Genomic DNA, 255,321 nt, shown 5'->3' with positions numbered 1-255,321 from the left:
AGTTGTTCTGAGTCACTGGGCAGGTGGAGAGAGGGAGGGACAGGCTTTTTCCCCTCTGCCTTGTTTGCTCAGACAGCTCTGGGGAGAATGCCAAGTGCTGCTGGTGCTCAGATCAGTTCAGCACCGTTGCTTTTCTGGTACTTTCAGAGCATGGATGGGACCTTGCCCTGTAGCTGCTAATTCAGACAATGGTAATGGATACATTTCAGTAGCCCTGAAAAACAGCCTTGCTTGCTTGGTAATGGTTTATGTTCACCAGTAAATGATACCCAGGCAGGGCACCTAGAAAAGTGCAATATTTTTTTACCTAAATAGATTTTAAAGTACTTGTCCAGGAGAAAGAGATTGCCTTGCAGTACTGGAGACCAGAGTACATGCTAAAAGGGCGAGCTTCCCCTCAGGGTGGATATGAGACAAGACACATCCTGCTGTGTGCGGGCCAAGCTCTGGAAGGACTTCATCAGACCATGGAGTCTTAAGCTGCCAGATTCAGGGGCTCCCTGGCTGCCAGCTGCAAAGCACTTCATGGCAACTGCAGGGAAGGGTGGGAGGAAGAGGGACCACTTTGTCAATGTGGCAGCTGAACTCCTGCAGTGCTGCTGCCTGCAAATCCTAATGAAGCTAAATGTATCTTCTTGCTGTTACTTTTCTAGGTAGGGTTATTTTTTTTTTTCAATCAAAAGAATGTTATGTAATAAGTAAAAAAAAAATCCCTTCATTTCAAATATTTACATTGAAGGAGAGAACATGGGACCTCTTGGCCTGTTAGGTAATTGGCCTCTGTTGCCAGTACTAACAAGTGCGTTCTGAAATGTAGGTGTTCCCTGTTACGCACCCCTTCAGACCAACTGCCAGCCACAGCTACCGCTGAGCTCAGCAAATAGCTCCGTAACACACTTCCAGTCCTTTGAATCGCCTAGACCTTGCCTTGACAAAGCCCTTGAGCCCCAAGCATTACTTTTCTTTAAAAAAACCAAACCAAACTAAAAAAAAGGTAGGTGAAGGCCTGAAGTCTGCCTGTGAGCTTTCCCTGCAGGAGCTGTGTGGACAAAATCTCGCTTGTGAAACCTTGTCTGCACAGGAGCTGTTTTTTTCTCATTATGGGCATCAGCTGGAGATGTTCGTCTTTTCCAACAGCAGGAAAGAATTTTTCATTTCCTTGAGGCTGTCATGTGAATTGAATGTACAGAGGATTCAGGGTACGGCAGTGTTAATTACGCCCAATTATAACCTGACTGCCCTTCCTTGACATTAAATAACCCAGCCAAACGGGCTCTATCTGGCAGCTTGGCAATTCTTCCCCTCCCCGTGCGCATGTGACGCTCTAGCTTTGCTTTGACGTAATAGCCAAATGGCTGGGAATGCAGGAGCAGATACCATGACAGAATTCCTCTGCCTGCATGTGTACCAGGGCGACACCATAATTAAAGGAGCATGGTCAAGGCACAGGTATTTTAAAGAGTTCTAATGTGTGACACCCTCTTAGTAACACATTATTAAAACAGTAATAGAATTTTAGAAATGTAATTGCCTCTTTTTTTTTGCTTAATGATGCTAAAAATAGCTCAGTCATTTTGATTTCCTGGTCTCTGGCTGACAGCATGATTTTGTTTTCAGCAAAGCAAAGGAATAATAGAAAAAAAAAATGTGTTCTTTTGTAACTAAGTTCCTTCTAAAGCAAGAGTGATGAAAAATAAGACTGTTCATAATAGCTCTCATAAATCTTCCCCTTCTCTTCTCCCTTCCCCTGCAGAAAAAAACAAAACAAAACCAAACCACGTAGAAGTTGTTGGTTTTTTTCCTTTAATGAGTGGGAAAATGAGCAAAGCTGACTGCTGTAATGCTGTAGCTGGGAAGGAGCTTCAACAGATTTCTTAATGCATGGCATTGGCTGGCCTCAAAAGAAGTACTCTTCTGTGGCAAAGGTAAAGGGTTCCTGAGTGAATGAGGACAAACCAAACCCAGAAGGATGCTGAGGCCCATTGTGGAAAGGGGACAAGAGAAATACTTTGCATTTTTGCACTTGGGAGATGGTTGCCAGGCCAGCAACCCCTGTTGCAACAGGGACCATAGTAATGCTTGGGTCACCAAGACCGGTTCTCCCTCCCTCTCTGCTTGTGTCAGCACTGAGGAAGATGCCGGACACATGGCTGGGAGAGCTTGGAAACGCTGTTCTTGGTGTCCCTTCCACTAGTTTGGAGTTTTACTCTGACCAAATGCTGCCTTGCGTGTGGACAGCCAGAGCCCTTTTCAAGTGGTGTGCGTGCAAGGTGGTATGACCTTGGACTGTAAAATACACGTTCTAGGGGTGCCCTTAGGCATTTTCTTCATTTTCCTGGAACTAGTAATGGGTCTGGTTTAAAATACAGCGTACGGAGCTGTGTGTGGGAGCGAGTGCCTTCAGCCTGCCAGCGGGCGGATGCAGCTCAGCCTCTGGGGGTGCAGGTGCCCACCATTGGCCCCTGGCCCCAGGGCTGTCCGTCGCCACGGCCGTTCTCCCCTAGGGCACCACGTAACCCTGAGCCTGAGAACGCCCCGCAGTGCGGGACGGAGACAGCCGGCACAGCACAGGCCGCGGCCGCCCCGGCCACTACATCTCCCGGCGGCCCCCGCGCCGCGCCGGCACCGCCTCCCGCGCACACCCCCCAGGCTCACTGGCTGAGGCAGCGCTCCAATCCGGAGGCGCCGCCGGGCCCAGCCAGCCAATGGGGAGGCTGTTGCTAACACGCCGCAGTTATTTTTAGCACGACCGGCGCTCGCGCATCTTGCGGGTCTCCCGTCTCCGCCGCGGCCGGGCCGGTCCTCCTCCGCTGGGGGCGGAGGCACACGGGCGTGCGGCGACAAAGTAGTCCGTGTGCCGGGGGGCGGGGAGCGCCGGGCCGGGGGGCGGGGCCAGGGAGGTGGCCGTGCTGCCCCTGCCCTTCCCGGGGTAACACCACCGGCGCGCCGGGCTTGGCCTTGTCCCGTTGTCCCCGGCGGAGATGGGCCCGCAGCCCCCCGGGCTCCCCGTCGGTGTCGGGGTCCGGGGGTCCCGAGGGATTTGCAGCGACGGAGAGAGCTGAGGTTGCCCGTGGGCACCTCTTCCCGAGCTCTCCCGCTATAGCGGGGCTGGGGCTCCGCCACGGGGGGTTTTGCACTTAGGGCTGGGGGTTGTGCTGGGAATTGTCCCCGCGCAGGGAATTGTCCCCTGGGGAGCCCCGGGGCCGGCCCTGCTACTGAGCCGGGGCCTGACAGCGCCCGTAGTGCACGGAGGCGGAGAAGACGCCGGACGGTCCCGTCCCTCCCCGCTCCGTTCGATGGCCCAGCCGACCCCCCCCCCCCCCCCCTCCGCCTCGGGCTAAGCCGCTTGGGGAAATCCTCAGGTCAATCCCCGCTAAGCTGCCTTCCGCCCTCTCCCTTCCTTCTCCCGCGCTCGGAGCCGGGACACCCCCGGTGCCAGGGGCAGCACAGGCGAGCCCGGCGCCCCCGCCCGTCCTGGGACGCTGCGGGAGGCGGCGGGAGGGGGAAGTAGTCCCGGCCCGCCCCCCGCGGCCGCATCACACGGGGCGGGAGCGGATCCGTGCGCCGAGGGGTTGCTAAGGGTGAAAGTTTGCCGTGAGTTGGCTCACTCGGGGCCAGGGCGCGGGCGGCGGCGGGGACAGCGCACCGCCAGCACTACCGCAGCACCGGGCCCGCCCCGCGCCGCCGGGGACAAGGCAGGGAGGGGACGGACGGGACGGGGCAGAGCAGAGACCCGACGGCAGCGCCCACAGCCCCCGCGACAGCCGCCAGCAGTCGCCGGCCCTGGAGCCGAGGACGAAGTAAGTGGGGCCAGGGGTGCGTCCCTCTCCCACACCCCTTCTCGGACCGGGGCTCCCAGCGTCCCCTCTGAGGGCTCGGCCTGAGGGGGCTCATCGCCCCCTCTCCCCGCCCGGGGCAGGCGATTTGCCCGTCCATGGAGTCACCGCTGCGGCCCCCGGGGGTATTAATGGGGCTTCAAGGGAGGGGGGTGAGGATGAAAGTCATTGGGTAGGGGACGCTTGGAAGTGCCCCAGTTGACCATTTTGTTCCCTTCACCCCAGTTTGAGGTGGGGGGGATGCGGCTCAGCCCCAGTGGCCCCGAAAAGAGCAGGCTGGGCCCGGGGCAGCGGCAGCACCCTGGGCTGCCGGGGGATGTCGCCGGGGTGTCCTCCTTCCCGCACGGCGGATGCAGCTCCCGCGAGCTCCGGAGGAAAGAAGCCCGGAGACAACAAAGACGCTGCCGGGGCTGGGCTGGGCCGCCCCCCCCCCACATCCCCATCCCCCTGGACACCCCGATCCACGGTGCCCCGCCGGGTGTGCGCGGCCAGGAGCTTGCCCTTGGGGACATGTCCCCTTCCATCCGAACGCTCTGTTGGGGACCGTGTTTGCGACCCCGCGTGCCCCACCGGGGGGACGGGGACAGGCAGCGGGGAGGGGAGAGGGAGGGGAACGAAGGACATGGGGCTTGTGGCCTCCCAGGCTCCGTTCCACAGCCGTGAAGGGGGGTCGCAGCTGCGGGGTGGGGACGCGCCCGCCCGTCCCTGCCGAGAGGGAGGGAGGGGAAGGGAAGGGGAGAAGGGGGCGGTTGCCCGGCGGTCCCGGGCCGCGGGGCGTGTTCCCGGCCGTGGGCAGCGCCGGGAAGGGCGGGCGGGACCCAGTGCGCATGTGCCCTGGAAAATTTTGTGCCCTGCCCCGCCGAGGGACGCGCCGGGCCGGGCGCGGGGCGCGCCGGGAGCCGCAGTCCGGGAGAAGTAGGTCGCGGGGCGGGGAGGGGCGGCGAGGAACTACAGCTCCCGGCGAGCCGGGGCCGGCCGGGGCACCGGGGATGGCCGCGATACCGGGGACGGAGGGGGCGGCCGGGCTGGTCCCCGCGGCGCGACTCATCTGGCGGGGTGGGGGGGGGCGTGCTCGGAAGGGGGCCCTCATTCCAGACGGGCGTGTCCGGCCGTGGGGCCGCAGGGCCCCCGGGGCAGTCTGCTCAAGTCCTGAGGTGGCGGCCAGCCCGTTCCCGGGACCGGAGCTCCCTCGGGAGCTCGGAGGGATACCCGCAAGGTCACCCGCCGTGCTGGCATAGCCACAAGGAGAGGGCGTCGTTCCCATGCTCGCTCTCCCCTGATGCAAGTGGTGGTTTGGCTGCTCTCCTTCAGCACACAGATAAACCGAGGGGTCTGAAGGGGGTCCTGCGTTCCCTCCGCAGAGCAGAGGAGCAGCTCTTTGTTCCCTGCCGGCACCTCGATGTTCTACCCGTGTACAGTGAGCCTTTAGTTTGGAAATGCTGGCCTTTATGGAAGACTGCTCAGAATACCTCTGACAGTTGTTTAGTAGCTTTTTATCTCTGAGCCATGCTGCTTCAGCTGGTTTTTGTTGTTGTTGTTTTAATTTTATTTTATTATTATTTTATCACAGTAGAAAGAGATTGAGGGAATCCTGCTGGAGCACATCTTACCCTGTCAACAACCTGAAGAGCCACTGACTTTTTGTGCCTTCAGCAGGTATCAGTCGTATGCCACTACCTTGGCAGCTTTTGGTGTTATTAGGCTAATTAAGTTATTCTTTTCATAATAATCAAGGTACAGAGTATTCCCCTTTTAAGAAGGGGGAGTACTTCATAAAGAAAAGGAAAAAGGAGGTAACGATTTATAATTGTACCTCCTCGCTGCTTTCTGCAGAAACTTGATGAAGATCTGGGCTCACCAGTGTATATTGAAACATTTGTGTTGCAAATAGGGTGGTAACAAATTTTGGCTATTGCTGCTTTCCTAATCTGTAATTTCTGATTTCTTAGTAGATCTTGGATCTGGATTAGAATTTATCATGAGATTAAAAGATTTACAAACTGGCTGTTCTCTCCCTGCTTAATTTTCTGCGATCTCAAGCTGTACTTTCTTTTGAATGTCTCAAAGCTAAAGACGTGAGAGGGCTCCATGTAATTCCCCCTTGAGATAGTATGGGCTGCATAAGCTCTCGTTAGGGTTTAGGTGTGCTCTTTCAGAGGGTTGCTTTACTGTTTTTTGTAGAAAAGGCTCCACCTCTGTGCTGAGGCTCTTGCCTTCTGAAAATGGCTTCTGCTCGCTGTTTTCCAAAAAACTCTGTTTGCTTGTTTCTTTGGTGTTCATCTCTTTTTACTCAATCAGGTCTTAGTGACCTACCACAATTTGTTACATTACAGTAATTCCTTAAAGCAGGTTTTAAAGGTGAGACTTGTTTCCCACTCCCTCATTTGTGTTTTTTCTTGTTGCTGAGTCAAACCCAGAGGGGATTCCTTCCAGAACTGTTCTTCTTATTGGTGGACTTGAAGTGTGGGATCTGTTTCTGGTTACCATCATCCTAAAGCCGAGCCTCTGTGAACTCAGACAGTAAAGTATAGAATTCACACCCTTTGTTTTGCAATAAAGCCTCAAAATACTTGAGGGTTTCTTTAAAATTTATTTAACCCTTCTGTCTGCTAAACTAGACAAGCAAACAAGTCTGGTCAGGCTTTTTTTTCCTTTCTTCTGACCTAGGCCAGGGTGGATACCTGGCCGTGCTGCTGTGATTCCCAGTTTTTCAGGGGAATGCTGACAACGTAAGTTTGTACTCCATCCCCACCCCCAAATAATTAGCACACGTTGTAAACATTGGCTTTAGTGCTGCATGAGAGCATCCCTGAAGCCCATTTTAGGAAGACAGTTGAACACAGTGCGTCTGTTTGAGCAAGGTGAGGGTAGCTGAAGACAGAGTGGCCTCTGACTAAGCTGCCAATTAAAAACTGGATATTCTTCCCTCTAGAGAGGTGTGGAGGCTACTGGAAGTGTGCTTCCTCTTAAAATATCTGTGGGATTCATCTTCTTTGGATGAGTGACAGAGCGTAATGCTGACCTACCTTGTTGGTTTTTTTTATACTCAGACGAACATTGTTTGCAAATCTGTGTATAGTGGGAGAGTTGAGTGTTGTGGTTTTGCGTTGTGCTCTTCTGGGTTCTCTCCTTTTCAGAGACTTCCTCACGAGGGAGGGAGAGAGGGAGGATTACTTCAATCTTTGGCAAGCAATTTCAGTTTTTATTAAGTAGGTACCTGATCCTGGCAGAGCTGCTCATCTTCCCGCTGTGCAGGGATAAGCGATGTGAACTGTATTAGACAGGCTGTTGGCACGTGTGTATTTTGTGACCCCACGCACATTCCCCGTCCCGCTCTCCCCCCCAGCTGAATTAAACTGAGATTTTAGGTTTGTAGCTAGGCAGAGTCTTATCTGGGTACACTTTATAAGATACCTGCCTGCTGGTCAAAGAGATAGTAAACACAGGCCGGCAGCTGGTGCCTCAGCACCCTCCCTCGCTCCTTCTCGTCCCTTCTGTGCTTGTGCCAGCAGGACGTGGCACCTGGCACAACCACCCGGCCTCCCGGAGGAGAGACTGGCCCTGCTGTCCTGAGCACAAGCAAGTCTCTGCACAGGCTGCTGAGTGAGTCACGAGGCTGTTCAGGTGCTGTGCTTGTGTTCTGGAGAGGCTGGTGCAGGTGAGCCGTGCTGGAAGCAGCTGAGTGCCAGGGCACAGAGAGGTGCATTAGATGTGCTGAAATAGCTCTGCCAGAGCAGACAGTTGCCTGCTGGGTTTCAGCAGCAGTGCTTGGCAGTGAGATGAGTGCAATGTACGTACCTGTGTGCGTGTAGTAGCTATGCCCTTATTTCTTCTGAAAGAGGAGCAGGGAGACTCCTCCCTACAAGCATCCCTCTGTTTTGAGGACCAGCAGATTTGTGGTGACTCTCCTAGAGAGCTTTACTTCATATTAGTATTTGTGCAAAGTGCTCATTCTGCTTTTGTTTATGGAAAAGGTTCACAGTTTGTTCACAGTTGTTTATCTCAACAGGTGGAGAGCTGTTGTGTTCTCTAGTCTTCATCCAGTCTTTTCTCTCTTTCCTTAGGTCTATTTGGAGCCAAATCTTGTCTATGTTCCTGTCACTTTGTCACTTTTAATACACTGCCCTGACTTGCTTGCTGCGAAGAGAGTATGCATCTAGAGATCAAAGTTGCTCTTAACTTCATCATCTCATACCTGTACAACAAGCTTCCTCGGAGGCGGGCAGACCTGTTTGGTGAGGAGCTAGAACGCCTGCTGAAGAAGAAATATGAGGGCCACTGGTACCCAGAGAAGCCTCTGAAGGGATCTGGCTATCGCTGTGTTCATATAGGGGAGACGGTGGATCCGGTGGTGGAGCTGGCGGCCAAGCGGAGCGGGCTGGCTGTGGAGGATGTGCGTGCCAACGTGCCAGAAGAGCTGAGTGTCTGGATTGATCCTTTTGAGGTTTCCTACCAGATTGGCGAGAAGGGCACTGTTAAGGTCCTCTACCTGGATGACAGTGAGGGCTGCAGTACCGCAGAGCTGGACAAAGAAATCAAGAGCAGCTTCAACCCCGATGCCCAGGTATTTGTTCCCATCGGCAGCCAGGACAACTCGCTGTCAAACTCTCCATCCCCCTCCTTCGGCCAGTCACCCAGCCCTACCTTTATCCCTCGCTCTGCACAGCCCATCACTTTCACCACTGCCACCTTTGCTGCCACCAAGTTTGGCTCTACCAAGATGAAGAAAGGTGGAGGAGCCGGAGGAGGGGGCGGCGGAGCAGGGGCTGTGCAGCAGCCAAGAATGGTCAGGTCTCCCACCACCAACCTGCTGAAGCACAAGGGCCTCTCCCTGTCTATGCACTCTCTGAACTTCATCGGGAGCGCTGGGAGCCAAGCCTCGCAGTCACAGCTTTCCCCCAATGCCAAGGAGTTCGTTTACAGCGGCGGGTCACCGGGAGCCAGCAGCCTCTTCTTCGATGGTGTTGCCAGTGAGAGCCAGGCCAGCAGCATCCCGCCAGCATCGCAGTTCAACACCAGCACAGGTGGTACCTTTGATATGGCTCAGGTCTTCGGTGGCAGCACCAATAGCCTCTTTTTGGAGAAGTCTCCCTTTGTGGAAGGACTCAGCTACAACCTGAATGCCATGCAGTATCCCAGCCAGTCGTTCCAGCCTGTCGTCCTGGCCAACTGAACACAAAGGAAGGAGAGTATTTTGGGGCAGGGAGGGAGGGGGGAAACAAGAACAAAGCAAACAAAAAAGAGGGAGAGAAAAGAAAAATAGAAATATACAGAAAATATTAAAATCTTATAAATATAGGTTCTTGGGAAAAGAGAGAGCTCAGTGTTGTTGCGCTGTGCTGGCAACGCTCCTGAAGCACTGAATTGTTTTTTAACTCAGTCCCTGTGCTTTTTTCCTACTCACTTTTTTACTCCTTAAAATGAGTCTTGGGATTTTTTTGGTTTGTGTTCCCCCTTCCCCTACCCCAGCCCAGGATCTGGTGCAACTGTAGGCCACAGTGCTTCTGATTCCCTGCACCACCCCCTGCCCCGCGCTGGACACAGGGTCCTTCCACCTGGGTGTGGGGATGTCATCTTCATACCATGGTGCTGGAAGGAGGGACGGGGAGAGGATGAGTCAGTGTTGGTGGAGATGCGCACTCTTGTTGCGTGCCAGCCAGAATGGGTGGGTGAGCTTGCTTCTTCTGTTACGGCTCTGCATGTAGACGGAGAGCATCTACTCGCTGTGCCCACGGGCGCAGACCGTTGTGCTGTTGTGGCTCCAGCCCGAGCTGGCATCAGCTGTTCTGTCTGTGTGCTGAAAAGCACTAACTCTTCTCCTTGACCGTCTCCCAGCACATCGCAGGCAGAGCAGAATATTACTGTGAAATGGCTTCTCCCTGCTCCCTTCGTCATCTGCGCTTCCAGCTGCAGCTACAAGGGTACAGTGCTTTGAGCTGAGTGGCTCTGCTTATTGTCCCCTTCTGCACCCTGAGCAAGGGGGCTTTTCTGTGCTCTCTCAGGGCTGCCTGGTCAGTCTGGGTGACAACCCTGTGGTGTGGAAACACCACCCACCTGTCCCTGTGGCTTGGGGGAGGTGGCACTGAACCAGCTAGATCCCACTTGGATCCTGCCCCCACTTCCCAGATATTCTCCCCAGCAACAGGGGCCAGCATCCACCTGGAGTGGCCTCTGAGGTCAGAGTTCTCATTCTCTGCTGTGAATTCATCTTCTTGGCTCTGAGAGGGAATTCCTTCGTTTTTGGTTAGTGAGGCAGCACAACTTCTGAGGAAGAGAAAGGGTGATGTTGTTGAAGCTGCTGTCTTGAGTGGTAGCATAAAGGGTTTGTACTTTCAGCCAGACAGGCACCAGACTAAATCCCTTCACCTGCCCTTCTAGAGGAGCATGAGGAGTTGGCTGATCTGGTGAGAAAAGGAAGCACTTAGCATTAATTTCTCATTCCAGCTAGATCACATAGCATGGACAGCCACAGGCTTAGAGCAGAGCTGGGACAGGCGCTCCGAAGAGCAGCCATCCCAGCATGTGAATGTACGGTGCCTCCTCACAGCAGGGCTGGGATCTGGGAATGCCCCTGCAGCTTTCCCCAGGATGATGTGCTGCAGTCAGGCAGTAGTGGCTTTTCAGATTGGTCGCTTCTGTGTCAAGGACTCCAAAAGCCACCTTCACAGGAAGCCAAAGGAGGGCTGCTTCATGCCCAGGAAGGGTAGAGGCTCTAGATGGGAAGGGAGGTCTCCTTGGAGCCTGTTGTGTGAGCGTGGAAGTGTGCAGAGGAGAGAGATGGAGATGATGAAACTCCAGTCTTTGAAGTTCTCAGTTTAAAAGAAAAATAAGCTTTTTGCTGCCTCCCAGACTTGGGGTTTGGTTTTCTTTTAATGAAGTTTTGGAGCACATTCTGAAACCCACTCCTCTTGCACTTGTGGAACCAATGTGCTCTTTCATGAAATCCCTGTTTCAGGTGGGATGAGCTTGACCTCATGCTTTTCCTGCTCCCTTCCCTTGAGCTGAGATGGAGGCACTCCAGCCTTTTTGTAGTTGTGTTGACAATGAGCCTTTGCAGAATGTAACGGGCTGTCCCAGGGAGGCTGCCACTGCCCGGAGCTCTTCAAGGAGAGTTTCCAGCACACCCTTCCCTTCAATGGGTGATGGGGCGCACCGTCCTGACCTTGTGCCCAGCATGGATTCCCAAACAAGCTGCTTGCCATTGAGCTGTGGCCAACACAGCAGGTGGGCAAGGAGAGCGAAGACCAACCAGCTTCCCCAGAGCCAGTGCCCGCAGCCTCAACCCTGCAGGTTTCCAGACTAGGACAAGTTGCTGAGGAATGGCCCAGCTGTTGGGTTTCCTTTTTCTTTTTTGAACCCTTCACTTACAGATGTTACCACTGCCACCCAGTCCTTCTCCCTGGCACGGTACTGCTGGGTGCACCCCGCTCGCTGCACTGGACTCTGAGGGGTGCTCAGCCCCTGATGGCAGGACCTGGTCCAGTTGCCCCCCACTGTCCCCACATCTGGCAAAGCCTCCTGGGAACCACTGCCGTGGGACAGCGTGCTGTCCTCCAGCACAAGGAGGGAGAAGAGAGGTGGGGACCCCCCCGGCCACCTGCTTATGTGTGTGAAGCTTTGATGCCGCTTTGCCCTGCCACACGTATAATACCTGCTTTAAAAATAGTGGTGTGAGTGGAAGGAGGAAAAGAGGAGGGACCAACCTCTTTGTATCTTAAAAGGAAAAAAGCGTGCTTCAGAAATGTTCCTCCAGCGTCAGGCAGCAATGGAAACTAACGGCCTTTTCAGGTCTTTTCTAGTCTTGGATGTAGGCGTTAAGCTTCAATTTTATTTTTTAAAAACCTGCACTAATTTACCTGGTTTCTTAGGGAGAGAAGAGAGAAGATTTTTTTTTTTTAACTTTTATTTTTTATGGGTTTGTGTTCTTTTTGTTGATGTCCGTTTGTATTGAATAATTTGCTACATTTGTAAAATGTAAGAGGTATATATAATATATGTATATTTCTAACGTAAAAAAACTGTAATTTTTTTCTTTTCAAGATTTTTTCTTAAAAAGAGGAGAGAAAAAAATATTTTTTCAGGAAAAAAACTTTAAAAAAAAAAAGAAGTGGTGAAGAGTCCTTTCTCCCCACTCAGCTTCCCTCCTTTTCCTCCCACCCCTCTCCAAGGAGTGAATTGTCAGTTGCCTTGTGGGAGAGGAGTGAAAGAGGACAGAAGTCTGTATGTCTCCAAGTGGAGGGTTTCTGTGTGTGCTCTGCTTGGGTTTCTTTTGGAGAAGGGGGCTACTGAGAGGGGGAGCCAGGGGGTTGCTGTCTTTCTTCTTTTTTCTTCTTTTTTTTTTTTTTTCTTTAGCGAAGGAGGAATACAATCAGAGTTTTGTATTCAGAATGTTGTGCAATATTTTGGAACGGGACATTGGTGTGTCTAGAGATTTAGTTAAAAACAAACAAAAAAAAACCCACAAAAAGGTTGATCAAATCTGTACAGTTTCTATTGTTCCAGATTTTTTTAAGTTTGTATTAAAAGCATGATATAATAACTGGTTGTTGTGTGGTGTGTGCTCAGGGGGAAGAGAACACCTGTGCTGTGTCTGGTTTTGGATGAGGAGGGATGCGGCAGTCTTTGGATGAACTGGTGCTCGGTGTTGGCCTGTGCAGGCAAGGTCGCTGGTTTGGGGTGTGCTCAGCAGAGGTTTTGTAGCATTAGGAACAGCTCAGTGATGCCCAGGCTTGAGCAACATGGCCAGGGCAGCTGTCTCAGTGACCTCTCCCACAGCCAAGAATAGCAGCATATAGGAAAAAGTGGTGATGTGCCTGGCCATCCCTGGTCCTGCCATGATTCAGCTCCCTGGGGCGGGGCGGGGGGAGCTGGCTCTTCTCCCGGGGGAGTAGAGGAGGGAGTGGGATGCATTTGGTGCATGGTGCTTCAGAGGCTTTCAGTCAATCAGCAGAGTTCCTAAAATACCCTGATTCTGTGGCATCTCACCAGGGCCATCACCTGTGGCGTCAGGCTGGGAGCCCTCTGGAGTCACTGCACAGGGTAGATGAAGCTCCCCTAGGCACTGCTTCCTGCAGAGAGGGGTGCTGGTTTTGATTCTTTTCCCCTCTGTGCAAACCAATTCGAGTTTACTCTGGGACATCTGGGGTACTTGCTAAGCTAAGTAAACATCAAGGTGCACGTTCAGGCTCTGTCCTCCCTGCTGTGGATGTTCATCCAAGGTGACTTCCCATAGCGGGGGGGGCTTAAGGCTGGATATGAGAACATGCAGCAATGATGAAGATCTGATTTTCTCTTTCTAACCTCTCACTGCTCAGCTTTAATAAGAATTTATATTGGAGGGAGCAGCTCCTTTTTAGCAAAAGATGAGATGGCCCCTCTGCTGAGGAAGGTGCTGAAATACCTGTCATGCCCCTTGTATGCCAATGGCTGTGTGACCCAGCTTCCCCAGCTCCACCACACTCCTGCTGCCTCATGCTTGAGGGGTGGCTTGCAGTTCCTCACACTGCCTCCTTAAAAAGCTGTTGAAAGGAGCTGCTCTGAATGTCCTTGAGAAAATCAAACATGGAGCTAGAGCTGACTCCCACTAGCGTCCTTACCCATTCCCCCTCAGCCCTTCTAGCCTAAATTTCTTCCTGGAAGAGCTCACTGTGCCCTTGGCTTTGTGAGCCCCGGGAGCTGGGCTGCTGCTTGTGCCTGCTGTGCACCATGTGACTGTCACACTCCACTAAGCAACAAAACTATTTTTTCCCCTTTGTGTCTCAAACCCCTTGTAATCATTTATCTAAAGCACACACGAATGCTTACCCTTAGACATGTTTTTGGAAATGGAAAATTGAGGGCGACTATGTGCCTTCCTGATCCTTGCCCTGCATTTGCTTGGCTGTGACGCAGGGAGGCATGGAGCCTTTCCCTTTTTGGGCACAGGTAGGGCCTGGAGTTAGTTTACAGCTGATAGCTGCACAGCCTAGGCAGGGATTAGGGAAGAGGTTTAGTATAGCCTTGTTCCTCCCGAGGTATTTGCCACTGTGCTGTGTTGGGGAGCCTGAAGGGCGGGGGGAGCTGAAACCCCTGCCTGGAAGCCGTGTGCAGGGACAGGCTCTGCCTTCCATCAGCCTTCAGAGAGGAGAAAGAGGTGCTGAAGCTCCACATTGGGCCAGTGCAGGGTAGTGCCTGGGTGTGGGAGTGTTTGCCAGGTGTTTGGACAGTGAATGAGTCGATCCTCCAGTAGCGTGCTCCTGGGGCATGGCAGCAAGATGGGACTTGTCTCCCGAAACCTCCAAAGCGAGGGGCGTGGGGGTGTTGTTTAGACACTCGTCACAGGGGACTCCGTTATTAAGAGGGAAACTTGCAACTTGAGTCATCGAGCAGGCGGGCTCCTACCTGAAAGGAGGAGACAGCTTGGGTAGAAAATGCCATGCTTGAGCCTTGGGCTTCTCAGTCTGTGACAGCAGTAGTTTCTGACTTGAATCAGGCTGTTCAAGGAGACGGAAGGGGCTTGGTCGCAGAGGAAAGCCTTATGCAAGCATGAAAGGCCATTCCCTGGACTGTATTTAAATTACAGGCCTAGCAAAACAGCTCAAGTTTGGCTCAACAGGAGAGCATCTCCCGCTACCCCAGAGCCTCCTGGAGACTTGGGATTATTGGGATTGAATAACACGTGGCACAGGCACCGCCAACAGCAGGTGCCTCCCTGTGTCCCAGCACTTGCTGACATGCCAGGATCAAGAGGTGGAAAAATACCACTGGTGGGGGGGGCCAGGACCTGCTGAGTCTTTGGCATCCCTGAGGAGTTTTCCTGCCAATGCCACCTGCTCCCTGCTCACATGGCTGCGGCCCCGGCACTGCCCATGGCCCCAGCAGGTGTGAGGGGCAAGGCTGACACCATGGTCACAGAGGGACAGATAGGTCTTTCCACCCCACATGTTCCTCTGCCAGAGCACAAGGCACCAGCCCAGCAGCAGGCTGTCGCCAAGGTTAGCCGCCTCCAAAATCTTACGCTTTTTCCTTTGGTTTCTGTGGAGAGGCTCCAATTCAAACACAGCCGGGAACATGTTCACCCCAGCCCTTGCAGAGCTGTTCTTCTGCTGTCCCCCCACTGCTGCCTGCGTCGTCACCTCCAGAAACCTGATCTTTTTAGAAAGCTGCTGAAGAATGAAGCTTTCACCCAGCCCCAAGACATGCCAGTGAAAGATAAGCCCCAGCCGGCACATGGTGCTTTTGAGTTGTACCGGTCAGTGAAGGGCACATTTTGTGTGTGGCCATCGCCAGTGTCAAAAGTGACTCCAGTGTGGTACATGCGTGTGCTGGGAAGGAATGTGATCTTTTTTTCCCCAAGAAGCACTCAGAGGCACAGGAGTGAAGTAGGAAAAGAGGATCTCTGCAAAGAAGATTCAGGGTTAAATTTTGCCTCTTTGCCTTGAGGAGTGGCAAGGAATGGTGCAGGTGGAGGAGTGGGGGGAACATGCTCCCTCTGCACTGAATGCTGAGGAAGACAAGTGTGGTCCCCATGTTATTCTGCAGTTGCTGAGACCTAGCGGAGGGGAGGGTTGTGCTTATTTTTTTTGGCCTTGCACTGCCAGCACAGCTAGATTGCTGAAGGAAGCAGATCCTCAGGAGGGAGTGTGTCCCTCCCACTTGTCAGGGTGTTTCCACCAAGGACAAAGTTTTCCTTCGAGTGAATGAGCCAGAAACTGCTTGCAGAAGGTGCAGCTGGGGCTTTCATCAGAAAAAAATAAACCCGAAATGACCCACAAAGGTGATGCATAGGGAGGGCAATGGGCAATGTTGCTGCAGCAGGAAATGCTTCTTTCACGGGCCTCGGTTGCACAGCTCAGCGAATTTGTGCAAAGGCCAAGTCCAGCTTCCCTCAACAACAGGCATTCTTGCATTTCCTGATCTTCCTGTGGTCGGGTTCAGTGTCAACACGTGCTGCTGCAGGCTCCCACAGAGGCATGAGCGACGTCACAGCAGGCCTCGGGCGCCTTTCCAAAACCTACCGAGGTCATCCTCTGTCTCTGTCTGTGTGATGCCCAGCTGCAGCCAGGAGGACACACTGGACGTCATGCAAAGTGGCAGCACTCACACAATCCACTGGGCCTGTGAGGGGCACACAGAAAAAACAGGGAGAACTGAAGAGACGTCATCTGCCCGGGGAGCACTGGGGTTTGCATCCTTGAAGGGAACGGACAGGCAGAGCAGTAGAGAACACGGGGGAAAAGACCAGTTAAGGTGTCTGGAAGACCATAAACATGAGCCAAGGAAGGACTGAGGAGCAGAGAGAAGGAGGACAGCATTCTAGGGACATCAGAGGTGTTTACACACAGGTGCGAATGTCATGAGGAGGCGAGGCTGGAACTCCCTTCTTCCTATCCCCACCTGATGAAATGGTGCATGTTCCTAGTGACCCAACATGGGCAGCAGCTGTGTAGGCCTCCTTCCCAGCCAGCACAGCCCAGCCGAGCCTGCCTGTCCCCACCTGGCTCCCTGCTTGCCACACTCTCATGCACAAGCCTTCTCCAATTCTCCCTCTGGGCTGGTCCTGACATGGTGGTTCCCTTCTGGGGACATGGCCAGATCTCAGAGGGGGCCCAAGAGTCACAGTGCTGTCATTGCCTCCAGCACATGGAGACACCGAGGCCTGGGGAGGCCATGGCTTCACCGCACTCATGGTGCGTGAGCACCAGGGCCGGCACCCATCGGTCACTTCTGCTGCCTCACGCTGATCCTGCCACCACTGGGAGCTGCTCTGAATGGGAAAGGAGATGATGCAAAGGGATGGGATGGAGACATGCTGGGGAAGGACAGCTTATCCCTCTCAGCCACACCATTGCCAGCCGTCCACTGAGGAAGGGCAAGGGCTTGACAAACCCAGACAAAACAAGCCCAGGAAGAGCACATGGGCTGTGATGCTCCGAGGCAGAGCCGAAGGTGCCCAGCATTGCTGAGGAGAGCAGTGTAAGCTGTCAGTGTTGAACAAGGCCTTGAATGCCGTAACCTACAGCCTAAGTGCTAACACATCAGCATGGGGAACCACAAATTGCTGATTTTTATAAACATAAACAAAGAAACTTTCTTATGTTCCAGATTATAAGTCACAGCACAGATCAAGTGTATAAAATTGTGCAAGAGAGACCTCACTTGGTTATTCAAATGAGAAGTTTGGCCATTGAGACTGCCCAATCGATACAAAGCCAGATAAGAAAGATTATTTTATTCTGATAAAACTTAATTTTTAATCTTGGAGTTATTGTCTTCTCCAAAGGCACAGTGCTCTTTGAAAACTATTATTTTCCTTCATAGAGATACTTGTTATGGGAATATTTTGACCAGTCACTAAACATAAGTTGAAACCTTTCCAAAGTCAATGGTTACAGAGGTGAGAGTGGGGACTACAACAGCTCCATAGCAAGCAGAGAATAATACAGCATCTAACCAGCAGGCACTCCATCAGTCATATTGCACCAGTATGTATTGCAGGAGAAAGCCACTGACCACATCTCTTTGTGAACACACAGACAACATCACTGCTGAGAAGATTTTTCTGCTTTATATTTTTAAGAAAAAAACTCCAGGTTTCCCACCACCTTAAAATGGTATGAAAGGACCCAAATCCATCCAAACTTGGCCCCAGTGTTTTATATCATGAGATACCTGAGGCTGCTGAATCCTTAACTCCTCTGAGTGCATGGAGTAACTGCTAAGAGCTGCTCTGGGGACCTGTGGGTCTTCCAGCAACACCTGGATTGATCTCTATGTGTGATGGAGCTTTCCTGGAAGGTGGGATGAACTGGTTGAATGAGGTTGTCTGAGGACCACAACATTAATCTGTAAAGCATCACTACACTAGGAAGTGGAGGTCTGTGTTAGTAATTGTGTGCTGACCCTTTCCTGGCCTGCCCAGTAGAGCTTCATAGTCCAGAACTGGTTGGAGCTGGACATCTTCCTTTAACATACCTGGAGTGTGCTGCAAAGTTGCACAAGTGTCTTCTCCAAAGCTGCTCTGCCCTCATAGGGTTGCGAGAGCTGGTAGGAGGGGCCCATTACCATGAGGAAGCCACAAAAGCCAGACCACTGGAGAAGGCCAGTGTCACCTCAGTGGTGTGGCAAAGCTTCCCACAAATGGCTGGAGGTGCCTTTTGGCTTCCACAGCCCAGGAGGTAAAAGGGTGGGGGGAAGGGGTGTCACTGTGTTTGCCTGGTTGACAAAAACCCACTGATTTTATCTAGTGAGTCTTGCTGACCTTGACAGAATTTGGGTGAGGTTGTGAACAAAAAAAATCCCGAACCCTTCCCAAGTGTTTTTCTGTGATACAACTCTGTTGAGGAAGGTACAATTAGCAAGAGGACCTCCATTTATTTTACTGTCTTTAATGTTGTCCCCTCTCCCTGCAAGGTCTGCATACAGAAAAGGGTGTCCACCGCAAGCTTTGGATCCTGTGCCTGTTTCCTCTGCTCTTGTGCCTGGTGAGGCAGTTGGCCACCCTCTTCACCTGGAGATACTAGTGGAGGAAGTGGTAATTGCTGCTCCTGGGGCGAGCCACATTTCCTCCTTGAGGTAATTGTCACTTGGCAGGATCTTACTCATCTTTGTGGTGGCAAGGGCTGGCTTTCCAGGCTCTTCCACCAGCAAAGCAGGCTGCACTGCTGTGGCTCTCCACCTTGCAGACACTTAAAAGCCTCTTACCCAGGGGCACAGCTGTCTTCACTCCTGCCTGGAGCCTGCCCTGACAAAGCCATCGCTCCTGCTGGGTGAATGCTGGCCTCTTCAAGGCCAAGCAAAGCAGGTTTGACCTTGGGGAGTTAAACACTCAAAGTGGCCCACAAATGAGTTTGTCTACTCTGCCTTGTGGATGCTGTTCACCAAGCAGACTAGAAAGGAAGGTGAACAGATGCACCTGCACCTCTGTAATGTTTGACGTTACGTGCATCTGCTGCCAGAGGCTATAAGAAGACCCCAAGAGTATGGAAGGGTTTCCCAGATATCTGGTTATGATACCAGCTAATGCCACCATTGGAACTGCATTCCCCACGATGAGAGCTCAACCACCTGGGGAATTTGGGAAGCATCCTTCTCCAGGGACCCATCCTTCTTCTCTCCCTCATCTCTCTATCTTCCTTGCTCCAGTGGATTATTTTCCCTAATGCTGTGGCCTAATCCTGGGAGCAAACAGCAGCCAGCAGTAGGGTGCAAGGGAGAGTTCTTCCACCAGTGAGCAGTGATATCTCTCCCTGTAGTACCTTTGCCTCGTGCTGGACCCATTCATCCCTGTGCCATTCATCTGTGATCATCTGATTCCCTTTTTTCCTCCTCCACAGCTCTGCCTGGTCTTCTCCACTTCCCACACATGCCTTGCCTGGCTGGCAGTGACTGCCCTCCATGCAGTGAAACAGCACTTACAAAAATGTCGGCATGGGCACGTGGCTGCGGGAGCTCGTCACTGCACGGTAGCGTGGGGGGCTTCAAGCTCAGTGGGAGCGCTGGCTGCACACTGCTGGGCCCATCTTGGAGCAGTTGGCTTGGCTGGCAGAGGTGTCCCTGCTCTATTAGTGCTGCTGCAATAGCCCAATTAGTAGCTCAGGTGTTGCCACAGTCTTTGGCTCCAGCCCAGGAGCTAATGACAGAGCAGGTGGCAGATGCGAGGATGGCAGAAGCATGGCTCGAGATGAGGGGAGTGTGTTCAGAACAGCTTGTTGAGACCAGTCTTTGCAGACCAGCTGGGGTGATGGGTATTGCAAGGTGTGTTCTTAATTTGCAAAAGACTCAAAAACCCCCTTCAACCTTTGAAGGATGCTGCAGCTGCATTTGGCTCTGCCACCCCTCCCAGGATGTCCAAAATTATCTTGGGATTACAGCAGTGACCACAGCCAGTGACCTCCTCACAGGAGGAAAACTCATTAAACCCCAGAGGCATTTAATCAGAAGCAATGTGGCAATGGGGCACTGACATGCCATGAATGTTGATGCAATATGATGATGGGGGAATAAATGTCATTGCCTGATGAAAGTAGCTCTGTCTTACCAAATTCCTGCACTGTGTGTCTACCATAAATAGCCTGAGGCACTTGGGAACTACTGATCCCAAAGCAAAGCTATGGAGGGAATATAGGAGGGAAGAGAAGAGAGGCTGAAGAGTGGTGGTGGGAACTCTCTAGAAGTGTACAGGCAGTGCAGCGAAGAACGTGCAACTTGACACACAGCAAGAGCTTGAGGAGCCTTCTCCAAGCAGGTTGAAGAACTGGTTAAAAGAGGCTTAGAGCTATGACCAAAGAAGCTGTTGATGCAGTTTGACTCCTGCTGTGCTTACAGAAGCAGGAGTTTGTACTTTCTTTGTAGGCAAACAGGATTATGTCAAACTACCTAATGCCATCATTCAGTTAGCTTACTAATGGAAACGCTGAGTACAGGCTAATTGCTGGAGCCAAAAAGGGAGGCAGGTTTTTTTGATCACCATTCTGTGTTATCTACAAGTACAAACTGCTCCTGCGGTGCTCTGTATAAAGCAGGAGTATAGGTGCAGCTCTGCTTGCTTACACTCATGGAGGAGTCAGCGTGCATGGGCCCTCTGAATCTTTTCCATCCCAAGCTCCCGTCCTTGCCATCCCAGGGCCTGTTTCTGCTTCTGCTGCACTCAGTATCAGAGTTGACTTCCATGGGAGCTTACAGCCCTTGGGTGTCAGTCCCTCAGTGGACTGCAAAGAAAAGGAGTCAGGAGGTCTGCCCTTGGTTTTGTATCCGTTATATTGATGCTTTTCCCCTCCAATGGCTCCAAAAGCACCTTCAAGACCACCCATTGCTGCTGAAATACAGCCCCATCTTCAAAAGAGCTGTGTGACAGTGGGTGTCAGGGCAGCCATTTTGTACTAATAACAGTAATTTTGTACTATTACCATGTTGTGGTAGGGAAGACAGAAATGACTAATTAAAATGTTGTGGAGATAGTCAAGTCATGAGAGCATTACTCAAGTGCAATTTAGCTGGGAAGCTGCAATTCACAGCTCTGCTATTACAAAAATACCACAGGACCTAATTCAGCAGACATTGTCACCAAGGGTATCAGGTTAGCATCCCACCTGAAAGCAGCTCCAGGCTACCCACCATCCAGAACTATCCACTGCTGGCTCCCAAGTGGTTCGTGCCAGTTCCAGCAACCATATTTTTTTTCTGGCCTAATATCAGGCCGGCCCAAGGTGTTTCAGCTTGCAAACAGGCTCATAGCTCCGTGTGGCCTTGCTCCAGATCAGGGTAGCACTATCATCAGTGGGAAGCAGAATCCCAAAGCCCTACTGTTCCTCATGTAGATACTTCTTCACGCCTTACATAATTTTGCAACTGTTTCTCTCTCTGCTGAGCCATCTCCACATTCTCTAAGGAAGAAAATGATGAAGAAACTACTTCATAGTGAAGGGAAAGACCTGAGAGAACAACTTGGTTCTTGTTAGCTGGGGGTCAAAGCAGACTTTACATAGCCCCTAAGTGTGCCCCATCACTGCAGTGAAGGCCCCAAGACGTGCAGGGGCCTGTGGCATTTGGACTTCAGGCGCAGAGGGAAGACAGGCAATTAAACATCAGCCTCTACAGCCTGATGTAGACTGGCGAGAGAGCTGGTGCCTGAAGCACGTGTTGTAGCAGCCACAATCCCTCCCCTGCTGTGTCAGTCCTTGCTTTTACAGCTGTAGCAACAAGTAGTGGAGGTCTAGTGTAGTGGAGCTGCGTGGGAGGAGGGTTCAGCTGAGAGGTGTAAGCTGCAGATGGGCTTGGAGCCCACGGTCTGGGGTAGAAATGGAGTTTGGGGCTGTACTACAGCTTGTAGGAGTTGGAGGGCTCTTTTATTGACAGCTCCAGCACCACTTTGGCTAATGGAAACCAGTGACTAGTAAATGAAGGGGGAGAGAAATGAGGCCGTGAGGAGAGAAGGAAAACAACAAGAAAGAGGACAAAGAAAAAGAAATCCGAAGATGAAAGTCTAGCCAAGCAAAGGAGATGGAGGGAGGGGAAATCAAGGAGTAACACCAAGGGAGAGATGGAAGAGAGACAGTAATCTCCCAATAGGCCAGGAAAGGGAGACAGGAAGGAGCTGGGCGTGGAGAGGACAATGGGTCCCATACACGGCACAAATCTCTCCTGCTGTTGCTGTCTTGGGAAAGATGAGCCTGTCTTTTTCTGGAAATGCTTAGTGGCCTATTAGCACAAATACCTTCTCTGATACATTCTGTGACACTGTGAAGCTAAATGATGTATTTTACGGGAGAGAAAAAGTGATCTTCTGGGCTCAAGGGGGCATCTCACCCCTGTGAAAAGACCCTCCCTGAGAAGTTAATGTGGGGCCAGGCATGTGCAAGAGGCAGCAAAAGTAGCCAGGCTCTAGGGAAGGGCTGTTTTGGTTCTGAGTGGGCTGGTCTAAAGGAAGAGAAAATTGTGGACGTATTCTGGCAGCTGAGTCCCCTGCAACCCATGAAAGCAGCTCTGTGCTTTTGCTGCCTGACTGGGAGATTGCAAGCACTGCCTCTGCTCTGGGCCAGAAAAAATTACTTTTGCAAGGAAACACAGACGAGATCTTCCATCTAGCTGGCCTGCATGTGGTCCCATGCAAAACTGTGCTCTGCTCTCTCACCTCCTCATGCTGACTGCCAGTGCAGACGTCATGCTCACCAGTGAGATCTCCTTTTCCATACACTAGAAATGCCCCGTCTTGCCTCAACTTGGCCAGCGGCAGCTTTTCAAACCTCTTGCCAAGGTTGGCTGTTGTTACCACCTCTCCTCAGTGGGACAGGATGGCGAGGCTCAGCCTAAGCACATAGTGTGCCCAAGACCTCAGTTGGTGCCAGCAGGAGGCAGGGGGAGAACAAGCTTCCCCAAGCCTGGACTCATTCATAGGCCAGCAGCTTTGCAGCGGGTCTGGCTGAATGATGCGGAACCAGGAAGGACATACACTGGGACTTACTCATTGCTCTGGGATGTCAGTCCTAATGGAAAACAGCAGGGAGTAGTTAGAATATGCCAGAAATATTTACTAGCTAAGGCATCCATTTTGCCAACAGTTGTTAGAAGTCCATAGCTGCCTAAAATTTCAGGATTGGACTCTGGCTCCTGCTCCAGCACCAGGAGAACCCAAGCACAATCCCAGCACCATCCTGGTGGCTCCAGGTCATGCCTCCTGTAAAGTGGGTGACTGCATGGCTGCCAAACCAGCCCCAGGCCTGCCCAGCCCCCGGGCAACAACAGTCACGTCCTCTGAAGCACTTTTGGTTTGTGGACATGGAAATAGCCTGTTGTGGTTTGGGACTGGGATGAGCTGCATTGTTCTCCCCACTGACAGGGGGCTGCCGTGAAATGCCAAGCTTTCCCTTTGCTCTGGGAGAAGCTAACTGGGTCTCAGCCTTTCTTTCGGCAGCTGGCCCTCCTGGTGTTAATTCTGGGGTCCGGCTGCGTGTTCCCTCTCAGCCCGCGCAGCGCAGGCACGTGGCTGGCGCTTAGGAGACACACTTTAAATAACCGCACCACAGTGACTCATGCCTTACCCAAGGCAGTCTGGCTGCTGGCATATAAAGCATGAAAGCCGGTGATCCTTGGAAGAAGAGAGGATCCTACAGTGAACAGACATATGGTTCAGTTCCTGGCCAGAAGGTGGGAGGGGTGGAAGTGTTCCTAGATGAGATAGGCTGGGAGGCTGAGGCTCACAGGTGCAGAGCAGTGACCTCCCCACCACTGTCCAACTCTGTCCTCCTGACCTGCTGCCACATGCACAGCTCCTGTCTCTGGAATTTCCCTGAGTTAGCAGTTTTCAGAGCTGAGGAGGCTGAGGGAGGTAGGGAAAAAGCATGTGGGAGCAGTGCCTGAGCCCAGCGTGGCTGACATGAGGGGACGTGGAGTGCTCTTTTGCCCTTTGCAATGTTTGTCCTGTAGCACTGAGGTGGCAGAAAAGGGCAGGCAGTTCTGGTGGTTACAGTGGACCTTCACCTTTTCCTCCAGCACTTGAACCATCCTCCATTTCTCCAGCCACCACCAGTCCCAAGCACTGCTCTTCTCACCCTGTTTCCCTCTCAAAACTCTCCCCATCCACTCGGTCTCCTCCTCACACCACTTCCTCTCAGCACTGTCCTTCCTGCATTGCCTGTCCCTCTCCTCCTCCCCAGACCTGTCCTCCCACACCTCCTGCTCTCCCCTTCCCAGCTCCCCTCCCTGGGGAGCTGCTCTGCAATCCGTGTTTTTTGCTTCCCTGTGCCATCTCTGCACTGCTCCCTCCTCCTTCACTGCTGCTGGCCACATCTTCCCCTCTGGCAAACAGTCACCCCTTGGGACCTACTATGGTATTTCCCACAACCTTCCCCACAGCCCCCAACCCCTTCCCACAGCCATTTGCCCCAGAAGCACCACAGCGGCCCAGAAGCCCGGGCCAGCTTTCTGCCATAGTGAGGCCAGCCTTCACCTTTGGGTTGCATCCCGCTCTCCCTCACCTCCTTCCCAGCCCATGGCTGTGGCTGGGTTGCCCTTGACAGCCACACGAGCTGCCTTCCTCAACCCACAGGTTTTTTTCAGGACCTGGACACCCTGGAGCTGCTCATCGGCTTTGACAGGGTAGCGTAAATGTCATGTCCCTGCCTGTTCCCAGCCTGATGCCTGTTCCCGGCCTGGAGCGATGCCCGCGTGTCTCCCATTATGTAAGGAGTAATGTGTATGGGAGCTGGGAGGCCTTGGGCTTGCTTAAGCACCATGAATGACAGCTGCAAAAATGAGAAGGGGACTATTTTTAAATCTTCCCCCTCCCTCCTTCTCCAGCTCTTCCCCACAGCCCCAGCCAGGCTGCGCAGATGTCCAGCCCATGGGGGTAACTGTTACTGCTGGGCTTGGCTAAACCAGTCCGGAGCAATGCTTTGTATTGCCACAGAGGGACACGCAGCACCTCGGCACAGGGCTGGTGGTACCTGGAGGACATGTTCTCTTCCAGATCTCCTTGCCCATCAACAGTCCCCTGACATCCTCTCCTTCACCTCTCACAGCCCTGTGTGCCGGCAGGACCCGCAGTGACCCTTTCTTTTCCCAGGCCTCACTGTAACTTTAGAAAGGTCATTCCCTCTTCCTTGAACCACAGGGTTATCACAATTCCTTGGAGCAGAGCAGAAGGGATCTTGAGAGGGGAAAAAAACTACCTTCTCCTGAAGAAACATGATACTCCAGCACCACCCTATCCCTCAGAGCGAGGGCAAGAGACAGGTGGTCCAGAGCAGGGGACCACACAACGTCCCATCTCCCACTGAATGCTGCTGGCACAAGGACTGGCAGGGAAGAGGCAAGGTGTGTAAGGAGCTGGCTAAGGAAGGGGCTCTGTCAGTCATGGGGAGAGTTGTCAAAACCAGCAGTGTTATGCCTCAGAATGCTGTAAAAAAGACATCCCTCAAGCTGAAGCATTGGAAGAAGTCAGGCAGTGGGTGGACACTGTCCATGTGCTGCCAGTTTGGCTCTGAATAAAGACTCTCAGTTCAAGGATATTTCCAACAAAGAATTGTCTGGAGGGACCAACAAGTACAAGGTACTGCTTCACCTGGCATTGCAGATGCTGCTCTAGACATCCCTCCTCTGGAAGGATGGAACTGACCTGTAGCAGGTACAGAGCAGGCTTGTGAGCAGCCATTCTGAGTGTGCAGCTTGTTTGATCTAAAACAGGAGAGTTTGAGGGTGAACAGGATCTATGCATCATAAATATATGCTAGGGCAAAAGTCGAATTTGTTCTCCTAGAATTTCATCTGGATCACAGATACATTTAGAAAAATTAGAAAGAAGTTCCTAGCCAGCCATGGTATAAACTTCTGCTACAGCCTGTCAGGCTGGAAGGTGGGCAGAAGAAGCCTAATTTGGTAAGAGACTCAACAAGCTGGTAGTCACTGCATGGCAGGAGATGAGGGAGCCTAGAGTGAGCCATACACACGTCTGAAATGAAGACTGAAATCCTGTCCTCAAGCTGGTCCCCAGAGGGATTGGTACAGAGCTGAAACCTCAGTGTCCTGCATCCTCCATAGGTTACATGTTATTAATGTCGTGCTTCAGGGTCCTCCCAGATCTTTGAAGAGGCAAGAAAGAGGTCACCTCTTTTCCTTCTGCGTTTTTAGAAATTAATTTGCTTCGTGTCTGTAACCTTTCCAGCCAAGGTTGGAGTGAGGCAGGGAAGGAGGAACAGGGCCACTCCTGCTGCTCTTAAGTCATGCTTTGGGTGTGCTGGTTTGCCTTGCTCACAGGCTCAGGACAACGCCAGCTCTAGGGCCAGGGAAGCTTTTCCCTCAGGCTTAGTGTGCTGGGGCAAGACCTGGGGAGCTTGAGCTGTTGTTCACTGTGGCAGCCAGTGCCCTTCTGGGACCTTGGTGATATTTTCCCTATTGCAGGAGCTCGGGGGACACTAGAGACACTTTTGCTCTCTCCCACTCACTCCTGCTACTGTTGGTATCATTAGGCTTCTGTGGACCTTCACCACAGGAAGCCAGAGGGTGCCTTTAGGCCGAGGCGGTCTGGACGTTCCCTGGATAGTCCCTAAATGTCCTGACGCGGGCAGATCAGAAGGACAGGAGTCAAAAATCTCTGTTTCAGCGTGGCACGGAGCCCGCATTGCCACGACGTGACCCTCAGCCTTGTGATCAGCTGTTCTTGCCTGCCCCTTGTCCCCCTCAGTGCTGGGTCAGCCGGGCACAGCCGTCCTGGCGCGGGATCCTCGGTGAGGGCTGCGGAGGCGGTCAGCTAGGGGGGTGCGGAGAGCTGTCAGAGCCCAGCAGGTGCCGCAGCAGGAGGCTGAGGCTGCTCCTTACCTGCTCGCCCCAACAGAGGGTGGCCGGGCCCGGCGGCCCCGGTCCCCCCACCGGCCCAGGACCCCCCCCCCCCCGGGCCCTGTGGCGGGCGCGGCCCGAGCGGGTCGGTGCGCGCGGCCGCAGCGCCATCTCGCGGCGCGCGCGGGGCGGCGCGGTCCGGCCGCCATTTGGGGCTGCGGGCCCGGGCGGGGCGGGGACGGGGGCGGCGGGCGGGCGGTGCTCCGTGCCTTGCCGAGGGCTGCCCGTCCCCCCGGACCGTGTCACACCACGAGATGCGTCCTGCGGTAGGGGCAGGACAGCTAGCCTTGCCTTCATGATAAAGGCTTGGAAACGACCCCTTTTTCTGGGCTGGAGCTGCGTGCCAAACAGGAGCAGGACACCGCAGCACCCATCGCTCGATGGATTGCGGCAATACGTGAATCTGGTAGAACGTGAGGAGGCTACTTCTCCTCAAATTATGTATTTTACATTTTACGCCATATAAAGCCCTAGGAGTAAATAAGCAGCCAGCAGGATGAAATGAATGCATTGGCTGACAACAAAGGCTGAGGCAGCTGCTCCGTGGGAGCCACCCGCACCCTTCCCAAGCACAAACAGGTCAAGCAGTGCTGGGGCACGGGGTGCACCCACAGCACGAAGCCTGGGGTGGAGCAGTGCAAGTGTGTGGCCCTGTTGCCGTCACACTGCCACCGCGGAACAGGCACAGGGATCTGGTTCAAAGCCTTGCCTGCTCCAGGGTTCGACCAGGGGTGGGGCGCTGAGCCTGCTCTTGCAAGCTGGAAGCATATTTCGGGAATAAAATGTTTCAAGAGCCACTTTTGATCATAAACCTGTGATCAAGCACAGAGGGATAAGGTACATGAACTCCGTTCTTACAACCTCTGGAATACTGCCAGCAACTTTCCACTCTACGCCCAGCTACCTCAGTACCTTGGTACCTAGCTACCTTTGCACCTATCTACCACGCCAGCCTCTTCTGACTCCTCTCCTTTCCTGAGGAGAGGAAGGCTGGTCCCATATTGCCCTTTTGCAATTATTTCCCAGGGACACCCCACCCACCCAACCAAAAGCCTATCATTCCTATACCATCAGCTTCTGGCTTTACTCCCTGTTAGTTTGCTCCCAACTTCCTCAGAAGCCTAAGACAGGTTTTCTCAACGGCCGTGTCCAGTCAACAACCACAACCAAAAGCAAGCAAAAATCCAGAAGAGTGTGGTGGATGCAGCTCTTGCACATTTCTCAACCAAGACATTCCAGTTGCTACTACAGAATGCTACAGACCCAAACAGAGACAGAACCTTTCCACACTCTTGTGGATCCGGTGTAGCCAGGAGGAGCAAAGTGAGTACATTTGAAGTCCTAAGATCAGCAGATCTCCCCCAGCACACAACAGGAAGAAGGCTGAATAAGAGGTTGCCATATTCCCCATTGCCATCTTTCAGATCACTAATAGCTGCAACATTTTCCAAAGGGAACTAGTAATATAATGTGCAGAGTTAGCACATTTATAAATTCGCTCCCCACCCACCCAAGAGAACGCTCAAGCTCCCTGAAAAGAAGGCACTGTACACCAAACATCGGTGCTGCTGCCAGCTGCCATCACAAGGAAAAGACACCAAATATCCTCCACTGTGGTAAGGCCATGTAACACTAGAAGGATACTTCCAACACAACCTTGTATCTACTCAGTTTCTCGTGCAATTCCTTGGTTTGGCCATGTCAAGTCCTTGGCCTTTGGTATGTGGTAGAGGTCAAGCACAACCCTCTAAAGAGGCTTTATGAAACTTATGAAAGTTTGCTTTCATAAACAAATTGCCTGGGTCACTAATCCCGCCATAGCTCTGGAAGACAGCCAGGGATAAACAACTCACTGACACTTCATTTCTTCCTTGCTAACACCCTCCATCAGTAATCATACAAGATACCTTTTACAAAAGCAAGGATCCAACGAAGGCTGCCTAAGTGCAGTTTCTAGAGATTAAACTGAAGCACCAGTGATCTTGTCTACCTTGAAAGTATGTGTCTCGGATAGAAATATCATGGACTGTAAGAAGCAAAAGAAAGTGAACACAGCCTTCTCTGGAAGCTCTCCTTTCCAATCAGATGCAGTGAATATATGGATTCCTTACCAAGTTGATCTTCAAGTACCAGCTTTTGAAAAAAAAACAAAACAAAACCCCACTGATGAAAAAACAACCAACCAACCAAAACCCTCAACAAAGCAACCAAAGTAACCAAGATTTAGGTAAAAAATGAAAAGGCATGGAGAAAGCTGTACTCATGGTCAAAACTTATTTATTCTGAACTTTACTTCCCATGAAAGAAAGTAAATTCTAAATATTTTGTCATGTGGATGTTGTCAGCTCCAACAGAACAGACAAAGTAAGGTCCAAGTGTCTGTGGCTGACTTTTGTCAGATTTCTCCTCCTACCTGAGAGAGTTCAACTGAGAGTTACTGCAGGACAAACGCAAAACCCTGCAAAGTTTTTGAAATCAATTAATCCAGAAAATAAAATCAAGGAATTGTATACCTCTTATCAGCACACTTAACACATGGGAAATGCACAGCAAGAACCTACTCCCAAAAGGTGATCAACTGCTTTAGTATCTACCAGCTTCAGTGCAAATTGCAGCTGTAGTGCTGGCAGCAGAGGTGTACAGCACACAATATGCTATCTAGAGAACAAAATTACTGGATCTCAGCATAGTGGAATATACATTTTATTTCTTAAAAAGGAAGGGTACTAACAGAATTTAATACAGTCAAAATTTTACATTTTAAACAAAAGCTTTTCTTTTTCTTAAAAACCAGTTACGAGCAGAGAGGTGAGAGGATTTAAACTACTCACAAAATCGAAGCTGAAGACTTTGAGAATTCAAATCTGTGGTTTATACATTTAAAAAAGTGTAATAAATGGAAATATAAAATAATACCAACTCTGTAATAGTGAAATGCCCTTTCCTCATTAGATTGCTGTTTAAGCACCTTTATTTTCACCCATCAGCTGCCAGGAGTGTTTAGGTTTATGTACAAAATAAGCAGTTTGGGACAGAAGATTCATATATAAATTAAAACCATTTATGGCAATACAGTTTTACCCAGCTGCTTTACAAGCTTTATTATCTCTTTCACTTCTATAGAATCTTTCAGTCATGATGATCTCAAATGCACTTGATGGACTGCTTCAAAAAGCAGCTACAAGAATTTTATAGACAACCTCAAGGAGTAGACATCCAAGAGATTAAACAACTTAACACACAGTAAAACTATGATCAGACTTATATCTCATATAAATACTGTGCAGATTTATCATCCATCCCACTGCATGAATGGGACAGATCAGTGTCACATCTGAAGACAAAAAAATACTTTTATCCAAGAGGCAACAGAATTTCAGGCCAAATATAGCAGATAGGAGTTCCCTCAAACTATTTAGTTAAAAAATGTATGTCTGAAAAAGCTTTACAGGAACAGAGTTTTCAGAATAACTTGCACATATGATTAGCTATTTCATAGCTATTTTACAGCCTAGAGACACTGAGAGGGGAGGGAAAAAAATAGAAGAAATTAAAAAGACCTACCATTGTCTCTGCCCACTACAAAAGATGTGGCTTTGTCTTTTATGGAACACTGCAGACACAGCTGTTACCAGAGAGGAGACTGCCCCAGTACAGCATTAAAGACCAAGAAGTTATATTATGACTGAAGAAAGTGTCATCACAGGCTATCTCTTTACATGAAGGCTGATGGATCAATCTCACCTACACCTCAAAACCCAAGTGTTCATATTTCCTAGCTGACTGCTCATGATTCTCACTCCACTGTTTTGGTTTTTTTTTCCTTTTAACACAAGATAGAAAAGGTCATGAAAGCTGATTAAAGTTCCAGCTGTGCAGCATCCAGTGAACATGTACTCAGCAAAACCACAAGTCATTAATCACCTTCTCTCTCTCTCTCCACACCACAGGAAACCTGTGTCATCTATGTACACAATGGAAGTAATAAAGATGTAGACTATCTAGGTCACAAATGAGCTTCAGTAACAGTCACTCACTGTTTCACTGCAACTTGCTGCAGTCTGGCTGAAGGGTGGAGACAGATCTCTTTGAGTCAAAACAGAGAATAGTTAAAAAAAACACACCCAACAAAAAACACCCAGCTTTAGTTTTCCTCAATCACTAAGCTTTACAAATAATTTAATATTGCCACTTTCCAAATGCTACTCACAAACAAATCAACTGTCCAGCTAACAGGATGGGAAGAGTACAATTATGAATGTAATCCGTGACTACTGTTAAAGAAAGACTGGAAGAGAATCAATTCCCTCAAAAATCTCAGTTTCTCTGCTTAAGTAGCTCATTGCTGTTATTATTATTAAAACATTTTTTTTTGCTGATAGAAAGCATCACAACTAGACTAGAATTCCACAACATCAATCTTTGTTTTGATTTCTGTAGTTCTCTAGGAAAAAAATAATCCCAAATCAAGCTACATAAAGCATTAACAATATTCAGATATTACAATGGAAGCACTTATTTATTACTTCAGAGAACAGATTAGTTTTAAAAGTGTATTTACATGTTCTAAGTTATACAAAATACAGTATTCCAATAATCATGTTAATCACCATATTTCAGACAACTTCACATAAAAGTGCGGAGGATGCATCCATCCATGATCCTGGCCAGTAGCAAGTGGTCACCCGCAGCATGACAGATGACACCTGCTATTGTGCCCCCTTGGGAAAACAAATCCCACCATGCCTTCTCACTGAGACATAGCTGCAGATCTAAGAAAACATTCAGGCAGGTACACGAGCAAAGTTTGTTGAGACCCACAGACCAAAATCACATGCCTTAATTTACTAGACGTATGTGAAGTACATTTTTAATTTTTTTACAGATGTTGTACAGCAAAGGGCTTCTGCTCATGCCTTAGTTAGGAAAATGAAGTAACAAGGGTTTTGGCTATGTAACAGGCACCCAAGTAACACTTAATATCAACAGCCCTATAACTACAACTGACAGTGTGTTAAGGACACAATTCTGCAGCTGACTGCCTGGGCAGAGCTTCACATTCAAGAACAGATCCTGTGAAGTCCACATGGTTCTCTACAGATACAGGGCTCATCCCGTGCAGAAATGATAGCAGAATTGAGGCCTTAAAAGATTGGGGCCTCAGTTAGTTATTTCCTCATGACACAGCACTACCAGTTTGCATTCGCAGGTCAAGCCCCAGTGCAACAGCGCACTTAGTTGAAGCAACAGCTATTTTTTCCATGCCTTTCTGCAGTAACTCTCCTCCCTATCTGTACATTCCCTTCACTTTCTTCTGGACTGTGGAAGTGAGACCAAGAAAAGGAGATTCCCAAGACCTAAACAAGTACTTATCTTCAGTATCATGCTAAACTGATGGGATCCAAATTGGCCTAAAATTGTAAAGAGCGAGGTGTCAGTTTTAGTAATCTCACACAGGTCAGACTCTTGCATTACTCTCCTCTTCCCTCCTTGCCAAATATCTATAACTCTCTCTACATGTATTTTCCTCAAAGTATTCCTTTTTCCCTGTAGCTGTCTGAACTTTAAGAAGTTTGCATTCCAAAAGTGACTCACTAGAGTGAGTCTGTCAAACTAACTGCAGACTATCAAACTAACAAATTACATCTGTATGACAAATCTGTATCATCATGAATTAAATAACTGTAATTTCTCAATTAGCATTATGTTAGCATCTCCACAGAAGTTTCGATAAGCCTATTCTTTCTACCTTTCTCCCAGTCTTTAACTGTGAGTTTACCTATCTTCACCATGCTACAGTGGCAGATAAAAAGATCAGAGTAATTATCAGAACATCTAGAAAGCCAGTCAAGAGTATTGTAGTGCTGCAAAGGCAAAACACTAGCGCTAATAAATGATTTTGCTCTTTATGGATTAGATGTATGTAGCCAAAAATATGAGATTTATGCACTAAGACAAATCTGCATTTCTCATCTTGTGCTTAGCAGCTAAAACTATACAGGAGAACAAAAGCCTGTCTGGATTTTACAAAGGTCCGAGATACCTCCTCTCTCACTAAAAATGAAAACTCCTGATCAAAAGGAACAGAGCCTTTTTATGCTCGGGGGCTTACAAGACTGAAGTAGCAATACTCTCTCCTGTGCAGGTCCATTATTTCAGCTATCTACAAAAAAATAGTTTTTTCCGCACAAGTGGTTTTATTACAATAATTGAAATTAATTTGGTACAATTTAGTAGCAGTCCTGCAAATAATGCTGAAAGTGATTTATACAGTTAGAACACCTTGGGCTTTCAAACAGCACAGCAAGGAAATGGAGAATTGCCAGAAAAGACATAAAATGTTACTAGAAGAACTGCAAAAAGCCTCTTAAAAAAAAAAACAAATCAAAAACACTTTTTCTCCCAACACAAGTTTATAGTACACTACCAAAACTATGACTAACTATGTAGATGAACAAGTGACAGGACCAGTTTACCAACATTACATCTGCAATCTGAGATACATCCACCTGATCCCAGCACAGAATGCTCCACAGTAAAGCAAAGACACTCATGACTCCAGCACTTGCTAAAACTTCACAATAACCACATGAGAGTAAAGACTTTTTCCTGTGGGAGTTAATGAGATCTTTGTTACCAGCTTCAGTGGGAGCAGATCTTGGCAACAGGTGAAAGATTAAGCTTCTAGGGAATTTTTAGATACAAAACCACATTATTATAAGGAGATATAACTATGTGGAGATTAGAAAATCATTTATGAAAGCAATACTGTATTAAATGTTGTGCATCATTTATTCATAGTCTGTTTCTTCTGTAGAGTAAGATAACACTCATTGTCGACTAATCTCATCACAGTTTATATATTTTCAAAGTTAGTACTGTGAAATGGCCATGTGGTGTCAATCCACATCCCAATGAAAGTCAAAAACTGCTCTTTCCTGGCAATCCCTGCAGTGATGCTGAAAGGTACACACTCCCTTTATTTTCTCCCCTTGGAGATGGTCCCTTTATGGCTGGAATAGGGTAGGCTGACATCAGGTACACTTATGGCCTCTACAGAGCATATTCCAAGGCTAGAGAACTTCAGACTCTAACAGTGTCAATTCAGCACTTTTTAATGTTCAAATTGAGCTAAAAGAGTATTGGTCTTCTTATGACCACTATGAAAACATACCCAAGTTATCACATACAGATAGGATTGTCATCAGAGTCAAAGAAACAAGATGATATAGGTAACTGTTCTGAGAGGAGCAGAGAGCTCTGAAGCAGTAAACTTCCTGAGACTGCAAAAACAGAGGAAGGAATTCAGCATTGCACAGTATCTTTTGTCTGGCAATATCTGCACTCCTTTAAATAGTTACTACCTTCTCATCTACCTTTAAAGATGCTGCTTCTCAACACAAAAATAAAATTTAAAAAAAAATAAATTCTCCAGCTACAGAAGTTGAGCCGCACTCACTCTAAAGTGCGATTTTCCAGTTTTGCAACCCATAGACACATGAATCACAGGTTGTGCAAATCTGCACTGTCCTACAGGGAAGCGCAAGAGTTTGCTAACAGTCTTCTCTGAGACAAAGATCTAATGAACATTCACTGTTGGTTTCCATTGTGTAAGCTTTTAATATAACAGAAATAAAACAACAGAATTGCACATACTAATCTCACTGACTGAATATTTTGCTGTTAAAATGCCATGACATACTGCAAAATCAGATCCCGTACACAATATGTAAGTATTTAAAAGATATTCCTAAGCACAGTAAGATCCAAATGAAGGACTAGCAACTCCTTGCCCAGTTACAATACCCTTTAGCTTTACAATTTAAACAGGAAGCATGACTTTCAAGAACAGCCAAAACTAACCAAAAATTTAGAAATTATGAATGCAAAAAGTTGCTACATTTACGTGCTGTCAGGGTTGTTTGTTTTGTTGCTGGTTTGTTTGTTTGTTTTTGATCCATGGTTTGGCCTTTATCACCAAAATAAAACAAAAACCAGTACATACCAAAAATATCAGTCCAAACCAGCAATACTTGATACAGGTAGAGATATGTGCTGACACTTCAGCAATATGGAACTAAGCTATTCATTTATTTCATAAGAATATCCCAAGGTTATCTCAGATCTTTAGAATCCAAAAATTATAATAAAATCACTTACTAAGTATACTTTGGTAAAAACACTTGCTTGATTTCAGAACATGGTCCATTAAAAATGATAGGTCAATAACTATATATGCTCTTTACAAAGGTTATGCTGTCAAAAACTGGTTATGAATCCTGGCTTTTGAAATTTTTATCTTTTTTTTTAAAATTAAGTTTACAACAGCTGCTTCTTCTCACATTTTTCTCTTTGCCTTTCTGCTCTGAAATTAGTGGTGGAATCTCTTAACATAAAGTCAAAATAATTGTTCAACATGATAGTGCTGAGCTATGCTGGTAACTAGTCATGCCTCATAATTTTGGCACTTGTGCTTCTGAAAGCTTTCAAAATTATTTTTCTTGAGGTGTGTGCTATTTATCAATCCCCAAGCATCAATACTCTCCTGTCTTACAAGCCTCATTTTGGCTAAAGCATGGTCCTGTACTTCTTTCCTAGAAATTAAGAACTCTTTTTCTTACCACACACTTTTCTTCCCACTTCTTTAGATTTTAAGTTTCCTCAATATAAGAGCAGATTCTTGTTATGCTGATGAAACTCTTACAACGGAACTTCCACCTACTTCCTCCATCTTCTACACACAATAAACATCCCCACAATCTGTCCAAGCTTTCATCTACCCTCCCACACCAGCACACGGGTTTTGATACTTAAGATGCCTGTTGTAACTCTGGGAGATCACTGGCTGTCTTACTTTTATAAAACAGATGAAGAAAGTACTCTTTCACCGCCGCAGTTCTCCTGCAGTCAAGAGACAGAAAACTGTAATTTGGCAGCTAACAGCCATTGTTTTGCTGGAGCTAATGCTCCTTTGGTAGTCTAAACTGCCAAAAGTCTTGGGGATGAGCAGCTCAGAATAGCACCTTTTCCATGATTGCTAAATCGTTAACAGAAGAATAGATCCTGTTTCAGCAAGATACCATAAAAGGAAGTGATCCTCATAAACGAAATAAAGGAAAAGGCAGGTTACAGCAGTGTAGCTGTGGAGCAGAAAAGCAACCACGTTTACTATTACATGGCCCATCTCAGTATGGCACACTGAGCCTTGTTTCAATACATCTGCTGTACTTTTCTGCACTGAAGTCTCACATCACAGGCTGCTGTTTTCCTGGTGTCTTCAGTTCTACACTCACAGTACTCCACAATATGCTACACTGTACCCACTGTACCAGAAGTGAGCTGCAGTATTAAATAAAATTCATTCTACTGCAGGGAAAAGAGTCTTAAAACATAGCAGTTCTTTATATATAACAGACATTTTCATTTAAAACTCCCTCTTTTCTTCCACTCGAGTGCTGAAGTGAAGAGTCACTATTCACACAGGCTGTCACGGACTTTGAGATGTGAACTTTGAGTGTCTTGACAAAACCCCAATAGGTAAGCTTATTGTAGTTCATAGTTACAGTGAGAAAGACAGATAAGAAAGTCATATACAGAATTAAGGAGACTTTGCACTTTTCATCATGCCCAGCCCTGGGTAGTCAGATGGGGTACTTGCAGGCAAGGAGGCAGGCAGGGTCATCGTCAGTTGTTTGTGTTGGGACACCTCATAGATTTCACTGCTCACTCTGAAGACTGGCGATTCATGTGTGCTTTTTAGTTTCTTTGTTTTTAAAAGTCTTTAAAGTTGCATCACTCGGAATCAGATAAGTCACTTTAAACAAAGCAAAGCATTAAGTGTGACAATTTATTTATAACATACTTCCCACCATCACCACCACAAACCACCCTGTGAAAGAAAAACCCCTGCTGAAAGGGTGACAGTTTTTAGTATGTTTGAAAGAAATTAGACCAACAAACACTGCATCGAGAGCCACTCTAGTCAAATTAAGAGCATAACAGGGGGAGATAGTTCAAAGCATACATTAAGTGTTCTCAATTAGCCTGCTTCTCCACTTCCTTAAGAAGTCAACACACAATTGGTCTAAACTCATACCAATTTCCACATGATGTTTAAAAGACAAGCTGGGCAAGAAGTCTTTAGTATAGAAAATAAACCCCAATGCTTTTTAAATATACTTTTCAGATTTCAATAGAGGAACTGCAAACTAGCCTCAACATCTTCTATCCCACATTTATTCCTTAATATAAATATCCCAGGAAGTATAGCCTAAGAGTTTTGACACAGCCACTATCTTAAGACAGCTTCTCTTGTTAAGAGGACTTCTAGACATATACTTCTGGTAAAGCTTCTGGTTCTTGCAGTTGTAGGTCATGTAGAAGGTCCCAACATCACACACAACATATTTTTTTTTTCTTCTAACACCACATACTGTTGAAGCAGTGCTTGGTGCTGAGAATGGATTACTTCCAAGAGGGCAAGCCTTGTGTGCTAATTTTCTATCAGGAAACATGCTGGAGAGAGAACCAGCAAGCATGGAAAGACCAGATATGCTGCTACACAGGAGAGATAGGGAGGCAAACTGTTCGTGTTTACAGTGGGTGTAGCTTATCCCATAGAGTGTTCAGGAGGCAAAGGACCAAAACTCTTTCTCAATCTCTTGCACAACAGGTAAGGTGCAGTAAAGTAACAGTGGCTTGTTTACTTCTTAAAAAAAGCCTCTTCTTCCAAAGCATAAGGTACTGGCCTTTTTTTAACAGATGGGACTCAAGGTTCAGCCTAATGAGCCAGACCTCTCTTTCTAAATCTCCCTTACTTCTCAGTTAAGTGCAACATGCTGTTTTATCAGCAATTCATGAGGGAAGTTCCTCTAAGGAAAAAAGGAGGAGTAGTGGTAGAAATACAGCCCAATACCCACAGCAAATTATTTTGTCCATATTTGTAAAGCAAGTGATTCACTACTGTTCTTTCTCCTTGGTTTCTGCAAGTTATCTAGGATTAGAACCTACCAAGACATTTGAACAGTATTTTAGTCAGAACTGCACTGACTCTGTTCTGCATAACACTTATGAATTAACCTTGCAATACTTCTGTTTTTACAAGAGATTGAATATTTTTCTGTCTCCCTGTCCTAAAGGTCCCCCTATTCCTCTTCAACAGGAACAGAGTTCTATACAACAGGTGCTTTCTAGTGCCTCTGAATGGGAGAGGAAACGATTTCATGATGCTGCCCTGCAACATCTACTTATACCCTAAAATTGTGTTTTACACTTTTGGGGGGGGGGGGTGGAATGGAGAAAAGAATAAGAGTTTGAAAATTTAAAAAAAAAACAAACAAACAAAAAGAAGTGAGAAGAGTCTCCCAAGCTCTTTCTCCACTTAAAATGAAGATTAGAACAGATAGCAAAAACCCTGTCCAGTCAGGAGGGATCCACATTTATTCCTCCAGACAGGTGAATCTGTTCTATTGTATGACATCAGAAAATGCTCTATTGTTGTTAAAAACAAAGCTGTAAATATGGACACACAGATTTTGGGCAACGCAATGATCAGGAAAGGGCCTGAACAAGTTGTGCCAACAGAAACAGGGTTTTTTTGTGTTTTGTTGGGTTTTTTTAATAGATGTAAAATGGCAAAGCCTCCATAAACTTTATTTCTGGGAGTCTCTACGGAAGGCAGAGAAGTTTAAGAGGCTAGAACAAGGAGCCCTAACAAGGAAAAGGGGTGTGCTTACAAGGGTCCGTATCTGGTCTCGTATTTAGAAACAATGTTCTTGCATCGTCCCACTTCCTTGCGCAGCTCTGCAACCTCCGTCCTCAGGGCTGTGTTTTCTTTCTCAAGAAAGGCTGCCCGAATTGTGATCTGATTCTCCTTTAATCGCCGAGCATCACGGGAGCGCTTGGCTGCCACATTGTTCTTCTTTCGTCTTGTCCAATATTTTTCATCCTGAAATTAAAAAAAAGATGCCAAACTGACAACTGTATCAGAGACACCTCTTTATTGTATAATGACAATCATACTGATTGCTATACTGAGGAATCTCCTTCATAGGTTTGCAGGACTCTGACATCAAAATGGAAGCAATGCAGTACTGTAAGATTTTATCCTTACACGAGTCTTGTTTTAGGATAAACCAAGTGCACTGCTAGAACTAAGGAGACTAGGAGACTTGGGTACTAAAAAGCTATCCAACTGAAATGCTCCCTTTACTTAGTTTCAATTCAGGAATGAACTTCCACAGAAAACAACCTGTTCTGTTGTCTAGGTTGCTTAAATCCTGATCAGACATAATGCCAGGCAAATACAGACAATGGCCTTCAAAACTGCAAGTGATGAGGATTTGACTTGATAGTTCTTCTAATTTCTGTTTATAGCATGATCAGTTGCTCCTGGCCAGTAATTATCTCATGATACCAAAACCTGCAAAACAGCAAGCACAGCAGTTGGCTTGCCAATTCTATTCTTGGCAGTGCTTCTGCCCAATCATATAGGTATACTGCATTAGCTGTGTACATCAAAGTGTTTGCACAGAAAGTTGGAAACTTTTATCAAGGCCTAGAGAAGTCTGCAGCAATAAATCTGTTACCTTTTGCTCATCTGGGACAAAAACTTTCTTGGCTTTTTTAATCATAGGTTGTGGTTTCAGGTCCTCTTCAGTAAACTTGTGTTTGCGAGGATTGAAGAGCTCACCACCAGGCACACTGGACAGCACTAAATCAGCAGGGTCGGGGTTAAAATTCACCTCAACTTCTACGCAGTCAGGATCGATGGGGCTGGGAGTATTTCTCTCATTTTGTGGTGGGGACTCTGGCAACAACAGGAGAAGTTACAATACATTCAGCAGGTTGAAAAGAATCAACTAAGAAGCCAACTTATGCGTCTGTTTATTGTCCTGTTGTGAGCAACTATAATTAATAGTATCATTTGGTACTTCCCTGAGGTGTGCTTGGTGCTGTCCTGCTGCTGGTACAGAGGAAGGGTTCACAGTCCAGTCTGTAACATAACTCTAGGAACATATGCCAGACTAACAGACATGAGTAGACAGATGCAGTACAGGAGTTAATACTTCCTTGGCAAAAATTACATGCTTTGCACAGTTAAGAAGCACCTCCAATGGCAGTAAGAAGGAAAAAACTTGTACCAGCCTGAATTTTGTACCACAGAAATCCCTACAGAAACAAGCCTGGTCAGAGACTCCAGTCCCTGGGACCTTGGAAGGTCAGACAACTATATTTCCAAAGAAATGACTAAATAAAGGAGGGTTTGCTACAAATGTAACAGTATTCTGCTTCTTTACCATATAGCTACAAATGTACCAATAGACTGTCTGACACTGATAATGTTTGTATGAACTTTACCATATTAATCTATTGTTTAGAAACTTCATATACATGAATTGTAAATGTCAGTGCAATTTGCAGTAGTGATCAATAAATAAGTTTTTTCATATACCACCTAGAAAAAAGCCACACTCTATGACTTATGGAAGGAGCTCCACATTGTATCTCTCACAGATTTACAGAAGAGGCCCAGAGCAAAATGCCTTCTGTAAAGCCTGCTCATAAAATAGTATCGTGAAAATTTAGAGGCTATCATGTTTAAACTCCAAATCTAGGGCAAACTGAGCTGCTGAATTCCTTAACAGACAAGATCTCCATATTACAAATGTAGAGTGAAAGTTTCCTAGTACCATTTAAGTACAGTTCTGTTTCTGTGTTCCCCCATTCCCACTTCAAAGCACCACAGAACATCAAATTGCATCATTAAAACATCTTTTCCAAGTTTCTGTTCTCACACTTCACAGGCTACCACAAAAAAATTGCTTCACTGTTTTTCTACTTAATATTGTTATTTGAGGTACATTAAGTTCGTGTAAGTTCACCCAAGCAGACCAAGGCAGCACACATGACTTGTGACAAGCTGTCAAATCTGTTGTAAAATAACCTGAGAAAATATTTTCTCAACATGTCCGGCTTCTCACTAGATTAGCAATACCAAGAAATCAAATACTTTATGTTGCTGTTTCAGCTCTTCTAATTTCAAAAGAGAAACAAAGTGCACACTGATAGACACTCATTTTTCACAGGAGCGGGAGAGAGGAAGAAGAGAAGAGGCAGCATCTTCATGAACTGACACAGGGACTAAGGCTCTACATTGAACATGTTTGTGCTACTTAACCTGCCCCACCTAACACTGACAGGCTGGCATGTCTCCTCTTGGATCTGAAGAGGCACCTTTTAGTATGAGAACAACAGAAGTCCCTCAGAGCCCCGTATTGTTCCATCTACCTGTGCTGGAGGCTGCTTCAGATTGCTGGTAAACTGCAGTGGAGGAGGATGATGCAGGAGAACCAGTGGAAGCACTGGCAGACTCCTTTCCTTCCAGCTCAGCCACAGGCAAGAGTGGATTCTGGTTCAAATCCAGGTGAGTAGGGCTGGAAGGAATTCCATTCTCCAGCAGGAACTCATCCAGATCCATGTACTCCAGGTGGAAAGACTCGCCATCGTAAGGAATAGTTTTGTCCCAAATAGGTGGCATAAGGGAAGCCGAGACTGCCATAGTGCTGGCAGCTGCTGCCTCATCTTCTTCAAGCTTTATTTTCTCCTTCTCTTTATCTGAAAGATACAAGTAGGTCACTGTACAAGCTGAAACACAGGAGAGACTCAAGGTTTAAGAGTCTAACAAAATCTACATGAAAGGAAATTCAGAAAGCTAATAGTTCCGGCTCATGACATTATCTGGAAAAATCAGCCGTTGAAAAGCAACACTGATGCATTCACATGTAACTCCGTATGGAACGCTCTAACCCCCCGTGATGGCTGGACCACAGACATTTGAGCAGCCTTGAAAACCAGCATCTTTGCTGTGATGTAGTACTGCATGGAGCTTATTAACCAGTCACTGCAAAATAGCCGGTTTTTCACATACCCATCTCAGAAGACAACAAAAAAGGATTTTATGGGAAGCCATTAAGAAAATTCCGAGGAAGCAGAGTAGCTTATTCTAGGCAAAAAGAAGGAAGGTACAGAACAATAATTTAAATACGAATATGAAAGGAATATGGGTTTTCAGATTACATTTTAAAATCAGTCAAAAGGTCCACAGGACACCAGAGACCTGGATGTCTATTGTTTAGCATTTTAGAAGCATTTCTCTCTGAAATGACTCAGCATGTCCACACAAAGCAATAGCTCCAAGTGCTGCTCACTATAGATAGCTCAGAGTACCTACATACAATTTTCACTCTTTGGGGAGCTGTCTAATAAGGAATACTCCCACATCCCACCCCCAAGTCACAAGAGACTGATGAATTTTTCTCCATTTACTCTGCAACAGTGCACATATTACAGAAAAAAGGCTGTTTCTATGTTCCCCATAGCTACTGAATCTTAACAATTGTCTGGGACAGAATCCAAGCAGAAAACTCAAGTTATGGAATAATTACATAATTTAAGAGATAAAAATAAGCTGGCAGAAAAAAAATAATTTAAAAATCCAAGTCATTTTCCTGATCCAGTTCCCCATGCAGCCATGCAGTTCTATCAGCACTGAAGAAGGCATTGCAGAAGCAGTGCTAGTGCTGCCAGCACTGAGCCAGCACTGCTGTCAAAAGGAACGGTCACCAGTCGTGCCCTAACCAACTGCAAACTGGGTATTACCATGGAAGCCGACAAATATTCAGTTCAATGAAACAGGGACTCCAAGGACTTGCCCTGGACTAATCTGGATCTCCAGCATTCACAGAGGTTATCCCAATAAAATGCACCAATTTTTGGCATTAGGGTTTTCTAGGCAACATGCTAAAGGAGTATTTTCCTGTATCGGGGGTGGAAGTGGGGGTGAAACTCTGCTATAAATCAGAAAAGCCTATTTATATAAAACCTATTCTGATAGAAGTGGCATTCCTTCCGCTGTTGCCTTAGCTGGTGTGGAACTGAGACTGAAAGAGCTTTTTATGGCTTAAAGAACAGCGCTGCCATACAAAGTAAATTATCCACCATATTCTGAATATTTTATACAAAAGAAGATACTGATTTTAAACTAAGCAGTTCAGAAAGTATTCAACAGCCACGGACTTGAGACTAAGAGCAAGTACTTAAAGGACATGTTAAATTCAGACCAGTGGCTCCTGGACCTAAGCTTTGTTAACATCACCTTGCACCTTTTGGCCTTCCCCTTGCTACTTCACACTGCTGCCTCTGAACTGCCATCTCTCAGCTCCTATTCCTGCTATAAAGTCTTTTTTTGCAGGGAGTTTTGCAACTTTCCTACCTTTTGCTTGGGCAAAGCAAACATGCAGGTTAACAGTCATAATGCAAATAACCATAATGTTTCTAAACAGCTCCTACTTGAAGCTAGCAAAGAAACAGCACCTAATCCACATATAAGGATGATTTCACTTACTAATGAAGCACACCCCACCAAATTGGAACCAACATTTTACCAGTGAATCAGAGGTTGTGTATTTCTCCAAGGTTTGCATAGTGCCCAGCACAACCAAACTCAGATTTACACTGGAGGTTGTGGATGATATCACAGTAAACATATCACCAAAACAAATGCAAGTGACAATAATTTATTCTTTGCAAGTAACTATTTTTTAATGAACATGATTAAAAACTTGCAAATGTCTGTCAAAATGTCAACCAAAAAAAAAAAATTCCTCACTCTTGAAAACAGTAGTATACCATTACAAGTTTTAACATAAGCCAGGAGTGCTTTTGTTTTGCAACATCTAATACAACACCTCCAGGCGAGGAGAAAAGAAACATTAAATGATTAGTAGAACAAATATAAGGCTAATTATTAATATTTTTCAGAAGGAAGATGCTAAAGGACTACACTAGTGAGATATGTGGCTCTTCTCAGATCTTTAAATGCCTTTTAGATGTGCACGATCATCCTGCTGTCCTTCAGTAACCTGGAAAAATTGTGGTTCCTCCAACTTCCTCTTGTGATTGTCTCTGGCTCCCACCAAATTAGAGTTTTCCTTCCCATGAGAAAATTTTGTGTCCTTTTGCTGAGTTGACAACCGGCAAATACTGGGTCCCCAGTGCTGTCTTTGTTTATCTGTGCTGTTTCTCTCTCTCTCCTCCCTCACTTCTAACAATATCGGAAACAAAATATCAGAAGGAAACACACATATTGGGTGCCCATCTATTTCAAACATTACACATCAAATGATAAAACCTTCATATGATCAGTTTTGCATTGGCGTTTTCCCACTGGCTTTCTTTCAATTAATTTAATTTTTATTTCTGCCGCACAACATCCTGTTTGGGTGCACAATACCTAATGAAACGCTAATTAACTTCTTGCATCTTGAGGGGGACATTTCTGCCTGCCTCAGCACAGGGGCCTGAAACATTAATTCTCTTAAGATATTTATAGTGTAAACAGGTATTACCTGACAGTAGAGCTGCAGTATCCTAAGAGGCTCCATTTGCAGCGATTCAAGGTCACCCTGATAAATCTGGACTGTACTTCTGCAGCCGATGGCTCATGTCTGATTTAGCCCCCTCATTCTGCTACTGTGACCTATTAACTGGGCTGTACATCTGCTGTTAATAGGGAGCACACCAGTTTATGCTCAGTAATTTAAGTAGACCATTCCAGTTACTGAACTGTTGGAAATACTGCTGTTTTAGCCAAAAGCAGCAGCCTGAAAAGAGCTTTATTCTGCATCCTAGTTTTTCCTCAAAAACAAAAAAACTAACCAAACCGAAAACCAACCAAAAGGTTTTGGCCACAGCTGTCAAGAGCTACAGCCACAAATAGAATAAACACTTATTTGATAAACTTCGCCTTGTTCATCAAAAAATACTGTCAAATTATACAGAAAACACTATACAGACTATGGCTGATTGCTCCATAAATCTTTAGTCTCACTTGTGAGGATGGAACAAGACAGGTTGTGGGGTTCCAAATCCCTGATGCCCATTACTGTGATGTTTGTTGAGGCATTACTCCTGCCACAGCAGTGCAACTGGTGATTAAGGCATCCTTTGGAGAGTATGCAGCAGCTCGTTATTAATATAAGAGACCTACGCTCCTGCTCCAGAATATTAATTCTCTTCCCTTAACCCACAGGACTTTTTTTTAAAATAAAAATATTATTTTTATTTAATTAATTCCTACAACATACATGACAACAGCCCCCAGCAAGGCTGGTCAGCTATACCCGGTATATGGCAGGGCATTCAAGGGGATGGCATTCTGCTAGAACTGGCTGACCTCCCTCCTCTGTTGCTCAGGATTAGAAAGCCTGCTTGCTTACTGGGTAGTCAAATTACCCACGGCAGTTGGAAAACCCACAGGTAGCTTGTGGAGACCATAAATGGACACCACAGCTAGTTGATACTATTTCTCACGGGGTAACACAGAAAACTGTATTTTTGTCAACAGGCATTCCAGACGAAAGGCACAAGGTCTTTTCTCAGAAAGCTTGCTGAAACTGCAACACTGGATTAAGTGAATTAAGTGAACATTTTGACTGTGTCTCTATACTGTTAATGGAACAGAAAATAAACAAGAATCCTCTGAAGTCAGTTGAATCACAAGTCTACTGACAAGCCTTTTGTAAAATTAGGAGTAACTACCTGCTGACAGCAAAGGTATTCTTTCTTTTGTCTTGCAAATACGCAAACAAGAAAAGCATCAGAGACAAAAATAAACAGAAAGCAACAAGTTCCAAAGTGTGAAGTGAAACAGAACAAGGTGAACTAAGGAAATCTGTGGAGAATTTAAAAGAATGAGAACCTGAACTTTATCACACCACGAGTGGAGAGGGGTAATCAAAATGCAATGGACTCTCTAGTAAGGTTTAGAGGCTCAAGCTGAACACCTTCCCGAGCTGGAATGGGGTCATCTAGTGAAAGTATCAAATGTTTCTAATTTTAGAAAAAGGCACTACCTCAAAATCATATTCATTTCAGAATTTCACATCTCCATAGGCTAGATCATGTGATTCTGGGCACAAAAAGCACTCCAAGACAAAGTCACCATATCCCTGTCAGCCACCATCACTGTTTCTATTTGTGAACTTAAATTGTTCCTGCTGGCACTATTGCCTTTAAAAAGGACTGGGTGCAGAAATATCCTAAGAAATCCTGTAATTTTGTAGATTCAAGATTCTGTGTACTGCAGCATCCTGCACCAAAGCACCATAACTAAAACCTTTACCACAAGTTGACCTTTTTTTAACAGAAAGAAGAAAAAAATACTCACCAGAATCACAACACGGATACATTTACAGGGTACCACGCAATAATAGATATATAACATAACTAGGATCCTCACTGGGAACAATCTTGCCAACCTACGCTGTGGTCTACCCTGGATATTCTCTGCAGTTCCAAAAAATGATTCTCAACATCAAAATTCTTAAGTGTAAGGACTTACTTTATTATACGCCAGTACAGTAGGCACTATAGCAGTGCAGATAATCCTGAGCCTTTCCTCGAAATGAAACTGATACTCAAAAAGGCAAAAATACTGTCGGGTGAAGAAAAAAATCCCGAAGTGTGCCATCAGCAGTGAAGACTACAAGCACCAGCCCTGCTATTTACACAGCTGCCGCCTGCACATCCAGTGGGAGAGCGGCAGCTCCAGCCCATGCAGGGCTGCATGTGAGGCAGCCAGTCATACCCTCCTGGATTATCACCCAACCTAATCTGAGGGGATCTGCTGTTTACGCGTCTCATCGGGCAACTTCTCAGCAATTAAGGTCAAGCAAGACTCGAAACCTTCCCACCGCTGCTCCCAACTGCGCGTCTACCGGCGAAGGAGGCTCCAGGCAGCCCAGAGACCAAGCCCAGCATGTCACGTCCCGGCCCCTGCCCACTCCCCCCTCCCGCAGCACCCGACTTTGCCCAGCGCAGACACCCACACGCTCCCGAGGGCCGCTGGCCCGGGAGGCGGGAGCGATCCCGTGCTGCCGGCACTTGGCACGGCCGCGCGGGGGGCGGGGGAGGGAGGGACGGGGCGGAGGGAAGGGGCCCGGCGTGCGGCCTCTCCCGCGGGTACTCCCCCCGCGGCCAGTCCCGCCGTGACCCGGCGGGTCCCGCCCTCCGAGCCGCGGGGCGGGAAGGTGGCGGTGGGGAAAGGGAATGGGGGGGGTGGGGGTTGGTGTACGATTGGGGGGCGCCGCGCGCCCCCGCGGCCCCCGCGCGCGGCCCCGTGCTCACCCAGGCGCGCCTCCCGCGGTGGGTTCTCCATCAGCTTCTTCAGCACCAGCGGGAACGCGCCCGCCAGGCCCCGCCGCTCCTGCTGCGCGGCGGCCCCCGCGCTCCCCCCGGCTGCAGTGGGCTCCGGTCCTCCCGCCGTCGCCGCCGCCTCCTGGTGCGCGGCGCGGCCGGGCATACTCCCCGCGGGCGAGCGGGCGGGCGGGCTGTCAGTGGTCACCGGCGGCGCGGAGCTGCGGCAGCGGCTCCCGGGACGCGGCGGCGGCGGCGGCGGCGGCGAGCGCGAACCAAACGACGCAGGCGCGGCCGACTGACGCCCGGCGCGTGCTTCAGTATTCATGAGCGCCGGAGCCCCGCCCCGCCCCGGCCCCTTCGCGCGCGCCGATTGGCCCGTGTATGCCGAAGGGGGCGGCCCCGCGCGCGCAGGCCCCGCCCACTCTGCTCCGCCTCCCCCGCAGCCGGCGCGGGCACGCGCCCCCCGCCCGCCGGGGCACGTGCAGGGGCGTGGCCTCCGGATGGCTCATTAGCATGCGGAGCCCCGCCCCCTTCACATCCTCCCGCGGGCGTTGCGTCACCGCCAGGAGGGCGGGAGGGGGAGGGAGCGCGCGTGTGGGCGGTAGAGGAGGAGTGGCGCCCTCCTGTAGCGGGGCGCGCGCCCGCGTGCCCCCCCCGCCCGTGCCCCGTGCCGGGCGGCAGCTGAGGGGGCCGTGACCGCGCGGGGGCCCGTGAGGGCGGCACCGGCTGCAGCACCCTTCCTCGTCCTGCCCCAGCCCCAGCGCTCCAGCCGGACCTTGAATATCCTCGTTTAGGATCCCGAGATCACCTTTCCCGCGTGCCCTGGATTTAATCTCCCTCCGTCCCACACGGTGCTCACAGCGGCGTGCCCTGTATAACATGGGCAGGGAGAAGGGCTTCGCTGCGGTGCTGTCACGGCCGGGCTTCTGGGGAAAGGGCCGTCCCTCCCAAGTTGTCATGATGGCAAGCAATCCTTGCTCCATCAGCACGGATGCCGTGCTGAGATTTAAGCCTCTGAGCACACAAAGGGAGCGAATGATGCCAAGTCCGTTCCCGAGAGCACAGGCGGACACCCAGGAACGTCTCCCACAGAATGAATTCGCTCGCAAAGTGGCAGATGCCTGAGCCTCCTGTCAGCAGGCGCTGCCTCTCGCCTAGGCAGGACGGGCCGCAGCGAACCCGCCGCCCGGCGCCGTGAGCCGGGAAAGGGGAGGGTGCCCTCCCCTGGGATCGGCCCCTCTGCACCCAACAGAGCCGAGGGAGCCAGAGCGGAGGTATCCGCACAAGTGCCAACAGAAAAGAGATCCCCTCCTGTCAGGTAGTCACTTGGACATCGGCTTGGCTCAGCTTCCCATTCACAAGCCTCCGACATTTCGTTTTGGTGGCAGGGCACGATTTGCCCTGACCCTCGCTAATAAACCCCGATGGTCTTTGTGACAAAGAAAAGAAAATCAGAAAATCAGGTCTGAACTCCTCCCCACACGCCCCAGGGAAAGGAATGGATCTGAAATCACATGGGCTACGTGTTTTCCTCCATTCTCTTCCTGTAATCACGACCAGGAGACATCTCCATCCAACCTGGGCAGACAGGGAGCTGCCCTGCCCTCCAGGTGCTTCTCTAGCTTAGAGTGGGAGGCTGAATCTGCTGCCTCCAACTCCCGACGCAACTCCTGCACACAGGCTGCCCGATGGTAAGCTTGGATAGGGCCACCTTGTTAATACAGGCTGGAACAGCACAGGTTAATGCATCGTTTATCAAGGCTGATAAATCCAGCTGCAAGAAGCAGGCAGAGCAGGTCATGCTCTGCTGCTCAGCATGCTCCAGGGCTGCTGCATGCCCTCCACGGACTCCCTCTGCCTTGCCAAGCTCAGCTGGCAGGAGAAAAAGGCACATGTGTGAAAGGGAGATACCACTTCACGCAGGGCAATGAGACACAGATGTTGGAAGACCACACACAGCAGAGGCAGCACACACAGCTCGGCAAGGGGCAGTGAGCTCACAAGCGATGCTTTTGCCTGGGAGACATCTACCGACAGGTGGTAGATAAAGAACACAGCATAGTGAGGCCAGGAAGGAGCAGCTTCTAGGAACAAGGCAAGGGGATACAGCCAAAGCAGGGCAGGCTGCAGGCTTCCCATTCAGTTATGGCTCTCGTGGTCACTTTGTTCCATTGTTGTCAACACTGGTGGCCCCCGGGGGTGATGCCTCGGTACTGTACAACACTCCTTCAAGGAACAGGGTCTGCACATCCCCCCTGCAGAGCTCAATGGAAACTGCTTTGCTGGGTAATGTCCGTAAGAATGGAGGTTATTAAAACCACTCAGCAGCTTTTACTCCAGGGCTTTTCTGTTTAGATCAACCATGTTCTTCTTCCAGCACATTTCCACCCGCACTCCGCTGTGCTAAGGTTTGCTCTGCACCACCGCTGAGCTGTGACTCTGCTTTGAGAGGGTTTAGCCTGTACAGTGTTAGCTGCTCGGGCTGAAGACAGGAGGGAGGGAGTATCTGGGGAACATTCCTGTGGGTTCCCTCTCACATCACTCTGCTCCAGCATTAGCTCTGCCCTGCCAGCTAGGAGAGAGACTGCCTTGAGAGCTTTTCCTTGCCTCTGGGGATTAGGGGCTCTAGCAATTGCCAGCAGAAAGTGGGCATTACACCATGAGCTGTACCTTCTGGGTTAAGGTGGGATCTGCCTGGGATTTTTACATTTGCTTTCACTCTGCGGCTGAGAAGGAAGAGAAGAGGACAATGAGGTGTGAGGAGAGGAATGCAGCAGCCTTGGCTGTTACTGCTGGGAGTCTTGTCAGGGCCAGATGATGCAGAACAGCCCAGTTCCAGTGCAGCAGGGAGGCAAGCAACAAGCAGCCCAGTGCTAGGCATAGGGTGGGGGGACCTGCCCCACTGGGAGGTTTGAATAGCAGAACACATTTCAGACAGAGGCCTGAGAGCCAGCAAATCCAGATGAGTGGTGTGTAAGTGTGGAGATACAGGAGAATCTGAACTGAGCTCTGTGGGAAGAGGGCCAGGATGGGAATGCTGGCCTGCAGAGGGAGGCAGCATAATAAGGACAATTCTGAGGATTACAGGAGGTGATGCTGAGAGGCAGGGTGGTCCCAGGGTGGAGGAAGAATGCTGCCACAAAACAGCATCCTCAGCTGCCAAATAAGTCACACTGATTTAAGACTAAATTATTCTCCCTGCAAATCATTGATCTCCCTTCTACTCCCTACTCCAAACAGATAGGTCTTGCCAGCGCTCCTCCCTTGGATTAATTCAATCCACTTGGCGGTGGAGAGCAGAGATCTCAAAAAAGCAGCCAAACTTAGCTTAGCCACAGCAAGGTTCAGCACCACGTGAGCCTCCCTTGGCCCTTCTGCCTCCTCCCAGCCAGGTTTGCTTTCTGCCTAATTATCAGTGAGCTTGGAAAAACATGCTCTGGTCCCCACAAACAGTGGGACTTCATACGGTGTGATATATAAATACACCTCTTATCAGGCAGTCTCAGCAAAGGAGAGAGACTGCTCACAGGTGACAGCAGCAGAGGAATGTGACAAAGTGAGCCCCTTAGGGGATATGGCAGCTCCCCTTGCCCTATTTCCTTTCCCACAGGGAGTTGTATGTGTGCCACAGAGATTGCTGTATTACCACAGGTGTAGGCAGCTGCTCTTCCTGCCGTGAACACTTTACTGTTGCAGCAGCTGCCTTTTCTCCCATTGACTCTGGAGCAAAAGCAGGGTCCCTCTCCACACTGTGTGTCTGACTTTTCTGCTCCTGGGTCATGCTGTGCTTCAAGACTGCAGAGCTACCTGTGTGTTCTGGTAGCAACTCCCTACAGAAGAGTGAGCTCTGTGCATGTTTGTTTCTGTGAGTTCAACTCACTCATGCCTAGACATAAGCTTGTTGAGCCGAGGTGTTCCCACACACCTCCCCAGCGCTCAGCAGTGAACATGAAAACACAACAACCAAAAAGCAGCTTGCCAAGGGCATGTGGCATCCTATCCCAAACCAGAGAGTACTCAAGTTGCGTGATGGGCTCTTGGAGCATGCCCAGCAATTGAGAAGTGGTCAGTCCAGCACAAGCAAAGTGTTCAGCACAGCAGAAGCCCAAACTAAATAATCTCCTGGGTCCTTTCCAGTTGTTTTCTGGGATGCTGCAGAGAGAGTGGGAAAGCCTAGGAGTACAGAAATGCTCTTGCAAAGAAAATGCAACATTTACCGTATTCCCTACCTCAGCTTTCCACTGATAAACAACGGCAGCATCAAAGTTTGCACAGAGTCAGCCTGCCCCACACAGCCTGGCTCTCTGGACAGTCTGCATCTGGGAAGAAGCAATGTCTGGAGGCTCAGTGGTTATTAACTACGGGACAACATGAATGGCAATTCTGCTATATGAGCATGAAGATTTGTGCCCAAGCCTTTTCTGTGCACAAATCTTTGAGGGTTTCCAAGAAATAGCTGAGCAGAGAGATTAAAAGGATCAGGAGCTCAGCACTCTTTACTGATTTTGTAATCAATCCCTTGCAACCGTTTTTTCCTCCTAGCTGCATAACATGCTCGGTGCCAGAACTCCCTGTCTGATTTGGACACTTTGGGAAACACACCCTTGAAGGGCTCGCAGCATACACGATCTTCTGCCCCCTTCTTGCCTTGCAACTCAAAATGGGGAAAGAGAAATCAAAACAGAAATCCCAGCATATATTTCCTTAATCCTACCTGTCATCTTGTTGGTCCAGGGTAAAGAATACTCCAGTAGGGACTTCAGGACTTCCGGAAAGTCCAGGGCAGTGGGGCCCCCAGGGTTGTTGCAGCTTGACATGTCCTGTCCTGAGGCTGTGCCAGCAGGGCTAAGGGAGGGCCAGGTGCCTGGACGCCAATGCTACACTCCACTTGCCTGGGTGTTGCAAGAAGGGCTCAGAGGCACCCAGAGCAGGTTTGCCAAACTACTCCGGCTGTGAAAAAACAAGGAGGAAGGGAAGCAGCCTGGTGGAGATGCAGTTTGCCCGGCTGTCTTCACCTCCCCCTCTCCCACTCTGAAGTGGCCAATTGTGGAAATAGCTTGCAGCCTTGCAGGGCTGGGCCGGGCGGCTGGCCAGCGTGGTTTTACAGGGCCTCTCCCAGCCAATCCGGCAGCAAAGAACTGGGCCAGTTATCTAACTTTGCAAAGGCAGCACCCTTTTCCTTCGCAAGGTGTTATAACAAATATACACGTTGGAGGCAGGGGGAAAAGCAAGTGCACTCTGTCGGGGGTACACACGTCGGCTGCAAGCGCAACAGCAAAGGGATCCTCTGACGGGCTCTCAGGAGGCACTGAGGAGCTCCAAGCTGCGCAGGCTGCCACGGGGAGATACACATGCTGTCTGCATCTGCATGCTAACTTTTTGGCTCTCTGAGATGCAAATAGTGACATTATTTTTATGTGATGCAACACTTAATGTGTGTCCCTCTTAAGTCAACATTTATAACAGCAAAAGACATCTTTTTTATTGTGTGCATCATCCCCAAAATGCAGGATTTTTCCTCTTAAGTGGCACAGAATTTTATCAAAAAGCCAACAGCCTCCTCTCAGAGCAGCGATGTAGAGCAAGAGAGTTCATGAACCATGCAAATACCCTGATAACAGCTGATTAAGTAAGATCTTGAGCACACAAAGCCCCTCCTCTCCTGTTAGGGAAGTTTTTAGCATGGAGGGAAGGACTGGAGACAGGAGGATAAAGGTCTGATCCTCTTTATCAGAATCTGGCCTGAGAAGTAGCATCTTAGACATGCTGTGGTCTCCTCTTTTGCTGGGTGTGATTTTACAACAGAAGTGCTTTTATTTCTCAGTTTGCTCCTGTCCATTTTGCCAGGCTCAGCCTTACAGCACCAGTGTGTGATAAACTGAGAAAATGATTCGAGCTAATTAAGAGAAAACAGTGTAAGGTCAATATGACCTGGAGAGAAAAGAAAAACAAGTCGTAAAACTTAATTGGGCCCCTATAAAGAGATAAAACAAGTTACCTCCCTTTTACCTTGTGTAGGATTTATAGTGAGAGAATTTTGTTTAGTTAGCTAGATAATAGCACCTTTCTTAAAATTTATAACTTTGTATAGATAACAAGCGAACATCTGCTGAAAGTCTGATTTAACAATATATTATGGATGCTTATAGATAACATTCTTGTTAAGAAATATCTGTGGAATGTCTGACCTAACAATGTGTAATGTTTATACTCATGTACCTAACAATGTGTAATGTTTATACTCAAGTACCTAACAATGTGTAATGTTTATACTCATGTATAATGAATATTCATGTAGTAGCTGGAAATAAATGTAGAACAACTGTCTTCTTTGGGTGTGACAGGCGTTGGGAGTTGTTGAACCCCTTCCCTGATCACCCAGCGCTGAATTTGCTTTTATCATATAAGAAAATTCTGATTGGAAATTGCCCAACTGGGTTTCTATTTCTCACAAGTGTGAATCAATAGGAACCAGGTATTCCTACACTGGTCTGTGAGCCCCAGCTATCAGTGACAGCCTAGCAAAACCATGCATGGCTGTCAGCATGGAAGTAGACTGAGTGAAGTCATTAGGACTTTCCTTGTGCCTAAAGTGAAGCACTTCACTGGCCCAGCATTTAGAGTGCTAAAAAGTGATGGGAAGGGATAGCATGGTGTTTGGTCCCATAAGGAAATGCATTTTATTTAATTTAATAGAAACCAAAAAGAAAGAATTACCTAACAAGGTTCGGTGGTTGAAAATGTCAGTGAAGCTGAAAGGGAAAGGAGAAGCCTTGTGATCTAGATCCCAATATAATCAGTCTCAGAAATCACACAATAGATGCTTTAGTAGACTTTGTAATTACGGAACTATCTCTTGTGATTTCCCTTGTGGTTTGCTCCCTCCATTTCCCAGAGAGAACGTAAGAAAGCAGCCAGTCATAACCATTGGTGGTGAAGCCATTCAGGGAAAACAGTCCCATACTAACCCTAGGCTGTTTGGTGTTCATTCAACCAAGCCAGCAGACAGACCCTGCAGATGGTCAGTGCATTCTGGCTTCTGTAAGCAAGCGAAATGCTTGCATCTCTCCTTCCTGGAGCACAGCCTGCCAGTCAGGAGGTCCATGTCCTTTCCTGCAAACTTCCAGTCCAAACTTGCTGGTCAAAGCAAGTCGAGTGCAGTCATTCAATCCTGCCAAGCATCACTAATGTTTGGGACAGCTACTAGTTGTGCTGCTCATCACAGGATGAGAAGGGAAAATGACTTAAGAACACAGTAGCTATCCAATGCCAGGTGCAGCTGGACCTTCTGGTTTTGTCCCAGGCTCAGACTTGTTCTGAAAGCTGAACAAACATCTGACCATGTGTCTGGAGGGACCAAAGGACTTCACAGCAGCTGCTGCAGCAATTGACTTGCATTTATGGCTTCAGAAAATGAAGAAGTTAATTCAGACAAAATTCATAGAATCATAGAATAGTTTGGGTTGGAATGGACCTTAAAAATCATCTAAACTGTCACTTAGCATTTTGAATTATTAGCCTGCAATGGACATCTCTAAGTTTTTGTCTGGAGATCTGAAACTGTATATTTCATCTCATGTTTGACATGTCCACAAAGTCTGCTACCAACACTGTATATCCTTCTTGATTCAGAATCCTTGAATGATGAGCTCCTGTCCACAAGAAGAGCTTGGGTAACATCATTAGCCAGACACATCAACACTACCCTGTCTTGAATCCCCAGGGATTCATAAACCATGTTATGGAGTAGAGCCATAGCAGTGGGGAATGTCTGTCTGCCTCTGTATCCCCACCACAGAGAGCAGAGCACTCGAGCTGCTTTAGCAAATAAAATTGAAATGTTGGCTCTGGAAAGCTGCAGGCATGGCCACAGATTGCATCTCTTGTGCTGGCTGCACTGTTATCAGATCATATGATTATTGTTATTGTGGTTTGATGTTAGTGGAGGTGTTGGCAGCTCTGCTCTGTCACTCAGAAGCCCAGTTGGCCCAAAACAGCACATTTCCCCACAGACTCAACCAGCCATAGTCAACTTATACTGGCCCTAAGTGGATAGCACGCAGGAGGGGACACCTAACAGGATGGAAAAGGCCAAGCGCCAGGAACACCAATTTAAATGGCAGAAGCCAATGTCCTCTTCTGCAGTGTCTTTTCTGCAGGTCTCCTGGTGCACTACCCACACCGTCCAGCAGTGTGAGCTGCTAGGCACGTTTTCCTGAGGAGTGTGTTCAGCAGTCCTGAGGGGAGGAGTGTGGGTCCTTCAACATTTGCCTTGGTCCATGCTCTCCTCCTTCTCACTCCAAAGAGTTATGCTTTTTTTAAGCAACAAATTGTGAGAAATAGAAACCCAGTCGGGCAATTTCCAATCAGAATTTTCTTATATGATAAAAGCAAATTCAGCGCTGGGTGATCAGGGAAGGGGTTCAACAACTCCCAACGCCTGTCACACCCAAAGAAGACAGTTGTTCTACATTTATTTCCAGCTACTACATGAATATTCATTATACATAAGTATAAACATTACATATTGTTAGGTACATGAGTATAAACATTACACATTGTTAGGTCAGACATTCCAGAGATATTTCTTAACAAGAATGTTATCTATAAGCATCCATAATATATTGTTAAATCAGACTTTCAGCAGATGTTCGCTTGTTATCTATACAAAGTTATAAATTTTAAGAAAGGTGCTATTATCTAGCTAACTAAACAAAATTCTCTCACTATAAATCCTACACAAGGTAAAAGGGAGGTAACTTGTTTTATCTCTTTATAGGGGCCCAATTAAGTTTTACGACTTGTTTTTCTTTTCTCTCCAGGTCATATTGACCTTATACTGTTTTCTCTTAATTAGCTCAAATCATTTTCTCAGTTTATCACAAATTCTTCTACCTTGCTTCCCCCGATCCCTTTGCCTTTCTGTAGTGCTCAGATACTTCTGTTGACACCAGAGTATGTAAACACCTCTCTTAAAACCTCTAGTTCTACTCCTGTCTCCAGTGGGGTCTCTCTACAGAGGCTTTCTATCAGGCCCAAAGAGCACAGGGAACCACAGAGCACCACTGCTTAGGTGTTATGAGTAGGTACAGCCTTCCTTGCAGTTTGAGACCCTGGAGAATTGTTTCAGACATTCAGACCTCTGATACAGCCCTGTTCATTACAAAGATCTGGCTGAGGGGGTTCTCTGTGCATCTCTCCAGGTTGCCATCTTTCCCTCAGCCCCAGGAGTACTCCCTCAACTCCTTCACCAGACCACTTCCACAGTGCTTCTGTAGCTGCCTTTCCACTGTTTCCCTTCCTGCCAGCAGCTTGCAGCCATCCTCAGAAGCAAAACAAGACCCGGTGGCACACCTGGGTGCCTCCTCAGTCAGAAACTCCAGCAGATTGATGCTGTGGGTCTTGGCCTTGTTGGTGGCACCTTACTGCACATCAACTTCTGAGGCCACCATTACCAAAGGGAACTTAGTTGTTTCTCATGCATATGTGAAAGCACAGATGGTGGGGAACCCACCAGCAGCAGTGACATTTGACCAAAGAAAGGCATTATTGGTCATTATTACTAATTGCTGTTATCTCAGCTTCCTCCATAAGGTGAAAGCTTGGCTAGATAATCTAGTGGAATGTGTACTCTTAGAAAATAAAAATAATTTCTGTCTGATTTTCTAAGGACACAAATCTTACACAACAGTATTATGTATCCATCCGTCTATCCATCCATCCATCCATCCATCTGTCCATCCATCCATCCATCCATCCACCCCTCCCTCCACAGAGCATTCTACCCACCTTGGCAAAGGGATTCTATTTGAAAAATAAGCCAGTTGAATTAATGCCTCCCCAGAGAGAAAACCTGCTGTTATGTGTTCTGTTTGATCTGGGGCACATACCTTGGCAGTGAAACCCCAAAGCACATGCTGCTCCTGGCAGGCAATAGTGAAGGGACAGGCAGAAGGTAGCAGTACTGGGGGGACTTTGTGGTGACAGACAAGGTGACAGACACTCCTTTCCAGTGAATCTGGAAATAAGGACAAAACCATGCAGAAATTTGTAGAAGCTTTGCAAATTCTTCTGTTCTTGAAGCAAGACTCTTTTCCTTTTTTTTTTTTCTTTTTCTTCAGTCACCCAAGACCACTCACCTTGGCAGCACAGCCACTATTTGGAAATTTCCATATCTCTTCACATGAGACATCTTCTGTTGCACATCCCACAATGTCTGTGTGGAGGCTCCAGGCCCACCCATGAGGTTTGATTCTTGCACCAAACTCAGCTTGGTAAGTGATTTCCTCCTTCTTCTTTTACCCAAGCAAACCCTTTGCCAGAGGTCAGTCACTGCCTCTTTACAGACATCCACACATTTTTTTTTTCTTGTACTAGTTCCTAGAACAATTGCAGACTCCACTGACAGCTTCCAGATTTAGCTATTTATTTGCATAGTGCATCGGCCTTGATAGGGAATTTTTCTCACTGTGGCAGGAGCCTACAGGCTGAGTTTCACCCTGGCCATTCTGAAGGGATGCTTGCACTGCATCCTAGAAACTTGTCTTCTTCGGGGTTGGGATACTGCTGCTAGTGCCAACAGATGTCTATGGAGATTCATGGATACCCAGAATGGCAGCATCAGGGAAGGCTGTGGCCAGACCACAGAGGTGTCTGCATCCACAGCAGATTACTTTGAGAGAAAAAGAGGTGAGAGAAGGAGTGATGAAGCCTGTGTGGGACGGCGGACAGCTGAGGGTGAGAAAAGTGGAACTGGGGCTCTGCACTGGCTAAAGACCCTGTCTGGTGCCTGCAACACAGGCATGCAACCCTTTGGGTGCTTTTGATGGTAGCAACGTGCAACACAGACACACAGGCTTGATGAGGCCTCGCTCATAGCCCCCTTCCTACCTCTGAAAGGGCTGCCCCTTCTCCTGAAGCGTACTACATGCACACATGTGCCTATGTATGTGCACATGTGTGCCTGTCTGTCTCCCTGTGTGGAGGAACAGTGTCAGGATCTCCCAAGCAAGCAGTGAACTTCAGTGGAAGGAACAGCCTCACTTCCTGCCCGAGGCGAAAGGATTTCTAAAATATAATTCCCCAAAACGTGTGCCAAAAAGTTAATGAGCTTTGCTTCCCCAACACCCCTGCCAAGACATCTCCACCTCCTTGGTGTGCTTACATGGCAGCTGGTCTCACCACATCTCTGCTTGTCTGCACGTGGCCTTCCCTTGTGAGGTGCCCTTTGCCAGAGAACTAGGTGCTAGGCAGAGAGAAAATGTGAGAAAGGGCCTTGGGTTCACCAGAAGTTGTGCTGCCCTGGGCAGGAAGGACACCTAGAGCTGCTTTTGCTGCATTTCCCTGGTCTGGAAACACTCTGGGAGCCTGGGCAGAGCCAGTTTTGTGAGCTCTCTGAACAAGCCTTGGCAGGAGGCAGAGCCCAGGAGGTGCCAAGAGCAGTAATAAACCAAGGGGTTTAAAGCAGCACGGGTAAATCCAAGGACAGTGATATTAGGCCTCTGCCAGGGTCCGTGGGAGACTGTTGGGTGGGACAGCAAGATACATACTCCTCTGTCTGCTTCCTTCTCAAAATGAAGAGCCTGGCTGTAAGGACCTGGACTGTCCCTCAGCCATCCCTTCCCCTCAGACCCCCTGGCAACAATGTGGTCCCCAGCAGGAGCAGGAAACCTGCAGTGTCATAGCCCAAGAGGTCAGAGCTTGATGGACAGATACAGGAGTCATCTGAGCCTGGGGAAGGCATGTGGACTCAAAGAAAACAACTAATCCTTCAAAAGGCTTGGGCAGTTTGGCTGCTGCTTATCCCCCAAAGGCAAGACATGAAAGGTCTCAAACAGGAGAAGATCCAAACTGCCTAGAGCTTCTTTTGAAAACACTGCTGCTGTATTGAATCCCCACCAGAGCTCCCAGGGGCAATGTCCAGCCATGTTGCAGTTATTCTCAACTCATTTGGCTGAGGAAAACTGAGGCCATCTTACTCCCATGGAAGCAGGACTTTCCCTCTCTGCCTCAGGGCTTTGCTGGGATACAGACAGGGGAGCAGTGCCTTGGTATTCAATTAGAGAAACTATGTAGCTCTTCCTCCATCTGACCATCTGCCTGGAGGGCCTCAGAACTATTGGAAGCCCACAGCTAAGGCAAACATAGGAAATCCACTGAGAACAAAAGAAATACACCAAAGAGCACCTCCAGAGCTGAGTGTTTTTCCAGTTCCAAGCAAGCCAAATCTATTCTGGCATCTGGGTTTAGAGTTTTCCATCCCAGCCCTGTTTAAATGTAATTTTTGGGAGAATTAATGTAGTTAGTTATGAATAATCCTATTTCCTGGTACTCTGCTATGTTTGTGCCTCCTGAGGCTCTCTGGAAAAAGTAGGAGTTTTCTGGGGCACTGTCATCTGTAAGATAAACTGCAGAGAGGAGCATCCCTGAAAGGAGTAATCTTGGGAGCTGCCAGAGACAGGACTGTTGTGGTGAGAAAGGAATCATCTGGAGCTGTCATTTGGTCTGATCCCTGCTCTTGTCCTTGCTGCACCTGGATCTAATGTTTTTAGAAAACATCACTCCTGTCCTGGGGCCACCAGGACTGCTGCTCCAGCCTGGAGGGGGAACTGCAGAAAAACAGGAGGTGACAATCCATCTGGGAAGGGAGAGAGGTTATTTGGAATGGATAAGCCCTGTCCTGTCTCCTTCCATCCTGGGGAGAAAGGGCAAGGCTGGATGAGACATGGCTCAGAGCTCCTGGCCAGAGCTCCTGGCCAGAGCTTTCTAGGAAGCCACAAGAGCTAAGTGTCCACAGGACCTCTGCCCAGAGCCACCAGCAGCACCCAACTAAATCTGTTCAGCACCTTCTGCCCCACACTGAATATCTGTGTGCTACAGCCAGGTGTGTCTGCAGCCTTTCCTCCTCCACTTCCTCCCATTGGTCACTTCTATCCAGCTGTCTTTTACTATTTAGCATGTTGTTTTCTGCCCCATGTTTTTCCCCCCAAGTGCCCTACATGGTCCTCCTCTGGGCCATCCACCCCAGCCAGTGACCAGCACACCTCCCCAGGTTACAGCTCCTGCATGACAGGAACTCTCTGCTACTCTCTGTGCACAGAACACAACACAACACTGTCCTGTTCTTGGTTGCAATGGCAGCAGCAAACACAAGGAAGAGGATGACAGCATTTGGATCACCTGCTGTCACTGCCTAGAAATGTTTCTCTATAGTGTGGGCAGGCAGACTCAGTCACAGGATTGCTTAGGAGTCTCATCTGCAGCAAACTCCCTCTGCCAAGCTGCTGTGTGATGGCATTAATGATCTTGAGCACAAAGACCTCCTCCCACCTCTCAGGGGTCTCTATCCCTGCTCCTCTCAATGTTCCATCAGACCTGGATCCTTCCTGGCTGACTTGTGTCTCCCCCCCTTGTCTTTTTAACTGCTGAAGTTCCTAGGAGGATCTGAATACTGAAATCACCACTCCTTTCCCTGCCTCTCCCAAATACAAGTTTATTTCAGTGAAGAAACACTGATTTACAGCTGAGGCTTAAACCTGCAAGGAAAACACTGTCTTTTTTTTCTTCTCATGCTTTGTCTGCCTTGCAATTTGACAATTTTGGTTTCCATGGTACTGGAAAGGCTACCCTCAACTCTTGCCAGCATGGCCTCAATAATCTCTGGAATGTAAAACTAATGTCTCTCATGTTGTACATAATCAATGCCCCTTGGAAGTCTACTGGTCTCCTCATTCCCCCTGCACTACAAGCTAGTGTTCAGGTGTCTCCTTTGACCAGAAGTCCCTATATTTGTATGGAGGCACATCAGGGAGATGTGTGACAAATCTCCTCTCCTCAGGCCTCACTGGATAAGGCCTTCTGGTTACTCTACCAGTTTATACAGCAGTAACAAGGCATATCCATGGGACTCCCCTGTCTTCACTGCATCTCCACTTCTGGCTTCATGAAGAATCCAGTTTTATTAATAAATGTTTTCACACTGACCTCTTCCCCCAGGTGCAGTGTTCCTCACACAGCATCCTCTCCAGGGGCAAAGTGCACAGATGCTTCCCATGGCCCAAGCTGTGTGCGACTTGGTGGGTAGGGCTCAGGGCATTTTCCCTGGCAGGGTGCACGCTGGCAGGCAAAAGAACTGTCTGACTCAGTTGAACAGAGTGGCCTACACAGCAAAACAGCCTCTAGATGAAGGTGGTTACAAGACCTGATTACTGGAGGTTTCAAAACACAGGTTACCCAAACACCTGAGACTATGTGTTAATGCAGAGCACAGATTCTTGGCACTGGGGGGAAAGAAAAAAACCTTAAATACACCTAAAGTTCACAAGAACTGTGTTCCTGATGAAGAACTCCATAATCTGTTAATACACACATAGGCAATTTTCCACTCAGCAAGACGAACAGATTATACCTAAAGATGGGAGAAAGCCAAAGCGATCGAATGTTTAATGTGCTCCCTTTGCTTCCCTCCTCACAGCAGGGAAACCCGAAACCAAGATAAAAACCCTTTGCAGGCTATTTGAAAAACACAAACACACACTGGATCAGGAGACGGTTTAAAGTGCACACTTTTATTTTCTATTACAAAGGCTATAAGAAGCAAGTTTGGTTTTTTTCTTTATTTAAGAACAAAAACGTTGTTAAAACATCTACATTATTATCCTGATACTAGACCTTATGAAAGATACTAAGTTCTTTTTTAATAGTAAAGCGTGGTATTCTTAAATTATATTAATACAAAGACATATTAAAGGACTCGAAATCATTACTACCCAGCTCAGAACTGCAGCATCCCCTTGCTATCTTTTCCTTTCGCTTGCTAAAATCCATCCATTTTTGACATACAGTTTCATACAAGCTAAGTAGGGTATTTTCTGTTGTTTGGTTGTTTGTTTTTTTTTATTTCCCCCTGTAAAGGCCAGGTTAACTCCAATGCCAGTGTCACTTAAATCCCTGCCCCTACCAAAGAATTTGGGAAAAGAGTTTCACTAAGTCCTTCAGCATTTAACAAGTTTCTGCTCTGTGTGAATGTCTGTGGTTATTTTACGGGATATGAAATTTTCTTCTAATGTTACAAAATTAGAACATCACTTCTTTTGTTAATAACCCTCAAATTTGGTTCTGTGCTGCAGAATTTTCTTCTCTCACATGAATGAAGAAGAGAGAGTTATCAGAGTCTTGTGAACACACCACTAACGCAGCCCTACCATTTGTGGTTTATCTGTTGTAGAGCTGCGAGCGCTGAGCAGTTTTGCTGAGAGCACATGTGTGCTGAAGAAAACCCTCTTGGCTTGATAAAGCGAGCCTAAGAAGTCAAGTGTGAACCTTCCTGTCTTTCACAATGTCCCTTTAAATAATATAAGCAAAGCCTTACCATTAAAACTTAACTCACTAGCTAGCAGTATAATACTCTCTCACTGAGATAGGACTGCAAGGACATCCTAAGGGGTTTCAAAAATGTGAACAGGGAAACCTGTCCCATCTCAAAATTTATACATATCTATATAAACCCCTCCCCTCTTTTGTTATTTTCCTTTTCCTATGCCAAATAAAAGTCTTCATATTTAAACTGGAGATGCTGCGTTTCCTGGCCCGAGTCCTATTCCTTTACCCTCATTTTAAAAGATTCCTTTGATACCACACACATATAATATTATATATAGAGATATATTTAATACCTGTGTATATATGCTTCATGGGAGGGGTCACATATATACACACTAAAACAAGTCTGGTGACAAAGTACTGCAACACCACAGACCAGGTTATCATATCAGGGAAAACAAAAAGAGACACTCAACACAACCCCTCACCTCACCTCACCTCACCTTACCTCACCTCACCTTACCTCACCTCACCTCACACATGCTCTCCCTCTCCCCAACTCGGCTCCAGCCCGAACCTCCAAAACCTTGCTGAGCAGCTTGTCTCTCGTTGCAGAGATGGGGAGAGGGGATAGTGACACACCCCATAACTTAAACAAGTCCTCATATGGAAATCACGGCTCAGCAAACATTAGAGTCACACTAGAGATGCAGGTTTGTTTTAAAAATAAAAAATACATTCCAATGTTCCCCAATCCAGATTTTCTTCCTTGGCATCTCTGCCCAAGAAGAGCAGAACAAGATAACCCAGGAGCTGATGCCTGCCTTCTCCTGTCTCTGTCTGTAAAGCTGACCACTTGAGCACAAGGATGACCGGGAGAAGGTACCACAAAGGACAGAGAAGAAAATATAGCACCTGACCACTCAAAAACTGCCGTCTGATATTGCTCATACCAAACCAATGACTACCATCCGCATTTTAAGGGAGAGGAAAATAGCTCTGTGGGGAAGTGGTTGAGTTGTCCCAGGAAGTGGCTGAGTCGCCATCCCTGGAGGTATTTGGAAAGACGTGTAGATGTGACAATTAGAGACGTGGTTTAGTCTAGGGACTCGGCAGTGCAGGGTTAATGACTGGACTTGATGATCTTTGAGTTCTTTTCCAGCCTCAGCAATTCAAAGTGCAGAGGCACATTCAGTTTCCTTAGAGCACATTATCTCTCTGGAAAGACTCCAGACTAGCATGCAGAGCACTCTGTTCCATAACTGGACAGTAACCACCCCAGTGGAGCCAAAGTACCTCCCTGAATGCTGGTTTAGAAAGGTGACAGCTGCCCCCACAGCATCTGCTGCATTTTCACATCTCCCAATTTCCACATCTCCTCTCTCCTGGAGCGGTGAACCCCAATGATATGGGAGCAGGGAGGAAAGAGGGAGACCCAGCAATGCCAAAGCACCAAGCAGTTCAGGGCCAGATTGTATTTACCATGGACACAGCACTGCCAGCCCCAAGGAGTCCAAGACTGCTGTCCAGGGAGACTCTGTATGAAAAAGACATCCCTGGTGCAGGCTAGGAGGGAGATGTGTTTGTGTTTGAGTGGATGGTGCCATCCCTGCATACAAAACTGCAAAGCACAGCTGGACTGCAGAAGAGAGGAGAGGGAAGCTCAGGACAGGACACATGTTTACTGCTTACAGGAAGAGACCACCAGAAAGGACAAGGCTGGCATTCAGAGCAGTACTGCCTCTTCCTGCTGCCACTATAAAAGCCAAAAATCCTGGCCCAGAGCTCACCATTACTGCTTCCCCCATCATGGCATACATCAGGCAGGGCAGGAGCAGGCGCATGGCTGGGTCCCACCGTGCCACTCACTCTCAAACACTGTCCGTGCCCTGGGTCACGTCCTGGCTGCACTGTGCATCTGCAAGCTCCCTGCCCTGGCTCTGAGGAGGAGAGAGCTGGACCTCTGGTGCTGGTAAGTTGTTCCAGTTGCATTATCATTGGCTAAATATCGCCCATGCTCCATCACTGCTCGATGGTGTCCTTTTAAATAGGTTCCCACCCAGGTCTTCTGGCAGTGCAGGGAAAAACACAGCTCTAAGTAACCAGAAGCACACATCATTTAAAGAGCAAAAAGGGAACACCATTACCTCCCTTCTTTCTCTTCAGGACACAAGGCAACACAGAAACACAGGCTCCTTTTGGTTACAGCCTTCCTCCTGACTGATACTGCTGCATGGACTACAGTGACATAGGGTGTGTCACAGACTCCACTACACCTTCTAGATGGGTCCAATCTTATTTGCAGTAGTCCCATCAGCCAAAAAACAAAACCAAAATTATTTACCCTGAATACTTGCCACACAGTGAGAAAGGCATCTAATGAAGAGTCACCAATTTCCTTTCTGGATACAGTCAGCTGGAACAGCCTGAAGTCACCTACAACACAGTTCCCACTGCTGCAAGCAGTTTCATTACTTTGCTGCTTTTACCGGCACTGCTACACCACAGGCTGTTATCTTCCTCAACACCAGTTTATGCCACAGGGCAATATAGACAGCAGGAGCTTAAGCCTAGATGTTTTAAAGCCAGATCTAGTGGTTTTCCTTCTTTGCACCTAAATTCATAATTCTTCTGGTACTGAACTCCCAGGAGAGCAGGAAGGCTGCAGCTCTTTTCACCAGATATCATAAAATCATAGAATCATAGAATGGCCTGGGTTGGAAGGGACCTTAAAGACCACTTAGTTCCAATCCCCCTGTCCAAGGACACCTTCCACTAGACCATGTTGCTCAGAGCTCTATCCAACCTCGCCTTGAACACTCTGGGGGATGGGGCATCCACAACTTCTCTGGCCCTTTCTCTCAGCTCTGTCCTCCAGACCTGCGCAGTTGTACTCTGAAGGACAGAGCAGTGACACAAGGAGAAATGCTCTGTTTTGCAGCCCAGTACAAACTGAATTAATTCCTTTGGACAGTGAAAACAAAAAGATGGAGTGGAGGGAGAATTTGGGGGAAAGAAAGGAGAAAAGATGGATCACAAACTCGGTAAGCATGGCGTTTGCTGGCCAAGGAGAATCAAATTCACAAATTCATTCATCACTAATAAATCATCGTCTCATAATCTTAAAACAAAAGAAAAGAAAAAGTTCTCTTTGTAAGACACTGATCTCGCTCTCCCTGCTACTGCCACTCGGAAAACCCACTCCGTATTTCTGCAGCTGACAGGCTCCCCCCTGTCCTTACTATACACCATCCCGCAATAGGAAGTTGTATTTCCCAAAGTCGTCATCCCTGGGGCAGAGCAGCATGTCCTTGCGGGCTTTGGCCAGTTTCTGTTTCAGCACTTCCCTCCGGTCCAGCCACTCCGTCAGTTCGTCCTGGCCATGGGCATAGCGACACTCCTCTCCCTCAGGACAGGCCTTGTTCTTCTGGAACCTGCCAGCACAAGAAGCACGGTGAAGAGGGCACCCCCAGGATGGGGTTATGAGCTCCCTGTCTGGGATACTCGATCAGGACCCACTGAAACATGCTGCGAATTCTCCTTTTTAAGGGCGAGACAATTCTTACAAACCCATACAGGTGGGAAAAGCAACGGAGACTGGCAACAGAAACAGAGCAATGAAAAGAGCAATGGCTATGAGGGGATTTAGTTAAGAGCACAAAACAATGTGAGCTGGACCTGGACCAGCAGGGATGAGGAGAAACCAGTGCACAAGAAAGGAAATGCCAGGTAACCACCACAAAAGACAGAGCTTTCTCTAACCAAAATGGCATCTAACCTTCTCAGGGCACCTCAAGGTGATGATTCAGAGGGTGTGAGCATTCAAACCATTTAATAAGGCACCTGGGATTCCCCCACGCGCTAGGCCAAATTGGACTGTTCAGCAGCCAGAGAGCTGAGAGCATCCTGGCTACGGAGGGCACAGGTGCAGACATGAAACTTGCTCTCCTTTTCTAAAGACACATGCTCAGGAGTGTATTTTTATCCCTCAGTATTGTGGCTGAGCACCTCTGGGATCCAAAAGCAGCCTCGCTGTAACCCAAATCCATCATCTCATCCCACTCCTCCTCTATGCAGAAGTCTCTGTGAGAGGATGAGGAGGGATGACAAAGGTGCTGGGCCTGTTACCCCATCCCTGCAGCAGCAGCACAGGAGGGAGATGAGACAGCGGTACCTTTCGCAGAGCCGGAATTCGCCCATGGGGAAGCGGTAGGTCCAGCAGCTGGAGTCACTGTCTGAGGTGAAGACCTTTTCCTTGTGCTTTTCCGACTGGATGTGCTGCTGCCATTGCTTCTTGCTGTTGCTGTTCTTCCCGCAGAGCCAGCAGTGGTAGCCCATCTAACCGGTGCAGACAGGGCAAAGGGCCAGTCAGTGTGTTGACATTCACATCTATCTGCCTTCCCTGTGCTGGCACTGCCTCTCCCCCCTCTCCTTCCAGAGCATCCTGGAAACTCCACTCAGTCTACGACTTCCCACACTTCTCTGCCATGTCATCTTCAGGGAACTGTGCTGTCACTAAAGGGAAACTAAGGAGATGCTCTGTTGGCATCTACCTATGGCCCAAACAGGCTCAGCAGACAGGGCAGCTCAGTTCACCGACATGGTCCCCCTGCCCCTGCTGATGGGCCCAGTGGGGTCTCACTGCAGGGTCCCCAGGTGCACAGGCAATGCAGGACTCTTCAGGAGCACAAAGCCTTACACCAGCAAGGAGTCTAAGGAGGCACATCTGCCTTTAGTTTTCCAAGGCTGCTGTGCTCCCGACCCAGCTCTTCTCCAAGCTTCTTCCTTTTCCAACAGGCCTGTAATGGTTTTGCCAGCTTGCCCAGGAGCAGGCAGGAAGCCTGGAGAGAGGCTGAGCCCACACAAAAGGGAACCTAAGGTAGACTCCTACTGACTTGAGGATTAACAGAAAAGCCATTGCAGAGCCTTGCTGACCCCAGGTCAATCTCTTCTTGCCTCAGCTGTGCTGCCCTTGTGCTGCTCCAAGCCATCCATTTAACCTACGTTAGAAGAGAAATGCAGCCCCCACTAGCTCACATCTGGAGCACAGGAGAGCGGCAGGCTGTCAGCACTGAGGAGGAAGAATACAGAACAAGAGATCAGCTGATTACCATGATGTCAGCATAGTCGGTGGGCATCTGGATCTGCTTCTCCCCTTCTCGCGAGGTGAGTGGTGTTCCCTCTCCAGGCTTCCCAGGATTGTGTTTCTTTAGCCACATGTCATAGGTCTGCTGCATATCTAGTACTGCACAAAGGCGACCCATGAAGTCACTCAGACAACCTCCCACACCGTGCACAAACTATGAGAAAAGGATGAACGCTGGGGCGGCCCTTCCCTCCCCTCGCCCGCGCAGCAGCAACAGACTGAAGGTCTGCGCTTGGGAGGCCCCATGTCACCTCCTCAGATGAGACCCCTGGGGAGAGGAACCAAATTCACATGACACCACCTGGTATGGGGGGTGTCTTCTATCAGTTGAAAGGGAACTGTGACAGCAGCTACACAAAATTGTCAGGAAGGTGGGAAAGTGCCCCAAGTTCTCCATAGAATTCACCCCACAAGACGATTCTCCATCAGGCCTGGTTCTGCTTGACATCAGAAGACATCTCACTCCAGCCAGGAAGCTAAGGCTGGGGCTGGTTTCAGATCCGTCCCTTTCCTCTAAGCCTAAGCTTCATCCTCAGCGCTAGAGAGGGAGGAGAGCCCTTAAGCAAGCTGGCCACAGGAAGCATTGAGGAGGGGAGAAAGACCTAATGATAGCTTGCTCCAAGTTCATAACCTGCCCAGAGGACTACAGTAATTGTCTCTTGTGGCTTTTGGTTTAAAACCCACTCAGCAAACTAGTGGGAAAGGAAATTTGAGGTGGAAGCTTTAACTACGCATCTGCCTTTCCAAGATCAGCTCCTGAGAGAGCCTATGGAAACAAATGTATGGAAACACAAATGTTTGCAGACACCAATATGATGCTCTAAGTGCAATGCATTAATTATTTACTCCTTGCTAAAGGGGTAATTGAGGAACTTGAGGCAATAGGAACTTAAGAATAATGAATGCAAATTCCCCCAAAGTGAAACAACACTGTCCTTAGAAGATTCACCTTTGTGCTTAAGCAAACATGCCCACCACACTGGTCTGATGTGCTTTAAAGGCCTCAGCAACAAAATGATTTGAACTGTAACAAGTAACAGTTTGGCCCAGCAGAGAGAAAGACCCTCCATAGAATCATAAAGACCAAACAAACTCAGGGCAGGGTTGAAATCCTTTAGGCTTTTCTGCATCTCCCACAGTGGCAGGTGAACACCTGGACAACTGGTCCTTTTTCCCCAGCTTGCTGTTAGTCTGAATAAACAATGATTGCTGCCATAGCTGGCCATCCAGGACACAGGCTATCCCCCAGACGGTAAGCTGGGAACCTGCATAATTAAATAGAGACAAATTCCTCCAAAAAAGTCACCACCCAACGATGTTCTCGTTCAGGATATCAGCTCCACCCCTTTGAGTACAATGCCATGAGTAGGGAGTGCCACAGCCCAGGAGCAAGGGATATGAAGAGAAAAAGGCAAGAAAGCCAAGGCAGACAGAAGACAGACAAGAGAGATACAGGAGCAGCTACAGGCCAGGACTGGTGCTTTGGCAGAGCTCCATACAGAGTCAGGCCTGGGACTTCACAGGCAACTGGAGGGACAGCACAGGGTGGATTCAAAAGTGCTGCAGAAAGAGAGGGCAGGAATGGAGCAAAGCAAGACATGGGACCAATGTGCACAAGTCTCAGGGCAAGGGACTCAAGATATACATGCACATTTACAAAAAGAGCAGCTCTAAATTACTGTAGACAAGACCTGTCCCTTAATCCCACCTAAGCTCATGGGAGCAGCCCTGTCCAGCTCCATCTCTGTTGTCAAGGGTATGTCTTAAAAAAACCTGCATCCACTCCCCAAATGCCCTCTTCCCTCTCCCTAGACTCTCTGGCCCACATTTCCCCACTCACTTTTATTTTCTTTCATGAAGGTCCACATGTCTCTCTCCTCAGGGCTGTGGGCAAAGGAGCAGTTGCCCACATACTGGCATTTCCTGCCATTCTGTGCATGGATACACAACTGTTAAAAAGACAGAGAGAAAAATTTAGCATCAGCACAAATACTCCTTGGTAGAGGGGAAAGTGGGTTCAATAATCAGCTGGGGCATTAAATTGCACACAGGAAAGGTTGCAAACACGACACTTCATACATCATTAACTCATGCTTCTTTTCCTCAATCTTCAGATGACATAAACATGCAGGCAGCTCAGTTCAGCACCTGTTCCATTTCCACAGGTGACCAGGTGCAGGTACAGGTCAAGAGAGCAGGGAGCAACCTGAGTTGACCCCATAGTGTCTCCTGCTGGTCAAGCTGCTGGTCCCCAAAGGTGACTCATTCTCCAACCATCTCCAAGTGGGTGAAGAGTGGCTTTACAGGTTGCTTAGACCACACTAGTGTGCACATAACTTTACCTCACAGCTACCAACAGCATCAGTGCTAGAGAAAAGGAGAAGTTTCCAAGCATCATATTGACTGATCATCCCTTCTCTGCCAGTCCTGGCACCACAGGGGGACAGAGGGTAGGGTACCCCTGTGACAGGGTAGGGTGAAGGAGCTTCTCCTTTCAGAAAAAATGAAAGAAGAGGAAGAGAGAAGCTATCTATCACCACATTTGGGGCTGGGGTTGGAGGTTGGATATCTGTAACTTTCCTCACAGCATGTGGCTTTTTTAGCTCTTCTTAGAGTTTTACTTTCAAAACCCATTGTGAGCAAGTTTCACAATCTACAGCAGCCCAGCCACAGCAAAGGCAGGGACTGGCTTCTCCTAAGTGCCTCTCCTCTCACCCATATTGAGAAACCCTGACCTAAGGGGACACTTAAATTTCATTCCCAAACCCTGTGCCAGCCAGAGATGCACTAACAGTTCTTGTTATGCATTAACAGCAACTTCAAAAACTCGCATATGTGCATGGAGTGGTTTAAATGGGTGTTGCTCCTTCTTCTGCTCCACCTTTTTGCTGGATGTGTTTTGTTGCCATCAGTCTGTCCTTACCTCCCATCTCAGCCATCACGTGCCTGCCTCCCTGCCAGGCCTGCAAGGGACCAGCCCTCAAAGCTGTACCATGGTGGAAGGGAAGGGGAAGGGGCATCTGGCATGGGGCTTACATCATATTGCTGTGGGAAGTTGCGGGTGGGAGGCAGTGGTCGCACTGACACCCACTTCTTCTTTGCTTTGGACATCACCAGCAGGACACGGCGTTCCTTTGTCCAGCTGAAGAAGAGAGAAAAAATCAAGAGAGGCATAAGGAAGAGCAGAACAAGGGTTCTTTACCTCAGAGACCCTTAAATATTGAGAGCTGACCAGATCCTGCTGTCCAGCTTGTGCCTGCACTATCTGGTTGCTTCTAGACATGCACATCTGTGATGGAGAAGCTACAAGAAGGGTGTTTAAGGAGGACTTCTCCCTGTACATATTACCTATTTCCTAGGGTATTTTTTCTCAAAAAGCCACAAAAATCTCCCCCAAATCTCACATGACATCACCACGGATTACTAACCCTTTGACACAGCCAATTCTTGTGCAATCAGTTTCATGAAAAACACTTGGGAATATTTTCTGCTTGAAAGGTGCAATAGAAATGCAAGTTGTTACAAGCACTGTCTTATGGACAGGTGCCAGGAAGTATTAATTCTCCTGCAGCTCCAGCAAGTGATTACCAGGAGATACCCTGGGCAAAAGCCCCAGCTCTATTCAGCAGCTGCACAAAGAGGTGTTATTTTTCCCATTCCAGGAAGCAATCCTCACCTCCTCATTTCCTCTAGAAACTGCTGCTTCTGTCTCTTCTTCAACAGAAGTCTTACATTTGCAATAGTATGCTGGACTGTGCCTCTGTGGCTTGTGTTATGGGAAGAGAAGTCCTATAAACCCTTCCATCCCAACCTGCCAGACTGCCTGGGTGAGACAGGCCACAGTTTTCATGACCCAACAGTTACTTCCCAGACAATATTCCTCTTGCAGAGGGCTTATAAGAAAGATGGGAATAAATTTTTTAGTAGGGCCTGTAGTTATAAGACAAGGGGTAATGGCTTGAAACTGAAAGATGGTAGATTCAGACAAGATATAAAGAAGGAACTTTTTATGATGAGGGTGTTGAAACACTGGCACAACCCAGAGATGTGGTGGATGCCCCATCCCTGTAAACTTTCAAGGTCAGGCTGGACAAGGCTCTGAGCAACCTGATCTAGTTGAAGATGCCCCTGTTCATTGCAAGAGGACTGGACTAGATGACCTTTAAAGGTTCCTCTCAATCTGAACTGTTCTGTGATTCAATAATTCTATCACACCAAACATTCTTATGGGCCCCAACGAGCTGAGAGGTGCAAATAGACATGACATGCATCACAGAAGAGCAATCAAAGCAATGAAAAAGCCAAGGAAACTAATTCAAAATCAAGCAGAATGCTTGAAGAGGGGTGAGGGAAAGAGAAAGTTGCATTGCTCACCAGTGGCGGGCTTTGGCACTACAGTACTTGAGGTCTTTATCTGGCTCCACCAGCTGCCCATTCCTCCAGCACTGGCCACACACAAATTTCATCTGGAGGTCAAAGGTGCTTGACGTGGGAGTCCGGGGAGAAGCCTGGGGAAAAGAACCACAGTCTCAGGCACACAGAGCCAAAATGCACTCCCCAAACCTGCCACAGTCATGCTGGCAGCTCCCCGCATGCCCATGTGCCAGCGACAGGCCAGATTAAATCAGAGACAGCCTAGCTCTTCTTTGCCAGTGTTAGCTGGTGGCCCATTGAGATTCCAGACAGGAGCAAAACCACTGCTTGCTTCAGCATGATTTCCTGGGCTTTGACATCTGGCTGAAAACACAGACAGTCTGACAGTTTCCAGCACTGACCAGGCCTGGCTGTGAAACCCCTGCAGCCTATCTCCGCGTACAGACAAGCTCTGTGAGACCTGCCCCAGCACTTATCCCCACTTCCCTGCAGGGAGGGCAATCCATGTCCTGCTCACTGCTTGTAGAGAGAGCTTGGTCACACAGCTGAGAGAGCCCCCTCAGGAGGAAGCCAGATCATGCCACAGTGCAGGATCCACCACTCCTGCTTTTGGACCAACAGGCTCATGCCATATCTACCATTTGACACCATGAACTCAGAGCTGGGTCCTCTTGTTGATATCCTTCCAAGCCATTTCTGGGCAGGTTTCCATCTCTCACAGTTTCTCTGCACTGGGTTTCACAAGCAGTTAATCACAGTCTCTGGACAGAGGTACAATGCATGTATTTCACACCTGCTCAGCCACTGCACTTATTTACCCCACCATGAGAAGGCTGGTTTGGGATTATGACTAACGGATTGTGGAGAAAAAAAAACAAACCAGGAGCCAGTCCCATATCGCTGCTGCCTCACGTTTTCTGAGCAAACCTCTGTAAAGCTGTTTGCATTCTGTATCACCCCTGGAAGACATGAGGCTGATGTCTCCCGTTCACTTCCAAACCAAAGAGCAAACCCGACTGCATGCCAGTGGCCCCGGGCCTGGGAGTATGTGAGAGTACAAAAGAACACCCTGGTCATCCAGCCAGCCATGAACAGTTCTCTGACTGCAAACTGCATCAGCAGCCCGTCCCACCTGCCATGCCTCGACTTCTAACCCTGAGCATCTCACAATGAGCAGACATGGCAAGTCATGTCCCTGAAGAGCAGGCTTCTGCAAGCAAATTATTAGCAATAGCATGGACCCTGTATACATCCTTTGACAAAGGGAAAACAGCAAGCACAGGCAACGCAAAATCAAAGCATCTCCGAGGAAACGCCACATCAGCTATTGACTACCACTCTGCATCCTCCAGACCTAGTCTTTTGCAGAAGCAGAGCTGACACATAAAAAGTCTTCTGTCACTGTGAAAAGCTGATCAGAGAGCTGACCTTTGTCTGTGCTGACTACAAGAGGCCATCAGTGCTCTGCTGTCCCACCAAAAGGACCCTACTAGGGAATCAGCATCTCTCTTGAAAAGCAGCAGTGATTCTCTGCTCCTCTGTAAGACAGCCTTTTTGGTGGCTCCCAGCACATGACTCATTCACCTATGCTGGTGATCTGTCAGCTTCCACTGTGCTGGTGACCACCAAGAACACATCAAAGTGGCTGGTTGTGGGATGAGTAGAGTTGAGACCTGGGCTATCATGGAAGGCAATAAGATGCCTCCTTCTGAGATGTACAGCCTTCAAACAGTAGTTTTAATCTCCTCTTGGTCTCCAAAGGAAATGACACTACAGCTCACTACTCACCCATCAAACCTACATGCCTAAGGTAACAAAATGGCACTGCTGGCATATTCCTTTTTATCAGTCCTGTGCTCTCCTCCTGGTGACAGATCTCTCAGCACAGTCAGAAAGCTTTGCTCAAACCTACTGACCCAGCAAAAATAAAAACTGAGTGGCTCCAGAAGGGAAAATAGATCAGAGATAAAAAGAATGTCTCTCAGGTAGTTCGGTAATCTGGGCTGCTTTTTCCACAAATTCTTAACCAAAAGAAGCCCCATGCATTTCTTCATCTGAGTCATGCAAACTGCTGATCAATCCAGTGGGCATGTATGCTCCCAGGATATTAGGAGCCAAGCAAAAAATCAAAGCTGCTGCTGTTAATTCTACATGACTGTATTTGTAAAGGCAAGACATACCTGGCAGGCTGCTGATAACCAACAGTGTGGAAATTGTATAACATGAGGCAAAAGTGCCATGGGCTATGGCACCACCCCTTGCTATGAAGCCAATATAGTGTTAGCTATACACCATGACAACCAAATAAATAAAAATCTTTGGCATGCTCTCCACTTCAGGCTCTGCAGAAAGCAACAGCCCCAACATGGCCACTCGTGTCTCCCAACTTCAGGAACCCGTCTCAGTCTGGAGGAGCCACATGCCTCAGGGGACTATATGAGGAGCCCATGTTACTCGGCCACACAACTGAGCGAGCTGTACTTGGGGGCACGTACCCCTTATTAGAGACTTTTCTTTCCTCTCCATGCTTAAATTAATAATACTGAGGTCAGCTTTCATGGGGTTCTGCAGCTGGCTAAGGGAGTAAAAACAAATTAGCCCTTGAAAACCAGAAAAAATCACAGCTACAGCCCCTCAATTCACAGGAATGCTATGGGAGACACCCAGCTACCTACAACAGTCCCTCCTGCTGGTTGCCTCTTCAATCTGCAGCCACTGGGTTACTCCTACAGCAGCTTCTATGGGACCAAATTTGTGGAGTCAGGTGCAAGATTCCTGGCAGGTGCTTAGCAAGCAGTGTATTTTCATCTTCCACTTCTTGCTAAGCCTCCTGACCTGCTCACAGCTACTGGGCTCCTGCCTGCTGCCTGCCTCTTTTCTCCACAACTGGACAGCCCCAGCTGCTAACTGAGTCCAACTGGCAGCCGTGACAAAACTGCAGCAAAATCCCCCAGAGCGACCTTGCTTCCGCTGACCAGAGGGCACCAGGGTGACAGTGGATCACACAGGATGGTGGGAAGGAGGAGTCTGTTTTTACAGCACTCCTGGGAAGTTGTCTTTGCCAGGCAGCCAACTTTGAAAGCTGGAAGGATGCTGAGAAAACTCTGAGTCACGTTAGCCTGCTTGGACAGGAGAAAACAATGACAAAAGTAAACATCTCTCAACAGATAGTTAGCCCTGCCCGCAGGGTCTTCGGCAGCAAGCCAGGGTCTCATCCCAAAGCACAGCTCTGTGGCTGAGGACGTGCTCATGCCAAAGCCATGGTTTGCTATTTGCAAACACATGCATCTGACCGACTTGACTCTGTCTCCCTGACCAGTGCCAGTGCCAGGCTGCCAATCCCCCCAGACAGCTGGTGCTGCCGCTGGTAGGCATTTTCTGACCATATCAACACGGCTGCTGTTCTGCCTCCACACCCTGGAAGGGTGGAGGGTGCAGGGTCCAGCTCTGTGACAGGCATTTGTGGGGTACAACCAGACTTTGCCACTGGCCATCAGCCCTAACACTGCTCACAGGGCCAAGAAAGTGTAGCTCTCTGCCTATCCCCTGATGCAGCAGGCTCTGGCATTTTGTTTCCTGATCCTCTGCCCTGTGCAAGCCCCAGCAGCCAGAAATGGAACCCTCACTCAGTATCCAGATCCCATGTGCTTCAGAGGACGTGCTCTGACCATGTCTGCTGTTCAGCTTGTTCTTCCAACAGCAGCACCTCCAGACAAAGGTGAATTTGAAGCTGCAAGGCTTACAGGAAAAAAAGCTGTCCATGTATTTTTTTTATCCCCTCATTATGCACAGAGAATGGCCAGAGAGAGCTTTCCGGAAAATGCAGGTAGATCCACAGCAGGCAGGAGAGAATCGGTCTCTAGACTGCGCTCTTGGGGCAGGCATTGCTGATACAAATCCAACTGCTGTCACAAACTGCTGCAAATTCACACTTAGTTTCCTTCCTTGTGGAGATGCAGGCCCCTCCCTCTGTCCCCACACCACACAGAAAGAAATCACAGCCAGCTCTGTCTGCAGGAACCATTCAGATCATCCGTTCTCACTTCTCATATAATATAGGATGTAGAAACTTGTCTTTCTCAGCTTCCTGAGAAGCTAGAACATATTTCTTAAGCAAGTCAGTTTTGGGAACTAGAGACCTTGGTTATTCTGAACTGCTGCTTTCCATTCCACTCCCCCACCATTTCAGACCACAACAGCTGCACAGGTTTGTTGCTGAGCATCCCCTCAAAGATGACTCCATCTCATGCAGCATAATCAGCACATATGTGGACACAGGGCCCACTGCAAGCATCAGTGCAGTCACCTGCATCTTTCCTGTTGGGCTAAGCCATGCCCATCAGACCTGCTTTTCCCCAGCATCAGTGCCCTATAGCCTTTAGAACACTTCTGTTGGCCCACAACCTAGACAAAAACCAGCTCCTACACACCACATGAGTGACTCAGATCCCTCTCCTATAAAACGCCTCTTCCTCAGGATGCTTACAGACTGCATTCAGTGCTGGTCTCTGCAGAGGGACTCCTGGGTGACAGGTTCCAGACGAAGGTGCAACACCCTTGTTTTGACAATAAGGCATAGACCAAGGGGTGGTGAGCTCAGGCCTTCACAAAAGGAAAGAAGGCAGTCAAATGGGAACAAAGAGGATTCACAGCACTTTCCCCGCTATTCTGCAGGGGAAAGAAGTGCTCCTATGCCTGAGTGCTTGCTAGGAGGCATGAAGTTTCTCATCTTGTCAGACATATTTTATGAAAGTAATTAAAGAATAAAAAACTCCTTGTTTTAATGGCAAAAACTGCTTTAGTTCAACCTCAGTGCTGGGAATTGTTCTCATTGGGTGGGCTCTGGTCCTACACTACAGAGCTCCCCTTTGGGGAAAAAAAAGGGTAAGGCAGCACTGCCCATAACCAACAAGTTGTAAGAAAGTAAACAAAAAAGTGCCCTTTGCTTATAACACACCTCTCCAGGGAAAGTTCTTGGCAGTGCTGGAGGATGCAGCCAGAGGCACCCTCTCCCACACTGAGAGACTGGTGGCACAAAGGCAAAGCTCACAGCCTCCTCCTGGTAAAGCACCATTAAGATCTCTGCCCAGCCTCAACAGCATCTCAACAGACTGGAAGTTCCACCTACTCCTGTATTTATATCAGTCCTGTGGGTCGAGTCATTTCTTAGAGTCCTTCAAACTGCTCTATCGTCCCTTGGCCACTAAAGGGCAGCAGGACACCTTTGGTCCCCACTCTGTGTGGCCACAGTCCTAAAATCTCCCAATTTCACTAGCAAGGTGCCACAGGAAACACCATTCTCTGTGTGTTGCCCTCCGTATCCTGGAGGATTCACCCCACCATGGAACAAAGCAGATAACAATGCTGCAAAACAAGGCACAAAGCTCAACACCAGCACAGCAACTGGGAAAGCTCTCAGCTGTCTTCCTCCTCAATGGCAAGCCTGGGACCTATCAGGCACAGTAGCGAGAGGGAAAGAGAGAAAGGGCTGGAACTGCTGGGAGCAAAACCAGGCTGCAAGCCCTAGATACACCTTACTTACCATGCTGTTGGCTGGTTTGCTGGCATGTGCCTCCATCTGCTGCCAGTACTTTTTAGATTCCTGCACGATATCTTCATGGGTCATTCCTGGGAACACAAAGGAGACAGAACTGAATTACCTTGCTTTGACCAACACAAGAGAGGGGTTGCAGGACTTCTTACATTTGGGCTTAGTAATCCCTGAGTGGCTGACAGCTTCTGACAGTCTCCCTGTAGTGTCAGGACATGAGTTGTGAGGGGATCCATCATGGAACATGTTTAATCCCAGGCTAAGGAAGATCCTCTCTCTACACAAGCCAAACAAAAGGAGAAGAGTTGGGTCTCTTGGGCTCGTTTCTGCTCAGGCTGTCTGCAAAGGACCCAGCTGCTGCCTCTGGGACAATAATTTTTCACTAGGGGTCAAGAGCTTGACAAAGGCAGTCCCTGAATGCCATATCAACAGATTCTACAGAGGCTCCTGAAGACAATGCTTTGTTACTGTTGATCTACTGTATAACGGAGTTTTTGCCACTAGGTTGGAAGATCACAGATATCCCAGTGAGGCATCTAGCACCTACAAGACCCCAGAAGTCTCACCCATTCCAGGCTGGGATTAATTAGCCTGTTACACCTTCAAGTTGATGGGGCTGCCCATCAATTAGTGGGCAAAGCAGAAAGTTGAAATTCAACATATACAAACATCAAGCACAACCAAGGCAGCAAGGAAAGACCAACAGTGCAAAACCAACCAAGGAACAGCTGCTAGTATGTAACCAGCAAGGAAAGAGCTGCAAGGTTTCAGGTATCAGAAATGCAACATCAGACAACAAAAAGGGTTAGTCAGACCTTATGTAAGGAATTAACTCCTGACCAGCTCAAGTGGTGAGGGAACAGCCTCTGTTAGCACCAACCAGCCAGATGGGCCCTATGACTCTCAGAGCACTAAACAGCAAGAAAAAACTGAAAAAACTGTGTAAGGGTAGGAACTGTTTGGTCAATGTGAAGACTGTGACAAAAAAGCCCATGTTATTTAAGTGCTATAAAGACCCAAGATAGCTGCCAAAACAAACTGAAGCAAATATCTTGCAACAGCCAGCTGAGTGCAACAAGCGGGGTGCTGAGGATGGCCTTGATGCAGCACCAGCAGGACACAGAGGTTGCAAAACTGATCACTTTGCTTATGCCTACAGCTTTTATTACTGAAGTGAGGTGTTCCCCAGGTGTGCTACATGGTCATGATCTTTGATCTGGGAGGCAGCATGTTCCAGAACTTAAGGGCCACCAAACGTAAGTTTTCATCTCAGCTTAGGCTGTATGTAACTTGGATAAGTTGCATCATTCCTGATCGCAGTTTCCTCATCTGTGATTCCGGCTGTTCAGGTCCCTGCCAGGCAACAATACTGCCATTTGCACAGGGCTTGACCAGGATGAAAAGCATTCAGGGAACTTTACTATTATTCAAGAACATTTGCTAATGCCTTTAAAATGGCAGCTGCTACACAGCTGGTACTGCTCACAGATCAGAGCTGTTTGTAAATTTTCTCCTTTTTAAACATTAATTCCAGTAGAAATAGGGTAGAGTTGGAAAAATTGCAACTTCTTCTTTCGTGTCCAAATATTCCAGGGTTGGACACGATGCTGATCTGCACTTTGGGAACAAAAACTATAAAACTGGGAAAACCACAGGAAAAAAGTTAACATGCTGCACTGGACTTGGCAGGGAAAGGGCCAAAGCACCTCCGATCTTCTCCATTCTGCACACCTGCACTGTGGTCCTTGGGGTGCAGAACCAATGGGAGAAGCATACACAGGTCTTGTCAGAAGACTGAATTTCAAATGAAATTCTTAGCAAGTGACTGCCTTCTTTCAGTCCCAGAAATGTGAACTAACTCAACAATACAGTCTAGAAATGTGGTGGCTGGGGAAAAAAAAAACTCCTCCCAAATGTGAAAGGCGTTTGCCAATCTACCAGCTCTCCAAAGCATGAACTGTCACAAAGAAATGATCTGGGAACCAAAAGGCCCATGTGTTGATTACTTAAAATATTTCAGTATCTTTTGCAACATCGTTAGTGAGGACAAAGACTGTGATTTCCACTGATGGAAGAAGATAGCAAGATATGTCTGTGAAAAGCCACAGTGAACAACAAAACAGTCCTGTCTATCCAATTTTCAGATCTCGGGAACCTTTACTCCACTAATATGATCCTTTATCCTCATGAACAAAGCCAAAAGCTCTGTAAAAGCTCAGATGGCTGTGGAATGTTTCAAATGCTAGCTGTTATGAATGATGCCCTCTTCCTATTCTTGCTAAGCAAACAGCCCTCAACTGAAACTCTCTGCTCCAAAGCTAAAGCATTCTCAGAGAATGGCAACAACTATCTTTCATCTCTGTTTCCATAATGAAGGCTACACTTAGGAGAGGTAATAAACTACCACTCCAGGAAAGCAAACTCACAAGGAGAGCAGGGTCATACATAGAGCCCTGCAGAAAAAACCCCACAAGATAATGGCTCTTGCATTGTTGGAAAAGACGGAAATAAGCATAGGGCTTACTGACCACCTCTGCAGCTCTTAACTCATGGCTTATTTCATCTCCTCAGCTCCCCTTTTGAAATCACTTCCTCAAGTAATGAAGGTAAGAAAAAAAATAATCAGTCTAACTATTTCTTCTACAGGCTGAAGAGGAAGGAAGATGGAGGGCAGAAGGGAGTAAAGAAATTTTTCTAAAAAAACCCCCAAACAAAATAACAAAAATGAACCAACCATGAGGTGGGGAAAAGAGCAAGGTGTTTGAATATTAGAATGCCCAGAGTACTACAAGCAGTATCATAAGCATATAGGGCAGCAGTGGTGGCCTACAGCACACAGGCAATGTGCTATCTTAGAAACGCCGGAGTTATAATTTTTTAATTTTTGAGGCCACAAGTAAATGAGGTCAAACGACAAGAATAAAAGATGGCATTTGGCATAGAGCCACACTTGTTCATCACTGTCGCTCATAAGCTGAAGCCAAGGCCAAGGACTGAACTGAACATTAGTTATGACATCAAAGAATGGTGAGAAACATCCATACTGTGCTTCCTTTCTGAAGTACTCCCAATTACCCGGCTGGGTGTTGCACTAAACAAGAGCCTCTGATGAAAAAAGATGTAGGTAGCACTGCGGGTGGACCAGTATGTACACAGTCAACAGGAGAGCAGCCAGAGAAACCCTCCAACATGTCAGTCAGAGACAAAGGACTGAAAGTGCCAGATGTGGCAGTGTCATTACATGAGTGCCCTGAATATAATGTTTGCAAAAGTCCCTTCAGAGGCATCTCATCAAAGGCTTTTTGGGAAACACCAAGTATCTTGTCATTTTCCACTGTTGATGAATTTGTTTTGAGAAACTGGAGATGCACAGCCTTCCTTTATATAACTAACTGCTTTGTCACCTGTGCATACTGCCATTCTCACTGCAGCAGATAGTCACTCAGGGGTCCAACTGCTATTTGCACAAGATTTAAGCACCAAAATACCTTTTAGGATTCAGTTCTACCTAATAATAATTTTAATTCATTCAGCTGGTCCCAAGGGATAGGTTTCCTGGTCTACAAATTATAATAGCACATGTAAAGGGACAAGGGCCAAACCACCTCATAGAACACCTTGGTCCTCTCTTCTGTGTCCCTGAGGAGGCAGAGTAAGTATATGCACAGGCAAATGACAACTTCTCAGTACTCCTAAATCACCCTCTTCCCCTCTCAACTGGTCCTGGGTACACACTGGAAGAAACTCAGGTATACACAACACTAGCCAAGTCACACTCACCTGAATATTGCTGCAGCAGCCAGACCTTGAGCTCAATGAAACTGTGAGCAAAGTGGCAGCTGTCCTCACGAAGGCAGCCATAACGCACCTCATGTCGGCACACGTCAAACTGGAAGTGCTCTTGGAACTGACGGATTTTGGAATATTTCAGGGAGGTGGAACGCACAATGTGGACCAGACACCTGCAGCCAGGCCAGAGAAACATGAAGCACCAGAAGATCAAACCCTCCCCACCTCCTCCTTTCATGTGACATCCAGACATTTGACTGGGCGGGCAGAAAATCAACTCCGGGAGAGACAAATTCCCTCTGGAAAAAGCAAGCCCCTGCCCTCCTACCCTATCAAGTCTGGGTAGGTACTTTCAATCTCCTCAGCACATGGGTGATGCTCTGCTTTAGTTCAGAGATCAGACACATTTCAAAATATGCAACAAAGATACCAACTCCTCAGGCTCAGCAAGTCCCGAAATCTCAGGATGCCAGGGACCAGAAGGAATTGTATAACTATGTACTTGACATGTTTGTTATACTTGTTTTCCTAAACATTCACTACCAGCCAGTCACAAGCAGGATCCTGAGCTACAGGATCTTTGTTTTGACCTTTATGTAAAGGCCAAACTGAAAGGCAAATTAAGTCAATGGAAAACTTAGTATACTGACACCAAAGGGCTTTGCTGATGCCTGAAATCCTTCAGCACCAGCAGCAAAAACACAGGGTGAAGCCCACAGTGCTATTTATCATGCTTTGAGCTGCCCTATGATTGGAACCCATGGGGAGAAAAGAAAGAAAGAGACCAGGGCCCTGGAGTTAAACTGGCTGGACTTGTGAGAAATTGTTCCCATCAGCACAAAAAACTGTTCACTCACTTGTTGTCATGGAAACTGTGCTTGGCAGAAAGGTTTGAGCAGACAGATGGTGTGTCCTTGGTCCCTTTGCTGATAATCCGGGGTTTGCTGTCAAAGCAAATCTGAGAAGAGAAGAATTAGCATGCTGGGAAAATCTTAGAGAGCAGTGAACCAGAGCCATTTCACTTGGAAGAGGAAGAAGAACCAGAGCCAGCCTATTCTAATGTTCGAAGTCAGAAAGAAGTCTGGTGAAAACTTTGTGGTAGGGCTTTAAAATAAAGCAAGTGAATTTCTGGAAAAGCTTCCGGACAACATATTTTGGCTTATTCTCAACAGTATTTTCCATTGTGGTTGGAAAACTTTTGGTCAGAGCCACATATTCTTTCCGTGTTAGCCAACAGAGCAAGAACAAGGGGGAAATGATGGGGAGAAATAAAAGAACAGACACTTCACAGCAAAGAACATGTCCCTTTACATCTACTGCCAGCGTAGGGAACTCTGTGCTGCAGAGCATCAAGATCATATGAGACAATCCTCAACTGACCAGTTCTGTGGCTCTGCACAGATGTCAAATGGGAATTTGTTGCATTATGGAGTTTTGATTTCTAAAGTAACTGCAGCTAAATTACAATTCAAAGCAACATCTCAAGACAGAGGAAGAGACGAGTGATCTTATGAGGCTGTGAACGCTTGGTTCAGCTGCAGGGCTAAGGAAGAAATCTACTTCTCCTATCTCCTACACAGTAATTGCCCTCCTGGGAGCAGGGCACTGGCTGGGACATAGAGAGTCATATATGGCCCGCTCCTGCACCTTTAAGATCTCCTTCTTGAAGAATGCCCAGCCCTCCTGGACTCCTCTGCCCTTCAGGATTGCCTGCCAAGGGACTCTGTCAATCAGAATCCTAAACAGGCCAAAGTCTGCCCTTGGGAAGTCCAAGGTAGCATTTCTGCTGACCCCCTTGTTTACTTCTTGAAGAACTGAAAACTATCATTTTGTGATTGCTGTGCCCAGGTTGGCCTCCAACCATCACATCACCCACCAGTGCTTCTCTGTTCACAGACAACAGGTCCAGAAGGTGCTTTCCCTAGTTGTCTCCCTCACCAGCTGTGTCAGGAAGTTATCTTCCTCACACTCTAGGAACCTCCTAGACTGTTTCCTCTCTGTTGTGTTGTATTTTCAGCTGAAGTCCCCCACAAGAACAAGGGCTAGAGATTGTGAGACTTCTCCCATCTGCTTATAGAATAATTTCTCTGCCTCTTCAGCCTGGATGGGTGGTCTGTAACAGAATCCCACCATGATATCAGCCTTGTTGGCCTTCCCCTGGATTCCTACCCATAAACACTCAACCTTATTGCTGCCATCATTAAGCTTTAGACAGTCAGAACACTCCCAAACATGCAGGGCAACCCCACTGCTTTTCCTGCCTTGCCCATCCCTCCTGAGGAGTTTATAGCCATCCATTGCAGCACTCCAGTTGTGCGAGTCATTCCACCATGTTTCCGTGGTGGCAACTATCAACATATCAATGAAGGATGCTTGCCCCCTCCCACCAGCTCTGTACCTCACAGAGGAAGGTGAAGATGCCCTGATGTTCCTTGAGGAGCTTGGCAATTGTGAGGCTGCTCTGCTTGATCCCACCTAGCGGGTCAAAGAGGAGGTCACGGTTGAGGGTCCCCTTCCTCTCCTCCGTCCACACGTCGATCTCTTCCTGGTGGTACGCGAAGGTGCAGTTATCCCCGTACTTACAGTCCTGCTTGTTAAGCATATCTACAAAGCAACAAACAGCACACACCACCACACAAGCAGGGCGGCCCAGTCAGAAACTAAACTCTCTCTCATCTCCTCCCGCTGCCCATGCCTCTCAAGGAACTGAAAGCAAGAAAACAGAGCTGAAGAAAAAAGAAAAGACATCTCCCCCCAAGCTTGTCTCTATCAAGACATTCAGGAAAGTTAATGCAAACTACTGAATGGTGACAATCTCAAGTAATGTTGCTGTTGGGGAAACCATCTCAAAACAGAGGCCAGCTTTAATTCAGTCCCTGGCAAGGGACGGATCATGATTTAAGTAACACTAATCCATATTAAGTTCTCCCATAGGCCCAGCACTAAGTGGCCCTGTTAGCTTGGCTCTTGCAGTCTCCCCACCTCATTCGGTAGTTTGTAATGGCACTGCCTCAGGGACCAGTCTGGTCACACTGCCTGCATGTACCGTGGGATGGCTGGAGCAAGGGAACAGGTAGAGAGTGCTTCTCCCTAGGCAGAACCACAGGCCTGCCCTGGGGCAGCTGAGTGGAGTGGGACTAATGTGAGCACTTGTACAGGAGGCAGGTTCACAGTAAAGCCCATGTCAACAGGGCAGCTCTGAGCACTTGGCTATGCATTGCACCTCACTGTGCCTTTGGAACTCTTCTGCTCCACCATTTTAGAAGCTGCCTGCTCTCCACAGCATGGCAGCTAATTGCCCTTCACTGTGCCTAGCCATCCAGTCCATAGGCTACTGATGGGACAGGAGACCCCAGAGCCAGAAGGCAACAGTTGTAGATATCAACTATAATTTCTCTCCCAGCCTCCCGCAGCACACAGTGAACAGCCCCTTCCTGGCCACCAACTGCCCCAGATCACCTTTGCACAGGTAATAGGATCCTACAAAGTTGGTTTTTGTTGGGCGAGGACGGATCCTCTTCCAGATCTTATCTTCCGAGTTCTTCAGCCTGCCCAGCAGGATGTCCCGCTTGCACTTGTGCTCCAAGCCTTCCCGATAGGTGTAATCACCAGCCTTGGGGCCTGCAGGAGAGAATAACCTCATCAGCCCAGGGAAAGCCAAATCCTAGCCTGGGCCAGCGCTCTGGTGGCAGAGCCAACGCATCACCTGTTTTGGGGTAGCAGATATGACAGGCTTGCTTGAAGACGTGAGTAGCTGCCAGTGGGTTCTTCACTAGCAGGGCTGTGTTGGGCATTACTGGTTCTGGCTGGGACAGCAGGTGCTCGGTGACCTTGGGCACAGCTGGATGACTCACTCCACCAAGGCTGACCTGAGAGAAAACACATGTACCTCTCTTTTCAGCTCTGCAACTACCTGGGCAAGAAACCTCTCTAACCCCCTGCCCCACTCCAGTCTCTCAAAAACCTTTCTCATTTCCTTTCTCATAAAAGTGCTCACATCTGAAATGACATTTCCAAAAGAGCTACATGCAACTTCTTCAAAGAGAACCAACACTGTGGTATGTTCACTTCAAAGACAGGCCTCTTTCTCTATTGGTAAGGGATCTCAGTTTTCTATCATGAGCCACAGAACAAAATGCCCTCCTTGCTCCTTCCCATTCCTTCCATCACAATAAGCTCTCCACTGAAAGGCTTTTAACCCTATCCCAACCTGAGAAAAAAACCCAAACCACATATCAGTAAATCTTCAGGGAGATTCACATTGATGTTAATAGGGCTAGCAGATGACCAGAAACTCAAGAATAATTCTTGCTCTAAGCTTGCTTAACCATCTCCTTTTTCTCCAAACTGGAGACATAGGACAGAGACAGAACAGTGTATCTGGAGAAGTCTCCTGACAGGGCCAGAGAGCAGCAAAGAGCCTCAGTAGCCTGAAGTCAAAGTTGGCTTACTCTGCCCCATCCTTGAGCATTATGTGGCTGCCAGACACAATGGGACACCAGCGTCCATGATCCCCTGTTGACCCTACAACCAAGGCCACACCATGTCCACCCCATCAATATGAAGTTACAGATAAAAACAAAGATGGAACAAAGGTCTTCCTACTGACTGGGGAAATCTTTACCTGCCTTGCCACGACATGGAAGGCAAAACTCACTGGGGCAGGTCAAGAAGAGAGGCCCAAATTACCTACATCACCCAAGTCACTACTACCTTGGCTCCAGAGCACCCTGGGACATCAGCAGGGAGGAGTAGCTCACTCACCACAGGGGATGGTTTTTGGCTGCCAGGTGGGTGTCGCAGTTCCTGAGAGCTAGTTTCTTCTGGGCAAAAGAAAGGGAAAAGAGCCCCACAAGACAAATACAATCATTTCACTTTCAGAGGCAATTCCGCTCACAAAAAGACAAACAAATGCTTATTAAATCAATTTGCTTTATTTATTTCATAATATTTTAATACTTTATCCCCAAAGCAGCTGTCTGGACTTGGAAAAACTCCAGGAAAGGCCTTCTTGTCCCACAAATCCTACTGAACCCAACTCTATGCTGCTGAGCACTGGCATTCCCAAGGTGGCAACTCAAAGGTAAGCCAATGCTGAGGTGAATGTGAGTGTTGAAGGCTGACTGGCCAGTCTCTGCTGTTCTCAAAATACTTTTGCTGCCAGCATACTGCAACACTGGGGACAAGTTAACCAAGAAGAAGCCTGCCTTTCCTCCTGGACAAGAAGGCACTTTTTGCCCACCATCCTCTCCAGCTTTTCTACTGGTGACATCAGAGTGCAGAGCCTCATTCAAGAGGACACTCACTGCCCTGAATCCAGAGGGAAAAACCCACCTCAGCCTCTACCATTCTGCCCAGCATAACAAGGTCCTGCATCATCTCAAACAGTCACCATGACTTTGCTCACTTTGTGCAAAATGAGGAGGGGGGAGGAAGCATGCTATAGTCCAGCAAATTGTGCCAAGGGAAGTGTCCTGGACACCGAGCCAGGTTTAAATCTCACCATTCATTATTATACACCTTTGTCTCCTCTTTAAACTTCACTCTGTGCACGTACTGGTTGTCTGGGATTACACACCCAACAGCCTTTCTCATTACTCCTGAGCTAAACATACTCAGTTGCTCTGTCCAAGACAACTCCCTGCTTTCCTCTACATTGATATTCCCATTCTGCCACACCAGCAGATAAAGCCACATGACGGATGTTCTCAGCACTGAAGGAAATAATTTTGGCGTGCATTCACAGCTAAGGCAGCACAAAACCCCGTCACTCTGCACCTACCAATGGCAAAGGAATCCAAGGCATCCAGAGACCCTCTGCTCGTCCCAAAGGAGTCCAGGGCATCGAGCCGTGTGTCTGTGTAGGGAAGCAGATCCAGGGAATCCAGCGAATCTAAAGTAGAGCCGCCACTTCCTCCTGGTGGGGCCTCGAAGGCATCCAGGACAGAGGAGGAGGAGAGCTGCTTGGTGGGATCCATCACCAGGCCAAAGGAGGCGGGTGGCAGAGGGGTGGAGACAGGGATGCTGGCTGTCACGACTGGAGGCAGCAGCGGAGTTCCCCCCGGAAACACAGGAATCAACTGGGGCATCTCGGTTGGCAGATTGGCAGGAATGGTGCCCTGGACCAGAGACTTCGGGGAATCAGGAAGGAGGAGGATAAACAGCACATTAGGAATGAGGAGTAGAGACTTAAATCCGATGTCCTAGTTTTGGCTGGTACAGAGTTAATTTTCTTCTTAGTAGTTGGTACAGTGCCGTGTTTTGGATTTAGCATGAGAATAATGCTGATAATACACTGGTATTTTGGTTGTTGCTAGGTCGTGCTTACTCTAAGTCAAGGACTTTTCAGTTTCTCATGCTCTGCCAGCAAGCAGATGCACAAGAAGCTGCGGGAGAGCATGGCCAAGACAGCTGATCTGAACAAGCCAAAGGGATATTTCATACCACAAAACATCATGCCCAGTATATAAATTAGGGAGACTAGATCAGAAGTCACCAGTTGCTACTCAGGGATGGGCTGAGCATTGGTCAGTGGGTGGGAAGCAACTGGATTATGCATCACTTCATTCTCTTGGGTTTTATTCCTCCCTCTCTCTCTCCTTTTCTATTATTATTATTATTGTTATTATTTTTATTATCATATTTTATTTTGTTTCAATTATTAAACTGTTCTTATCTTAAACTACAAGTTTGGATTTTTGAGTTTTTTTCATTATCCTCCCCACTGGGGAAGGGGCAGGGGGAAAGTGAGTGAGCAGCTGCATGGTACTTAGTTGCTGACTGGGGCTAAACCATGACAACAGAGAGCAACAGGCTCCCACTGAGGTGCGTGCTATACTATCTGAAGCAAAAGGATACCTGGCAGCTCAGTCCACCACAGACCTTCCAATCTATCTATACTGCAAACAGTCTGGACCAAGATCCCTGAGGAGGTGTTGGGCTACCTGAGCTCATCAGTCTGCAAGGCAGAGCCCTGTGCTGGGCACTTAAACCAGCTCAGGCTGAGAAACAGTGCAGCTGAGTACACACTGCACCAAGGTCAGGGTAAGGACCATGACTCGTGGCACCTCCCATCAGGGCTTTTTGGCTCAGAGGCATCCAACGTGAATGTGATTATATTGCCTCCAGACCTAAGTTGGCTCACATAACATCAGCAACACTGGCAAATAAAATCTAACATAAGTATGAATACAGACTGCGTCTGCAGCTTCCAGACCTGTTCAAAGAGCACAGGCTGAATGCAGTCTGCACAAAATACAAGAACCTTAGAGCATGGCCACTGTATAAAATACATCCATCATTCCTGCTTCACCCCACTCATTTCTACCCTCAGACCTGCTTCAACTCCTCGACATCAGAGGCCAGGTGGAAGGAAATGTCCGAGGAAGGCGACCTAGGGTACATTTTGAGAGGCAGCTCCATGAAGTTGTACACGGCAAAACAGGCTTGGAGGAGGGCTCTTTAGATACTCACAAGCCACTTGCAGAAATAAAGGAAGTAATGAATGGGTTTTGCCAGAGGAAGAGTTAGGAGAAAATAATTACAAACAGAGAGAGGCAGCATACATATCCTCATGCTCCAGGGACATATTTGGAACAAGAAGCAGGGGACCCATGCAGTGCTGACTCTTACTAGAGGGTATGGTGACCCTTCAGCAAGGGAGTCCAGGAGGGAGTCCAGTTCTTCCCCAATGATGTCTCCATCTGTGAAGTCCTCCACGCTCTCAGGCACTGGCAAAGGTACACAGTCTGGAGATGGGAGCAAGCTGGCAGCAGGGAGCGAGGTAGGCAAGCCCTTTGCATCTGCGTCAGAGGGCAAAGGGGCCAGCCCATCATTCACAGGGATGGAGGCGGCCACAGGAGCCGGGAGGCACTGCAGGTCCATAGCGCAGTCTGTGATGAGAGAGAAACAGAGCCAGTCACCAGGAGAGCCTCTTGCAGGAAGCAAGCAGAGCACAGCCTGGCAAAACCAATATTGTACAACTCCACAAATCACAAAAACGAAGTATGCCAATTTTGCGAGAGGAGAGGCTCTAGTCTGAAGAGTACTTGCCCTTTCATTTTTGTTCCCGCTCTCCAATGGCTCACCAATAGCTGAAATACATTCTAAGGGCCAGTGCCCAGTCTGACTGTCAGGATTTGGCAAGCAGTACAGTAACCAGGAACAACACAAAACCTGTGGCTGAGCAGTTACTGAGTTCACTACGGCCAGGACTAAAGGCCAGGGGCACATAATCCGATTTCTCTATAAGCCACCACCTGGTGTTTTCTTTAATGTTCCTCACTAAGGCATTTGGCAGAGATCACTGCCTTCTCTAGTCCTTGGAGCTTTGATATCCCAGCTGAAAGCTTGCTTACTTGCATACACCCTCTCTAAAAACCCAGGCCTCCTAAACAGCAGAAGATAAAAAACACAAGGCCCTGCTGAGAAGAGAGTCGGAGACTGAGTGCTCAGATCACGTTATGCTACCAACGTGTCCCCAGAAATCCCCATCAGACTCACTCGGCTGTCTTTACCCAGGTAAATTCCCTGCTCCTGAGTCCTTCCTGATGTCTGTAGCTGGGAGGTGGCTGCCCATACTCCCCTTCAACACGTGAGCAGCAAACATCCCCTTGGGAACTTGTGTGAGCCAGGAGAGAGGCAGTGATTTTCCCTAAGGCTTCTTTCCCTCTCCAGTACACTACTGAAATGGTAAGATGTTCCCATCATGCAATATAAACCTCTGTTAAATGAAGTTAAGTTACAAGCACATATTTTTCAAAGAAGAGCATTTTATTCTCAAAAAAATTAAAGGTTAAAAAAAAGAAGTTTGAATGTTAGAAATTTGGAAAATGCAGTATTACATTTGCAGTTCTCAAACCAAGCACCCAAACTACCTTAATTCTGCCCCTGTGTAGATGTCCTGGAATAAAAGAAAAGAAATAAGACAAAGATGCTACCTTCTCCACCCACATCCCAGAGGCTGCACTGTAGCTGCAATGGTCTAAGGCTATAAGCAAGGCAAAGTTTGGAAGGAGAGACAATAACTTTTATTAGAAAGACTGATAAGTTTGGGAAAGAAACTAGACAAGCTTTGGAGACACAAAACTTGATCCAGCAAGAAATGCCTCCTGTCTGCTCACTCAGTCCCCACAAGAACTCGGCCATCCCTTTGTAACTGGGACTGGGCGAGCGAGCCCTGTTACTGTATCTACAGCGCGTGTTCAGTGAGGAATGTGGTGGTGCCTTTCTTAGAGAGCTCAGCAAATAACCAATTGCAGCAAATCCCCAAGTCCTGAACAAAACAACAGCAGACAACACACACAGGCAGGCCCCCCTTATCTCTAGCCCCACCAGGAGCACAGCACCACCCACTGCAACCTTTCCTCCAGCATTTGTTGTGAGTGGTCCATGTGGATGGACCACAGCAAAGGTCACTGTACAAGGCACTGGAGGCCAAACTGTGATAAAAGGCAGGGAAAGCAGGGGGAAGTGGCAAGGAACAGACTCAGGCACCCTCTCCACATCCTCAAGCATGTCATTGAAAGAACACACATGTTGTACCTTATGGGATCCAACACAAGCTTTCAGTGCTGCAGCTGAATACATTTCCCACAGGCAGCAGCTCAAAGGCAGGCTGTATGTGTCCTTAGTTCTGCAACTGCCCCTCAGACCAGGCTCGGCTCCAAGCCCATGCCCCCTTTGTGATGACTTTTCTCGGCTCATGTCCCTTCGGTGCAGAACCCCCATCTGCACTCGGGAGCCAGCCATCCAGCTTCCCTCAGTGATGGCCTCATAGCTGGCAGCTCAGCCAGATTCCCTGCAGTACAAAGGGATGGCTTGTGCCTTCCCATTTTTCAGATGTTTAAATCTGGAGTACTGTCAAGATCCCTGCAGAGGCCAACAAGAAGTTCAGAACATGCTGGAAGGGATAGGGACACATTCAGCAGGGAGCAAAAGGGGTCATGATGACAGGGCCCCAAAGGATCCAGCAGTTCAGACCTTCTCTGAGGAATGAATGAGGCTCTCCAGTTTCCATTCAGACTGGGAAGCAGAGAAAAGAGGCCCTCACACATCCTAAGAGGCCCCAAATCCAGAAAAGCTGAATGCACAACCAAAAGGCAGAGAATAACATGGGACCCCCCACAGCACAGTGCATGTGAAGGGCAAGGAGAAGAGCAGGGACCAACAGGTTCCACTACTTGCAAGGAGCAAAGGGGAGATGTCTGCTCCCCTCTCTCTGACCACCCCTGTCATTCCTTCAGCCACTTCCTCCCACTCTCCTCTGTCCAATCTTTTTTCCCATCCCTCCTTTCCCATTCCTGCTTTCCTCAGGACACCCCACCTGCTGACCTTACCAGCCACGATACCCATATTTCATGTACTCTCCTTACAGAAAGCTCATGCACTTCCTGCATTCACCTAATGTTTGCTCCATCTTCAAAAAATAAAACAGCTTTCTTTGATGAGTAGATCACAGACACACACCCCCTTCCTGATTTCTGCCACTGCCATGACACTAAGCTCCAAGCCCTCCCATCTGGCAGCTTCTCTGGCCATACACCTGTCTGACCCAGAGGGGCAAGTACAGAGTTTTTAAAAGCCCAGTTTCTAGCTCCACTTCCCCAAACAGCAGTGGTTCCCTAGTGCATTAGCTAGCCAAAGGCCATACTGAGCCAGATCTGAGCCATGATCTCTGCAGAACAGGCTGAGTTAATCAGATCACTTCAAGCAAAACATGGAGGAAAGCGCTTGAAGAGTTTGGATCTCAAAACCAAACCAACAACAAAAAACCCCCTTGCTAAAAAAGCTTTGAATCTGAAACTCTCAAGGTTCCCAGCACCCACAGCCCTCCTGGTGGCACACCACTCTCAGGTCAGGGGGATAACACATAATTCCAGTGCTTTCGAAAAGGTTTCCTAGCAGTAAAGGCTTTGTCTGCCTGAACTGCAGCAAAGGTGGCTGCTGCTCTTACACAAATTGTAATTAGATATAGAGCTTACTGGACGCGGTCACTCTGTACTCTATAGTAGGAGTCCAATTCATTTCAGCACTGCAAGATAATGTGAAAAACTCTCCTTAATTCACAGAACTGGGTCTCATGATCACATGTAGCATTCAGCTGCTGAACTGGCATTCAACAGAAAACTAACATGTTTCCAAAAGCACCTTAACGATGAAATTAGTTTCTTTCTATAAAAAGAGCCATTGCAGTGGTAAGTCCTCACACTTACCCTCACACACAGGTAAGTGTGTTCCTTACCTTTTGAAGGAACAAAGAGGAATGTGCTCAGAGGCACAAGCTCAGTGCTCCAGCACACAACAAAGGGCAACACACTTAGCAAGCCTTTCTACAGGGGCAGAGTTAAGGTCACTTGTTTCACAGCATGAGAAAAGTAACCTTGTTAGCCCTCCTTCTGCTCCTCCTGGGTGCCTAACCCTGAACTCAGCTCTCCCTGGTCCCTCCCAACTCCTTTTGTTTTCAATTGCTCCACCTCAACATCTTGGAGTACAATACACACTCAAAGCACAAGCGGTGCCTATAACCTTAACTTCACTTTATCTGGGCTGTTTTGTTTGGGAGCAGAGCTTCAGAAGCTTTGCCAAGCTTCAAGAAAGCACAACTGGAGAAAGCTGTGTATCTCAGCAGACCCTTTTAATTTCCAGATATGTCTCTCACTGGGCCTGGCCTTTTCTGCAGAAAAAACATTCCTGCTTTCCACCACCTTTCCCTCTTCCTTGTTACCAAAGCCAGGAGTGTGCAGAAGAGATACAAATGCAGGGATGAACCTCTCAGGCCTGCCAGTCTAGTCACATACCTTTCTGAAGGCACAAAAATCTGAGAAGAGGGATATTTTTACCTGTTTCGATGTCATCTATCGAACCCAATCCATTGGAAGTAGTCTGCAAAGAGGATGTAGGAAAGGGGAGAGAAAAATATTGTGATAAATGAATCTTTTAACAGATATCCACACTTCACAGATGAGATTGTTTACTACTACTAAATGCATATGACCCCTTCTTTTCCTTTATGGCCTCTTTCCTTGCTAGAGCAGTAAAGGCAATGAACTTTAAGAGGCCATTAATCCAAGGAACCTATTCGTTTTTACCTTCATCCGTGTACAAACCATTTTGCTGCAAAGGAATACCATCCCTGCACAATATCCAACCATTTGAATAGATCCATACATAGAGTAGGGTTTCTCATGTGTGGGTGAGAATACTGTGTCCCAAGTCCCAGGATGCATCAGTCGGTCAGCCCACAGCATGGGAGAGCCGATTAGCCTGATCTTACGCAACGTTCCTTTTCTTAGTTCACATATTTTGTGATCTAAAACCCACAAACTTTTACAGCAAACTCAAAACAGGAAAATGTTTCCGCCAAGACAACTGCTGACTTGGAGCTCCAGGCAAGAAATAAATTGAGTCCGTATTTTACAGAAACATAAACAGAGGTGTGCCTTTAGCTTAAACTTAAAAAGGCACAAGTAAAGCATTTGTCTTGAGATATTGCATCTACTACAATAGTTTTTGCACTACTTTCAATTCTTGCAAAAGGAAAGATTTTCAAATTAAAAACTAGGCACAACCATTAAAGAAAGCTGATTGGCCTTCACAGAAAGATGTGAAGGCAAGGCACTGAAGCATGAGAGGTAAACTAATTCTTTAGTATCCCATCTTATTGTACAAAATTACAATGTTTACAGTTTTATTGTTTGTTTGCTTTAAGGAGCAGTGTGAGCTACCAAACAGCCTGTAAAAACAGCAAGTGTTTAGTTTGTTTTTTTTTTTACCCAGTGTCAGAACAACAAAATCCGCAATTTCTTATATTTTACCTTAGCATTTGTACAGTGCCCTGGTCACCTGGATGTCCCAGGACAGTACAAAGAGTACATAAGCTGTGTATGTACCTCTCTCAGTACATCACAGCATTTAATTTGTATGTTTCTTCAGCGGTTGCACTTTCTGACTTTTACTTAGCACTGCTGTTAACTACATAAAAACTTGAAAATGAAAATTCATTTAAAATGCAAGAGAAAGCAAACATTCACAATAACCAAGCAAAATGACCATTTTCAGTAATCTGATTACTGACAACAAAAATGCTGTCACTAGAAATATTTTCAAAGAAATTAATTTCCTTGAAAATATTCCTTAAAAGTGGAAAACTAATTAATACAGTTCAATCCTAAAAGATCAATATAAATTTGCATGTAAACAAAACTGCAAAGCATTCTAGTAACACAATCCATAAAGAGTAACAACCACAGGATGCAAACTCTACCTGGTTTGATAAATTGATTGATGTGCCATTACTGAGTAGTGAGAATGTTTCCAATTCCTGCTGCAAGGAAGAGAGAGGTTTCAGAGCAGAATTCAGCCCATGAATGCTCATAAACTAGGCAAAGCTGGGTTACAATAGAGTTTCCTTCCACGCATTGCCCCAAAATAAAAGCTACCCCAAAAGTCTGTGACCCAAGGGTACATGTTCCTTAACACTAAAAAGGGACATAAATTTGTTCTGTACACCTCAAAACATCCGACACAATCAGGAAGCAAAAGACTTCCCTGAGGAACAGAAGGTTGTTTCTTTTTATTAAGAAATTACTATTTTAGGAAGGCATTACAGTGTTGGAATGAAAGGTGGAAGTCAACAGAAGAGATTGCAAAGTTATCAAAATACCAATCACTAAATTTCAAATAATAAAAAGCATTTCAGAGTTTTTAATTTTTGTATTTCTCACATACAAGTGGTTTAAGCCCATCTCAACTGAGTAACATGACAACACCAAAAAAAGGCAGCAAGGCCAACGCAACGAACAGCTACAAAAAGTATTTCTGCAAAAAGCTTCCCTTTCTTTGAGACAGAATCATTTGGGAGTGTTGAGAGCTGCTACAACATCAAGGAGTTTTTTTCAGGGTAGGAAAATCACATGTGAAGTTTGTCAGGGAAAGGATTAAAACATTATAGTCAGATTTACCCAAAAGCTCTCTGCAAACTTAATGCCCACCAATCACTCCACTTCATATTACAAAGGTGCCCCTCTGGAGATGGAACACTCTGGTTGATTAAGACACCACCGCGCATGGGGCCGAGGATGCGAATGAAAACGTCAGCCTCCACTACCAGCTTATGTTCCCTACTTCTGACAACAAAATCCATGACCAAGGCAGCTTTATGGGAGAGCGCTAGCAGTGGCCTGACGCCCTCTAGCTCCATCGCAGGGTACACATTTAAACACCTACAGTACTCCAGTTACAGCAGCAGTTCCTTGCAGAGCCAAGTTACAGATCCAGCCAATGGTGTTAACTAGTGGACCCAGGACTCGCTTTTTGCCTCCTTTCCTGGGATCTGACTGGATGTGTACCTGCTGCTCTCCCAAAGTGCAGGCCTTTCCCCCACCACGAAGTGTACGCAGGCTAGCAGCCTGAAAGAAGGTTGGCAGGGTGGTGTACATGTGTCTGTAACTGCAGGGCAGCACCTCCCACTTCTGCAAAAGTAAATCTGCATGAGCCAAAGGATACCCTCTAACCAAAAGAAGTCATACCTGAGGTCTTTTGTATGCTTTTCGAACCCTCAGTCCCAGCTTCTGGGCAAGTTCCTGTCCCAGTTGTGTGACGCTTTCATCCTGGGGACAAAACCATTGACAGGACACTTTCAGTTTTGTGGCACATAGAATGAAATAAAGAGGAAAGCAGTTATGCACACTGGGCTGCACCAAGAGGCCTCAATTTTTTTAGACAGCAGCAGGTGGGCAATTCCCAGAGGAGCCCTAGGAGAGTCCAGGCAGACCTCAGCGTTCTTGTCATTGAGTCCTGCCAAGATGCTGCAGTTGCACCAAGAGCTCTGCCCTACACTCTGCAGAAGTCCAGAGTGAATATTCAATGCTGCAGAAGATCAGAATCAAATATCTGCTTCCAAAAAAGCACCCACTCTGCAAAAGCAGGGTTTATGAGTCCTGCTGGCAAGATGGCTGGAAGAGCTGCCAAGGCTGGCTGCTAGGGGCTGATACAGCTTCTTCAAGGTCTCCATGCCTGGGAAGGAGCCTGCATGTCTTCCCTCTCTGCTAGCTGCAGAGTTAATAATCAGTTTTGATATGTAGACTATATTCACTAGCCTGTTTTACTTGTTTGTTTGTTTCTTTGTTTTTAAAGCTGAAACCAAGTCTCAGTTTCCAACTTACTAGCTAGAAGGCATTTTCACTGTCTTCAGCTCCAGTGAAACTGCCTCAGCTTAGTCAAGCAGATCCTTTAGCTTTCCTCATTGTGTGCCATTTACCACCCTCCCTGCCCAGTGCCCATGCCCACTCACACACCACCATGGGCTTTCTGCCCACAACCTTCTTAACTTATACCAGCAACTGTTTCCTCCTGCTTTCCTCTCTCTCCCTGTTCGCAAAAATATCAGAGTACTTTAACAGTTTCTTCGAAGAAGAAAAAAGTATCTGCCCAACCTATTGTGATATCCCTCTATATTCCAACATTTCCTCCCTCGTCTCCAATCTTCTCTCTACTTGCCATGCTGGTCTTTCCAATCTCCTTCTCTGTGCAGGTTCAGTCCTTTCCCTTTCAACATATGACAAGCCTCTGGTTCTTCCAGCCCACACTATCACTAACTTTTCCCTTCAATTTGGAGTGCCATTTTTTGATTGTACGCACTCCCCCACACCCTCAACATGAGTTGTCACCGTCTTCAATGAACTCAGTGAAGACAAAATCTAACCCATCCATTTCCTCTTCTAAAACACCCCATACCATACAAAAAAAAGCATATCACAGAGGAGTATTAATTTCACCATGCTGAGAACTTCCGCAAACTAGCAGCATTGAGTATCTGCACCCAGAAATAAGTTAACTCTGCTAGACAGTGAGCCAACTGAGTGGCAGACCCTTCATCAGTGAAGTTTAAAGACAGGCTCTGTTTTGACAACAAAGTTCTCAGCAATGACAGCAATGCAAGATGGAAATATCCATGTGCTCCAGAGGGTAATGGAAACACGAGTGAGATGATGACTTGTCTTTGATGCAGAGAAAGTTTATGATTTCTGTTAATCAGGTAATAAGACAATGGGGTATGCTAATTTACAAGATTGAATTGTTTAGAATAGAGAATGCAGATCATTCAATATGGAGTTTATTAGGCTGAACTTTCCTGCCATAGAGAAGTTTGATAAACTGTCTGTAGACCACAATGATTGCAATGATAATAATGGGAGCTATGTAATCATAACAATATGGTTAAAAACTAAATTAAATTAAGTGGCTCAACTGCAATGTGAAATATAGGCAGACATGGCTTTATGTAAACACATACATTAGATGCTTTTGTTAATAAAAGGGCTTGTTTAAAAAACAGTTCTTCATCCCCAAACATGATACCTTCAATATGTTTTGGTCACCCTGTTCTGCCAAGTCAAAGAAACTAGAATTTACAAACTATACAAAAGGAATTACTACCTGCTAACAAGACTTTCAAAGACTGATTCTATAACACAGTAATAAATGAAAGTTAACTTCTTGTGTGGAGGTAGATGCATTTTTCTTATAATAGCATTACAGTGATGGATCAAAACCAAATTTAGCAAAGTTAACCAGTGCTTACTAGAACCTGTGTAATCAGTCTGGTTTCCTGTTCAATATTTGGCCTAAGACGATGCTCAACAAAAGCATTATCAGGAAAATATTTAGGTCCTAGTATATGCAGATTTACACATGCAAAAATTTACACACCTGTGAACATAAAAATAACTATGACATGTGATGTCAAGGACAGTTTTGCATGTTCCTCAAGAAATAAAAAGCTTTTTCAGCTTGCCTTAGCAATCAGTAAGTAAACCGTGAGACATTTTTATCCAAAACAGGAAAACTATATGTTTTCCTTCCAAAGCTCCAATTCCCATTTGTCCCATGCTCCTAGCCATTCCCATTAGAGATATAAAAGCAGCCAATTAAAACATTCTTATGGCCTCAGTTCACATTTTGTTAGGGTAGGGTTTTGCTCTTCACAAACAGGCCACTGAACCTGCTGTCACCAACTGGTGTCTCTGGCTGGCACTATCTTTAGAAGTGACTTGGACTGAAGAAACATGGGAGGACAAACATCTTTGAATCAGAGAGACAGAATTTCTGAGCATAAGCATGCTCTCAGGAACAGCCAAGCTTCTTCTTCCACCGTCCCCTGGCCTCACGCTAAGCATGTTGCAGAGAGGAAGGTTGTGAGCCACAATACTCAAGCTGAGTTGTATGTCAAAAACTTACATGTGGGAGGGACAGCAAGCATCGGCTATTGCACTCATATGCTTCTTTGTGTCTTCCAAGCTCATTTAAGGAGCGGGCTTTCCGGAATAGCGCTCGTATGTTCTCCTTGTCAAGACTTAAAGCCTTCTCGCTGTCTTCCAGTGCCTTCTCATACAATCCCTGCATGGAGGAGACCACCTGGAGTCAGATGTGGCACAGCAGACTAACTCCTCCTTGTGTGTGAATACAAACGTTCTATCTCTCAGCAGAAAACAGGAATATAAATGGCAGTTGGAAGTACATATTTATTACCTCGTGAACCGACCAGTGTACAAACACACCTACATCAACAGAACATTTTGTTAAATCCTGCAAACCTCAAAACACTTCAAAGTCAGTGAATGACAGAACTAAGGCTGCTTGAGCAACCTTGTCTTCTCTCCCCCTCTACCTTGGCCATGTTACACTTGGCAGTCTTTAATTATGTGACCACTTGCAAATTTTCAGGGGATAGCCTCATTATGAACAGGATGGACCTGCTCTGGAGTTGTGCCATAAAGGAAAGCTGTTATATGTCTTAGTAAAATGGAAGCCTTTTAGAGCCTGAGTATTTCAGAATCTTCTCCATGTGTGTGCTGAAATTTCTTTCAAGACCCAAAGCCTTCTTACTATCTTCCAGTGCCTACTTGAGGAGGCAGGAGCCTCCAGAGCAATACTCAAACAGTGTTCCAGAGAAATGCTTGCTCAGCACTGGAAGATACTGGATTGTACTAACTCCTCACCAGTGTGGACCAGAACTGCACTGTCAGTACCTTAGGCCTGACCCCATCTCCATCACATCCTTCCTCTGGTCTCGCAAGACACAGTGCAATAGTGGGGTGATATCAGCGTTTTCTGTGTGTCGTCATCTCCTCCAGTGTTCGACCAGGGAGTGGACAAAAACAACTGAAATCCCTCCTGACATCTTTTCCAACTGCACAGCACTGCAACTGTGATGTCCTCCCTGGCTCCTGAGGATTACTTGGGAAGGCACTCACCATGGCAAAGTAGCAGGCAGCTCGGTTGACATGTAGTTTGCAGAGAAGTTCCTTTGGGATGGTCACCTCGTCAGAGGCTGCATAATCTGCCACATTCAGCCCTTCTACATATTGTACCAGTGAAAGCTTGAAATCCTTCTCTCGAAACAAATCATTGCCCTCTGCAAACAAGTTTCTCACCAGCTTCTGCAAAAAGGCCTGGGCAGCAGGGAGAGAACAAGTAGACAAGTGGATATTCAGAGACAGGAGAGACTTCCCAATTTCCCGTTCCTTTCCATATGTTTTAGCAAACTTCTTGCCCACTAAGATGCTCTTGCCTTCCCACCCTCAAGTAAAACATCAATCTTTTTGGTAGAGCAGAATGATCCAGTCAAGTCCCCATTCTTCTTGAACACTCAAGTGTCTTCTCCTTTCCCTGAAAGTTGTCATTGTCAGAACCTTAAAACTTTAAGTCACAGACAAATTGTGACAGACCATCCCACGTTCCTCACTTTTGGTATGTAAACTAATGGCTGTGCAACAGAACAGATCTTGCTATCCAGAGGGCTCCCAACCTCAGTAAACAGATTCTCCATTACCTCATAATCTTCTTGACTTAGGGGTAATGTGGACCTGAAAAAAAAGAAGAGAAAATACTCATGAAACAGGCATTCATGCAAACAAGGGCTTTTGTCTCATGAAGGAATCATCTTTCTGGTCCTGTGTTGATGATCTCAGTTACTGAACATTTTATCACTGAAAAGGCAGCTGAGGCAAAGAGAACACAGTTGGGGAGCATTAGACCATTATGCTCAGTAACGGTCACAGTGGTGTCAAGTGTTGGTCAGGTCTCAAAGGGACTTGAAACTAGAGGAATCTTATTCTCAGCTATTTTCTGTGCAATGTGTCTGTAACGTGTCTTCAATCACCTAAGAAACCACATCTTTGACAAGTCATGTGAGAGATTGTCAAGAAGAATACAAGTGTATTTTATGTGCATCTGGCTGTAATGAGAGGAACCAGATTGGCACTCCAAGACCTCCTCAAATCCTTTGTGAAACCAGAGACATACAGTGATACATGCAATCATTTTCCTCTGCCTTAACTTAGCCACATGCCTTTGGGTCTACCCCACAAAAGGAAGGGAGAAAACAATGCAGGTTTAGGAGGCTATTTAACTCCAGCTCTGTTGGCCAGGGCTGTGCCACAAAACTGGCAGTGCTTGTGTGGGTAACACCTACCCCACAACAGCACTGAGACTTAGGAGAAAGGTTCTGTTCTTCAAATTGGACCATCCAAGTAATTCAGGCTTGGTCCCCATATATTTATTTTCCCTCTTCAAGGAGAAATCAATAGGCTCTAGAGGAATCCTTAGCACCTTTCATAGCCTTTCTCACCTGCAGTGCATACATGGTCTTACTGGTTACAGAATAAACTTTTTTTAGATTTTATCTGATCACCATCTACTCCTTAAAATTAAGTACAGGAAATGTCATGGCTTTGTAAGAAACATTCATGCTGCTTATAAACTTGGGCTATCTCTTTTGCACCAAAACAAACCAACAAACAGCACTGCCCCTGGTTCAGAGTTCAAGATACACCCCAGATGCATGAACAACACCTCAAATTTCTAAATTATTTTCTTCCTAAGAATCTTGTGCATTTTTGTAAATGCTACCAAAATAAACCTCACAATTGCCTCTCTGAAACTGAGTTATCAGCCCCATTTAGTCTCAGACTGGGGTGAAAATATCATGGCCACACCACAGGATATAAATATCTAACATGGAAGATGTGGGGGTTTTTCCTGCTGTAGAGGCACAGACTTCAGCCACACTAATTGCAGGATGCAAAGCAGTCTTAAGAAGAACCCAAATCAATCTCATTACTCACCATGGAACCTGGACCTGAGTTGGAGGCCCTTGCTAACTCAAACATTGGAGGGAAAAAATACTACTGTATTTTATAAGGAAGTACTTGGACTTTTAACTATTACATAAGCAACCATTTTAAGCTCTAGAAGGCCACATGATATTCATAGAAGAGCGACCTGAGGCATCTACCGGGCTGGCAACTGTAAAGGAGCCCAGGAAATCTGTTTCTCCCATAGGCACCGTATGGGGTACCTAACCCTTGCTTTCCCCACCTACAGAATTGAAACACTATCTCTCTTCCTAAGAAAGGTGGGATAACCTTGTTGAGAGAGCACTTGGAGATCTTCATGCTGAAGATGAAGTAGAAGGTCCAAGTACTATTAGCATTATGCTGACTATAAAAATCATCCTGGAAATGTAATGGAGGGTAAAACCCAAGGAAATTAAAATGACAGAATTTAAAGCTTAGGGAGCTGGCAGGACAAGAAGCACCCTGAAAAATCACAGCAAAAATCCTCAGGACAGTATCTCTTTCCCATGCAGAAACCCCAAAGCAGTGAATAGGAAGAACTCAGTTCCTGCAATCCTCAATAGAAAGACAACTGCCTCCAAATCCACAGGGAACATTGAGGTTGTCCACTTACTGAATGAACTGAAGTCCTTTCTCTATTTCTTGTTTTCTCTTCTGTCTCTCCATTATACTTGCTGTGGAGGAAGAAGAAAAAGAAACAACACAAAATGAGTCATTTTAGGTCTTGTTGGCAATTAAACAGCACAGTATTTTGTTTGTGCCTGAATTTACTACTAACAAAATGTTCCAGAGCAGATGCCCTGAACACCAAAGCCCGTGATTTATCCACACTACAGATACAGAACAGCAAGCAGCTCACTACCAAGTATCTGCTTTTTCTCACATGGCTCTGATAGGATACATGGGCAAAGAGGAATTACTTTAATTTGAGCTCTCTACTTAGGCTGCCAGTACATAAAGCAATGGGAACCAACTGTTATCATGATTGCCTTCTAGGAAAAAGAAAAAAACCCCAACAACATTTTCTCTGCAGTGGCAGTCATTCCAGGAATTTGTGCTGAGACCCTCCCATGTAAGCAACTCTGACCAGTATTTACCTGGAACAGATTTAAACTGGTTTTCTTCACAGCATACGAAATAAGTAATCTACATAAGGTGTATGGAGGAACATAACAAAGAGAGACAAAGGAAGAAGATGGAATTGCTTGCCATGGTCCACATAAAAGGGCAGCATTGAATCTATGCAATGAGGATTTCATGCTGAAAATCAGCAGGCTAGAGCAGTACAGACTAGGGAATACTCTTTTGGAGAGGGAAAGAGCCCCACCCTGCAGAGTTTTAAAGTTGGGGTGGGCAGTGCCTCAGGAAGGCTCAAGAGAGAGTTATCCACACTTAGAGACAACTATGGGCACAGTAACTTTTCTGGTTTTGACCAAATCCAGTCTGATCTCTGCAAGCACAGACGAATAAGTAGTATGATGGAGCCATTTTGGAGTTATGACCTTTTTCTCACCTAAACCAGGCTTGAATCACATCATTAGATACATGAGCTTCATCCCTTGCAGTTTGGAAGCAAATTTTGGAATGGCTCCTCCCTGGCCTTTCTCTAAGGTACACAGGTCTGTCACACAAGAAAAGAATAACAAAGGCAAGAAAAGATGGCACTTTGTGCCAAAATAGAGTTGCTAGTGACAGCAAATTTCACATCAACCAGCTGCGACCACAAATGCTCAGCATTTGAGGAACAGGAACTTGGGGACAAAAGCAGCAAGCACAGAAACACTGAGATAAGGTGCAGATGAAGACACTGTGCCTTCTCAGCATGGGATTGCCTCTGAAGAGATCATGGTAAAAACTAATTTCTCTAACTCTACACTACAACAACTTGGAGAACATTATCACCTAGTTCCCTTAATTCCCTTCACCCACCATCCCTATCATTCTAAGATATCCTGCGGTATCTATGGCACATTCAGTCTGGAATGGGGTGAAGAGGCCTTTAAGGTACATAAAAATCAATCCTGACAACTCAGCAAGCCCTTATTGATTGTTCTCTGTGCCACACAAAATGTAGAATTGATACCTGCCCTTTACGAAGAAGGAGAGTTGGGGGAAGGGGGAAAGGCAGGAGTGAAAGAAAGCCCAGAAAAAAGTGGCAGCAGAAGGAAGCAAGAGCTTGAAAGTGACACTGTGCAGTTTGTAAGTCATCAGACATTACATTTGGGAGCAATCTGGTTCGAGCAGCAGGTAGAAGATTTTAAGCAGCTGCATTTGGAACAGGATGGGCAGCACAGGAAGAAAAGGAAAGCCAACTGACAAGGTGAGTTATGATCAGCATCTCTACAAAGGCTTTCAACAGAAGTGATGGAGAAGAGCTGGTATACTTCAGTACAACACCAACAGAAGGCCTGGAATGATTTATAAATACCCTGGATCACGAGCAATCAGGAAGAAACAAGGAAATTTAACAAGGAGATTGTGGGGTTAATATGATCACTAATGCTACAGGCAGACAGGCTTGAGGGGTAGAAAAAAAGACAGAGGCAATTCATTTGATATTTCTCCTTCTATGAGATTCTGCAAAAACAGATAAAGTAAGAGAGAACAGACAAGAGGAAGAGCAGCAGTAGGAACCATTTCCACATAGACAGCAGTGAAATACACAGAAGAGGACAGAGCAAACCCAGAGCACTGTAGAAGAACCTCAAAGGCCATCAGAGACAAAAGCGGGTAAAGTCACCACGGGAAATGACAAGAGACAAACTGGAAGGGGGAGAAGATGAGGCAAAAGAGTCAAGTGGACCTTCACAAAGGCTCATGGGGAAAGCACGGGGAGGAAGGAGGGATTTCCAGCTGTCTGGTCCCTGAATAGGTCCCTGAAAGGCTTGAAGTGCTCCAAATAGCCCCACTTTAGACTCCCACCTATTGCATCCTCTGTTCGTGGTCTAGGAGCTCCATTTCATCTGAGGTCCACGTATACTGCCTTGTCTGAGCTATACTGTGGGTGAACCTCTCCTCAGTCCTACCTCTAGGACAAACCTATGACCTGCACCACAGACAGCTTGTCTATGGTCCTGTCTATGGTACATTTCATGAAGCATTGTGTCTAAGAGCCCTTTTTTTCCCGCCCACCAAATCTGTCTGTCCAGACTCAAATTGTCAGCAGAATTGAAATCCAAAGTATTTATATCCCCACTCCATCTCCTACTGCTGGACTCACTGTTGGACGCTGGACCCGATTCACAGTCTCATCTCCTTTGGGACTGTTGATGGACCATTGCTACCGGCATCTAGTTCTGACTGCACTGTTCAGATATGATGGGACTGTACCCTAGTGAGTGACAGCTTTGCTGGTGACTGTCATCACCTTTGGCTACTCACTTGTCCTTCCATGGAGGAGCAGCCCTGCTCTTGCTGCTCCCTGAGCCATGAGCCATGCTGGAGAGAACAAAAGTCAGAGAAGTGAAGCAGCAGCCCACAGATCTGATGAAAAGGGACATTATTGGTGACTGTGGGGAGAGCAGTTGAACACTGGCTGGTCATCACAAAGTCAACGGCTGCATTCCAAAATGCTGTGGCACACCTTTACAATTGTGTATATCCACAAAACAAATCGCCACCTGGATAAGCTTCTGATACTCACAGTCTACTTCTGTTCCCGAGCTCAGCTTTTAAAACACTCTACAAGAAGCGAAGAAGAGATCAGTACCTGTTCTCACGGCTACCCTGACCCCACTGCTAAAACATCCCACACAGCAGGATGTGGGCATGTGTTACAATGAGAACTGATTACTGTTGCTTGCCCACAGAGCAGGGCATTCAAACACTACTGACCCAAACCTGGAGTGCAGCCAAAGCACTACAGGGAATGGCTCCAGAACGTCTCCTTTCTAGAGTTACCCAACACTTCTTGCATCCCAGAGCTCTCCTTCTGTTTTTTCTCTCCTCACTACCACTGCCACTGCATCAAGCATGAACAACTCCATCCTTCCTTCCTGTGGATGGCTGACCAACCTATCGCATCTCTGTAAGTCCCGCAATACACGGCTACAGTTTGATCCTTGCTACAAAACTCTCATAAAAAACAACCCTCTGTGTTTACTGCATGCTGTTTACTCTCTGCAGTCCTACCCTCATCTTCAACAGTAAGTGTTCTTCAACCCAAAACCCTCCATTGCCTTCTTTAGACATAAACCACAGGCCTGATCTCCCCTCTAGACTGTTGCTCTCTGATACTGCCCCACATTCCTCTCTCCTTGCAAGTGGATGACCAGCTTCCTCTGCTGAAGTTCTGTCATACATTCAGGCTTATGCCATGACTTCTCACATAAGACTCATCTCCTCATGGCAACACCTCAAAATGCACACCACATGCTGCTGCCCCAACAACTTTTTGCACACCTCTCAGGAAAAACTACTTTTCCCTTTCAATGTGACTTCACACCAGCACCCTCCTTCATGCTTGGCAGACCCCTCCCCTGTCCTGCCTGCCCCAAATACTGCTGAAGGCTGCCATTCAGACTCCTTGTTTTGCTATTCACACTTCCTTCGCCACCACAGCAAACTCAGTCGCTTATGTCTCCCCTCATCATTCCAGCCTCTCTGCCTGCTTCATTCAACCCTCGGACCAAGCTGCACACTCGTTACACCGGCAAATCCAACATGCAGCAAGCCATCCATATGTGCAACACTTCAGTTCTGCTGCACACCATACCACAGCTACTGCCTAATTAATTTTAAGCACAGAGCCTGTTTAGCTTTTGTTTCCTCTCTCTTTTAAATATTTTTAGAAACACAGCAGAAAATATTTCATGAAGCATTGTGTCTAAGAGTCCTTTCCCCCCCCCAAATCTGTCTGTCCAGATTTGTCTACTCAAATCACCAGCAGAATTCAAATCCAGAGTATTTATATCCCCACTACAAAGCTCTTATCCTTTCAGTCTGGAGACATTTATCCTCTCTGGTCCAGCATCTAGAGAGAACTTTATTCACAGTTTGTCAATGAGTTACAAACTATTTGCCAGACAGAAATAAAATGCTGCAGACAGGCAAAATGGTTTTCTTGTCTTCAGAAGAAAGCATGAGCCAATAAACTGGGTGCCTGAATCACAAACTGGGTAGATATGCTCTAGATAGGCAGATCGGTAGGGACACTATGAGATGAACAGAAAGATTTGTATTTACCTTATCAAGGACACAGGTGTTCATAACCCTGCCAGAGCTGAATTTGGGCAAAGTTTTTCATACTATATTTATGGGATGACAATGAGTTCACACTTGCCTGACTTCCAGGCTTTGACTGTAACATATCAGCCAGAAATAAATACACTGAAATGTAAGCAGCAGGTTGTAGAACTGAGACTGGAGCTTCAAAGGAAAAAGGCTCCAGGATGCACTGGTCTGCAACATGGGAGTTTTTCACTGGCTGCAGTTTGGCCATCTCAGTGGTGCAGCAGAATAGGTACCTGGGCACATGTCAAGCAAAGGACAACCTGCAAAGCCCATTACAAAATTGGGCTCTTGCTCACTCCTGCATCTGCTTTCTACCATGCCCCACTCCCTGGGTTTGAGTGCTTCTCACAGCCAACAGCTCTTGGATTCCCCACCATCACATTGTGCCCACCAGGCCTTACACCAGCCATCCCAAGGTACTTCCATGGCTGCCGTCTCACATCCCAGCACCCCACTAGTGCCACTGCTGCTGTGCAACACCACTGGGGTCATCGGGGTGCCACCAGCTTCACCCAGCAATATTCACTGCACCCAGTGAATGCAGAGCAAGGTAGTGACAGCCCCCTCACTCGTCGCTGAAAATAAAAGCAGTGACCATAAGTTTCCCCAGGAGGGGGACGGCAGTGGCAGCTAAAGCCTCAAGAGACCACCCCAGCCACTGACACCCCCATTTTCTGTTCCCTTCAGCCTTGTGCTCCACAAATAACACCCGCATGCACCACAGGCCACCCTCCCTCCTGCCCCCACCGCAGCACAGCCAAGGAGCGAGGAGAGGGAGTTGGGGTGACACTGCCCGTCCCTCGGCCACTTGGTTTCGTGCCCACCTAGCTCGCCCTCCTCTGCCTCATTTGTAAAACTAAGTCCCGGGGCTGTTTCCCACACGCATGGCGCGCTCGCCTCCTCCCCCCACTGCCAGCACTAGGCCGCCGATCCCCGGCCTTGCGTAGAGGCCGCCACTGACAGAGGCGCCACCTCGGCCGGCCTGGGAGGAGAGGGGCCGGCGGCGCCTTCCGCGCCCCCGCGGCTCTGCCGGACGCCGGCACCCCAGCATCCCCACCAACCCGGCCCCGCTGGCAGGGGTCTCCCGCGGCAGGAGACCCCCAGGCTTCCCCGGGAAAAGGAAAACAAAACAAAACATACTCTTTCTCCTTCCCCACCCCCCCATCCGCTTAAATAAAAATCACACATCTCCAGAAGTCTGGGAGGCGGCTTTAAGAGAAAAAAAAAAAAAAAACCAACAAAAAAACCCCCAAAATACCCCCAAAAAACACAAACCGAACCCAAACCACATAACGTCCCCTGCCACCCGGAAACTGTCTGAAACATTAAAGAATTAAAAACAAACAAAAAACCCAAACAAAACCAAAACACAATCTTCTTATTTGATAAACTTTAGAAGCCCCTACGGAAGGTGATCTAAAAAGCAATTCCACAAGGGCTTCTCTGCGGTTTCATGGGGTTTGTACCAAACAAGAGGGGGAAACTGCAGCCTAAATACAGACCAGAACACAGATCTCGAACCTACAAACCCCAAACAGGCACAAACGCGATTAATACTAAGTTTTCCATATAAACCCAGGGGCTTTTCCCCTAGCTATCCAATTTTAGACTACTACCACATTTTTTTCCAGGGGGTGGGATTAGGATGTCTGACAATTTTTTTTTTTTTTGCAAACCCCATATTTTCGGCGGAAGAGGGGTTAGCTTCGAAATCTCACTCGTATTATTTCTCACTTTTTTTTTTAAATTTGCAATTACACAACGTTTCATCTATGCATTTACAGTCTGAAACCTTTACTTTCTAATGAAGCAACATCCAGATTTTCTTGTTTCTCAAGTACGCCGCTTTCTACATACACAAACACACACACATACAGAATTGGTTTAAGACAAAAATAATCCCCCCAAAATAAAAATAAAGGACTCACCTCTTCTCGGGTTTTCCCCCCCACACTATGTGTAAACTTTCCTTGATAAATGGTATTGTATTACTAGAGATATTATTAATGTATTATTACTAGAAGTAATAATAATAGTAAGTGCTATTTAATTACAGAAGGCAGCATTCTGCTTCTGGATCGGCTGCCCCTGCAGCTCCCTCCATGTGCCTCCTGATCTCTTTACTTTCATTTCCAGGTCTCGCTCTCGCTCGCTCGCTCGCTCTCAGCTGCACCAGCAAGAGAAAATGCCTCTCTGCATATCCTCTGGGCCCTAGAGGCTACCGCTTTCCATTACAAAAATTCACAGATCTTTCCCTTGTGGCTGGTTTTGAGATTCCTTAAGGTGAATTAGGCTTTAAAAACAACAACAACAACAACAAAAAAACCACGGGAAAAACTCCCCCGATTCAGCAGTCGACTCTCCATTCTAATTTTAATGCAACATTTTTTTTCTTCCTGGTTGTCTTTGCGGATATAAAAAATATACCCCAAAAGAAAGAAAAGCTGCGTCTGCAGAGGGATTGCATGCATACAAGTGCAGCAATGAACTGAATTATGAGACACCCCCCGGAATTATCACATATGTGAAGCAGTGACCCTTTTGCCCACCCATATATATATGTTTGCTGGACGGGGGCCAGAGCCATTGCTTATGGCAGAGCAATTATCTGCTCCAGACAGATCTTACTTACTCCACCCTGCACTGCTGAGGGGGTTCCCTGTAAATAACATCTTCTGAAAACATAAATCTTTGGGTGGAAAGGAATACCCACTGCATGTATATGTGTGTGTGTATCAATATTATATTTTATACCGTTGGTATTATACAATCTACAAATATCCATAATATACATACACACATATATTACATATGTGCATATGCACATATATTTTTTATATGTTATATTATATTTTAATTTTTATATGTTATATTATATTTTATATTATTTTTGTTATTTCATATTTTATATTTATGTATACACATGTGAGTTTAGGCACTTTTTTGGAACCAGATTTTTGCCTTATTTTCATCCCAAATCCCTCAATATTTCCAGAAAATGGAATCTCCACAGCTGTCCATGCCAGCAGAGCCCCAGAACAGAGCTGCTGGTGGGAAGCAAAAGAGGCCCAGTGGCCCATGTTGTTATATCATGGGAAATGGTTGTGAAGACACAGATACACAGACCACCTTGGATGGGGAGATTCACTCATCCCTGCTCAGCTCCTCTATCACTAACTTAAAATAACTTTCTGAAATGAGTTTTATGATCAGCTCCCAGTAGAGCCTCCCTGGTAGAACAGGTTTTCCTCCCCCTAAAGGATTCTACCATCAGGTTAATCATTTCTAGACTGACACTGGTTTAAATTACCAGCTTTTTTCCAATGTAATCAGTGACATGTTTGCTCCTGAGTGTCTCACTTCTCTATTCACAGTGACCCACAAGAGTGTCACTTTGTGCTTTGCAGCTAAGCAACTCCAACAAGATTCAAAGGCAGGTAGAAGGTAACATCTGAAGTGTACTAAACTTGTTTAATATTTAAAATATGTTGAGCAGAAAAGGAAAGACTTTATTATACTGAGTAGAATTGGCTTCTGGCAGCTCTGTCAACACAATAAACTGATAAATTTATGAAATATAGGCTGTGAATTGTATAATGTACCATACGACACTGGAGAACACTGTATAATGCTCTTCACAATATTTTATCACAATGCACTTTTTTAAGATATTGATTATGATTCAAAGATTGGATCCACGGATAAGACAATATTTATTTTTATTATCTCTTCAGGAGATTTGTTACCCCTTATTTTTAGACAGTGACAGTGTGACAATGAGTGAAGTCTAACCAAGCTGGGCCTCTGGTAGAAGCTGCTGGGCAAAATGTACATTAAATTACAAACCCTGTGGAGGGATAGTTTTGGGCAGAAGAAAGGTGGAGCAGGTCTGGTGAGAGAAAGTAAACACTGGGAGAGTTGATATATCAGATCACAGTGGCAGCATAACAGAGCCATCATCAAATGAGTTACAGAGCCCAGGATACCTCAAACCCTGCAGCACCTCTGAAAGAAAATGACATTACAGCTGGATGAGAAGAGGAAAGTTTAAGAGGAGCCAAGGAGAAAGAGGAACAAAACCAAAATGTACATACGATCGAGACTTATGCTGGAATAAGCACTAGTTTTTAATTCAAGAACATTCATTTTCAAGACTGCATTTTGAATTTAATGTCACGTTGTACTTCCTTCCAGCCCAATTTGCTTTGCCTGTAAGACTGATAGGTGTTCTGCAAGGTCATGATCCCGTATATACTGCTCCTCTCATGAAAAAACATCTTTCCTTAGTGGTTAATGAAGATTTTCGCAGTTTGCCAGCATCATTATCTAGGTCTCATGTGCAGGTAGTCAGCAAGAGTCGAAACACCACAAATTCCTGCTACAAACTAGATATAGTGTCATAGAAATTACTTTGATTGTAAAGCTATTCTTTTAGGGGGAATGTATAGAATGTATAGAATCTATGCTACAGTGGCACAGCACACCTACATTCCAACATAGATCCACCTACAGTCAACAACTTTATTCTTGCCCTTCTGGCACAGGTAATTACCCAATATTTGGGAGAATGACAGAGAAGGAAATCAGATGTATTTGATATGATCATGTTTATTGCTAAAAATCATGAGGAACTAATAACCAGTGCCAAATTTCTTGCTTATATTTTCTGGATTCAAGCTCTTTCTCAATATCACACTTATTTATTGCCTCATCACCTCTGCATATTCAGGCAGCTTTATGCTTCTCACATACAACCATAGTCTAGTCAATGCCTAAGTGCTTCTTAATTTTCTTCAGTTGCAAGAGAAACTATTATTTGTGAGGTAAATTTTGCTCTAGTTTTCTATCTGGTTGCTGTACCAGTTTATGGCTTTTATTCTTTAAGCTGCACAAAGAAACCTCACTGCTTTTTGTATTCCCCCAGAAGGAAAAAGGCCTACCATTGGTCTTCCACCTCAATGCAGTGTGCCAAGTCACCCAGGATCACCAACTACTGACATTCTTTTCTTGGGTCCATATAAGCATTTGCTGTTGCTTCTTAAAAGCATAGTTGGGAAATTTGTGAGAGGCTGGAAAATGCCTCTTACAGTGTTTTCGGATCAAATGGCAAAATAAATCCTGCTTGTTACCCACCCCAATAGTGATCTCACCAGGTATCTGCCACCTGAAATGGTACCTACATTAGTGCCTATAAGTTGCAGCTCAGAGAGAAGGGACTGAGGTGCTGTGCAAACCTACTGCAGTAGCAGGCGAGTTTATGCACAGCTCACCTCACCTCATTGGATGTACTTTTGTTCCTATACTCAGAAAGAAAATGTCAAGCACAATGTACACATGGAGCTGTCATGCAAACCAATGCTTTTTGCATCCTTAAGCAGGAATGACTGTGCACTCCTGGGTGAAAGTGACAGCGTGAGAGGACACAGACTTAAGCTGTGCCAGGGGAGGTTTATGTTGGACTGTAGGAGGAATTTCTCCACTGAAAGGGTGGTTAGACATTGGAATGGGCTGCCCAGAGAGATGGGGGAGTCACTGTCCCTGGAGGTGTTTAAGGAAAGACTGGATTTGGCAGTTAGTGCCGTGGTCTAGTTGACATGGTGTTCAGTCATAGGTTGGACTCGATGATCTCAGAGGTCTTTTCCAACCTAATTGATCCTGTGACTCTGTGAAGCACCTTCTTCAGCAGAAAGGTCTGAAAGTAACGCACAAGTACAAATTGATCTGCAGGGACCGGAAGGCACGCGTGTCCCTTCTGCGGGCATGCGGGAGCTCGCCGGGCGGCAGCTTCTCGGGACGTGGGCTGTGGAAGGGGCTCGGGCACAGACTCACGTAGCCCTTCCAGGCCGGCGTGGCGGCCGCCACATCGGGCGCCGAGGGCAGGACTACACCTCCCGGCGTGCCCCGCGGCCGCCGGCCCACGCAGCACCGCCCACGCGCCGCGCGGCGCGGCCGGGCTGCGGTGAGGCGGAGGGGCGCGCCCCGTGACGTCAGGGCGCAGCAGCCAATCTCGGCGCGGGGAGCAGAACTGCCGGCGTTCAAATCCTCCGCCTCCCCCGCCCGCCCCTCACCCAGAGGCCCCGGCGGCGGCGGCGCGAGGCTCCGGCGCGTCCCCGGCACCCGGCGGCGGGACCCGCGCGGCGCGGAGGGCAGGTGAGGGCAGGGCAGAGGACGGGCGGCGAGACAGCGGCCGCCGTTATCGGCCGGGAGAGGGGGCCGTGCGTGGGGGGCCGTGTGTGAGGCGAGGCGGTCCCATCCCGCGGGCTGACGCGCTCCCCGGCTCCGCCTGCGGGGGGCGCTCCCGGGCGCGCCCCGCCCACGCGCACGCGGGTTCCCCCCTCGTGGGGGTCACGCGCGCGGCCCGGGCCCCGTGGGGTGGGGCAGGGCGGTCACGGGCGGCGGGGCCGGAGCTCGGCTGCGCCTGCGGGGGAAGGAAGGAGCCCCCACCGCCCCCAGGGGCTGGCTGGGAGGAACCTCGGGCTGTCACCCCGCGCTGCCGGGCTCCCCGCTGTCGGGCGAGCAGAGCGGGCTCCTCCTCAGGACAGCACGGCAGGTGCCCAGCGTGTTGTCTGCTGGGGTGGACAAAGTGTTGCCACTACAGCATTCGTCTGAACTCACTTATTGACCATCGGGAAACATCCACCTTCTTCACACAGTCTTTAAATGTCTTCAGGCATTTCTAGGTCTTGGTTTAATTGCCAAACAGACTAACTCCTCAATCTTATTTTTTTTCAAAGCTTTCCCTGTAGAAGAAGTAGCAGAGAAGAGACCTCTGGTAGGTTGATGGTTGGATGTGGCTGATGTTTGCAATAAAATATGCTTCAGGATGTGATGCTGGATTTGTATGCTGAGATTAGGAAGTAGTCTGTGTGTATGGTGAAGAAAATAAAGGGAGACTTAAAGGAAGGAGAAGCCAAGGGGGTGAGTGCACCTGTAGAGAAGAACATCGTAGTAGAACAGAACTGATTTTTAAAGTCAAGTAAATAATTTAACTAGGAGAACAGACTGACTTCTTTAGATCCTAACTTCTGTTCCTGTCTGGGAAAACCTTCAAGGATTGGAGGATGTCCTGTTTTTCTTCTTTCTTAACTTTGGATTGGCAGAGGCTGGGAGGTGTCCACCAGTGTGGTATCCGTGTGGCCTGGTAGGAGTGGAGTAAGTTATGTGAGCATTCTTCTATCGGCAGCACCTACTTGAGAGGATAGTCATCAGAGAAAAGTCATGTTGATCAGCCTTGGAGATTTCCTCCACTGTCCCCATGTCCAAAAGCAATATTAAAATTAATCACCTCTGAAGAAAAGCCATACTCTGGGGAAGCTGGAGGCTTCACAGCTGGATATAGAGGAAAGTTTGTATATACAGCTTTTGTTTAGGGGTTTGTTTAAAGCCGATGCTGTTGAGCTCAAAGAGCTACAAGGGTGCAGGGTCACCTCTAAGTCAGACAGGAATGGAAGGGAACGATTTTCTGTTGTAGGAATGAAAGTTCATCCCTTCTCACATCTGAAGTTTGTTTAAGTATGTAGCTTCTAAGCATTAGCTGTGTGTAGTCTTTTATCCCAGCGGAGGAAACGTAGTCTGTTGATCCTGCTGAATGGATGGAGGCCAGTTCCTTCACACAGTGATTAATATTCATTAAATAATGCTATGCAGATGGTACTAGGCATGGCTAGCTTCAAACTTATACCTCAAGGCAAAATGTTAGCTAAGTTATTGTGAGCGTAAGATCATCCTGTTTAACGTGTGACGAAATTTGTGTGGGACATCTGAAAGGAAAGAGAACCCGGAAGCCTCAGATAGTTTTGTATGCAGCACACACAATGTTTTCAGCGACTCGGTGGTTCTGGAACTGTGCTGACAAGGCCACTACTGGGGATATCACTGAAAAAGAAGAACAGTTGTGTTCATTCTAGCTTGCTTTGGAGAGCAGGGGGCAGTGCAGCACATATTAAACATTGGGGTTTGAGGAGAGAGGAATATTACATTGTAATTTTTGGTGTTGCACAAAGAGTAATGTCTTAATGTGGCCTTAATCCATAGTTTTACATACTGTTTATTTTTGAAGTGTAACAACTCCATCAAAACCCAAGTCTCATCAGTACTGAAAGAATTGGCACCATCTGACTGGTTGGCTTTAGAATATTAATCTAGCTTAGCTATCCCAGGTGAGCTCTGGGGAGAGCACTAATGACACTAAAAACTCAGTTAGATAGCTCAGTAACAAAAAGCACATTAGTGTTCAAATAAATATGGTTAATCACACAGATTAGGTATTGTAGTTTGAGGGTTTTTTATGATAAATTCTTTTCATTGACAGCTCTTAACTTCAGGAAAAAGCAGGAAAATGGCATCAGAAGACATCACTAAGCTTGCGGAGTCACTTGCCAAAACCAAAGTGGGTGGTGGACAGTTGAGCTTCAAAGGCCAGAGCCTTAAACTGAACACAGCTGAAGATGGTAAGAGAAAATAATCTCGTGTTTGGGAAGTGTCTCCCTGAAGTTGTAAAATTTTGTGGTAAACCTCCCACTAATCCTGCATGGACAAGTTATAGATGCAAGGGTCGTGCAGCTGCTTCTGACAGAGACATTTCCTTCCCTTCTGGTATCCTGCTTTGACCTGGTACCCTGGCAGTGCTGCAGCTGCCGGGACTGGGGTTTGAATCCCTGGTTTGTAATTGTTGTATTCCTGGTGTTCTCCCTAAGTGCTTTTGACAGTTGCTGTGCTTTAGAAGTCAGCGTTCTTTTTAAAAACAGTTAAGCAAGTGGATCACAGATTTTGGAACAAGACCTGCACAGAAGAATGGGCTGATACATTAGTCTGCTGCAATAGTTAATTTTCTTTCCAAATTCTGACTTATTTGTTAGCCTCTTATCTTGTTGGGCTTTTTTCAGGAATCTCTCTCTTGTTGGTGTATGTGTATTTCATAGTAAGAGTCTTACAGTGGCTGCTAATGTAGTAGATATCTGGAGAAAATGTATATATTCTTAACATTTCTACCACTCCAAGAAAAACAGCATGCTTTTCAGAGATGTTATTTGCTGTAGTGCTTACTTTTTTTTTTTTAACTAATTCCAAAGGTGATGCTTTTTTTATAGGTCACTTTAGTAAAGCAAAGGCACTGGACTATGGGGAGACACTTTGGAGCTTGGGAATGATAACAAGTGCCCACTGACAGGGGAGACTCTGGAGCCTGCTCCTTTGCCTTGCATAGGATTACTCTAGAGTTAAGTCATTCCACCCTGACATGTTTGCTAAACAGACATCTGCTGAAGTTTTGCCAGTCACTGGGAACTTTTTCCTGATGAAGTGGCACTAATTCCTATCAGCTTTTAACTTAGTCCTTGCACCTTTGTAGACACATGCACTCTAGCTACTAAACCATGTGCTGAATGGCAGAGGAATTTTATTTAGGAGTAAGGATAGTTACTTTTGCAAATAGGAGGATGGCTATCAGAATAGAACTGGAAGCAAATTATGAGAAGGCAGGGTATGGCATAGAGGATGTTTTCTCTAGTGACCTGACATTTTAGCTCTGTTCCTATTGTTGTTTCAGGGTTCTTTCACATAGTGTTGTTCAGCTGTTTTTACTAAAGGTAGCGTTGAGCAAGTATTGCTGGATCAGACGGTTACTGTAGTACCCAAGATGATGGTTAAAAGACCAACTAGATTATTTGCTTTTGCAGCTGAAGAAGTGATCAAGCAAATTGTGGAATTTGATGGCCTGGAAGCCTTGCGCCTGGAAGGCAACACAGTGGGTGTGGAAGCAGCAAAGGTCATTGCCAAAGCCTTGGAGAAGAAATGCGAGCTCAAGGTGAGATCCTAAAGTCAGGAGTAGTCAAGGGAAACAAGTAATGCAGAAATACTGACAGCCTCTTTAGGCTGTTCCTGCAGAAACCTGCCTTGAGTTTGTCCTGAAGCTTGCATGGTGGCTCTTCCAGTAGGAAGAACAACCATATGAAAATACAGCATGACTTGGGGATAGTGGGAACACTTCCTGCATTCTTACCTTCCTGTTTAGGCGGCTTCCAGTATTAAGGCCAGGAAGCTGTGTGAGGAAGAGCCTCTCTGCGGAGGCAGCATCTGTAAACAAAGAGCCAAAACGTTAAGTTCTAATGGAAAAGCTGGGTCAGATCTTCTGGAGAATGAGTCTTCAGAGAATGACTAGGGAGGAAATAATGAGAGAAATGCAACAGGAGGTTTATTTGTGCCCAAGTTATGTTTCCCTACTGTTGCTCTAGCCTGATATTAAGGGGGTGCTGTGCTGCTAGAGACACTGTCCTTAGAAGGAGAGTGTTGTGAAATGTTGATACACATTAATCACCCAAGTGTGGCTTTTCAGGCAAGTTCAGATTGTTGAGCTCCATACCTCAGTAAAATCTGCATTCCTGATGTATCCTTCAGTTTCCTGTTGCTTTTTTCTGTGGTAATTTTCTCAGCAGAAAAGAATTCCAGGTTGAATATAAGCAAGAATTCTTGTATTGTGTTATTTGCAGTGTGCATTTCAGTGCCTTTATGTCCTTGCAAGTGAAGTGAATGTAACACTAGTTCTTGCAGCCCTTTAGTGGTCAAATGACAATCAACTCATAACCCCAGGGAAGGGAAACAGCATTAAGCTGTCCACAGTGATGTAATGCAGCTTGTACATGTAAATCTTTATTACAAGTGTGTTGACCTAGATATTTCAGTGGTTTCTATTTGTATATTTCTTATTTTAGAGGTGTCATTGGAGTGACATGTTTACAGGGAGGCTAAGGTCTGAGATCCCCCCTGCTTTGGTAAGTAAAAACTAGATCTGAGACCTCTGACTAATGCAACCTCTTTTCTCACCTGTCATGCTTTTTGTGGGAGTATGTTTTCTTTTGGTACAGAGCTGATCCTTCTCTGCACTGTTAACACTAAATATCTCAGAACAGGTGAGTGCATCTCTTTTGCTCCTCCTCTATGAGGTGGAGAAGAGTTGATTAAAGAATAAATGCAAATCCATGCTAGCAAAGGAGCTTGTCACTGGGGGAAACATCTTTGTGATCCAATAGATAGAATGAGAGCTAAGCTTTCTAAATAGATCTTATGACGATGTCTTCCAAGACCATTACAGAGCTCCCTGCCTCCTTGAGTCCCGTGAAGAAAAAATATGATAAACTCAACAGGATAAAACCAATATTTCTTTCAGCAGTGTAGAGGGAGAAACCCCCTTTAAAAAGTGTGTATTTGACCTAAAGAGATGGGATAATGTCTGGGTCACTACCTTATGATTATCTTTACCTTAATTTGCACAACTTCTCTGGATTTAGCTGTAAAGTTTTATTTCCCCGTGCAGCTTTGCAGAATGTCTTCAAAGTGGAAATTTTTTTGCAGCATCACTGTAATGCCTAGCCACTGCAGTGATGCTGTCACTAGAAGTTAATCCATTCTCTCCCACCCACTGCCATCTGTTTCCTTACAGATCTCTTTGGGGGATGCACTCATCACTGCTGGAGCCCAGCTGGTGGAGCTGGACCTGAGTGACAATGCCTTTGGGCCAGATGGTGTGCGTGGCTTTGAGGCTCTGCTGAAGAGCCCTGCATGCTACACTCTGCAGGAACTCAAGCTCAATAACTGTGGCATGGGCATTGGTGGTGGCAAGGTAAGGGTTGTCTCCTCTTTGGGAATGAGGTCAGAGCCAGGATTTGACTTCAGACTACCCTACACGGAATGGTTGAGGTTGGAAGCATCTTTGGTGATTGTCAACTCCCCTGCTCAAGGCAACTAGACCAGGTTCTTCAGGCTTGTGTCTAGTCAGGTTTTGAATACAGACTTCACAAGCTGTATGAATAGTCTATCCCAGTGTTTAATAATCTTCACAGTAAAAAAGGGAGTTTGTGTTTAAATGGTATTTTCTGTGCATTAGTTTGTGTGCCTTTGTGTCTGGCTGTGCCTTCTTTACACCACCACCTCCCCTCATCCTGTTGTTCTAGCTGTTTTTACACATGGATAGTATCTCCCCCCAGAACCTTCTCTTCTCCAGCCTTAATAATCCCAGCTGTCAGGTCTCTCCTAGTGAGTAAAATTCTCCAATTTTTTAATCAACCCTGGGACCCTTTGCTGGACTCACCTCACTATGTCCATGTAGGAGCCTGTAATTGGACTTGGTACTTGGATGCAGCTCATGGGGCTGAGTAGAGAAGGATCACTGACCTGGTGTCAGTGCTTTTCCCAAGGCAGCCCAGTAGACTTCCTTTGCTTCAAGTGCATATTACCTGCTCATAGTCAACTTCCTACCCAATAGGACCCCCAGATTCTTCTCTGCCAGGCTATCATTGCCCCTCTGACTCCCAGCTTATGAGGTCGACCCAGTACGTGAGGTTGTTTCTCTCCATGTGCAGGACTGCACATTTCCCTTTAAACTTAATGAGATTCCTGTTGGCCCATTTCTCCAGTCTCAAGATCCCACCCCCTTACATGTTTTCATGGATAAATTTCAGAATTAAGTATAGAAATCTTATCCATTTTTCCAAGATAGGAAAACAGTTCTATCCTAAACACTAGATTCCATGTCAAGAGAGCTAATAGCCTTGGATTTGAGTGAACAGTATTGTCAAGCCTAGTACTGAAGGGCTGCCTGTTGGATGAAACAGAAAACCAGGACTGTGATCACTAGGAGCCTATGTGTTTGCATGTTTAGGAACCAAATGTTGTTAATGACTTGGTGTTGCAAAATTATCGATTCTTGCCTAAGACAAGTGTACAAGTGTTGTAGGTGCAGACAGCTTTATTGTACACCCTGCTCTGGAAGCAGGTACATTTCAGCGATGACCAAAGTATTTCTTGAGGTGGATCTACAGAACACAGTTGGATTCCTTTAGAATGAGATGCTGAGGTAGTATTAACTGCTTGTTTTATCTTTAGATATTGGCAGCCGCTCTGAAGGAGTGTCACAGGAAATCAAGTGCTCAGGGCAAGCCTCTTGCTTTGAAAATATTTGTGGCTGGCAGAAATCGTCTGGAGAATGATGGTGCCACTGCCCTGGCTGAAGCGTTTGGGGTAAGTACCAAACCAGATCTTCTTGACAGCAAATTGGAGCAGGGTGTGATTCAGTGCTAGTGTTAAAGATAATGCACTCAGAGGTTGCCTCAGCTTGGAGGCAGGAGCTGGTGGTTGGTTCACTAAATTGCGATGTTGCTGCTGAAACTAGTGTCTTCAGTCGGTGGAATTAGAATTGATTGTGACCTGAATTTCAAAACACTAGTTATTACCTTTACACATAACTAGTGGCTGTGTAAAGTAGTTACTTGAGGAAGAAATAGTCATCTTCTGAGTAATTTAATAGTAGTCCTATGCCTTTTCCTCCTCCTGTGCTAATGGAGGTTATCTGGCACTGGGGTAGGTGTAGCAGCTGACCTCTTGTGTGCTACTTTGCCTAGTTGTTCAATCATCTGGTAAAAGCAATCCAGTGTTTTTGCTGGGATCATCTGGTCAGGACTCAAAGTACTGCCTAGCTTTCTCTAGCTGTCACTGTCCCACTTTCACTTTTATTGGAGGAAGAGAATTCACTGTGGTTGGGGCTACCTAATTCCGTTTTCTTCCCTCGATTGCTGCTAGAAGTGACTTCGGAATTACAATGCATATTGTCAGGTATATTAATAATGATACTGCAGGTTACAGGTTGACTTTTTTTTTTTCCTAAAGAACTGTCTGGATGTGATTTTTGACTAAGAAATAGGACCTCTTAAATACTTGAGAGGTACATAACAAAGTGATTAATGGAGAATTAAGACTAAATGGCACTACCAAAATGGGATCAATTGCCATGTTTTGTGACATGCTGTTTAGTCCATAAAAAATGTTCATACTGACTTTCTTACATGTTTGCTTCTGCAATCAGGGCAAAATGTAGATCTTAATTAGAAAAATACCATATCCAGTGATGGTGTCTGGTCTGCTTCAGTGCTGTTGAACTGCAGGTGAAGAACTCGTTTTCAGTTATCTAGAGTAGGCACAGTGGGAGGATGATACTTGTGGCTCTTTGAATCAGGGCTTTGTGTTAATCTGACTCTTACCATGAGCTGTTAATTTTACTTAGATTTGTGACATCATTGCTGGTAAATAATTCTCTGTGGAAGAACTGATGAAGTTTTGAAACTCAAGCAATTTTAAGCAAATCCTAAAGTAGAGCAGTATACTCTTGAGTCGAAATATGTTTTTTAACAGGTTTATCTGCATCCTTTCCCAGATCATTGGGACTCTAGAAGAGGTCCATATGCCTCAGAATGGAATTAACCATCCTGGCATAACAGCACTGGCACAGGCCTTTGCTATCAACCCGCTGCTTAAGGTTATAAACTTGAATGACAACACCTTCACAGAGAAAGGAGCTGTGGCCATGGCAGAGGTGAGTTGTTTTAAGTGGTTGCTTTGAGTAAGTCTAGTTAGCATTGGCACCTTTGGGTCAGTGGAACCACATGTCATGCTGTGATGGGAAAGATGACATTCTAGAAGTGGTAGGACATTCATTTACTTGCATGTGTATTTCAAATATGTGCTGTTCTGCTCTGCAGACTCTGAAGGTGCTTCGGCAGATTGAAGTGATCAACTTTGGAGACTGTCTGGTGCGTTCAAAGGGTGCTGTTGCTATTGCTGATGCTGTTAAAGAAGGGCTTCACAAATTAAAGGTATTGTGTTCTTGCTGTCCAGCTCTTTTTGAGAAATGGAAAATTCAGCATTTTACGTTTTGGGTTTTTTATTTTTTCCTGTCCATTCTCCTGCCACTACTGATTACTTTAAAGTGGGATTCACTTCAGTGCAGGCTCTGTGTTCACAACTGAAAAACAATAAGCTGTGTTGGAGATCAGTGGCATCACCACATTCAGCTAGGACTATTCTGCATGGAGATGTACCACTGATCTGTTTAGTCTCCACTTGATGTTTTTGAAGTATTGGTTCAATTCAGCAAGTGCTCTTCAAAAAATCTGATAATAGAAGTATCTGCTTTTAGAACTTCTCAGAACATCGTGAGTGGGGATTGACATGAACAGCTTCATGAACAGCTTGTAGTCTGCTCAGCACTTCATAGTTCATACAGCTAATGCTTTTTCTTTGTTAGGGTGTCTATCAAAGGTCCAAATATTTTTAGTTTTTCAGCAATACCACAGCCTCCTACATCAGTATTTGCACAGGACTTGAATCTGACAACATTCTAGACAGGCTGAAGTCAAGTCAATATAAGTAAACTAGGATCTCTAGAAACACCTGCCATGAGTTATAACTGCACTGAGATGGATGCTGAACACATAATTCCTAGCCTTGCAGTCAAAGACAAAAATTCATCTGAGTTCTAAAATCTATTTGTGTGTATGAACTGGTATAGAAAGAATAAGTGTTTTGTGGTATGAGATCCCTTGCCTGGACTTCTGCTTGTTCTACTGGAATTTGTATCTGAATCTCCCAGGAAAACTTAAGTAATGGAGATATTGAGATGAACAGCCAGAAGTTAAACCCTTTTTTCCAGAGCAGAAAGGGTTAAGGGAGGGTTGCATGAAGCAGTCGCAGCTGATTCATTCTGTTCAAGGACTGCTTCCCTTATGCTGTTATTATTAAATCCCTTCTTGAGTAAGGATTGAGCACAACGTGGAATGGTGGGGGATGGTGTCTAGCTGTTGAATAACTTTACTCTTACTAGTCTGTCCACATGGTTTCTCTGTTGGCTGTGTTTGTCAGAAGTAGTACCACTCATGGCTTGTCTTTGGAGGGCCTTAACTTGCAACCAAACTGTCAAAGCAAATGTACAGTCTATTTGGTACAGTAACTGTCTTTCTTCAGTTAGACTTACTGGAGAGTGAGTTCTGGAGTGCTCTTGTGACCCTTGATAAGTGAAGATCTCCAATCAGCTGATTGCTAAGGACTGAAATGTCTGCTACCTTTTAGGTGAACAGTGATCTCTAGGCATTTTAAAGTGGCTACCTTCAGTAGTCCTGCTCTTAACACCAGCATGTTTCAAAATTCTCCTTTCAGGTATGAGGTAGGAGTATCTGTCAGGTTTTATTTTCAATTTAAAACACATCTTTTCCTGAGAGCCTTTTCAAAGGAGTCTTTTCAGGACACTTGTGAGCACATGAGGTTTATGGGGATGATGGATGTTAATAGGAATTCTGCAAACATACATTATTCTGCTTCTTAGGAACTGAATTTGTCTTTCTGTGAAATCAAACGAGATGCTGCTCTGACTGTTGCTGAAGCTATTGAAGATAAGGCAGAGTTGGAGAAGTTGGATCTCAATGGTATGTAAGCTTGCTAGATCAAAATATCTCTCATTTGATTGCAATGAGAAACCACTAGGAAGAATGTTGACAGAATCACATATTGTAGTCTTGCAGTCAGCATTTAAAAAACAGTGCTCGAAGTAGCTGAACTTGCATGACCCTGGGACAGGAAACAGTTTGATCCTGAAAGTTTTCTTAAACCATGAACTCAGTTAATTGTTAGGCATTTTTGGTACACTTCATAAGGTGGAAAGTTTAAACTGATATCTATACCTGTTTTCAGTCAAATTCTTTAATTATTCAATGCTGTCTCAGATACTTCATACTTGCAAACAAAAACCTCTGTGAGAACTTTGACTACTGTTGACTTTTGCTGTTCATACCTTGGGTCACTGCACTTCACTGGTGCTGTGGTGTTTGTCCTTGTTTCAGAATTGCTGAGAACAAGAGCTGCTTGTAGAACTAACAGGAAGTCTCTTAAACACACTCTGAAAAATTAGAGGTTTTTGTCTCTAACCACTGTGTAATGCTGCTGAAATTTGTTTAACAGCTGTTTGATTCTGTCTGATAGCTGCAGTCTGTGTTGTCTCTAAGGTGGTGTGCAGAAATGGCCTAGAACTGTTTGATTTCAGACACAAGAGATACACAATATACGGCTAAATCCTATAGAACAAACCTGTGTGCATCTGTTAAGTTTACTCCCTTTCCTCTATCAATCTAGGTAACTGTCTGGGAGAAGAGGTATGTGAGCAACTCCATGAGATCCTTGAAGGCTTCAATATGGCAGCTGTGCTGGGATCTTTGAGGTATGCAGAGTACCAGAGTTTAAATCAGAAATCTTCTGACAATTTTCATCAACACTTCCATTCACCTATCTCATTTTAAAATACGAACTCTATCATTGCTGAGGGATGTTGGTCTGAGTCTGGAGCACAGCCAAGGGATTCTCTAAGCAGGATATGCCTTGTGTCTTGTTTTCATTCATGGACTTACCATAGTGTTAGCTGTTGATTGTGTTCCTCAGTCTTTTCTTGCTGTTGTCAACTGGGTGACTGAAGCCTTAGTGTCCTCTTGGTCTGTTTTAGGTGAGATATGCTTCTTGCAGTAAAGCTTGAGGAGAGGCTGCTCTTTTGTTCTTGAAAAAAATGTTATTAAGTGCCAGTATACAGGAACTGCAAGTGTTGTAATTAACGTGTAACACTCAAACCTTAGCGATGATGAAGGGGAAGAGGAGGAGGATGAAGAGGAGGAGGAGGAAGATGAAGAGGAGGAAGAGGAGGAGGAACAGCAACAGCTGAAGGAGAGAGGAGAGGAAGAACAGGAGTCACTGACACCTAAGAAGATAATTGATTCGCAGGTAAGCTTACTTCCAGATGGATTCCTGTTTCATCAGCTGGAAGAGAGTAAAGGAGGAAATGAGACCTGGGGTGAGTCTGAACTTGAAGTGCTGACAGGTATTCACATTCCTGCAGGGGCTGGTACTGTTGTAACAGGGAGAACATTCAGGAAATAAAGAAAATATATTACTTGAAAAATGTAAAAAAGTGTGAAAGTGTTGAAAGTATTGAAAAAGTGTGCATGTGTACACATGCGTGGAGGGAAAGGCTGAGTAGTGGTTGTAAAAACACACAGGTAGAAAGTCTTCCCATGTTCAGAAAGTGGTGGAAACCTCATACATGAAATACCATGCACTTGTGCCAGCATAATCTGGCTATTCCAACTCTGGGCTCACGTGAGCCTCAAACAATTTTCAAACAGAACAGATGTAGCTGTGCCCTGACTTGTCCCATGTGCTTTTGCTGAACCAATGTATTTACTTCAAGAATGAACTTGAGATGGATTCTGTCTGTTTCAGGCTTCAACTCCAGTGCCATCTCCTCCTGTGGATGTTGCCACGTTCCTTGCTTTCCCATCACCAGAGAAGCTGCTGCGACTAGGACCAAAGTGCTCTGTGCTGATAGCTCAGCAGGTAGGTCAGATGATCATCTGTGCTTGATTTTTCTCTCAGGATTATTTAATCCCCAGAGGTGATAACTTTCTTTTGAGACCTAGCTTTGCCTCTTCTCTCCAGTGATCCCCCCGTAACCTTATGGAAGCAGATGATGCAGTTAATGCTTATACTGGCATCAGAGCTTCTACATAGAGTAATCTTGTTTGTGTTGCTTTTGCTTGGTGTTATGGCCAAGGCAAAGCTGATGTCAGTCAGCTGAAGGCTGTAATTCTTGCCACAGCCCTAGCAGAGACCCATGTTCTGTAGCTGGTGACCAATGAACTGATTTCTTTATTTTTTTTTTCTCTTTCAGACAGATACATCTGATGTAGAGAAAGTAGTTGCAACTCTCCTAAGGATATCATCAGTCTTCAAAGATGAAGCCCCAGTAAAAACAGCAGTGCATGAAACAACAGGTGACTGTGCCTTTCCTCACTTTGTGGTGTGACCTGCTCCAGTGCCAAGGATACCACTGTCCTGTGGGCTGAGCCATTGGCCCTTTTTTTCCCTGGCAGATAACAAAGTACTGAGCTGTGCCACGCTGTTGTGTGGAGTGAAAGCAGAGATTGATCCTGAGCTTAATATATCCTGTGCTGCAAAAGCTTGGCAATGATTGTCTGTTGTAGCTGCAGTTGTAGTGGGCCTTTGCTGTCCATCTTGCATCTCCTTGATGCCAGGCTGTCAATAGCCAGTAGTTAGTTCTGTGTCCAAGGTCAGTTACTTTTTCAAGGCTCTTTATTTAAAAAACATTTTGCAGGAACGAGCCTTTCCAGTGTAGTATCACAAGAGAGTAAAGAGAGACCTCCTAGTTGATGTCTCTTTTTGTCAGTCAAACATCTTTAATTTCTTCAGGAAGCAGAGATTTCCACCATGGGCCAAGACACAGAAACTGATGTTCAGATGAGGGACTGTTCCTCACAGTATATTGTGGAGCTGTAATTTGGGTTAGGTTTGATTAGTGTGTGGACTAAATAGTTATCCCTTCGTGTTCTTGCTTGGAAACAGGAATTTCCAAATGATTCTAGGCATTTAGTTTGAGGTTTTTCTTGCTTTACTTAAGGACTGGGGTTTTTTTATCTGTCATTGTTTCAGAGATTATAACTAGTCCCTGCAGAGACAACTGAAATCTTAACAAGTGTTATGTCCCAAAATGCCTTTAACAGCTGACATTCCCTGAGTTTCTGTATGATCAATCTTTATATTAAGAAACACAGAAAAAGGACATTTATGGATTTTAAGATTAATGTGCTTATTTCTTTTTAGATGCCTTGATGAAAAAAGCCTTCGGTTCTGCCACATTTAATTCAGATGCATTCATCACAAACCTCTTAATCCACATGGGACTACTTAAGGTGAGGAAGCAGGAAAGAGTTAAGTTATGGTCTGTTTAGGCTGTTGAAGACCAGACCGACTGGGTTTTGGGTAATTATGTTGCCATGGAAGCAGCTGGGTGCCTGTGCATGCCTGATGCCCAGGGACAATGGAAGTCTGCAGGTCCAGCAGAAACTGCAAATTGCAAGGTTGCATTAGGATGAAGGACATGTCACCTCTCTGTACATCTTCTGCTTCCTGTGCTCTGCATTCTCAGTCATCCTCTAAAGGTGGGGGGGGTCAGGTAAGGCAACAGTGCTGCTGCTGGACTATGATCTCTGTAAAAAGCCATGTCCAGGAGTCTAATCTACAATATTATTAGTAAATCGACATTATTATTAGTCCTTTAGGGCACTTCTTGATAGCACAGCTCAAAAACGTTTATCCAACTATTTATGCCAGATCGGTAGTGTACAGCTTCATGCTTTGGAATCTCTTTGCCAGTGCTAATGTGAAATATGTAGTTACAGGGAATAAGCCTTAGCAAAAAAAGCTGCAGGGAATAAGCCTTAGCAAAAAAAGCTGGAAGATCAGAAGGAAACCTGCGAATTGCTTTAGAATACCTGTAGAGAGGTTCTGTCTGCAAACTTGGCTTTATCTTGTAAACAGTTGAGACCAGTTTTGGGAACACTGCATCAAGTTCTGGAGGAAACCTGTCAAAGAGCTGGAGATGGTATAAAAATGAGTAACAGAATAATACAAGAAAAAACTGTTAAGGCAACTGAATTCTTTATGGATTGAAATCTGGTGAAATTCCATAGGAGAACACTTTGACACAGGGCCTCTGAGAAGATTTGGCTGTTTCACATGCAAGTTCACCACTTCCCTTTGCCCATTACTACTGCTGTCAGTTGATAAGCACCAGAATATTCTTGATACTTTATTTCAAGTGCTGGGAGTCTATGGAATTGGCTACCTTTTGTGTTGTGGAACATTACACTTTATCTAGTGACCAGCTTTCTCTGCTACAGTGTATGGGAACACTTCTATTCAACAGAGAATGTCAGTGCCTCTGTGAATTACAGTGGTTTAGGTTAAATTGTGATTGTCTGATTTCTGACTTCATCTTCTTGTCCATTTCTCAGAGTGAAGAGAAAATCAAAGCTGTTCCAAGCCTCTATGGTATTCTTATGACCTTGAACCATATGGTCCAACAGGATTATTTCCCTAAATCTCTGGCCCCGGTTCTCTCTGCTTTTGTCACAAAGTGAGTATTGTACTTGCCATGCAGTTTTCTCCATGGGAGCTAGTGAAACTGTTTGAGTTAATAGCTTCATACAAGCTGTTCTGATAAAGTGCCCTAAATATCTGTTCTGAAATTGAGGATTGATAGTTTAATGGGCATCTCCTTTTTATCTTGTTTACTCCAGTATGTGAGGTTCAGAGTGAAAAAAAAATAAAAATAAAAAAAAATAAAAATCTGATCATAAAGAAGGAATAGCGGGAAGTTGGCTTTGCAACAAAGTGGCTCTGAAGCAGATACTGCTAGTCCCTGTCATAGAAGAGGTGTTTTGAGCTTAAGGAAACCTGCTGGGTTTCTGGCCAACTGCTTGGGTGAACTGTGAGTACACTGGGTCTAACTGTGCCTTCCAAATCATCTTTCTGAGTATGAGGGTCAGCAGAGCTCTACCAGAATTGTCATGCTGTGTGACACTGAACACCAGCAGATGAAAACACTACAAAACACAAAGACTGAATTTGTTTCTAGATGAAACTTCCTACTGTGACAGCAACAAAGTTAGTGATTTTTCTGGGAACTAAATTGGGAGCATAAGTATTGAAGAAGCTGCTTTCACTGCCTGCCTGTATTTAATGTTGTTATTTCCACTATAGGTATAGAATCAACCCCTGCCCCCACCAGCTTTAGCTTTAATGTATTAAATGGCTATGGAGGCCATATCTCTTCTGGATTAAATCAGTATGAATTTCAGCATTGATGAGACTTGAGGAAAAAAACCCCACCAAATAGACCTTTCCTCAGGAGAGGAAGGATTACATACTACTATTCAGCAGTCAAGAGGAGAAGCAGTCCAAAAATGCTACTTTAGGCAAAACCAGCAGAGGTCTGAAATCCCTTTGGAGCTTGGTGGCTGTTTGGCTCAGCACGGACTATGTGCCATGTAGGGTGACAGCAACTTTTTAACAGGTTCCAGAATGAGGCTTAAACTTGCCTGAATTTTGTGGTGTATGGGTTATAATGCAGATGCTTAGGATCTCTTGCTGATGAAAAGTGGAGGCATCAGATACTTGTGGTCAGTATGAAACATGGGCAGTAGGAATGCGGTAAAGTATTGTTAGTCTGTCTTGGTTCTATTGGACTTGGAAGCTGGCCATTTGTGATGGGGGGAAAAGAATTTTTCCAAGCACTGGTATGACTGAAGCTGTCAAAGCTGGTGTGTAGCAGTGGTTTGTGTCCATAACCACCAGCCATGCTAAGGTCAGTTAGAGGAAAATAAAATACCTTGTGTACACATGTGCAGATGCTAACCTGGAGGCCCTTCTTGTGGAACATTTCTCTTTGTCTTGATCAGGTTAAGAATTAGGCGGTTACAGGCCAATGACCATATGCTTTACCAACTGAACAAATATACTTCCAGCCCAATCATTATAGATTTAAGCAAGAAGTATCAGGACTTGCCCTGTGAAGTTTCCAGACAGATCACTGGATTTGTGCTGTTTCCTACATTGCTGCCTGTGCCTGTGATGTCGCTTGTTGATCAAGGCCCAGCCCTCAAAACAGAATTTAAATTGCTGGAAGCTGAGAATACAGAAAAAGGGACTTTGGTTCAGGGCATTTGACTGTTCTAATTGCTCATGTCAGGTACCAGTGCCTAGAGTAGCCTCTTAACTCAACTTGATGTGTCCTTCTAAACAAATTTTGCTCACAAAAGACACTTGTCACCCCTCTCCCAGTATGTGTGAATGTAGGCCTCTCCCAGTAAGTGTTTTTCAGCTGTAGATGATGCTGTATGTGACAAAATAAGAGTACAATTCTGGTCTTCATTCATTCATCAACAAAAATCCCATTGACTCCAGAGCCAGCATTTCACTGCAAGTACAAGAGAGGAGAGTCTCTTTCTGAAAGTGTGAGATTGCTCAAAGGTTCTGTAGAAGCTGAGTGAGAGCCAAGAGCCTCTCACAGTAGAAGGCAGATCTCTCTTCCTGTCTGTGGTGCTAATGCCAAGCCTGCAGTGTCCCTGGTGCTGTGAAATTCTTGGAGCTGAAGCTTTGGTTTGCAAACCCTTGTCTTTCAAGGTGTGTTATAGGGAAACTTATGTCCTGTGCAGCATAATGAAGTCCATACTATATACAAGCAATATACCTTTGTTTTATATAAATATATGCATTCCTTAAAATGCTTTCCCTAAGAGAACATGGAGAACAGCTCTTAAATCCTTAGAAAGGTAAATGTAAACAGTTCAAGAATCACACAGTCCAGTTAAAACAGCCTGTTGTGGTTTAACCCCAGCTGACAACTATGCCCTACACAGCCACTTTCTTCCCCCCAGTGAGATGGGGAAGAAAAGCAGAAGAGTAAAAGTGAGAAAACTAAGGCACTGACATAAAGACAGGTAAATAGGTAAAGCAAAAGCTGCACGTGTGAGCAAAGCAAAACAAGGAATTCATTCACCATCTGCTGTCTCCAGGAAAGCAGGACTCCACATGTATCTTCCTCCTTCAGCTTTGTGCTGAGGATGCTGCCATGTGCTATGGAATATCCCTTTGGACAGCTGGGTCAGCTGTCCCAGCTGTGTACCCTCCCAGCTTCTTGTGCACCCCTGGCCTACTCGTTGGGGGGGGTAATGTGAGAAACAGAAAAGGCCAACAGTGTGGGAGCACTGCTCAGCAGTAACTAAAACACCCCTGTGTTAGCAACACTGTTTCCAGCACAAATTCAAAACACAGCCCCATATCAGCTACTGTGAAGAAAATTAACTCCATCCCAGCCACAACCAACACACAGCTTCTCAATTAACCTCCACACCTGATCTCTTCTTGGAATTCAGTTAAAGTCATGTCCTATTCTTAAACCTCTAACTGGTTAAAACAGTAGTATTCAGAACTCATCTGGGCTCTGTTTCTGCAACAAATCTACTTCCACTCTGTCAAACCCATGATTCCTTCACTTGGAGAAAAAAGCATTTTTGTGCTGTTTTCTAGTTTTTCCCCTTTGGGGTTGCAGTTAGCTCTTTTGGGCCTCTAGAGCTGTAAAGTTCTTGTAGTTGCCTAGGCTAGAGCTCTGCTGCCTTTTGCTGCAAGGGGCTTTGGGAGTAGTCATTTGCCTCCTTTCTTTTGTGACAATTTGATGATGTAGGCAATGTTCTCTATTGAATAATTGTAAAATTATGGATACAGGCTGTAAGCAGCATCCATCTTACTCTACTGCTGTCAGGCCTCACTTTGGTTTTTTTGGACACAAGAGGGTGCTGTGAATCCACGTGTGCTTTTCCATAATTTTTTAGATGGAAACACTGAAGTATATAGATGTATGCCTGCCCAATTGTGACTTGCTGGAGGTGTTGGGGTTTTTGTTTGGTTGTTTTTTGTTTGTTTGTGTTTGTTTTTTTTTTTTTAATGCTGCTCTTTGAATTGTATCACATCAATGGCCTCTTTCAATAGTCTGTAGCACAGAGTGGCAGGCAGTTTAGCTCCACAGCAAATAAGGAGGCTTATAGTGCTAGAGGAGGCTTGATGTTAGGAGTGGAGGCTGGGGGAGCTTTGCTGTGATCAACATCAGCAGTTCAGGTTCTCTATTTTGAAAAGTGGGCATCTGCCTGGATGAAACCAGCCTGCTCATAGCAAACGGGGCTGGGTCTTCCAAAGCTGAGGGCTGAAATAGCTCACCCAGCCACTTTGAAGATAAATCTTAAGCTGTAATTCTGGGACTGTGTGTTCAGTGTGGGGCATCGATGGCTCTTGAGGGAATAAAAAGGGTTAAGTCTTCTCCAGGATGTGCTTCTGTTAAACTGCAGCAGACATGGAGTGCTGTACCAAACAACCTCTGCAGCTATTGTTCTTGTGCTGTAAACCCAGAGGTGAACTCCTTGCTCCTTCCTAGATATTTCATTCTTTATTTCAGCTCACCCTACTTTGCCAAATTGAGTAGGCTTCACTGCTATTCATTGTTAAAGGTTATTTTGCTGTGGTGGGGTGGGAGAGAGGTAAAATTAATGATTTCCCCTCTTAGAACAGTGGAAAACATTGGATTAACATTCTTTGGAGGAAGTTCCCTAATAGAGGGATAGAGACTGTTAAATGTTTCAGTGATGCTTAGCCAGCAATTAGCCTGTAGAAACAGAAATATATGTTACTGGGAGGCAATGGGAATGTTAGGGACATTTACCCCCATGTTAACCCTGCTGTGACTATTTCCATTGTTTCATTTCAAGGAGCAGATTATTCTGTGTGATTTAGACTTTGTTATTGCAGCCTCTGAGACAGGCCCTTTCAGGTGATGTTCTGCAGGTTCTGTGGGCTGCTTGTAAGGCACCCTGTAAGGTGGCTCAGCAAAGCCAGGCAGGTGTTACTTGACCTCAGGGGAGAGGGGACAGGAGGTTATGTTGCCTCTTTTAAAGACTCAAAAAGCCCTGAGACCAAAGTCACTGGCAGGTTATAGGTAGCAGATGACATGGAAAGGAAAGATTTGAGTGTGAGCAGGGTTTGACTGTGTTTTGGGGCCCTAAACAGTGAATCTTCATGGAAAATCCCATTGCCAAAAGAGAGGGAATGGGGTTTCCACCCCCACCCACTTCGTTCTACCCAAAATGAGACACTAGGCTGCAGAGATAAGTCATATATATAGGTTTATGCTTATGGAAATAAATGTTCCAATTCTTGCTATTGCCTTCCTGACTCGGATTCAGCAACAGGAGAGAGAGTTTTTTGCAACAAGCTCTGAATGGGAAGCAGTGATTTTGACAACAATGACAGAATGGTTTCAGAAGAGAAAAGTGAAGGCAAAATTGTAGGTTTTTGGGCATGCAAGCCCAGTGCGTTGGAAATAGTGTTTATTTGCTCATTCAGAGTCAGATACAAAGCAGTTCTTAAATTCAGTATTTGAAATATCTCTTTTCCTCTTTCCACAGACCAAACCGTGCTCTTGACTCCTGCTCATTTGCTCGCCACATGCTCTTACAAACCCTCCACCAGCTGTAGGAGACGAGACGTGCCCTGCTCTCCTCATAGGACTGTCATCAGCAGAGAACTCGGAGCCACGTGGTGGGAGAGGATCCCAGAGCCCATACAGACACGCTGTCCTTTTTTCTTCTTTCCCTGTAGGAAGTCTGTCCTTCCTCCTGCTTTCATAAACTTGGACAAATCCTGCTGAATTGTATTCCTACTCCTCTTGAAGTGACTCCCTGGTGCGTAGGGCAGGTGCTTCTGCTAAAATAAGTCCGTGCTACTGTGAGCTCAGCATGAATTGAAGAGTTCTCCATTTTGGTTGCATTGGCAAGGGTGTGCCAAGACTAACATGGGGCCTGGAAGTGCTCCCCTCCTGATCAACCCAGCTGTGCATTTTCTTTTATTTTGTTGGACTTTGACTCCTGCCTGATACCATTCAGCACTGTGCCAGAGGGAGGCTGTGCTGCTGCTGCCACTGCCCCTGCTTCCCCAGGCCTGGGGAGTGCTGCTCACAGGTCAGAGGGTGAGGTGTGTTCCCCTTCGGTTCTTCTTTCAAGTCCATTTGTCAAAGGCAGTGTGTGGTTGATTTGTATTTTAATATACCCTTCCCCTTTTGCGGTGGCTTGGAATATTTGTGTAGTGTGGCTGACCCTGGTGGCCATTGCTTAAGGGAGCAAGCATATTTTATTGTAAATTTTTTTGAAATTGCCTGTGTTGTTCCCTCTTCCTGCCCTTTCTCTTCTCTCCTTAATTAAAATAGGCTTGGTTTGGAAATTAATACAATCCATGAAATCCCTGTGGAATATGTGTTCCCTTTCTCCTCCCTTTGCAAAACACTGGGACCGTGCACTGTTCACAAGTTTGAAAGCTGAGGATGTGTGGAACATGGAGAGAAGAGCCTGTGCTGGTCATTCTTGGGCAGGGCTGTGCTTTCTTCTTGCACTGATCAAGTAGCAGCAGATGCCCCTAAATCTGTCTGGAGGATTGTCCATGTGCCCATACAGGTTTGTGGCATACTGCTCCTGAGCACACAAGCTCACAGTCTGGTCCTGCTCCCTCTTCTTTCAAGCCTGTGAGAATCAACATGTCTCTTAAAGTCTCTGGTTTTAGTTAGAGACTGTTCATCCTCCCTTACCATCAACATGCAGTATAAATAGTTCCAGGAAGAAGTCAAGGAAACTGAGTTAGCTGTTCCTTTGTTGTGAGATGCAACATGTACTGCAGCTGGCAGAGTGCACTCCACTGGTGAAACTGGGTGGCTGGGGGAGGTTTGGCAAGGCTGTGATCCAGCAGACTCAGGAAAGCAGTGTCTCTCATCGTTCTGGCTGGCAAAGTGCTGGCCTTTGGGTAAGAGCAGTGTCCCCTCATTAAAAAGAAGTTGCCCTAAGGCTAAGAGCAAAATACATTTTCTTCCACTTTCTTTGACTGAAGCTGGAACTCCTCTGTGTCCAAACTGGTAAAAATCAACTGAAGGTAAGGCATCTGCACCTACAGGAATTTCAATCACTGCAAGCTGAGCTCTGCCTCCTTCACCTCATCCCATCCTTGTTAAGTTTTGCTGTGAGCTCGAGGGCAAAACTGAGACATAAAAGAATCTGTAGTTTCTGTAAGTCTTGAACCATTGTAGCTACTTTTGAAGCTCCCTGGCGTATTGCTGCTCCTTTTGTTCCTCTGCTGTGGAGGAGGGTCATGGAGAAGAGGAAGGTGATGCAGAGACCAAACCAAGGGGTCACCTTCTACATGAGGCCACCTGCAGTAGGTCCCATGGAGCATGTTTTGTGAGCAAGGAGCCTGGAAAGGCTGCTTGCACAAGGACCTGTGGGCCAGGTCGTGGGGAGAACCTGTGCGACCAGCTTTGAGTAGCCAAGCCATAGCAGCAGGACAAGTGTGGGAGGTTGATTAATTACAGGTGGGTTTTTTTCATAAACAAACAATATTTAGAAACAGGATTTTCTTGAGCCTGGTATTTAGTGTCAAGATCAGATGTCTGTAGGAAAAAGAGGTGTGCAAGGGTAGAATTGATAGTCTCTGCAGAAGACAGATTCACTCCTAGGTAGGACATGGACTCAAAAGTCCTTTATGCCTCTGGATTAAGGGGTGGGGGGGGAAAAAGAAGCTGGGAATTGCTGACTCTGGTTTCTATTAGAAGTTGCTCTGATAGGATGACTGTGGTCAGAGGATCCCAGTGGTGCTCTGGAGGAATTTGAGGTTATTTCAGTGCTGCTTTGGCCTGTCTTGTGCAACCATTTCCCCCCAAACACACTGATGTTGTCAGATATATTTTTAGTTTGAACCTTTTCAGCCCAGCAAGACAGCAATGGTTGGTGCAGAGCTCTCTTTGCATGGAACAGTTCTGGCTGCATCCAAGAACAGTGAAACCCTGTAGTGGTAGCAGTGGAATCTGGCTCCTTGCAGGCAGAGGTGAAACATGTAACATGAAATAAAAGTATCTGGCCTAGCAGAGGTGAGTTGGACCCCAACAAGTGGAAGTTCAGGTGTGCTGCCTTCATGTCCTGTGCCCCACCAGGGAGAACAAAGACTGGCTGCCTCTCTGCAGCCTTGTAGCTGCTAAAGTGGGCAAGATATTTGCTGGGTAAATGAACAAAATAAAAGCCTGGAGCGAAGCTGGGGAAAGGGCAGAGGTGGCACTCAGTGCCTGGTATCACATCTCATCCTCCTCATGGTTCTCCAGCAGAGCCCAGGCCACTGCCAGGGAGGTGTAGCTGTCTGGGTTGTTGGCCAGGCAGGGTGGGGGCTCCTGACCAGGGGAGGTGATGGAGGGTCCAGGCAGGGGGGAGCAGAGTGGGCTGGACAATGGCCAGAGCTGGGGTGGAGGTGGCTGCAGCAGTTGGTTCCACATTGGCTGGTGGAAGGGGTTGCTGCTGAGATGCCGAGTGCCAACTGCTCTGTCACCAGTGGGGCAGAGAGGTTGGAGTTCAGGTGGAAGTGGTTGAGGTTCCTCAGACCCTTGAAACTGCCTGGCTTGGGCCGTTCCAGCCTGTTGTCCCTTTGGTTTCTTCCCAGACCTGCCAACCATCACTGCCCTCCACCTGTGTCCAGTGTGAGGAAGGGATGGTGCTTCAAGGATATTTGGGTGGTAGCATGAGGAATGGCAGTGGGCAGTGTGGCCAGGCTGCAGCTGGGACACTGGGTACAGCATTGCTAGACTGTGGGAGCAGCTCAAGGAGGCGTGAGGGCCCAGCTGTGCTGGCAGCACCCAGCAGGTGCAGGGTGAAGACCATCAAATGGCACCAGCACTGGCCAGACTATGGCTGTGACATTAAACAGGCACCACTGCCTTCACCTGACCCTCCCTTAGGCCAGCCATGAGCCCAAAATGGGTCATGGTGATTCAGCACAGGCAGTGAGCTCCTCGGGGTGACTTCTGCCAGCCTGAGGCAGATTCATCTCCTCTAGACCTGCATCCCCAATGGTCCTCCCTGCACAGCAGAGTGGAGCTGAGCATGAGAGGTGGTGCCTCCAAGCTGCTCACCACGTCAAGTCACCCTGTGTCCCAGGAGCACTAAACACATCTGGGACCCTGCAGGGACAGAGGATGCAGCCCACTGCAGTGACCAGGGAGGCTTTGGAGAGGCTTGCAGACCCTGGCCAGCATGTCCATCATCCATAGGTGGCACCAGGATTGGACATTCTGATTCTGCCAACTGAGACTGCTGAACAGGGGAAGGGCTTGAAGGGGAGAGAGACATTAGTATCAAATCTTCCAGATTTTTGTCAGGCCGCAGATCTGCTTGCGTTCCCTGGGAGAGTGAAACACTAATCCAGCAGGACTGCCCTTCTGCAAGCAAATGATGTGTCACACAGGCACTGCCACCCCTGGCCTCTTCAAAAGAAGCAAAATGAGGAGAGCGGAAGGCTGTAAACATGGCACAGCCCTGCAGCCTGGTCAGCTGCCTCTTCCCTTTTGCTCGAGCTTACTGCTGCCATTGCAATTTTGGCTGGATGTCACCTTTCTGCCCTGTACCTCTGTAGCTCCTGTGACTAACAGCCAGGAAAGGAAAGGCAGAGCTCAGGAAACAGGGAGTGCAAATCCCACATGGGCTTTGCTGGGCTCGTGCTCCCAGCCCCCTGTGAATTAAGGGGGAGGCAATGTCTGGGTTGCTGCCCTCTCTCCAGAGGTGGCTTACCCTTCCTCCCACTCTCCTCCTTTCCCTCCTCCCACGTTTCTGGCCCCGTCCAGTGAGCACTGCTGGGAAAGCGACACAACGGGGCCCATTCAGTTCTTGCTTCTGCAAGGAGAGCAAACACCGGTGCAGGAGCCTGGCAGCTGCTACAAGGGGCAGGAGACGCTTTCCTCTCTTCGCCACTTCTTGAAGTCCAGGTACTCCCAGCCCCGGTTGTGTGAACCCCTCAGGTGTGTGGGAGGCAGTGGTGGGGCGATGCCTGGCATGTGGCAGTGCCCCAGGCACAGCATGGGGACTGAGCTGGGGCGTTGCAGTGGTGGCACTTGCTGGTGGGCACACAGGAGGGGGGTGACCCCAGTGTGTGTGTGGGCTGCAGCAGGACTAGGTGTCCTGCTCCTTCAAGCAGGAGGGCGGAGTTGGGGCATGGACCCACAGGGGACGATGAGTCACAGTGGGCAAGGGGCTGTGCACCACAGTGGCTGCACAGGTTTGAGCCTTGCAGACCCCACTGCTGCTGTCTTAGAGCCTAGAGGCGTGCATTGGCCATATCTGCAGCCCCACTGCCTCCTCTGTGCTTGCCCCAGCCTTGGCCTCTCTCTGGTACCTTCGCCCCAGGGGCTCACTCCTGCCCAGCCAAAACCAACTCGTCCTTCCTGCAGCTAAACAGTGGAGTTCTATTCCAAAAACGGCTATGAATAGCTTGAGGGGGAAGCAGAGAGCATGCAGGGTGGGAGGCACAGAGCTGGGGAGGCAGGAAGTGGCCGTGGTGGTGGAGATATGGGACATTTGCCATTTAAAGAAGGGTGGCAGCTCGGAAGGCTTTGTGATCACATCCCCTGGGTGGCTATACGTGCTTGCCTTACAAAAAAAGCAGTTTTGGGAGGGATATTGATAGCTTGTACAGACCAAGGCAATCTTATGTTAGTGCTGTGTGAAGAAAAGGGGGAAGTGTGTGTCAGCTTCAAGCCAGTTCCCCCGAGTGACCTGCTAGCTGTTACCTTCAGTTTTCATTCCAAGTATTTATCTTCTTTCTTCCACTCTCTTTCTCATTTATGACCCATGAAATCACAGTGTGAGAGCAAGAGACAGACCTGCCCCACCAGGTCACAGCAACAGCCCCCTGGGTACTCTGTGTGCCAAGCCAGAGATGCTGTTTGGGGATGCACAGGAGCCTGGCCTCTTTCCTGGCCTCACTGCTGTCTCTCCCCAGCCATAGGTGCCCTCTGACATGAGGCTGTCCTGGGGGCTCCTCCTGCTGGCAGCAGCCCTGGGGGGAGCGGGTGCTGCCCGCTGCCCTGCACCCTGTGTCTGCGACAACCTCCGTGCCCACGTCCTGTGCCTCAATGGGAGCCTGGTGGCCATCCCTGACACCATCCCAGAGGTGGGCAAGGGAAAGATCAAGGGATGGGGAAAGAAGGTAGGTATGGTAGCCCTGGGGTAACTCAAGTGTTTTATTTGTGTGGCCAACAGCTCACCAAAAAGCTAGACCTTCGGGGCAACAGCTTCTCGGTCATCCCAGCAGGAGCCTTCCTTGCCACCCCCTACCTCACACACTTAGACCTGCAGCACTGCAAGGTGGAGAGGCTGGAGGAAGGGGCTTTCCGAGGGCTGGGAAGGCTGGTCTACCTTAACCTGGCCTCCAACAGTATAGCCCTTCTGTACCAGGAATCCCTGGATGGGTTGTCCTCCCTCCAGCAGCTCATCCTGGAGGGGAACCGCATTGAGGAGATCCAGCCAGGTGCTTTTGGCCATCTGGGGTCCCTCACTGTCCTTGACTTGAGGGCAAATGCCTTGGTCTACCTCCCAGACATGGTCTTCCAGGGTCTGCAGGTGCTTAGGTGGCTCCGGCTGTCCCACAACGCCCTCCATGTGCTGGGAAGCGAGGCCTTTGCTGCCCTGCCTGCCCTGCGTAGGCTGAGCCTGGACCACAACGAGCTGCAGGCATTGCCTGGCGAGGCCCTGGCCAGGCTGGATGGGGCTACCCGGCTGGACCTGGGCCACAACCCCATCACCTACGTGGCTGAGGAGGCCCTGGCCATGGCCTCGCTGAGGCACCTCTTCCTGGACCATGCTTCCCTCCAGGACGTGGCACCGGACGCCTTTGCCCGCAGCCCCCAGCTGCGTGTGCTGGACCTCCGCGAAAACCAGCTGCAGGGGCTGCCACCCCTGGCCGGGGCCGGGGGGCTGGCGAGGGTCAGCCTGCACGGGAACCCTCTGCTCTGCTCCTGCCTCCTGCGCCCCTTCCACAACTGGCTGGCGAGGGCACGGGTGCAGGCTGAAGGTGCCTGTGCTGCACCCCCTGCCCTCCGAGGCCGGCCCCTTGACTCCCTGAAGCCCCCTGAGATGAGATGCAGTCGCCTCTGGCCACCCCCCAGCCCCAGCAGACCATCAGAGCAGCCAAGGGCAGCCGGCAGCAGGCGGTGCCCCCAGGGGTGCGTCTGCTCCCCCGATTTCCATCATGGGTCCTGTGAGAACAGGAACCTACAGGAGATCCCCCAGGACTTCCCTGGGGACACCCGCCTTCTCGACCTGCGCAGAAACACCTTCAGGACAGTGCCACCAGATGCCTTCCCTGGCCTGGAGGAGCTGGTGTCCCTCCACCTGCAGAGCTGCAGCATCAGGGCCCTGCAACCCGGGGCACTGCGGGGGCTGGAGAGCCTGGTCTACCTGTACCTCACCGACAACCGCCTCTCCACCTTGGCAGCTGCTGCCTTTGAGGGGGCCCCACAGCTGGCCTACCTCGACCTGGATCGCAATGCCTTCACCCGTATGCCCGCGGGCGCCTTCCAGCTCCTGCCCAACCTCATCTCCCTCCACCTGCAGCACAACGCCATCGGGGAGCTGGCAGAGGGTGACCTGGCCGGAGCCAGGGGGCTGCGTTGGCTCTACCTCACTGGGAATGCCATCAGGCACATCGCCCCTGCTGCCCTGGCTCCTGCCAAGATGCTGGAGAAACTGCAGCTGGAGGGAAACCACCTGGTGGAGGTGCCCACAGCAGCCCTGCGGGGCCTGTCTGCCCTGAGTGAGCTAAAGCTGTCCCGAAACCCCATCAAGCGCATGGGGGATGGTGTCTTCCTGCCGGTGGCCTCCAGTCTGCAGCACTTGTATCTGGACAACATGGGCCTGGAGCAGGTGAGTGCAGTACAGGACTCCTGAGGGGCAGTGGCACCAGAGGGCACAGCCTCAGGTCCCATCTTCTTCCACACTGCCCAGGGCTGGTGGCCCCTATAGGAGCATCCAAACAGATGTCCCCAAATTCCCAAGGCTTCAGGAGATGCTCCATATCCTGGCTGGGAAGAGACTCAGCTGTAGAATTGCCTTACTGCAGCCTTGTCCACAGCTCCCCTGGGACAGGCTTACTCCCTCCAGTCTTTAAGGACATTTACCCACCATTTCAGTGGGGCCCAGATCATCTCCTTTTCCCAACCCCAGCCAGATTTCTCTTTCTCTTATTACAAGTTGTCCTGCAGGACTTTTCACTGCTATTACCCCAAATGTCTCCATCCTCTCAAGAAAGAAGTGTTAGCAGCACCCTCATAAGGGCTGTGTATCTTAACAGCATCCAGGGCTCACTCCGAGACCTCCTGCACGTCTCATTCTTTCTATGAAGACTGAAGGGGGGACTACTGAGCCCCAAAATGTGACTGAAACTGCTTGAACTAATTAACAGTCCCCCCTGTTTAAAGCAGCTCTTTTGTGGGGCCTCCAGGTTCAGGATAGGCTCCCAAGCTGATTAGCAGTGCAGGGGCAGAGATTTGCTCCCTTGCCCCTATCAGGACCCTCTGACTCACCCTCCCTCTGTTGCAGATTTCCCCTCATGCCTTTGCTGGCCTTGGTCCCAAGATCAGAAGCCTCTACCTGGAGAGAAACAAGATGAGCAACATCCCCGATATGAGCAACTTCACGAGTCTGGAGATCCTCAACCTGCAGGATGTACCTTTCCACTGCGACTGCCAGCTCCTTCCCCTGCGCAGGTGAGTGCTGCGAGGGTGGAACAGCCTCAGGGATCAACCTGGGGGGCAGTTGGACCTTACCATGCCAGAGGCACAAGCTCATGGCACACTGGCCACTTTAGGTCCTCTCCCACGGTGGTGATATGGAGCATGCACCTATGTGCAAGGATGCACATAGCCTGGGCTTTCCTGGTATAGGGAAAGCACCCACAAGTTGGGTTTGGCAGATATTCAAGATATTCAAAGGTCATCCAGGTGAGACTCTAAGCAACCTGGAGAGACTTTGAAGTGATTGTCCACTCATGGGCAGAGTTCCACCTCTCCCTTTGCCCTGTCCCATTTCTTTCCCTGACCTTCTGCCACATTTCCAGGTGGATCAACAAACTCAACCTCCGTGTAGGGGCCACCTGTGGGTCCCCTGCAGAAGCCCAGGGGCTGAAGGTAAAGCTTTCCACCACTTTCCAAACCTGCCCTGGCTGGGGCCAAGGTGAGGCTGGGGAAGCCAATCCTGAGAAGACTATGGCTGCAAGCAAGCCCAGCAAGAAAAAGAGATCAGGAAAATCTCCAGCCAGAGGCTTCAACAAGAGCAGAGCTTAAGGTTTCCTAAGGCGTGCAGGACATAACAGAGCCACACTCACACTCTGGTGAGAGCAGTTTTTTCTAGACTTGTCCCCACCATGGAGACATGGATATTGCCCAAGGCTCAAAGGAGAGAGCCTGGTGCCACCAAAACAATGCTGATTTGCCAAAGATGCAGCGTTTGGTGTTGCAGGATACAGCGGCACGTTCCATAGGGTCTGCAGCCTGCTCTGATGACTCAAACAACGAAGTCAAATACTTGCTTTTTTCTTCCCAAGGCTTCCTTCAGCCATGTGGAAAGGCCAATATCCACAAGTTTGTTTTTGTTTTTAAGCACGCCGCGCTTTCACAGCTTCTGAAGTCATCAAAGAGCCCCAAGTGGGACTGCAATGGACACCAACCAACAGCACTGGTGCAAATCTTACGCTAGAAAACTTAAAAATATCAGTGAAAGCATTGCCTGAATTCCCAGAAGCTCCTCAGAATTAAAACATAAGCAGATTGAAGCCTTTTTATTTCCTGCAAAATTCGATCAGTGGTCTGACTGATGAAATGGGATCAGTGATCCTGTAAGTGATCCCATCATAAGCAAAGTGCCCAAATCCTTTCCCATGGAAGCCTAGGTTGGGATGAAGTTTGTTCAAATTGAAAAGGCTTTAAAAGATAAGCATTAAACTACCATGTGGGGCATAGAATTATTACAGCAAAAAAACAGGTGAAAGAAAGCCAAAGGTGTTTGGAAATTATCATCCTCTAAAGAGAGGTGGCCCTACAAGCCCAGCTGTTTGACAAGGCTGGGAAAAGGTCAGCCCAAGAGAGAGGGGAAGAAAGAAAGGCAATGGCTTTGCCCTGAAATGAGATCCTCCCACACTGAAACCTACTGCAGAGCTACCAGGAAAGGCAACTAGCCAAAGGAAAGCCCTGCTACATGCTTTCCATAAAAACTTCCACTTCTTCCAACCATGCTGACTCTAGCACAGTTCCCCCAGGAGCCCAGGGCCCTCACGAGGATCACCTAGGGATGGCACAGCTCTTGTGCCTGGTTTGATGTAAACCTTCCACAGTTTTTCCACTTATGTTTCATTGCTCCGGCCAAGCCCCTTCTTCCCTCTCCCTTTGCTTCTTTAAAAGGGAAAAGAGGAATACTGTGTTAATTATTCCCAGTATCTACCCTGTGCTTTCTAGACAGTTAGCTTGCCAACTTATTTTTTCGGTCATGAATCATACTGCAAAGCAGGAGCTATTGTGGCATCTCAAGCTCTCGCCTGGAAGCTTGAGGGGCACATGGCCCAGGCAGACATTTTGTGGCCAAAGCAGCATCCTCTGCAGCCACCATTTCCCTGTTTTGTGCCACAGTTTGCCAAGGCACTTGTCCTGCAGCCGCCTGGCCCTGCAGTGGCCCTTCCTTACCTGTAGAAAGTTCTCAGGAACCTGCTACAGGAGATTTAAAGCTATTTCTCATCACTGTTGTCATATTCTTTCCTGAATTCTGTCCTGAACTTCAATGGCCAGTCTAGGGAAAGAGAGGAATATTACAGTTTCACCCTAAAACTGGAAAAAGCATTCCCTGTCTTCAGTTATCTGAAGTTACTATGTGCTCTGTGATATTTAACCCTTACATAGAACTGGCAAGTTGACAGCAGTGAGTGCATGGAAAAACCCTACTGCATGCTTAAAAAAAACCCCAAAACCCAAATACTGTTTATTTATACCTACCCCCTTACAGCCCTCTTCTCCCCATTTTGGCTAACCCTGGTATTTCAGTGACCCAGAAAGCAATGCACAAGCCTTTGGCCTCTTCCTCAAGTTTAAGTCACAGGGCTTTAGGGTACAAATCATAGATGAAATTTACAGTAGGACTGTTAAAAAACTAAAAATGCAAATCACGTTCCAAGCCCTCTGCAGTTCTGGGTTCATAAGCAAGAAATGATAACAGAAGAAGATACATAGTACAGATCAATGTCTGGCTTCGAGGCTGGTGCCATTGAGGTTTTGCCTTTGGTGACAATGGGGTGTGCTTTAATGATTGTAGCCCATTAGGAAGGGATAAGATCCACCTGTCTAAAAAGGGCAAGAGAATCTTTGGCAGCAGGCTGGCCAGCTTGGTAAGACAGGCTTTAAACCAAAGGACTTGGGTCAGGGGTGTGTGTGTGTGTGTGATCAAAGTGCCATTGCTTCCTATTGGGGAGTAGGCCATACCAAACAGTGAAAGATGTTCCTTGACTGCCCCTCAAGTCATGGATCAAAGGGTTAACTACACTGAAGGTGTTTAGGGTTGTGGTCACTCCTCTTATTCCCCCTTCTAGGGAACCAGATTGCTTGATTACACTGCATGTGAGGAGGGAGGGGGACCGATATCAGGCTTATCCCTGGCAATTTGGGGGATGGTTTGAAAAGGTTAGAGGGAGAGGGTGCTAATGAGGCTCCTCTGCAGGTGACTCTACGTGGTACTAGACACAGTGGAGCACATCTGCAGTCTTACAAAGGTGACACGGCTGACAGCCCAGCCCAGCTGCCTTTACACCAAAGCACACAGCATGGGCAACAACCAGGAGGAGCTGGAAGCCACTGTGCTGCTGGAAAGTTATGACCTTGTTGCCATTACCAAAACTTGGTGGAACAAATCCCGTGACTGGAGTGCGAATATCAATGGCTACGGGCTGTTCAGAAGAGACAGGAAAGGAAGAGGTGGAGGGGTTGCCCTCTACATGAAGAGGAGAACTAACTGTGAAGAGCTGTCTCTGAACAACAGCCATGAGCATATTGAAAGCCTGTGGGTAAAAATCAGACTGAGGCAACAAAGGGAACCTCGTGGTTGGAGTCTACTACAGGCCACCTGTAGGGGAGCCTATTGACAAAGCCTCCCTGCTCCAACTCCAGGAGACATCGTGCTTGCAGGCTATTCCTGCTGGGGGACTTCCACCACACGGACATCTGCTGGAAAAGTAGCATGGAAGCACCTGTCAGCCTCATCTCTGTGCGTGGGAAGGTCATGGAACAGATCCTCCTAGAAGCTATGCTAAGGCACATGGAGGACAGGGAGGTGATTTGGGACAGCCAGCACAGCTCCACAAGGGAAAATCCTGCCTGACCAGCCTAGTGGCTTTCAATGATGGAGTGATTACATCCGTGGATAAGGGAAGGGCTACAGAAGTAATTTCTCTGGACTTCTGCAAAGCCTTTGACACATTCCCCCACAACACCCTTCTCTCTAAACTGGAGAGAGATGGATTCAATGGGTGGACTCTTAGGTGGATTAGGAATTGGTTGGATGGTCACATCCAAAGGATAATGGTCCATAGCTCAGAGTCCCAAATGGGCAGCAGTGACCAGTGATGTCCCTCAGGGTCTGTACTGGGACCAGTGTTATTTAACATCTTCATTAGTGACAGAGGGATCGAGTGCACCCTCAGCAAGTTTGCAGATGACACCAAGCTGAGTGGTGCAGTGACACACCTGAAGGATGGGATGCCATCCAGAAGGATCTGGGCAAGCTCAGAAAGTGGGCCCACCTGGGTGGGGGAAACCCCACTATTGAAGACTCTGGGAAGAACAGATCGAGAGCAGCCCAAGCACTTGGGGGTGCTGGTGGATGAGAGGCTGGACATGACCCAGCAATGTGAGCTCACAGCCCAGAAAGCCAAGTGTATCCTGGGCTGCACCAGAAGCAGCCTGGGCAGCAGGTCAGGCGAGGGGGTTCTGCCTCTCTACTCTGCTCTGGTGAGATCCCACCTGCAGTGCTGCATCCAGCTCTGGGGTCCCAGCACAGGAAGCACGTGAACCTGTTGGAGCAAGTCCAGAGGAGGGTCACCAAGTTGATCAGAGGGATGGCACACCTTTCCTATGAGGAAAACTGGGAGAGCTGGGATTGTTCAGCCTGGAAACAAGAAGGCTTCTGGGTGACCTAGCTGTGGCCTTCCAGTACCTGAAAGGACAGATGGGGCAAGACTATTTACAAGAGCACGTAGTGACAGGACAAGAGGGAACAGGTTTAAATTGAAAGAGAGTAGGTTTAGATTACATATTAGGAAAAAATTCTTTACTGTGAGGGTGGTGAGGCACTGGTACAGGTTGCCCAGGGACATTGTGGATGCCCCATCCCTGGAGGTGTTCAAAGCCAGGTTGGATGGGGCTTTGAGCAACCTGCTCTAGTGGGAGGTGTCCCTGCCCACAGCACAGGGTGTGGAACCAGGTGATCTTCAGGGTCCCCTTCCAACCAAAACCATTCTATGATTCTATGAAAAAAGGTCCCTTGCTCTTTCAAGAGGCATCATAATCTCTTTTTTTTTTTTCATCTCTTTTCCCCCCTTCCTGTCCTGACTTTCTCCAGGGCTTGCAGAGCCTAGACCAGGGAACACAGCACCAACATCCTACGAGGACAGCCCCTTTCCTGACACATGGGGCCTGCACACATCACCTCAGTCTACAGCTTGTCACCTCCAGCCACAGCCAAGAACTCAAACTGCCCCTTTGTGTTCTGGCAGCTTCTTTGCCCGTTGTGAGCTCCCGCTTCAAAATGTGCCTTCAAAGTCAGGCACACGCAGCCCCAGCAGCCACCCTGGTCATTCTCCTCAGTGTGCCTGTGGCCTTTCTGCTGTTTCCCAGGGTTTAGTATTACAATTCTGGGGGAAATTTTCTTGCACACCAGGAAAGCAGAGTTGTGATGCTGCAGGGTGGTCTGCTTTAAAAAGGGAAGGCCCTTTTAGTCTTCTGCTTCCCTCTGGCAGGACCTTCCCCAGAGGACCACAAGGTGAAACTGCTGTGGGCAGCTGGGGGATACTCCAGGATCAGTCTGCGTCCTCCTGCTTTATGCTGCTGATGGGAACAGGAAGTCCTATGTCTCCAAACTCTGCATCTGAGGGGTCGATGGTTTCTTCTTTCACCTGCACGGCAATGACTAGCAAGAGACAGAAAGAGAGAGGCAAAAATAAGTAAATAAAATCAACCTCCAAACCAGCTCTATTCATACCCCAGATTTCCAGCTCACTTCTTGAGGGTCCCTCACCACAGGCAGCCCTGTCATGCCAGTGAAAATTGATCCATGGTCACAGCACCAACCAGGATGGGATTAAACCCTGGCAGCATTCAGCTGCTGGCTCCCAAGAACATCTTTTCCTAAGGGACAAAAAGCTGGTGTGGTCCATTCTCTACCCGCCTGGGTTCACCCAGGGGAAATTTAACTTCAGTGAACCAGAGGGACCTTCACGAGGTTCCATTCCCATGTGCACAAGGCACCTCACCCACCCTCCTCCCCACTAGGGTTGGCAGGTGACCCATCCACTCTTCTGGTCACCACAGCACAATGGGCTGTGTTCACATGCTGCAACAGCCCTCAGGGGGACTGGGATATGACAGTCAGCTCTGCCATATTCACCTTGTCTCTCCTCCCTAACTGACCTCACACAACCAGACTGCTTGGTAAGGCACCCAGGCCCTCAGCAGGCATCAGCAGTATCAGGATATCGAGCTGTACTGGTGCCACCAAACCTTCTCTGGAAGCAAGAAGTTTTTCTTTTCCCAGGGAAAGCCAGCAAACCCTTCCTTCCACTCTCTCTGTCTCTGGAGGAGTAAGGAAGGACATTTCACACACTGCTGGCTTTCCCTGCCTGGGGGCACCCATGACTTAACGGCCAAGAGGTGGCACAGGCCTCAGGAGGGTTGGTGGCATGCAGGGTGTACATAGGAGAACTGGATGTGGCTGCTGGGTAAAGTCACTCACTCCCTTACTCTCATCAGGTGCTGGCTCTGGCAAAGCCTGGCTGGCAGCTTTTGCTTCTCGTTTTGTATTCGAGGTGGAAGGCTTCTTGACAGTCTGCTTGACACTGCGGGCTTTGGCAGCCAACTTTTTTCCTTAATAAAGAGATAACAGAGTATGGGGAAAAGTGTGTTTCCTTTCCCCTGTAAAATCAGCAACCCTGCTCCACTGAGAAACCACAGGCCAGGGACCAGCACAACTGAACAGAAAGCTACACGGTCATTAGCTGCCAACTGGTTACGCGACAGAAATAGCCTACTGGAGAAAAATTCTATCGTCATCATCTCAAAATATGCTCCTTCGTGTTCTCCTTCATTAAAGGCAAGGCACTTCAGCGTGTGCTTAAATTCCAAGGAGCAAGTCTTGTTGGAATCAGTGTGGAGTCAGCTTTGCTTACCTGTCTGGCTCTAGTCCTAGGCAATGAGCTTGTTGGCTGCAAGGCACGGACACTGTAACCGTCATGTTCTCATTTTTAGCTGACCTTTTCATTTAGGTTGCATGTCTTTATATTCTTTAGACTTCCTTTCCTCTCCACCCCCCCGGAAGGAATTTCTTGTCTGTCTACATGATTTGCCACACCTACTGCAACAATGACAACAACAACGACAAGATGAAACAATAAAATGGTTCAGCCCCATTACTGGCCTCTTCAGCCATCTTAAGGCCTTCTTTCCCTCAGCACAAAGCAGGCAGGGTTGCTCTTCAGCTACCCTGCAGCTGCAGCAAACATCTCCCTCCAACCATGGACACAGTAGGGAAAGCAGCACAACCTCACACCTGGAAGCAAGTGCCAGTCAACAGAAAACAGACTGCAAAACAGATCCTTCCCACACACAGCTCTCTGCTCTTTAGGTAACAGGGCAGGTAAGAAGGATGAAGCTGTGCTGGCAAACCCACAGCTGACTGAGGGCATCCACAGCAAGACAAGGCCTCTCTCTCCTGCTCTGATGGGACATGGACAGGGTTCCTCTAACTGGGCCCAGCCTGCGAGCGAGCGGGAGGGCACTAATCAAACATCACTCACTCTTCTTTCCATAGGGTTTCTTCTTCTTCTTGGGCACCTCCTTGGCCTTCACTGGAGTTGTGGGCTCTGTCATGGAGACGAGAGGGAAACGAAAGCCAAGTCCCATAACCAGTAGGTAACTGGGATGAAGTGACAAAAGCGAGAAACAAGATATACCCGTCCCCCCAAGCCAAAGCCCTCTTCCCAAGACAACCAGCTGAGGAGAAAGCAAGGCTCTAGCACAGGTGCTGTCTGTGCTTCCAGGCAAGGGCCCAGGGCAGCAGGCTGGGGCAGCACAGGGGAGAGAGGCCCAGTACAGACTTGGTAGGGGCAGTAAAGAAACAAGATTTGTAGTTTGGGACAAGAAGGAAAACATCTGCAAAGGTGAGGCAGTGGCCTCCCTGTGACAAGGGAAGGAATAAACTCTCGAGATGATGCTCTTACCTTTTACAGACAGAGTCAGAGAGTTGATGAGAAAAGGGAGCATGGGCCAAGCTCCCCCCACTACCTGGCTAAGGGTTCATATAGATACACTTAGTAAAAGGGAGCTGTGCAGGGATAGGACCACCTGGAACTCTATCCAACTTCATCAGGAGCAATTAATTCTCTGTTGGTGTGCAGGTGGGGGAACAGAGGGAAAACAGAGCCAACCTCAAATCTCAGGCTGTTTTCTCCCCACCAGACTCCTCCCTCTGCCAGCAGCTAGAATGTGGCAGCAGAGGAAGATTTATGGTAGCCAGTGCAGATCAAGGAGGCCGTATGCTCCTCCCTACTAGGCTCAAAAAACAAAAGAGCCACTCACAGAACATGAGGAAGTAAACCTTTGTCTCTAGCGTTGAAAACCACAGTAAAATCTTCACTCACCTGGAACAACAGGTGGTTGAAGCTGGTAGCCTGTCAGCTCACACCACCCCACAGGATAAATGTCTGGAGACTCGCAGTCCACCCACTGGTCATACTCATTGTCCCAGCCATCGAAATGGATGCTAAGGAGACGCTGGACCACACGCTTCACTGTGGCCACGCAGATGAGCCGGGGCTCCATCAGGTCCACTGCCTCTACCTTCATGCCTGCCTTGAAGCCATGGTTTGGACAGTCCTGGGTGCATAAAAAGTGAAAAAAGAAAACCCAAGGCCATTTTACCCAGTTCAAACCTGTATCTGTCCACCAACACCATAGAAAAGGCTAGCCTCCAGCCTAAAGCAAGCAGACAGAGAACAAGCCCACAGATCCAAAACCAGATCCAAGGCCAGCTATGTCCTTAGTCGATCTCAGTGTAGCCTTTAGAAGCAAGATCCTGACCTGGAGGGAGCAGCAGGCAGCAGTTAAAGGACACCTTATGATCAAACCCATTACCTGACATACCCTTGGGAAATCAGAGAGACCAGCACAGGCCCAGGTGCTCCAGCAGTTTTGCTGGTGTAAAGCAGCCCCCATCCTCCACCCGATGTGCCAGCCACACATCCACAGGCAATAAGCCGTGCAGAGCCCACCAAGAGCCTGGAGCTCACAGAAACACTAGAAAATCACAAGTCACACTCAGAGGGACCAAGATATCATTCCACCCACAGAGGCAGGACACTGATGTCCCAGGCAGCAAAACAAGGCCTTTACTTGGAGTGCACATACTCCCAGGCCTTGAGCTCTCCTTAGAAGTGCTGACTGGCAGCAAATTGCAGCCCAGTAGAGACATTGGGTATTGTCTATCCTGACTTCAGGATGGCTTTTGACACTGTCTGCATATGATCCTCATACACAACATGATTGAAGTATACAGGCTGGGTGAGGAGACAGATAGATTGAAAGATAGATTGAAAACTGGCTGAGTGGCTGGGCCCACAGGATGGTTATTAGCAGCACAAAGTCTACTTGGAGGCCAGTAATTAGCAGTGTACCCCAGGCATCAATACTGGATCCAATCCTATTCAATGTCTTCATTAATTATCTAGATGACATGACAGTCATCTAGTAAGCAAGCTTACTTTTGATAGAAAACTGGGAGACCAAATATACTAGAGAGTTGTGCTGCCATCCAGAGGCACCTTGACAGCTGGAGAAATGGTGAAGTCCTGCACTTGTGGAGAAAGAAGCCTAGGCACCAGCACATACTCAGGGCAGACTGACTGGAGAGCAGTTCAGCAGAAAAGGGCCTGGGAAACCCAGTGGACACCAAATTTAATATGAGCCAGCAATGTGTCTTTGGGACAAAGAAGGCTAATGGTAACCTGGGCTGTATTACAAGGAATGTTCCCAGCAGAGCAGTGGAGGTGATCCTTCCCCTCTGCTCAGCACTGACAAGGCCACACCTGGAATGCTGGCTCTAGCTCTGGGTTCCCCAGAACAAGAGAGACATGGACATACTGGAGTCCAGCAAAGGGCCAGGAAGATGATGAGGGAACTGGAACACTTTTTGTATGAGGAAAAGCTGAGAGTTGTGAGTATTCAGCCTGGCGAAGAGAAGGCTCAGGGGGATCTTATTAATGTGTATAAATGCCTGAAGTGAGGGTGCAAAGATGGAACCAGACTCCTCTCAGTGGTGCCCAGTGCCAGGACTAGAGTCAATGGGCACAAACTGAAACACCAGGTTCCCTCTGAACATCAGGAGACATCTTTTACTATGAGGGCAGCTGAGCACCGGCAGAGAGGTTGTGGAGTCTCCATCCATGGAGATATTCAAAAGTCATCTAGACATGGTCCCGGCCAACCTACTACACGTAACTCTGCTATAGCAGGGGTGTTGGACAACAAGAACCTTCCACCTAAGTGATTCTGTGACAGCTGGAGCTCTTGTGCTCCTCCTTGCTGAATCCAAGCATCCCTACACATCTCTTTTTCTTGGCAGCACTCACTGTGTTGAAGAGCCGTGATGGAGCAGGTCTTGATTTAGTCTCTTCCAGGTAAATTTCCCAGTTGAAGGTCTTTGCATCTTGCCCTGCAGCAGGAAGAAATGCTAAGAGGTAAAAAGGCAGTCACTGGGTCGACCAGTTGGGGGAAAAGGCAGAATAGGCAGGAAGGAAGCTCAGCACCTGTTTTTGCAAAGCAGTTTCATGAACCAGCATGTACAGCCTGATCTTGGACATAAACCTAGAGCACAGATTCCATGGAGTCCAGCACCCCTCCCCCATGGGCAAATACAGAAAAGTGCAAGCTGCAGCTCTGAACATCTGTCAGCCATAGATCCAGACCACAGAGAAAGCTGAGGAGCAGCAGCAGGTAGGAAGAAATACGTTCAAAACACAATACTAAGACCAATCTTTCTCCCACCAGCAGGAACACAGGAAGACAGAACAACACTGCACAGAAGTGCTGCAATACAGAAATTCAGAGCAGGCCTTTTTGTGTATGGCTAGGTGAGGCAGCAAAACCATTCCTAGGGTGACTGCCTCTTATGAGTTTGCAGAAGCACTGGTCTCAGATTTATTCATAGAAAGAATAGAGATGACTCCTGACACTGAAGGACTGACTCATGCAGCAATGGCTCTACTTATCCCCTCCCATCCCCCTTGTACTTTATACCTTCCATTCTGTTCAGTTTGGGGATTGTACACCTCTCCTACTGAATGGCCAGAAGCTAACCAAGACTTGGCATATGGGCAGAGCTCAAGTGGCCTGGCTCTCTGACCTAGCCTTATCTCTCTGAAAAAGCAGCAGATTGGGACCTTGTGGTTTTGATTCATCTGAACCTGACTCTCTCAGAAAAGCACTGCCCAGCAGGTTCTGCATGCAGACTTGTACCACAGGGCAGAGTCCAAATCTCACCTTTTGGAGGGGTCAGGTCGATGTTGTTCCTCTTGCAGAAGTTGACAGGGAAGATGGCGTGTGAGGAGGCGTGATAGCAGAACCAGTCGGAGCCATCAGCAGACGTGGCTCCATCAATGCCGATCATGAGGTACCCATCCAGGAGGACCTGAGATGGGAGGGAAGGGCACGAGTATAGAGCTTTGCTTGCTCTAAAGCCTCTCCTCTCAAAGGATTCCCCCAAGAATCCCCACAGATCAATCACAATTGTCACCAGACAGTAAAATGCAATATTATATGCTCCAGGGCATGCAGTAGCCTCTCCTGATAGGTTAGTCAACACAAGCTAATCCCCAAAGCAGCAATTTCTGCAGGACTGGGACCAACAGTAATAGCAACAGTATAGTGAAAGAACTATATGAAAAGCCATAAATGGTCAGGAGCTCTGTTCTCCCTCAGAAACACTTCACTGGCAGCCCAGAAACCCTCTATATCAGCCAGATCATGAATTTGTTACTGGGCAGAAGGGAAGGGCACCACCCTTGGATTTGCCACTTCCTACAGCAACAAGACTTGTCCCACCCTGTAAATCACTGGTAATTGGTGCCTACCAAATGTAACAGGCATGCCTGCCCCATCCTCTTCCATTTCCAAGCAATGGCTGAAGGGAACATTTTACAGACAAAGAACTCTTCTACCGTCCTCCAGCCAAACTCCAAGTCTCAAAGTCCTCTGCTTGGACTCTATGAGGGCAAACAGCTTTAGAAAGCAGGAAAAGCCCAAGTTGATGCTACATCTTAGGACATACAACGCACCTCACTGAGGAAACCTGGGCAAGCAATTTACTTCCCCCACACTAGCACAACAGTAGAGCTTACTACCACTTCATCAAGAGAGACTGAAGGAAACATGTCCATCCATCCTCAGCTTCCTACACCAGTGAATGCTGCCCATACAGAAACTCATCATTCCTCACACAGAGGTCACCTCACAACTCTTGCCTTCTCCTTTCCACAGAGGCCTCTCGTTACGCACTCTCAGAATCAGAGAACAAATCTTCCTTACTGTATGCCCAGTGGTGGAAAACAGGTGGCTGCCAGTCACACACATTGGACACCTGGCTTGCAGACAAAGCACGATCATCTTCATACTGTCCACTAAGGCACGTGTGGACAACTGCTGGTCTTAATCAGCTTCTCAGACCTCTGAGGTAACACCCCAGTTCCCTCCACACACCAGCTGTCTACCTCTCTCAACAGCTCTCTCCTCTCCCTCATGCAAAATCCTGTCCAGTTTTATTCCTTTGAAAAGACCTGAGAAGCTCGACCACCTCAGGTAAACATAGCAGACCCCCTGCTTAACACGCACTGAACTTACCTTGCAAACAGTGGCCACACAAATGTTGCCCAGATTCAGGGGGTCAATAGCTTCCAGTTTCATGCCTTCCTCAAACCATCCACCTTCAGAATAGACAGCTCGTACCTAAGGAAGACTCTGGTGTACCATGTGCTGTCAGGCATGGGACAGTCCCATCCTGACACCAAGTGCAGCAAGTGCAAATAGAATTAGAACCTCTTCACTTGGCTCAACTCAGGTTAGGAAGGGAAAGAAGAAATATTACAAGAAATACAAAGCAACACAAACCAACATTGTGTTTGTGTCAGCAACCTCTGCCAAGGCTCTGGTCAGTCAGAGAGCCAGGCCCAGCACTCAGCTGCTGCTCCACAGCAAAGCAAGCACTCTCCTTATCTCAGGCCCTACCAGCATGATCCAGCTCTTTGTCGAAACTGGTCTCTCTCATGCATTCATCTTCCCTCTCCAACTCAAAACTTCAAGCAACTACTTGCCCTTCAATCGAGTCCCTCAATCTGTTGTTGTCTTTTAGTTCTTCCAACTTTCTATTTTGGCCTGCCCCTGCCCAACCACAGCCTTGATACCCCAAACACCTTACTGCCCTTAGCTGTAAGTGACAAATGAACCACCCTCAACAACCCACGCGGCAGCATGTACACCGAAGGAAGGAAGTGCTGTAAACCCACAGGGAAAGGCAGACTTGTCCTACCTTCTTAAACAGATAGGGGACGGCATCACAGTAAATCTTCCGGAAGGTAGGATGGTTTGCCATATCATTGCGCTTTTCTTCTGTGAAGAATGGAAGAAACGAAGGTAAAAAACCTGCAGCAACTGCAGGAAGAAAACCTACTGGTTCTTAATTTCCTGGAGAGAGCTTAGTTGCTATTAACACCCTCGACAGGAGACCATATAATAGAAAGAACAATTCAGTTCCTCTACACCTTCTCATAAAACAGGCTGTGATGTAGGACTTGCTCAAAAGCAGATGGCTCAGCTTCCTGAGCACTACTGATAACATATGCAGCTGTAATCACCAGGGAGAGGTAGCAAGGAAGAGACACAACCAAAAAGGATCAGCAGAGCCCAAGTCTTACTTTTTTCTGCCAGTCTAAGCTGATCAACAATTCCTCTTGGCAAAGTCCAGAAAAACACAACCTGATGGCATCCAGTGCTACAGAAGCCATCATGAATTTCCTCAAAAAGACTATAAACATCTGTGATGTTGCAAAGTCTGCATTCTCATACTGAGGGGATAGACTACCTGCTTCAGGTGAGAAACCCTACAATCCCCTGTCTTGACCTGTGGTAGCAGATCACAGGGCTTTTATCTATCCAGGGGAAAAGCAGCAGACCCAAAACTAAGCAGACTTTATCTGTCAGGTCCTGAGGCAACTGTCTGACTCCCAGAATGCCCAGCCTGGTGTCAACAGCAGGGTCTGGACAGTTCACAGTAGATCAGAAGATGCTTTGCAGTGGCCCAATCTTTACCTGTCTTCTTTATGTCATGGCCCACTCTCCGTGACCAGCCCACGGGATGGATGAGGGGACTCCACATGTGGCACCAGAAGTCATCGTCGCTGTCACCGTCCTCATAGAGGAGTCTCAGTCTGCCCCCAATCACTGTGTCCACCACTGCCATGCGTGTCTGGGACACATGGTTCTTATCCACCACCTCGACTCGCATGCCCTGCCGGAACGGGTACTTCATGCTCTCTGCCATCTGGCAACAACCGACAGAGGAGGTGAGGTCAATCACACTTGGTGTCTTCCTTCTCCAAACACTTCAGAGAACAGCTTTCCCCACAGACACGCTGGCCAAACCCCAGCACTGCCCAAAGCTGACTGGGAAGGGATGCATGGGAGAGGGTTGATTAGGGGGGCAGGGAGCTGCCAGCCCCAGACCTGACAGCATGGCTGGATACATATTCCCTAAGTCTCCCTTGTCATGTGGCCTCATAAGAGCTACCCCTGCCCCAGCCCAGCAGCTACGCCCAGCCAGCACCTTGTGTGAACGTTCCTAGTGTGAACTGCTGTTCAACAGGAACTGCGTGAGGAATTGTGTGCCTTTTTCAGTCATGAAAGAGACCACAAGGCTTTCAGAGCTGGAAGCAGCTAGAGGTGTAGCTTCCCAAAGGACAACAGAATTTTCAGTTCACTTTAAGAGAAGTCAGGTTCTTATTTTTCCCTTTTTACTCTGATCAGAGGTTGAGCTATATGATGATCTACTTGCCAACTCCACATTCAAAGCTAGAGTTACTCTGCAGACTGACCCAAAGGCACAGGCATAGGGAAAGAGTCACTGGCTGCCTTCTAACTGATTTTTTTGAGACCTTCAGTTTGCTGATACAGCCTAGTCCTACTCATCCTCCAACGCCCAAAGGTGTTTAGAGAACATCTGACATTTTGGAACTGTGATCCCGAATGCTGTGCAGCAACTAGGAACCACAAAACAGACTCAAACACCCAAACCAGCCTACACCCGAATCCAGAACTTTTAAGCTAAGGACTTCCCCTTCCACCTCCTGTTCATTAAGTGGGAGTGGAGATGTCGAGGGGAGAAAGATACTGCCCATGTTTGTTTCCCTCTACCACTTCCACTCCAGCTACAAGCTGTGGCCCAGGAACAAGCAGCTACAAACACCCTCTTAACTTGCATGGGAAACACCAACTACATCAAGGTCTCCAACTCAGTGTCATCACTTACCCTGCACACAGAAAAACCCATCACCTGCCTTCCTGCCTGCTGTCTCTGGGACCATCTTCCTTATCTGTCATTTCCAAAGCTGTCAGCCACAAAAGAGCCTCTTCTCTCTGACAGGGTCTAATCTCAGTGCAGGCTACATGAAAACAACCATAAGAGCTAAAAAAGCTGTTAAGGCTACAACACCTCGAAGGAGTCTGTGCCTCTCTCACTCCCTCCAGGCTTCTGTGTTTACCAACACTGAAGGCAAAGGTTTTTGACTCTCAGAGCTATTCTCTGGCACTGGAACAGGGTGGGGAAAGGCCAGGTTGCATCTGCACCAGCCTCTCCTTTCAGCAAAATGCCAAACCTCACCCCCAGTATTTCCCAGCAGACTATGTGACAACAGCTTTTAAAGCCCACCTATGACCCAAAGGAAAAACTGTTGTGTTGACAGGGCATGAAGGCTGTGCCATTACCCACAGCATCACGACAGATACCTTAGGAGCATGGGGAACCACTCACTGCCCCTGCCCTGCCCAAGTGCCAAGGCACACAGAAGATGCACAGATCAGAACAGAAGAGACGTGTTGAGCACACATTTCTTGGCTTCAGCTTCATTTCCCCATGCAAAATAACAGTCTCCCATGTTTACCTTCATGTGAAAATCCACTGGGATGGTCCTAGCTCCCACCAGTTTTTTCATGAGGTAACTTCTCCAGTCAGTGTACTTGGCATGGATAGCTACATACACACAGGGAAAAAGCACATTTTTATGACTGAAATAATTACAGCACCACCCTACACTTTTCCATCTCTCCAAGAACCTATTTGCATTAAAAGGCCTTATTCACATTCAGATTCTGCACTCTCATTCTGCCAGCTTGCCCCCACAACAGGCTGCAAGGGATCACTGTTACAGAATGGACTGGGCCAGACGCTCAACACCACTGATCCAGATGAGGAAGTGGTACAAGAACAAAAACACGTGAGCCATACAAAGCAAATTCAGCTTGCCCGAATTCTGCTAAACTGGCACCCCTCTCTAAACTGCTAGCTGAGCAAGGACTGGAGCCACTGCGCTTCTCAGAGACACTGTCCAGGATGTAAGACCAAAATGTTCCCCCAAGGTTAAGTCCAGCCACCATGTGGAGTAGAAGGAGGAACAGCCACCTGCATTAGTCTCCACAGTCTGACATCAGCTCTGCATCCAGCATCCCCAGGGTCAACCACAGGGAGGTGCAGAGGGAGCAGTCCAAGCAATCTCCAGCTTCCCAAAGAACACATTGTTGCTTGTAAAGCACAAATGCAGCTGTGGTCCTAGATACAGTGGGAGCACCTGTCCTCCTGTGCTAGGCGTACACCAAGGCTCCTCCATGCCCAGGAACATCCTGATCCCTCTTGCCCCACACTCACTTTGTGGTGGTACCAGGATTTTGCTGTTGATGGCACACCAGCCAATAGGGTGAATATCCACTGTGCCCAAATTGCACCAGAAGTCATGGCCAGCATCATTTTCAAAGCCCTCATATCGCAGAAGGGCCCGGTATCCTGCCAGGACAGAGCAGACAACCAGACAAAGGCATTAGAGGTCAAGAATTTGGCACCGCAGGCTTAGTACCTACAGTATGGCCTTCAGAGCTCTGCATAGATTATCAGAGCTTCTCCAGACATTCTGGAGGCAGAACTATTCCTGCAAATTGCCCAGCAACCAGAAGAGGAACCACATGCTGGTTTCCTCTCACTCCTGCACCCTGGTATTTCCTGTCCCAAAATCTCTCAGCAGTTGCGTATCTCCAAAGAGGCGCTGTTTTGCTTGACCAGCTACACTCAGCTCTCTAAAGCTCCCCTAAGAGGTTAGCCATCCCCAGCTGTCAGGAATTACATCAGAGACCTACCTACGATCTGGATGACAGATGCAATCCAGTACACACGGCTGGGGAGCACGGCATCACTGTTCAGCACTTCCACTTTCATACCTTTCACCACATCATCCCACTGATCGAAGAGCGGCACCTGAAAGATTGAGGCAACCACATTGGGAGAGATGTGGACAATGAGAACAGGGCTCAGGCCATCCTTCTAGCTTTCAGAGACATGTCTTAGGCAGCTACACTTTCACCCTAGGTACAGGCTTACATCTACCAACACCTTGAAATGCAATTGAATTGTCCCAAACATCTCACAGGGATGTTCACTGAGGATCCCAAAAGGCAGAACATCATCTAGCAATGTTTAACTATTTCACTGCCAGCTGTCCTATTATCCCAAAGAAGCTGCTGCCATTTCTCTATGGCATATATATATTGGCACATATATATATTGATGCCTTAAGCCCCTAATGGTTTTTACTTTTCTAATACTTGTAAGTTTTATAAGTATTGGAAGTAGACTCTAAAAGCAGCATCCATCACTCCCTCCCTTGTCCCTTTCCCTGTAGCACCCTTGTTTACACATTCCTTAACCCTCTTACCCCATTCTATGCTCCCTATATCACTCCTACCCCCGAATACAGCAGAAATGTTTAGTCTTTTGTCAAGGCAAGGCCCAGATTATTTGGCAGAACAGCATATCAGGGCCTAAACCACAGAATACGGTCAAGAATTAGGTAACTATGTACCCTTTGTGCTCTGAAGATGGTGAAGATGATGAAGTAAAAGCCCCCAGACCCATTTCTCAGGGGGTGGACCCAGGGCGGTCCAGAGTAAAGGCCACAGGGTGGACACATCTGGGATTGGATGGATGGTATTATAAAATGTAACATCTCAGGCAGGGCCGGCGCACGTGTCTTGTAACATCTTTGCTTTGGCACAATAAACCCTTTCTTATCTCACCCCTAATTAACTGCTCTAGAGATTTTTTTCAGCAACATATATATACATATATATATATATATATACTCCCACAGCAACATATATATACATATATATATATACTCCCACAGCAACATATATATACATATGGCACATACATATTGGAGTTTGTAGCCAGGTGGGTGGGTACCAGTCTCTTCTCCGAGGTGACTAGCAGTAGGACAAGAGGGCACAGCCTTAAGCTGCACCAGGGAAGGTTTAGGTTAGACATTAGAAAGAAGTTCTTTACAGAGAGTGATTGGATATTAGAATGGGCTGCCCAGGGAGGTGGTGGAGTCACCACTCCCAGAGGTGTTTAAGAAAAGACTGAATGTGGCACTGAGTGCCATGGTCTAGTAGACAAGGTGCTGTTGGGTCAAAGTACTCATGTCTCCAAAGTCACTGGACTCGATGATCTCAGAGGTCTTTTCCAACCTGGTTGATTCTGTGACATAAGTACCTAACAATCAATAAAACTGCTGTACCTGCCTGACCTATCCTCGAAAAAAAAGAAAACGTCAGTATTATCACAGATCACAACTCAAAAGGAACATAACAAGTGAGTGTTACTAGAATCAGACGTGCTGGAGGGGCAGCTACGACCAGGCTCACATAAGCTGTATTCCTGCCTGCACATCACCATGGGCTCTGCTGACCCATACAGACTGGAAAGATAACTGGGAGCTTCCCACTATCGCCCCCAGTCAAAATTAATTCTATCCCCAGTCAGCACTGGGCCATCGCTACCGGCACTGTTTCTATCAGTTTCCTGTTTCCTCCCCCAAAACTCCTGGTCCCTTTGTGAGACTCTCATTCTTAGCTGTGAGAAGCCTAAGCTTCTTTCCTTGCATCACCTGGGGCTCAATAACCACCCACTGGACCTCTCCTCACCACCTGTCCCAGGAACACAGGGGAGGTCCATGCACACGACATGCCCCACATGCACTGTGATGCACAGCAAAGTAGAACTCACATGTTTGAAGCAACTGACAGGAGCTGCCTTGTAGCCGTGCTCCTGAAGGTACTTTCCCCAGTCAAAGCCCAGGACGAGTGCTACAAGCAGACATGAGAGCAGAAAATCAGAAGAGATCACAGAAAAGGCACAGAGTGCTCAGTTACTTCTGGAATACAGCTTGCAGCCTCCAGGCAGTAGGACACTCTGCCCCAGCACTCTGCATTCCAGTGCATTTTCCCTGGTGGGAAACTAGATCCTATGACTGCAAGGTGACCAGCCCCTGAAAGAGGTAAAATATATTATTAATCAATCTTTACTGTCACTTGCTTTTGGGTAAAGGGGAGCAGGAGGGGCAATAAAAGAGTCCAAGTCCAGCCCAGGGCTCAAGCACTCCAGGGACAGTGCATCCTTTCAGTGCTAAACCACTTTGCAGCTTTGCCTCTCAGCAGCAACACTGCAGGGTCATATCAGCAGCACTTGCTTCCCCGGAGGGTGCTGGGAAAATCAGAGTAAAGCACTGAGATATTAATCCTACAGTCACTCCTGATCCAAGGCTACAGCTCTGCTCCACCAGTCCCTGCTTCTGCCATGCCCTGGGGTTCACCTTTTCCCTCACACAGTAACCTGCTGCTCCTTCAGCTGCAGTGACTGTTTATTGCTCAAGCTGATCAGTGAGTGACTCAGGGGAAATGTAACTCCCACAAGCAGTGGGGCAGCAAATGCCTGAGAGCAGCGGGACACCTTTAAGTCACCTTTGCCAGTAGAAGTCAGGAGCACCTCATGGGACTGGGACTACAGAGCTTACACTTCAGGTCAAGTCATATGAGGAGTGAGGATGAGGCTACAATAATGGATGGGCAGGAACCCACCAGGGCTCCATTAGCACTGGTAGGAAGAGGAAAAGAGGCATGCCCTGTGTCCTGGCAGCCTGTGGCAGAGCAAGCCACACTGTACAAGGCAGCACACCAGAGGGGAGGAGGACTGCAGAGCTTACAGCCCTCACGCTGTCCCTATTTCTGTGGTCCCAGCAGCTGCACCTCCTCACACCTCACCTACACTCACCATCCTGACCTGTCAGTGTCCCATCTGCCAGCTGTCCCGTGCCCTGCGAATGGAGGAAGGCCCCAATCTTGGCCGACCAGGATGCCTTGTGCAGAACTTTAGCTTTCTTCGTTGGTGGTTTCCCCTACAAAAGAAGGAACATTAGGAACATTAGTTACACAGGAGAGGAAGTCATCCCTTGGAAGCAACTGGCCAGCTGGGCGTGCATCTCTTCCCTGGGCCAATTTTCAAGTTACTACAATATTTACTAACGCTCACAGGAACAAGAAGAAACAGCATGTAAAAGACCAATGTGTCCTTCCTCAGCTTTTAGGGAGCACCACCGTTCAGCTGGCATGTGTTCTCTGGGGACTTCAGGCAGGAAGAACAAGGGTATGTCAGTCCGATCTTTAATTAGAGAGCAACCACTCATCCCTGCACACAGGCACATCCTGTTCCATCCCCAGGAATGATCAGACAATCATGGAATGGTTCCAGCTGGAAGGGGACCCTGAAGATCATCTAGTTCCAACCCCTTTTCCATGGGCAGGGACACCTTCAACTAGACCAGGGTGCTCAGAGCCCCATCCAATCTGGCTGTGAACACCCCCAGGGATGGGGCATCTACAGTGTCCCTGGGAACCTGTTCCGGTGCCTCATCACCCTCACGGTAAAGAATTTTTTTCCTAATATGTAATAATCTAAACCTACTCTCTTTCAATTTGAACCCATTCCCTCTTGTCCTGTCACTACATGCTCTTGTAAACAGTCTTGCCCCATCTTTCCTTTAAGTTCCTTTCAGGTAGTGGAAGGCCGCAATTAGGTCACCTCTTTTCCAGGCTGAATAATCCCAACTCTCTCCCAATTTTTCTCATAGGAGAGGTGCTCCATCCCTCTGATCAACTTGGTGGCCCTCCTCCGGACTTGTCAACTCTGTTCCACTTCCTTGTCCCCAAGGGCAGTCTCCCAGGAGATCCCACTTCCACCTTCCTGAAGAGCTGGAAGTCTGCCTCCCTAAAGTTAAGGAGCCTGACTTTACTCCTTACCTGACCTATATTCCTCAAGACTGCAAACTCCACCAGTGCATGATCACTGCAATCCAGGCTGCTTCTGATCTTGACATCCCCAATTTGCTCACTTACATTAATGACCATCAAATCTAGTATTGCGTTCCCTCTGGTAGGGCTGTCTATCACCTGGCTTAAGGAGTTATCCTCCATGCATTCCAGGACTCTCTTGGGTTGCCTACAGCTTGCTGTGCTACTTTTCCAGCAGATGTTGAGTTGGTTGAAGTCCCCCGGCAGGACAAGAGCCTGCGAGCAAGATGGAGCCTGCGAGCAGGATGGAAGGGTTTTAACTCACCTGCAGTCTGGCCAGGATGCTGGCCTTCTTGGAATTTGAGGAGTAGCTTCTGGAGCAGGAGACGCTGCAGAAACGTTTGGTTTTGGAGAAGAAAGCTTCCCTGGTGCCCACAATCCCACACATCTCACACACAGCTGAGAGAAGGAAGGTACAAAAACATGAGCATTTGGCAGGGTCAGTGCACTACAAGGACAGAGCTGAGACAGGGTAACCCTCATTACACACAGCAGCTCCCCCATATAGCCCAGAAAATGCAGTCTGAATCCAAAGCTGCTCCCAAAGCATCCCCAAGGTGCAGTCTTACACCCTTCAGTGTCCCCAGTCCTTGCTCCTTCCATCCTGCACATGTTTTAGGTAGAAGAAGCAGTACCTGGCTCGGAGCCGCTGTCTTCCATGAGCCGGCCTGTGGATGGCTGGTGCACAGGAGAGGTCGAAAGCTCTCCAGCTTCCCGGTCTGCCACCTCATCATCACTAGACTCCTCCAGACAGGAGCTGCTGTCACTGCCCATGCTGCTGTTGTAGCACGTGAGGCTGTCATAACCCCCAAAGATGTCCAATTCATCCTCCTCCTCATCGTCATTGCCCTCCTCCTCCACCCGCTCCAAAGACGAAGTTTTGTGGCGGAAGGCAGACACCAACTGCAAAAAGAGTCAGTCAGAAATTACATTGGACACCCCACCGCACAATAAACCTGCCTTGGCTGCCGAGGGAGGGGGGCCTTCTGGACCAGGGAGAGGCCTCAGGGAGAGCAATGAGTCCATGTAACAACCCCAAAAGGCAGGAGTCTGAATCCCTAGTAGGAAAGCTATTACCCCCAAAACAGGTCCATATACTGGTATTCCACAGGCTGCATTCTGTTTGCCAAGAGGAAAGTGCCACAGAGCTGCAGCTAGATCGAAAACAGCTTGAGGAACACGAAAAAAGTACAGGGAACTACACTGCCATGCTGATGAAGGACAAATCAGACCGTGTCCTTCCAGAAAATGTTTCTCTCAACACAGTCGCACAGCACAGCAGTGCAGGCGCCATCAACAATAAAGTCCTACAGATTTCCAGAACAGAGCACAAAGCTGCTCTGGCCACAACAGCTCACAAGACCAGCATAGCCTGGAAGTCAGCAGGGTAAACTCGGCTCTGGAGACAGTTCATGTCCTTTGGAAACTGCACGGTCCACAGCAGGCCTTGGTTCAGAAACGGCATCACCAGGATGGCAGAACATCTGTCGTAAGTTTTTGCCTACAACCAGACGCTTCCACAGCTAAATATCTTCACTAGCTCTTCGTACTTACTGTTACAGCAGCAGAGCTGTGAGGCAGAGACCAAAGAAAGAGCACAGAAAACCAGTGACTGTGTCTCAGAACAGGAGAATCTGGAACCAGGCTCCAAATAAGCAAAAAAGCAGCTGGGAACAGCAAGAAGTCAGCACCAGCACAGGGAGTGATGGAACAGAAAGGCAGACTCCCACAGCTACATGAGGCACCAGGATACAATTGTTCATCCAAGTGAGCAACAAGAAGAGATCAGCAGCAAGCCCACCACCTTCAAGTGCTAAATTCTCTCTGATCCCTGGCTCCGGGTTATCATTAGAGACACACAGATGGGAAGACCAGACTTCACTCACTGCTGACTCCCCACATCCTCCCTGGCTTTCACACAAAACAGATCCAAGGTTCCCCGGCTGTTCCATGAACAGAACTGCTCTCCTGAGGATCCACGCACTCAGATAGCATTCCTGACATCTGAAAGGCACGAACTCCTCAAAACCCTCCATTTTTATCGTCTTGCGGTCCCTGTGTGGGCGTGCACCTTCCACCAGCTCGTAGGACGAGAGCACCTTTGTATCGTTACTCTTCCACCACATGGGAATGAATCTTCCGGACACTTTACGAGCCCTCAGGGCTTCCAAGCAAGGGCAGCACTACCCGGAGCCTCCTCAGGGAGGCCAGGGGGACGCAGGGGCCCGTCCCCCGGAGTTAGACCGACCCACCGTCGCCTCCAGCACCAGCACCGGCCGAGGCCGAGGCGAGCCGAGGCGAGCCGAGGCGAGCCGAGCCCAGCCCAGCCCAGCCCAGCCCAGCCCAGCCCAGCCCGTCCCGCCGCTCACCTCGCCCCGGTCCCGCTCCATGGCTCCCGGTACGCGTTAATCCGCCTCATGCGCGCCGAGCGGGTGCCCCCCCGGCGGCGCGTCTGATTGGCGGCAGTCGCGGAAAGGACAGCAAATCACCAGAGAGCTTATTCCCGCCGCGCTGCCCGCGGGGCACGACGGGAGCTGTAGTTCCTCTCCCGCGGCCATGGCCCCCCCCCGGCTGGGTAACAAAGGGTCCTCACTTCCTCTACTACTCTTTTTAGCCACCTCCATCTCCAGTATTTGGGGAAACCTGGAATATTAGGATCTGTTGCCACGAATTCAGGGATAGGCCATTCCCTATTGTTCTACGGACTCACTGTTTTAAGAAACAAACCAGAGACCTTATTTAAGCACTTGACACGAAATTTTAACTATTATATGATTTGACTGACATTCTTGGCAAGAATTCATCTCTCTCACTATGCTTTCTTGTTTTCCCTCAAATAGTCCTCAACTGTTCTTGTATATTTACCTTCTGTCAGCAGCTGGTGGGGCTGTTTTTGTGTTATCTTCTGTCTCCCCGGCTCTGGCACTTCCTCTAAGTCCGGGTCGGTGTTCTCGGCCCCAGAATCATGGCATGGTTTGAGTTGAAAGGGACCTTAAAAGTCACCTAGTGCCGACCCCCCTGCTGTGGGCAGGGACACCTTCCACTAGATCAGGTTGCTCAGAGCCCTGTTTCCAGCCCCGCCTTGAGCACTTCCAGGGTTGGAGAGTCCACAGCTTCTCTGGGCAACCTGTGCCAGTGCCTCACCAACCTCACAGCAAAGAATTTCTTCCTGATATCTAATCTAAACCTGCCCTCTTTCAATTTAAACCTGTTCCATATAAAAAGTCCCTCTCCCCACTTTTTATAAGCCCTTTTCAGGCACTGGAAGGCTGAAGTGAGATCTCCCTGACGCCTTCACTTCCCCAGGCGGATCAACCCCAGCTCTCTCAGCTTTTCAAGAACTCATGTAACAACATTATAAATGATAAAACACCCCAACAACACCCAGCACCAGTCACAGAATAGGCTTCCCTTCCAAACATCCAGTGCGCAGGATCCCTGCTGGGGAGTTGTAAACAACCCTGTTCTACGGGATGCAAGCGAGGCACCTCCTTACAACATTTCTAAACAAAATGCCAGATCACAGTTGGGCAGGCAAATGCCAATGCACACACCACGCCTGCAAGGCTGACGGAGCAGCTCGGCGCCTTTCCAGCCATGATGCAAGCACAGAGGCTGCTGCAGCGCCTGTGGATGGAGCCTGTTGTGCTCTCTCACTTATACGGGCTGGGCTAGGCTCTGTCTCAGGCCGGGATCTATGGCACGTGATCTCCTTTGACAAGCTAAGGTAGGAAATGACTCCTTGTGCAAGCTGACAGGGTGGTGGTGTACGAAGGCAGCTGAAAGGCATTATAAAACCAAACATTCCCCAGCCAGGGCCCCCCATGGCTGCTCTTCAAAGAAAAGCTCATTTTTCGGGTAGGAAGCCTCGTCACACACTCAGGCAGAACTGGTCATTAGGAGGAGACTCTTCTGACTGCTGCTGTCTTTCAATACAGGACCTGCTCCAGACTCTGCAGAGAGGCCGGGCTGGAGTCCTTGAGTTTGGCTGGAACTGGGAGCAGCGTGATCAAGGACACGGTGTGTGTAAAAAGACCATCTTGGAAACAGGAGGTGGAGTTTCTTGCAGAGAAACTGCTTATCAATCATTGGAGAAGGCTCTGGAAAATGAAACAGAAGCTGGAATGGCTGTCAGTGCCACATCATGTAACTCAGCCTTGTGGTGCTGCCACTGCTTGTAAGAGGCCACAAGCTCGGCATTACATGAGCTTTGCCTGGACTTGTCTCAGCCTTCCAGGAGCTTTGTTGTAGATTGTTTCACTCTTACAACAGTTGTCTGATGACCAGGTGACTGTTACCGGCACTGTCTGGGGTTCTGTGCAATTATCTGGAGTGACACTTGCTGTGTATGTGTTATTGTAAGTGATAGACAGCAGGTACTAGGGAGAAGCCTGTGTAACTGCTGGGCCTGGAGCACAGCTCCTGGAGAGCAGGAACTGACACAGGAGGTTGCACAGTGGGTGTGCACAGAGGAGCCAGGGGATGGTGGTGTGCCACAGGGCATGGGCTCCCACAGACTCCAGAACAGCTTCCCTTGTAATGTCAGAGCCTCTACCCAGGCTGAGCTCTCGTGTGGGAGGATATGGCTTTGCAAGTCTCGTGCTGCAGGGAGTGTTGGAGGCTTCTTGCTTTGGCCAAGGCTGGGGCAGAACAGGATCTTCTTGGAGACCCTGCATTTTCAAGAGCCTGAATATCCCATGTGTACTGAAGGCAGAGTCTGTGCACACTGGATTGGGAATCAATGATGAAGGCTGGAAGCTCGTGACTTGTGGCATCAGGAGGATGTTTTCTGTTCCACCTGCACACATACAGGACAAGAACAGCATCACTTCACTACCCCTGAGCAGATGTGAGGCTGAGAGCTTGGAGTTTCCAGTGAAAAAACTGAACAAACAGCAAGGAGTTTTCCAGAGAAACATCTGACCTGCCTTAGCCACGCAGCAGCACCAGTGGAAGTGCTGGGTGCTGGTAGTGAGAGACTCCCTGCTGCAGGGGATGAAGGCCACCATCTGCCAACCTGGCAAAGCAGATGTGTTGCTTGCTGGGTTCTCCCATCTGGGATGGTATGGAGAGTTTGCCAAGGGTTGTCCGGCCCTCACACTCATTTCTGCAGCTGCTGCTCTTCCATGTGGGCACCAATGATACTGTCAGGGGAGACCCCGGGCATACCAAGCATACTTCATGGCTCTGGATACAATGGCCATGAGTTTGGGAGCTGCGTGGGGGAAGTACCTGAGGGGGAAGAGATGCAGCCTGCAGATCAACAACCAGTTGTACAGCAGGTGTCACAGATTTATGAAGGGGAAATCAAGCTTAAGCAACCTGACAGCCTTATGGGATGGCTTGGTGAATGAGAGGACAGCAGCAAATGGTTTTTTATCTTGAACTTACTTAAGGCTTTTGACACCATCTCTGACTACTGCCTCACAAAGTGAGGAAGTATGGGCTAGATAAACATGGATAAAATGGATTGAAAGATTGGGATCGCTGGCACAAAGTTCAGTGGAAGCAAGTCACTAGTGATGTACTCCAAGGGTTGGTAGTGGGGACAATCCCTTTTCACATCATCTTCATTGGTGGCCACAATGATGGGGCCAAATACATTCTCATGAAGTTTACAGCTGTATAAAACTGGGAGGAGTGGTTGATATGCCAAAGGGTTGTGCTGCCATCCAGAGGGGCCTCAACAGGCTAAAAGAATGGCTTGACAGGAAGTTCAACAAAGGGAAATGTAGTCTTTTAGTCTTTCACCTGGGATGAACAATGCATCAGCACAAGTCTGGCAGAAAAGGACTGGAGGGTCTGGATGGCAAGTTGAACAGTATCCAACAAGGTGCCCTTGTGGCAGAGGCAGCCAACAGCCTCCTCAGCTGTTAGGACGAGTACTGCCAGCAGGTGGAGGAAGGTAATCCTTCCCCTCAGCACCCATGAGCCAGATGTGAAATGCTGCATTCACATTTGGGCTCCCAAGTACAAAAGAGACACGTACACAGTAAAGTGAGCCCAGGAAAGGTCCAGGAAGATGATGAGAGGACTGGAGCATCTGTCGGATGGGGAGAGGCTGAGAGAGCTGGGACTGTTCAGTCTGGAGAAGGTGCAGAGGGGTCTTACCAATGTGTATAGACACCTTGGGAGGGGTTATCGGGTGTGTGTCCGAAGACAGAGAGGCCACGGCATCTCCCTCCTGGAGATACTCATCTGGACATGCAACCTGCTTTAGGTGACCCTGCTTTGAGCAGGGAGGTGGACTAGATGATCTCTAGAGGTGCCTGTCCACCTCAGCCATTCTGTCCTTCTGTAACAAGTGGCTCTGTGTAGAACAGAGTATCCATGATGACAGAATTAAAAATAAATATATAAATAAATGCATCAGCGTAGACACAGTCACAGGACGATAATGCAGACCCAGGCTATGAACAATTTCACCAGTGGCCAAGTCACTGGAGTTTTAGGAGCAACAAAGAACAAGGATGCAACAACGTATTTAAAACACTCCATAAACAGTACATTTGGACATAATTGAAGAACGAGGGACTAGGAAAGAGCAAGGTGTATTTTTTTACCTAAGGATGTCCCCAAGACTGAGGGATAAACCACAAATATTACACTCTTCCCCTCAGTTAACTCACTGCAAGCCCTCCCCAACTTTGACTTCAGTCATTGACTCTAGGACTCAAAAGGGCATTGGAAGGGGCAAGCATTGGAAAGTTTATGTCACTGAACTGCATATTATTTGACTAGAAGCATTAGCATTGTTATACCTGGACAGTAAGCTTCTGATTGGATTGCTAGAACTTTGAGTGTGAGTTCTTTTTGTCGGTCCAAGAGTCTAACAAATAGGTGGGAGTGGAACAACCTACTCTAACTTGGATGCAACTGAATGGCAAGAGAGGTACAGATGATACCCTAATTTTGTTTTCTTCCTGAAATCCTACCACTACTTGAGTCAGCCATAGTATTTCCCCAAATGAGGGATTCCAGTTCTCCAGCAGAATCATGGAAAGCAGAAGTGGAGGGATGTAAAGGAAAGACATGCCCTGCAAATTCAAGACCATTGATCATCCACATCACTTCAACAAACTGAACTTGGCTCAGAGTCAGCACGTACAAAGAGGGACAGAGCAGATGTGCTGTCACATAAAATGCCTCATGGCATCTTTGGAAGTTGGAAGATCTATAGCTTGTTCTGCAAGGTCTTGAGGCTTCCCCACTTCAGATGCTTTGATGCCAGTTGGGACAAATTCGAACCATGTTTTGTGTGCTAACTCAGCAGCACAAATGAAAGCTGTTTGCACTAAAAGCTTTCAAGTCAAGCCTTTTGCAAGTCAGAAAGCTGGGCACACTTTCACTTTGCTAGCCAGTATGTGGTCTCAGAAGGAATTTTATTAATGTCCCATCCTGGGAAGCCTCCCCAGGCTGAAAGTAAATCTAGGCTTTGCTGGGGTGGCAGGGAAGAAGACAAAAGCTTACTGGGGAGCACACACATATAAACCATCCCAGACTGCTGCCTTGGCATTCAACATGTGGGGGGTTTGTTTTCTGCTCTCCTTAGAGCAGGTCAGGGTAATGGTGGCTTTGGTGCAGAGCTGGTCTGTGCCATGCAGGAGTGAGTGGTATGAGGATTATCCAAAGGAGAACACCAAAACAGAAAGGCTGCTTCTCTTAGCCTCCCAGGAACTTTCCATAAGCTTGCTACCAAAAACCTTTTTTTAAATACAAGAATTCATCGCCCTACTTCTGCTTATATTAACAAATCAAGCAATTTATATCCACAAATGAAGCATTTTACTCCCGTTTTTGAAGCGCCTCTAATATCCATTCACATTGTAACACACCATTATTTTTGTTTGGCACTTGGCTGAGATTCCCATCCATCCATCTTCCCCCCCCTCCATCTTCTTCCATCAGCAGTTTCCCAAGGTCAGCTTGCTCCTGTTGTTTGTCTGGGATCTCGCATACACTGATGCTCACAACACAACCAGCGTTACACAGATGTTGTGCTCTGGTCACATCTGGGTCTTCCAGATGCATAAGGCCCTGGTGAAAGTTATTCCTTAGGCAGTCAGCACTGTATGCACCTGCACAGTGTAAGGCTGGAGTTTGGGAAGCCCTCAATGAACCAGCCACATACAAGATGACCAGCGCACAACAATGTGGCACGACAGGTTTAACTCCACGTGCACACAGCTACGGGCAGCACACAACTGGGTTTACTACGTGCATGCTCCACTGCTCCAGCATTCCTGTTGAGGAAATCCCCTATACCTGGCAGGTCAGCAGATCCAACACGGGGTGACAGGGCACCCACATGCCGTCTCGGTGCAGCGCCTGCAGGACATGCACACAGGGTTACCTCGTGCTCACAACTTCAGTGCCAAAAGGCGCACAATGTGTTACAAGTGAAATAGGATCTTTTAATATCACATATCCAAACAATAGTTCTCATTTCGAACTGCAAAATAGGTCCTTTGAAGATCAGCTGCTCCCGAGCTGTGTGAGCAGGGTGGGGTACAGCTGACTGGCACAACTGTCGAGGTCAGACCTCGTTTCTTTGGTAAGATACATGCCGGGAACAACGCGAATGCAGAGCTGTACCAAAAGAGTCCGCTTAGAAGACTAATTATTACTCCACATCCCTTATTAGAGATTTGCATTTTAAAACAGTCATATACATTAAATAGCTCTCCGACTTCTAAATAGCCAACATTTGAAGTAGCACATATTCCGCTACCCCCACCATTTTAAGAACAAGCAACACATGTGGGAGAGAAGGGAAACATTAAAAACAGACTGTCTGTCTCACACAGTTTATTTAACAATAGGTAATAAGAAATCAATTTTTAACAGTCTATACAGTGATCGAAAGTTCTTATTTATAAGTAACCAACTTTAATTGCATGATTTACAACATTTGAGGGTTTTTTTGCTTTCTATTTTCAAGTTTTACAGAAAGTGGAAGAGGGTGGGAAAGGGGCATGGGAGAGAGAAAGCAAGCATAAAGAAGAAACCCCAGGGACTTTTTCTCAGGTTGAAATAATCCCGTTGGAATTGTTTCTTACCCTCTTTTTTATGTTTTTTTTTTCCTTTGTTAGATGTAAAAATAACGAAAAAAATTCTTTCAAGAAAACAGAAACCACAATATATATACTACATCCATTTGGCAGCTGCCCCTGTGTATTTGCAAAAATGTTGTCTTCTCTCTACATGTACAAATTACTTTAATACTTGAAGTTTTTTTTAAGCTCAGACTCTTGTATAGAAAATTCTTGGAGGACAAAAGTAGACTTCAGGAGGGGACTGAGTTATTTAATATTTTTACATTTTTTCAAAGAATTGACATATTTCCAACCAAAGAGGAAAAGACTGGTATTTATTTTTATATATATATATTTATATATGTAATGTTTTTTTAAAGCAACATTAACCCCTTTTGTCCTCCGGTTTTAGGAAAAGGTTCTCCTGTGTTTTTTCTGTTGTTCTGTTTTTGTGGTGGTTTTTTTGCAGTGACATGAAGAAAAACCAGAATTGGGAAAATGTTTACCATCTGCCTCAGTAAATAATAACTATCAATATTACATATTTTCATTAATTTAAAAAAAAATAAAACCTATTGGAGGTATGAGCAGGGCATCCTTTGGTGAACAACCAAAAGATCATCCTCCTCTCCCAACCTCCCCAACGCACACGAGGAAAAAAAAAAACCAAGAAAAAGGACTGGTTATGATTCCAGCCATAACAAAAATATATTCTTTGTACTCTACTGTCCCTCAGGTTCGTTGTAGGTTTGCTTTTAAAACCACAAACTACTGCTGCAGAGTTCAGATGTGTTCCAGGGAAAAATGTTGTTTTAGCTAAGAAAGATTCAAAAAAATTTGTCTTCAGTACAAAAAGTCTTGAGAAAATAAGTTTTTTATTTTCTTTTTTTTTAAATTTTTTTTTTTGCTCCCAAAATGCTACAATGTGTCTAGTGTATGTCTAGTGTACTCTGTGAAAGGTTTGAATTCAAGTCTGAGTTCTCGGAGCTGAGCCCCAGTTCCGTGGCGCTTGTACCATGGAGGCCTGCCATGCCAGGATTGCTAGCAAGCTGGGAAAGCATTGCACTCTGGTCCGGGCTGGCAAAGTGCCCTTGATCCATGGGGTTAGCCTGGGCAGCTACCAGTCCTGGATGTGGGGAGCTGGTCTGCGGGGAGACGTGGTGTGGAGAAGGCTGAGGCTGCATCCGAGGGGATGGACTGGAATGGGGGGGCTGGGACTGGGGCCGCGGTGAGGGAACAGGCTGCGGAGAACGCACTTGATTGGTGAGCGATGAAGGGAGCTGCTGGCCCTGGAGGTGCGGGGACTGGGCCTGGTTGGGGAGCATGTGCTGTTGGGGGCTCATCGGATTGGGCTGAGCTGGGGACCCCATCTGCTGCTGAAGTAGCCTCTGCTGGAAAGCCTGCTGCAAACTGGCTCCTGTCTCTGCACTCATGGACTGTGGAAGTTGGCTTATTTGTCCCATGTTTCCTTGCTGCATCTGCTGCATGTGATGCTGCATTCGCTGCTGCTGCTGTTGGGGATACCCGACGCCCTGGGGCTGCTGAAACTGGCTGTGGTTGGCCATCCCTGGCCCCAGCCCTGGTCCTGCTCCCTGCTGCTGCTGCTGCTGCTGGTGGCGCTGCTGCTCCATCATCTGGTGCCGTCTCATCAGGAGGTCTCGGAACTGGGGAGCCATTCCCGAGTGATTCATATTCATCTGCTGCGCCTGAGGATTCATCCCAGCCATGGCCTGCTGCGGCTGCTGCTGTGGCTGCTGCTGGGGCATGCTGGGCCTCTGCACTCCTGCTTGCATGGGGTTCATGTTCTGCATGGCTGGGTTGGGGTGCACCCCTCCCTGCTGCCCTTGCATGGCCTGCTGTGGCTGCAGGCCTGGCTGCCCCTGTGGGATGCCAGGCTGACCTGCCATGCCCTGCGGGTTCTGGGACCCCGCATACTTGGCAGCCCGCTGCTTGATGAAAGCAGCCAGCAGCTGAGGGTTGGAGTGAAGGATGTTAAGCACCTGCTGCTGCTGCATGGGTGAACTGGGAGACCTGAGAGTCCGCAGTAGGTTTTGTAAGGCCGCCTGGGGCAGAGGTGGTTGTTTGGGCTGAGCAGTGCCAGGTACTTGACCCATCCCTGGCTGAGGGGCCATATTCATTGGCTGACCCGGCTGGGCTACTGACATCATGGATGGCCTCTGCATTCCTGGCTGCAGCTGAGCTTGGGGCAAGGCCCCCTGCACCCATGGCGGCTGCTGCTGAATTCCCGCTGGCCCCATTCCTTGATCTATATGACCACTAGGACCTCTGCCTATCTGTGGAGGGTTCATTCCCATAGGTGGCATCTGGGGCATCTGGTGCTGAATTGGCCTTTGGAAGATCTGAACCTGTGCCATCTGGCGCTGGGTCTCTGCTGCCCGCTGGATCTGCATGGCCATTTCCACTGCTGCCGGAGGAGGACCCTGAACTGGTGGTTGCGGTGGCTGGGGTGGAGTTGGAGGCGTCACTTGGCCACCTGCCTTGCCCTGGGACACAGCGCTGGGGGGCTGAGTTCTTGGCATGGTGTAGGGTGGCATGCTATTGGGAGGAGCAGGCTGAGGCTGCGACACAGGCTGAGGCGGAGGCTGGGGCTGTGGGGTTTGTGGCGTTGGGGGCTGCTGGCCCGTTGGAGTCGTTGGGGTGGCTGGTGTGGGCGAGGGCAATCCCTGCTGCTGGCCTGCCACGCCGGTGCGCTGCATACTCGCCATCCTCCTTCGGAGCATCTGCGCCTGTTGCAGGCGGTGCTGAAGCTGTTGCTGACGGAGCTTGTGTTTGATGTTGAGGCAGAAGGGCACGGGGCACTTGTTCTCCTGGCAGTGCTTTGCGTGGTAGCAGCAGAGAGCAATGAGTTGCTTGCAGATGGGGCACCCTCCATTGGTCTTGCGTTTGCAGCCTTTGGTGTGTTGGACGACCCGTTTCATCTTCTGACAGGATGGCAGTGAGCAGTTGGCATTCCGACACTGGCAGGCATGGACCAGAGACTGGATACAGCGCTGAATGCTCAGGCGGCGGGAATCACCAGGGCTCTGGGTGGTGGCAGTCTGCTGGTTGTTGCTCTCATCATCTAGACCAAGGCCTAATTTCTCCATCTTGTGGTCATGGTTTTTAGTGTTATAGCAGGTGATGCACAGGTCATAATCCTGGAAAGACAACAAAGGAAGAGTTATCAGTGTTCCTGAGACTCCATACAATAAAGGAATAAATGATGTCATGCCGCCTCAACAAATTACTCCCAGTCTGTTCCAGGCAAATTGTTGCTCTAAGGGAAAAATTCAATCTTTTATGCCATACTGAGGTACTAGGAAAGGAATAAATCCAAATTATAGCCAGGGAAAGTGTGTGGGTGTACAGGCATCTGAAAGTTACACAAATACATATACCTTGAAAAACAAGTTTGCTCTGAGATAATAAGCCACACATTATTCAGCTGGGCCACAAAAACCCCTTTCTTTCCCAGTAAGAAAGGAGAGGAAGGAGGCAAGGAACAAATAGCTGCCCATCTGCTCCTGCTTCAAAAGAAGAGGGCAAGAGTGGCAGAAGAGGTACCAGTTTTCAAAGGAGGAGAATGAAAGCTGCATTTTTAGTTTGCAGATATGAGTTAAACAACAGTGTGTGCTGAGAGAGGAACAGAACAGCATTTACCTTCTGTGAAAGTGACAGCACGTGAGTTTGGGCTCAGGAATTGATCTTTAAGGAAAAGACCCAAGTTCTCAGGAGTCATTAATTTAGAATTTATTTTTTGGTATGTAACAGAAAATAAAACCATATATTATTTTAACCAGAGCAAATGGAATCATCAGCTTTTAATCAGAGCTTTTCAGAACCAAATCTGAGACAGCTATTCCCTTCCAGCAGGCAAAAAACCTAAGTTTCAAGCCAGAGTCAATGACAGTCCAGCTCCTGGAAGGCACAGCATTGAAGATTGAGTGCAGTGGTCTGGAGTAGTGGAGGAGTTGCCCAAGTACTGGGATGTGACTTGTAGCATAGCAAAACCCAGAAAACCAGCAGAGCGCCCTATTTACAGAAATAGTGCAGCCCAACACTTCTGACTCTTCATGAAGAAAGTATGCACTGCTCTTCAGAAAAATCAGCTCATCCTACCATTACAGCTCAAGCAACTGCTACAGTTCCCGACTGCTTAAGCAGCAGTACCTCAAATGAACTACAGGAAACACAATTCTACTTCAGCTCTCCACAAACTGAAAGTAGAAGACAGGAATCACTCCAAGCAGCAGATCAGTAGAACTGCTTGTTCTGGAAAATGTTTTCTCTCCTTTCTTTCTCTACTGCCAGTGGATGAACTGTACAGATCTTTTTCCATCAGTTAACAATGAGAAATCAGTTCAGGTAAAAAGCACTTTGGGCACAAAGATACAGGGACAGAAGCAGGGAAGACTTCACCAAACATACCTCACAGACAGTGCAGTGCCATCTGGTCTCCACATGATGCTTGCACTCATTGCAGGTGTAAACAAAGCGGTCTTGGCTTTGTGTATGCAGTTCCACCAGCATGCACATGGTTGACCACTGGGCCCTTCGTAGTGAGGAGAACTCCAGGTGCTTGTCTCTAGCAAGGGTTAGGAAAGCATCACGCCCATCCATCAGGTCACATGGGATGAGTGGGTCAGGTTCAATGATGGGGGGCAGGGAGTTGGCTGCAGGGCCAGCAATGAGACGGATGACAAAGAAGACCTAAAAAATAAAAAAACCCTCATTACACAGAGAGTCCAATTCCAAGACCAAATAACACTTGAATGACACGTCACCAGGTGGTGTGCTTGGTAAGGACCTGGAAATCTCAGACCTCTGGGAGCCCTGCAGGTTCACCTTCCTCTGAAGCATTAGGTAAGGGGGACTGGACTGAACCATAAAACTGTTGTGACAATCTAGACTGTTAGGAAGTTCTGCCCGAGCGCAATTGCATTTATCCCCACTGCCCTCGCAGCAAAGAGCACCCAGACTTACTGGCACTTATCTGTCTGGTGTGCCTCTCAACTCTCCAGCCAAACCTGTATAATTTACAGGGCATGACTGTTTGAAGTATCAAAGCTTTGTACACCTCTTTACTGAAGTAAAATACATATTTCTCATTCAATCAACTCTTACCTCCTTGTGCTTCTCCATAGTGGCATACAGCTTTTGGGAGAGGTCATTGGACACATTGGGCATGCCAGGCTTTTTCTTATTGCCACGACTCAAGCTGCTCTTGTTCTTACTTGTCTTCTTATTGTTCTTCTTTTTGGCATTTTTGCTGTCTCCCTTGCTCACCTAGTAATTTTAAAGACATTTCATGTCAGGTATCCAAGTAACATTTAGCATTTTATTACTTTCAAATATTCTGTAACTGCAGGACAAAACACTTCACAATAATTTACTCTGAAGACACTTATCAGGGTCCCCAGAAACATTAAATTAATTCCATTAGAATCACTCCAAAAGATATCAAGATCAGCAAGACACACATCTAAAAATACTGAAAGCATAAATGCTCAAGAGGTGCAAGGGAAACATTATTTAATGAAACTTGTTTGTCTGATACAGCCGCACACTGAAGAACCTCTTGGACAATCACAAAGGGGTTCAGCAGATGAATTCTCAGTGCGATTCAAAAATAAAAATAAATGAAAAGTACAACTGATACCACACTAACCAGAAGTAAGAAAGACTTAAACCACCTAAATTTAGTTTCCTACAGCTTTCCAAGAGATTTAGTTTTAATAGACTGCACTAAACTGATTTTGATATGAAGCTGTTGTTCTGAGTCCAAAAGACATTAGCAGTGCTATTTCTAGCATTCACCTTCCTCCTGTCACATCTTGCAACAGTCAACAAAACAGGTCAGCTTAATTTCAACTACATTCAGTTAGCAATGAGCATTTATTCCTCACTGGGCTGGTCAAAGGGCCCCCCAAAACATGACAGCATATGATGACCAAGGATCAAAGCAATTCTTATCCAAATAAGCATTTTTTCCTACGCTTAAAATAACTGCCAGAACGGAAATTTCCAGTGACCATGAATGATTATCACTTCATTTGACAGTACAATTTATTATTGCCTCATTTTCAAGAGGTAAAACATAGGGTCAATGAAGAGTTAAAAATATTTTTAATAATAAAGGTTTAATAGTAATGTTCTGCAAGCTTGCTCCACCTCAGGATTTTGGGGCCAAACTGCTGTGAAGGCTCAACTAAATGTTGACCAATCTCACACAGAGTGCTGAGCAATTCCTCGCGAGAGGTTTCTCGTGTATTAGAGAGATGGGAACTTGCAGCTATACCACGTGGAAAACAAACAATACCTTGCTAAGAAAGATGTTAATTAATGCAAATTTGATATCCAGTTGCCTAATTCCCATGTTACTCTTGCACTTAGATTGAACTAAGTCCTTGAAAGAAGGCATTGCAAAAAGCAGCACAGGAGAAGCACAATTTCTAATTGTAATGTTAAACCTAACTTTTTTGATCCAGAGGTCTTTTAGCAAAAAAAATTCTAAACCCCAACAAAAATCTAGTATCTGATAAGGTGACAAAGCAGCAGCATTTAAACAGAATTAACTAACAAGTACTACTGTGTGAGCAAAAGTACTAACCTTATCCTAGATTCACCACCTCTACCATAAAAGCTTAGAAGATCCAAGGATAGGCAGATGCATAAATTCTGCATCTGTTCACTTTCAAATTTATTGTTGAATTAAGAGGCATGCCTTATTTTTGTGGAATGTGAAAACACAGTTGCACATTCTCAAAAAAACCCCTACACAAGACACCAGAAAGAAGTTTCTCTAGTTTAAAGTAGCCCAACAACAGTTTAGCAGTAATTTGTGCTTCAGATCCTCAATACCTCAAAGCTAGTAAACAAACCTATTGAGAGTCAAGTACTAACTGACAGCACTCCACTACCTTCTCAGACCATCTGCTAAGATTGGTGTTAGAACATGTAAGTTAGAAGAAAAGAGTTAGCCACTATTCAAAAGCTAAAGCTTAAGGAAAAACACTTCCAAGTCAGGCTGAAGTGGCAACATGAACATGGATAAAAACTGGATTTCAGCAGAAAAATATCCAACTAGCAGCTGTTTCAACCTTATTGCCTTTGGTAATTAGATAGGTTTATAGCCATATGAACAGCTGCTGTTCATTGAAATGTAGTTTAGTGGTATTTTAACAGCTCTAATTTATAAACTGTAAATTTGAAATTTATCTTACAGTGAAAGGTGAAAAGGCCAGTTAACCAAAGTGCCTTGGCCCCCTACTTTTTTTATAATTAGTCACATATAATCACAACTTTACATTAGATCATGAAATAGCAGAAGCATTCTTACATCCGTGCTTTCATTACTAGTGTTTTCTTCTCTCTTCCGTTCTTCTTCCTCTTGCTCTAGTTCCTTAATGCTCTCCTCTAGAACATTAGGCCAGAAGTCCCCTTCGAAGTAAGGTAACTCCTTTGCACTTGTTAGACGATCTTCTGTTGCCTGCTTAAATATATCCTAAAAGAGAGCAAACCCACTATTGGTTACCACTATTACAAGTCACATAACCATAGGCAAAGTTCCCAATAAATGACAAAAATGGCATCAGCAGACCAAACAGAGGAGAGCTTAATATTTCAATACATTTCATGAGAGCACATTCTAAGTGCAGATTTAACACTGCATCAGTTATAGTTTGTCAAATACATTTCAAATATTCCCACTTGGAAGGAAAAATATCATTACCATGTGCTAGATTTCAATATGCATACTTACCAAATGGGACAATATAACCACTATAATATCGACAATAGCTGAAGTACTGATAATTCCAAAGATTTTACATACTTCTAACTGCATGAGCATCCTAACCCTCCAATTTTATCTAACACAAGAAGATTTAAGATTTCATGTATTTTCTTTTGCTCTCTTTTACAGTATTCCTCAAGAATTTAGTTTGTTCTAAGGAATCATTTCAAAAGTCTTGCTAGAACAATTTCAGAAGCTAAATGCTTTGAAGAGGATATGTTTTAACTCCAAACTTTTAGTGCTCAATTCACTTAAAACTAATGTAGTAAACGCCAAGAATCAGGCACAATAAGGCAAGGAAGAAAGGCAAGACAAGATTGGTCAATGTCCCCCGGCATGCACTTAACACACCTTGTAATCATGGACAATGCGCTCCGACACAGACTTGTCCAGCATCTTTTTGTACCACTCTTGCAGTCGTTTGGGTTTGGGTATCTTTTGGTCAGGAGGATGGCAGTGGAAGATGTAGTCATCTCCTTCGCTGGGTGGGCATGCCCAGATGTGTCCAGTAGTATACCTGGCATGGTCAGACAAAAACGGGACATGTGGGCTCTGACGACACTCGCGCGCTCTCCTCTCTGCCACCAGGTGGCATCACCACCTAGTTGGCCGCAGTTCCCAGATGGACAATAATTACAGTGCTCTGTATTCTAATTCCAGTGTTGGTTCGTTTTAATTCCAGTGTTTAGGCAATAATCTTTTCGTCTTTTCACTCATTTTTTTAAATTCAGAGCTATATATATAGTAGTCTATATCTAAGGTGTGTTCATTTTCCAGCCTAGATAAAAATTGAAGCCTGATCTGGACCTGCAATTGCCATCTCCCAATTAACTAATGGGAGAAAGACAGAGATGAGGTATTTCACTATAAAAGCTTGAGACACTGCAGTAATTCATTATGTAGCAACATTTTAAGAACAGATTTACTTAAACACAGAATTTCCACTTTTCTATTGGAAATCCTCTGGTTTTTAACTTTGAGAATCAGTTTTACCAATTAGTTTCACCCTTTTATCTGGGAATAAACAGTCCCTGTCAACCCATGCTATTGGGTGCACAGTCTAGAATACTATCAAGATAGATGACAGCCAAATAGAAGCAGCTGCAGAGAATATAACTCCAAAGATCACTTCTTCATCTTCAGTTCTTCTCTATTAGTTTTAGAAAAGAACTCCAGTAGGAGGAATAATCAGCTCTCAAGTTAGAGAAAAATAACCATCCTTGCCATGTTGAGAAACAGCTTTGCAGAACCCTACCCAAACCCTGGGAACTGCAGCCAGTTGTCATTCCTTCTGCCTGAGAACGGAGAGATGATACTGCGTGACCAATATTGTTTTCCCAAAATGAGATCCTGATGTTACCCATTAGCACAGAAAACAACATTAAGTAAAACTTGAGGCCTGAGCTCTGTACAGCAGTTGTACAGACTTGCAGGTTAGAAAATACACAACAAAAGAAGCAGAAAGATCCTAATGTATGCTTTTGAAGTACTAAAGAATTCTCACTGAAGACAGTACCACTCACCTCCATTTCAACTCCCCTAACTTTTCTCAAGGACCTGCTTTAAACATAGTCCCTAACAATTTCTTCACAAATAACTTTCTGCCAAGCTACACCAGATACCTTTGACAATAGGTTGATGTTTACTTCAGTGCCCTTTCTACTTCAGTAATCACAGTCATTTGATTTCCACCTTTCTCGTTACTTCAGTTGTTTTTTGTTCTTTTGTGCTGTCCCAAGTATATTCTCTTTCTCTCCTAACTCTTCAGCTTCTTACAATTTCAACTACTCCTTCTGCAAGAGATTCCTTAGGGACCTTATACAACCATCACAGAGTTAATCAGTACAGACAGAATACACTTAACTTTCTCCTTATAAACATGGGTAAGAACTTACTTGCCAGTCCAAAGGAATGACCTAATTAAAGCAGTAGCATTACACAAGGACTACACTACAAGCAACATGGACAGCAAAATTTTATGGACTAGATAATAGTCCACTTTTTCTACTTAGGTTTAAGAAAGTTTATGTGAGTTTGGAAACCTAAAAATATCTGAAGCACAAGCCTTTCCTGAAAAGCCTGCAACCCCTTTTTGTCTCTTCCCTTTGTCAACTATGTACAGTTGTTGCTATGATATGATACCTAGGCACCATATTCTGAACTATACAATGTAGTAATTTAATTTGCACTAAAAACTACCTATCACAAATGCTGTACAGAAGAAAACGTTAAAAACATACTTACCCTAGTTTCTTAACGTATTCTAGATATCCAATTAGTATTTCATGATAGACAGCAGTCCTCAAGCATTTAGGGCGGAAGAAATGAACACTGTCAAGGTAAGATATATACACTCGCCTAAAAACAGAAAAAACAAACCGAAGAAGGTATGAGGAGGAAGAGAGATTTCAAAGTGGTTCTACAAGTTTATTCATGTTATTTTATACATCTGAAGCATCCATTACAACAGCAGTCTCCAAAGTCTCTGATCCTAATTTACCTCTAGAAACTTGGCCTCCTTTTGATATCCTAGCCTCATCTCCCTAAAATTATACAATCCCTTCCTTGAGAATATCGATAAATGATCCTTAAGGTGACACTGCCAGCCAGCATTCTCAGTAAGAAGCAACTCTCACCTACTCCCTGCAGAAGCTACTTTGTTTCTAGAACTTAACAACACTAAGAGTCTCACAGGAGCCACAGGAAGCTCTATACAGAACTTCAGAAAGTTCACCCAACTGAGAGAGTACCAAATTAAATCGACCTTCATGCAGTTCCTCACCTTTGATTGGGTGGAGGGCAGTCTGAGCCATACTCCTGCACATGCATCCCAAAGAAGCACAAGTCTACACCATCAATCTCCTCAAAGGCAAAAAGAGCTTTTGTTCGGTAAGGGAAAGACTCAGCCATCTCTCCACTGTCCACAAACCTGCAGTTTAGAGGGGAAAGAGGAATACCACGTATGTTCGCGTGTTAGAGAACGCATGTTACTAGTGAAGGCAACAGATGAGGACCACGCTACTAATTTTAGTGCAAATTTAAACACTTACAGACTACTCAAATACAGGGCATCCACTTTTTACCATGAAAAAGATGACCCACATCATAACAAATTAATATGCTGCTGGAACATCTGTTTGTCAAGAACTGGCTGGTGATGAGGTTTTGAATACAAGAGTTTTTTTTAATATTGGATTTTAGAAAAAATTTCTTCACAAAATGGGCTATCAGGCATTGGAACAGGCTGCCCAGGGATGTGGTTGAGTCACCATCCCTGGAGATATTTAGAAGACATGTAGATGTGGCACTTAGGGACATGGTTTAGCAGTGGCCTTGGCAGTGCTAGGGTAACAGTCAGACTCGATCTTAGAGGTATTTTCCAACCTAAACAATTTTATTTAATCAAAAGAGTATCATGTAAGTACAAATAACTTCCACATCCCCCAAAAGAAAGCAAAATTAGAAATGGAAAGAACATACCTTGCTTTCATTCCTGGTTTTACTTCAACAGTTTTGTCAGATGCGTGTACCACTCTAACTGTAACCTCTCCTGCCTCAGGGTGATTCTGTCGTCTTAGGAAATCATTGACTCTGTTCTCCAGGAAGGTACCAAGTCTTGTAGCTGGTAACCCTGCAGGAGAAAAATACAGCTCTGAACTGTTCATATGTGAATTCTCTACTCAGATGTTAAACGAAGAGTGACTGTTAACACGTGCAGTATCTTAATGTAAATTAAAGCTTTACCTTTAAACCCTAACACTTCTAGATGGGGTGAGCTGCTTTTCCCCTGCAGGCACATTTATGGCTTATACATTATTTAAACGAATGAAGAATCTGTGTTTCAAACCAATTTCTATCTGTCTTAAAAGTCAATCACAATTAAGGTTCCTCCTGAATAGAAGTTATTAGTTACTTAAACTGGATTACAAAACACTGCTCTCAGACATATCTTCAGAGGTAGACATTGCATTTGGAAGTATATTCTGTCTATAAAGCCATACTAGCCAAATTACCAAATTACCAAAACAATATATTTCAACAATGGAAGGAAAACTAAAGAAGCACAAAATTAGTTAACAAAAACCTAAAGCTGAAAGGGAACATAAGACTTCTGGTGTAACAGGGCCTGCCTCATGACTAGCCATTACTTCTGGCAGAGTTACACATCTACCAATCAGCTTTTCATTTTCCCCATTTGACATCTTTTGTTAAAAAGTAGATCACTCTACTACGTTAAGTATGCAATACTTTCAGGTTGCTAGACACAAAAACTGATAGAAATGGTAAAAGAACCCTTGTATTCCTCCTGAATCTAGGGAGTTTGATTTTGGAGATTTTGAAAAAAGACTCAGATGTTAAAACCATTCACTGAATGGTCTGTTGAATTTTGATGCTATTGGTTGGCTAGGGATTTTTTTTATTTCAGTAGAAACATAAATCCTCACTATTTATAAGAAGTACACAAACCTAAGAAGTTTCTGAAAGACTTATTTTGTCTACAGAACAGATGGACAATGACTGCACACATTTCCTCCTACACAGCCATCAAACCAGTTGCCTTGATCAAGAGGAAATGTCTATAGAGAGTTTTGTCACCAGGTGATGCAATCTTGATCTCCATCAAAGCTCTTAAGAGCAGTGGTAGTCACAGTGACAAACACGTTATCATAAACTTAAGTTAGACTGCAGTCATACAGCAACTATTTCACAACACTATCAATACTGCAACTGAGATAAAAGGATGTGTATCTTGCAGTAGAAGTGCTCTAAAACAGTGTATTAATCTTCTACGACAGAGTATCATTCTGAACATCACAGAACTGAGGTCAAAATTGACCAAAAGTATCCTATAACTCCAAAAAACTGAAATAAATGCAAAACAAGCATAGAAGCCACCTCTTCTCCATTAACATATTACTTAAATTTGTTGGTGCAAGTGTCAGAATCTTACTTTTAGCAGAGAATTTGTTCTCTTTCCTGGTTCTTCCTGTTTTCTTTAGGCATCCATCACAGACGAAGCTGAAGCAAAAAATAGGAGACAGTGAAGTCACCCCAAGTCAGATCATCAAGTCCTCTAGTACCTTACCATTAGAAGCAAAATCCTTCACCAGAACTTATCTGGTCTGGGAAATACAATAACTGAAATTTTAAATAAAAGACAGCATGAAGAACAGTGCCAGCAGAAACAGCTCAACTGTTTCAGAGCTGCAGAGGAGGATCTAAGCTCCAGGGGCTGCATCTCCTGTCAGTCACCCATGTCACCACCTGCAAGCCCAGGAAACAGTCTCCACTGGCAGGTCTAACAATAGCAGCTCAAACTGCTGTCTATGTTGAAGATGAGATACCCACAACACTAAGCAAAAGGCTGATTTTTTTTTAAATGCCCAAATACACCATAGACTGAAATGATTCTATGATTATTCCTCAGTTACAGGGTGTCCACGCTCTTCCACAGCAATGTGGATGGGACAACAGAATGCTTTCTCATAGATTTCTTGTCAAGAAACGACATATTTAAGCTCTTCTAGAACTTTACCTACATATAATTTAAAATTTTTTATGAAAAGCTTTTAAATCAATCAGAAGAAAACCCAGTATGTTGATCAAGAACCATGAAGCATCTAAACAAGACTATATTGTTTTTTAAATTAAATATGATCACCGAGGTCAAAAATGTTAATTCACCTGCTAAATTCTTCAGTTGTTACAACATTTTTTTGAAAATGACAAAGCAGTATAGTTTGTACAGAAACTGATCACTCAAACTGTTACCAGAACTAAAAACATCTTTTCATGAAGGGCTAGTGTCTTTAAACATAAAAGGCTGAAAGGCCCTCTTCCACACAAAGAAATGTTAGAAACATTAAAGATTAAAACCAGCACACAACACAGTCAGATATGATGTCTAAATTTGATGTTATCCTATAGACTGTGTAAAATTTTCAGGGAATGCAACTTCTTCCATTAGACATTCTTTTAAACATAACCTATATAAGGAAGTTTATGCACTAGCTATAGTAAATACTAAATATGCTCTCTACTTAATAAGGAGAAATTTCTCACCCAGAAGGCCAGATTATCTCATTATGAAGAACGCAGATCTGGTGCATTTTTCTTCCACACTCTATACATTCAACAAATCTGCAGAAGGCAAAAAAAAGCACAAAGGGGAGCAAAGGTTAGTAGTATAATGACTTGCTTGTATATTTTGTAATATTTAATTAGAGGACTTCTAGCATTTAGGTTTTAGAGCCTATATAACATAGAAGGTACATCTATGCTGAGAACAGCCTCCAGAATGAATTAAGAACCTGTCATCTCAAATCAGGCAGACTATGCAGGGACACATTATTATTACCATTGGCTTGTCTTACTGCCATCCACTCATTTCTTTAAAAGTGAAGACCTTCTAAGGATAAAATCTGTAAACTGCAAACCCTGGGGTACATTGCAGATATACTGCAGAGAGGTGGGAAGGAAGAAAACAGAAGCAATATCCAAGTCACTTTCAGAAGACTAGCAGAGATTTAAGGACTACTGAGGTAAGTGATATGGTCTACTTCCCAGATGTTGGTGAATATAATTCCCCAAAATACCTAAGGTTGCTTCAGGTATCGGGACAATCTGACTCCTTTTGAACATGCCTGTCTATGAGTTTGAGACTTTGATTGAATAGTTGTAATCTGCATAGAGCATGTAGTATCATACTGTAAATTAGGTTTATATTCTAGTGTTAGGCTTAATCTTCACTTTAACAAAGGGAAAGAAAAGTTATGAATCAAGTTACTATTTTCTCCTTCCCACGGTCTTTGTATAACAGAAGAATTGGCTGACTCTTATGCCCTTAGAAGGATGGTGTGGGAATAATAAATATCCTTTTTGCTGATTCATTTGAGAATGAAGATAATGTTCGCAGAGTAGTCACATAGGTGTATAGTGGAGGGACCACATAAAGTAGCTTCAAAAAACTCTCTCAGGAATATAAAGAAAAGCTGCTGAGTCACCATCATCTTAACATTACTGAATGACTACAGTTCTGATTCCAGAACAGTACAGACGAGAACTGGCTGATTCAAAACTTAACAACTTTTCCTTCCAGTACAGGCCTGTAACATACAACTGCTAGAAAAAAACAGCACCAACAGCTACTGCCAATGACTCAAATCAGTTCTGAGACTTCAGCATTTACCACAAGGTTTCAAAGCAGAGCTATCTGCATTCATCCTTCCGTCGAATCTACATGCGACACAACAAAATGGTGTAATTTCAGCACATACATCCAGTGCTATGTATTTCCGAAGTACAGTTGTGCTGTGGTTTGGGTTCTCAGCACACAATGCCAGATATGCTGCTTACTGAGCAGCCCTTGCCAGCTAACAGAGCTACATGAAATTGGAAAACATTGGAAGACAAAGCTGACTGCGAATGAATAGCATATCTCTTACAAAATAATTATAATGAAATAAGCATCATTCAAAGTGCAACAGCAATACTTACAGTTCAGGATCCAGTGTATCATTTTTCCTTTTTGAAAACTGTTCTTTGTTTATCGTGCTATGGAGAAACAGGCAATAAAACTCAGTTTTAACACAAGACAACAAACATTCATGCCATACCACACCTATCCACAAACCAAGACAAAACTTGCAAGGAGATTTTTTTAAACACTCACTGGCACTACAAAGAAAGGAGTTGTATTTTACACAGTGATAGACAACTAAAGTATATGATACTCAACTCTCTCTGTGGAAAACATTTTTTATGGGATAACAGCTTGTATAGAAAAATATTGCTCCCTTATTCAGTTTTGCTACAGGATGAATGTTAAAGCTTGCTGACATTCAAGTTTTGGATGGGTCTGATCAGTATTTAATAGTGAAAAAGACTACTTGATACGCTCATACTCTGCAGGCAGAGAATTCCAATTATCTTTAATTACTGAGGTAAGTTATCTTATTTCAGATTCCCCTAGCTCTCCTCCAACATTAACTTCAAAGGTTGTATTTCAGCTTCCAAACCCTGCAACCCCAGCCCAGCCATTACTATATACACTATCTTTAACTTCCCTACAGCATTTTCCCAAAATTTTGTTTCAATCTTTTTCTGGGGGGTAGGTGTGAGGAGTGTACAGCAAAATCAAAGACTCTCCCAACAGTTTACCACCAACATGGTAAAAGGAAACTAAATCTATGCACAGACTTTTACTGTGTTTTCAACAACTGCACAACATTTCTCATAAGCAGATGGTACTGCAACAGTGAAAGATCTGTAGGGCAGAAGTAGGTTGCCTGCTTCTGATTTGGATGAAAAACAACCTGATGTTGAATACAAGTCTAATAGCATAGCCAGTGTACAAAGAAAATGGTACGTTTGACATTTCAAGCTATGTCTGTCACCTACTCGCCTGCAGGCACGGTTATTTTTCTGCAGCACAATACTTTCACTTTTTCTCAGGGAAAAAGCCATTTTCTTCTTTCCTCTCTATTGGCAGAGTTGCAATTTTAAGCACTAAGTGCTTATTTTTCACTATTTTGGTCAGTCCAGATTTTAAAGACAAGCACGAGCTGAGGCTTTTATGAAGAATATATTGTCCTCCTTCTAGTAGCCTAAAAACCTAAAGCTAAACTCCTTCCCTTTGAGAAAGCCCTGTAGGCCATGATACAGCTTATGAATGCACAGCCCAAGCAAACACAAATAACTCACGTTTGAGGTTGTGATGGGTCATCTCCCAGAGAAACGCTCTCCCCTTGGATTTCGTTGAAGCACTTCTCACAGAAATGATACCTGTCAGCAAGAAGGCCATATTTGGGTGAACTGCTCCGTCCACACAACACAGCCCAAGTCAAGCAACGGAGCCACCAATCACAGCAGGCCAAGGAAGGGACAGGAGCAGAGAGCAGGTCATCAACGGCGACAAGGATATTCAATGATGCAGATTTATGGGCCCCACATTGAGTTTGGTTGGTTTGGTTTTTTGGTTTGGATTTTTTTTTTGTTTTTTTGCGCAATCAAGCCAAGTGCAGACAATGACAAGCATGAAGGAGAAATTAAAAAAATAACACACACGCACAAACAAAGAAATGGGGGTTTGCAGGACAAAAACAAAAACATAGAAGCAGGACAAGACAACACAAAGCAGAAAGCCAAGGCAAAGCACAGATTAGCATTAAATCTCAAATGGGTTCACAAGCAGCAAACAATTAAAACAAATTAAACAAGAGTATTCCATTTTAGCATACCCATACCCTCTTCATTTTAATAATCCATGCCACGTACAGCAAAGAATTAAAATGAGACAGGGGGAAAGAGCAGAAGGAAGGAGGAACTGCTACTCTGACTTGTACATCAGCACAGCAGTTCTGTTGGCAGGAGGATCTGCAGGAGATCAATGGAAGAGGGACAGTCTTCCATCTTAAATGTATAAATGCTGAAAGGTCACATGATTCTCTCCCAGTTGAAAGGGAAAGCTAAACATCAGAAACTTCAAGAACAATAAAGTCTGTCCTCAAAATTCTTACAGACCAATTAATAGAACTGTTAAACTCTATGTTAACATTAACTACACACATAATGCTCTACGTGGATATGATTCAGCCATAGCCCAGTTTGCTAGAACAGTCTAGCCATCACTACAGCAAGCATTAGAGAGAATTATTTCATTTGTACTTGAATAGAGATTAATTCAAGATTCTATCCTAAACCTCAAAAATGTTCTAAAACTGTAGCCTCTCTATCACTAAGGCATGTTAATTGAGTGCATAAGACAGCTAAAAATAAAAAGAAATAAAAGAAAATTCAAACAAGTTCATTATAAAGCCACACAAACCAATAACACAGCAGCTATTAGGCTAGAACAACAGGTCCCAACCCTCTCTCTCGGTTTTCATCTGAGATAACACAGAGAACAGTACTTCTGGAATTATACATCTCAGTCAACAGATATATATGTATGTGTATTTACAATGTAATCTGCAAGACACATGTATGCACCTGTTACAGTGCAAACACTCCCTTCTGATGTCTGAAAACACATAAAACATCTCAGATTTCTGAGTAATTTGGTCCATCTAGAACTTGCCCACAGACAAACATAAGCAGAAGATACTGACATGATATGAAAAGCTCTACACAACATATAAGCCTAAAACTACAATAATTATTATGGGATATGATAGGAGTGAAAAAGTAGGAAATAAGGTTAAAAACCCCCAGTCACTGCTATAAACCTTTGTAAAGCCTTTAAAGGTTAAGATATAACTTGTGTAGCTCTTTGGTTGCTTTCATCTGACTGGTTGCTTGAAAACACCTACAATTCTTGCAAAATGTTCTTGGCTTTCAGGTAAAATCCTTAGTGTTTTTGTTGTTCTGGTTTGCTTTGAGGTTTTTGTTTGTTTGTTTAATGTGTTGGAATGAATAGAGAGCAGGAATTAAATAAATTGATGGAGGTGACATAGTTTGGAGTTAACCAGTCCTCTGCTCTATCAGATGCATTCTCATGACAGGCCAGGAGATGTGGCAGTGCTAAAGCATGACTTTCCCTGCTTCTTCCTGCCTCACTTCCCCAACTGGTAGAGATGCCTAGCAAGAAACTTTCTTTCAGAAGTCAAATAGGTTTAAATCCTTTAATAAACTCAAAGTAAAAAAGATATTCAAAAGAGCGGTAGAAGTGACAGCATTTTACAGAGTTACTGACAGCTACTGCTGAGACAATTCCCTTTAGGAAACTTCGTGAGAAAAAACAAGCATCAATCTGCTGAAGATCTGAATACACGGATCTTCCAATTAAGATGTGCAATTCAAAAGTAAGTTTGCTCTTCAGTGTTAACACCACGAGAAAAACAGACTTGTCAAGAATAATATGTATTACGAGCATTAATATACTTGCTGCATAGTTTACTCAGTGTTCTGCATGAAAAATACTGCTGCACAGTAGGAAGTAAAGGCAACAGACTTGTATGTATGATTTGTAGGTAACTGAAGATTTAATTAACTGCAGGATAAAAATGTAGCAAAACATCACATTTCTGTAAACAAAAGAAGAAGAGCAAAGGCTGCAGTGAACTTCGCAGAGAGAAATCATTATTAACACACAAGGCAAACTATTCAAGAGCACTTCCAGCAGAAGTTTTTATCTTAAAACACAAAGGCATACACATATAAAGAGGGTGTCTATGTAAATACATGCACACCTGTAACAGATTGATCACAGCATGCACAACACCGCACCAAGTGAGCTCTCCTTACCTGTTCTGGTAACTGTAGTAAGTGGCATCTCGAGGGATCGTGCATAGCTGTTTGCCATAGCAACACAAAGTCTGTGGTGAGAACTCCAACTGCAAAGAGGAATGTCTTGTCTTAGCACTCATACATGTTGTCACTTGCTCTCCATGGGAAGCAAGTGTGACCCAGACAATGCACACTTCCACCTTACTCTGTGCACAGATCTCTCTGTTCAGCTACGTCTATGAAATGCTAGCCATAAAAACCATTCAGTGAGCTGTTACTCTCAAGTTAGCTCTTCTACAAAGAGAGTATCAAAACAAGACAATGGAAATACATAGTCTCAATATACAGTGAAATACAGCACTTCTGCAGTAATAAAAACACATCTGCTTAATTTGCAATAGCAAAAGGGTTCACTCTAATCAAAATAAGGCTTCAGTTACTGACTTTTCCCTTCCTTATATACAAATAGATGATTTAAGCACTAGATAGAAAATCCATAAACCTCTCAAAAATCAGATTACTCAGGATTGCTAAATCCTGGTAAACTTTCAGAATTTTTGACACACTATAACTGCTAACAAGTGCAACTGCCATATTTTTCCCCTTCAATACACGGAAGCAAGCAGCTGACTAAAGATATTTATTTTCTTACCTTTCTTCCACAGCAATAGCCCAGGCTCTGCATAACTGGGTCAATTTCTTGCTCAAACACCTCTGCCAGTTTGGAACAGTACTTGTACACCCGGGATGTTTTGCGGTTATACAACCAGGCATTATTGAACATGAGCCAGATGTCATCTACATATTGCCATGGTTCCTGATACTGTCCTGTGTCCAGCTTTCTCTTGATAGTAGAAAGGTCCATGGGGTTCTTCACTATGTCAAAATAATCCTGCAAGAATACGCAGCATATCAAACCACTACTACAGAACTACATTGTGACATGACAGCATGTGCATTCTCAGCATATAAATCCTTCTCATCACGAAAAACAGGTTCTTCCATGACTTGATTGTCAAACTGCTTGTGACACACACAATGCAATCTCTAAGTAATACATATCATTCCCCAGTGCTTTCTTTTCATTATTCCTTTATTTCTCAGCTGCTGTTTCTCATTCACTCCTGATGCAATAAAGCCACTGTAATCTTAATCAGCAAAACAAGTATTACAAAAAGTAGAAAATGGCAATGTTTTTGCAGCCATTGTGATCTGAAGATATACACAAAAGCATTAATAGAAAGCAATTGGTTTTAATAGACCAGATAACCTAACAAAACCAAATAACTTTATTCTGTGATAAAAGATATTATGACTTCTCCATGTCTTTGTCCAATCCACCATCAATTATAAGGCAATTTCTCCTACAAAAGTCTGCAGAATATGACAAAGCTTGTTAAAACTTTAGCAAATATATAAATGCCTGCAATGCAGTAGATCTTGAATTTTCACAGTGTCTGTGAAAATTCAAACAAAAATAAAAAACCACTAAAATATAATATATATAAAAAAAACCCACCACGAAACAAAACAAACCCCACAAAACAAACAAACAACCCCCCAAACAAAAGAAACAAACAAACCAACCCAAACAAAATATTTTTCAGGCAAAAAATGTTGCCTGAAGCACCTAAGCAGGACTTCTACATATACATGTTTGTTTATATATACTGAAGTTGTGTGGTCAATTTGGAGACTTTAAAACACAGATCCCTGAACAATAACTGTCTTCTCAAGACAGTTGTAAAATAAGCAGAAAATTCAGCCTCTAACTTGAAGAGTCTTTTTCTTTCCTATAACAAGTATCCTTGATGGATTTTTTGTTTTAAGTGGTCTTGATCAGCTTAATTTCCCATGTCTTCAGACAAGTTTTATACATGAGAGGCACCTATGAAATTTAGCAATAAAAGCAGAGCAACATGAAGCAACAATCATAAAAAGCCCGCACAGCACTGGGGATCTCTTGGTCATCACTTCAATGTATGGCATATCCGCTTATTTATCAAAAGGAACACAAGACCAAACAAACTTACCTAAGTCAAACATTTTGTGTTCCACTGCCTAAGCCAAAACTCTCCAAAGACATCAGTATAAGTTAACAAGACAGACTTAAGCTCTTCTCAAACAGGTATGTCAAAATACAGTAGCTTTGAATTAAAGCCAGGAAAGTATCTTGCTAAGGCACTCACAGGAATTCCTAGTAGTTGGGGATCCACAGGTTGTCGAAATGGAAGAGACTCTGGATCCTGCCGGTAAAGTGCCTCCAGTGTTGGCATAAGTGCCTGCCGCAACTCTTCTGGCTTGAAAACTTTGAAAAACAATCAACATTAGAAAGACAGCAGAAACAGCTGTAAGGAAGAAATCTACTAGAAAATGCGAGGTCTGTGGAAAAAAGACTACAGACAAGGGGTTTAAGGTACTTAGCAAGGCTTGTTTATCCTCTGTAACACTGAGTTCTGAGGAGGATATTAAAACAATCACCTGAAGACACAGAGATAAGAGGAAGCCATTGCTAAAATGAGTAGAGATGATTTACATTCCAGATACATCACCTCTCTGAGGCCCCAAGAAAAAACATGTCTAGAAAATCTGTAACTGAGTATTTCAAATCTCTACTGTATTGACAATTTTACTAAGGCTTAGTGTCTCATTCTAAAGCCTTAAAGAACTTGCCCAAAGGCAATTATAAGCACATGTATTATTAGATATTTTTGTCCAAAAGCCACAAAGGACAATCCATATAAGCCTACTAAGTACCAAAAAAGAAAGCCCAGGTTTTCCCCCACCCCACAAGATTTCTCTAGGGAGATGCAGTGAATTTCAGTCAAAACAGTGTTCCTGCTTACTTTTTTTCTTAGACTGCCCAGCTGCCGGAGAAGACTGAGTAGCTGGAGTAGTAGGTCTTTCTTCCCCCTCTGGTACTTCAGTCTTCATTTCAGGTTTCTTCTCTTCTTGCTCCATTGGGTCTGGTTTACATTCCTCTACAACTGGTTCTACTTTAACCTGGAAAGTAGTTTGGAACCTGTCACTTAAGTCTCCTGGGAGGCCACTCATCCATGTTTCTGTCCCTTAAATCTGTCATTCTGCTCATCACTTTTTCCTAAGATTAAAGGTATCTTCTCTGTACTCAAAACTTGCCTAAAACTTGAGCAAATGTGTTAGAAAACATCTTTAAACACTGTAGTAGTAGCAAGTTTGAGCTCCAAGTAGACACATGGGTAACCTTCCAGTTCTTCAGGCAGTCCTAACAGTGTTTCGTACCAGGGCTGCCAGGACGACGCTACTGGTAGCCACAATCCCAGCTGTCCTTCGTGACAAGCTGTCAAAGCCCAGTAAAGCAACCCATCAAGTACATATGGAATCATTTACGTTGGAAAAGACCTTTAAGGTTGAGTCCAATATTAACCTGGCACTGCACATCCACCACCATGCCATATCCCTAAGTGCCACATCTACACATCTTAACATCTCCAGAAGCCTGTTCCAAGGCTTGATAACCCTTTCAGTGAAGAAATTTTTCTTAATATCAAATCTAAACCTCCCTTGGCACAACTTGAAGTCAATTTCCTCTCATCCTACTATCTGCTATTTTAACAGCTGTAGGACTGACATGAGTGCATTTTCACATCGGCATTTACCAAAGCAAAGCCTCACAGCTGCCATCACATTACCACTGGTCCTTTCCTGTGGACACTGGCTTCTACCACAATTTCACCAGAAAACACAGACCCTTCTTTAGGAATAAGATGAAGACAATCAAAACTGCAGCTCTCACTGAACTCTGGAAAGAATGACTTGCACGGAGACAAAGCATCTAGCAGCACTAGGAAGATATTCGATCCAACATTTGGTCAATCTCACCTCAGATTTCTCTTCCATTTGCAGCTCTGTTTGCTCTGGTTCCCCTTCATCTGTTTTAATCTCCATTTTCACTTCCTGCAAGGGTGGCTGCTGCTGCTCTGGAACAGTCTGCTGAGAGTTCACCTCTGTGCTGCTGGTAGATGGGGGATTGGATACCTGCCCATCAATGCTTACAGCGGGCTGTGAAAGCTGAGGGAACAAAACACACATTACAAATAGGCTTCTAATGAACTTATTTTTCTTCCTCTAATCTACATTTTACCCATATTACACTTCCACCGAGTTTAAATGCACTCTAGTCCTTATATTTGCTTCCCCTCAAGTTCAACTATAGAAAAACGTGCATCAGAAACATGCACTGGAAGGTCTAATATACAGAAAGTGACATTGTCTCCCTGTTGCATACAAGCACTATGCACGTGTAGACATAACAAAAAGCCTCATCCATGTTTACAGTGAAATTCAAAACATGCACTAGAATTCTGAAAAATACTCCCTCTCTGGAAACACCAGATGATCTACAGACTTGTCTTGATGGAAAAATACAAAAACATACCCTATTTTGAGATTAAACATGACAGGAGCACAAAAATGAAAAAAAAAAAAAAACCAAAAAAAAAACAACCAATCCACAATTGAAGATTAAACATTCCACTTAAACATTTGCAGGGAAAGCAAAACTAAAGTATTTCCTTACAGGTGTTGTGGGGTGCTGAGGCTGCAGTGGTGCTGTTGGTGTGGGAACAGATGCAGTCGTGCTCTGCTGTGACAAGGGTTGCTGCTGTTGCTCTGCAGAAGGGGTAACTGGAACCGGAGGCTGGACTTGTGGAGGCAGCTGTGCCTGTGGAGGAGTTGGAGTCTGTCTTTGAGGGGGGTGCATAGTTTGGGACTGTGGTCCAGGTGGCATTGCCTGAGAAACAGGTGTCGGGGCAGCAGTGGCGGCCGCTGCTGCCTGCTGTTGCTGTGATCCCAAGCCTGGGGGTGTGTGGTGAGGTGTTGGGGTTCGGCTAGGTACTGGAGAAGGAGAATTTCGGTGCATGGGAGGCTGTGGAAGAGGTGGGCAGTGAATATGGCTCCCTTGAGAACCTGGAGCCATTGCAGGAGAATTCACAGGACAGGAAGCGCTGGTCATTTGTGCCTATGGAAAAACAGGTATATATTTGCTATGACAAATGCACATTTGCTACAGAAAAGCAAGAGAAATTACTGTCAAATGGCTGCTTTCTCACAGCATACTTTAAAAAATGTGACTATCAGCTTCATTTTTAAAAACTCTTTCAAAAGCAGAAATGGTCTATTTGATTTATTTTGTCTACACAAACATAAGGCTGTTTTATAATTTAGTCATCTCTTTTAGAGAAGTTTCAATAGAATAACTTATAGTTATTGATATATTTAAAGAATGGCACACCAACATTCTCAGTTCACAAAGCATTTCTTTCTAAAACTGCAGATTTTTACATCCTGTATATGGGACAATGCGCCACAGTGAAAAAACTGCATTCAAGTACACTTAGTGTGCCCATGCCTCCACCCCCAAGACTAGAAACTGAATTTATCATCACAAATAAGTACAGCTGTAACTCTACCATTACAAAATTACAAAAAAAAATTGTATTGGTCAAGGAAATAAAACTGTAACTCCACAATAATCTTGCCTGCAAACTAGGAAGAAGCATCAATGAGAAGCAAACTGACGTTCCCTACTTCTTCCTGGCCTGAAAGGTTCTTGCTGAAAAGGGAGAGGGAAAGGACAGAAAGGAAACTGCTAGACTGTAAGTTCAGATCTTTACTAGTGACAACCCTCCTAATCCCCCAAAGCCAGCAACACATATTGGTCCTGGATAGACGTGCCTTTTTATGACTTATTCTGCCACCTCTTAATTTCTCAGGCTCTGCTGCTTCGCTGTTCAGCAAGAGATTCTTAGCTACTGCATGCTGAGTCACCATTTCTTCTTTACTCCATAAAAACAAACCTAGAACAATTCCTCCGTAACACTTAAAGTTAAGCCTGAGAACAAGTTAATGTTTCACCCTTGCCATTCCCAGTGCTACATCAGGAAAAGGTAGTCTCAATAAATGAATTCAGTTGACTATAATTCCAAATGGCTCTTGAGAAAACAAGTTGTTCTCCATTACTACAAACTGAACAAATGTAACCTGTATATGACAAAGCCCACTGACACCACTTCCAGAAATCAGAAACTTACTTGAGAGACTGGTGTCTGATTGCCAGGCTGAGTCATAGGCATGCTTGCTGTGTTCATTCCCGGGGAAGAAGAAGGGAACTGGGTCTGTTGTAGAAACTGATTCTGACCAGAAGGTTGGCCAACTCCTGGTTGCTGCATACGTGAAGAAAATCCCATCTGTTGAAAAAGAAAAGAACTCATTTCACACAATGTGCATATACTGCCGTAACATTTTACAGAAAGAGCCCAAAACAAACATTTATCCTGTTGCAGAAGCTGATGCTTGCCACTTATCTTTAGGATACAATATCCAAAGGCTGCTTACAGCTCCTCTCAAAAGACAGGAATTATGATAATTTATCTTATAAGCTAAGTAAAAGGTTATTGATTTCAAATTGGGACTGTGACTTAAGATTTTTGTTCCTTGTTCTGAGGAGGCAGCAAAAAGCCACTTCAACTTAATTTTTAGGCAATTTTTACTACAAGGATCTAAAGGTTTGCCATAGATCAGACAGATCTTTGAGAGGAGATGCAAAAGGCAGAAATCAAAGGGCCAAGAGAATGAAGTGATCCTTGATTTATTTTTAAATTTCTTTTGTTTTTTTAAGGAAGTCACAGCCTAGAGAAGCAAACCCGCAAGCTCAACACCCCGGAGGGAAGGCACACTGACCTGGTTCATGGCCCCAGCCTGACTTAGCTGTCCAGGGTGCTGAAGAGGAGGGGTTTGCCGGGGTCCCATCGGTGACAGCTGCATGTTCATCTGGCCAAACTGATTCATTCCTGCAAGTTTATGCAAAAAAACACTTATAAACAAAGGCCTGAATTCTCCTTTGGCCACCATTCAACATTTTGAGAAGAAATGCTCTTCATTTCTTCCTAATTCTGCTTTCTAGCAAGCAGTTTTCAAGCATATATTGCCTTCCATCAACTAATTACATGGAATAATTTTAAATATAGTGTCCAAGCTACCATACTCCTTCAGAATACAGAACAGTTTTTTCCCCTTGAATGACTTGTTTCCAAAACTGGTAAGTTAGAGAACTACTGGAATACACAACAAATAATGAAAAATGTCACACCTGCTGTTGAAGGTCAACTTTCTACAGAAAGCTGCATTATCTTAAGTAGATATTAGAAATTCACTTATTGAATCTCAAACTGTATCTTCACTTCCTCACGTACTTTGCATGTTGGCTATAACACGTCTTGAATGCGTAACAAAGGTTCTGCCCCATTCTTACGAGCAACAATTCTCACCACATTCTCTTTGCCCCCAACATGTCCTCACCTGAGGTGGCTGGGCTCACTATGTTTGACTGACCTCACCACCCCATGTACACATGATCAGAAGTTCCAAAAGCTCTTTATTTAACAAAGCAAGCAGCTAATGTGCAGCTCAAATTCACAAAATCATGAAATGCTATTAGTGTTTTATATATATTATACAGTTATGTAAACATTATAAAATATAGCTATTTTCTTAACCAAATGGAAAAACTGCACATGAAACAAGGTCTATGACACTCCAGCAAGAGCTGCCCAATTCCAAGATTACTTCAAAAATCACAGTTGCCAACTTCCTTCAAATATTTACCTGGCTGTGCCTGCATGCGATTCATCATTTGGTTTGGCACATTGGCACGTATCAGAGTCGGGTCAGGAAGAGGACCATCTGGAAAAAAAGACACCAAAATAAGTTAATGTCATTCAAAAGAACACCAGGATTTATCCACCAAACATTTTAGTGAGAATTACACATTAAAAACCACGTGTAAAAAGAATATACAAATATAAAAAATAAATGTATGCAGTCCAGCTACTAAACACTCAAAGTGTTCTCCAAATGTGAGGCAAACTCCAAAACTTCCTTGGAAATGTAATTATGTCCCATTGATAGAAATATCCTCTGACTTAGTCAGCTTTCAGAAACTGAGGACAAATTTGAAGTATGTTTTCAAGGTACAACAATGAACAGTAGTCCACAAACATTCCAGACTGCAAGAACTTCTACAGACCACTGTACAAGCACTAACTAAACTTTCAAAGGCATAAATACGTAAGTACTCCAATCCTCATACTCTGTTTAGCAATAACAATAGTGATGATCATTCTGAACATCATACAGCTAAATATTTATGAAAATATTTCTCTTATAGCAACTGAAGTTACCTTTAAATCAATTAATTCTAGAGGTGAATCTAATGAGACTGAAGTTCTACAACATTAAGGATGCAATTTAATCTCCACTCTCTCCATCCTCAAAGTAAGCGTAAGAGTTTACAGTATTTCAATCTGTTTGAAACACTAAATGTTTTTAGATAATTTGTGGCCATTAATTAACACATAAGCAAAGCAAAGACTTTGCAAATACTTCTGAATAAAGAGGAGGAAGTTGTTTAACTTTGAGCAAGTACCCATTAATGGCTAAATGGTCACCAGCCCACCAAAATGACAATACAGGATTTCCCTGCACCAGGTAGTCAGTAAACCAACTCTTACTTGCAGACATTCCTGGCTGTGGCTGTCCCATATTGGGCCCTTGATTCATGGGAGCCTGTGGCATGCCTGGAGCATTTGGGATCATGTTTTGCTTCTGCAACCTGGTTCTTCGTTTCTCCTCCAATTCTTTCTGAATCTTATAGATCTTCTCTGCTAGCAAATGATAGTACTCCGCCTGTTGGGGGGAAATACAAGTCAGGAAAGGAGATGACACATACATTAGGAAAAGGCAACAAACAGGTCCCAGCGATTCTAAATTGCAAAGCAGTCTTACACGCGCACACATTTTCGCCTGGGGGAGGTCTCTCCCCTTGCAGGGGCTGTCAGACAGATAGGAGGAAAAGAGGCACTGCTCGGAGCACTGCTCTCAACTATTTAGGCCAACACCTGACATTTCTCTTCTTGTGTCCAACACTTCTCTGGGATAATCACAGTGAAGAGCTTCAACACTGCCTTCAGGGGACCCTAAGAAGTCTCAGTCACAGCACACCCTAACTCCTGGCACACCCAGGCAGCAGCCTGCCGTTGGTTGGTTCCTAGACCCCATCCAGCAACACCTAAACACATGCTTCCTCAGCCTGGGAGTGTCATCTGTGCTTTCACTCCTCTTTCTCCTCAATCACTATGGGATCAAGGCAGAGATCCACACGACTAGATGACGGGATGGCACCTCACCCTGCTGTTTGCTGATTCATACATATCTCCTTCCACTTTCCGTGCATATGCCACCAGATTCTCCATACGTCGATCCTTCAGTGCTGCAGGGTCAGGAGTAGGAAATATGGCTTGGACTCTGGGGGGGGGGAAAAAATATTAAAAAAATGCAAGGAAGTGATTAGGACGTCCCCACATCAGCACTAACTCTAGTGGTTTGAATACAAAGCAGTAAATCTTCTCACAGACTGCAGCACTGCTACTGCTCCCAGGGCACACTGCCTCCATGTAGATGGCTTGAGTACAGAGTGGGAAACTTCCAATACAACAATTCCAAATCAGCAGATGTAAACTATCTTTTGGGTTTCTGCATTCTGTTCTCATGCATCCTGACAAAATTCACTCCCTGGCCCTCTAGTTTTGCAAGTTAGGCTTCCTTCTGCCCCCCAAATACACCTCAAGGGCAGCAACTCACCTAACAGGAGATTGTTTTCACATTAGCTACTCACAATTTATGAACAAGGTGGTTTCGGAGATCCTGAGTAATGTCTTCATGCCACTGCTTTCGAATTCCAGTATTGGATGGTTGAGCTGTTGGCATAGCTCCCAAACTGGCAACATTGGCGCTTTCAGTCATCATGGGGCTTCAAAAACAGAGCAAGAATTGAGGGCAAAAGTCTAGCCCAAGCTTAGTCATCTTACAGTCACAGCCTCTTTTAGAATAATGTTAGGACAAAGTGCTAGTTCAGCCATTCCCTAATCAATGGACAAACTCTGCAGAAATAGCTGCACAGACACCAAAACAACGCCACGAAAGAGTACATGCTGTTCTACCCAAGGATTTGGAAAACTGCAACAAAAGCTACAAAATCCAAAGGGAGAGATAGCCATCAATGGCATTTACCCCATTGTTTATGCAAGAAGTGCCATGAGATCAAAATAAAATCACTGGGGTATAAAGAATTCAACTCACTTTTGAGAATTCATGGTTGAATGCAACATTGAGTCAGGCAGCAAATTAGGGGGTTGAACCCCTACTCCTCCATTCACTCCCATTGGATTAGCACCTAGAAAACAAAAAAATACAGAATAAATGAAGCACCCATTTACTGTGCAAAATCAGTAATTGCTCAGCAATAACAAGGGTCTAGACTTTCAAGTACTTGGACTTTTGTGAAGGAATTTACCTGTTGCTCTCTTTAACCTCTTGCTGCAAACATTATATCCCGGAGTCCTTTCTGTGAGTCTCTAACTAAAGATCTAGCATTATCGACCACTTCTGCATTTTTGCTTAGAAGCAGTGGGGCTTTTTTGTCATTCAGGGGTTTAGGATATCTATATTCACTAAGGCTTCAAGAATTTAAAACATCAGTTACCACCTACATGTGATAAGGTCCCCCTCTCACCCACTCCATACTTAATGATCCTACAACTAACTCCAATGTTTGTAAGAATGAAAATCTGACAATCCTTTGCAGGAAAAACCTCTACAAATTTGTTATGTAACAAACTCTGATTTTCTGAATCACACCAGATCTTAATCACCATAAAAAAATGCCTGTTTTCTTCATACACTACAGTTAAGTCTCAAACGGTACAGAAAAACGCAGCATACTTCTCTCTGGAACTTCCAAACAGATCACTTTTCTCCCTTCCCTTAGTCCCTTTCTTCTCCTTCCCAAAATCACTTTGCCATCTGAGAGCATGCTGGTATGCAAGACAACTGTCAACCCTTACCTTAAATCTCCCTTTTCAACTGCCAGCACCCACCATCTGTTTGAGCCACTTAGAACTGCATCTTTTCATACTGCAGTCCTCACCAAATCCTGTTGTTTCTCCTGAACTAGCCCTGTTGTTCTGTAGGCCATGACCTGGTAATTCCTGTCTCACCTGTTGTAATTCCCCTTCCTGCTCCTTATAAGGAAATAACAGTCAAAGTCCTACACTCTCCATGCTTGTCCTTTCTACATTAAGCTGTAGTTCTTCCCTTTCCGAGAGCTTTTTTCAGTCCCATTTCATTGGATTTTCTAAACAGCTCTACAGGGAACACCTGCTAAGATTGCACAGAACTGTCTATAAATAATTACATGCATAAAGAAATTTGAACCATTTTGCTTCAGGAAAATGAATGACATTCCTTGCAACCTTTGAAGACCCTCACCATAACATTTTGGAGCTTCTAGAAATTCGTCTATTTGTAAAACACTCTTAATGCACAGTAGAAAATTGTATTATTTTAATCCAACTCTTTTCAGACTAAGGTCTCAGGACCATTCCCCTCCCCTTCTTTTTTAAAAAAGGTTTTTACACATTGGAAGCCAAAGTTTTAGCAGTACACAAGTCACACACAACCTATGAGGGCCAGTCATCTCATTAACAAGTCTACTCTACCCGACAGCCTTTTCCTGAGTAACTCAGGAGTAGCATTCCCTTTGGTGCAGAAACACACATCAAAATGCAGCCTGCAACCAACTGCTTCTTTCCTCTGCAATCCCTCATTCCATACACAAGCTTGTCATGGGACACATAGGCAGGATCACTGCAAAGCTATAAAAGTTTGTGATAAATCACTGTGAGCTCATCTTTCGTCTTTTCTGTTAAAATGCCACATCTACTTATGCAATTCAAGCAAATAGCGAGCAGTGAGGAAAAAATCCTGTGATGTAACCTCAAACTATCCAACTTAGATTTGACGGTTAAAGGTGACTTTATTTGACACCAGTGATAGCCAGGTTCCAATTAACTGCACTTCAAATTAAAATTCTTATCCAGATTTTTATAATGCTGCAATAAGCCATCCAGACAATTTACAGTTACATGAAACCACGTGACAGGATTCAGGGAGAGTGCCAGTTATCTCCTATTTTTCATTTTTAAAACAAATATTACATGTCTGAGATACAAATGTAAAAGCTGCATTCTGAGTGACAAGGAAGTACACTTGAATACTGGCATTCCAATGCATGCATATCCAATTATAAACTCCTCAACAGCCCAAAACTTGCATTACTGTGCAATTATAAAGCTACACAAAATACAAAAAAAAAGTGCCTTGGAAAATTGGTTCTGAAAAAAAATAGAATTTTTCCAAAGAAACTACTTTTCCCAGAGAGCTTGTTTTCCAGGTGAAGGCACCTGGCCCTCTGAATGTTCCTGTTCCACTGAGCAGCTTACTATCTCAAGTGTAAAATATCGCAAAAGCCATACCTTTCACAAATGAGCTAGCAGTACTAAGCTAGTAGGTTAAGGAAATTTGCATTAGATGTAGCATGGGAAAGTTGCCGGTAGTTTGCATTTTAACACTAACAGATAAACTTACTCATAGGATTCATAGGGCGCAGACCCTGGGGTGACTGTCCCTGTTGCTGATTCTTCACTTGAGCCTGTGGCTGTGTCTGCATCTGGTTCCCTTGATAGGTCAGTCCAAGGGCTGCGTAGGCTCTCTCGATGGAGCTGGGGTCTATCTGACTGGTAGTGTTTATGCTGGGCGTTGTCTGCTGCCCCACGCCCACAGAGCCCGTATTTGCCAGTCCGACTGCAGCTCCGCCCAGCAGCGCTGGAAGAGACACACCAAGTCAATAAGGACAGCAGAAGGTAGTCAGAGAGGTCTACGAGTACAGGGAAACACAGAGCACACTGGCTGTTCAAAACCAAAACATCTGCTTCTAGAAGCATGCAGTGAATGGTCTAGGTCTGGAAAACCTGGCCCATGAAACAGAGACAAGTTTTGACACAACCAGTCAATTCAACAACATGCTGTTTTCCCTTTGTGCTGCTCAGAGGAAATCCAACTCTTAAGTATTTAGGACACATCTCTTTGCTTCAAACTGAAAATGGAGGCACACCATGTCAGAGAGACATGGCAGAAGGGTACATACAGCTCCCCAGCAGTCACTGCAATGCCTCTTTTTTTTTTTTTAAATTTTCTTTAACCAAGAAATATCTTGGTTCACATATAGTCATGAGAAGACCCCATAGGAACATTAAAGAAATGAGAAAGAAAAACCACACAGGTAACACAATGGCAAAAATCTTGCCAAACTTTTTGGCAGGGAACCCAAGGGGACATAAAGAGAAGGGGCAAGTTACATCTGATACAAAAAAAGAATGAAGACAGAACCAAATATCAGGGCTGAAACGACACAAAACGTGCGTGTGCGTGCACATCTGTGTCCAGAAACCGTCCAGCTGGAAGAAGTGCTAGTGAAGAGCCAATCATTTGGTTGAGAGAGTTATGACTTGTTCCCCTTACCACTCTCATGCTAGAATAATCCAATAAAGTTGGAAAACTTTCACAAACACTAGCTATCAGAGCCAGAAAAATACTCTGGGACTAAAACAAGAGGAAAATTTCATATTACATGTTCCCAGGTTTGAGAGCATCACCACTACCACATGGGTGCAAGGAAGTTTAACTCCCAACATGCATTTTGTGGTTTATTCAATACACAGAATTCCTCAGTAGACTTACATTGCTGATTTCTTTTGTCCCCAGCATTTTTGAGAGGCAAACATACAGGACAGTCATGTCTTGTACAATTCTTCCAGTGCGAGATGATTTGTCGGGAAGACGCGCAATGTGCCACTGAGAAAGAGAGGGAATGAAAAACTTTCAGAAACTACTGCCAGTATCTCCTCACAGTCAACACGACTGAGTAGGGAGCAACATTTTCTCTCAGAGCACACATCTGTATCAACACAGGTCAGTAAAGTATTACTTGAAATAGTTCAGCACTAACTAGCTCTGAAAATGTAGTTAGATTTTTTCAAGTACTATTGGCCCAACTAAAGCTTACTTGAAAGCCCAGTGTGATACACCCAAGACTATGCCTCCTTGGCTTAAAGGGTAATGCCATATAGCTCAGGCATCAGACAGACTGTACCACGCAACTGAAATGTCAGCAGTTGGCACAATCCGGATGAGCCTAGGCTACCAAAAAGGTAGCCTACATTTTAGTTAGCTACTAGAACAGAGAGGTTGCCAGTGCCAGAAGCAGCCAAATTCATGGCTCATTATTGCTCAAGATTCATCTCTTCAGCTTAAGGGAGACAGGTAGACTCCTACTTGCAGATCCTGCCTTCAAAAGCAGACAGGTAAGTCAACAAAATTCTACTTCCCAAGCCACCCATTAGTTCATCTCTTTCTAGGAGCCCTTTTCCTTCTTCAAATGTTGAACCTATCCATATAACCACTCCTCCACTTACCCTGGCAAGATTTGCCAGCCTGACAGTGTGTCATGTGGTTCAGGACATTCTTCATGGTTCGGCAATGAGGGAGGTTGCACTGTCGCACCTCCCCGTTGGCCTGTTCTCGACGCTGACACTTGTGAGCGTGTAAGAGGAGAACTAGTTGCTGCTGAATGAGCTTGCGTTTTTCTGGATCTGCTGTTGGCGCTCCAGACCCCATTCCTTGAGAAGCTGCTGGCCCCATCCCAGCTTGCTGAACCTGGGGAGCCTGCTGCTGGCCCTGGAGAAGGTGAAGAAGAAATTCCCAGAAGTAAATTTATTTTTGAAAATAATTTAGTAAGCAAACAGCAAAGCAAGAAAGAGTCCGAGAAGCAACAACTACATTCTACGATTAAGGAAATAGCCCACCTATCTGTAGTTCTGGAAGACTCATTAAATATACGCCTTAGCAACAGTGCTGGCAATTCTCTTGCCAGCCACAATTTCCTTCCCATATCGCTCTATTAGTCCTAGCCCTGGCCTTATCAACGGCCAGCAGAACTTCGCATGTGCTCACAGGTTAATTTGCAGTGCTAGAACAACCAGAAAATATCAACAGCACTATGATCTCAAATCTCCTCCTCATTTTGGAGGCTAAAAAGTTGCACCCACAATTATTGCATTAATGGAAGAAAGCACATTTTAGAGTGAATTGTTTTCTCTATTGCAGTACAAGGTGTCTTGATTTGACTCTTCCTAGAAAAGGAGAATGAAAGGGAAGTCCTGGGAACCTTTTAACCTTTTTCCATTGTCAAACTCACACATAGGCATTCAAAACAAGCATCTCCTAGTCTCTGCTAGAGGCGAAGCACAACCTCATGATAATACACACCACAGAACTAATGTCAGGTACAGCAACATCTGGTATGCCTTCTCTGCTTCTGTTTATTTCTTTAGTACTCTTTGTATTTTTTCCAGGTGACATTTGAGGAGTATTCAGCAAAGAAGAACAGCTCAGGGACTCTATGTTGCTTGTACCATTTCAGTTCAACAGACTTCAGCTTCCAATATTCTTCCTAGAGGTTTTAGAGGATGTTTCGGGAGATGTCCAGATCTTTAGACGTCATCTACCTGTACTCCTAAACCCCAGTTCTCCTGTAGCTCTTAAGTTCTAGTATTAACCTTTCATTCTACAGGGAGACTTCACCAATTAGTCAGGCCCTCAGGGTTTGTATATGCTCCAATATGACCATGACTGTCTTGTTTGCAGCCTGTTGTTCTAGACAACAGCTGAGATAGCAGCAACTTTTCATTCCTAGATTCAGCTGGGTACCAGTTCAGCTTCAAGTTATATGCTCTGCACTGAACACAAACCTGACAGCTGGGATTCTGAACAGGTTTTGGCTGCTTTTTTATTGGTTCATACAGCCAAGTGGTTTGCTAGACTTCCAGTGTTTCATGTTCAACTTAAAGAAACACTAAATAAACCTCATAGGATTGAGCTCTTTTTAGTTTAAAGGTACTAAAGTTAACTGGAAATGGTTTTTCAGCAACAGTTACTAAGATAAAGAGACTGACCCTCCCAGGGGTGTGCGGGAGTGAAATTTGAAGCAAGGAGAAACACAAGCTATATTCAGAAATGTGAATGTTTCCTAAATTAAAAAAAAAAATACATAGGGGCGGGAAAACCCACAGAACATGTTGCATGTCATACCTCTAACCAATTTAAGCTCTGAAAATAATGAGGCATCAGTGTTAAGCTCAAGCTAGGGAATCCAATGTTAAGGCATGTGGTGAGGCACTGGCATTTATAAGCTTGGGCCATCCACTTTTCCCACCACTCTTACTTCCCTTTTCCTTAAGTCCTGATGCAATAAGAGTATGGAGGGAAAAGGGGAAGGCATCAGGGCTACTACAGTTGCCAGGGAACCTCCAGGACTGTTGTGCGTGTTCATGTAATTCACAACAAGAAAAAACACGAGTGGGGCCTCCAAGCCCTACCACAGGGAATACCTGTCTGAGAAGAGACACTCCTCTCTCCCAAAACTATCAGTGAGTACAACCAGGAAAAAATCCTCCAGACAGAGCTACTCTGAGGAGAAGGGTTACAAGAGAGCAACCACAAAAGGGATGGGAGAGGAGAGCAGAGGTGTCCAAACAGGTGGCAAAGCTCACTTCAGTTAAGGAGCTCCATTTCATTTTCCCTGTTAGCAGGGTTTGAAGGGCCAAGAGTGGAGATGTAGCTTATCAACAGAGAAAGCACAACTCAGCCCTCTCCTTCATATCAGTCTTCTTATGAGTTGAAGCAAGTGCACCCTGTGGGGATTCAGAGCACATACTCACACTGGGTATGGCAGCTGCAAAAAACACAACATGGCAAGGCCAGAGTGTGTTGCTCCCCTTTGATCTACTGCAATGTTTTCTGGAGACACCTTTCATTCTACTTACCAAGTTAGGCATTCCTGCCCCAGGAACTTGCTTCTTGTCCATTGGAAACTGTGGTAAGTTATTCTGCAGTCCAGCTTTATTCTGCATCTGAGGCCCAAGTCCACTGGCTCCAATCTGCTGCCCAGTATTTTGACTATATGGCTGGCCATATGGACTGGGATTGCTCATCATTCCCATCTAGAAATTAAAATGGTAAGACAGTTTAAGTTCACAATGTAAAAGGCAAATTAATACTTCAGAGAAGCAAGAGTGATCATAACCAGGAACGAGCTGCAAAGCAATATAGATCCACATGCTTCCCTTGCTTCTTCATGTTCGTGTATTTACTCATCACATAACATTAACAGAAAGTTCCTATAAATACGACAAAGCCAACTTACCAACCTTTGAGGTCAGACTGGACAAAATTGGCCTGATTATTTCTTTAGAAAATATTTGGTTCAACAGATTTCTTATTTCAGCTTTCTGAAACACAAATTTGTACCATGGACTACATGACCCAAGTCTGGAAGCTTTCTCCTCTCTACACTTGTGCAGACTCCAAATGGAGACAAATACCATATTCGTTCATATCAGCAGAGTTTATCCCAAAAACATCCTACCCAACTGCTAGCACTCCCACAGCTCCTCTCCAGATAGCCATAACAATGCATGCCTGCATTATCGGTACACAAACATTTTCAATTTAAGAATACACCACAGTCACAGGTTAGCACCTCACACAGTCACAGTAGCTAGCTTGCAGTGAGTAGTACTAGAGGTCAAAGGAGATGGTAGGCAGGAACTCTGCAAACAAAACAAATCTACTGAACCATTCATTCACAGGGGAAACAGATTCATGTTTCATACAAGCCATATGCATATTCAACAGTTTTAGCAAACTAGAATATACTATTTGTTGCCTTGGAATGCCCTAGAACCTGAAGGAAAATGAGCAATCTTACCAATTAAGTTGTTTGTCCTCTGACATTTTTTTCCATTCCTTGCATTCTTATGTATTTTTCACGGGAAATTTGGCTTTCTAGGACCAAAACAACTAGCCATAGAGGACCAGAAAAACTGGAGATTTTTGCTCAGATTACCAAGATCTTACCACTACTCAGGCAGGATCTTCAAGGAGACACAACTTCTAATAACAGAGGCACAGAAGTACTTTAAAGAGCTGTATTGTTTCAACTCACATTAGCATTTGACTAGACAATGTCCAGTCTCCTTAATATCTTTTGGTTCAAAGCATTTTCCTGCATCCAAAAAAGTGCATAGTAGCTCCTATGGTAGGTTTGTTTCCAATTACTGCTACATTTATTCTCAAAGCATCCTCCCTTGGTTCTGCTCCTTACCACGCTTCTCCAACCCGCATAGAGAAGTAACCAACATGCCCTGAGATTACCTGTGATTAGTTACACTTTCCTTTCTCAGGCTGTAACAACCTCCAATCTATCATAATAGCCTTCAGGTTGCAGTTACAAAATATAGCAGGATCAAACTCAAGCTACAGGAGAAGGAATACAAAATTCACTATAGAACCTGCCACTTTAGACATCTGATATGCACAAGTGAATTCACTCGAGGACAACCCCCCTCCTCCACACATAAGCAATAACCATAATCACACAGCAGTAATTCATTAGAGAGCAATGAAAAGAATCTCTACACATGGCAGAAAAACAAACTATGCAATGATCAGGCAGAATTAAAAAGCCTTCCTTTACTCTGTCTTTTTCCTCTGCTGTGTCTCAACTGCAATGAACACACATATGGTGACCAGTGAAGCAGCTGCTGCCAGAAACAGAACAGGTAAGACTCAAACCCTCCCTTCCTCTCCCTCAGAAGATAAGATCTTATGTACAAACTGAGCAGAAGGGAAAAAAGAAAAGTATAAGGAGTCAGCAAACACACTTTCAGAAATATTTCCCATCATCACTGTTGTCTCAAATTGAGCAACATGTTCAAGGCTTAGTGAGAATTATTTCCTTAAGAAAACAAGTCATGTTTTCCTGTAAGATAGCCTGATCCCTTTGGTTCCAGAAAGGGTTTTGAAAACAGGTACATCTCCAAACCCATAAATTTCTAAGCAAAGTTTTCAAGTTCATTAACAATGATAACTACCAAAGTCACCTGACAGCTGAGAGTATACTGAAGCATAGACTACACTGGTCATCACTATCACCGACCCCATTTGACTTCTGTAGCTTATGCTGCTATTTGTCTTTAAAAAAAAAAAACAACCCAAAACAAAACAAACAAAAAAACCCAAAAAACCCAAACCCCAAACCAAACAACTCAGAATTAAAGGCTGAAGGCACATTTTCACACCTTGATGTCACAGAGAAAAATCAAGATGCCTAACTCAGACAACTTTAGATATCACACATTGATACCAAAGGATTCAGAATAACTGTGGCCTGATGAGCCAACTCTGTCCTGACTGCAGGGGAAGGAACCAAACCTCAGCTTAGAAAAAGCTACGTCACTTTTGCTATCTCACCTAAAACAGTTTCCTAATGAAACTCAGGGATGAGGCTGCACCATGCCAATCAACATTTGTATTTGCAACAAACCTGGACACAAATTTTATGTGAAGCACCTGACTTTTTCAAATGTACTAATCAAATTGCTGCAGCACAAAGATCTCTGATGTTTTCTCAAGCATTAGCCACTGGTACTGTCTGGGGTGCAAGACCAGCCCCCTCAAACAGGGCTGCCTCCACGGCAGAAACACGGGGTTCCGCTCTCCCTCCACCCTGCTGTACACCAAGGCACCTGGCAGTAGAACACTACATGCCCAGCTCAGCCTAGCTGCTTCTGACAGCGGTAATTTCAGCTTACAGGAGAGGCAAACACCAGAGAAGTCTAGGCCAGGTTGGAAGTCAAGCATGCCAAACTGACTCCAAAAGCCATACATTCAAGTGACACCTAAGAAGGATGCTAAAAAACAAATGCCTCAATGTCTCCTGGAACAAATCAGCTGCCATTATTTGGTCCAGGTGAGACTGACACCTGCCATATCCACAGAGGAACCTCAAAGCAATGACCCCCAGTCCTGCCATCACAGACCCACTAACCTGAAACCAACCAACTGCACCCAACTCTAGACTGAGTCAAGAGAAGGGTCATTTGGGAGATTCTTCACCTGGCACAAGGTGACCTTGTGACCCTGCAGAAGAAGCAGGAGCATGCTCATGTCATTTGCTGTGACATGTTGAGAAACATGAATAAAAGAAAACAAACAGGAAGAAATGCATGGCCTCATGACTACAGAAGGAAGATCAGTAGGAAACAACCAGAAAGACTAATATACAGTTTCTCATCACATTAATGATCTGTTGGGAAGGGTAAATAAACAATCCAGTGCAGAAGAACCAGCCAAAGAAAGGTGGTGTTAGCGCCACTGTATCAGACAAGGCTTCATCTGCAATACCATACGAAAACAGAGATGGTTGAAATACAGTTACAAGTCAGAGTCCAACCTCTATTCACTCTTCCTGGCCACCATTTCCTTTCACTGCTTTTCCTATTACTCTTCATATCCATCTGAAGTTTTTCTTCCTCTCCTCACAGCTTCAACTTACTTTCATCACATATGCAAGAACTTGCACAAAAGGAAGAACAGACAGAAATCCAATTCACAGTAAAGAGGAAGAAAACAAGAAAGATCATAAAATATGATAATATGTGGCTAGTAGAAGGCAAAGGTAATCTCAGATGGTTCTACCTTCTACATACACAATGGAAACAACTTGACTTTCCTGCCTCTCATAGAAGGAGGTCTCTCACCATGGATAACGTGAGTTCAGGAAACGTTCCCAAGCTCCTGCAGTATCAGATAGATTGGGGGAGTATCTGAGCAGCCTTAAGAAGAATAACTACAAAGTGGAGTAAATTCCCCAAGGTTTTGTTCTAATGCCATGGAACACATGTATCTTCAGTTCAGATGATGGTCAAGTAACTCTGCTTCTAGTTTTACTGTTGATACTACGGAGTACAAATTTAGGAAGAACACGTGTTACAACTATGCACATAGACATTACAAATATTCTACCTTTGACTTTGTAAAATATTGCCATTGAATCTTAACAGAGGTTAAACTGATAAAGTCAAACGTATTCATTATAATAGCAGAGAACTCTACATACTCAAACAGTGAGCCAAATGGCAAAGAATTACTATTGAAACTCCAAACATTTCAAGTGAAATACTCACATAGCAGAGGTAGCAGTAATGCCCTTACTAATCTGAACTTCCACTGCATTACTGGAGTAAAGGAAACATTTCTTGAATCAGTGGGAGGTGAGATCTAAGTGACCTGAGGGTCAGGTGAACTTTGTCACTTTGTGCTATGACATAAATGCATACATCAACTTATACACAAAATAGCCTCCTCCCCTAACAAGAGGCTGGACAGTAAGATCCTAACTTGGCACTCTCAATAGAACCCAGTAGAACAATAAAATGAAGGTTTTGACTAGATATGATTCCAAATGAAGAATGGTTCAAAACAGGAAACATGATTTTTTTTTTTTAGCAAATTCAAGCTCTATAATAAGTTATCTGCTTATATTTGAGTCAATCAAATCTGTAAATCTATCTAGTGAAACAGAAAGCCTGAAAAATGAATAGACACTGAAAGAATCCAAGCCTTATAAACAAATTCCAAAACACTATTTTAAGAGCAATAGGCATGTCTGTTGTCCTCTTAACTTGCTCAAAACCAGAGAAAACATATAAAACCACACAGAAAACAAAAAACTATTCAAGCAAAACTTGTTACAATTCCTTTCCTCTCCAAACTTGTAACACTTCCTTTCAGGGTAGACTTACACAGGCATTTTTAAACTGGTACTGTCACCAAAGCAGGATTCACTCCCTCCTCTGACTGGCAAGATCAACTCCTTTAAAAAATCCTCTCCCTAATTCAGAGACACTAGTTTTTCAATGGATAAATATAAACTGGACACAAAAACCAATTCAAATTAAAACAACTTCTTTTAAAATGACCACATGGGTTTCAATTCAAGTCTGGATTAGTTCTTCAACACAGCCTGTCATCCAACTGGCACAGCCATGGCATCCAAAGGGACTGCTTACATCAGACATAAAACTGTGGCATTAAACCACAGGATGTAAGGCATCAGATTATGACAGTACAAGTTTATATGTACAAATCAATCATTTACATTGACATTTGGGATTTCAAGTCCTAAAAAGTAACGTGCAGAACTAGTTGGGAAGCTGGGAAGCGCATGACTAAAACGCAAAGCAAGTGTTCCACTCTACTGCTAGTCAATGTTTTGGGAAGAGAGGAAGAAAACTGTTCAGTAACTCCCCAGGATAACAGAACAAAGTTGAAATGTAACCAATTTCGCTTTCCAAATTAACTTGCCACTTGCAGCTCATCTTTACTGTTAGAAGAGCATAACATTCTCCCTTACAATTAGTTAACATGACAGAAACCTAAGCTATTCCTCCATCCAAACCACTGCACAAAACACACCACTGTTTCGCTGAGAGAGAAGTCAGAGGCAACTCTCCCATCACCTGAAAGGGCTGACTTTGGCAAGCTAACATGGTGAAGTCGAACAATCATAACCAAAGCATCTGGTCTGGTTTTTTCCCTCCTACTGAAGGAGAGCTTCTGGATAATGCACATTTTTTGCAGCAATGAAGCAAACCTACAGAAGTTATCACACAAACCCCCACATTAACAGCAGAGTACTAAATTTACCAATTAGAAAAACTGGCTTTTAAAAACAACTTAAGGTCCTCTGTTTTCATCTACTTTTTAAAGATTTGTAGGTGGGAAAACCAAAAAGCAGATGGGTGGAGAGATAAAATAAATGGTCAGACATTGCTGTTGTCAGACTTTGCTAACTCCACTGTATGAAGTGAAACACAGGCTCCCTGCCAACAACCAAACTGATTGAAGACATTCTGGAATTTCAGCCTCCATTTCAGACTGTTCTTTCTCATCTGGCAGTTTCAACTCCTTTACGAAGGCTGTACCCACCATACTTACACAAAAAGTCTCAGGACTTTTTAATCAGCAATTAAAGAATTCTTCAGTATTTTTAATCAGTCTGGGAGTATGAACTAAAAACCAGAAGTTATCACGCGTTTGGTTTGAATATTCCCCAAAGCATAAAGTGTTCTTACTTTAGATGTACAGCACATTTTGGAATTTAAGTAAGGGAGGAAGACAATTTTAGACTACATCAGCCAAAAGCTTGATTTTATGTCCTTTCCTTACTTCTAGATAAATAAGTTTATTATACTGCATAACCCTACTTTAGCTCTGATAACTAAGGATTAAGAAGTTGCATTTCATCCAAACACCCACTATATATCAATTTTTGACTTCTGAATACAGCTTTCTGAAGATCAAATTTATTTTTTTTTTTACAGCCAAGGAATAATGAATATTATATAATTCCAATACAAGAATACTTCTAAGTAGCTACACATTTCTTACCACTGTAAGCTGCATATAAATTTTCTACCATAGTAATCAAGCTTTGCAACAACTTTCCTATCAGGCAAAAATATCTGAAACGACAAGACCACAAAATCAACTCCTTACTGAACATCTATGTAGAGATGCACTCCAGAACTGTAGTTAGCAGCACATTGAGCTTAAGCAAACAGTTAAGATCAAAGAACTTCATAATTAACGTTCACAAGACACCAAAGTTATTAATACACAGCGTAATTTATGTCTCAAATACATTTATAGACTATGTTATTATCATGCCTAGCCCTCCAAGTGGACTGATTTTAGGCATTCTAAGACAGATTTAGGTATTGCAGAGCACCTTAAAAAAACTCTCCCCTCCTTAGCCAAGAAACATAAAACACCCACCTAAAGTGAACTGAAACATTTAAGTATTTTCTAGGCTTTTGATCAAAACACTAAAAACTGGAGAATAAATACTCAAGCTACTACTCTAAGACAGCTAATTGTGCATGACAAAAATTAAATTTAGGCACCTTTTTGTCATTTAAACCGCTAGGGTCTTCTCTTGTCTTTTCAGTGACTCATGACAACTTTCTTCCGATCTCCTGACTTACAAAAGCACATTTATTTCCCTCTCCAGTATAAAAAGATTTTTTTTTCAGCTTTCTGGTTTGCTCTCCTACAGACAAAGCCATTGTGAATATTAAAACTAGAACTGAGTTGGATTAACAGTCTTAAGAACCTAACATTTGTCTTCAGGTGTTTACACAAGCATTCATTCTCCACCATTAACTCAAATACCTATTCCTTAACAAGGCCAATGTAAGTCTTGGCACAAACAGTGAGTGCATCAGTCCATTCAAACCTGTATGTGCCTCTCAGCATATGCCACAGCATAAACACTCAGCTGATCTTGGACAACAAATACTTCCATTGACTGTCACACAGAAAAAAGCACCACAACATCCTGATAGATTCCCACGACACTGACAATACCAGCATCACATCAAATGGGAAAATACAGTTGTGGACAAAGCATAAAACATAATAAAATACAATCAAGTTACTTTACAATGTTGTTGATAATCTATACTGCCACAATAGGTTTTTTAATCTAGCCAGTCTTGCTTGTTGTGCAAGATTCAATTCTCACTTCGTATGACTGTCACAAATTCCACTTCAGCAGCATATAAACTATTTACCCCATGATACAGGATTCCTAAAGAAAAAAAACAACCTATAGAACCCATACTGCAGAGGAATAAATTTTACAAAATAAAGTCAACAGTGATAAGGAAGATAATAAAATTTAGCTCATCTTACCTTGTTCATGGCCCCAGGCTGTGGCCCTCTCAGTCCAGCCTGCCCTCCCATCTGTGGAGAGCCTTGTTGCAGTGTCTCAGCCAGCAAGTTACCGGCAGTCCCCATTCCCGGGTTTGGGTACGGCATATTGGGCCGCCCTCTGCCTGCTCCAATTGAACCGTTCATGACTTGCCCCTGCATCATCCCCTGTCCGTTGCCTGCTGCCAACATCCCAGGATTCATGCCAGCATTCATCCCTGTGTTCATTCCCATGCCAGGCTGGTTAACTGGACTGTTTACTGTTGGCATCATTCCTGCTGTGGATTGGGCAGAAGGACCCTGGTTTGGTCCACTTGCACTCATCGCCATATTGGGAGAAGTCAACCCAGCCTGTGCCATGGGGCTTTTCACCATGCTGTTTAACATTCCCATTCCAGGACTATTTTGTTGGGTTTGACTGGCCATGCCCTGGCCAGGGCCACCAACCCCCATGTTCAGATTTGGGGAGCTACCAGCCCGTAGAAGTTCAGACAGCTGCTTGTGTTTAGAGGCAGCATCTTGTGCCAAGCCAAGGCTGGTCTGCAGCTGATTAATGTCACCACCATTGGTGAGTCCCAGTTCTGTGGAGCTGATCAGTTCATCTGGCAAGTCATGTTCCAGATCAAAGAGCGATCCAAAATCTGAAAAACAAAACCAATTGTATATGAGGTCAGAGCAAGTAATAGTGTCTTGAAGGAATATCTGTTCATTGGTTTCTATTTTTTAATTTCAAGTAACTAGCAAAACTCAACTTTTTATGTTTGAGCGAAATTCCCCTATCCCCTAGTTACTGAAAACTATCCAGTTTGTCTGGATAAAAGTAATTTCTAAACTTTACAGAGTCTAAACTAGAGAAGACCATTCCACGTCACTCTCCTACAATTTGTGCCAAAAGATCACTGGATATCAGACTATGCTCTCTCACCTTGGGAAATTTGTGAAGAGAGGAGTGAAAAAATTACATTAAAATCTCTCAGAGTTGACCAATGGAATTAGACAACAATTACTACAAAGAATTAACAGATTGATGGGAAAGTATTGTCTTTATAATTTTTAACTTTCACTGAACTCTGTCATTTTCAGAACAGCCATAAGTAATACAGCAATATAGTTTCAAAAAAAAGTTTACTATTTATAGAATAATTAATAGAGGTTTGTTTTGGGGGTTTTAGGTTGGTTTGGGGTTTTTTGTTGGGTAGCTGTTGGCTTTTTTTTATTCTTCCACATCCAGTCATTACCAGCACCGATTGCCAAATTTCACTGAACTTCACTGGACAACCAGTACCTTCCCACAACACTGTTAGAAAACAAAGCAGCCCTCCTGGCCACAAAGCTGTGAAAAAACACTAGGATGAAAAATCAAATTCCCACCTCAAGAGCCTATGCAAAGCAATCCCCAAGGTAACCAAGGGGTGAAAGATTGCTATTTGGAATATATAGATAAGATACAAGAACATCACATAGCACCCAGAATCAATTTGCTCAAGAAAACAAGGTGTTATGCATACAGAAGTAGTACACACCTTGGTCTGTATGTTTAACCTATGGAAGTTAAACTAAAAGTAACTTAGAAAGGTTATGGTGAGTTGAAGGTAACTTCCCTCTCCAAGCAAGAGAGGAGCTGTCGAGGAGAGGTGCTGTGCTGGACCTTGTTCTTCCCAGTAAGGAAGGCCTGGTGAGGAATATGAAACTCAAGGGCAGCCTTGGCTGCAATGACCAGAAATGCTGGAGCTCAAGATCCTTAGGGTAGCAAGGAGGGAGCACAGCAAGCTCAATATCCTGGACTTCAGGAAAGCAGACTCTGGTCTCTTCAAGGAATCTTCTTGCTAGAGTACTGTGAGATAAAGCCTTGGAGGGAAGAGGGGCCCCAGAAAGCTGGTTAATATTCAAGGATTGCTTCCTCCAAGCTCAGGAGCAACACATCCCAACAAAGACGCAGTCAGGCAAAAACACCAGCAGGCCTGCATGGATGAAAAAGGAGCTCCTGGACAAACTCAAGTACAAAAAGGAAGCTTACAGAGGGTGGAAGCAAGGACAGGTACTCTGGGAGGAATATAGAGAAACTGTCCTAGCAGCCAGGAGTCATGTAAGGAAACCTAAAGCCCTGATAGAATTAAATCTGATCAAGGATGTCAAGACCAACAAGAAAAGCTTCTGTATGCATGTGGGTGATAAAAGGACAGCGAGGGAAAATACAGACTCTCTCCAGAAGGAAATGGGGAACCTGGTTACCTGGGATATAGAGAAGAATGAGGTACTAATTTTTAAATAAATAGAGAAATAAGGAAGACTCAGGGAATTACAGGCCAGTTAGTCTCACCTCTGTGCTCAGCAAGATCATGGAGCAGATCCTCCTAGGAACTATGCTAAGGCACATGGAAAATAAAGAAGTGATTAGTGACAGCCAACAGGGCTTCACTAAGAGCAAATCATACCTGACAAATTCAGTAGCCTTCTACAACTGGGTTATGGCATTGACGGATGAGGAAAGACCACATCATCTACCTGGACTTGTGCAAAGCATTTGACACTGTCCCACATGACATCCTTGTCTCTAAACTGAGGAGACATGGATTTGATGGACAGACTACTCACTGGGTAAGAAACTGGCTGCATGGTCACTCTCAAAGAGGTGTGGTCAACAGCTCCATGCCTAAGTGGAGACTAGTGACAAGTGGTGCTCCTCAGGGATCAGTATTGGGGCTGGCACTGTTTAAAGTCTTTGATGGCAACACAAACAGTGGGATCAGGTGCGCCCTCAGCAAACTGGCTGACAATACCAAGCATGGGAAGAGTTACAGTGGAAGAGACCCTCAAATTAGAGATCAAGGAAATAGAGAAACCAATCAGAAAAAATGGTGACATCTTAACGCAGCTTAAACAGGCATCTTAAGAAGCCTGTTAGGACACCATGAACAGGCAAATGTTGAAGCACTATATCCAGAAAACACTCTGGCTGATAACCTGACGAATAGCCCACAAGTGAGGAAAGAGCAGAAGATACAATCACGAGTCCACAAGTTAGTCTGTTGTCCTTAATGATGAACATTAAGCTGAAAACAAAAGTTGAGTGTCTGGAAAGAACAAGAGCCAGCACAAACCCTGTACCTACAATACAACCATCATGGCAGCAGACAGCCACCTCCCATCAGCACCCACACAGCTCAAAGGCCAGTTTTGTGACTGCTTGTAGCAGGGGAAAGAACTTCTGCTCTTGAAAAGACACAACTTCCAGGACAGGGTGAGTCCCAAACCAAAAATCTTCACTTCACCTTTCCTGAGATCAGACCATTGTATATTAAATCCTTCACAAAACCACCCGGATAGTAATCAGTAAGTGTCTAAATATGAAGAACTAATTCATTTTTCAAACCACCATCCACCAAATGGATCTCAGAAAGATCCATTTAGATGATTTCAGATATAACACTGCAAAGGGGCAGGGCAATTCTTGTTCTGAGAGACAAAGATTTGCTCATCTTTATTCACAAAAAATAATAATCTGCTTCTCTGAAGACCTCACTCTTCTTGAAATTCTCCCTCTTCATAAATGAGAAGATAATTCCAGCTTTAAGGCTTACTAGCCATTACCAACTGGAGCATCCAGGTACAAGCTACCTGAGCTCCTTGGTAAGCTCCTGGTAAGCCTGTGACAGTCAGTGAACAGGAAGAAAAATGTCAAAAACACAAAATGGTTTTCTTTTTATTAATGTCTCAACACAGCATATCACCAGTTACACTAAAAAAAACCCCTCACCCTCGACCTGAATGGTTGTGAAATAATCCAAATTGGATTAGTTCTTTACATCAAAAAATTTAATATGTTCTTTCCCTGTAAGACTAACTTGTTAGGACTTTTAATCTTAGAGAATATATGACAAAAGATTCATCACAAAAGAACAGTATCAGCTACAAGCCAAAACTGTAAGTAGTTAAGTACCAAGAATGCAACATTCTGGTGTGAGTTTGCCCTTTTTAGAAGTCTTTTCCAAAAACAAAACTTCAAAGTCTTCTTTAGCCAGTAGATAAACAACAAAACTAGAATAAACTTTCAGTTGTCTGGTCAGCTATGAAAATTACATTTTTAGTCAACTGCTGAGAGGCAGAAATTTTCAGATACAGGACTGAAACACAAACAGTCTCAAAAGACCATAAAGATCAATAAGACCTTGTGTACATCTAACAACAGTTACGATCTATTTCAGTCTTTGAGGTTGAACGGGTACCCTAAAGGCCATTGTAGAGAGTTCTACCTACCACCAATCCAAAACCAACAAGGCTGGGCCAGACAGGTCACAGCCTATGTGAAAATAACAGCACATACACACACACACACAGAGGAGCCAAAGGCATAGCTTAACCCAGTGGTGATAAATATCCAGAGAACTGATTGACTTTCCGGTACACTGAGCCCACTGCTAGCCTTGCAACATTTCATTAAGGATACACATAAAGATTTCTCACTAACAAAATAAAGCCTGTGGGAAGGCAAAGGAGGAAGATCAGTTAGTCCTGCAAAGGTTTGTCTACCTGACTCAGCCTCTAGAGATCTTGGGGTATAATCAGACACCAAAAAATTGGGATGTAACAAAACAGACAGAATCTGGCCTAAGAGCTCAAAAACATCCAGTCACACACTGGCAGTAAGTGGTAGAGCTAGATCTCGATCTCAGTAGAGTAACATAGTGATTCCCCATTATGCTATTTATGGTTTTATTAGTGTATTTCTTCCCACGAGTAACAAGAACATATAGAACAGATTGCTACTGCCACCTAAGAGTCAAAGGAAAGAAAACAAAAGCACCTCCAAAAACCAACATCTAAGTAGTAGATCAAGAAGTCTTAACCTGAGGTAGTCTCAACATGCAAGGGCATATCATAATTCCTTTTAGGAACTGTGCCACTACTGAACACTTAAGCAGGTCTTTTTATTTTTTGTAATGTCAAGAAACTGGCCTGACTTGCCCTGACTACATTAGATCTCTAGTGAGAAAGTGGGTCAGAAAAGACAGTAGAAGGAGCAGGTCCACTTCTTTCAATGGCGGTCCAGTTAGACTGGATTAAGTAATGTGAACTGTGAGAAAGCAACTTCAAAAATCAGTGTATTGACTTCCATTGTATACTATGGATTGTTTTCTTCATTTTGGGTCCTACATCTAAGAAGTCTGCCTTTGACAATGTCTAATGTGCAACATGCAAGAAAACTGCCAGCCTGGGTTGAAAACCCACCTGGCACCAAAATGGACTTTAAACTAGTACATATGCAGAGTGTGCAACCAAAGTCTTTAAGTCAATAAGGCTTCAGTGCCTTATCAAGTGATCAATTTTCAAATTAGTTATTTCAGGTTAATTTTACTGCAAGAGCACATGGTAGCACCAGTGATGTAACTGCTCTCCAAGCATGCAAGGCAAAGTAGAGATTTCTGACAAGGCTTATAAAGCAAGAAAAATATATCAATACTAACTACTTAGCAAAGAAATAAACACAAAGGTTCAGGTGGCACATACTAGTTTCTTTTGCATGATTTCTAGCCTACAGTCAGGATTCAGTAATTTTCTCATGTCTGGATTAAGAGAGACCTTTATTCACCTTTCAGAACAAAATGGGAATTTCTATTAATATGGAGACTATCTGGTTCTAGCAAATAGGTTGTAGTGAACAAAACTAGTTTCCTAAGAACTTGCCCACATGCAACAAAATAGCAACACTTTACTCTTATGACTCCACATTGGAGCATTCAGTCTGGAGAAGAGTTGGTATAATCTGAAGAAACAGTATCATGTGTGAACAGTGACACCTCCAGAACCCTGCATGGCAGATATGTCAGACAACTACTGACTCCAGAGCTTACCTAGTTTCTGACCTTACAGAAGTAGGAAATTTTACAGTTCCTGTCCCTGCATCCCACTTATTATATTATATTCTGAACAGAGACAGGTCAAATTAGAAAGCTGTTGAACAGTCACCTTTTTGCACCTTTTTTTCTGGAGCCCAGAAATCTGTCATCAGTGGATCAAACTATATCACAGTCATTGTGTTCACAATGAAAAAAGTGAACAAGGCTTAATACAGGACACTGAATACAAAGCATGCATGTGACAGGATTGACAGGAGCCACAGACATGTTGGACCACACAGAAAACATGATACCTTTGCTGTGCTTTCAGACAAAGAATAACAATAAGGTGCTGAGGTCAGTATCTTCTCTGCAGGGTGATACAAAAGCTACCCAGAACTCAACAGGGCCTAGATGTAACAGAGGAAGCACCCAGAGGATACAACCAGTATTCCAGAGAAATCAACCACTCAAGCTTGCAGTCAAGCACCAGCATTACAGCCCTAAAATGTACTGTCTGACATGCCCACAAAAAAAATCCAGAACTCAAAACATAAAACCAAAAAAGGCAGAACAAGATAAGGAGACACAATCTCAAAGGATAATCCTCAGGTACCCATGAAAATGCAGACGCAAAGGTGAAGCACAGACTTGAAACAAAGTGCTAATAAAGTCATCAATTCCCAAGGCCTCTGCAATGGCAGAAAATTAAGCTTGATATGTTCAGGCAGTTTTATAAGGGAAGTTAAAACAAAAACCAAAAAAAAACCCAACAAAACAAAAACCCATATGTCTAAGAAAGAGGTTAAAACTCTAAGAGTCTCTCACACCAACCTGGGTAGGAACTTTGCTATACAGTGTTTTGGAGGTCAGATTTATTCTTACCATTAAAGAGGTGGCTTTTCACGTAGATCCCCTATGAAGCCACGATTATCCAATGGTAACACAAGCTCTGCCAAAATGCTTTCCCTAACTTAAAATGTAGAATTAATTAAAATTAATCTATTAAATTGATTAAAAATGAAGGGGCATCAATATCTTCATGAGAGGAAACAGAGGGGCAGGTATCAATCTCTTCACTCTCATGACCAGTGTAAGGACTTAAGGAAACAGCAGGAAGCTGAGTCAGGGGAAGCTTAGGTTAGATATCAGGAAAAGGTTTTTCACCCAGAGGGTGGCAGAGCAATGGAACAGGCTCCTCAGTGAAGTGGTCACAGCACCGAGCCCAACAGAGTTCAAGAAGCTTTTGGACAAGAGTCTCAGGCACATGGTGTGACTCTTGGGATGACCTGCACAGGGCCAGGAGTGTGACTCGATGATCCTGATGGGTCCCTTCCAGCTCAGCATATTCTATGATTCTATGAAATAAGATGACATTTTGACACTTTAATTCCAAAGTGCTGAAGTCACACAGTTACTTTCCTTGTGAATATGTTGCTATTTGCATAAATTTCATTGGGTTACCTTTAGTCAAAAGTCTCTAAGTATTCTTATTCCAAACACTATCCTGTGTATGTCATTGAAATTCCCATGAGACCACCCTGTTACCTATCACTGGTCTGTGGCACTGTTTAATAGTAAGAATGGTATTTCAGCTGTGGGGCTGATAAATTGTGGGTGACCATGCCCACAAGTCTGGAAAGCTAGAGAAGCCCTGCTGGTCTGCTCTGCTCATGGACAAAAAAATGGGTACATGCAGATAGGAAGGGAACACCCTTACGGGCATGAACACAATGAATCGGTTTCATTTCTGAAGTCATTACATACCAGTTTCAAGAAAAGAGTAAAGTTCATTCCATTGTCAAATTAACAACGACTTTGAAATGACCCAACATGCATGTACAATTACCAAAAAGTCAGTTTTCTGAGTACTACCGACTTGAGTTCATTCAACATTACTCTGGAGTAAAAGCAAAGCACAATGCTGACTTTATGTACAAAAAAATATACAATAAAAAAAAAATTAAGTCAGCAGATCAGATTTCATTATCTTAAACCAGTAATTCCTGAGATTTCCTGAAATTATATCCAGGAATACATAAAAGGCAGTTTAGCTTCAGCAAAATTTCTACCGAGCAAGCCATACACCACCATTTTGCCAGAATTGTACTTTTTATTATAATTCTGAAAAAAAAGAAAAAAACCTCTGAAAATTAAATTTTAGTTCATTAGCAGTGAGAGTTTGTTACAATCTCACTTAAAAAGAGAGAAACTACCTACTTACTGGTATTTGGGAGTTCTACAAAGCAAGAAATAGTAAATCATGATTCTGCAAACAAACAGATAGGGTTGAAAACTCCAGTGAAATGCAACAAAAGGTGCAGTACAGAGGTGTTTCACACCATCAAATGGAAAAAAGCAAAATCTTTATCTGCCCCATCTCACAACGACAAATAACTGAAAATAACCTGCATTGGTTTTGAAGGTCCTGTACCCAGCTTGCACTTTCTAATGAAAATCCTAGATTGAACCATGATTTTATGTCCTTGCTGTTCCTGTAAACACACCTGACATCATCAACTGAACCACAAGTTACTATGATTTGAGTTCACCAGAATTCAACGCTCCTACTCATCTTCCTCAAAAAGTGCTTGAATGAGAATACTGCACAAAGTTTTTAACCCAACTTTAAATACATTTATACGCCAATCCATTTTAAGAAAACTTGTTGCTATTTAGGAGGAGGACACTGTTGTCAGATATGTCACTCTTCAGGGAGAGGATATCTGCCCAAGTTCAACTTCTGCTTGAAGTTCTACAAATTCAGTGCACCCACTGAAGTTTTTTGTCAGGCATGCCACCATATGCAGAGACAGATGTATTTTACTTCAGCCTGCTGCTACAGTTTAAGTAAAGACAGAAAAGCCAAATCCTGGGAGACAGGTGTGCATTGTTTATTTGTCAATGAAATCTACACGGCAAAATTACTCCGCTCGTCAAATAATAAATCCAAACGATTTAGGGGCAAACCCTCTCAGAAGGAACACTAGTTCAGGTGATAAGAAAGACTGAAGTAGAATCATTGCATTGTTGGAACAAGCACTGAAAGGCTGCTCCTGCTAAGGCAGCTAAGCAAGACACTAAGATGGCACAGTGGAGATGATCAAGTAGCCTACAGAGGAAACACACACTAAATCATACAAAACTGAAATTTAATGATGAAGTAATTTTCTCCAAGTTGTAAAGACAGAAGAAACCAGAATTCCTACAGTAGAAGTTCAGCATTTACCCTCAGTACCTTCTGAAACCCACATCCCCTAAAAACATATACTAAAACTTTGAGTCTGACAGACCCTTCCCAGATAAAATTTAGTTTTCTGCAAATGTACAACTGACCAATAACCTGAACTAGGGGCTCTTTACACTCAATCCAAGACCTGCTCTAGGACTGAGAGGAACAAGATGCAAAAATTAGACTTTTTTTTTTTAATCTAGGATTTAAATTCACGAGTTCAACAATACGAGGTTTTTCCTGCAATATGAAACTCATGAATATATTTTTAAATTGCAACTGTAAACTGGTTTTCTAGTCTCTTAGGTCTTTTATTTGTAAGTGCTCAAGATTCACTTTTACATCGCAGTATGGACGGTCCTCTTGTTGTAGTGAATATTTCTTTTTAAAAAAAATTAAGCACCTTTAACGCTGCTCAGAAAAAGTACCTACCTATGTCAGAGACACACACACAATCCACTTGGGGAAAGACACAGAAGAATAGATAAAGCAGTTTGGAAATCTACAAGGTTCAAAAGTCTGAAAGATTTTTTTAAAAACTCACTAAGCATCATATAAATGACTGGTACTTTTTAAAGAAAATTTCACAGGCTTAAACTCTTACATTTATTCCTAATGCAGTTACTTCAAGAGCCTGCTTAGCAAAGACATCCATTTTTGCCACGCAAGCATCCAGCACTGCAATACTTGATTTACAGTATACGCCATCCATCAAACCATATTTTAGGGCAAAAATACCAAAAAAATGTCGTTTTTAACAACAAGGGATGAAAACATTTAATTGATGGCTGTAAGTTAAATGCAGCTAATGACTTGGTCCTAAACTATAGCCAGAAAATTGATTTGTGAAAAGTAATTAATTTTAATTGTAGTATATACAAACACTAGGAAAAAACACAGAGCTGTCTGGAAACATAATTGAAAAGGGCAGCGAGACAAGATTAATACAACTCATTTTGAGAAATGAAACATCCTGATCCATTTGGAACAAATGAAAGCTGACTATCAGTCAAAATTGCAGTAGTCCAGAAGAGGTTTCGTTACAAATCTTAGATCTTTGATGTGAGGGAAAGTAAAACTTTAAAGGTCAGAAACAGTTCCTGAAAAAAAGGAACATACAGACTTGACAAAAGATGGGTACTGCAGAGGAGATTGAAGATGTGCTATTACGCAGAAAAACATGACTTCTGGATGTAGTAAACCAAAGGACGCTAAGGCACATACCACAGATACGTTCTCTGATCTCTGATATAACACACGTGCCAAGTAATTGAAGAAAACTGACTTCCAGTGTCACAGCAAGCCCAAAACACTAAGCACTCAAAATCCTGTTTTCTGATCTACCAACCTAAACACATGATACCATACAAACACGCTGCAGCAGGGGGTACACTCCATCTTTACTCTGTGAGGAAACACAGAGGTTCTGAGCCCAGAGCCCAAAACACTTTCCCAGTTCACAGAAAACAGGTTATTTCTAAGGGGGAGGGGCAGTGTGTTGGGGGGTGAGTGCTGTAAAAGATGATTAAACTCCACCATCCTGAATATACCACATAGAAATCTGTACATAGCAATTTCAGCACTCCCACACTACTGCAGGAAAAGTTGAGGGGTTCACAAATAAAAAAGTCCCGCTCTCCCCCCCACCACGAGAAACCAACAGTGGTTTAACACATGCAATCAAAAATGTATCTTTATGAATGACTTTCACTCATTTTACTCCAGGAGATAACTCCTCAGGACCCAATGAAATTATTCTATGATAGTGGGGGGGACTAGAATACACCACTTTGCTAATACAATACTTAGGGAAGTCTGTTAGCATAGGTGCAACATATCAAAACCGTGTTGCTACCGGTAAGGAAAGGCAAAATGAGCTACACCGGCCAAGTACTTACATCAATGTAACCATGCTGAAGAGCTGTGCTAGCACCCACAAAGTCACATCCCAAACTAGGATACTGTTGCCACCAAAAGATGGTACTACCGTGCAGTTGTAATGGCCCTGGGAAAACTTAAGGGCTGGACAAGATATATGGATAATTACCATTCTTCTTTGCAACAAATGTAACACTTAAATAGAAAAAAAAAATGTTGAAAAACCTCTGGCAGTTTAATGAAATCCTGCACAGTCCTGCCCCTGAAATTATTCTAGAGCTACACAACATGAAAGCAAAAAAGAGACCACTCAAAAATTCTAATATACTACAGGACACTGCCTATACCAAGACTTTCTAAATTACTTCGAAATGTTTATTACAAGATTTGCTACAAACATTTCACTTTCCCTGTAAGTTTATGTTACTCTTACCTCCTAAAGAAGGAATTGGCTTTAACAAAGCAACTCAAAACTACACTAATACAGTATGTTCTACAGCAAAGAAAATTCTGTGCAGGGAACACATGAACCATTTAAGGCTTCCAAGACAGAAGAAGGTGCAGCACAGTAACAACAGTAGGAAATACAGAAATATTTGACTGCTGCCAATAAATCAAGCACATTAGGACAATCTTTGCTGACTCCTTTTTAGAAAAATGCCACCAAACAATAAAGTTGTACATTCCAGGCCCAGAATTAGAGTATCATCCAGGTCTACAGTGAAAACATGAGTGAATTAGAGACTCCTCTTAGTCTTCAATATAAATACACTTAACATCTGCGAGTTTGGGAATAAATTAACAGGAGTCAGTCATCGTTTTTAGTATCTAACAAGCTAAAACAGCATTTCAGAGTAAGAAACGAGTCAAAAAGCTAACAGCAAAAAACACACTCAAAGGTCCACTACGCACATGTGCTGGAAAAAGTTCCATTAACAGTGCAAGTTTCCTGCCTTTCTCCTTCCCTCTAATGATGCTGAGAATCTAACAGTTTTAAAAAGAGTGCTTGAGTAAGTACATAAGCACCATGTTATTTATTTTCTATAATTAACTGAGGAGTGGGGACAATAAAACAGATTCTATAAGTGGAATTTACTTAATGACAGCTGCTTGCACTATTTCAAAGCAAATTTAACCAACAGATAGGTTAAAAAAAAGTAATCTTCAAAGCAGTTTCCTACAACAGCAGAAGTATGACAAAACAAACTGCAGTCTCTCAAGCAGCAAATGAAAAATATAACCCTCAAAACACATTCATTAGCTCATAGGTTGGATTTTATTTAGAGAAACAGATATGATGTCATGTTAAAAAAAAAAACCAGAAAGTGGAACTGTCACATATTCAGCTAATTAGTTGGCAACAACAATGAAAAAAAGCCAGAATAGTCAGAATACTTTAATAGTTTTTATGTAGCACACATAAAGTGTTTGCACCACTATAAACCTCTGCATAGCTATCAGGTGATGACAGTCCCAGTCACTTTGAGGAAAAAAATATCACACTTGTGCACTAGTGAAACTGTCCAATCCCTAGTGCTTCAGCAAAACTCTAAGAAGTTCATTTATTAAGCTGCCCAAGAAGTTAACAATTAAAAGACTAAGTATTCTGTGAAAGTCTGCACCTGTTAAACTGAAATACATACACAAATTATCCAGTCCCTATTTGATCACAAACATCTTAACTTAGATATGGATGTTCATCTGAATCAAAAGAGGTCTTTAACTTTCATATATTTCAAGTATCAGAATTTCTCTCACAAAACATTTATATTTCACCTCTCTAAAAGGAGCAAAATAACCACTGTCAAGACAAATTAAAAATGGTTACTACTGACTTAATTACTGGTTTCCAAGTCTAGCATGAAAAAAACCAATAAGTAGCTCTAGCTAAAGAGTAGCTTCTCCAATGCTCTTCCACTCTCTTACTAGAGACCTGTTGATATTAGGAATAGTCATGTCCTCCAATTACAACATAATATTGTCTGTATCTAATAGGCACTACAAGTTACAAACTTTTCAAAACTAATACGTCATTCACCAAGAATAGGAAAGGCAAAATCAAAGTTTTGGACATAATTCCAAGTAGAATCAGGTCCACCGTTCAACCAGAAACCAGCTACTAAAACCTGCTGTTTGCTGTCAAAAAAGGAGCTTTTTACAAAAAAAACCCACAAACCCAACCAAACAAAAAAAACCCCCCAACTCTTCCTTTTTCTTGCCAGCTTTTAACTGCATAGAACAAGAGCACTGGGGGCTTCAGAAATGCCACCACTCACCAGTCTGGCAGGAGGAGGCCTCCTCCATATCCCATAGGCTAAGAAGATCTAATGTGAGTTCAAAGAAACTCCTGTGGGACAGGTATCAGAGTATTCTCATAGCAAAATGTCACCAAATACTCACTTGCTTCACAGGAAGCATTAAAAAGCTGAACAGCCCTTTGTTACTCCCCCCCTCCCAGTACAACCAGTTTATATTTGCAAGGGATTGGGACACCTAAAATTTCCAGCCTCTAGCTTGCCTTCACAGCATCACCAAAGACCTGTGCAGGACTGCAGAGATGCCCCTTTATCTTCGCAGCTCTAAAGTCTACAGGGGAATTTCAGACATTTTGGTCTCGCAGTAAAGAAACGGGAGATGCAAGACGAACTACACTCCATATTGATTCTTAATGCAAATAAGGTGAAATAACATTTCATCTCTAAGAAGATAAGAATCTCAATAAACCTTATGCCACAAGTATGGCATCTGGATTTTGGTTCTAACTGGTTTTTTTCCTAAAGTGGATGGTCTATTTGAATCAGAAAAGCAGTATTTAGATACCCTTTTGCAAGGAAGAATAATGAAGAATTGCAAAAAGTAAATCAAATAAGCAGACTGCACGTAAGAAGAAAAAAGAAAAACAGCAGACAAATAAATCTCGTTTCTAAACAAGACGTTAAAAAATCCCCTGTATACACAAAATAAGAAACAAGACACATTTGCCTGTACACATGTAGTTCAACAAAAAAGTGTACAAAAGCATCGTCTTTAGCACCATTTCGTATTTCTGCAACTGACATTAAATAAACCGGCATTATGCTTAGCAAGGAGCTCGGTAATAACTACTATTGTGAAAGACACGAAAATGACGAACTGTTAAGTCTTATCTGCAGTTGATCAAAAGCACAATAAACTGAACAGCTTTGCTTTCAATCACTTCCAAAAAACCAGAAGGGCAGAAACATCCGAACACCCTCCCCATGCCATTAACGCCAATAGGTTCAAACGGAGCGAAAACAGGAGACAGACGGGAAGGAGGAAGGCAGGCTCGAGTGAACAGTAGCAAAAGGGAGGAGGAGATTTAGGCAGAAGAGGGGAGAAAAGGACAGTAATTGCGGCACCGAGAGCTGGGAAGGGCCCGGGCCCCCGAGACTGACCTGTGCCGTCGCTGGCGGACACGGAGAGCGCCGGTGAGGAGAGTTTAGGCCGCTTGGCTGAAGGCGGGCCCGGCTCCACCACATTCTCGGCCATTTTTAATTTTTTAGACAATCACTCAGAGCGGAGAGACTGTGGGGGGTGAACCCCGAAACCTTCACGTTCTTCTGGGGCCCCGAGTCAGCTGAAGAACAACAATAACGCCGAGAGCGATCAAGGAGGATCTGGCGGAGGAGGGGGGCCAAGTTCCCCTTTTTTCTGCTCCTCGGGCTCTGGGAGGGCGGCAGCGGAGAAGCAGGGAGAGGTGGGAGCCGGGGCGGGGGTTGAGGCCTCTTCCCCCAGGCGAAAGGGCTGAGTGAAGATGGGAAGAGCAGGCAAAGCCCCCGCAAAAAAAAAAATTAAAAAAGAAGAAAAAAAAAAAAGACGGCTGATGGTTGGTTTTGGTTTTTTTTAGTAAAATTAATCCCGGCTGTTGTGCTGCTGGTGCTTCCTCGCCGCCGCCACCATCATCATCTTCATCCTTCGGGGGGTCTCCTCCTCCTGCTCTCTCCTCACCGCCGCCATCAGCCTCTTCCTCCTCGGAGCCGTCCTCCTCCTCCTCATCGCCACAAGGAGGCGAGCGAAGGAGAGGAGAGGAGGAGGAAAAAAGAAAAAAAGATCACCGTCCTCTAGCAGCGGCTCCTTCCCCCTCCAACACCACCCTGCGAAAAAATACCCACCGCCAGTGACAGGGCTGGGGGGGAGGCGGCGGGGGAAGTGGCACGGCGTGCGCGGGGTCCCCAGTTCCACTCGCTTCTTCCTTGCCCGTCGCTAATGGCTGCAGAAAGGGGAGCTGTAAGGATGAGGAGGGTGAGGATAAGTCCCAGGAGTCTCCGCTTCACATCTTGTTGTGCAGGGAAGGAGGAGGGGTTGTTGTGCTATGGAGGCAGCACCGATCGCGGGATGGGAAGGTGGGGGGCGGGTTTCAACACCCTCTCTGCCCCCCCTCTTCTTCTCTTCTTTCCCCTTCCTCTTTCTCTCGCTCGCAGTAGCAGGTTGCCCCCCCCTCCGGCGCAGGCAGAGGGGCCGATCCCACAGCAGCGGCAGGAGGAGGAGGAGGAGGAAGCCGGCCCCTCCCGCCCTCTCTGCCTACCTTCCCCCCTCTCGGGCGGCCGAGGATGGTGGCAGGGAGGGGGCTGCCCGTCTCCGCTCCCGCAGACCCACGGGCGGTGCGGGGCGCGATGAGCGAGGGAGGAAACCCTCGGCCGCTGCTCGGGCGCGGCGGGGACTCCCCCTTCGCCTCTGCGAGGGTGGGGAAAGGAGCGAAGAGGTTGGTAGTCGGGGTGGGAGGGGAGGCCGATCAGCAACCCCTCCGAGAAGAGGAGCGGGGGGTAAAATTAAAATAATAAAACAGGAGAAAAATCACGTCAGGGGAGGCCGGAGGACTCGCCCCGGAATGGCCAGGCGGGGGAGGGGGTCCCAGCGCTGCCCGGCGGGGGGGGCCGGGGCGGGACGGCGGCAGCGCGGGGGCCGAGCGCAGGCTCCCTACTGCCCCTGCCTGGCGCTCTGGGGGCGTGTGTGCGGAGCGGGCAAAGCGGGGGCGCGGGGCAGCGCGGCGAGAGAGAATTCCGGGAAAAGGGGAAGAGAGAAAAGGAAACAGAGAGAGAGGGGAATAGCGAGGGGACGGGCAGGCTGGGGTGGGGAGGGGGGGGGGCGTCTGGACTCCTCGCTTCTCTCCCCGTCCCCTATCCGAGCCCCTGGGTCTCTGTGCGCTGCCCTCCCCCTGGCTCGCCCCGTCCGGCTCGGCCTCTCGCTCCCTCCTCCTCCCTCCGTCGCTCACACACAAACAAAATGGCGGCTGTTGTTCCTTCGCTCTCCCGAGCCCTCGGAGGGAAGCGGCGGCGGCGGCGGCCGGAAATGAGCCAAGAGACCGCGGGGGCGGGGCCGCCACGGGGGCGGGGCCGGCGGCTGGAGGGGCGTGGTCGGATGGGGGCGGGGCCCGGCCGCGCTCGCGCACACAATGGAGGGCGGGGGGCCGGCGGGGCGGGGGGTGAGACCGCCCCGGCCGTCGTCACGAGACCGCGCTCAGCCAATCAGCGCCCGCCTCTCGCCGGGCTCTTCCGCAAACTCCGCTGGCCCCGCCCCTTAAAGGCGAAGGGGGGGTTTTCCTTAAAAAAAAAGAAAAAGGCTCCCTCTTCCTGCCCCGCCCCGCACGCCCTTTTCTGTCGGCCCAAAAGTGCGCGGCGGCGGCTGGGGGGAGCGCGGCCGTACTCTCCGGCCTGGGGCGGCGGGGAGGTTCCCGGCAGTGCTCGTGCCCGGCCCGGTGGGCTGTGGCGCCGGGCAGGCGGAGTGGGGCTCTCCCGCCGCCCTCCCTTCTTCCCTCCCTCCCTCCCTCGCGGCTGTCGGCGCCCGGCCGGTTCCCCGCGGCGCCGGCGGGCGGGGCGCTCCTCCCGCCGGTCCCGGGCCGTGCTGCGCCACAGACATGGCAGCCCGGGCCGGCACCCCCCGGCATGGGAGGAGCGCGGCTGGGGAGGGGCCCCGCACCCCGAGGGCCCCCGAGATTCCGTGCGAGACCACGGAATCACAGAATCGATTCCGGTCGGGTTGGAAAAGACCTCTGAGATCATGCAGTACAACCCGCGACCGAACACCACCATGTCATCTAGACACTGAGTGCCACGTCCAGTCTTTCCTTAAACACCTCCAGGGACGGTGACTCCGCCACCTCCCTGGGCAGCCCGTCCCAATGTTTAACTACTCTTTCTGTGAAGAAATTCCTCTTAATCTGGGGGCGCTCTGTACTGCCCGGCCCGGGGGTGCCCGGAGCTCCCGCAGGCTCAGATCGGCGTAACGAAAAATAAACAAAAAACCCCCACACCCCACGCTTCACGCCGGAGGGTAATTAAACCCACAAGCCCCGCGCTCTGACAGACCCCCGGGGGCGCCGACGAGGGCGCAGGGCGCGGTACCAGGCGCCGCAGCGCCCTGGCAGCGCTCCCGCCCCTGCCAGGGGCCGTGGGCAGGGACAGGTGACACCGGCGCGGTCCCTCCTCAGCCGCCCCAGGGGCTACGGACCCGCCAAGAGTTCTCCTCAAATCTCAGAGGGCTCATCCGTGAGGAAATGCCCCATCCCGGCATTTCCCTTTCTTGCGTTCAGACTCCGTCGGGCCGCACACCATTACAGGATAGGAGTGGAAGGGAAATGCAGGCACGCGTGTGTTTTTAATGGAAAAAGCAGGGGGTTTTGATCCAAACCGGACATTTGCGGGGAGCACTTCCCTCGCCGCTCGGCCTCAGGGCAGAACCCTCCGCAATCTGCATAAGAACCGAAGCAGGTATTTGGGAAGAGCCTAGACTAAATAGACAGAATAAATACTACAGGCTACAAGAGGAGCCTACCAGGCACGCGTGGAGATTCACAGCCCTGTAACAGTTATCCTCCAGCTCCTTCACATACTCCCACTCTTCAGCTTCCCTTGTTTGGGCTTTATTTCAAGAAAGATTGTTGTTGTCTCCCCCGGCACAAGAGGGAAAACACAAACCACTCCAAAAGTGCTTAAAGACTGCACTACCCTTCCAGAAAAGTCTTGGAGCCATAGGCAGTGCACAAATCCATATCTTTTATACGAGAGGTAGAGGGACCCTTGCAAAAACAAATAAGCCACAGGAAAATAAGCAGAAGGTCTCAGAACTAAAGCTGTCAGGGCTAACAGTGCTAAATTTAACAGTGACACCTTGGAAACAATGTTGTGGTTCTCACAGGTTTTTTGCCTCTTATTGCTACTAAATTTCCCAAATATTCCAATTACAGAAGTCTTATGTTATCTCAAAAAAAATTTTTTTTCAGATTGACTGTTTCCCTTGTTTGTGAAGCACTTTTTTAACACATCTGAGACTAATTATAACTATTTTTTTTAGTCTCCTTAGAATTAAAAGTTGACTGAAGTAAGTCTATATAAGGTTCTCAGACTCTCTGGAGGCCCTCAGTCCACAGTTCAATAAGGAATTAGTACTGGCTTTATAAAGACACCCAGATGCATATAAACACCTAAATGCTTTTAGAAGTCAGGCCCTTACTAAACAACAAGTTTGGAGCAAAGCGGATGTTTCAAATAAGAGTTTCATGACACTTGTTCCTGTCTAAAGTCTCGATCCTATGAATAGCTACATATGTGCTTAGTTTCATATAGCACGTATTTCCACCAAAATCGAGCTGCCAAACAAAATAAAGTCCTCTTTTTCTTTTCTTTTTTTTTTTTTTTTTTTGGTACAGCAGACCCTTCTGATCTGGCTACTTGTCTGTTTGTCTGTTTACTGTTCAAAGGAGTTCAGGGAAGCATACCTGAACTGTGGTACTTTTAGGTAAATGCTACCAAACCAACATATATCTTCTTAATATTAATTATAGATAGAAGTTATTAACTGATATATTAATAAAGCCATAGTTCTTCCTTGCAAGCTTCATAACCAGTAGATTATCTTAGTTCTTTAGACATTAAAAAGTCACATTCAGTTAGCTTTCCATACTAGAGATTTACATGCAAGCTGAAGTATACAGAAAATAAATAAAAAAGAATGTTACTTGTGTTTTTTTCTGCAAAAGAGGGCAGCAAAAACAAGAGAAGGAGGAAGAAAAAGGAAAAGCCAGGAAAATAGGGTTATGATAAATCAAATATATGTATATATGTAAAATGATAAAAAAAACCTTCAGCATCTGTTAAGTTTCCTGAAATCACTGCAGTTTTCCTAAGTGAACCTCAGTACATGCACACAACCAACTGTTGCTAAGTGCTATCTACCAATACAATGACAGATAGCATTACTGGAAAGCAATAATAGAACACAAAGCATACTGAGGAGAAAATACATAAACCTATACAAATAAAACCAGGACGTTATTATACTATTAAAAGTAAAACAAACCTATTTACCAACAACTGCTCCTCTTTGTCTCAATTTCCCCATTCTTACAGCAAGGATAGTAATATTTATTCCTTGAAAATAATACCTAGAAGAATTGATTAGCTCATTATTGCCAGTAATTAAAGTAGCCATTATGTACTTTGAGATAACTGGATGAAAGTACCATAAGTCTTATTAAAATGAGAATCTGCTCAGGAAAGCAATAAGAAGAGGAATGCGGAGCCTTGAACTTTTATCATGGGATCTTGTTTGGCCTTAGCTGGTAGTTACTGAAATTTGTAACCATGCCAAGCTGCTTTGAGGGCTACAAAGAACAAGATAAGATCCCTTTGTACTGCAAAGGTCAACATGATGCCCAGAGCTCAGCAGCCCAGCTTCAGCAAGATGAGCGGGCACAGGAATAATCATCTCCCTCCGTCCAGAGGGAGCCGAGACTGTGGCCTTGCCCTTCCAGCTTCTGGACAGAGAAGCGGTGTAAGATCTAAGTCATCCAACCAGCCTCCTCCCCTCCCAAATGCTGCTCGGAAAATCACTTATACTAAATAAAACTTCCCCGCTTCCCATCAGCAGGATTTGCCCTGCAGCCCTACAGCCCTTCAGATGTCTCTGAAAGAGGTGGACTCATGGAATGGGAAGCAGGAGCCGGGGATGGGGCACTCCCATCCTCTCAGTCCTGTTTCTGCCTGCAGTTTCCAGCTGTATCATCTTTTTTTTCCTGAGCTTTCCAGGGCTGCTGCTCATGTCTGGCAGGTAACTTTTCCTCTTCCCCAGCTGCCTCCTGCCACTACAGCTCCCTGCTCACACAACACCTGGGGTGCAAAGGAGGAATGATCCCCTTCTCCTTAACAGCAAGGAGATCTGCGTGTGGAGAGTCCTTCCTGGCACAGGTCAGAGGGATGAGGAAATGATTTAGGGGTGCAATTTTTGCAAGTAATGCCAGGGTGCAGCTATATTTCTGGAAAGCAAGAGCCAGCTGTGCCGGAGCAGAGAACATCACTCAGCGCGGCGTCAACATTAAAACCCAGCAGCGTTTTGATATGAGACAAATTTTATTAAAACCATAAGAAGCAACCATCCAATAACTGGTTCTTTCTTGCATCTAGTGTATACATAAAAGAAAGGGCTGGCGTTCTGACAGCAAGCAAAATGCTTTCAGTCCTCAGCCCCAGAAACACAGGCTTCCTCGGTCACACAGTTTTCAATAGCTGCAAACACAGAGTTATGTTGCTAAATGTTAAGGGCTCAGCTGTTTACCAGAAGAATGTTTCCTCCCTGGAACACATGGTTTTGCTTAAAAGAAGTTCTCCCAAAAAACCCACTTTATTTCATTAGCAAATGCAACATTATAGTCCTAAGAAATATGCCATGCAGTCCCCCCCTTACATGAACAAAATAGAAAAAGAAGACAAAAATTGACCTCTCAGTATAAGAGAGGTGCAGAAGTACACTCTGCCTAGGAAATATTAGAGCTTTGAGGTCTGGCGATCTAGAGCCGAATCTCATGCTCTGAAATGTGTATATTTTCATACATCATTTCCATAATCTGGTTCGTGTTGGAAGCACAAATGTGGAATAGGAGTGAGAGGTTTGCGTGCTCTCCCAGCTTAACCGAGGGCTGGCCAAATTGCTGCCTCTCACTTCTCAGGCTCAGCTTTCCCCTCTGTAACAGGGAGGTGATCCTACTTCCTTCTTACAGAAACCATATCTGAATCATTAAATGAAAATGTAGGACTCTTGTAGCTTCTCATTGAAATTACACTGAAATTAATGCATTTACATCAGCAGTTGTTTTATCCCAGAGTATTACCAGCATGCAAGCAAGAGCTTCTATAGTGAAAGTGTAATATTTTTAATTAAGGGCCCTTGAACTTGCCATGTGCTTTGAGCTTGTGGAGAGTGAAATGATGGTAAATTTCTGAGCAACTCTGTCAGCTCAGCAAAATATTTACAATTATCTACTAAAAATGATCTTTGTGAGACTGAGCTTAAGCTAACATGAGAAATCTGTGCTGAAAGAATTACAGATATTGTAACAACCCAGAGGAAGCATGCTGTTCACATTCCTCTTATTTTTTTTGACTCTTGTATCCAGTGGAAAAGTTCTTGATAATCTTTATTGCACTCCAGAAGGTATAAACAATGAGCTCTGAAAACTGCTGAGCTTAAACCCCAAACTTATCTATTAATTTCTTTCCTGAATTGTCCCATAGATACAAACCCACTGTCCACACATGTGCTTATAAAGAACAGAATACATTTATTGCTTCATACAATCACTTCCTTTGCCTTTTTTTTTTTTTCACTCAGTATTTCTTAATTTATTTATTTTACTTGCTGCAACGTTCTTCTATGGGCTGGACTGCAATGTGTTGTTTGACGTCTGCAATCAAAATGCAAAGAGGGGGAAAGTAACATTTTTTTCTGCTTTAATTGTTTTCACGCTTCAAGATATAAAGTGATTCCTCCAATGGGGTCAAGCAGGAATTCACTCTGTGGCAGAGAAATATACTGAATCAAGAGGTTCTCAGTACAGAGGGTATTGGCCTTCTGACGGAGCTAATGGGACCCTGTTGTTCATGGGATAATACACTTAGTTATTCAACACAATCTGAGCTGGTTTTACAGTTGCCATGGAAGAAAAAATTTCCACAGGAAATATAGGTCTGGTTGTTTTTTTTCTTTTTTCTTTTTCTGCTTTTCTCCTTGTACTTTCTTGGCTTTTTAGCCTGAGTGCTTTCCTTCCACGCACAGATACAAGTCAATAAGTAACTACAAGCACCAAAAGACAATTGATTCTAATTCAACTACTCTGTGTGAAACAATAGGGTTAATCCTCGGTTCCCTACCATCCTAATTTATATGGGCTTATCACTTCTTTTCCCAGAAGTTCCCTTGCGAACCCTCACGTTTCAATGCCTGTGAGGTTTTTTTCCTTTTGGTCTCCTCTAGCAAGGGATGCTGACGTCAGGAAACCCTCAATGTTCTGTTCTCATGCTATGTCCCCCCTGTGCATGAGGACTGGGAGCCTCAGAGAAGGGAGAATCGGCCCTGATGGTGCTGAGCTTTTAAAGGCACCAAGAGAGCAGTAAGAAGGCAGAAGCTGTGGCAGCCCCAGGCAGCATGCTTTTCCTCCTCATGCTCCTACATTACCTGAAGCCCTGGAAAGATCATTTCTGCAGAGTAGGGCTGATTTATGAGCTGACTTGTGATATTTACTCCAACCTCTTTTGCCATCTCAGATGCCTTCCCTTTGATCTCAGGACAGACATGGGAGAGGGGTGCCATGGTGCATCCCAGATGAAGTACATGGAGATGGTCACAAACAGCCTGGGATGTCAGGGATGTCAGTGGGATGTCAGGGAAAGGCCAGTCACCCGGTCCAGCTCAGGCACCCCAATAAAGGTTCAACCATCTAGAAGTAAAACTAAAGCCTTTTGAGATGGCAGGACTGGTCATTAAAAAACTTTCATACACCAGCAGGTCCCAATGGGAAGCAAAAGGCATGGCTGGCACGATATTTTCTCAGAAAGGACTTGTTTATCCTCTGTTAGAACTGAAGAAACATCTAGTTAACTTTTGGGGGAAGGTAGAGAGCTTTTCTAGTGATCAGAAAAGTAACTATTTCAAGGTTGATGTTACTCCTCTTTCCTCGGTGTTTATGTGACTGCAACTTTGTTACTAATTAAGAACAAGCTTCAAGAAAGCAAAACACAAAAGAGTGAGACGCAGGATCAGCATCACAAAATGACAGAAACTTTGGTTCTTTCACCATCATATATGTGATGAATAAATATTTTGTGCAGGTGTGTGGGCCCCATGTGAAGGGGCTTGGCCGCAGGCATCCTGCATGGTGCTGAAACGCCAAGCACCAAGCACAGGAGAGGTTTCTCTGTGTGACCAGGGCACTGGGATCCCCTGGACAGAAAAAAAAATCATTTGTCTCAGCAGGAGAAAAATGGATTGTAACATCGACCCTGCAAAAAATCCTGGCTTCTGCTGCTGCTGCCCTGCACGGTGAGTGCTGGCCCCCATGTTTGGGAATGGACAGAAGGGACTCTGCCTTGGCCACGCTGGATGTGCTATTGTGTGCCTGCCACCTCTCTGCCCCAGGACCTGCTGGTAGTGATGTCCCAAACAGCTGCTCCAGCAAAAAGTACAGTGCTGCTGGGCAAGGGGAAATGCAAAACTTAGAGCACCGGAGTGAGAAGCATAGCAAAAAGTCTGGCAGCTGGATGTACCGGTTGTCTTGGCAGCTACGCAGAATTTTTTCTTGTTTGCTCTGCTAGATGTAGGCATCTGAGTTCCTGCTGAAAAGAAACAAGGGTGTCTCAGGCCTCTTGTGATTTTGCAGTTTGCCGGTTCACATGTCTTCCTGTCTGTGGCACTCATAGACATATATATACAAATATATATGTATATTTATATACCTATGGGGTATAGAAATTAAATGTGTTTTGTTTTGAGTTTTTGAGTCATCTGAGCATATTTAGCCCCTGCAAGAAAAATCTTTAAAAATTATTTTCACCCCGGTTAGCACCTTTCACAGAGGAGTGCATCAGCTTCCAGAAGGTGAGACGTGTGGAAGATTCCCTGTTCCCATGCAAAGGAACCAAGCCAAGAATTAACTACAGTGGTCTGACATTATGATACAGAGGGCAAGCGCGTCTGTACTTGCACAGAAGTATCCCACATCAGTGCAAAATGGGCTTGTGGATTCCTCCATCCCTTCTGGGTATTTCAATTAAAAGCTGAGAAGGAAGTCCAAGAAAATGCCTAAAATGGCTTGAGTCCTTCCTCACAATCTGGAAATGGAAGTCTGCGGTGACTAACTCCAGCCCAGCCACCAAACCCCTCCCTCCCCGACTCTGCATTGCTCTGTTCATTCCCAGCTCCTCTCCTGCGTTTGCAAACAGTCGGCAGTGGAAACAGTGAAGCAGCCTGGCCTTGAGCGCCAGGAACACACAAGTGGTATGTGACTGCAGCAGGGACCATCATCCACCCATCCCAGTGTCTAACCTAGGAAGAAGTGATTAAAATCTGACGGGAACAAGTCCTGTTATAAGCAGAAGAATGACTTTAAAAGACACAGCCACCATGCCTGGAAACAAAGCCCGAATAAATCCTTCCATTCACTTAAACTGGCTTCAAACCAGGCCTCTAACAGCTTCTCCAGTTAAAATAAATAAATAAATAAAATAAGAGCTTGTTTGTAATTTTTAGGCCATTTCAGATGATGTCTTCTGATGTCCTCACAAAGCTTACAGATAGCAATATCCATAAAGAACAAGATTAGTTAACTGAGTGGTCAGGAAAGCTGCATCCCTTGCCCACTTGCAGTGTGATGGCCTGTGTAATATGTGCTGCTTTTTTTTTTTTTTTTTTTGCTGCTGATTCTATTGTGGTTATGCATTTGACCTGACTTTGAAAGCATCAATCCTGAAAGAAGAGTCACCTGGGCATTGAGAGCAGTGGGAACATGTGCTCTGATGGTGGGTTACTCCATGGGCACTAGCTCAGTTCCTTCTCTTTCTCTTCGCTCACACACTGCGGCAAACATGAAGTCTCACCCCTTCTGCTCAAAATTTCTAACTGTCTAGGTGTAAATACCAAATGAAGAGCCTTTCAGTGGGATTTCAGCTGCTCCTTTCCTTCCACCACACATCCATCTCACATAAAAGTCCACTTGCTCTTTGTGTGGTACCTGTCCCACAGGGTGTGTGATCTCTCCTGGTATCCAAGAACTATGATAATGCAAAAAATAAAAAACAGGATGGGATGCTTATCACCCCAGCAATGTGTTATTCAAAATCTTACAGTTCAAAATCTCACTTTCTCTTTCAGTTTACTTCAGTTGCAGCTGTTTTCCTAAGGACTTTAAAAGAGTCAGAGAGAGCTCTGTGTCCTTGCGAGTGAGGGCTAAGGCAGGAAAAATCATCCGATGTAAGGCCCAGGATGCCCTGTCCTCTCCTCTTTGGCTGTGCACCACGGAGAAAGACATCCTTTAAAATCTGAGATGAAACCCTCCTCGCCACTCTTTCAGCAATGCAGCGGGATCTTTGGGAGATGCTGGAGACCAAACATGCCTGGAAATAATCTTATTCACAGGGTATGTGAGGTCTTGGAAGGAGAGATGCATTGCTGAGCTGCTGGCATATGCCCTACCCAAACTTACTGCTCCCCTCAGGTTTGTGACTTCAGTGACTATTTGATAGGGTAAAACTACCTTGCATATTCCCTGCAGAAGTGATTAAAATGGATGAACAGATGAAGGCACACCTGAGCAAGGATATCGCTAGACTAATTCATTATTTTTACTAAGCTAATTAAAGGCAGACCAGTTAAGTGATCACACTGAGATCATGATTAAGATCAAATCAATAAATCAGTAGATTCAAATGATTGGTCATCAGATTATATATCTATCAAAGTAATTGGTGAAGTTGCCACTGAAGGAATTACTTAGATTTAAATTTGTCTAGGGAGATTTCAAGGGGGAGGCAGAGTCTTTTCAGGCTAAAATGCCAGCCAGCTTTCTGGCAGATGCAGTGACCCCCTGGGTAAAGAACGTAAGTCTTCAAAAGATGTAAGGATATATATCCTTCCTTTGAAGAAAATATCTCTTCCACTTCGAAGAGGGATGTCCAGTCTTCTTTGGGTTTTTTTGCCAACCTGTATGACTCGGATCATATGGTAATCTTGTTTTAGCTCTGTTTGGGAAAGTAACATAACAGACATCTCCATGGTAATTTTCTTTTAACATATCTTCCTTAAGCCTACTTTTAAATGTATTAACATTTATTGTCTGTATATGCCCTATTTCACAAGTGGCCCAGTTTTCCTCCACTACCAAAGCAGAAGGATGCTTAGGTAAACCCAGATATTTCTGCATAATCTTGTTTTCAGCTCCAAAGACTGCCACCCTAATTAATTTGCAACTTAATTTTAGTAGTCCTCCAAGGGTATTTTTCCCAGCAACGCACCCGTTCCCCTACTCATACCAACAGAAAAACAAGAAGAGATGGAATTGATTCATTGAAACAAAGGTAAAAATAAATAATGTCATTTCATCTACATCATTCCTTGAGGAGTTTAATTCATGTCCATATTTCTTCATTATGCCAAGCACAGCACTGAAGGCTTCCTCTGGCCACACAGCCTGGAGCCTGACGTGGCCCCAGAGCAGGCTGCAGCCTGCCCAGCCTGGTGAGAGCCTTCACTCAAGTCCAGTTTATCTTCCTCTGCATGTGTTGTCCAGCGCAAGGCAGAGGGGTAGTGTTGGTGTTTTTGTTTTGGAGAATGAATGATACAAAAGTACCATGTTTCCCACATTGTTATCATTTGTACTGGTGTAACTTCTACTTAAATCGGCCTCGGGTTCACACTGTAGGGCTGTCAGCCAGCTGTGAACCCTGGTGTTTTGGATGGTGTCTGTCATCCAGGTCCCTCACAAGTTGTGGTGAGAAGTCATACCAGCGAGTGACCTTTAATTTTTCCAGATCAGACCTTCATCTGTAATATAATATAGAGATATGTATGGGAGGAAGCCTTGCCAGTAAGGCAGATGTCGGTTTTGTAGCAGAGGTGAAGAGAGTATAACATGCTGTCAGTGGAAATCTGACAGCTTTCAGAAAAATACCTGGTATCTTACTCAGCAAACTTTCTCCTTGGTACATTTTCCTTGTGCCAGTTCCTCCTACAGTTAAAATATTGTGAACTTTTTAATGGAAAACAATTGGGTTGCTAACTTGGGGTAAATTTTTTCCTTACTCTCATGGCTTCTGACCTAAACCTACAAAACACTGTTACATTAACCAGTATTTGGCAGGTTTCCTCAGTATTGATTCTACTTTGGGTCTGTTCTCATTCCACAATGTCCAGTCCAAACAAGGGTCAAAATATATTTGAATCCCCAGTTCATGGAGGCTCCAGGCTTGCTTGTAATGCGGTGAAGCCTTTTCACATCTCTTTGTCACCAATGTGAATTATAGCATGCCTGAAGCAATATGAGGGCATTAAAAATAAAAAATGAAAATGTAAAATAAAAGATGCTCTTGTTCCCCTTTTGCAGAGACAGCACAAATCAGGAGGTGAGCTCTGCACAGTGCTCTGGTAGAAAGCAATTTCCTGATTTAAGGTGATATGTAGCTAAGGATTTTGACTGATCTCATCTATATGTATATTCAGTCTTCTGAGATGCTATTAGTAAGCATACCTGAAATCTGAATGTCTTATTTTATTTTTTAAAGCCTCTTTTGTATTATTTTTAGGGAGAGTTATCTGTGTTACTTGCAGCCTGACACAGCTTTGGGTCATCTGCAGGTTTAACCAACCTAATCTTTCTTCTTTCAGGCAAATAATTTATGTGAAAGCCATGTACAGGCCTGTGCCTGGACCAGATCCCGGTTCACCCTTGCCCAGTATGGCTTTTCATTTGGAAAATAAATCATTGCTAAAGATCAGAATAGCACAGGGCTTTGCCACTGGCCCTCTGCTGATTTCATCCAGTGTGTATCTCTGCTTGGTTCAAGGGAACATTGTATGAGTCTGGGCCAAAGCCTGGCTGGAGCTGAGCTGCAGCACCTCCAGACATTCTGCTGCTTGTCTGCTTTGGGAGGGAAGGGGGTTGGTTTGGTATAGCTTGCTCTTCACTAATCCAAGTTGGCTGCTTCTCATCTCATTGCCATCTCCTGGATGTTTACAAATAAATTAATTATTTGTTCCAGAGAGTTAAGTTAAGCTGACTGGTCTGTGATTCTCTTGGCTCCTCTTGTCTTCCCATTTCTGTTGATAGGAACTCCTTTACCCTTTTTTAAACTTCGAGGACCCTGACATATCCATCACAAATTCCCCAAATTAACTACTCCTGTTATTTAGTGCTGGGTGAAATTCCTCCTGCACAATGAGATTGAAAACATTTACATAATCCAGGTGCTCTCTAACCACTTCTTTCCTCCAGGCTTGTATCTCATTCCCTTTCTTGGCTGCCTGTTTGACAGCAATATATTCACTGATGACCAATACTAAAAAAAGTATTAAGAACTTTGACTTTATTGACAGTATTTATCAATAGCATTGGCTATTTATTGGGCAGCAGAACGACCCTTTTCCTTACTCATCTTCTTATTACGATATGAGATGTCTTCTGTGAACTGTGCCTCATGGTGGAGTCAGGAGCATCCAGTGCTTCTTTTTTAATCAGTGCATGACAGGGAAGATTGTATGGAGTCAAGCTGGTTTGTTTCTGGCCTGTGTTGGCTTTTCATTTATTTATTTTTTTAAAAGTTCTTCAGAGCTCAGTCTCAAGTAGAAATTTGGGCTGGCAAAGACGCTGAGGTCACCTCTCGTCCCCATGGCCCATGGTAAGTGCAGACAACTCAATAGCTGTCCTAAGGCCATGCTTCTGAAGGTCTCTTCCCAAGATCCCAAAATCCCCACGTCTGCTCAGTGATTCTTTTGGCAAGGGGGCTGGCAGGGAGGACCCTGTCTGTGCAGCCTCCCACCTGTCCCCTTGAATGGCTCCCTGTGTAGGACAACCCTCAATCCCTCTTTTGGGATGTTCCTGTTTCTCCTGGTGCAGTGGATGTTGGAGATGCTCCTGGAGGCTGAGGCTCCCCTGCGGCCTTTTGGAAGCCCCGTTGCTATGGTGACTGTGTGCAGTTTTACGATCTGTTTGTTGTCCACCTCTTTCAATCAGAAACACTTCAGGAGCTTTTATATTTTCAGTGATTTTAATTTAAATCACTGGTGGGTGGTTTTGAATTCAAGAGGGAAACAAGGCACTGTGAGGAAAAACTTTCAGAGACCTTTGTGGTCCACTGTTTCTCTCTTTTATTTTTTAAATGATTAAAAAAGACTTTTTGTCAATTTGTATCCATTTTGTGTCATCGTGACACTGCTCTGAGAACATCAGAGAGAAAGAGAAAAATCCTTACTTCACCCCCTGCTCTGATTTGGATGCAGACCCCACCAAATTGCTCCTCATGACCCAGCCAGGCTGGCTGTGGCAGTGAGAGGAGCTGCAAGGCTGCCCATGTGCTTCCCTGCCCCGATTCTTGGGGGACCAGCAAGAGGATGGACCAGGAACCCTTTAGGGCCTAAAGGAAATTTTGCCCTGGAGCAAACCTGTGGGTAGCCCAGGGGCAAACTCCTTCTTGGTGCTCCTAACTAGGGGATGAATGGAAAGGAGAAGCAATGATGGTGAAGCCTCGGAGTGTGCACATGGTAACTGCACCCACCTTTGCTCACCTGCTTGTTCATCACCAAGGGACATTTCAAACCCTGGTGGTCACTCCTGCCAGCCCAGGAGTTAAAGCTTTTACCTGTCAGATCATAGCACTTCTGATTTGATGACTACTTTAAGGAAGGATCACAACTTGAACCCGCATTCCTTCTTGGCCCATCTCTGTCCAGGGTTCCTGCCTTTGATTTTGGAGAGAGTTTTTATTCCTTGCCTTCTGCGTATTCCTCCAGCTGCTCTGACCCCTCTGCCACAGCAGTTGTATGAGGTGAAGTTGTGTTGAACTTTGACAAATGGTAGTACTTCTGCATTTGATAGTAGTATTTCTGGGAGACATTTGCTTTCAAAGGCATTGAAATTCCTCTCTCTACCTTTGTTGCATTTCAGACTTTTGCATCTTGTACTTGGGAAGAGCTGTTTGGCTGGAAACTCATGGTTTGCTCTGTAAGTTTGAGATTATTACTGAAGAAATCTTATTTCTCAACATGTAATCTAAAAAAGATACTAGGAGACTAATAACAAAAATGTACATACATGAAATCAAGAGATTATTGGGGAGAAAAATTGAGCTCTGCTCAGAATGCTTTCAAATATAGAAAACAAAGGTTATGGTTTTAGCTGTATTTTCACGTAGTTTGATTGCTGGTGTTCATTTATTCTGAATAGTCAAAGTAAATTACTTTCATTTTAGATATCCTAATATTTTTAGTTTAGCTCTTGGATTCAGTATTCTAAAACACAGAACATTCTTAAAAGTAGCATTTTTAAACAAATCTGCTTAAATGGTAAAAGGGTACTTGAACAGCAGACTTTGATAAACCCTTTCAGTTTTATGGGCAGAACCAAAACACTGGGTATCTGTTTGCTTGAGTTCCTCTGGAAAGGACCTTTCTTTTTCATCTAGACCTTGGTGTGGCAATAGGAAGAGGTCTGGGACAAGGGATAGAGGGCCATCAGCAGCCCAGGAGCTGGGAGCTCACTGGGATGCTCCTGTCCTCCCTGGGTATGAGGAAAAGGCATGATGGGAGCACAGGGGCACAGCAGCTCATGCAACCAAGCAGTTTTTCTGAAGGATATGCTGGGGACATAAAAAAAGGGGTCTGTTTTGTTCCCCATTTTTGGTCACAGCCAACCCCTTGCAGCTGCTTTGCTCCATACTGCTGAGCTTGCTGGTGATCACAGCCTGCTCCAAGCCCACCTCATCCTCCAGTGCGAATTGTGATCCCATGGGGTGATACTCAACAGCAGGCTGGTGCCTGCCAAGACCGGCTCCTGAAAGGAAGACTCTTCCCTGTTTACAGCAGCAAATACCCAGCAGAAGCTGTCCCCGATGTCTGTGCTCCTCCTTAGGATAATCGCCACCTGCAAATGGGAATGCAGGAAACCGTCAGTCTTCTCACCTCACCACACATTTGAGACCAAGGCCAAGCGCTGTCCCTCAGAGAGAAAAGAAGTTAAAAACTAAGTTGGCACAGAAATGCTCAAACAGAGAGAAAACACTGCCTTAACTTACTAGACAGCACAAATACAACTGTGGAAAACCTGTCTGAATGCCCGGGATAACTGGGAATTGTCTGACACACTTTGGCTGATCACCTCCTGTACATCAGGGACCCCAATGTGTATCAGCAAGTCAAAGGGTGATGGTGGGTGCTTTGAAAACCTCCAAATGCAGTCCAGTGTTTGGCCTGAGGTTTATGGGGAGCAAGGCATGGAATTTGCACTTACTGAAGAAGGCAGTGATGAAAAGTTGCCTCCCTATTCTGGTGGCACTCTGTTGACTTTAGGGAGGCTGTTCCTCCCAGTGTCCAGCACACTCAATTTGGCCCAGACATTATTAAAAAGATATTCCAAGCACTCTGGCTGGCTGTACACATTAATGACAAGATTATTAGCATCAGAGGAAATCCCAACTTTTGTTAGGAAGAATGTAAACAACTGCTGTTCACAAAAGAGCTGCTTCATTCAGCATCCAGAAAAGAAAAGAAAAAAAGAGAGGAAAAAACCCCTCTTGGGCTGTGGCTGCATGGCTGGCCTCCTCTCAGTGTTGTCCTGCTCCTAAGCAAAGGGCCTGAAGGCTGTTTAGGGACAAACAACAGGAAAAAGCATAAGCTTAAATGCAGCATTTCACATGAAAAATACCTGCATACAGGCTTAGATGTTACCCCAAAGCCAGCCCCTGCTCCCCATCAGTGAGCTCAGAGCATAATTTCCATATATATATGTATATATATATATATACACTTATAAGAAAGGTTATAAGTGGATGAAACATTTTTTGAGCTCCCAGAGATTTGGGATATCTGAAGGGCTGTAAATATGAAAAGTGTTGAACTCATTGCAGTCCAGGGTCCCATAAAGGAATTACCCTCCTGCTTGGGATTTCATGGCAAAGCTCAGTACATGGGCCCAGTATTGATCTTATCTTTTATTGTAAAGAAAAGGAGGCTGAAAAATCCCTATTTTACGGTATTTTCCTCTTAGGAAGTTGGAAGAACAGCAACTGAATTCAGGACAAAACAATGAATTATCACATCACTAAGGGGTATTTTTTTCTTTCTTCTTCTAAATAACCTGTCTCCAACTATAAAACCAACCATCTGGTCACCCCAGAGCTGGTTGAGAGACCCCTCACCCCCTAAAACTTTCCAGCTAGAGATTTTCTCTCCTGTTTTGCTGATGCCATCTAGTAGGTCCATGGCGATGTCCCACCATGCCAGACAGGCTCCGGCCATCACACTGGAGCTGTTTTGGGAAAGCAGAGTGCTTGTGGCTTTGCACTACCCGTGCTGCTTCTGCTGGACAAAGCATTGGCAGGAGATGGAAAAGGCCATGGGGAAGGTGGTGGGAGGGCTCTGGTGGCAGCACCTGCCCGAGGTTGCAGCAGCTCTGGGGTGATTCATCCTGGACTGGGATAATTGCCTGCTGAAATGCTGAGCGCTGAAATTGTTTTATCATATTTAGCATTTCCCGCTACACGATATGCAACTTTGCAAAGGGCTCTGCTCGGTATTTATGCTGCAGCAAAGCCCTTAGTCACCTCCTGGTCCCCAGCAGTGATATGTCAATCCTGAGGAAGGAGCGAGCAAAACAGATTTTGTAAGAACAGGCAAATTACTTTCACTTGCTCAAGGGAAAAAAAAAACAACCAGCAAAAAAAAAAAAAAGATAGTTAGAGGAAGTGAATACTTTAAAGAAGCAGGATTCAAAGTGAGTTCCTTTATATAGAAAAGCCAGAACAATCTACTGGCATGGTATGGGGGTTGCAATTGCCTCAGTGATGGCTGAGAAATCTTTCTGTGCAAGAAGGCACATGCATTGGTAGCAAAACAAGCGATCAGAATTTTGCTAACTGCTTGCTGTGGTTTTGTCTGACAAGGCTCCTCACTCATAGCTCAGACAATAATTTCCCTGAGGATGGCTCTCCCCAGCAAACTTCCACAGGCTGGAGGACTGACATGTCCAGGCTCCAACATGCTCTGAGAGGAAGATAATTCTATAGAGAAGGTCCACGGAGAACACTGAGCAGCATGTGTTTTAAGATGTTTGGTTGCAATAAAAGGTTGGTGGATTTGTTTTCCAAGCCAGGCATTTTGCTCACAGGCACCTGGAGAGCTTTACCAGAGTGCTTTACTCCCTGGACCACCATCTCAGTCACTGAACCCGAAAAATTCACCCTCAGAAAGGAACACGTAGAGGTTGCAGTGATTGTAGCACTCCTGGTGGGAGGGTGAGGTCTTCCTATAGAGCCTTCCAAAAGAAGCTGCAGCATGATCCCTCCTTGCACATCTGCAGGGCTCACTGCCCCGTGCCAGCAGCCAGACACACTGCAATTTGCTGTAGCCTCCAAATCATCATCATCATCTCTAAAGGTGATCGAAAGTACTCCCATTGGCAGTTCAGTGGTGGGGAGTCCTCGTCCTCAGTACAATGTCAAACCCCACATTGGGCTGTGAGGCTCCCACACCTCTGACAGCAAGAGAGACCTCTGCCAAAACTCCCACGTCACCAATAAGATTTGTCCCAGCCATAAACCAGGGAAGAGCTCTTGTAGAAATAACCCTTGTAGTTAACTCCCAGTTGAGATGCACAGTGCAGCACGATCTTCTTTGAGCTACAGCTCCAACATCTCCACAGACTTCAGCCAACGTCTTTTAGGTGCTGTTTTCAGATTTCCTCTCAGTATGATGAAAAACTGGAAGTTCAATTTATTTAAAGAAATAATCTCAGCTCCTGGAGCTGAGATTTCAATTTCATCACCTCGCCCAAGAGCTGGGACCTTGGCACAGATGGATAATGCCTATCTGTTAAACCAGTGCCAGAGAGAAGAAAGGAAGGAGAAGCTCATTGTTTCACAGTGGACCAAAGAAACAAATCATTTTAGGGGCTTGCTCATACCTGAGACTCAAAAAGCACTGATACATTGAGGCCTTGAAGTGTATTTTTGCAGAGGTCAAGCGCATGGCCCTGGCATGGGATGAGTGGAATAAAAATTGGCATTAAATTCTGTCTGACTAAAACCTTGATTCAGAGTCACTGTGAGTGAAAACCCCAGAGAGCATGAAATGGTGTTACAGTTGTACTACAAGGCTTTGGATTTTTTTTCTCTACCCCTCTGGGGCCTGATGTTCCTGCAATTAATTTAGTCCGTGTTTCTAACAGTGTGTGTGCAGAAGGAGGGTAAGCACATTGATTTTTGGTTTTCCTTGTATCGAAACAGTACGTCTCGTTAAAGGAAGAGGTTACATTTCAGCCTCAACATAAATCTCTTTTACATTCTGGATAATCCATGAAAGAGCACATTTAGGGGAGGAAGAAAGATAGACGCACAGAGGCTTGCAGAGGGACCCATGCACTGTGACTCGCAGAAAACAGGTGAGGATCCGGGCTGTGCACAGGGATGTTGGATGCTGCCACCAGCAGCAGGCAGCTGCCTGGAGGCCACCCAGAGGGATGGGAAATGGCTTGAGCAGCCAAGGACAGGAAGTCACTGACAAATTACTTGTGATCTTGCTGTGACTCACTGGAGAAACTTCCCTACCTTAGCTCATCTTTTCGAGACATCTTTACTGGTGACTGATTCGTGGTAGTTTGTTTTTTTTTTTTTAAACAAACTTAGAAAGCCACCCAAACACATGAGGACTGAGTAATTACCATACATGTTTAGCACCTAAATAATAAAAGTGCCTTCCCTGCACTTTTCTGGTCCGGAGTGCTGTAGACTCTGAGTAATCACTTCTAACCCCGTGCTACAGATGTTTGTGTTGCTTTCCCAAGCCTGCCGACAAGAAAGCCAAGGTGGAGGGTGAGCCTGACGTCCTGGAAAAGCCGCAGAGTGAGATCGAGAGAGCGTGGGTGTGGCAGAGCTTTACATCTCTCCCTGCTGCACACAGCCTTTCCACAAAGGCAGAGCCGGGACTCGTCTGCATTTCTCTTCCTGCCGTCCCTTTGAACACTGTTCTGCACTCAAACATGCCCATGGACTAAATACCTCGAAGCTCATCCTTTCCAGGACACGTACATTACCTTGCCTTCTTCAAGCCTCCATACAGCTTATGCTGCAGCTGAACCCAAAGCACCAGTGTGGAGGAAAACAGTGGTGGAAATTCAAGGAAAGAAAGAAGCCAGAGCGGCTCTGGCAGCTTTTATATCTCCTCCAAAAGTCGGCATGAATATACGTGGCTTGGAGGAAGCACGTGTAGTCATATCTCTTGCTCACAACAGTTTGGACTGGGAGTAGGAGGACCTATGACCCCAGGAACAAGCCATTTTCCCCGGTGTGCTGTGTCAGAGGATCGGTGGCGCAGCCTGGCACACCCCAGTGCCCATTGGAATCCTCTTCATGCTGGTCTCTGGAGCTGTTGGAGGTCTTTGGTGCCCGCCTCCCACAGCCACCTTCTGGCTCACCAGAACAGGTGATGAAAGGTCTCCTCTGGCAGTGCCTGCAAGTGTACTGGAAACAGGCACGGCTGGGGAGATGGGGAGGTGCAGAGCAGGGTGGATGGACCGAGTGTCCAGAAGAGAGAGAAAACTGAAATCCCACAGAGAGAACCCTTCCTTCTCTTGGAAGGCTGATTGAAGGGCTGTTTTAAAAGATTTCTCCAGTGGACTGAGGAGGAAGAAGACAATATTGTACATGCTTGAGGTACAGCACATGTTGTTTTCAGGTATGTTCATGGGGCATTTAGGGACAGCTTGATCTACTTAAAATGCAAAAGATAATCTAAGATGGACTGAAAATTTGGAACAAAACAGAAGGACATTTTGTTGTTACAACCAGATAAACAGTCTGTTCCTCTTTCAAAGATAAGCAGATTTTACTGCAGATCTTTCTATGTTTTATCCTCATGTTTTGTACTTCAGATGAAGTGTTCTCTCCAGAGAATGCAACCCCTCCGTGTCCACATTGCTGTGGGGAGCTGCTCCAGGTCCAGCTGGGGAATGAAATCTCCTTCTTGAAAGAAGTTGTCCACAGTCAGTGAAAAGACTTGTCAAAATCATATGGAGAGTCTTTTAACTAAAAAAAAAAAAAAAAGCAAAGCAAACCAAACCCCAATCTGGTTATGTTAGTCTTGTGATGAGGAATTCAGCCTACTCTTACTTTAATTTACCTGCAGCTCTCTTTTTTCAATGTCTGGGAATGGAAACACACATTCAATGCTTGCCCTGGTTCCGGAACTGTATTCTGTCCAAAATGTAAAATCACTTTATAAATTGCTTTAGCTCTCTTCTTCTTCAGTCTCCAGCCTTTAAGTGTTCACTCATCAGTGAAGTGCCAGTGTTCAGCCCCTGGCTTTCGTCTGGAGGCATCTCCTCAGGGTGTCAGTGGTTTGCACTGTCAGACGTTGGATAAAACCCCACTTTTCAAGGAACCTCTCACAAGATGTTGGAGCTTTCTGAGCCTATTTTGCCCAAGAAAAAATATTTTAGATCCATAATAAGGAGTTTATTCCAGGTCTTTTTCTATTTTGTATGCAATATTTTAGTTATGGCTCTACCCTTGCCAACACCATGGGCTGCTATTTTGTTGTTGTTCCTGCTAATGAAGTAAATAGCTCTGCGTTCCAGCTCGTGATAATAACACAGCTATATTCCTAGTTGGCCTTGGCCAAGACAAGCTATTAAAATGAGTTTTGTTTTGTCATGTTTCATTTTCTGAATCACCTTCAGGAGGCGTGGACCTGGTGGAAAGGCACTGAACAGGCAGGAAAAACATCTGAGACAAACCTGTCATGCCAGGCTCCGCTGGGACAAAAGCAATAACGTTCCATGTCTCCTAATGCTGCGCAAAGGTGTGTGTGAGAAAAGGCTCATTTTTTTGTGTGTTTGAAGTACAGCCCCCTTTTTTTTTACCACTTGTAACTCACGCTGAAATGTCTGTGCAGACTGTCCTCTGGCTTCTGCTGCAGGGAGGTGGGCAGTGGAAAACACAGCACTGGGCTTTGTCAAGTGCTTTGCTGTTGCGGGAGTAATTTTGCTCAGTGGCTGTTCTGACAGGGGGGAAAAAAAGGTTATTTCATACAACCTGAACTCTGCAGCCTGATACAATCACTAGAAATATTTGACCATGTTATAAATAACTTGTGATGCTAGCACAGCTTTGTGCAGGTGCCTCTCTGAAGCTCCTACCTTGGCAGCTGCTGTGAGCAGCCTCGCCTAACGTGGAGGCATCCATGATGGCAGTCACTGGCGGGGATGGTGGGCTGAAGAGATCATCCTTGCGTTCTCTGCATGATGCTGCCACCTTCTACCTTGCAGGGATAAGGAAGGTTCAAGCCCTTTCCTCTCCCCACACCTGCCACCCCATGTGCTCCTTGGCACAGGCTCATTGCTTTAGCTGAGCAGGGTTGCATCCATGCTGTGATCCCATAGGACCTTGGTATGGATCCGGCATCACTCATTGCATGGAAAAACCTGTTTTGAAAGGGACCAGCACATTTCAGGGCAGTCAGGAAAAAAGCCTTCTCCTCAGCAAAATAAGCCTCTGAACAGCTGCCAATTAGCTGCTGCAACAGCTTATGATGTCAGGTAGTGTTTGAAAGCCAGAGATTTATAATCCAATGTCACATAAACTCTATGGCAAATCAAATCTGTGATGAAAAAAAAAGGCTGTAATAAAAAGATTCAACACAGGAAGTCTGATAAACTCTTAATTTTAGTTAGGATAATTATGTTATTTACATCTACTGTAACTGTAACACTGACAGTTCAAGGCTTTGATATACCCTAGTGTGATTTATTGGCAGCACAAAGGAGCTGGGTTGAGCTCATCATCCTCACTCCAGGAACATCCGCTCTCTGTGCAAAGCTCTGATGAGTGTGTGCTACCCCGAGAGATGCAACTGTCCACAGGTGCCTCCTGTCAGAAGCACAACATCTTCATGGGCTGCTGCTCGGAGATAACCAGAGATTATTAAACACTAATGAAGATACTACCTTTGTAGACAACTCAAAGAGCTTGACAATGAGCCCATGGGAAAAAGCCTAAAACCATATACTGATCCCAGAAGAGACAAGTGGGAAAGGAGAAAGTGAATGAGGCTACCTCATCTTACAGAAGCCGCTTTTGGTGCTTCAGGAGATGGTTGATCAACAGTGGCCTCAACTCCAGGGCCTCTGTCTTCACCCAGAGCTCCATAGCTCCATTCTGCCGAAGCAACCTACAGCATCAAGTGAGGAAACAGCCACAAAGCAAGCAATGGCTGTGGCTATAACAGTGTTTTTTGGCCCAAATGCTGCACCTGCTTGTGATTTTGAGGATTTAATGTGTCCCTTTCCCATGAATGCCACCCTGCCTGTCAGAGGTCTCCAGCTGTAAGCAGGATAAGCCATATTGGTGAGGTGGTGGAGGTGGTCACAACCTGGGACAGAAATGTTGCATGAGCACAGTGGTTGCAGAAACAAAAAAATCAATTTTTGAGACAGATGTCATATGTAATATGGGAACAGAATAAGGATGGGCTCTGTTTCTCCATCAGTAGGAGTATCTCTGGGTGCCAGTCTCAGGTTTTAAAGGTAGGTCTCAGCTGAACCAAAAAAAGGAGGCTGTTGTTTGGTTTTATAAACAGCTGGTGACTGTCTGAAAAGAGGCCGATGCTCATGGGTGACACCAAGAGGCACAGGAACAAGGTCTGAGACAGGTGAAAATCTTCTGAAGCAAATCTAGCATGGGTCTTTCTGAATTTTATCCTCCTGGAAGTTGTGTCCAATAGACCCATTGGGATTCACACTTACCTCAACCCTTTCAAGAAGAACCCACATGAATAAAATGAAATCTGTTCTAAAATTACTAAAAAAGGATGGAGCATCCCATTCTGCCTCCTACCTGGGAGCAACACCTTTTTGCTGTCTTAATACCCCCCTGGAAAAGTACACAGTGGCACAAAGAGACACCCAAATATCTGCTGGGGAGCACAAGTTTGTGTTGCTCCTCACACAGGTCCCTTTAGGGAGCAGTTTATCTTGTTGGAAGGTTTCTGGGGAAACCGGAGGCTCAGGGGTGATCCTCACACAACTATTGTCTTTCTTTGTAGACTTTCATCTCTGAACATTATGCAGATCAGTGATTTATGAGTTTAAATTTTCAGTCTCCGCTTAGCTAAGCGGGGAGATGGATAGCCACTCACTCTGCATGGCCATGCGAGAGCCTTGGCACCTGCAGCAATCTCTCACTCCCAAAACTGAACGTGAGTGAAAGGGTTTTTTGACAAGCATAATGACTTACACACTGAAACCATGCAAAACCGAACTCATGTTTTACAGAAAAGGCTGCAGCTCTGGGATGAATTTTGGTAAACACACGCCCTTCAAAAAATCCACAATACTGACATTTGGCAAGAGGTGGGAGGGGGGAGTATACAAAACATTCAAGCCCATGTTTTTCATTAAAAAATCATAACGTTTCATGTCTAAAAATCAAAATGAATCCTTTCAATGCATCCAATACAACTGCAATGAAAACACTGCTCCAACAGCACACCACTTCTCTCAGCGAGCGGGCAGGAGATGAATGCCCTTTTTGATCTACATTGAAAATGATGTCTTCTAGGACATGGGAGAGGAAGGGGAATAAAAAGGATACTAAGCAGGCTACATCTCAAGAGAAGAAAACCTCCTTTAATACCCTTCCCCAGCTCACAAGCATCCACTTGAGATCCAGTACAAGAAGATAAAGAGGAGATGAGAGGAAGAACAACACAACCAGAAGAAGAGGACATGTTCTCAAAGGCACTGCCAGCATGCTGGCATCCAGAATCATCTGCCTGTGACAGCAGATCAACTCAAAACACCTACCTGATGCCCCACGGATGGAAAATCCTGATGACCCAGGGTCATACTGCTTTGCAGTCCTATCTTGAACCTATCGCGCTGCTACATCTGGTACCCTTCCAGAGGAAACTGCTCTGCCCTCTTCCTGGTTTATGTGTTGGAGCAGTGAGGCCAGGACTCACCTTTCATGCAAGGACCAAGAAATCGGGTGACTGAGCCATATTCACAGCAACATGGAAAGAAAAGGCAGCAAACAGGCAAACTCCAGGCTGCTGTAGTGGAGCAGGTAAATTCAGCAAGGCAGTAGGCAGTGGCGTATCCCCACACTTGGCCTTGGTCTCTCCAGAATCAGCTGGTGCTAATTTCTAACAGATCTTTAAATCACAACCTCAAATGGTTCCCCCCTCCCTCCTTATTGCAGCATTGTTGTTTATGGCAGGATGTGAAAACCTGGTGAGCTGCCTTGTCTGTGTCCAATGGGGAGAGGCTGGAAAGCAGCTAAAAAAGGCAAAGGACAGGCCAGTGTCCTGTTGTTGTGAAGAAGTCAAGTGGCAGAGAGACAAAACAGAAATTTCAGCAACTTGTAGCTTGACTTGTGGGATTGGATGCAACATCAGCCCAGGTGAGCCCAAAATCATCTCACCAACCCCCTCCCTCAGGCTGTGGAGGACAGGCACCATTGGTACCTCAGGATCTCCATGGGAACCATATCAGAGAGAGGGGAAATGAAAGAGGAGAGCAGAGAACAGGCCAGAGTGAGCTGTGGAGAACGGGGAGAGGGTGGTGGTGTGGTGAGTGGCGTGCACCGAGGTGCCCCGCAGTGAGCAATAACAGGCTTACTGCAAAGCCTGCTGCACTGGGGAAGAGAACAGAGCAATGTATGGAGTGTCTGGTGGGGGGAACGGCGTGTTTCCTCACAGCAGATTAGAGCTGGCAGTGATATTGGCAGAGTGAGCTTGTGAGGAAAAGTAAAAGCAGGCAAGAAGAGCTCACTCTTCCCACAGGTTTTGTGGGGAGAACAGGGTAAGCAAAGCAGGGAGACAAAGGATGCTTCTCCACACCCATCCTCCTCCTCCCCTCCAGCCCTCAGGGGAATCTTCATTAGGAAAATACCCTCAGCAGTGTCACCTCTTTCTCTCCAGCTGTGGCCTGGGGATCTCCAGGCAGTGATGGCTTTCGCCCAGACTGGGTTGAGCAATCTGGGGTGCCAATGCCCACTGAGCCCACCTGAAGCCTCCTGAGGGGTTCATCCCTTCACTGGGTGGCAAAGCAGCTGCCATAGGGCAGAAGCATGGGAGTTCGTGGTGGGCCAGGAAAAGGATCATCAGTGTGCTGGCCAAGCAACACCTCACAGGCATCAGCTCTGCACCTTGCAAGTGCCTCTCTGATGTCCCATGATGGCACCATGTTCCTGCTGTGCAAGTACAATGTGGGATCACTCCCATGCTGACAAGGGGAAGAGCTTGTGCTCTTCACAGAGGGTGGTCCCCACATTCCAGAACATCTCCTTGCCTGTCTGATGATGGGAGCAAGCACAATCAGTGACTTAGTCTTCGTCTCTGCCTCTGCCCATCTCTTCTTTGTCTTGCTCTGCCTCTGCCCATCTCTTCTTTATCTTCCTACTCGT

At 45.8% G+C, this 255,321-nt stretch overlaps 7 protein-coding genes across 21 annotated transcripts; 3 read left to right on the top strand and 4 right to left on the bottom strand.

Moving 5' to 3' along the window:
• Window positions 1-3,355: 3,355 nt before the first annotated feature.
• TOB2 (transducer of ERBB2, 2) lies at window positions 3,356-12,375 on the top strand. Of its 3 annotated transcripts, none has more exons than XM_064656711.1 (2): window positions 3,356-3,800; window positions 7,901-12,375. In XM_064656711.1, the coding sequence occupies exon 2, from the start codon at window positions 7,987-7,989 to the stop codon at window positions 9,007-9,009; it is 1,023 nt and encodes a 340-aa protein (XP_064512781.1). In that variant the 5' UTR covers window positions 3,356-3,800; window positions 7,901-7,986; the 3' UTR covers window positions 9,010-12,375. The 3 variants fall into 3 exon arrangements, with proteins under 3 accessions (XP_064512781.1, XP_064512783.1, XP_064512782.1); XM_064656713.1 differs by lacking the exon at window positions 3,356-3,800 and adding an exon at window positions 4,733-4,751; XM_064656712.1 differs by lacking the exon at window positions 3,356-3,800 and adding an exon at window positions 4,937-5,492.
• A 16,957-nt stretch (window positions 12,376-29,332) lies between these two features.
• Window positions 29,333-51,883, bottom strand: TEF (TEF transcription factor, PAR bZIP family member). 2 transcript variants are annotated; one of them, XM_064656705.1, is made up of 5 exons: window positions 51,559-51,883; window positions 40,935-41,261; window positions 39,233-39,453; window positions 38,381-38,592; window positions 29,333-36,459 (listed from the first exon to the last, which is right to left on the bottom strand). In XM_064656705.1, the coding sequence occupies exons 1-5, from the start codon at window positions 51,659-51,661 to the stop codon at window positions 36,438-36,440; spliced, it is 885 nt and encodes a 294-aa protein (XP_064512775.1). In that variant the 5' UTR covers window positions 51,662-51,883; the 3' UTR covers window positions 29,333-36,437. The 2 variants fall into 2 exon arrangements, with proteins under 2 accessions (XP_064512775.1, XP_064512774.1); XM_064656704.1 differs by lacking the exon at window positions 51,559-51,883 and adding an exon at window positions 46,833-47,120.
• Window positions 51,884-61,390: 9,507 nt separating this feature from the next.
• On the bottom strand, window positions 61,391-108,566 carry ZC3H7B (zinc finger CCCH-type containing 7B). 8 transcript variants are annotated; one of them, XM_064655201.1, is made up of 23 exons: window positions 108,324-108,566; window positions 101,777-101,837; window positions 99,858-99,891; window positions 99,280-99,477; window positions 98,264-98,422; window positions 95,554-95,634; window positions 94,290-94,346; window positions 92,866-92,908; window positions 88,658-88,917; window positions 86,808-87,156; window positions 85,790-85,848; window positions 84,732-84,894; window positions 84,485-84,646; window positions 83,424-83,629; window positions 81,883-81,983; window positions 81,017-81,198; window positions 77,228-77,313; window positions 71,686-71,819; window positions 70,348-70,453; window positions 69,152-69,260; window positions 67,277-67,410; window positions 66,340-66,503; window positions 61,391-65,599 (listed from the first exon to the last, which is right to left on the bottom strand). In XM_064655201.1, the coding sequence occupies exons 2-23, from the start codon at window positions 101,827-101,829 to the stop codon at window positions 65,407-65,409; spliced, it is 3,033 nt and encodes a 1,010-aa protein (XP_064511271.1). In that variant the 5' UTR covers window positions 101,830-101,837; window positions 108,324-108,566; the 3' UTR covers window positions 61,391-65,406. The 8 variants fall into 8 exon arrangements, with proteins under 8 accessions (XP_064511271.1, XP_064511270.1, XP_064511267.1 ...); XM_064655200.1 differs by having other exon boundaries at window positions 94,290-94,349; window positions 108,324-108,463; XM_064655197.1 differs by having other exon boundaries at window positions 65,222-65,599; window positions 85,739-85,848; window positions 94,290-94,349; window positions 108,324-108,463.
• A 3,897-nt stretch (window positions 108,567-112,463) lies between these two features.
• On the top strand, window positions 112,464-132,911 carry RANGAP1 (Ran GTPase activating protein 1). The gene is made up of 17 exons (XM_064655195.1): window positions 112,464-112,545; window positions 113,130-113,167; window positions 114,707-114,845; window positions 116,073-116,200; window positions 117,105-117,164; window positions 117,833-118,012; window positions 119,275-119,409; window positions 120,599-120,757; window positions 120,924-121,037; window positions 122,543-122,642; window positions 123,346-123,430; window positions 123,837-123,981; window positions 124,480-124,593; window positions 124,928-125,030; window positions 125,878-125,966; window positions 127,071-127,192; window positions 132,072-132,911. The coding sequence occupies exons 3-17, from the start codon at window positions 114,734-114,736 to the stop codon at window positions 132,139-132,141; spliced, it is 1,716 nt and encodes a 571-aa protein (XP_064511265.1). The 5' UTR covers window positions 112,464-112,545; window positions 113,130-113,167; window positions 114,707-114,733; the 3' UTR covers window positions 132,142-132,911.
• A 4,456-nt stretch (window positions 132,912-137,367) lies between these two features.
• On the top strand, window positions 137,368-140,908 carry CHADL (chondroadherin like). The gene is made up of 4 exons (XM_064655189.1): window positions 137,368-137,634; window positions 137,724-139,385; window positions 140,061-140,227; window positions 140,578-140,908. The coding sequence occupies exons 1-4, from the start codon at window positions 137,482-137,484 to the stop codon at window positions 140,801-140,803; spliced, it is 2,208 nt and encodes a 735-aa protein (XP_064511259.1). The 5' UTR covers window positions 137,368-137,481; the 3' UTR covers window positions 140,804-140,908.
• A 3,888-nt stretch (window positions 140,909-144,796) lies between these two features.
• Window positions 144,797-163,722, bottom strand: L3MBTL2 (L3MBTL histone methyl-lysine binding protein 2). 5 transcript variants are annotated; one of them, XM_064655190.1, is made up of 17 exons: window positions 163,630-163,722; window positions 161,896-162,163; window positions 161,526-161,659; window positions 160,185-160,308; window positions 159,141-159,220; window positions 157,214-157,331; window positions 156,732-156,866; window positions 155,971-156,059; window positions 154,124-154,355; window positions 153,345-153,424; window positions 152,660-152,764; window positions 151,304-151,451; window positions 150,394-150,476; window positions 148,408-148,642; window positions 147,565-147,630; window positions 146,513-146,635; window positions 144,797-145,682 (listed from the first exon to the last, which is right to left on the bottom strand). In XM_064655190.1, the coding sequence occupies exons 1-17, from the start codon at window positions 163,648-163,650 to the stop codon at window positions 145,573-145,575; spliced, it is 2,151 nt and encodes a 716-aa protein (XP_064511260.1). In that variant the 5' UTR covers window positions 163,651-163,722; the 3' UTR covers window positions 144,797-145,572. The 5 variants fall into 5 exon arrangements, with proteins under 5 accessions (XP_064511260.1, XP_064511262.1, XP_064511261.1 ...); XM_064655191.1 differs by having other exon boundaries at window positions 145,374-145,682; window positions 160,194-160,308; XM_064655193.1 differs by having other exon boundaries at window positions 145,444-145,682; window positions 146,505-146,635.
• Window positions 163,723-170,684: 6,962 nt separating this feature from the next.
• EP300 (E1A binding protein p300) lies at window positions 170,685-228,524 on the bottom strand. Its single transcript, XM_064655188.1, has 31 exons — window positions 228,289-228,524; window positions 213,908-214,566; window positions 206,134-206,310; window positions 203,725-203,986; window positions 202,991-203,104; window positions 201,839-202,075; window positions 199,493-199,586; window positions 199,029-199,163; window positions 198,541-198,658; window positions 197,866-198,040; window positions 196,961-197,038; window positions 196,037-196,146; window positions 195,388-195,543; window positions 193,875-194,315; window positions 193,178-193,366; window positions 192,163-192,319; window positions 191,506-191,624; window positions 189,969-190,208; window positions 189,335-189,423; window positions 186,794-186,874; window positions 185,588-185,644; window positions 184,154-184,231; window positions 183,042-183,109; window positions 181,571-181,721; window positions 180,873-181,019; window positions 180,335-180,448; window positions 178,442-178,607; window positions 177,635-177,799; window positions 175,420-175,581; window positions 174,724-175,005; window positions 170,685-173,453 (listed from the first exon to the last, which is right to left on the bottom strand). The coding sequence occupies exons 1-31, from the start codon at window positions 228,380-228,382 to the stop codon at window positions 171,225-171,227; spliced, it is 7,344 nt and encodes a 2,447-aa protein (XP_064511258.1). The 5' UTR covers window positions 228,383-228,524; the 3' UTR covers window positions 170,685-171,224.
• Window positions 228,525-255,321: the final 26,797 nt, after the last annotated feature.

Source organism: Pseudopipra pipra, chromosome 5 (genome assembly GCF_036250125.1).
Source record: "Pseudopipra pipra isolate bDixPip1 chromosome 5, bDixPip1.hap1, whole genome shotgun sequence".
In the NCBI taxonomy this organism is placed as follows: Eukaryota; Metazoa; Chordata; class Aves; order Passeriformes; family Pipridae; genus Pseudopipra; species Pseudopipra pipra.
This window is presented reverse-complemented; position numbering and strand designations above follow the sequence as displayed.

What these genes read in the sequence shown, in the direction of transcription:
- CHADL (XM_064655189.1), top strand. Translation starts at nt 137,482, where the DNA reads ATGAGGCTGTCCTGGGGGCTCCTCCTGCTGGCAGCAGCCCTGGGGGGA. An exon ending in ACAACATGGGCCTGGAGCAG is followed by an intron (nt 139,386 to 140,060) that starts GTGAGTGCAGTA and finishes CCTCTGTTGCAG; the next exon opens with ATTTCCCCTCATGCCTTTGC. An exon ending in CAGCTCCTTCCCCTGCGCAG is followed by an intron (nt 140,228 to 140,577) that starts GTGAGTGCTGCG and finishes CCACATTTCCAG; the next exon opens with GTGGATCAACAAACTCAACC.
- RANGAP1 (XM_064655195.1), top strand. Translation starts at nt 114,734, where the DNA reads ATGGCATCAGAAGACATCACTAAGCTTGCGGAGTCACTTGCCAAAACC. An exon ending in GAGCTGTGGCCATGGCAGAG is followed by an intron (nt 120,758 to 120,923) that starts GTGAGTTGTTTT and finishes TCTGCTCTGCAG; the next exon opens with ACTCTGAAGGTGCTTCGGCA. An exon ending in CTCTCTGCTTTTGTCACAAA is followed by an intron (nt 127,193 to 132,071) that starts GTGAGTATTGTA and finishes CTCTTTCCACAG; the next exon opens with ACCAAACCGTGCTCTTGACT.
- ZC3H7B (XM_064655197.1), bottom strand. Translation starts at nt 101,829, where the DNA reads ATGGAGAGACAGAAGAGAAAACAAGAAATAGAGAAAGGACTTCAGTTC. An exon ending in CTGCCTGCTACTTTGCCATG is followed by an intron (nt 98,423 to 99,279) that starts GTGAGTGCCTTC and finishes TCCTCCATGCAG; the next exon opens with GGATTGTATGAGAAGGCACT. An exon ending in CACAGTTTCCATGACAACAA is followed by an intron (nt 81,199 to 81,882) that starts GTGAGTGAACAG and finishes GCCTGGCTGCAG; the next exon opens with GTGTCTGGTCCACATTGTGC.
- L3MBTL2 (XM_064655190.1), bottom strand. Translation starts at nt 163,650, where the DNA reads ATGGAGCGGGACCGGGGCGAG. An exon ending in TGGAGCGGGACCGGGGCGAG is followed by an intron (nt 162,164 to 163,629) that starts GTGAGCGGCGGG and finishes CTCTTTTTGCAG; the next exon opens with TTGGTGTCTGCCTTCCGCCA. An exon ending in CATCACGGCTCTTCAACACA is followed by an intron (nt 148,643 to 150,393) that starts GTGAGTGCTGCC and finishes TTATGCACCCAG; the next exon opens with GACTGTCCAAACCATGGCTT.
- EP300 (XM_064655188.1), bottom strand. Translation starts at nt 228,382, where the DNA reads ATGGCCGAGAATGTGGTGGAGCCGGGCCCGCCTTCAGCCAAGCGGCCT. An exon ending in CTAGTAATGAAAGCACGGAT is followed by an intron (nt 175,582 to 177,634) that starts GTAAGAATGCTT and finishes TAAAATTACTAG; the next exon opens with GTGAGCAAGGGAGACAGCAA. An exon ending in CTATGGAGAAGCACAAGGAG is followed by an intron (nt 175,006 to 175,419) that starts GTAAGAGTTGAT and finishes TTTATTTTTTAG; the next exon opens with GTCTTCTTTGTCATCCGTCT.
- TEF (XM_064656704.1), bottom strand. Translation starts at nt 47,007, where the DNA reads ATGCCCGGCCGCGCCGCGCACCAGGAGGCGGCGGCGACGGCGGGAGGA. An exon ending in TGAAGCAGCCTCCAGCACAG is followed by an intron (nt 39,454 to 40,934) that starts GTAGATGGAACA and finishes TGTTGTTGCCAG; the next exon opens with AGTCCCCACCACAAAATGAG. An exon ending in GAGACCAGATACGGACCCTT is followed by an intron (nt 36,460 to 38,380) that starts GTAAGCACACCC and finishes CTTTGTTTAAAG; the next exon opens with TGACTTATCTGATTCCGAGT.
- TOB2 (XM_064656711.1), top strand. Translation starts at nt 7,987, where the DNA reads ATGCATCTAGAGATCAAAGTTGCTCTTAACTTCATCATCTCATACCTG.